Below are 265,218 nucleotides of genomic sequence, written 5' to 3'. Positions count from 1 at the left end.
AATAAGTTAAAATTTTATGTAAAATTAAATTTGTGAACATAAAATAATCATAATTTTTGGAAAATAGTTTTTAGAAAAGTGTATTTTAAATATTAATGGAAAAAATAGCATTGGGTGCATGTAGTAAAGTTATGGTGTAGGTAGCGCCCTTACAATTAAGTAATGAAGCCCAATTCGAACAATGGACTTGGTAACTAATTACATAATATTTTATGGGATTACTTATTACACCTATATATTTATCTCAAATCATATTAACTTTCAAATTATATTTTTTAGAGAAATATATATGGTATAAGAAACAATCTTCTATTTTATTTGAATTTTTGTTCAATAAATGGTCTGGGATTTTTGTGTTTCTATGAAAATTACAGGGGACAAGTTTTTTTTACCCCTACTTCAAATGAGTAATTTTTGCAGTATTATTTTAAAGTGTACTAACAAATTTTTGTATCAATTCAAATTCATCTAAAAAACCAACTTGTAAAATAAGAAATGTCATTCTTTATAAATTTATGCTATGCCAATTATTTTTCATGCATTCATATTGTTGGACTTACTACATTAATATAAATAGTGGATTATCAATTGATAAACTCTAAAACTATATTAGATTTTTATCTTAGATTTAATGTATCTTTATAAAACTCAATTGTAAGATAGACATGTATTTTTTTAGAAATTCAACATATATATTATTTTTATTTTATGTAAATGCGAGACTTTAATTTTTTAAAATACACCTGTCAAATCGAATACTATTATATATAAAGAAGTGATATATATATATATATATATATATATATATATATATATATATATATATATATATATATATATATATATATATATATATATATATATATATATATATATATATATATATATATATATATATATATATATATATATATATATATGCAAAAATGACATAAAGCATTACAAAATTCCAACCTCCCATTCAAAAGTGGCATCCAAACATTGAATAAGGTTTCCAATTTTCAACATCCCATCACATTTCTTTTTTGAATAATATTCCATCACATTAAGAAACTTTACTACAAGAAAAGAATACTATTTAATTTAACTACCTACTCTTCTTTTTGTCTCTTTGACCAATATGAAACCAAAAATAACAACCAAAAGAAAAGCTTACCTATGATCCAAGTTTAATGCATGATGATTAAGAGGTTAGCCTATAAGAAAAGTTCCATTGTGGACCAAATGTGATTTAAGAAAGGAATCATGAAAGAACCCACCATTGAATGTTTTCCAACTTTTCCCAATTTCAATATCGAGAACTTCCACTTTTCAAGTCTCTAATTTGCTAACTTTACTAAAAGCAATGAATAACAAACATTAAAATAAATGATAGGGCACTTCTTTTTTGGGAAAATGTGGCAAGTTTGAGTGATTAAATATTAAGCTAATCATTTTCATCACTATGTTAGTGCCTTCATCGGATCTGAGTCCATTGGTTTGAACACCACTTTGTAATTTCTACTATTTACCCTATTCATATTTTAACCAATATAAATAATCAATTTATTTACAAACTATCACTCTTACAAAGAGATTGAACTCAAATACTTAATGAACTTTAATTAATGATAGATTAATTAGAAAAACACTACTTTGAATCTTAACTTAAATGATTTTTGTTATATTTTATTTATCTCTCTTCCAAATTTTAAATTATTAACAATTTATTCTCTTTAGAATCATCAAAAGGTTAAGATGAAATAAAAACTATCATCCTTTCCAATTTCATTTTTTATTGTATATAAAAATAATAAATTATATTTTTTATTAAGTATTTAAAATTTATCAATTTAATTTCAATAATATATTAAAATTTGATAATTTAGTCTTTAACATACTAATAATAAATATTAAATTAACATTTTTAAAAAGAGTTTAATAATTATTTATTGACCGTGTAAAATCGACCAATATAAATAAATTATTCAACCATGACATACCAATATTTTAAAATTTACAGTCTGATAAAATGGGATACATGGTAATAATTGATTGACAGTATAAAATATTAATTTTCTCTTTTAAAAACTAAAGTATAAAATATAAATTTGAGATATCTATTACTATTTATAAAATTTTAGTCAGAGAATTTGTCGAACATAAAATCAATTTCTCCTTTTAAATTAATTTAATTTAATTTATAATAAAAGATTCAAAGACCGACTATTTATTTACAATGTTTAAATCTCTTATTATTTGGATTAATTATATATTTATAAAATGACAAACTTATATATTTTTAAAAATTTATCTACTCCTATATAATAATATATCGTGGAGATTAATTTAAAAATAATATTATATTTTGAAGATTAAATTAATGTAATCTAATCTATGTACTATAATACATAACAAAAGCCACCTAACTATGCTTAGCATCATTACCTATATTTCTCCACTTCACCTGATTTTTTGTTTTCTCACCAATCTTTTTTTGATATTACCATGACTATGATTTTGACTAAGCATGGCCATTATTATAAGTCATTGGATTCGTCTATTTACAAGTTTGTCTTTTATAGGAGAGTGATAATGAAAGATTGGATTCGAATTTACTATACCAAGCAATTAATTATGGCAACACACTAAGTGCATGTTTGGTTTGGCTTTTGGAAAGGCCAAAAGCAATTCTAGAAGAGTAGAATTGATTCTGGGTTATTTTAAGATGTTTGGTTAGGCAAAAGTAGAATTGATTCTGTCTCTAAAATTGATTCTACCAGAAGCTAGAATTCGTAGCTTCTGCCTCCAGAATTGATTCTGGATGATTTTTACATTGTAATTTATTGTTCAACTCACTTTTACATAAATGTATCCAAACATAAATCAATTCTGCTAAACTCAATTCTGATAAAATCAATTCTACTAAACTCAATTAAGCTATAATCAATTCTGTCCACCGTCAATCCAAGGAGTATTCTATCACATAGAAAATGTCAAACACTCAATAAGTTAGGCCATATGTATAAACGAATCTTGATTTGTATGATGCCAAATAAAATGTATATGAGGATAGATGTTGAGAAAGATGAGTGAGCACAAGAAAAGAGAAAAATAAAATACAAGATAATTAAATTATTTTGTAAATTTAATAATATTTTTCTTATTAATAAATATATACACTTTATATAATGATTATGATCTACTAGCAAATTTCAACTAATTCCTCATAATCAAATATAACAACTAACACAACTAACTCTAACACTCTTTCAAGTTAAAATATAATTAATTCAACTAGAAAACATCCCAAAGAAATAGAAAATAAATGTAATTCATTAAAGAAAATTACAACAAAAAATATACTCGTTATAATCACATCGGCTAAAAAGAAATATCGGCTAAAAAGAAATATTGACATCGGTGACAATAGTGATGCATATATTTAATTCATAGAAGTCTTTGATTTATTTTAGATTTTTTTGAAAATCTTTTTATGTTTCCTCGACGACAATAGACTAAAATAATAATAATTTGATGTCGATAGAAATAGTAACGGAGGTGTCTAACTCATAAACTTCTTCAATCTATTTTAGGCTCTTCGAGAATCTTATGTGTCTCCTGAACACTTACTTCAATCGAATCAATAAACACAATATTGAGTCTTCAAATATCAAATTTTGGTTTAAAAAACTTAACCAACATGTAATGAAAACATAAAGAGAATAGAAAATGCTAACTATTATAAGATATATCGTATATAGAATTAAAATTGGTAAACTAGCATACTATAGTAAAACACAAAGAATAAAAAATTCTTAACTACAAAAAGTAAAAAACTTTAATAAATATATGATATCACAAATTATTTAATTAAAAGAACTCAAATATTATCGTAGAATTTATAAAGGGTTGATTCCATTGGATCAAAAGAAAAGAATATAGTAGAATGGAAAAATGGAAAGAAAGAACAGGTTGATTAGAGATTATCTTCAGTAATAAGTATATTGTCTTTTCTTCATGGTGACATAAAGATTCTGATACCATGTTAAAAAGCATGATTGAGTACAAAAAAACAAAAAAGGCGATGATTCAATTCTTTAGTATTGATTCAATAATAAAATATTTATTACAACGAATGCTAGAACTTGTGTTGTGGGTCTACTGTAAAACATGAACAAAAAGAAGGTGAAAACAGTACAATGAAAGTTGCAAAAGTAAATTCTAAAGTTTGTGTTTACACTAAGTTTTAGGTTCGATTCGCCCCCCACCAATTTAGGAAAATTGGATACAAATAGATAATCTAGCAAATTCTCTTCAGGATACTTTGAAAACCTTAACATGAACCGCACATTCACATTAAGCATATCCTTCAATGATATTTTACAGAATAAAGTTCTTTCATTTATTCTCGTGCACCAGAAACATAAAAAATGACTTACATATAATTTGACTCTGAAATGTATTACTATGTCTAACAAATATCCCTATTTATAGACAAACTTATATCATTTGATTAGGAAAAACAATGTTTCAAAATAGCCATTCATAACGTGCAATTGATTCAAAAAAGGTTGTCTTGGTATAGTGTTCGTAGATTACCTTATGAAAGGATAAATTATATGAATTTTTTCAATTTGCCATGACATTTACCCTTTACTTGATCAAGATTAAATTATTTAAATAATAATCACTTGTTAAAAATGAGTATTATTAACATTACTTTTTTTTAATATAAAATAGTGTGTGAAACTATTTAAGGTTAAAAACGTATATTTCATAATCTCATTAATATGAACAAATCTTATAAATGTGATGAAAGTCCATATGATTTCAATGAACTGGAAGTTTAAGACTTAAGGGAATAGGAATGTCAATGGGGAAGAGAATGGTTAAAGGAAGCTTTTCCGTTCCCCACCCCACCTTCTAATTTATTCTTCGTCTCCAATCCCCGTCATAGAGGAATATTTTTCTCCATTCTCATCCCCAAAGATTCTCACTAAGATCGAATCTTAATTTATTTTTTTAACTTTTCGATCAAAACTATGACACTAATATTGAAATTCTGGTCTTCATATTCCATATGTCCTATGACTTGTTGGGACATCTGATCTGATACAACATACACCGAACAAATATCCATGAATTAAAAATAGTACTGGAAAGTAATTGAACACACATGATTGTTTACCTAGTTCAATGTACAACAACATCTACTCTGGGGGCTATCAAACCTAGGATAAAATTTACTATGATAGTATTAATTCAAAGCACCATGCAAACAACCTCCTTCGGTTCACACGTAAACAACCATCGGTTACTGACTTCTCACTTAATCACTATCCAATTAACTTTCTATCTAAGACTCACATAGGTATGAGGCCCTCCTCAACTCCCCTTCAATCACAGTCAGTGATTGGATACTTCTAAATATTTAGAATAAAACGTAAAGATACAATTCCAAAATAATACCTAGTCAAGACTCTTGACTAAGAACAATACTTAAAGTTGCTTAAAAGCTTCCTCCAAGAACAATACTACCTCTTGCTTAAAAGCTTCGAGGAGAACAATAATAGAGACTTACAACTCTATAACAATGTCCATCTCACATGTCGAGAGGCTCACAAATAACCAGCTCTCAAAGAGAGCGACACAAAGATAAAGCCCTAATGATTCTACATCTTGGACCTGCACCCTTTTAAGTTACAAACACATTTATTTATAACCTTTTCCCAACTAGATTTGGGCTATTAATCACAACATATCAACTGCTACAAATCAGCAGAAGATTTTGTATAAAAATAGGTCTTTAATCAAATCTTCCTAATTTATCTCCATAATTAGAAAATGAATATTATTCTTGATTTTAGCTTGATTCTTCCAGACCTTTAAAACAACGCTACATAGGACTTACATAATATTCCCATAATATTTTGTATCTGTTGAATCATGAACTAATCCAACTGATAACAGTCACGATGTCGAGTGACTCTGCATAAGACATCTTGTCCGACATGTTGCACTAGATGTTGAAACATTTCAACTCAACATGTTTTTGTACATAATAGGACATCTTGCTCAATCTGTTCTTCTTAGCAAGATATAACATCCTATCTAACATTTTGCTGCTATATCTGTTTTACAAAAATTAATGTCAATCCTAAAAATAGAGAACTAACAAATATTCCGTTATTTTTTCCTTTTGAAAAAACACATATATTTTGCATTTTTCTTTAAAAAAATAAAAATACATCTTGCATCAACAAAAAAAAGAAGCAAAAACACTTGTTGTTGCTAATATTTTTTCTGTAAATAATAAAATAAATATTAACAGAACTTGTTGCTACCATGTTTCTGCTAATTTACAACCACAATACCACAAGTGGTTGATTATGTGTGAGTGTGCCAAATCCATAACTACTAATTTATTAATTAAATGAAAACATGTTACTGATAAAAGAAAAATAAATTTGAAGAGTAATTTCCATAAGCACAATGAACAAAGGATAGTGGTTGTTGCGTGAGAACATATGAGAAGATCAATGAGGGTGACAGATAATTGAGAAAAGAAAAAGAGGAGACAGTGTGTACAATGTATGTATTGGATGTACTTGTCTAGGGTTGAGTACTTGGATAGTGAAATAATATATTACACAATAAAACATAAAAATAAAATAATCCACTAATGACTTTTCATTTTCTAATACATTAATATTTTTTATGTAAAATTATATAATTATATATTATATAATGTATAAAATATAAAAGTTAAATAATATGGTCAGAGTCGGGGAATCCACGGGACAGAGGGTATATCCCTAATCCCCACCACAAAGTGTTATCGGAGAAACTTTTTCCTCCATCGTCGTTCCCGTGGGAGAAAAAAATTCTCAACTTCGATGCTCCGAACAAATAATTTCCATAGAAACCCCTATTAAGAGATACAAATTGATAGCTCTATAAAAAAAACACATTCTCTTTAGCGAAATTAAAACCACATATATGAAAATATAGAGTTTCAAAGGTTAGGATGTTCCTCTATCTCTCTTATAAAGTTCTCATAAGAGAGAATCATTTTCTAATATACTTTGACACCACATTTCTATCAACAACTTTAAGGCATTATATTCATGGATATATTTCTCTTACTCTAATATCTATGATTTAGTCACTCACATTTGAATTTAATAATTAATATTTTATCAATTGAACTAATCATCAAACATGTGAGAGTACTGAATCACTAATCGAACAATAACAAAATCAAATTAAATCAAATAACTCAATTGAATATTATGTAATTACTAAATCAATCAAACCGAACTACTCAAGTGACTCATACATTAATATTATTTATTATGAAATCTAATAAACGCCCATAGTGTAAATAAACTAAATGTCTTAAGAAGCATCCACATCATCTCTATACACAAAACTTTAAGACATTAGGGTCCGTTTGTTTTGGCTTTTTTTAAAAATGATTTTTATAGTGTTACAAAATTTTGTGAAAAAAAAAATTTACAAAGAAACTTTTGATAAAAACTTCAAATGAAAATTTTGTTTGAATAGTTATTCTTAAAATGTGATTTTAGGTATTTCATCTATTTATGGGAAAACAATTTGGATATCAAAATTTCAAAAAATCACTTAATTTTGAAGCTATTACAAATAGATTTTCATAAAAATCATTTTTGAAATACAACTTTTTGAAAAACTTGCGATTTTGACTAAGTTTTGGTCTTCAATAATCTATATTTATGTTCTAGAATGTCAAAATTAGTGTTTTATTTTAGAAAAAACGAATATAAAAAAACTTGTAATATTTTGAAGAACGGTTTTGAAACATCTATTTTCAAAAATACAAAGAAAAAATCCATTTTTTTTAAAACTGAAATAAACTGGCCCAAATAAATAAGTCACTTTCTTATATAAATTTAACATTTTTTTTTAAATTTTTGGTCGATGTGGCGTTTAACATTTCTGTTCATTTATAAAAGATATATAACTACAAACAAGTCTAACTAATCTAATAATTAGATATTCTTAATTGAATTAACTAATTTATTTCCTACGGCTATTTTTGTGATAAACAAAGAGTAAATAAAAGATAGATATTAGATAGCATAAGAAAAGCATGACTTTTGCAGTAGGAAGAAACAATTAAGAAAAGAAGTTTGTCTTAAAGCGGCAACACAATATGGGACCATCATTGTTCAGGAGGAGCCCTTTGTCTGCTTGCTTCTTATTTATTGTTTTCTCAATTATTGTTGACTTTATATCTGCTGCTTTGCCACCACATCGTGCCCACAATGCACGCGCACCACTTATTCACTGTATCATGTTTCCCGCCTCATCGTACGGCTCCTATTGTCCGTTTTCAAGGGTATTTCTGACATTAACAGTGTTTGTACTGCAGACAGTATAGTAGAGACTTGTTGTAGCTTGATTGCAGCACGCGCTTGCGCGTCTGTTTTTCACATTCATAAATATTTATTTTTAAAACTAAATAAACTCTTTTTTATTATATAATAGTAGTAAAAAGTTTATAATAGTTTTTGTATAAAATATAAATTAAAACAAGATAAATAAAAATAAAAATTGACAATGATTATTTAGAAAAGTTGAGTTGAATGATGCTCTAAATAGTTAAATTCATTTATAAATGACGTTGTACTAAACATATTGATACTTTATTCTTTTAATATAAACATCTAATTGCAAGAAAACCTACTATCTATTTTATTTCTAAGTTTGTATTATAATTTTCATTATTTATAAACTTTTATATGGTTGGTGTAGAGTCTATATTTTATTAATATGATATTGAATTACATCAAAAGTAATATTAGATGAAAGTTTATTTTGACGTTAATCTTTAAATATGTAGATGGAATAATAAATAATTATACATAAATTCAAATTTTATATAACTATCTTGTAATTAATAACATAATATAAATTGTATTTTTTAATTATAATTTAATAGAAATGTTATTGAAAAGATTATTAAAGTAAATTAAGAAGTTTTTAAAACATTTTGTTTAAGAGATTGTATTAAAAATTATTTCATATTAATTTTATTTATACAAAAAATTGTTTTTATATATATATTTTGGTAAAATGGAGGGTCGGGGCCCAAGAGAGGAAGGACTACAACGAGGCTAACTTCGAAACTGAATTACCTAATTGATCGTTGTAAAGTAAATGTGATATGTAAATCGGATGCTCATCGCTGAATCTAAACTCTTCTCCACAAGTGGCTCCAAATTTAACTAACGCGTTTGCACAGTAATTTTCTTCTCTATAGCAGTGAGATACTTTAATGTCTCTCATATCCTTGACAAGACGAGTGATTTGCTTCACCAAGGATAAGCTATCCATATCAAGCGCAAGCCCTGTATTTACCATGGTCGCAACTGTACTCGAATCCACATTCAGTTCCACTTTCGTAAAGTCTAACTCGTTGGCAAGCTCGAGCCCTTCAAAGACACCCTAAAGCTTTGCTCGAATAACACTACAATTACCCATGAACTTAGAGAAACCCCCTTTACAGTCTCCTCTGGTCCCTCTGATAATTCCTCCACAACCATCATTTTGTCTCTAATTATCGCACCATCAGTGTTAAGTTTCACCCAAGGTTGTCAGAATCGAGTTTTTACCTTAACTCGTTTTACCTAGGTAAAATCGAAACGTAAAATCGAAACGTAAAATCATAGAGTTTACCTCATATTAAAATTATATTAAATTTATATATACGACATATATATACTAACATAATATTCTAAATGCATTAATTATTTAAAATTTTAACTTAATTATAAAACAAAAATATACTATATCATCATAATAAAGTGTAATATTCACAAACATTATCAAACGACATAAATTGTCCACCAAATCATAAAATGTAACATCCAAAAGATTATAGAAAAACAATAGTTTCATAAGTTTTTCAAGTTTAAAAAAACAAATCTTTTCATCTTCTTCTTCAACTTAATCAAAAGTTAAATCCTTCTACAACACCTTCTTCATTAATTAGAACATTCATATTCGACTTGATTAAATCAATCTCCAAATGTTAAAATTTCTTTAATATTATAACCAAGATATGAATGTGAATAAAAGTAAAAATCCATAGAGAAAATTTATGGACCAAAATATAACATGTGATTTTTAACTTTGACAAAAAAAGTAAAACTAGGTCAAAGAGTAAAATCCAACGATTTTACAAGATTTTACACGATTTCACCGATTTTAGAAAGATTTAAATCACGTAAAATCGTTCCAGAATACGATTTTACATAAAATGGTTTTTACCTGCGATTTAACACGAAATGCTGACCTAGAAACGTGAAATCTATAGAGTTTAGGTTTTAAATCGAGATTTTAACAACCTTGGTTTCACCCACCCCATTTTCCACCGGTTTCCAGCTCACCCAAATCACGTTCTTCTCATTTGCGGGCAATCACCATATTCTTCTTCATGGTCTCTACACACTCCTTCGCAGAATTTTGAATGAGGCACATCAAGTTTGGTGGACGTGAGTAATTATCATCATGGCACTCCTTATTCCTCCGTGTCAAGAGACTATCACATCCAGTTGCCCAATAGCTAGCTCAAGAGTGGCTGACATTGATGTTTAAGTTGATCCAATTAACTAAATCAGAATTATAGAAAGCTCATTCCATAAGCACTTGAACCTTACCATACCAGACTTGCATTGCACTGTGGCAAGTCATGAATCGCATGCAACATTTTTTCTTTCACACTACCACACAATTGACATCCTGCTTCACCTAAGCCTTTAGTGCTCTTATAAAAATTAGTAAGGATACGATCATGTGCCAAAAGCCAAATTGTTTTTATATTTATTGAATAATTAATATATTTGATTTTTATAAAAATCAAACACATTAATTATTTAATGATTAATAAATTTAAAAAATAAAATTTCTCCAATATTACGATGAGATGTAGTAGATCTTTAAGCTAACTTAACCCATGCTAATGCTAATGAGTTGACTTATTCCATCTAGAAGCCATAAAATATTTTTATAATTTTCTTTTATTACTAATTAATGAAGCTAATTTAGCCAAGTTAAAAACAGAAATGCAGAACGGCAACGCGAGTGGAGGCAAGTTGGAATCACGCGCCGTTTTCAAAAACCAATCCAAAATAGTTCAATAAAAAATTCAAAGAAAACGGCTTTTAACAGAGATAGAAAGAAAGAAATACTCACTCTCTCTGTCTCAATGCTTTCAAAAGAAAAAGAGCCAACACTGTGGGTCCCACATCTTATCTCGACCCCACATTTTTTCCTTTTCCATTCAAAAGCAACACCCACAAAAATAAATAAAAAATTAAATTATCATATTTTCACATAAAATAAAAATTTATAAAAGAATAAAAAGCAAAATCTCTTGTAGTAGACATAATAAACCATCACCACCACCAACAACAACAACACTTCTCTTCTCTGAATGAAAAATACAAAGATTGTGTGAAATTATTTCTTCATTTCAATTTCAATTTCAATTTCAATTTCATTTCAATTCTAGGTTTGTTTTCTTCCCCTTTTCCTTCTCCTCATTTTTTTCAATTCATTTTTTTAAGCTTAGATCTATGTCAATTTTTTTCAAGCAATGCAAATAGATGAAATGAATGTAATGTGTTAGTTTTTCTAGATTCATGTTTCTATCAATAGATACTGTTTTTTGTTCATACTTTCCTAGTTAAGGGTTTTGTATTTTGTGTTATGTTCATATTTCATACTTCATGTTTGTTGAAATGTATGTTAAAGTAAATGATGTTTATGAATGCTGATGAGTAAAGTGTTTGTTCTATTTTGCAGGTTCTTTTTGATTATAAGTTTTTTTGATGATTGTGTTATGTGAAATTTAGACACATGGAGAGGTTTTCAGAGCACAAGGTACTTCCAAGAAACCTGCCTGTTTTGGTTGAGGTTTCGCCGAATATGGGAACTGCGAGAGAGACCGTTCCGAGGATAAATGGCCATGAGATTTCAAATGCCAGGTGGATTTCAGCAAGAGAATTGAGTCAATTGCCGCAGGCGAGAGACGTGCCTATGACACGTTTGGCTTCGATTAGAGAAGTGGCGCAGTTGTCGAATGCACGGATACTATTGGTTAGAGATGATATGGAGTTTGATACTAGGGAGTCGCCGGAGTCTATCTCCTTTGAGCCTACTAGAACATGGAAAGGAAATACGTCGTTTCTAGAGGGTGAAGATTTGATGTATGATGTGGATACGTTGAAGGGAAGCAGCGATTCGTTTGAGGATGGTGATCCGAGTTTATTTGCTGGTGCTAGTCATCCCCCGGAGCCGGTTGATACAGATCTTATGAGAACGGTTTATGTACCGATAGGTCAAAACAAATCTGAGGCTGGATGCTTGCTTAAGAACTTGTCCATGAAGGGTCCTTTCCTAGAAGATCTCTCGATCCGTGTTCCTGCGAAGAAACCAAGTCCAATTGTTCTTTCCCCTCAAGGAAGTCTAGGTGAAGAAATAAATGACACAGGGAACTTGTCCTCCCCCTTTGCAGGTTCTCGAGCATCTCAGAATACTGAGAACTCTCTCCTTGCACCGGATTCTGAGGAAAAGGAATGTGTTTGGGATGCTTCTTTGCCTCCTACTCCTAGTGGCGATGTTAGTCCACATAGTAGTATCGATAGTATTGGTGTTGTCAAGGCAATGAGCATTGCTAATAGTTGCGCTAGTACATATCGGAGCGATGCAATCACCAGTGACGGCATGCTTAGTTTAGATAGGAACTTTGATAGCATTAAGGGTAGTGTAAGGGGTGATTCACTTGAGAGTGCAAAAACTAGTGTGAGTCGTCCAAGTGATAGCAGTGGCCTCAGTGATGACAGTAACTGGAGCAACCTTACCGGTAGTGCCAATAAGCCTCACAAAGGAAATGATCCAAGGTGGAATGCTATTCTTGCTGTTCGATTACGGGATGGAATTTTGGGCATGAGTCATTTTCGATTACTCAAACGACTTGGATGTGGTGACATTGGGAGTGTATATCTCTCAGAGCTGAGTGGAACTAGGTGTTATTTTGCAATGAAAGTTATGGATAAGGCATCCTTAGCAAGCAGAAAGAAGCTAACTAGAGCACAGACAGAGAGGGAGATATTGCAGTTGCTAGACCATCCATTTCTTCCAACTTTGTATACACATTTTGAGACTGACCGTTTCTCCTGTTTGGTAATGGAATATTGTCCTGGTGGTGACCTGCACACTCTAAGGCAGCGGCAACCTGGGAAACATTTCTCTGAATATGCTGCGCGGTATGTGTTTTATGTGTACATAGTTACATTCTTTTACTTGGTCTCTGTTACTTGCTTCGCATCAAGAAAATCTGTTTTGCGTCCCCTTTGTCATTTAGAAAGCATTTCTTTATTCTTTGTATTTGTGCACATGTTGCAGTATCATTGATAACAAAGAGAGTTACATACAAACTACAGTGACATTTTCTATATAGGCAGTGTTATACGCAAACTATGTTGTTGATAACAAAGAGAGTTACATCTTTTTGAAATATGAAGCATAGGAAAATATTTGCAACACGTGTACAGTTTGCTATCATAATGTAGCATTTTTGGATTTGGGATTTTTAAATCATAATGATTTATTTACGCTGTCATTTTCTCTGCATGTAGCTTTTATGCTGCTGAGGTACTGCTTGCTCTTGAATATCTTCACATGCTTGGAGTTGTGTACAGAGACCTTAAACCTGAAAATGTGTTGGTCCGTGACGATGGTCACATAATGCTCTCAGATTTTGATCTTTCCCTCAGATGTACTGTTTTGCCAACACTTATTAGAGCTTTTGACGGTGACCCTTCAAAACGGGCTGGTGGTGCATTCTGTGTTCAACCTGCTTGTATTGAGCCTTCGTCAGTATGCATACAGCCTGCGTGTTTTATTCCTCGTCTCTTTCCTCAGAAAAACAAGAAATCAAGAAAGCCAAGAGCTGAACCCGGGTTTCCTTCCAGCAGACTTCCCGAGCTTGTAGCTGAGCCTACTGCTGCTCGATCTATGTCCTTTGTCGGTACCCACGAATATCTTGCTCCTGAAATTATCAAAGGGGAAGGTCATGGAAGTGCAGTTGATTGGTGGACATTTGGAATATTCTTGCACGAATTATTATATGGCAAAACCCCTTTCAAAGGGTCAGGAAACCGTGCTACGCTTTTCAATGTAGTAGGTCAGCAGCTCAAATTTCCCGAGTCTCCCGCAACCAGTTATGCTAGCAGGGATCTGATCCGCGGCTTGCTGGTGAAGGAGCCACAGCATCGTCTCGGAGTTAAAAGAGGTGCAACTGAGATCAAGCAGCATCCTTTCTTTGAAGGCGTGAACTGGGCGTTGATTAGGTGCAGCACACCACCAGAAGTACCAAGACCAGTGGAAAACGAACCGCCACCGCCACCACCAATGAAGGTTGGACCAGCAATTGATGCTGTTGGGTTTGGCAGTACTAGTAAGAGGATGTCAGGTAACAATGAAATGAAGCCTGGGGGTAAATATCTGGATTTTGAGTTCTTTTAATTTGGGTTCCACAATCTGCTTTTTATTGTATTTTCCATAATCAGTTATTTTTGCAGCAGCTGCTCAGTATTACCATGTTAGTTCAGCTTACCTGCTTTGTAGTGAAATTCCATTTCATTTGGAAATATTCAAATATGATATGATATCTCAAGTTTAGATTAGGTTGAATCTCCTTGTCTTATGCTAGAATACTTATGGATAATAAATCCATAATGAAGTGTTTCTTCTATACAAAATATTATAATTATTAATCTTCATTCATTCATTCATTTGGAAATACATGATGATGATAAATAAGTATGAAATCATTGAATAAACATGAAAGAAGATATGAACAAGTCATAAAAAGTAAAAACGAGGACCATCATCCACTGAAGCATGCTTTCCATTTTGGTGACATGATCACTACTTTTCATGGTTTTTATTTGGTCCCCTCTGGAACCTTTGCTCTTCATGTCATGGAGTATTATTGATTGTTTGCATAGTGATGAACCAATACTTATCAATATGATGTAGACTTCTGACTGCAGACAGTCTTTTATATAGCCTTGTCACAGTTCACTATGTCCCATTATTTGTCCCTATGAAGACATTAATGTTTCTCAAAGCTGCAAAAGGAAGAGTTGTGACACTGACAGGCCATATGAAACTTGCTGTCATGTAATGTAATACTATTAGTACTACCAATTAAGCTTGAAGAAATTTTTATTGCACAATCATTAGACTTGTAATGTTGAATGTAGCATATTCTAACCGTTTCAAACATAGAGAGTACTCAAGAAAAGCTGTAGTATGCCAAATAATCAAGAGAGCCTTAGATGTAAATGATTTATCTTGATACTTTGTTTTTAGAAGATTTATCATTAAACCTATATATAATAGATAAAAGACTTAATTACGCGCCCCTATAGTTGATTTACGGAATTAGTCTCCTATTTTAAATTCAAATAGTTTTGATTCTTCTAACATTTTTGCACTTAAAATTGATAATATGTCGATTTTTAAATGACATGTCATTTGTAAAATGTAACAAATATATGATTTTTTTTAAAATTACAAGGGAGGGTGGAAATGTCTAAATTACAAGTGAGGATAGCAAAGCCCATGTATAACTAATTTGGGTCAACTTAATCAGTTTGAAGGTGATGTTTTTATTAATTCTTTTTATGAAGTTTGAGGATTCAATTGAGGGTGTTTCTTTTTCTACCTTGCACATGTACTCCAGTGAATAAATACTATTTTTTTAAACTTCGATCAGGTAAATCATGACAAAAAATTGTGTTGGTTGAGGTTGTTAAAAAATTATTAGGGTTCAAACAACTCTTCAATTGTTATAACTTATAATTGCTTGGGACGGTTAGTTTTGCAAAACAGTTGGACTGTTAACAAATTGGAAAATCAGACCAGTTCTGGTACATAACAGTTGCAAAACAGTTCTGCTATAATGAGAATGACTTTAATGGTAGTTTATATACAATATATATACTTCTCAATCTAAAGAAATGTCTTTTTTAAAGGACAAAATTGTGAAGAACTCTCGCAAAACAAAAAATAGATAATACCTCGTAGAAGTAGTGGAATGGACTTGAAGAACATTGACGCTATTTGTGGGAATATGCTCGTTGGTTGGACCCCAATGGATTGAACATTGACGCTATTGATGAAGACCAAACGAAGCTCCAGCAAACGGGGAAGTAACTGAGCGTAAGGCATCGGGATAGGATTGAGAATTCTCTGAGGTTTCTTAGGCTTTTTCCCACACATTTGGCCTCCTTGAAGAACAGATTGGCATGGAGGTAATGGCACATGGAGTTGAGGGAGAGCTCCCTGAGGCATTCCATGAGTAGAAAGGAATCCTATTGGGAAGAAGGAATCAACAACTTCTGTTGCAGCAGCAGGAACAACATCACCTTCCTTCCTTAATACTGTCTTCAGAACTTCCATGACCAAGCTCAATTGAGTCTTCAACTGATTGTTTTCCTCTCTTAGTGCACCCTGATTATGGATCAAGTCTTGCATCTCCAACATAAGATGACCCATTTGTTCCCTCATCTCATCCATTTCCTCACGGAGTTGTTCCATAGTTGATCTTTGTGGCGGTGAGAAGTCAAATCCGTTATTGATCTTGAAATCTGAAGAGAAAGGGTCCCATAAGTATCTGAGAGAACCATGAAATGCATGATAGTGTGAATGCATGTTTCGTTTATGAGAGATCCTAAAGTCTTTTCGCACGCTTTTTAGTTCTCTTTTGGAATCAAAGCCCCTTTTTTTTTGTATAGAATATCTTTTCTTTTTTCTTTTTTTCCTGCTTTTCTATTTCTCTTTTTCTTTTTTTCTTTCCTTTTTCCCTTTTTTTTTGGAAATAGACTTTAGGATCCCCCACAAATGAAGTGGATAAAGCAATGATGTTATGCAATGCAAAAGTATAGGATCAAGGGTCCACATAATCTGAATAGCCATAGCACAATCCTCTGAATAACCGATGTGAAACCTCTGTACAGGCCAAATGTCACAGGATCAAAGGTTCGACGCCTTTTTGGAATACCAGAATATCAAGCACCAGGAGAATAGACCAAATAAAAGTCCAACCTCGAGTATGAAGAAGTAATGGTATGTAGGAGTCAAGGTTTCCTGTCCCACCCCAATCTCACGGGTATGAAGTCTAGACACGGACAAGTGGTCCCTAATGGTCACTAGGGTCTACAGTTCCCATGGGGTACAAAGTGTTTGAGGCAACAAGCGTGCCAGACACAGTGTTCCATGAAAGAACCTCGCCCAGTTGTGGTACCCCATATTGAACTCATCCATAGCAAGCGCTACGGTAGTCAACATGAGCATCCACGCTAATCCTATGTGTCACTTGGCCTGGGTAGTGGGCCTTTTACCTCATACAAACCCCCCACCTGCAAAACAGAACAGAAGACCCCAAGGAACACAGAATATAGTCCATATGCATGATGTGCAAACAGAAATAAACATGATATGCGAGCAGAAAATAAACATGCAAAGATATATACAAGATATAGACATAAAACAAATAAACACCCAATAAAACAAAACAAACAAAGGCTAGGATCGACTTGCTTAGGTAATCCCCAGCAGAGTCGCCAGCTGTCGCACGCTCGCGAAAAATGAACAGAGTCGCCACCAATATATTTATCCCATAAGGGAAAGGAATATCAGAAAACCTAACAAAGGAAGGAACAGGGTCTTGCGACCAGAGAATCAAGGTACGGGAGTCGGTTACGCAAGGGGAAGGTATTAGCACCCCTCGCGCCCATCGTACTCGATGGTATCCACCTATGTTTGTTTCTATCTAAAGGGTGTGTACTATGTCTATGTCTATATGCGAATGCATGCAAAAAGAAATACGGGGAAAAGAAGGAAATATTTACAAATGTGCTCGTTCAAGCCCCGCGACTTGATGCCTACGTATCCTTTTCAGGAATCAGAGCGCCGTAGTTCGGCTCCATAGTTTTGTTTGTTTTTGTGTTTTTTAGTTGGGCGGCGTTAACGTTCGCGCTCTTGCACAAGGGGACAGCCTAGGATGCAATGGAGCGGAAATAACGGTGCCCTTAAGAAAGCGAGAGAAGAGAGAGAGAGTTTGAGTGTTTCGAGGAAATCCCTTAAGCAAGGGAAACTCGAGTTACTCTTTGGTTTGTGTTTTTTAGAGGTTGGGAACTTACGCCTGAATGGAACCCTTAAGCAAGGGAGCTCCAAGCACTCGAACATCCCTTAAGCAAGGGAAGTTACAAGCTTCCATTCCCTTTTTATTAGTCAAAGTATTTGTTAGTCATTTTTTTATGAGTTTTCTTGGTATTTTTTTATGGGAGTTTATTTTGAATATTTTTAGATGTTTTAGGGTTGTAAAAGAAAAAAGAAACTAGCCTAAGTAAACTAGCCTAATATGAATGGGAATTTCTACCTAATATTATCATGGTTTCTACCTAAGGTTAGGATTTAAAAGAAGCATGAAAAATAAAACTCTAAGTAGAATATTGAAAATAGCATGAAGGCATGAAAAAGAACAAGTCAAAATATAGCACAAAAGTGAATTAAAACTACTATTATTATTATGGTTTTTATGAAAGAAATGAGTTCAAAAGATTAATGTCAAAATCTACTTATTTTTATAAGTATTTTTTATATGGGTTAAAAATGATTTATGGATAAAAAATCAAAAGAAAGCAAAAAATGAAAATAGAATCAAATCCAAACATACAGGGGGTGAGAATTGAAACTACTGGTATGATTAGCAATGATGCAGGGCCCATAGCCCGAAAGAGGTTTTTTTTTGGTTCAGTTTCTCTGATAAAAACGTGTGATGGGCCATGTAGGTGTTGAATCTCGGTGAAGGCCCAAAGAGTAATGCCATGTTCAGATTAATTCAACCAGTTTTTTTGTTTTTTACCATGATAAAAAATTAAAACAGAACAAAATAATAAAATGGTAATGGAGAAATTGGGAATTAGGGTTAACGATACCGATTGGGATGTCTCAGAAATTCTCCTTCCTCGCTCGTGGTTGAAGACGGCGGCTTCCCTTTTGCTTCTCCGTCGAGCTCTCTTCGATCAACCTCGATTCTCCTCTCTTGCTCTCCGACGTCTCCTCTTACGAACGCCGCCGCACCGGTGAGTGCCTCCTAGAAGCGGTGTCTCCGAAAACTCAACCGATGTCACCTCAGCCACCCTCCGTCTTCGACTCGTCTTCTCCTTCTATTACTCAGTCGCGCAAATTCGATGATGTCTAGAAGCCATTAGCAACGGAATCAGAAATCCACCTTGGCGCGTCTCAGGTACTTCTCTATGTTCTTTGCTTCATTGTCTCCGATTCAAACATTCTTCTCTTTGGTTTTTCTTCTTCTTTTTCTTCGATTTGCTCTTCTTCTGTGTTGTTGTGTATTGCTGCGTTGAGAGATGCGAGTTGAGAGCTTGCGAGTAAGATTGAGTTGCAGAGAGATTGCGCGTTGAGAGGAATGAGAATGAATCAGTGAAATGGCGTGGGACGATGAAGTGGTGGCAGAGTGAGGATGAAGCGTGTGTTTGAACTTTTAACTGTACACTTCTTCTTTCAACGTTTGCAAGCGAAACGATGATGAAGCTTGTGCTTTTTCTTCGGTCCCCTTCTGCAGATGAGTGAAACTGGTTTTTATATGGGCAATGATTGGATACTGACGACGAATCCTTGAATGTGGGACTCGAAGTTACAACTTCCAATGATTTTTTCTAATTCTTGAATGTGGGACTTGTATTTGTTTTTTCTGATTTTCTGTTAGTTGAATGTTAGTGCTGGAAACTGCTGAAGGTTTGAACATTTTGATCTACTTTTGCAGGACTGGTATATCGTTACACTTGCTTTACTTGCTGACCCGATGTGATCTGTGGAATGAGGAGGTTAGTTCTGTCGAAATCTGTTGAATCCGTTGGTTCTGCCTTTGAAATTAACACAGTTAGGGGCTGAATCGGGTAAAGGTGGTTGTTATAAAGCTTGGTGGCTGAATGTGGTTTAGGCCCTTTTGAATGTTTGGGAATTGGGTGCAGTGCTGGCTGTTTTTTCTTCTGAATTTTTGGATTAGTAGCGTTGTATGTGTTATGCAGGTTTTTGGATGAATGCTATGATGGTGATGGGTTATCTTTGGAACGGATGATTGGTTATTGAAATGAGGTAAGCGAACTGGCATGTGTTCCAGCCTTTTCTAGTTATAGGGAATTAGTCTGAAACTATAGGAACTTAGACAACACAACTTATGCCATTTGGTAATTGTTAACTGTGAGTAAGTGACGAGTTGGTTGAATGTTTTTGTACAGGTTCGACTGCAGGTCCGGACACAAGCTCAAGATGCTATGTTTTTGGATTGAAATTAGGTGCAATGTAAGTGACTGCATGCATACTTTGTCTGCCAATGTGAACGGGGTCCCTTGTAACTTGCAGTAGCTTTCTCTCATTTTCTTCGTGCTTTTCGTCTTGGATTAAGTTGAAAGGGTGTGGCTGCAGGTTTTTTGAATTGGTATGGTGTTGTTAGAAAGTCAGTTATGAATGTTAGTAAAAAGAAATGGTTATACTGTTAGGATGTTAGGAAAATAGAAGGAAGGTTATAGGTTGTGGATTGGTATATAGTCTGTCGGAGTTAGTTTAGATAGGAACTTTGATAGCATTAAGGGTAGTGTAAGGGGTGATTCACTTGAGAGTGCAAAAACTAGTGTGAGTCGTCCAAGTGATAGCAGTGGCCTCAGTGATGACAGTAACTGGAGCAACCTTACCGGTAGTGCCAATAAGCCTCACAAAGGAAATGATCCAAGGTGGAATGCTATTCTTGCTGTTCGATTACGGGATGGAATTTTGGGCATGAGTCATTTTCGATTACTCAAACGACTTGGATGTGGTGACATTGGGAGTGTATATCTCTCAGAGCTGAGTGGAACTAGGTGTTATTTTGCAATGAAAGTTATGGATAAGGCATCCTTAGCAAGCAGAAAGAAGCTAACTAGAGCACAGACAGAGAGGGAGATATTGCAGTTGCTAGACCATCCATTTCTTCCAACTTTGTATACACATTTTGAGACTGACCGTTTCTCCTGTTTGGTAATGGAATATTGTCCTGGTGGTGACCTGCACACTCTAAGGCAGCGGCAACCTGGGAAACATTTCTCTGAATATGCTGCGCGGTATGTGTTTTATGTGTACATAGTTACATTCTTTTACTTGGTCTCTGTTACTTGCTTCGCATCAAGAAAATCTGTTTTGCGTCCCCTTTGTCATTTAGAAAGCATTTCTTTATTCTTTGTATTTGTGCACATGTTGCAGTATCATTGATAACAAAGAGAGTTACATACAAACTACAGTGACATTTTCTATATAGGCAGTGTTATACGCAAACTATGTTGTTGATAACAAAGAGAGTTACATCTTTTTGAAATATGAAGCATAGGAAAATATTTGCAACACGTGTACAGTTTGCTATCATAATGTAGCATTTTTGGATTTGGGATTTTTAAATCATAATGATTTATTTACGCTGTCATTTTCTCTGCATGTAGCTTTTATGCTGCTGAGGTACTGCTTGCTCTTGAATATCTTCACATGCTTGGAGTTGTGTACAGAGACCTTAAACCTGAAAATGTGTTGGTCCGTGACGATGGTCACATAATGCTCTCAGATTTTGATCTTTCCCTCAGATGTACTGTTTTGCCAACACTTATTAGAGCTTTTGACGGTGACCCTTCAAAACGGGCTGGTGGTGCATTCTGTGTTCAACCTGCTTGTATTGAGCCTTCGTCAGTATGCATACAGCCTGCGTGTTTTATTCCTCGTCTCTTTCCTCAGAAAAACAAGAAATCAAGAAAGCCAAGAGCTGAACCCGGGTTTCCTTCCAGCAGACTTCCCGAGCTTGTAGCTGAGCCTACTGCTGCTCGATCTATGTCCTTTGTCGGTACCCACGAATATCTTGCTCCTGAAATTATCAAAGGGGAAGGTCATGGAAGTGCAGTTGATTGGTGGACATTTGGAATATTCTTGCACGAATTATTATATGGCAAAACCCCTTTCAAAGGGTCAGGAAACCGTGCTACGCTTTTCAATGTAGTAGGTCAGCAGCTCAAATTTCCCGAGTCTCCCGCAACCAGTTATGCTAGCAGGGATCTGATCCGCGGCTTGCTGGTGAAGGAGCCACAGCATCGTCTCGGAGTTAAAAGAGGTGCAACTGAGATCAAGCAGCATCCTTTCTTTGAAGGCGTGAACTGGGCGTTGATTAGGTGCAGCACACCACCAGAAGTACCAAGACCAGTGGAAAACGAACCGCCACCGCCACCACCAATGAAGGTTGGACCAGCAATTGATGCTGTTGGGTTTGGCAGTACTAGTAAGAGGATGTCAGGTAACAATGAAATGAAGCCTGGGGGTAAATATCTGGATTTTGAGTTCTTTTAATTTGGGTTCCACAATCTGCTTTTTATTGTATTTTCCATAATCAGTTATTTTTGCAGCAGCTGCTCAGTATTACCATGTTAGTTCAGCTTACCTGCTTTGTAGTGAAATTCCATTTCATTTGGAAATATTCAAATATGATATGATATCTCAAGTTTAGATTAGGTTGAATCTCCTTGTCTTATGCTAGAATACTTATGGATAATAAATCCATAATGAAGTGTTTCTTCTATACAAAATATTATAATTATTAATCTTCATTCATTCATTCATTTGGAAATACATGATGATGATAAATAAGTATGAAATCATTGAATAAACATGAAAGAAGATATGAACAAGTCATAAAAAGTAAAAACGAGGACCATCATCCACTGAAGCATGCTTTCCATTTTGGTGACATGATCACTACTTTTCATGGTTTTTATTTGGTCCCCTCTGGAACCTTTGCTCTTCATGTCATGGAGTATTATTGATTGTTTGCATAGTGATGAACCAATACTTATCAATATGATGTAGACTTCTGACTGCAGACAGTCTTTTATATAGCCTTGTCACAGTTCACTATGTCCCATTATTTGTCCCTATGAAGACATTAATGTTTCTCAAAGCTGCAAAAGGAAGAGTTGTGACACTGACAGGCCATATGAAACTTGCTGTCATGTAATGTAATACTATTAGTACTACCAATTAAGCTTGAAGAAATTTTTATTGCACAATCATTAGACTTGTAATGTTGAATGTAGCATATTCTAACCGTTTCAAACATAGAGAGTACTCAAGAAAAGCTGTAGTATGCCAAATAATCAAGAGAGCCTTAGATGTAAATGATTTATCTTGATACTTTGTTTTTAGAAGATTTATCATTAAACCTATATATAATAGATAAAAGACTTAATTACGCGCCCCTATAGTTGATTTACGGAATTAGTCTCCTATTTTAAATTCAAATAGTTTTGATTCTTCTAACATTTTTGCACTTAAAATTGATAATATGTCGATTTTTAAATGACATGTCATTTGTAAAATGTAACAAATATATGATTTTTTTTAAAATTACAAGGGAGGGTGGAAATGTCTAAATTACAAGTGAGGATAGCAAAGCCCATGTATAACTAATTTGGGTCAACTTAATCAGTTTGAAGGTGATGTTTTTATTAATTCTTTTTATGAAGTTTGAGGATTCAATTGAGGGTGTTTCTTTTTCTACCTTGCACATGTACTCCAGTGAATAAATACTATTTTTTTAAACTTCGATCAGGTAAATCATGACAAAAAATTGTGTTGGTTGAGGTTGTTAAAAAATTATTAGGGTTCAAACAACTCTTCAATTGTTATAACTTATAATTGCTTGGGACGGTTAGTTTTGCAAAACAGTTGGACTGTTAACAAATTGGAAAATCAGACCAGTTCTGGTACATAACAGTTGCAAAACAGTTCTGCTATAATGAGAATGACTTTAATGGTAGTTTATATACAATATATATACTTCTCAATCTAAAGAAATGTCTTTTTTAAAGGACAAAATTGTGAAGAACTCTCGCAAAACAAAAAATAGATAATACCTCGTAGAAGTAGTGGAATGGACTTGAAGAACATTGACGCTATTTGTGGGAATATGCTCGTTGGTTGGACCCCAATGGATTGAACATTGACGCTATTGATGAAGACCAAACGAAGCTCCAGCAAACGGGGAAGTAACTGAGCGTAAGGCATCGGGATAGGATTGAGAATTCTCTGAGGTTTCTTAGGCTTTTTCCCACACATTTGGCCTCCTTGAAGAACAGATTGGCATGGAGGTAATGGCACATGGAGTTGAGGGAGAGCTCCCTGAGGCATTCCATGAGTAGAAAGGAATCCTATTGGGAAGAAGGAATCAACAACTTCTGTTGCAGCAGCAGGAACAACATCACCTTCCTTCCTTAATACTGTCTTCAGAACTTCCATGACCAAGCTCAATTGAGTCTTCAACTGATTGTTTTCCTCTCTTAGTGCACCCTGATTATGGATCAAGTCTTGCATCTCCAACATAAGATGACCCATTTGTTCCCTCATCTCATCCATTTCCTCACGGAGTTGTTCCATAGTTGATCTTTGTGGCGGTGAGAAGTCAAATCCGTTATTGATCTTGAAATCTGAAGAGAAAGGGTCCCATAAGTATCTGAGAGAACCATGAAATGCATGATAGTGTGAATGCATGTTTCGTTTATGAGAGATCCTAAAGTCTTTTCGCACGCTTTTTAGTTCTCTTTTGGAATCAAAGCCCCTTTTTTTTTGTATAGAATATCTTTTCTTTTTTCTTTTTTTCCTGCTTTTCTATTTCTCTTTTTCTTTTTTTCTTTCCTTTTTCCCTTTTTTTTTGGAAATAGACTTTAGGATCCCCCACAAATGAAGTGGATAAAGCAATGATGTTATGCAATGCAAAAGTATAGGATCAAGGGTCCACATAATCTGAATAGCCATAGCACAATCCTCTGAATAACCGATGTGAAACCTCTGTACAGGCCAAATGTCACAGGATCAAAGGTTCGACGCCTTTTTGGAATACCAGAATATCAAGCACCAGGAGAATAGACCAAATAAAAGTCCAACCTCGAGTATGAAGAAGTAATGGTATGTAGGAGTCAAGGTTTCCTGTCCCACCCCAATCTCACGGGTATGAAGTCTAGACACGGACAAGTGGTCCCTAATGGTCACTAGGGTCTACAGTTCCCATGGGGTACAAAGTGTTTGAGGCAACAAGCGTGCCAGACACAGTGTTCCATGAAAGAACCTCGCCCAGTTGTGGTACCCCATATTGAACTCATCCATAGCAAGCGCTACGGTAGTCAACATGAGCATCCACGCTAATCCTATGTGTCACTTGGCCTGGGTAGTGGGCCTTTTACCTCATACAAACCCCCCACCTGCAAAACAGAACAGAAGACCCCAAGGAACACAGAATATAGTCCATATGCATGATGTGCAAACAGAAATAAACATGATATGCGAGCAGAAAATAAACATGCAAAGATATATACAAGATATAGACATAAAACAAATAAACACCCAATAAAACAAAACAAACAAAGGCTAGGATCGACTTGCTTAGGTAATCCCCAGCAGAGTCGCCAGCTGTCGCACGCTCGCGAAAAATGAACAGAGTCGCCACCAATATATTTATCCCATAAGGGAAAGGAATATCAGAAAACCTAACAAAGGAAGGAACAGGGTCTTGCGACCAGAGAATCAAGGTACGGGAGTCGGTTACGCAAGGGGAAGGTATTAGCACCCCTCGCGCCCATCGTACTCGATGGTATCCACCTATGTTTGTTTCTATCTAAAGGGTGTGTACTATGTCTATGTCTATATGCGAATGCATGCAAAAAGAAATACGGGGAAAAGAAGGAAATATTTACAAATGTGCTCGTTCAAGCCCCGCGACTTGATGCCTACGTATCCTTTTCAGGAATCAGAGCGCCGTAGTTCGGCTCCATAGTTTTGTTTGTTTTTGTGTTTTTTAGTTGGGCGGCGTTAACGTTCGCGCTCTTGCACAAGGGGACAGCCTAGGATGCAATGGAGCGGAAATAACGGTGCCCTTAAGAAAGCGAGAGAAGAGAGAGAGAGTTTGAGTGTTTCGAGGAAATCCCTTAAGCAAGGGAAACTCAAGTTACTCTTTGGTTTGTGTTTTTTAGAGGTTGGGAACTTACGCCTGAATGGAACCCTTAAGCAAGGGAGCTCCAAGCACTCGAACATCCCTTAAGCAAGGGAAGTTACAAGCTTCCATTCCCTTTTTATTAGTCAAAGTATTTGTTAGTCATTTTTTTATGAGTTTTCTTGGTATTTTTTTATGGGAGTTTATTTTGAATATTTTTAGATGTTTTAGGGTTGTAAAAGAAAAAAGAAACTAGCCTAAGTAAACTAGCCTAATATGAATGGGAATTTCTACCTAATATTATCATGGTTTCTACCTAAGGTTAGGATTTAAAAGAAGCATGAAAAATAAAACTCTAAGTAGAATATTGAAAATAGCATGAAGGCATGAAAAAGAACAAGTCAAAATATAGCACAAAAGTGAATTAAAACTACTATTATTATTATGGTTTTTATGAAAGAAATGAGTTCAAAAGATTAATGTCAAAATCTACTTATTTTTATAAGTATTTTTTATATGGGTTAAAAATGATTTATGGATAAAAAATCAAAAGAAAGCAAAAAATGAAAATAGAATCAAATCCAAACATACAGGGGGTGAGAATTGAAACTACTGGTATGATTAGCAATGATGCAGGGCCCATAGCCCGAAAGAGGTTTTTTTTTGGTTCAGTTTCTCTGATAAAAACGTGTGATGGGCCATGTAGGTGTTGAATCTCGGTGAAGGCCCAAAGAGTAATGCCATGTTCAGATTAATTCAACCAGTTTTTTTGTTTTTTACCATGATAAAAAATTAAAACAGAACAAAATAATAAAATGGTAATGGAGAAATTGGGAATTAGGGTTAACGATACCGATTGGGATGTCTCAGAAATTCTCCTTCCTCGCTCGTGGTTGAAGACGGCGGCTTCCCTTTTGCTTCTCCGTCGAGCTCTCTTCGATCAACCTCGATTCTCCTCTCTTGCTCTCCGACGTCTCCTCTTACGAACGCCGCCGCACCGGTGAGTGCCTCCTAGAAGCGGTGTCTCCGAAAACTCAACCGATGTCACCTCAGCCACCCTCCGTCTTCGACTCGTCTTCTCCTTCTATTACTCAGTCGCGCAAATTCGATGATGTCTAGAAGCCATTAGCAACGGAATCAGAAATCCACCTTGGCGCGTCTCAGGTACTTCTCTATGTTCTTTGCTTCATTGTCTCCGATTCAAACATTCTTCTCTTTGGTTTTTCTTCTTCTTTTTCTTCGATTTGCTCTTCTTCTGTGTTGTTGTGTATTGCTGCGTTGAGAGATGCGAGTTGAGAGCTTGCGAGTAAGATTGAGTTGCAGAGAGATTGCGCGTTGAGAGGAATGAGAATGAATCAGTGAAATGGCGTGGGACGATGAAGTGGTGGCAGAGTGAGGATGAAGCGTGTGTTTGAACTTTTAACTGTACACTTCTTCTTTCAACGTTTGCAAGCGAAACGATGATGAAGCTTGTGCTTTTTCTTCGGTCCCCTTCTGCAGATGAGTGAAACTGGTTTTTATATGGGCAATGATTGGATACTGACGACGAATCCTTGAATGTGGGACTCGAAGTTACAACTTCCAATGATTTTTTCTAATTCTTGAATGTGGGACTTGTATTTGTTTTTTCTGATTTTCTGTTAGTTGAATGTTAGTGCTGGAAACTGCTGAAGGTTTGAACATTTTGATCTACTTTTGCAGGACTGGTATATCGTTACACTTGCTTTACTTGCTGACCCGATGTGATCTGTGGAATGAGGAGGTTAGTTCTGTCGAAATCTGTTGAATCCGTTGGTTCTGCCTTTGAAATTAACACAGTTAGGGGCTGAATCGGGTAAAGGTGGTTGTTATAAAGCTTGGTGGCTGAATGTGGTTTAGGCCCTTTTGAATGTTTGGGAATTGGGTGCAGTGCTGGCTGTTTTTTCTTCTGAATTTTTGGATTAGTAGCGTTGTATGTGTTATGCAGGTTTTTGGATGAATGCTATGATGGTGATGGGTTATCTTTGGAACGGATGATTGGTTATTGAAATGAGGTAAGCGAACTGGCATGTGTTCCAGCCTTTTCTAGTTATAGGGAATTAGTCTGAAACTATAGGAACTTAGACAACACAACTTATGCCATTTGGTAATTGTTAACTGTGAGTAAGTGACGAGTTGGTTGAATGTTTTTGTACAGGTTCGACTGCAGGTCCGGACACAAGCTCAAGATGCTATGTTTTTGGATTGAAATTAGGTGCAATGTAAGTGACTGCATGCATACTTTGTCTGCCAATGTGAACGGGGTCCCTTGTAACTTGCAGTAGCTTTCTCTCATTTTCTTCGTGCTTTTCGTCTTGGATTAAGTTGAAAGGGTGTGGCTGCAGGTTTTTTGAATTGGTATGGTGTTGTTAGAAAGTCAGTTATGAATGTTAGTAAAAAGAAATGGTTATACTGTTAGGATGTTAGGAAAATAGAAGGAAGGTTATAGGTTGTGGATTGGTATATAGTCTGTCGGAGTTAGTTTGAGATATGGTTAGACTATGGTTATGTGATTCTGTTTTGGTTTTGTCTTGTAGAATATGCTGTTAGATGTTAGTCATGCTGATTGATGTGAACATATGCATACTGGCCTGGCTTATTGTGTGGCTTGTGGTTTGAACTTAGTTTTCTGTATTGTGTGGGATGTGTTTGAATGCATGGGGCTGACTTATGTATTTCTGTGCTGATTATTCTTTTGTTTCACTTGATGCATGTGGCAAAATCAATGGAGCATTTTCAAAGCCTTGACGTGGTGGAACAACCTTGGAATGACGATGAAGTGAAGAGGAACATGTCTTTAAGCTGCTGAATTGGAGAGGAACATGCCTTAGGATAGATTGAGGAAACCAAAGTCAAACTCTAAGTTTTTTCATGTAACTTCAATCCTGATTTTTGTAATGGGCTTTCTTGTGTTTGTAAGCAACTCAACCTCCAGGATGTAATTTCCCATTTGAATGTGTCTTTGACTTGTGTGTTGTACATTAACTTGCCATGTTTATTTGACTTTCGTAATCAATATAAATGATTTTGTACACTTGAATGAATCTGAAACCAAATGACCTTGATGGGCATATAGGATGACCAAGAGAAATGACTTCGGTCAAAAGGTCAACATTCCATGGTTGACTTTGACCAAAAAAGTCGAAGTTGTGCCATTACTTCTAGCATTCTCCCAATGACTCCAAACATTTCCAAACCTTTTTTCTCATTATACACCGAATTATCCAAGTCTTGCATGAGAGTAAAAACCTTTCAAACTTCTTTAATTTTACAACATCATTAACCTTGCATGAGGACCAAAGAGATAACATCTTGCCCTTAAGTAACACAGTTACTTAGAATCAATAATAAACAAAACCTTGATTTATGGAATGAAACCTAGTGAATTCACATCATTCTCTTGTGCAAAATCCATAATCAATGCCTTGTGGTTAAAGGAATAGAAAACCTTCTTGATAAATGATGGCAACTGATGAAATACGTCCTCAGTAGAACCCAATGAAGCTGGCCCACACCTTTGATCATTTCAAGAATTAGGGAATTAACCCTAGTTACCAGGATCTTTGTTCCCATGCCAAATATATTGATTAATGATGCATGATGTTATGTTGATGCCCTAATGGAGTATGTACATGAGATGAGAAGTCTAAGCCAGTTAAAAATTAAAGGGTAGGACAAATTTGGGGTATGACAGCTGCCCCTATTTAATCGTCTTAAACCTGAAAGTGAGATAGGCGCTAGCCTTTCGAACATTCAAGGTAGAAGAAGATTAAATATCAAAGTGCCAGAAATTTGTCCTGAAAAGAAAATGTGAGTGTCATCCTTATTTTTGTTTTTGCTTTGATATCTGCTGGGGAAAGAGAAATTTATTTTTCTGGTGGATATATTTACAGTGAACAATGGATTTTGATGGAGATAGCTTATAACGTGGTAGCGGTGCCGACACGGGGTTTTCAAAGAGACTGGTTGTATGAAACAATGACCGAAAGGAAAAAGATCTCGTACGATCTATGACTCAACATCGACTCGACATCAGGAGAGGATCTCGTACGATCTTTAGGACTGAAAGAATAAGATCTCTTACGATCTATGACTCAACATCGACTCAACATCAGGAAAAGACCTAAGCATGATCTTCAGGACTGAAAGAATAAGATCTCTTACGATCTATGACTCAACATCGACTCGACACCAGGAGAAGACCTAAGCATGATCTTCAGGACTGAAAGAATAAGATCTCTTACGATCTATGACTCAACATCGACTCAACATCAGGAAAAGACCTAAGCATGATCTTCAGGACTGAAAGAATAAGATCTTTTACGATTTATGACTCAACATCGACTCAACATCAGGAGAAGACCTAAGCATGATCTTCAGGACTGAAAGAATAAGATCTCTTACGATCTATGACTCAACATCGACTCGACACCAGGAGAAGACCTAAGCATGATCTTCAGGACTGAAAGAATAAGATCTTTTACGATTTATGACTCAACATCAACTCAACATCAGGAGAAGACCTAAGCATGATCTTCAGGACTGAAAGAATAAGATCTCTTACGATCTATGACTCAACATCGACTCGACACCAGGAGAAGACCTAAGCATGATCTTCAGGACTGAAAGAATAAGATCTCTCACGATCTATGACTCAACATCAGGAAAAGACCTAAGCATGATCTTCAGGACTGAAAGAATAAGATCTTTTACGATTTATGACTCAACATCGACTCAACATCAGGAGAAGACCTAAGCATGATCTTCAGGACTGAAAGAATAAGATCTCTTACGATCTATGACTCAACATCGACTCGACACCAGGAGAAGACCTAAGCATGATCTTCAGGACTGAAAGAATAAGATCTCTTACGATCTATGACTCAACATCGACTCGACACCAGGGACAAAAGAAGACATTGTGTCAGACACTCATCAGATATTGAAGATACTTCGCCTCGGCACCGTGGTTGGAAGAGATTTGAAATGTAGTAGCAGATATCAATCAGAATTTGTAAGGACAACTTTTTGTGTGGGGATGTATTATTGTCTTGACTGGGTGCGGATTTGTATTATCTGGCTTATGCTTTGTATGCATGTTTGAATTTTTCTGTGGCGTAATGTTCCATTTTGATGGATATGCTACGCTTTTGAGGATGCAATGCTATATGCAATGGGAACTATATGCAGAGTGCCAAATAAAGGCATTAGAGTGATAAACACCAGGGATAATCCCCTTAGTGTTAAGAATCATGTGGAGGTGCCAATAGATATTGGGCTTTGATTTGTAAGATGCACTTTTCTTTGACTTGAAGAATGATTTCTGACTTCTCACCATGTGCCACTGGTTGGAGGATTTTCAGTTTGAGGAGATTCCCTCGATTCACCATGTTGGGGATGAGAAATCCAGATAAGGAGCTTTGATTAGGGAAGTAGAACGACTCCTAGGAGGAATAAACCCTTATGCTTGAGGAGAGACCAAATTTCTAGGAGAAATAAACTCCTATGGTCATGGAGCGACAAAAACTCTGAATTGTCCCCCAGGCTTCGTGACTTATGGAGGGATTTGCCCCAAAGGATCCTTGGAGAGATTTGTCGAATCTCGACGTAACTGCCCCAGATTGGTTGAACTCAAGAGAGGTTCCTCGACATGATTGCCCCAGATTGATCAAGGCTTGAAGAGATTTATCGACATGATTTCCCCAGATATGCCGAATTTGAGAGGTCAAACCTCGACTTAATTGCCCCTGATTAGGTACATCTTACTGGAATCCCTAAGCTTCTTTGTTTTGAAGTCACACGAACATGGAGACAACTTTACCACGCTCAACGGAGTCTTCAAACTCTTCCTCATAGAGTAATCAAAGAACGCATCAACTGTTCATGCCCGACGGATTTCTTTAGAGAACCTGCCCCTTGATGGTCAACATTTGAAGTGATTAGCTTTTACTCCTCGGAGTTCTCAAGTCTCTTGTATTTTGACATGCTCAAGTTGCTCATTGATTCTCATCCTTGAAAATTTCCTTGATGTTAAGCACATATTTTGCATGCAAAAGAATGTTAATTCTAAGAATGATGATTCTAATGCAAAGCCTATGTTAGTCTTGAAGTTTAACGAAACTTTTTATTGAAATGAGGTTGCGACCTCTTGTGACTGAATCACTAATTGACACAACCTCGATTTTTTCATATGGAAGATAAGGCAAACGTACGATACCAACATGGATATGAGTCACGCTTCATTGGGAGTCAGTTAAACACTATCTCATCGGAGTGCGCTTTCAAAATAAACCCTACTTCAATTAGGACTTTTAAGGGTTGTAACTTGGCCAGGTTCACGGTTTTGGAAACAAAGGATTTTTAGGCTCAAAATTATTTGGTGCCCACCCCCTTCATGATGTTCTCCAATCCTATGTTCAGTTAACTTGACATGAGTGTTCATTCCTCACAAGGAATTTGGAGACGGTTGAGGAATCAATGAGGTTCTTTGGGCATGGCGGTCGCTCACCTTTTATTCTTCTGATTCATTGTCACACGACTTTGTTCTTACTTGGCAATTTCATCATCTTTTTTCTCTTGTTTTTTTGCCATTTTTCTTTTCATTCTTTTTCCATTATTTTTTCGCCATTTTTTTTGCTATTTTTGAACAAGTCGTGTGACCTCGCATAGTCTTTGATTCGTTGGAGGTGATTGCGACTGCCTCACTTCTTTGATTTGATGAAGGATTACCATTGTGGTATCATCATCTCTTGATCTCTTGATGGAATAAGGATAATTATTGCGGTTTTGACATTCCTCAACCTTTTGGAGGATAACCATTGTTGTATCCTTAGATGCATGCCTTTTTGGTGAGTTTTGAACACTCGATCAGGTTAAATGAACACTACCCTGCCCCAAGGTTAAAATAAGGGTTTTGTATGATTAGAAAAGAAATTCCTACTTCAAGGCTCAAAGGGGTTATCGAGGGTCTATCTCCCTTATATCTCCGGTGTTTGGGGATTTGAAACAATGCCTGTGCATCCTCAGTAGGGTTTTATTCAAAAGTACACAATTGGAGATTTTTGCATTTTTATTTTTCATCATTCTCCCTCCGCTTTTTGCCTAAGCAAGAGATTAGTAAAGTTGGTATCGTAATGCCAAAAACATTTTATGAGTGAAAACGAATGGGTTTCTTCAAGACAAACATAAACAATGTATCTCATTTTCATTCAGAAATTAACAAGTTTTTACATGCTATAAATGCTTAAACAAACAATGAAATGTTACAACTGAGAATGCAAATAAGAAACTAAATGAATGTCGTTGTTGAGGAGACTTGACTCCGTCTGGACTTATTGATCTTGAATACTTTCTGCAGTTCCTTCCAAACTCCTCAGATTACCTCAAAAGAGAACTCCAACGAAGTCACCCATGAGTTGTAAACTTTTGCCTTGCTTTAGGGATTCGAGCAATGCGAGTGATTCAATGCTCAAGATAAGAGTACGTCTTGCTTATCCCTCGTGCGGGAGCCCCAAGCATAGTTGCTAGAATAGTAATCGCCATCATAAATGGGAAGAATCTTGTATGATCATCAACTCAAGAGAGCTACTTGTGGTGAAGAAGACCCAATACTAGAATCTTAACCAATTGAAACTCCGAAAAACGGGGAAGAACCTTGAGAATGAGAAGCGTTGTGAAGAACACTCTTGATTACCACATGGAAGAAGATTCTGACGAAGTCACCCAAGAATTTGTAATGCTTTAGGGATTCGAGCAATGCGAATGATGCAATGCTCAAGATAAGAGTGCGTCTTGCTTATCCCTCGTGCGGGAGCCCCAAGCGTATTCATTGAAGAATTATTTGCCATCAAACATGGAGGAACTTTGCGTGATCACCAAACTTAGAGAAGTTACTTGTTGCAAGGAGAGCTCAAACACCAACTGAAACACCAACCTCCACGGATACAACTGAGCATAAGAACCTTGAGAATGAGAGATGCTTCTACAAAACATTCTTGATTACCTTTTGAAAAAGATTCTGACAAAGTTGCTCGAGAATTTGTGGTGTTTTCATTATTATCATACCAACGAGTTCAAACAAGGAAGTAGCCTTCTACAAAACAGGAAATACTTGAAATGAGAACACAGAAAGGAAATGATGATTGCCATAGTTGAGGAGACTTGACTCCTTATGGGCTTATTCTTCTTCTTTTTTTTTTGATACTTTCTGGAATACGGGCATTCACTTAGGCATGAACTCTTCGTTTTATGCGCAGGCCATTTGGAGTGAATGATATTACTTTGGAGTCAACGAGATCTTGGACTTTGTGTTTCAAAATATTACAATTCTCAGTTGAATGTCCAGATGTCCCAGAATGGTACTCACACCTTGCATTTAAGTCATATCCTTGAGGAATCGATGTTGGAGGGGGCTTAAACTCCTTTAGTTGGACCAAAGAATCCTTGAGCAAATGAGAAAGCAGCTGACTATAGGTCATAGGAATTGGGTCAATCCTTCTTGGTGGTCTCCTTGGCATTTGTGGACCCGGCTGATGGCAATGATTCCAATACCCATTCTGTTCAGGTGTCTTCCTCTTTTGATCTGGCTGTGAAACAAATGGAGATTGATGAGGTGGGAAACCTGGAACCCAAGATGGTGCATTATGCTTCTGATTTGAAGTGGATCTGACATAGAAGTATGAATCAACCTTTTCTTCCACCGCAGTTGGAACCCCATTTCCTTGAACAAACATACCCTCGGGGGTGAACAAAATCACTTTTGAATCAATGAGATCTTGAATTTGCTGCTTCAGCGCCCTACAATTCTCAATATCATGACCAGGTGCCCCAGAATGGAACTCACATTGAGCATTGGCATCAAAGGTGGGGGGAAGCTTTTCAGGCGTATCCAATTCTCGTAGCTCAACCAAACGAAGCTCCAGCAAACGGGGAAGTAACTGAGCGTAAGGCATCGGGATAGGATTGAGAATTCTCTGAGGTTTCTTAGGCTTTTTCCCACACATTTGGCCTCCTTGAAGAACAGATTGGCATGGAGGTAATGGCACATGGAGTTGAGGGAGAGCTCCCTGAGGCATTCCATGAGTAGAAAGGAATCCTATTGGGAAGAAGGAATCAACAACTTCTGTTGCAGCAGCAGGAACAACATCACCTTCCTTCCTTAATACTGTCTTCAGAACTTCCATGACCAAGCTCAATTGAGTCTTCAACTGATTGTTTTCCTCTCTTAGTGCACCCTGATTATGGATCAAGTCTTGCATCTCCAACATAAGATGACCCATTTGTTCCCTCATCTCATCCATTTCCTCACGGAGTTGTTCCATAGTTGATCTTTGTGGCGGTGAGAAGTCAAATCCGTTATTGATCTTGAAATCTGAAGAGAAAGGGTCCCATAAGTATCTGAGAGAACCATGAAATGCATGATAGTGTGAATGCATGTTTCGTTTATGAGAGATCCTAAAGTCTTTTCGCACGCTTTTTAGTTCTCTTTTGGAATCAAAGCCCTTTTTTTTTGTATAGAATATCTTTTCTTTTTTCTTTTTTTCCTGCTTTTCTATTTCTCTTTTTCTTTTTTTCTTTCCTTTTTCCCTTTTTTTTTGGAAATAGACTTTAGGATCCCCCACAAATGAAGTGGATAAAGCAATGATGTTATGCAATGCAAAAGTATAGGATCAAGGGTCCACATAATCTGAATAGCCATAGCACAATCCTCTGAATAACCGATGTGAAACCTCTGTACAGGCCAAATGTCACAGGATCAAAGGTTCGACGCCTTTTTGGAATACCAGAATATCAAGCACCAGGAGAATAGACCAAATAAAAGTCCAACCTCGAGTATGAAGAAGTAATGGTATGTAGGAGTCAAGGTTTCCTGTCCCACCCCAATCTCACGGGTATGAAGTCTAGACACGGACAAGTGGTCCCTAATGGTCACTAGGGTCTACAGTTCCCATGGGGTACAAAGTGTTTGAGGCAACAAGCGTGCCAGACACAGTGTTCCATGAAAGAACCTCGCCCAGTTGTGGTACCCCATATTGAACTCATCCATAGCAAGCGCTACGGTAGTCAACATGAGCATCCACGCTAATCCTATGTGTCACTTGGCCTGGGTAGTGGGCCTTTTACCTCATACAAACCCCCCACCTGCAAAACAGAACAGAAGACCCCAAGGAACACAGAATATAGTCCATATGCATGATGTGCAAACAGAAATAAACATGATATGCGAGCAGAAAATAAACATGCAAAGATATATACAAGATATAGACATAAAACAAATAAACACCCAATAAAACAAAACAAACAAAGGCTAGGATCGACTTGCTTAGGTAATCCCCAGCAGAGTCGCCAGCTGTCGCACGCTCGCGAAAAATGAACAGAGTCGCCACCAATATATTTATCCCATAAGGGAAAGGAATATCAGAAAACCTAACAAAGGAAGGAACAGGGTCTTGCGACCAGAGAATCAAGGTACGGGAGTCGGTTACGCAAGGGGAAGGTATTAGCACCCCTCGCGCCCATCGTACTCGATGGTATCCACCTATGTTTGTTTCTATCTAAAGGGTGTGTACTATGTCTATGTCTATATGCGAATGCATGCAAAAAGAAATACGGGGAAAAGAAGGAAATATTTACAAATGTGCTCGTTCAAGCCCCGCGACTTGATGCCTACGTATCCTTTTCAGGAATCAGAGCGCCGTAGTTCGGCTCCATAGTTTTGTTTGTTTTTGTGTTTTTTAGTTGGGCGGCGTTAACGTTCGCGCTCTTGCACAAGGGGACAGCCTAGGATGCAATGGAGCGGAAATAACGGTGCCCTTAAGAAAGCGAGAGAAGAGAGAGAGAGAGTTTGAGTGTTTCGAGGAAATCCCTTAAGCAAGGGAAACTCGAGTTACTCTTTGGTTTGTGTTTTTTAGAGGTTGGGAACTTACGCCTGAATGGAACCCTTAAGCAAGGGAGCTCCAAGCACTCGAACATCCCTTAAGCAAGGGAAGTTACAAGCTTCCATTCCCTTTTTATTAGTCAAAGTATTTGTTAGTCATTTTTTTATGAGTTTTCTTGGTATTTTTTTATGGGAGTTTATTTTGAATATTTTTAGATGTTTTAGGGTTGTAAAAGAAAAAAGAAACTAGCCTAAGTAAACTAGCCTAATATGAATGGGAATTTCTACCTAATATTATCATGGTTTCTACCTAAGGTTAGGATTTAAAAGAAGCATGAAAAATAAAACTCTAAGTAGAATATTGAAAATAGCATGAAGGCATGAAAAAGAACAAGTCAAAATATAGCACAAAAGTGAATTAAAACTACTATTATTATTATGGTTTTTATGAAAGAAATGAGTTCAAAAGATTAATGTCAAAATCTACTTATTTTTATAAGTATTTTTTATATGGGTTAAAAATGATTTATGGATAAAAAATCAAAAGAAAGCAAAAAATGAAAATAGAATCAAATCCAAACATACAGGGGGTGAGAATTGAAACTACTGGTATGATTAGCAATGATGCAGGGCCCATAGCCCGAAAGAGGTTTTTTTTTGGTTCAGTTTCTCTGATAAAAACGTGTGATGGGCCATGTAGGTGTTGAATCTCGGTGAAGGCCCAAAGAGTAATGCCATGTTCAGATTAATTCAACCAGTTTTTTTGTTTTTTACCATGATAAAAAATTAAAACAGAACAAAATAATAAAATGGTAATGGAGAAATTGGGAATTAGGGTTAACGATACCGATTGGGATGTCTCAGAAATTCTCCTTCCTCGCTCGTGGTTGAAGACGGCGGCTTCCCTTTTGCTTCTCCGTCGAGCTCTCTTCGATCAACCTCGATTCTCCTCTCTTGCTCTCCGACGTCTCCTCTTACGAACGCCGCCGCACCGGTGAGTGCCTCCTAGAAGCGGTGTCTCCGAAAACTCAACCGATGTCACCTCAGCCACCCTCCGTCTTCGACTCGTCTTCTCCTTCTATTACTCAGTCGCGCAAATTCGATGATGTCTAGAAGCCATTAGCAACGGAATCAGAAATCCACCTTGGCGCGTCTCAGGTACTTCTCTATGTTCTTTGCTTCATTGTCTCCGATTCAAACTGTGAGATTTTGGATCGAACTCTAGTATGGCCGAAGGGTAGCTTCTTGGTTCGACAGGGTTAAGCATGAAGTCGAAGGTTGTTCACATGCTTGTGTCGAAGATGCTAGGGTTGTTAGCATGTTAAATTAGGTTTTAGTGTTTAAACCCTAATTTGTTAAGTTAGCTTGTTTATTAAGTTGACTTGTGTAATGGGCCTTGTGGAAAAAGCCCATTAGTTAGTATGTTAGGTTTTATTATAAATAGCATACTAGTCTCTCATCATTGCTAAGCTGCAAATCCTAATTTAGGGTGAGAGAGGTTATTTGTTATTCTTGTAAACTTGTAATCTTGTTTTAAGAGAAAGTGAAAGAATAGCAGTTATAACCAATTCTTGTGTTCTTATTCTCTTCCCTAATTCCCTATTATACTTTGTTATTGGTATCGTTTTTCACAACAAATTGGTGCGGTGAGCGTGGAGAAGATGCCGTCAACAAAGTATGAGATTGAAAAATTCACCGGAGTGAATGATTTCGGTCTGTGGCGCTTGAAGATGAAAGCCCTACTGGTTCAGCAGGGTTGTTTGGAAGCGTTGAAGGGAGAGGCAGCCATGAATGCTGCATTAACGGCAGCGGAGAAGACAACTATGATCGAGAAAGCACACAGCGCAATTTTGTTGAGCCTTGGTGATAAGGTTCTCCGACAGGTATCAAAGGAGACGACGGCATCAGGGTTATGGGTGAAACTTGAAAGTTTGTATATGACCAAATCGCTGGTAAATCGACTCTACCTGAAGCAAGCTTTGTATTCATTCAAGATGATTGAAGACAAAGTATTGGCTGAGCAGTTGGATATGTTCAATGTAACACCCCGAATTTAATTAAATTGGTTAATTAAATTATTGAAGGATTTAAATATTTGATTTAGTCGAAATTGGATCGTCGGTGTTATTTAAGGGCGTATTTGGAATTATATAAATCGAAGTCGGATAGTCAGAAAATAATATTAAGAATAATATTATTTATAAGTCGGAATTATTATATTGAAGAAATTATTATTATAAGTGATATAATTGATTATTTGAGATATATCTCTTATTGGGCCTAAATTGATTTTGGAGGATACTAAATAAAGAGAGGATTTAAACACTAAGCCCAATTGGTTTTATATTAGGGTTTTAGAGATGGAAAAGAGAAGTTGTCATTTTGGGAGGAATCAAGAATAGAGGAGAAAGAGGCAAGCAATGAAGAAGAAGAAGGAGCTTAGAAATTTTCATCCATGGTGCCAAATTGAAGATGCAATTAGAGACCCATTGAGTGCTTCCATTGAATAAGGTAAGGGTGGGGTTCTCTTCCTATAATTGGGTTTATGAAATCTTGTATGTAGGGAAATTGGATGTGTAGATGTATTGCATTTGTTGTGTTAATTGTTGCTGGAAAATAAGGAATCTACCATGAATAACATGTAGTTGAAATAGCCCCTTAATTACTATTGTTGTGGTTGTTTAATTGAAAGGATTAGAGATTTAGGTTACTCATTTATTGTGTTGAATCTGTTTATGGGTGTTGTTTGAAATTGTTGTGTTGACTGTTTTTCTGGAAATTGAAATTATGTCGTTGCTGTACATATCAATATATGAATGGTTCTAAAACTACTATGCCTTTGTATGATTCTGTTTGTTGCTCAGGTGCTGTTAACGTGGGTTTGCCGAGCGGCTCTCCCATTAGACTATTACTCCATTTTGTTTTATGCAATTTTGATAAGTGCTGCATAATGTTTTCTTGTTGGTTGCCTACTGTATTAGCTATTAAACCAATGATTGAATTTGTTAGAATATATATGAGCCCTCTTATGTGCTTGCTTTTATTATGTTAATTAATTAATGATTGAATGTGTTAGAATATATATAAGCCTATTATGAGCTTGCTTCCAATGTTAACTAATATATATAATGGATATGGCCATTACGAAATGGAAATATAATTGAACAGTAGAGACAATAAATTGGAAACCAGTAGAATTAAAGAATGGTGAAGTATGTATAGTGAATAGAACAAATTCCTAGTTAACATTAGTAATTATAGAATTAATAAATAGTCCCGTTTGATCAAAATAGTCGAATTAAGCGGTATGATTAGATGACCGGAATTTGATGAAAATCGACGTGGTAGCTAAGTTTAATTAGTAGATTAACATGGTGGTGTTATTTTGTTGAAATTGTGATATTTTACGAATCGACTGAAATTGTGTTTGGTTTAAATATTCTTTATAAATAAATTATAATAATTTAATAGAATTGTCAATAGAGTTGTTAGAGTTGTCAATAGAGTTGTTAGAGTCGATAATAAGTTGTCAGAGTTGTTTTGAATTATTAAGAGTCATATTTTTATTTGTTTTGAGTAAATCTGACGTGTTTAGAGTTGTCAGTGTATAACGTCGGTGTTTGTTTTTTTTATTGGAACTTTAACAATTCATATCTTTTGAACCGTAACTCCGTTCGAGTCTCCGTTCGAGGCGTTAGAAAGCTAACGCGATATTCTTTTTAATAAAAATGGTCTTGAGCAGTAGAATGCTAGAAAATTGGAAATGGAGTAGAAATAGAAGTGAATTAAATTAATATAGTGTGATTATTAATTGGTTGATTAAATTAATAGTTGAATTAATTTCAATGTGTTTAATTGATTAGAATATAATTTGAAATTAGATTAACTATTTGGTTTGTCGATAAATTACGATATTTTGAGAATTTATCCGTAATTGTGTTTTGATTGAATATGTATGTTGAGAAATATATATTATTATGTCAATGATGTTGTTTTGATATTGATTCTCTGTGGGTAGTTGGATAGCATTAATTTTAATGATTAATTGCTTGATTTTAAATGTGTATGTTCATATATAATTGGCAAAATGAGAATTAACATGAGATAGTATGGTTACTAGTGTTAATTGGATTTTGTGAATCGTAATTGATTAATTGACCTTTTATATGTGAATGATATGTATTTGTTGTGAATGTTGTGTACAATTGGTGGATAATTCATCGAGTTGAATTATTGTGATATGCTAAATATTAAGATGGTAAAGATGATCTTAATTGCATATGTTTGATTAATATTGTACATACATTCATATCATGGATGCCTTGAAACAAAGGTGGTTTGCTTTGAAACATAAGCGTGGCTTGGATTCTAGAGTGAATCGGAAAGCGGTAAACTATATGTTTACATTTGGTGGCTTTGGTCTTGTCCGGATCTGAAGCGTGGCTAGATTCTATATGAATCGGAAGCGGTGGAACTTTGGGTCCATATTGGGTACCACATGCATAGAGTCACATGTCTTGCATTGAGTCACATTGAGGTTAAGTGATGTTTGAATATATGCATTTATGTGATTGTCATGTGTACATGAGATGTGATAATTGATATTGGTGATGTTTTGATATAGAATTGGTTAAACGTGTGAATATGTGATAATGATGGATTGTGTATATATTTGGGATAATAGTATTGAATCTTTTGAGTATTATACTATTGAATTTTGTGCTTACTTGAATATGTGAAATTTATTAGATGATACTATTTACATAATTATGACTTGTTGTGCGATGAAAAGTATGAGAGATTAATGAAATGTGGAAGTATGATGTGTATGGTAACTGTTGATACTTGCGATGTAATGATTTTATATGTCTGAATCCTAGCATGCAATTTATCATGCGCCCACTTATATGATTTGATATCTCACCCTTTTTTTTCTTGTTTCGCCGTTGCCTTTATATTGGCAACGTGCAGGTATTCAAGTATGAAGATTTAGTTGCCGTTACTCGAGTCGGTTGTCGCTCTGATACGTAGCACTCTGGGGGGAACGATTTATACTATTATTGATGTTGCTATCTAATTGTTTAATTTTGGTTGGACAAAATGTTAAGTTAACTGAAGATATTTTATTGAATACATTCTTAAGTGATTCCGCTGTGTTTTAATAAAATAAGTTATTCTATTTCAAAGGTGCTATGTATTCGCTTTATGCGACGAGGTGATTTGTTTTGTTTTGATTATGTGACGCCTCATTTGTTTATTGAGAAATTTTGAAAAAAACTCTGATTTATATATATTTGCCGGGTAGAAATGGGGTGTTACATTCAACAAGCTGATTCTTGATCTTGAAAATATTGATGTGAAGATCGATGATGAAGATCAAGCGCTGTTACTATTGTGTTCTTTGCCTAGATCACATGCTCACTTCAAAGAAACTCTCTTGTATGGAAGGGAGTCCCTGACGTTTGAAGAAGTTCAATCAGCCTTGTACTCTAAGGACTTGAATGAACGAAAGGAGCATAAACCTTCGACTGTTGGCGAAGGTTTGGCCGTTAAAGGAAAACTCTTACGAAAGGATGGTAAGTTCGACAAGAAGAAAGGCAAAAGCCAGTCGAAGTCTTACAGTGGCGAAGCATCTGGCATTCGATGCTACCATTGTAAAAAGGAGGGTCACACAAGAAAGGTGTGTCCTGAACGCTTGAAATATCATGGAGGTAAGGATAATGGCAACGCTGCCATTGTTCAAGATGATTTCGAATCATCTGATGTTCTTGTGGTTTCAAGCAGTGACTCTAAGAAGGAGTGGATTATGGATTCAGGTTGCACTTGGCACATGACTCCAAACAAAGACTTGTTCGAGGAATTATGTGATCAAGATGGTGGATCAGTATTGCTGGGAAACAACAAGGCTTGCAAGATTGCAGGTGTTGGATCTGTGAGATTCAAGCTCCATGATGAGTCAATAAGGTTGTTGACTGAAGTCAGGTATGTTCCTGATTTGAAGAGAAATCTGATTTCTCTTGGTGAATTCGACAAGAAAGGATATGTTTTCCAAGGAGAGAAAAGTATCCTAAGAGTCATGAAGGGTTCGAAGGAAGTCTTGAGAGGCGTGAAGAAACAAGGCTTGTATACCCTTGAGGCTGAAGTTGTAAGTGGTTCGACAAATGTTGCATCCACGAAACCTTTGTCGAAAACAGAAATCTGGCACATGAGATTGGGCCATGTCAGTGAAAGGGGTCTGATCGAATTAGGGAAACAAAATCTGCTTGGTGGAGACAAAGTCGAAAAGCTGAAGTTTTGTGAACCCTGTGTACTTGGAAAATCTTGCAGAGTGAAGTTCAACAAAGGCAAACAAAGAACACATGGATCCCTTGATTACATCCATGCTGATCTTTGGGGGCCTGCAAGGTGTCCATCACATTCAGGAGCAAGGTATTTTCTATCCATAGTAGATGATTATTCCAGAAAATTATGGGTATTCATCCAGAAGACTAAGGATGAAACTTTTGAGAATTTCAAAAGTTGGAAGACTCTGGTTGAAAATCAGACTGGCAGAAAGGTCAAGAGGTTGAGAACCGACAATGGCCTTGAATTTTGCAATGAGGCATTCGACAGTTTTTGTGCTGCCTCTGGTATTGCAAGGCATAGAACTACTGCAGGTACTCCACAGCAAAATGGTTTGGCTGAAAGGTTTAATCGAACTATTTTGGAGAGAGTCAGATGCATGTTGACTAGTGCCGGTTTAAAGAAGGTGTTCTGGGCTGAGGCTGTTTCGACAGCAACATATCTGATAAACAGATGTCCTTCGACAGCGTTAGATATGAAGACACCTGAAGAAGTTTGGTCGGGACATCCACCAGATCTCGACAAACTGAGAGTATTTGGCTGCATAGCCTATGCTCACATTAGGCAAGACAAGGTCGAACCTAGAGCTCTGAAATGCATGTTCATGGGATACCCTGAAGGAGTCAAAGCTTATAGGCTATGGTGCCTAGAGCCAGGTCACAGGAGGTGTATCACCAGTCGAGATGTAGTTTTCAATGAAGCTGAAATGGCTTTTAAGAAAACTGATGATGTTGGTCGAAGTACAGAAACATCTAACGAAGAGCTGGAACAGGTAGAGATTCCTGTTGAGGTGGAGCATGTTGATGCTGAATTGCATATCCCAGATGAAGTCGAAGAAGAAGCAGAAGATGCTGAAGTTGAGGAAACTGACGATGACTACCTATTGTCGAGAGATAGGTCGAGAAGAGTCATCAAGCCACCTCAGAGACTTGGATATGCAGATCTTATAGCTTATGCCTTAATCTCTGCAAGTGAGGTTCTAGACGAAGAACCTAGAGACTATAAGGAAGTTATGAGGAGTCGAAATAAGACTGAATGGCTGAAGGCCATGGATGATGAGATGAAATCTCTTCATGATAATCATACTTGGGAACTGATCAAGAAACCTGATGGGGCAAGGTTAGTCAGCTGTAAATGGATTTTCAAAGTTAAGGAAGGAATTGAAGGAGTGACGTCGAAAAGATACAAGGCAAGGTTAGTTGCAAGGGGTTTCACTCAGAAAGAAGGTGTCGACTTCAATGATGTGTTTTCTCCTGTTGTGAAGCATAGGTCCATTCGAATGTTGCTTGCCATGGTGGCACAGTTCGATCTTGAACTGGAACAGATGGATGTGAAGACTGCGTTCTTGTATGGTGATCTAGATGAAACGATCCTGATGAGGCAACCTGAAGGGTATGTCGAAAAGGGGAAGGATGATTATGTGTGTAAGTTAAAGAGATCCTTGTATGGGCTGAAACAATCTCCTCGACAGTGGAATAGGAGATTTGACAAGTTCATGGCACGCATAAGTTTCATTAGAAGTCAGTTCGACCACTGTGTTTACTTCAGATTTCGACCTGGTAATTCATTTGTTATTTTGTTGCTTTATGTGGATGATATTCTCATAGCAAGCAACAGTGTCGAAGATGTGATGAGGGTGAAGGCTGAACTCAATAAGGAGTTCGATATGAAGGATCTGGGAGCTGCTTCCAGGATTCTTGGAATTGACATTCGAAGAGATAGAAAGAAGTCGAAGTTATGCCTATCTCAAGAGGCATATCTACGGAAGATTCTTGAAAAGTTTGGTATGTCGAATTCGAAGCCAGTTGTGACTCCAACAAACCCTCAATTCAAGCTGAGTATTGATCAGTGTCCCATTACTGATGTGGAAAGAGCCTATATGAATAGCATCCCATATGCTAATATAGTTGGTTCTTTGATGTATGCTATGGTTTGTACTAGACCCGACATAGCATACGCAGTAAGTCTTGTAAGCAGGTACATGGCGAATCCTGGAAAGGCTCACTGGCAAGCATTGAAGTGGATTTTAAGGTTCATAAATGGGTCTCTGAATAGAGTCCTAATTTATGGTGGAGCCTTGGGTGAAGATGGTAAAGCAGTAATCGAAGGATATGTCGACTCTGATTATGCAGGTTGTATGGATTCCAGGAAATCTATTTCTGGATATGTTTTCACTATGTTTGGCACAGCAATTAGTTGGAAAGCAACACTTCAGAAGGTTGTTGCTCTATCAACCACTGAAGCGGAGTACATTGCATTAACTGAAGCTGTGAAAGAAGCATTGTGGCTTGAAGGTTTTGCGAAGGAGCTGAAACTTCAAGGTCGAGGTATCACTGTTAAATGTGATAGTCAAAGTGCAATACACCTGTCGAAGAATTCAGCCTATCATGAGCGAACTAAGCACATTGATGTGAGGCTGCATTTCGTCAGAGGAGTAATCGAGCGTGGAGAAGTCCAAGTGCTGAAGGTTTCGACTGAAGACAATGCTGCTGATATGATCACCAAGACATTGTCGAGTTGCAAGTTTTTCCACTGTATGCAGTTGATAAAGCTGCATGAAGAAAGCTAGTTTGTTCCCTTGATGTTGTAGAGTTAGATCCAAGGTGGAGATTTGTGAGATTTTGGATCGAACTCTAGTATGGCCGAAGGGTAGCTTCTTGGTTCGACAGGGTTAAGCATGAAGTCGAAGGTTGTTCACATGCTTGTGTCGAAGATGCTAGGGTTGTTAGCATGTTAAATTAGGTTTTAGTGTTTAAACCCTAATTTGTTAAGTTAGCTTGTTTATTAAGTTGACTTGTGTAATGGGCCTTGTGGAAAAAGCCCATTAGTTAGTATGTTAGGTTTTATTATAAATAGCATACTAGTCTCTCATCATTGCTAAGCTGCAAATCCTAATTTAGGGTGAGAGAGGTTATTTGTTATTCTTGTAAACTTGTAATCTTGTTTTAAGAGAAAGTGAAAGAATAGCAGTTATAACCAATTCTTGTGTTCTTATTCTCTTCCCTAATTCCCTATTATACTTTGTTATTGGTATCGTTTTTCACAACACAAACATTCTTCTCTTTGGTTTTTCTTCTTCTTTTTCTTCGATTTGCTCTTCTTCTGTGTTGTTGTGTATTGCTGCGTTGAGAGATGCGAGTTGAGAGCTTGCGAGTAAGATTGAGTTGCAGAGAGATTGCGCGTTGAGAGGAATGAGAATGAATCAGTGAAATGGCGTGGGACGATGAAGTGGTGGCAGAGTGAGGATGAAGCGTGTGTTTGAACTTTTAACTGTACACTTCTTCTTTCAACGTTTGCAAGCGAAACGATGATGAAGCTTGTGCTTTTTCTTCGGTCCCCTTCTGCAGATGAGTGAAACTGGTTTTTATATGGGCAATGATTGGATACTGACGACGAATCCTTGAATGTGGGACTCGAAGTTACAACTTCCAATGATTTTTTCTAATTCTTGAATGTGGGACTTGTATTTGTTTTTTCTGATTTTCTGTTAGTTGAATGTTAGTGCTGGAAACTGCTGAAGGTTTGAACATTTTGATCTACTTTTGCAGGACTGGTATATCGTTACACTTGCTTTACTTGCTGACCCGATGTGATCTGTGGAATGAGGAGGTTAGTTCTGTCGAAATCTGTTGAATCCGTTGGTTCTGCCTTTGAAATTAACACAGTTAGGGGCTGAATCGGGTAAAGGTGGTTGTTATAAAGCTTGGTGGCTGAATGTGGTTTAGGCCCTTTTGAATGTTTGGGAATTGGGTGCAGTGCTGGCTGTTTTTTCTTCTGAATTTTTGGATTAGTAGCGTTGTATGTGTTATGCAGGTTTTTGGATGAATGCTATGATGGTGATGGGTTATCTTTGGAACGGATGATTGGTTATTGAAATGAGGTAAGCGAACTGGCATGTGTTCCAGCCTTTTCTAGTTATAGGGAATTAGTCTGAAACTATAGGAACTTAGACAACACAACTTATGCCATTTGGTAATTGTTAACTGTGAGTAAGTGACGAGTTGGTTGAATGTTTTTGTACAGGTTCGACTGCAGGTCCGGACACAAGCTCAAGATGCTATGTTTTTGGATTGAAATTAGGTGCAATGTAAGTGACTGCATGCATACTTTGTCTGCCAATGTGAACGGGGTCCCTTGTAACTTGCAGTAGCTTTCTCTCATTTTCTTCGTGCTTTTCGTCTTGGATTAAGTTGAAAGGGTGTGGCTGCAGGTTTTTTGAATTGGTATGGTGTTGTTAGAAAGTCAGTTATGAATGTTAGTAAAAAGAAATGGTTATACTGTTAGGATGTTAGGAAAATAGAAGGAAGGTTATAGGTTGTGGATTGGTATATAGTCTGTCGGAGTTAGTTTGAGATATGGTTAGACTATGGTTATGTGATTCTGTTTTGGTTTTGTCTTGTAGAATATGCTGTTAGATGTTAGTCATGCTGATTGATGTGAACATATGCATACTGGCCTGGCTTATTGTGTGGCTTGTGGTTTGAACTTAGTTTTCTGTATTGTGTGGGATGTGTTTGAATGCATGGGGCTGACTTATGTATTTCTGTGCTGATTATTCTTTTGTTTCACTTGATGCATGTGGCAAAATCAATGGAGCATTTTCAAAGCCTTGACGTGGTGGAACAACCTTGGAATGACGATGAAGTGAAGAGGAACATGTCTTTAAGCTGCTGAATTGGAGAGGAACATGCCTTAGGATAGATTGAGGAAACCAAAGTCAAACTCTAAGTTTTTTCATGTAACTTCAATCCTGATTTTTGTAATGGGCTTTCTTGTGTTTGTAAGCAACTCAACCTCCAGGATGTAATTTCCCATTTGAATGTGTCTTTGACTTGTGTGTTGTACATTAACTTGCCATGTTTATTTGACTTTCGTAATCAATATAAATGATTTTGTACACTTGAATGAATCTGAAACCAAATGACCTTGATGGGCATATAGGATGACCAAGAGAAATGACTTCGGTCAAAAGGTCAACATTCCATGGTTGACTTTGACCAAAAAAGTCGAAGTTGTGCCATTACTTCTAGCATTCTCCCAATGACTCCAAACATTTCCAAACCTTTTTTCTCATTATACACCGAATTATCCAAGTCTTGCATGAGAGTAAAAACCTTTCAAACTTCTTTAATTTTACAACATCATTAACCTTGCATGAGGACCAAAGAGATAACATCTTGCCCTTAAGTAACACAGTTACTTAGAATCAATAATAAACAAAACCTTGATTTATGGAATGAAACCTAGTGAATTCACATCATTCTCTTGTGCAAAATCCATAATCAATGCCTTGTGGTTAAAGGAATAGAAAACCTTCTTGATAAATGATGGCAACTGATGAAATACGTCCTCAGTAGAACCCAATGAAGCTGGCCCACACCTTTGATCATTTCAAGAATTAGGGAATTAACCCTAGTTACCAGGATCTTTGTTCCCATGCCAAATATATTGATTAATGATGCATGATGTTATGTTGATGCCCTAATGGAGTATGTACATGAGATGAGAAGTCTAAGCCAGTTAAAAATTAAAGGGTAGGACAAATTTGGGGTATGACAAGATTCAATTGAAAAATCATTGTTATAATGTGTGGAGAGCCATTTACATTTGACCTTTGATCAGACGACCCTTGATCTCAAAGGTTGTTTTAGACATTTTTTTAATCACGGGGCGGCAATCTTATTAGACAAATTGAATGGACTCGCCAGCCTTGGAGGGAAAATCTCTCGTGGTAAACTAATGACAAATGAAGAACTGACACTAATGCAACGACTAATAGTAGTTTCTCGCAATGTCAAGGTGAACTTGAATCCGTCGTGCATGTTAAAAGAGACTGCGAAGAAGCTTTGTAATTTTAGCCTTCCATCATCAAATATTATCATTGGGCAAAACTCTTTAGTTTAGGACTCATACTGATATTGGTAGCACGCCTTGGAATTGGGACATACTATGTTTTTTAATGTTACTATTCATGTCTTGTAGAAGGATAGGAATACACTATTCTTCAATCAGTATTCACAGCTTCAAAACAATTGACGTCCCTTTCTATCAAGTCAAGTTCAAATGATTGTCCAATGGTTAACCATCTAGTGGAGCTTTCATTAAATAATCAGATGATAAATATGTATGCAAGAAAACTAGAGTAATGGAATATTCACCATTCTAGGTTATATAAATCAAACACATCAATCCATGAACAAAAAGAGCCAATCTCTTTTCCCACAAGAGGGAAAATTATAATCACAAAATTCTTAGTATTTACATAAATTATAAAATCACCTACTTGATGGCATATGAACTGTCACATACTGACTCAAGAGCCTCAATGAATAAAGAAGAAAAGCTTGTCAATGCCTGAAACACTCCAGGCAAACCTGTCTGTAGATTGTTAAGTGTCATGGCTCTAGTAACCTCAACAGCCTTTGAATGCTTCATCTTTTCATCTTCGACGCGTCTTTGACAAGCTTCAAGTTCCAATTTTTTCTCAGCAAGAGGGTCTCTTGCATCCAAGCCTTGTCCAATATGATCCGCGGAGTTTGGAATTATTCCAATACCAACCATAGAATATGAGTTGTAGAACTTCTTTTCTATGTTTCTTAAAGATGAAGATTTCTTTTCAAGCTCCTTGTAAGCAGTGTCGGTTTTCTTTTTAATCTTGAGCTCTTGAGATTGCTTTTCAGATATTACATGGACAACATTGATGAAGCTTTTGATTGCTTCTGAAGCAACCGTGTCCGGAACACGGTCGAGGGCTAGTTTCCATTCATCACAAAAGGAAAATGCAACAGATGGTTCAATGGTTTTGATGTTGGTATCGTTAGTGACTGGAATAAGATTCAACTTAAACCAGCCATGTATAGATAGAATAAAGTCTCTTTGAAATTTTATGGTTCGGATAAAACTCGAGTGCCAAGCTGACAAAGCTAATTCGAGATCTCGAGTTGCCTGTTTGTGTGATTCAGATGTTGAGTGACCTTTTGAAGATCGGTTCACAAGGCCGCGGACTTGCTGTACAATCTTGCTTTGAGTTTCATGGTACTGGTGCATTGATCTCCACATGTAAATGATCCTATTTTTTTTACAAATCACAAACATAATAGAATAATTAATCTGTCAGAGGCAACTCTATCTTTAAACTCATCATTTTTGCAAAATCAAGACGTACATACCCGTGACAAAGCTCAACAAGTTGAGGAACAAGATCAGAGTCTCTAAGATCATTAATGGCAGCTGAGGTAGTAGACACACCTTGAGATGTAACAATAATTAGTGACTGTAACCTTGTAATTGTAGCCTTGGTTCTCTCTATCTTTGTTTCATCATCACCTCCCTTGCATTCTTGATTCTGCAGAGCTGACAGTTTCCTTTCATGTTCAATCTTAACACTTTCTCTGCCCTAATTATGCAAGCAAAAGAATTAGCAGTGCACACAAGTTGTTTTATATCTTTCAGTCAAACTTGCTTTGAAACAAAATTGGTTGTAATAAAAAATGCATCAGAACAAGATAAGCACATTTTTTAATTGGCAGTGAGATTGGAGAATCAGCATGAGCCATTGTTTTTTTTTTCTTTCAAAAACTAGAGCTTCAAGAAAATCATGGTGTAGAGTGTGATTTTGCCAAATTCATCGCAAATCCATACATAAACTATGGTTCCGTTGGATGGTATTGAACCACAAAAGAATGAGACACCACATTGTTGAAAACGATACCAATTAAAATACACCAATCGCATGTGTTATATATGCTCGCGTGCATTCCATTGCATATATTAAGCTTCCAACAACGGAGGCATATGCACCTTGTGCATTTCCTCCTTTTCCATGTGAAACCGCTTCAATACCTTTTCGATATACTTTTCTTGTGATAGCCACAACTTGTGTTCCCTCCGATCACGATGGATGGACATACCAAATAATATGTTTTGTCGGTCTCTAGTCTTTCTTAACAAAATACGTCTTCATTTCATTCTTCAATTTGCTGATCTTCTCATTACTTTGTTTTACAATGAACTCACATCATCAAGATACAAAAGTAGTATGATGAACTTGACATTAACAAATCTCTTCACAAACACACAATAATCAGAAGTACTCCTTCGATATTCGTGATCAATCATGAAGGAATCAAACTTCTTATAACATTGACGCGGTGCCTACTAAAGTCCATATAAACTCTTTTTCAACTGAGATACTAAGTCTTCTTTGCCTTTGACTACGAATCTCACTAGTTGTTCCCTGTAATTTTCTTTTTCTAAACCGCCATGAAGAAATACAGTCTTCACATCTACCTATTCCACATCTAAATTCAAACTTACTGCCAAATCAAGCACTACTCAAATTGATGACATTTTTACCACGTATGAAAAAAATCTCTTCTAAGTCATGTCTTTCTTTTGACTGAAACTTTTCATAACTAATCCTACCTTGTATCTAAGTTGTGAATTATTCTCCTCACTCTTCTACTTGTACACCCATTTGTTTTTGAGTGCTCATTTACCTTTCGGTAAATCTACCAATTTATATGTCATGTTCTCATGCAAATATTGCATTTCTTGTTGCATGGCTTTCAACCATTTCTCTTTGATGTTATTCGTCATAGCTTCTTCATAAGACTTTGGTTCTCCACCATAAGCGAGTAACACAAATTCTGTTGTACGATATTTGGTTTGCGGTTTAGGTGTCCTTATTGACTTTCTTAATTAGGGCTCTTGTTCTTCATCCTCATAGTCTTCAACATGTCTCCATCATCACCATTGTTTCTATTACCATTTGTTACTTCTTCAGCTGGATCACTATAAATTTGAGGTTCACTTTCTGCATCTATAATATCTTCTATTCATCTCTTCTATAATACTCTAGAGGAGGAATTAGACACAAGTTGATTGAAGGTTCTTCAGAAATAACATGCTTAGCTCCCATATTAATCTCTTCAATATTCTAGTCTTCAAGGAAGACAACATCTTTGCTTCTAATAGTCTTTTTATCAATAGGATCCCATAGTCAGTACTCGAGTTCTTCAATTCTATATTCCAAGAAGACGCATTCCTTCAACTTGAAGTCGAGTTTTGATCTCTCATCTTTTGGAACATGAACAAATTCTTTACAGTCATACACCTTCAAATGGTTGTAGGATACATCTGCACAAAACTTGTTTGGAACATCACAATTCAACGGAGTTGAAAGTGATAAGTTTATCAAATCAACTGCAGTCATCAGAGCCTCACCCTAAAAACTTTTGGGTAACTTGCCATATGATAACATTGTTCTCACTCTTTAAACGATATTTATTTTCATTCTCTCAACAGCAACATTGTAACTTATAGGCATCGTTCTAAAATAGTACAATATCCTACTGCATTGTAACTTATAGGCATCGTTCTAAAATACACTCTTAAATAATGGTTAATTGACTTAAAATATTTTTTTTCCAAAAACAATTTATTATCCTGACATAATTAAAGAAATACTAAGAAAATTTGTTGAGTAGAAACTAAGAAAGGGGACAATATGAGACTCTAATTAAGAGCACCGAGAATGAGTAAGAAAAAACTCAAGGAATTTATCTACTTTGAATAGTGTCAAAAGATTATAATGAAGAATTTGGATCTTCACCTCCATCATTTGTTAGTGAAGATCTCTTATGACGAAAAATGTGGTTGAAAAATTTGAATAACTAATCTCTTGAGTAGGACAGATTTGAAAAATAGGATGCATATTTGTTACTCCATTGATTTGAAACTGAACCTATTAAGATTTTTTTACCACAATAACACCTTTTTGAGATTTTAATACCACAACTTGAAATAAAATTTCTAATACACCACCTTTTTCCATACTGGTTCGGCCATGGGTTTTGTCAGAAAGTTGAATATTTTTTTACCCAGTTGATGTTCGGCAAGGGGTTGGCCGACCCTTAATCTCTTGACCACCTTTTTTCCTTTTTTTGAATTATTAATTGATTTTTTAATATATTAAAATAAATTTAATAATAAAAAAAATAAATGTAATAATAATTTTATTTAATTAATGACATAAACAATTTCCAAGGGAAAAAAGCTTATTTTTTCTTTGGTTTTGGCATATGTTGGACTTTATGACTCTGTGTAATAGTAGGTGGGTCTCTTGTTCCGCATACCCTTGCCTAACGGTTGGTCATCGATTGGTGGAGGTTGCCTTTGTGGAAAATCATCCTTGAAAGATCATCGTCTTGCTGCGATGAACTGGCGCCCATTGCGAAAGCCACTTGTTCCGTAGTTAGAGGCGGTAAATTAAGCGATTCATCATCAGTGAGTTGAACTTTGGGGAGTGGTTGATTTGTAGAAACAAAGGTTTGTGGCATCTGTGAATGAATGTTTCGATAGTAGGCATTTGTAGCGTCAAATGTATATTGGAGTTGGGATAGTGAAAGGGCAGAGGAATGCGGTTGAGATTGGGAGAATGGGTGGTCGAAGTCGGGTTGAGGGATTGGGGTGTGATGTAGTGGTGGTCGAAGTGTTGATTGTTGTTGGTGGTGGTAGTAGTAGTTTGTTTGGTGGTCGAAGTAAAACTGTGTGTGGTTCATTTGTGGGAATTCTTGATAAAAGGTGGTAGGTGGGGCTGTTTGTTGTGTTGAGGAAGAGGAGGCATATTGACGCGAGTCTGCCAGAAACGATTTTTGTGAGAAATGTATAAATGGAATATTTCTAAACCATTGTATATATTCGTCGGTGTGTTGGAAAGTAGTACTCACATCCCTAATTATTGCCAAATTTTTTCTTTCTTTCCATTCGTTGTTCAAATCGATATACGCAACATCCCTTATATCGTTCTTCTTTGTTTCGTGGTGTTCTCAAAACATCTCAGCGGAGGAGGGATGGGTTGAGTAAATCCAAACTGAAGTCTGATCCTGCCAACGTGATGCATTTCCACCAGATAAAAACAGATAATATAGGTAGTCGCACTTCACGCTCGAGCATCTCGTCGAACACAACGTAGGTAATATGTGTAGGCCCTCCACAAAAACTGCAACACAAAAATAAATAAATTTGAAAGTCGTATCCACGTAGATGAAAGATCTAATATATGACACGATAATAAACTTACTCTCCAGCGATCATGTGATCCAATACGAAACGATATCCTCCTAGATAAGCATTAGAATTTGCAAAATACTCCATACATCGTTGAGCAAATCTTGCATATTTAAAAAGTGTAATGAGAAATAGGCGTTAATTTAAAAAAAAAAATATATGAAATAAAGAATTTATCTAACGGCGTATGGATAAGATGGAACAACTTCACTCCTTGGAGCAAGTTGTGGAATGCGATAGTAGGTCCACACGGCAAGAAGGAGTACACACCCTCCAATACTCTTGACCCCTTTACGACATGCTTTACACATCTCCATGTAGAGGTAATATAAACAAACAAACCTCTAACTATATTGGCCGCATTTATCAAGATCTTTGACAAATTGGAACCAACATGAATGCAACAAATTATGAGATTTGTCAGGCAATAAAACGCTAACCATGCTTAAAATATAAAATTCTACATGCAAAATATTTTGTTCCTCGGTTGGTTGACGAATTTTTTGCATGTCACGCATCATGTCGTGGATCCATGTCAATCTTACCGATGACTTCACCCTATCCCCATACGAGGTTCTATGCCTAAATCATCCATACACGCATAATCACCTCCTTGAGAACCACCTCGGACAGCCCTCCCATCTATACGGAGGCCGAACAACGTATGTGCATCCTCAAAGATTTATTGTACATTCGCCGGTTGGCAAATGAAACGTATCAGGCCTCCATCTTTCAAGCATCATAACGACGGACTTGGAATCAACACTTCTAAAGTTGATATTGGCGACACGTCTAAAACCGGCTCGCTCCAAGTGAGGCTTAATAAACTCACTTGGCTCCTCGTTGAATATATGCGAATGTTGTCTAAATCTTTTTGAATCATCTTATATAAAAAATAGACAAAAAGATATCATTTTTTTTTTGTAAAAACCAAAGATGTATAAAAAAACACTAATAAAGAAACTTACATATTCAACCACGTTATCTCTTGTTCCTCTATGTCGTTCTCCCATCGTAAACAAAGTGGCCGTTGTGTGTGATTGAATAATCAGGATTGTAAAACTCTTAAATTTGGAAGATGATATGAATTTGAAGTGACAATGAGAGGTTGAATTTATAGTCAAAGTAGATGCATCATATAGTCCATTGGGTTAACGAGTGTTGAGCATTCAAAGAAGGATGCACCCTATTATCCAACTAGGTTGATGACTCTTGCATGCTTCCTAGTGTATGATGGGAAAACACACTGCATGAGGGTGACAATTGCATGCATGCATTTACCTGTATTTTCAAACGTTACCTGTATAAAAAACATACTGTATGAGGTGACATTTACATGCATGCAATTGTCACCTCATGCAATGTGTTTTCCCATCATAGACTAGGTAGCATGCAAGAGTCATCAACATAGTTGGATAATATGATGCATCATTTTTTGCATGCTCAACACTTGTTAACCCAATGAACTATATGATGCATCTACTTTAACTATAAATTCAACCTCTCATTGTTACTCTAAATTCATATCGTCTTCCAACTTTAAGAGTTTTACAATCATTTTATACACTCTACTGTTTTTTGCTGATTATTCAATTACACACGATGGCCACTTTGCTTACCATGGGAGAACGACACAGAGGAAAACAAGAGCTAACGTGGCAGAATATGTAAGTTTTTTTACTAGTTTTTTTATACATCTTTGGTTTTTACAAAAAAAATGATATCTTTTTGTCTATTTTCTGTATAGGATGATTCAGAAAGATTTAGACTACATTCACATATATTCGACGAGAAGCCAAGTGAGTTTATTAAGCTCTCACTTGGAACGAGCCGGTTATGGACGTGTTGCCAATATCAACTTTAGAAGTGTTGATTCCAAGCTCGTCGTTGCGATACTTGAAAGATGAAGGCCCGAGACACATACGTTTCATTTACCAACCGACGAATGTACAATAACCCTTGAGGATGTACATACATTGTTCGGCCTCCGTATAGATGGGAGGGCTGTCCTAGGTGGTTTTGAAAGAGGTGATTATGCGTGTATGAATGCTTTAGACATAGAACCTCGTAGTGGGAATAGGGTGAAGTCATCGGTAAGATTAACATGGATCCACGACATGATGCGTGACATGCAAAAAATTTGTCAACCAATCGAGGAACAAAATATTTTGCATGCAAAATTATATATTTTAAGCATAATTATCGTATTATTGCCTGACAAATCTCATAATTTGTTGCATTCATGTTGGTTCTAATTTGTCAAAGATCTTGATAAATGCGGCCAATATAGTTGGGGGTCTGCTTGCTTATGTTACCTTTACATGGAGATGTGTAAAGCATGTCGTAAAGGGGTCAAGAGTATTGGAGTGTACGTACTCCTTCTCGCCGTGTGGACCTACTATCGCATTCCAAAACTTGCTCCAAGGAGTGAAGTTGTTCTATCTTATCCATACGCCGTTAGGTAAATTCTTCATTTCACATATTTTTTTTTTTTAAATTAACGCCTATTTCTCATTACACTTTTTAAATATGCAAGATTTACTCAACGAGGTATGGAATATTTTGCAAATCCTAATGTTTATCTAGGTGTATATCGTTTCGTATTAGATCACATGATCGATGGAGATGTAAGTTTATTATCGTGCCATATATTAGATCTTTCATCTACGTGGATACGACTTTCAAATTTATTTATTTATTTTTGTGTTGCAGTTTTTGTGGAGGGCCTACACATATTACCCACGTTGTGTTCGACGAGATGCTCGGGTGTGAAGTGCGACTACCTATATTATCTGTTTTTATCTGATGGAAATGCATCACGCTGACAGGGTCAGACTCCAGTTTGGGTTTACTTAACCCATCTCTCCTCTACCGAGATGTCTTTGAGACCACCACGAAAAAAAGAAGAACTATATAAGGGATGCTGGCATATCGATTTGAACATCATTGAGAACAACCAATGGAAAGAAAGAAAAAATCTGGCAATGATTGGGGATGTGAGTACTACTTTCCAACACACTGACGAATATATACAATGGTTTAGAAATATTCCATTTATACATTTGTTCGCAAGAATCGTTTCTGACAGACCCGCGTCAATATGCCTCCTCTTCCTCAACACAACAAACAGCTCCACCTACCACCTTTCATCAAGAATTCTCACAAACGAACCAAACACAATTCCAACCCCAAACATCTTCATTCCCACAACAAACATACCATCACATTCAAACCACACAACAACACACATTTATTGCCACAGCATCTCAACACCCAAGTCCTTACACCCCAACCCCAAACAAACTACTACTACCACCAACAACAATCAGCACTTCGACCACCACTCCATCACACCCCAATCCCTCAACCCGACTTCGACCATCCATTCTCTCAATCTCAAGCGCATTCCTCTGCCCCTTCACTCTCCCAACTCCAATATACATTTGACGCTGCTAATGCCTATTATCCAGACATTCAATCACAAATGCCACAAACCTTTGTTTCTTCAAATCAACCACTCCCCCACATTCAACTCACTGATGATGAATCGCTTAATTTACCGCCTCTAACTGCGGAACAAGTGGCTTTTGCAATGGGCGCCGGTTCATCACAGCAAGACGATGATCTTGCGATGATTCTCCACAAAGGCAACCTCCACCAAACGATGATCTGCCATTAGGCAAGGGTATGCGGAACAAGAGACCCACCTACTATTACACAGGGTCATAAAGTCCAACAAAAAGCTAAAACCAAAGAAAAAATAAGTTTTTTTTCCTTGTAAATTGTTTATGTCATTAATAAAAATTATTATTACATTTATTTTTTTATTATTAAATTTATTATAATAATTGAATATTATATTTAAATCATTTAATATATTAAAAAAACAATTATTAATATTAAAAAATCAATTAAATCAATTAATAATTTAAAAAAAAAGGGACAGTTAAGGGTCGGCCAACTCCTGACCGAATCTCAATTAGGTAAAAATGTTCACCTTTCTGACCAATTTATGATCATTCAGTATGAAAAAAGGTGACAGATTGAGAATTTTATTTCAAGATGTGTTATTATAGTATTGAGTAATAATATGATAACACTGAATTTGTACACCTGTATTCTACACCATATATCCATGTGAGTGGTAATATTAAATTGTGTACAAACTCAAATTTTGAGGAGTAATTAAAATATTAAAAAATTATAAAGCAGTAGTTTTATACGGTATAGTGTCATTATATGTGTCATTATATGGTGTACAAATAGCAATTCTTTTGTGGTATTATAATCTCAAAATGGTGGCATTGTGATAAAAAAATCTATTTAGATAGCCAAACACATCGTAGCTGGACACTACATAGTACAAATAGTATTAAGTGTTTGGATCACAAAAGAAAGTAAAAGAAAAGAAAGTGAACGGAAAGAAAGTTTAAGGAAAGAAAGAAAGTGAAAAGTGGAAGGATTGTTTAATGGTTTGGTAGGAGAGAAAGTGAAAGGAAAGATAGTTAAAAAGTTAGTATAACAAATATCTAAAATTATACATTGACAAAAATAACCTTAACAATTTTCTATGATTTTTATTTTATTTTTTATTAATTAACTTAAAACAATTTTTAAATGAGGTTTTTTTAATTTTAAATTTAAATAAAATTAATAGTCTTTCAACTTTAGTTACTTAATTTTTTCCAAAATTTATTTTTAAAATTTTAGTTTTATTAATATTTTTTTAAATTAACTTGTTACAATATTTTTAATATTACTATTTTTATTTTTAAAACATGACTATTGTCAAGTTTTCATAGTGAGGCCAATAAATATGTATCATAAAAAGGAACAAGAAAAAAGGATCGTAACTTTTTATAAAAATACTAGAAAAAAACAGAGCATTTATTAATTAAAAATATTGCATAGTATTAGTTTGAGAAAAAACGTTGCATTAGCAAGGTTACATATTATTATTGATATTATATAAGGTTAATAGTGTCCTTTTAAATAAAAGTTGGTCCAATACTTGTTTCCCTTCATTATAGCGCGGAAAAGATTTTTAGGTGGGTCCCATAAGAAACTTTCTTTCCTTCCATGTTTTCATTCATTCCAAACAATAGAAAATAAACCTTTCCATTTACTTTCTTTCCTTTTTTATATCTTTCCTCAAAACCAAACATAGTGTAAAAGTAAAACGATGGAAAGAAATTTGTGGACACAGTAAACAATGCACCGAAAGTAATAAAAAACTGATCCAAGTCAAGATGCCATTGATTTATCAGACCACTCCACTCAGGCACTCAGTACAAAACATTTACATCCTCCCAAAAAATAAGAATATTATTTTAATTTAAACAATAAATACTAAAAATAAAAATAAAAAGTAATTTTGGGATAACGACAAAGACTTACCTTCACTTCCTGACAGAGTTTGTTTTCCCATGCCAAAAGCCGGTCCAAAGTGGAGCAGAGACTCTTCGGACCGCCCGGTCTTTCAAGCGAACCGGCGTCGAACCGGTACTTCACTGCCAATGGCGGTTTTGAAGTCCAACTCGAGTTCACTCTGCTCAGTAAATTACTCGAGTGATACACTATTTCTGCATTCAACCATTTTAAAAATAAAAATCTAATTTTAATATTAAAAATTTCAATTTTTCCCGCGCAAAATAAAAATCTCACTTTTCAATTGACTGAAACTCCGATCAAGTTGGGCCCTACTAATCTGTAGCATCTCCGATAACTTATCTCCGGCCACCGCAGCTTTTTCAAAATTCTCTTTTATCACCTCTACAATCTCTTTTAAATCCTTATGCTTCATCATAACCTTTTCCTCAATCACTTCCTCGCCGGTTTTCTTGTCTTCTCTCGCCGGAATAGCGCCGTCGCCAACTGATTCCGGTTTCACTGATGATTTCAATCCGGCAATTACTTCCTCCCTATCTGATGAGCTCGTTGAACCGTAACAGCCCTCCCAATCACTGCACCGAACCTCCTCTCGTTCCGTTTCCGAACGATCTGGTTCTGGTTCGGATCTCTCACTCGCGGTATCTTCGGCATCTGAATAGATCCGTTGCTGTTGGTTCAGAGAATCAACTTTTGTAGATTTGATTTCACGATTCTGAAGACGAACTTTCAAGTGGAACGTGTTGTGAAAGGATTCTGACGGTGAATCGGATCCTGGAACTTCGAAATTTGAACAGTCTGGATTGTGGTTTGGCGGCTGAGAACGTTGCCGGAAGTATTCGGAAGTTGGCGGAGAAGGAGGTGGATGAAAATTCTCCCAATTCCAAACCGACGAGGTTTCCGAAGCAGTGGAAAGAGTTTGATGCGCTGTTGGAAAGAACCAGTTTGGCAACTCGCTTCTAGGTGTAGAACAGACGCTAGATTCAGAGAGAATGTGTGGAAGCTTCCGCGGCGGTTTCCGGTGACGAGTTTCAGAAACATTAGAAGGTTTGGAGGTTGTTACAGTCGCTACAGGAGGAGGAGGTGACGGTGGAGAAGGAGGATGATAAACGTTCTTTGTAGACGTGTTGACAAAAACGGCAGGGATGTCATCGGAGACGGCAAGAGGTTCACCGGCGGCGAATGTACAGAGTGCAGAACCGGTGAGGCGAAGAGAGTTACAGTATTCAGAATGCGCTGCCGCAAGGTAGTGGCGAGCGTAAACTGCGTCCTTCATGAAACGGCGGCGCTCCTTGCACCGCCGTACCGTTTCCTCGTTATCAAGCTTAGACGCTGTACACCCCATTGTTTCAGTTTGTATACATACCGTATACTATACTCGTATTGCCATGTGTGCGTATAAAATAAATAACGAGAGACATTTTAGAAGCGCTCGTTATTGTAGTGCTTGTTGAAAATGATTTGTATAGGGTTTGAGTTGAAGTTGCTCTTGAAGTGAAACAAGAAACTTCATCAATTTCAAGTGTTAGTCTGAAATGATAAATTTAATGGAGTTTCTGTAACTAACGAAGTGATGGCCAGTTCATTTTTGTTTTTTTACTTTTCTATTGTTAACAGATTCTTTTTAGAGAAACAGTGACATTGGTTAAAGGGTAAATTTTGTCTTTTTTAATGGGAGTGTAGGGAAAAGGACGTAGGAGACATGGGAATTAGGATCATAAATAGGTAGGGGCAGGCAAAGAAATGAGTCTATGAGCAATTTTATGAGTTTTTCATTGAATATAGAGCTGTAAGGAAAAAAGTGTACAGTTTATATATATGACTATAGTATTTTTTTTCCCCTTTTTGAATGTTGCATTGAATTGAAGACTTTTGCTGTTTAATTGATGGCTCTCTATTAACTTCATGAGGACAACTACATATATTTAACACATTGGAAAAAAAATTGAACATTTTCATGATTTGGAAAGTTTGAAAATGTGGGTATTTGGTAAAGCTATAAATTGTGACTTCACCATTTCCATATCAAATATGCATTGAGACGTGAGAATTGGGTTCTAAACTCATTTCCAAACACATGCTAAATGAATCTCCCAAGAGCTTCATAAAAGATGAATGGTAGTATAAAATAAAATAAACTATTCTCACCTAAATATTAGCGAGTGTTGTTATACTAGTACTTATTAGCGAGTGTTGTTACTATCCATATAATATAATGGTGGGAATCCAATGAAAATGATGCAATTGTTGACTCGTACTAGTACTTCTAAATAAATAGGCATCCAAGATTCTGGAGTAGGATTAGGGCTGTATTTGGTCCATAAGATCCGAGAATCGGACCGGAAACCGGACCGGTGGAACCGGTCCATTGGACCGACCAAATGTTATGCGGTCCGGGAATGGGTAATTTTTTTATCCGATACCAAAATTGGATACTATATTGGATACTAATTGGATACTTTTGTCGGATATCCGAAGTAATGGTCCAGTTTCGGTCCAAAAAATTGATCCATCACTGTTTCGGTCCGGTCCGGATTTACCCGATACTATTTCGGTCCGGCTCTCGGGATAGCAAATACCCGGACCGAACCGGACCGAAAACAGCCCTAAGTAGGATATCTCTTTTTAAAGAATCCATGCATCACTTTTTCTTTTGGTGGGTCCAATTCATTCATTTGTGTCAATATATTTGTGGGAAAATAGGCAACACTTACATGTTGAACCAAAATTAATTACGACTGGTGGATTATTTTTAAAACTGAATGAAAAAAAATTAATTTAAGAAAAAGTTATTTTTTTATATATTAAACGAGCTAGGTTATTTAAACATCAAATTGAGCAAATTGGCCCATGACCAGATAAAAAAACACAATTTCTTTATAGATTTTCTAATTTTTCTTTTACACTCGCGGCGAAATTCTCAAAATATTTTTATATTTTGAAAATGCATCTCCGAAGTTATAAAAAGGTAGTTTCGGATATGCACTTCTGAAAATATATTTTTTTTAAAAAAAAAGTGATTTGATATACATTCAAAATAAAGTTTTTTTTCTTTAGAAAAAATGTGACTTCGGAAATGCACTTCCGAATTCACCCCTAAGAATATTTCGGAGATGTACTTCGGAAATCTTGTGTGATACAGAAATCATAAAACAAACGAACAACGCTTCGATTTATTATAAAGCATCAAAATTACAAACATCACAGAACATGAAATTAAAGTTACATATTGTTAAACACGAGTAGTTGAGGATGAGTCGACATTTTGATAACGTCGGCTCCCGATCTTTAAAGTTTCGCATCTAACTCGATCGGACCCTTCGAAGAAAATCGGTCGAAAGTTATCCACAAAACCGCTAAATCTTCGTCGTTCTTGACTTCAAATGGGGTGAACTGAACGTCTCCCTTGTCGTTAAGCGAAGGTGATACTCTGTAAAAAGTCTGTCCCCCTCCTGCTCGGCGATACTCTGTAAAAAGCCCGTCCCCCTCCTGCTCGGACTCCGCCGCCGCCACCAAGTGGTTCTCACACAACTCTCTCAAGTTGGAGAATCGGATATGAGCCCCACTCGTCGCCTGACACTCATAATCAACCATATTTGGGTCCATACTCAGATAGTTGACCATCCACTCAATCGCTTCGACCCTATTTATCTGGGAATGGTGCATCAGCCTCTCACTGACCGGCAAGTGGAGCAGACACTGAACATCGTGCAAGGTGATCGTCAACTCCTCAACAGGAAAGTGGAAAGAAGACATCTCCTTGTGTCACCGCTCCACGAAAGCCCCCTGCATGTCGTGGCTGATAGTGGTATATCCGGTCATGCACAACCCGCCGAGCTCGGAATCAGCTACAACATCATTAAACCACTAGGCCCCTGGTATAAACAGATAAAAAAATTTCTGCGTGTGGTTCACAGATTTTATCATCGGCCTTTCCTGTTACACCAAAAACAAAAAAAAAAGATTATTAGTTAGACCGTTAAGACAAAGTGAAGTAAAAAACTAAATAAAAAATGGTTAAATTATAAAGTCGGTTAAATTAAAAAAATAACTCTCCCTCCCAAACACGTCGAGCAACGTGGTCGTGGTAAGAAATCAACAAGGAAGTGTCCCTAGGACCTCCCGAGAAGCCATCCTCATCCTCCTCTTCCTCCTCCATGTGCGGAGGGTCAGCATCAAGTATCTCCTCCTCGTATCTCACCTCCTCCTCATCCTCCGATACCTCCTCTTGATGGGAAGAACACGCCCGAGCCATCTGATTCCTCGATCTAGATGAGGAACCACAAGAGGGTTGAGGCGATTGACTGGATGGTCGACTATCTGGGTATGGACTCAAACATGGCTGATTATGAGTGTCGGGCGACGAGTGGAGCCCATATCCGATTCCTCAGCTTGATAGAGCTGTATGAGAACCACTTAGTGGCGATGGCGGAGTCTGAGTAGGAGGGGAACTGAACGTCTCCCTCGCCTTTTGATCAACCAACAAAGGCTTACATATTTCCAAAGCCCATGTAAAGTTCTCTTTTTCTCACATTCCAAAAAAGAAAATCCAACCAAATATATCTTGTCCGTGGAGGTCACACCAACAATTTCTAGAAGCGGAATCCTATACTTGTTAGTCCTATACGTCGAATCCATTACAAGAACGGTTGAAAATGTGTTGAATAACTTGATACTTACGGGATGAGTCCAATATATGTCACGCACCATAACTTTGTCCTCACACGTTCGGAAGCTTGAAACGTATTGGTTATCGCCCAAAAGTTTCAAAAGGTGTTGCATTTCCGACCTCGGGCCCATTTTCATGACTTCAAGATTGTGTTTTCATTGTATACTTGCTTGATATTTGAAACTCTATCTGTTTTTTTTCGCTTCAAATCGGCAAGTATATTTCTCGGTGCCACTTTGATTATCGATAATTCCGAAATAACAACATTCTCTTCGCGGGACAACCGACAAGCAATTGAATGTCAGTGTAACTTAGTTTCCAAGGCATGATTATGAACTCCACAAATGACGCTAAAATGTCACATATCATCAATTTTACGAGTCACGCGCAACTTAAATGGACACACACACTTTCTCGATCACGTGTCATTGTGTTTTAACACCCGGTTTGTTGGTACATACTTCCCACCCCTCTTGCAATTCAACACGACAAAAGCTTTCCGTCTGCTACTTCCATTGTCGGACCTTAATATAACAATGGCAAATCCAAGTCTACTAGATTCACTTCGAACTCAATCAAGCAATTGTTCACGACAAGCGAAACTCATATCATTTGTAAATTATCCACCGCAACGGTAATGATTTTAACATCGTTAACCGGCTCTTTATCAACGTTGACCTCTTCTGGAACTTCTAACTAATCGGCCGCAATGTTGTCCGGATGCGCCATACCTAACATATGCAAAAATACAAAAAGCTGTTTTTTTAATTTCTGCAGACCTTATTTCGGAAGTGCATTTCCGAAATTTGTTAGGTGGTTTATTTCAGAAATGTACTTCTGAACTGACGCAGTTTTTTTCATCCTAAATCAGCAACAATATAGTGTAATAAGAGATTATATGAATGATGTTTACCTCAAATTGTAGCTTTGTATGCTCCTTTTAGTATGATCAACCGGTTGAAACTTGATTTGAAGACGAAAAATTGATTGAGAATGATGGAGATTTTAGAGAGGGTTTATGTTTTAGTTTGGATGAAAATGATGAAATAGTGAAGTATGGAAATTATTTATGAACAGCTTTTTTCGGAGATGCATCTCCGAAAAAATACCTGACAGTTAAAATATAACGTTTAATTTGAAATTTAAGTGTTTTCAAAGATGCATCTTCGAATTCTGGAAAAATCTAAAAAAAAATTACTTCGGAGATGCTTCCCTGAAACAGGGATATTTTAGATTTTTAGTAGGGGTTCTCTCCTTGAGGGGTCTCCAAAGAAATTGTTAAAAAAAATAAGACACATTTAATGAATATTCAATTTTAAATAAATAAATGAGTAAAAAAAAAAAACCAATAATAACAAACTTGTCTAGTGAAAATGATGAAATAGTCATGGCCGCATTTTAATGAACACGTAATATTAATCAATAACCAATAATAACAAACTTGTCCAGTGTAATTAGGTTTTAAGTCCATGTAATTCAGTTCTCAAGCGGTTTATGTTTTGAGAGCTCTCTCTAATCAAGTTACAGTGATTGCCGTAAGAATCTAAACCCTCTCCTCCAATTAATCATAGGTACGTACTGCATCCCTTTAATATTCTCTTTCGGTTTTTAATTTCTCTACAATTTAAGAAACCTATATATTAATTTAATAGAGAAAAAAGCATGGAAAATCAAGTGATTAGGATTACGATCGATGAAAAAAGCAAAAAAGATCATGTGATTGCAATGGAAGAAGAATCAAATTCGTCTGGTGGATTGGACCGGGACAATAGTAGGAGTGTATTGGTAGTGTGTGTCTCAGTTGCATTATGCCTGCTATTGCTGCTCTTCCTTAAGCTAAACCCATCAAATTCTTCCATTGTTGCTCATCATCTCATGGACAAATCTCAATACGAAGTGCTGTCTATGGTTTTAGTTATCATTTTCGTTTTAGTCTTTCAAGTAAATATACTATGGATTACTCTAGACCACCCTGTTAACAATAGCATCTTTGAAATCTTTTACATACTTGTGATAACAACCGTAGTATCTGTTGTAGAAGTGATGAGCTTTGTTTCGAACACAGCAGGTATCGTCGTTTTGGTCTTATGGGGAATCATATTTGCGGTACTTGCCTTTGTTAATCGTCAAGAGATCTATAAAACATGTTGGTTCATTTAATTGCGAATTGCTAGTTTATTTATGTTCTTAGTTTTATTTTCATCTCTTGTATGGAATGCTTTTGAATTTGGTTTATCTGAATAAAACAATTTATGTTCTTTGGTTTATTTTCATCTCTTGTATGGTGATGGACTGCTTTTGAATTTTGTTTATCTCAATAAAAATAATGTTTGTCATTTTTATGTTCTTAATTGTTCATCATTATTATTTTGGGTTATAAAGTTAAACTCTCACTAATGAGTTATGTTAACATTTTATCATTAATGAGAGTATAATGAGTTAAGTTAAACCCAGTTAACATTTTATCACTGTTTTATTGAATCCGAAACCATAAAATATAGACAATTGTATTTCATTGATAACGTAAATTGAAAAAAAAAAAAAAGAGAAGAAAGCTCTCGCAAAATTTTCCATATAATTGACAAGAAGACAAATTAAGTTATAATATAGGCTTATAGATTAAAAAGTACTTCAAATTTTATACGTTTCTAGAATAAATGGATTACTATAGTAATTTATTCACTGGAAATAGAAAGTTTATTTTATATATTTATAGACACTGATGATTCGAAAATTTGACATTTGGAGATCTGCAATATATCCTCAGACTATATTTTCAATGACTTCAAATAGAAAGGATCCCTCCCGATAGACTCTTTTTAATATTGGAATAACATTGACTCGAATTTTGATCATTTCACCGTTTACAAATTGCAATTACTCTTAATTGGTGTGAAAATTCAAAAGTTTCAACTTTCTAACTCCTAGAGTTAGCCATTTACTCCCTAGACCACATTTCCAATTACTTTCATGGAAAGTGTCATTCCCGATCGACTATTTTCATCACTAGGATATCACCGACTCAAATTTTTATCACCTGACCGTCTACGAGATGCAATTACTCTTAACTGCAGTAAAAATTCAGGTCTACAAATTACAATTACTTTTAACTAGCGTGAAAATTCAAAAACTTTGACATTCCGACACCCAGAAGTTCACATCTACTCAACAGACCACATTTCTAATGATTGTGGGAGTACAAGAGTTGTTTAAATACAACAAAAAAACATGTCACGTAGACAAAACTAAAAGCTTACTAACTATGCTAACTACCACATAGGCACAACAACAAAACTAAACATCCACAAGCTACAATACAACTTCTAGAACAACAAAACCTCAGAAGCTTCTGCTTCCGAGTCACAACACCTTATGAACCAAGACCTTCTGAACATGAATTACTTCTGACACCATCCCTTAATTCACATTCATCTAACCAAAAGCTACAACACTAATTCCATTCCGCAAATGGACAAAGTGTTCAGTCTTGATAGCTTTTGTCATAACATCAACAAGTTGCTTATGGGTGCTACAGTGTACAACTTCTAGCACACCATTTTAGACTTAATTTTCATAAAATGGAACTTCGTGTGAATGTGCTTGCTCCTTCCATGGAGCACTGAATTCTAGGAAATACTTATAGCTGATTTGTTGTCAATCATCAACTTAAGAGGCTTGCTCACCTTGATCTTCAAATCCTGCAATACACAGTCAAAGCACCTGCAATGTACACAGCTTCACAGATTGAAAATGCATCCACTGGTTGCTTCTTAGAGCACCAAGAAGAAGGACCTCCCAAATACTTGAAATTTTTCCAAAAGTACTTCTTTTGTCAACTTTATCTCCACACCGATCAGAGTTAAAATGGCATACAAGCTATGTGTCAGATTTAACACCATAAGGGAACAAAAATCCATACCTTAGAGTCCCTTTAATGTAACCACTTTAGTTTGTTTATAAACCTACTCACTATTCCAACCACATAACAAATAGGTATGATGTTACACAAATATCTCAATTAGTCAACCAACTGTTTGAAAGTTGTAGTATCTACATCATCACCTTTAGCATCAGAAACCAGCTTGTGATTCGTCTTAGGTGGCGTGGTTGTAGTCTTGCAACTTGTTAGCTCAAATCTCTTCAAAAGTTCAAGTTCATACTTTTTCTGATGCAAAATTATACCCTTCTCAGAGTACATAATGTCCATCCCTAGAAAATATACCATATTTCCATGATCAGTCATCTCAAACTCATTCATCAGCACCTTCTTAAACTTAACTATCTCATTTGAACAACTTCCTATTAGCAACATGTCATCAACGTAGAGACACACCAAATTATTTTGCCTTCAAAGATATGCTGAACATAAACTCCATACTCTATCTCACACTTTCTGAATCCTTGAAGCTTGAAAAATGAATCTATCTTCAGATTCCAAGCTCTAGGAGCTTGTTTTAGTCCATACAACGCATTATGTAACATGTACATCACCCCTTCCTTGTTTTTAATCACAAATTCATGAGGTTATGACACATATACCTTTTCTTGTTATGAACCTTTTAGAAATGCAAATTTCATATCTAAATGCATGAAAGGTCAATCTCTATTTGCAGCTATAACAATCACCAATGTGACTGTTTCATGTTTAGCTACAAGCGCAAACACATCAAAGTAATCTAATTCAGATTTCTATAGAAATCCTCTAGCTCCTAACCTTTCATTGTGTTTTCCAATTGATCCATCTGGATTTAGCTTTATCTTGAAAATCCATCTTACGCTGATGGATTTCTTCTCTTTTTAAAGCTCATTTAACTATCAAGTCTTGTTTCTATTTATAGCTTCAAGTTCTTCTTTCATGGCCTTCAACCACACTTTCTTCTTGGGAGCCTCCTTGATACTGGCAGGTTCATAATCCACCATTATGGCATATTGAATAGCTTCCCTTTTAGAATCAATCTCTTTATCTTGCAGCAACTCAAAGTCTACAAGTCTTTTTGATATTTGTATGATTCTTTGTGGCCTATAGACTTGCTCAGAATCTCCTTCTAATTCTGGAACAGTACCACCTTCTGGACTATCTTCAGATGTTGGACCCCCAAAGTCTTGACCACCATATTCTGAATCATCATCAGAATTTGGATCAAAATCAGGTTCATTGTCAGAATCAGACCCGCCTTTAGAATTAAAATCATCTTCTGATTCTGACTCATCTTTAGAGTCGCCTCCTGCCTCAGATTCATCTTCAGAGTCACCTTTTGACTCTAACTCATCTTCCGAATCTTCAGGTTCAGAAGTTGCCTCATGTGTTGACTTTACACCAGAGTTGGTTAAGTCTTACTCCAATACAAAACTTTTGACTTTTTCACAAAGACGTCTCTGCTGACTTCAACTTCGTTAGTTTCTGGACAATAAAGCTTATAAGCACTTGTACTGTGGTACCCAATCAATAACATCACTTTTCTTCTATCGTCCAGCTTCTTTCTCTTAGCATCTGGGACACGTTTGTAACAAACTGAACCAAATACTCTGAGATGACTCATAGTTTGCTTATCTCCAGTCCACTTCTCAAAAGGAATAGTTTCCTTCAGCTTCTTCGTTGGATATCTGTTGAGCACATATGCTTAAGTGGCACTAACTTCTCCCCACAAGGTGTGAGGTAGATTCTTCTCTTTCAGCATGCTCCTTCTCATATCAAGCAAAGTTCTGTTTCTTCTTTCAACAAGACCATTGTCTTGAGGAGTGTATGAAGGAGTAACCTCATGCTTAACTCCATTCTCCTCACAGAGCTTATGGAACTATGTAGAGTTGTACTCTCCTCCATCATCAGTTCTGAGAACTTTCAACTTATGACCACTCTATTTCTCAGCCTTCACCTTGAACTTCTGAAACTCGGTAAATACCTCATGCTCGAACTTGTTGAGAGCTACCCATGTCATTCTTGTGAACTCATCCACAAAAAACACAAAATAATTTATTCATCCAAGTGAATGTACTGGAAATGGACCACATACATCATAATGCACTACTTCCAAAGCATGCTTTGCTCGTGGGGCTACTTTTGACGCAAATGACAATCTGGGTTGCTTGCCTTTCATGCATACCTTACATGACTTCTCAAACTTCACAGTCTTAGGAATGTCATGTACCAACTTTTTAGAACTCAAATGCTATAAGCTTCTAAAGTTTAGATGCCCTAATCTCTTATGCCACAACTCACTTTCACCTTCAAAACCTTCAATACTAAGGCATTTAGTTTAAGCTGTCTCTACATTCACCTTGAATGTTCTGTTGCTTCCTTGCTCACATTGCTCGATAGACAATGAAGGGGAGATACAATTGACATTGTTCGAACTGAAGACAGATGATGATTTGAAGGTGATGTGAACCTTTTACTGTACTCAATAAATGGTCTGATTGAAGTGGATGCGAGGATTCAAAGATCAGCTGATGATATTATAAGAATGTTGCAACGTCCCGAACTACCTGTTCTGAATAGAATGTAATGTTAAATTTATTAATGTTTATTTTGAAATTAATTTAAGTTATGTGATTTCCATTATGCCATTGTTGATTCAGCATGTTGCTGTCTTGATCTAACAGAACATGTTGCAGAGATGCATCTCCAAAAAGCTCACTAACTAATGAACTAAGGGACAATTCGAAAATACATCTCCAAAATGAACATATTGGAGAGATGCATCTCAAAAAAAGCTCACTAACTAATTCCATTTTCAGCCCATTAAAGACGCAAATTTTTTCAAAATAAACATATATGATTACTTTTAGGTAACCAGTTTTAAATTTGGCCATATTTTATAGTACTAATATTTGAATGGAAAAAGTTACCACTTTCCTATGATCTCATTGTAAATGCCACCACTATTATAGATTTATAGTCATATACTCTACGTGAATCGAGATGCATGCGTGTACGGTGTACATGTTGAAAATCAATGATAAAGGGTGTACGGTGTACATGTTGAAAATCAATAATAAAGGTTTCACATGTATGAAAGGCTATTCAACAAATGGAATTAACGACCGTACGTAAACATCAATTCTTCTTGTGATCAAAACTACAATTGACTCATTAGATCATAATTTGAAAAGGTAGGCCAATGTTTGACCACAACTATTTTAATCCAAAAAAAAGTTGTTCATAAAAGGGTTTATTATTTTTTTGGCTTTATACCACCGGTTTAGTCCGATTCGGGGGTGAGTTCTGGCACCAAGTGGTTTCATCCCCCTCCCGATTTTGTTAAGAATATTGATTGAAAAATTGAGAAATATATTATTTTTAATTTTTTTTAAGTAAGATGATATTAATTAAATAATTAAAGATTCTCAAAATCTGTTTACACATGAAACGGAAAAGATCCGTCAATAAAAAAAGAAAAACTACAAAACAATTAAAATTACGAAAGAAATAATAAAAGATCTTGGTTAAATTCGTAAAAATTACAAAATGGGACGAATAATTTCTCCTGTAAAAAAAAATTATAGTGAGTTGCTAAAACTATAGAACATTTTAGTGTTATTTAAAAATAATAATAATGTTACCATACAAATAGGGGTGAAAATAGGCCAAAGATAACAAGGATCTACAGATTAGCCTACACAATACACAAGTTCAGGCCATGCCACACACTTTTTTTTAGAGAATATTTCAATCCACCCCTTTTTTGTTTAGATTTTTTTTCCGAGCTACATCTACCGAAGTAGTTTAGAATGATAAACATTGAAAAAAATTCAACTTAATTCAATTCAGGAAAACTTCCGTAGATGTAGCTACGCAACATCCTAAAATAGAATGTTCCGTAGATGTACCTACGGAACCTTTTGTAATATTTTAAACTTTTACTCCAAAACTACAATTTTTTGTGCAACAAAATAATACCTCAAAATATAGTACATCAAAATAGTGACATGTCTATTCAATGTTATATAGTACATCAAAATAATAATCATCCAAATAGTCATATGTCACATACATAATAAAAAAAAATAGTATATAAATGTAAACAAAATACAGACATCAAAATAATCAGTAAGGTCACTAGCGTGTGTGTCAAACAACATTTGCATCCCCTCCTATGCTTTTAGCGCCTCCTCTACGTCTACCACCTCCTCTATCGACTCCTTTGCCTCTACCGTCTACTATTTTATTTGTCCTTTTCCATAAGTAAGCTTCAATGATCGTAGTCAGCATCGAACTTCGGAACGCATGGTGTTGTGAAATTTTCTGCTGCCATTTTTCCTTTCTTCTATGTATTTCCTCTCAAACACTATTGCAGATTTTCCTTACTTCCTCTCAATGTTTTTCCTCTCAAACGCTCCATTTGTATATCACTCTTATCAAACTCTTGAATGTGAAATAAAAGCTAGAATACTAGATACTTTATTCAAAAGATTGCAGTGACTTTTATGAAAGTCTTACAATTTAAATGTAACTGAAATTGAAAAAAAAAAGGAAAACAAATTATAACAAACTTGAATAAATGAACTCCTAGAAACTAGCTTATTTAGACCTATTCTTTAGCTGTAACGGTAAATCCAACAATTTAGATGTAACTGAAGTTGAAAAAAAAGAGGAAAACAAATTATAACAAACTTGAATAAATGAACTCCTAGAAACTAGCTTATTTAGCTATTCTTTAGCTGTAACGGTAAATCCAACAATATTTTTTAGAAGATAAAAAACAAATGGCTAAACTGTCTCTCATTGGCTAGTAATATGAATTTTATAGTTCTTATATATTTAGAGAAGACAATCATTGTGCCGACAAATTAGCCAACTTAAAATTGTGTATTCTTGGTAATATTTGACTAGACTTGACTACAACATTAGAGCCGATTTTAATCAAAATAAATTAAAAAATACAACATATCGATTTTATTATCCTTGAGGGTTTTGGTTGATGTCTCAAGTCACCCTTATGTTTGAATTGATTTTATCTAATAACATAAGTTTTATATTTTTGTGATTTAATCAAAATAACTTAAGATATGTAATTTTTAATTTTTCTTAATTTATTTTAAAATAACTTATAAGATATATAGAAATAATTAAATTTGTTTTATTTTTTTTAGGATTTAATGAAAATACATCGACAGTGTAAAACAGTTTTATACTATCAGTGAAATCAAAACAGTTAATTTTTGTAAACGTTTGACTTTTTCTTTAAATCACATGTAAAGTATTTATTTTTAAGGATTGTGATGTAATGACTGTGTAAAAAATTTTACACTGACAGTGCATTATCTTTAAGCTCTTTTTTTATCATAAAAACAATTTATGTTATTCATTAACACTTATTTTATAAAAATAAACACACAAGTTTAAACAAACTTTTAATCTAAACGGACTCCTAATATAACAATTTTTATAAATACTATACAAGAAGTTCAAGAAAGAAAACTTCTCATGTATTTATGAGACACCAAAGAACAATATGACAAGAAAAAGTCATGACTTCATGAGAGTAGAATATCAATTTGCACTCTGTAACTGGAAATTGTCACAAAGTGACCCAATACAAATAGATTAATTACTGTTTTTCTAATGTATATATAGTGTTAGTTTCCTTCTTGATAAAATAGAAAGTAACCTAGAGATCACACTTCAACAAAAAAGAATCATCACAAAATGAAACAACCACATTTTAAAAGATTTTGACAAGAACTCTCAACTTCATAGAACATGAGTTGAATATCAACATTCCTCCATCAATTTGCTATGTCTCACATTATTATCATATATCACTATGATCTTGCTGTATATAATATAGGGAAAATTTTATTACAAATTATCCGTCACAATAACTTACTTATCTAGCGCTCTTTTCGCGTGATCTTAACCGATCCAGTACTGTAATCTGAATCGATCAAATGAGGAAAATTCAGCTTAGCTTTCGAGCCGTGTATCTTAAACGCGGCTCGATCATAAGCCAAAGCTGCATTCTCAGCCGTTTCGTAAGTCCCAAGCCACACCCTCGCGCCGTTTCTCTTAGGCTATGTTTGGGAGTTTGGAGGGGAGGGGAGGGGAAGGCTTCCGAAAACGAATTTTTAAAAAAATATAGAGAAATATTTGACATTTTTTGAAAAAATGATTTTGTTTAGAATGATAAAAGAGTCATAATCATTACAAAATTTTTAATTTTCAAAATAGTATAACAACCTAAAAGATATTTGGAAAATTTATATAAGCCCTTCAAAACCCTCCAAAACCCTCGTTCAATACAATTTTTGAGTTCCCCCATTTTATGGGGTTTTTGGTGCTATGAATAAAACCAAACCCTCCAAAACCCTCATACTCAAAATCCTTTTATTCTTTTCACCCAATTCTTCTTATTTTTTAAAGCCCTCCCCTCCCCTTCCCTCCAAACTCTCAAACATAGCCTTAGGATCTCTTATCTCAGCAGCATACTTTCCCCAAGGCCTTCTCCTAACTCCTCGGAAGCCTAACTTTTTACCATTTGTTGGTGGCGCCTGAACCACACGCGCCGCTGCAGTGCTACTGTTTTCACCTTGTTCTTCGATTTTCACACCTACATCAACATTGTTCACCTCATTACCGGGGAACCAGCCAGTTGTAACGGCAGCCTCGCGCAAAGTCCCGTAGATTACCATGTCGTCGGTATCGTCCTCCTTCAATGGTAGCTCCGCCCAATTCTCCGCCAATAATATGCTGCGAAAACTCGGATTCCGGGAGATTGGCATCGCCGGTGCTACCGGAGCTGAAGTGTCATAAAACGGCGTCGTTATGGAAGATTCAAAATTTTCAAAGGCGTTTGCATTGTTGTTCCATGCATGAGTGTTCATGGTTCCGTAAAAATTTGATTAATTTCGTAAAAGTTAAGGTTATTTTTCTCTGATTATTTTTGTGAGTAGTTGATGCTTTATATATAAATAAACCTTAGAAAAAAAACTACTATAAATTAAAATGTTCAATTGTTGACTTGACGTTGATTTTGTGTTGTTCTGAGAACATTCTTAATTGTCCATGTGAAGAGTTTATGTCACGTGCTTAATGAATATAGATTTTTTTTCTATCCGTACATTTTGCTTTATTTTATTCTACATGGTTTTTTCTTTCTTAATTTATTATTCCATGACATGCGTTGTTCATATTTGAATTTTGGACTTAAAAGTTGAAACTTAAAAGGGATTTGTATGTTTTTTATAAGAGTTAAAAGGTAGTGCACTAACAGTGTAAAATAATTTTACACTGTCATCCAATAGAAAATCATAAATGTGCCAAGTATTAAGTTTTTTTTTTAAATAAAAAAATTATTTAATTGGATACATGGGTGGTGATTGGTTGACAGTGTAAGTGCATCACCCCTTTTCTCTTTTTATAAGGTATCATGTCCATGTGACAATATGGCAGAGAGAAAAACTTATGGCATAAAGTTGAAAGTCTCGTTTTACCATTATTTTTGGTCAATGTACTTTTAGGCATTAGTTGCCTTTCTTCATTTGTATATAATATTTCATTAAAAAAAATGAGAATATAGAGAAATAGTATATATATATATATATATATATATATATATATATATATATATATATATATATATATATATATATATATATATATATATATATATATATATATATATATGTGTGTGTGTGTGTGTGTGGAAATTTCATAATGTAAGTGAAAATTTCATAGTTGTTTGCATAATTTTTGATATTGCCACGAAAAAATTCAGAGAGAGCGACTCAATTCAATAATTCTTTTAGTGGTAAATTTTTTTTTTAAAATATTTTATCATGAAAACAATAGTTTAAAGATTAAAAAACAATTCGTGAATGTGATTGTAATGTAAAGGATTATGAGGAAAGAAACTAATACTAAAAAGTTTCTTTCTAGATCATGATTTTGATATTTGGGATATGATTACGAAAATCCCACATATGCTAATGGAAAGCAGTTTGAGAGGAAAATTATGACTGATTTGCAAAAAAAGAATTATAAGAATTATCATAAAACAAGAACCATCTTGTTGAATGCTATTTCTTATATTGAGTATGAGAATATCATAAATAGAGACTCAACTAAGTTTATATTTGATCCTCTCAAAATGACTCATGAAGGAAATGATCAAGTCAAGGAGACCAAGGCTCTGTCCTTGACTCAGAAGTACGAAGTCTTTAAGATGGAGGATTATGAAACATTTGAGACTATGTTCTCAAGGTTTCAAATCTTAGTCGCAAGTCTGAGAGTTATGAACAAAGGTTATTTAACATCACATCACGTGAATAATATTTTCAGAAGCTTGTCATCCAAATGGAGGCCTTTAGTTCTCATGTTTGATGTGAGGATTAAGACAGTTACTACTAAACAGGTTCCAATACTTCGTAGTGTTCTGATAGTAAGCCACGTTATGAGATGAAGACGATGAAGTTCTAGTCAAACTCCAATGAGACGTCAATGGGGAAATATTTCATCTCTATGTTACTTTCTGTACTTCAAAATTTATTTTGTGAGTCTTGGGTTCAGGAGGAGCTAATTAGCTTATATGAATTTGAGTTCTAATGTTGATTACCATGTATGAATTGTTCTATTAAAATACATGGTTTTGTAATTATAAAAAAGGGGGAGATTGTAAGAACAAGATTGGTTCTGCATCTGGCCTTAAGTTTTGATGATAACTTTTACATGTTATCTTAAAGAACAATTGTTTACTCTAATGGTTTTTGTCTAGTGCGTAACTTTTGCTAAATAGATTCTGATTCTGGTAAAAAGGCGTGTGACGTCATCTGGTTCTGAACTACACTCTAGAAGAATACCTTTGTTGTGTTACTAAGTAAGGCAAGATTCTAGAATGCTTCTTATGCAACTGTTCTAAGGAGCATTGGTAGAATAACTTATGATAGTGGCTTTGCAAGGAAGCTTTAGAGGCCTTATAAAGCTTTGCTTCTGTTGTCCTAAGTTTTGAAGACATCGAAGACAAGGTTCTGCTGAATAAGTTCTGAAGATCTGAAGACATCACTTATGAAGACCAAGTATTGAAGACTCTAAATACAAGGTCATGTTGAACAAGTTCTGAAGACCCTAAAGAATTAGGTTAAGAAGACTCGGGTTTTGATCCTTCTACAACATGCTTCAATCAACATACATCAGAAGTCTCTGAAGACATAGAAGGTCAAGACTGACTTGCGTGAGATGGTGAGTATAAAAGTACAAAGTACACAGTGACCACTACTCTAATTGGGTGGCGTAAGAACAATCCTATATGTACTTGTCATATACCATTCCCACCATGACCGTTAGGGATAAAACAAACGGTTATGTGTTTTCTATTTTCTACTCTACCATCAAACAGATCTATCCTTCGGCTATAAAAGGAAGACTAGGAAGAATTTTAATACAATGAACCAGTTCTACGAAACTACACCAAAGCACTGCACAAACTCTGATATTCTTTGTTTAGTTTTGTATTCTTAACAAGAATATTTTGTTCATATCTTGCTATCAACACTTTTGTGTTGCTCTACTTAAACTTGTATAATCGGCTTATTATAAGCATCTTTGTATACACACCTTTGTAATATACGGTTGTTGATAGGTTTCTTGAGAGACTAGGTGTAGTCATGATTCTTAAGAAGACTTTGACTGCGGTCATAGTGGTTTGGCAATAAGGATCAACTGAACTTATTGGGGTTGTCAACAAGGTTGATCAGACTTATTGTGGTTGTCTGCAACTTTGCATTAATGATCAACTAAACTTGTTGGGGTTGTCAACAAGATTGATCGAACTTAGTACGGTTCTGTAGCTTGGCAATAAGGGTCAGCAGACTTGTTTGGACTTGTCAACAAGGTTGATTAGACTTATAGTGGTTGTTTGTAATTGGTGGATTATATTGGATTAAGTCCTTATGGATAAGGAAAATCACCATGCGGGTGGACTGGAGTAACTTAGTTAACAATGAACTAGAATAAAAATAATTGTGTTCATTGATTTTTTATCCACTTGTTAGAGAATAACACAATATGAAAATTGTTACAATACATAGACTACCATCAACCATCCCAAGGTCCCAATACACCCGCACTCTCCAAAGCAAATATTTAAATTTCCCCATAACACTCTAAGACAAGAGTATGAGAGAAAATATAAAAATCAAATACAAGCTTAGAGTGCTTTTGATTTATACATTTTATAAAGAAAATTTAAATCTTATATATAACATTGACATCGCTAAACTAAGCGATGTGAGACTTAAAAGAATTTCAATCATATATATAGCTTTAGACTCTCTCTTCTTTCACAAAATTAAACGACATGTGACTTCTTTAACATGTATAAAATTCTTTAAGATGTATAAAAGAATGAAGAAGTCAACTTAATTTGTGATTGAATATACATAAATTTTTTTATGGAAAAAAAGTTGAAGAAAATATTATTAATTAAAATGATATTATATATTTAAAATGTCTCCAATAAAATTTGATATATATATATATATATATATATATATATATATATATATATATATATATATATATATATATATATATATATATATATATATATATATATATATATATATATATATATATATATATATATATATATTTGAGTTTACAAATTCAAATTTTCACACACCATATAATTGAATAAGGATATATAATTTGATTAACTAATTATATCAATGTGCTTTGTTTTCTAAAAGCCGTGTGAATATAGAACTAGCATTAATTATTATATATCTGCTTGCACGACACGAGGATGTCGTAAAGAATTTCAAAAGAGAGAAATTCCTTTCTTTGAAAGAATGAAAAGGTAGAGTAACCAAACATTATACTCCATCTATATTAGAAATTTAAAATGAATAATGAGTTATTTGCAAAAGAAAATAGTTCTAAAATGAATTATTATTTTAATTTTTAATGTGATTCGAATTTGTAATTATTAATTATTATTTATCTAGATACATGTGTATAGTTATTAAGAATAATTTAATAAAAATATTAAATTATCAAAATGGTAATTTACCAAAATGGTATAATTTAATTACTAAGAATTTATCAAAATATTACTCCTACTCTTTTAATTATAGAAACTCAAGACATAATTTTGTATTTATGTCATATGAGGGCATATCATATGAGAATGGCATATTTATATGAGAATGTGAGAATGAATCTGAACCATTGGATTTTAAAATAAATGGTGGAGATTATGAGTGAATCTTTTTTTTCTCTCTCCAGTACCTTGAAATAAATGAAGTAGGAGAGAGAAAAAAAAGATTCACTCATAATCTCCACCATTTATTTTAAAATCCAATGGTTCGGATTCATTCTCACATTCTCATATAAATATGTCATTCTCATATGATATGTCCTCTATGTCATATAGTTTATATGCTCTTTTAATAATTTATACGTGTTTGATAACAGTCTTTTTTTTTTTTTAGTGTAAACTCGTTTTTATTTTTTATAATTTATTTTAATTTTAAATTAAATAATTATATATTAAATATCTTTTAGATTATTTTACACTTATAAGTTATTTGAACGGATAATTTTATCAAACACTTCAATTAGCTTATCAGTTAGCCATAAGCTATAAACAATTAGTAATCAACCATCAAATATAAATTATAAATTATCAGCTAACTTATCAATCAACCGCTATTTTTATCAAACAGACTCACAGTTATCGACATAAACCCATTTTTATCCTTTGTAGTTTTCGAAAACATTCAATTGAATTATTTACTTTTAAGATTTAAATTTTTTACCATGAAGCTATTATACCTAACCAAAAAAAATTGTTTAAAAACATGATTAATAAATTGAAGGTGTGTGTCACAAAAGGTCACCATGTTGACTAGGAATTAGTTGTCGGTTCTTTAGGATAGGATGGTGATTGCAATAAGACCTCAAGTAAGCAAATGGAACATTGCAACCTTAACCTTCACATCATATTAATGTACGAGGTCAATTAAAGTCAAGATTGACATAGATTCTTATGTTAATGATTGAAAATTTAAAAATTTTAAAATCAATAATATTAAATTTAAGAAAAATGCTTTAATAAAACACACTTTCCTAATTAACAAATACATATCAATACATTCTCTTGCATTGGATAAAAGATATATGAATTCTATTAATTTTATATAAAATTTACATAAATGGTGGAATTCATATAAATTTAGAAAGAGGTTTGTTAAGTTTACACAAAATTAACACTACGCCGTATTTTATACAATTTTTTAATTTTTAAAAATATTTTATTGTCACCTAAAAATATGTGCATATATATAATTGTATCTAACCCTCACATAAATTCATACGGCTGGTGTAGAAAACTGATATAAGCTTTAGTGTAACTATAGCATTTTCATTTAAAAATGGTTGGTCCATCATATGTTGGTCCTAAATGGTATTTTAAGTGAAACTTCTTAAATATAATACTTTTTTTTTATCAAAAGTGTTACATTTTAAATTTGCTAGTTTTTTTTTTTTGTTATTAGAAAATATTAAAGAAATTTTGACAATCTTTTTAAAATAAAAAGACACATTAATTAAGTAATGCTAGTTTGAGACAAATTTTGTAAAAAAAAGAAAATTAATAAATCATATATATATATATATATATATATATATATATATATATATATATATATATATATAAAATTTTTGCACTCAATTCTTCAATAAATATAATTTATTATATAGTTGTTAAAGCTCAGTGACCGAGTTATAAAAATATTTTATATAACAATTGAATTCAATCTCAAATAAAAAAGATTTAATAATTAAATAAAAAATTAATTTAAATAAAGATATATTATTCTTATAAAATGAATAGATGTTATTCAAATAAGAGGATGTGTTATTCACATAACATGTAAAGTGACATTAGTGCGAAGATGTGTATAAATAACATCTAATGAAAAGTGCTATATATTGTGAATGGTATTAACAAGATCTATATATAATGATGATTTGATGGGAGCGAAACACGATTATTGAACATAGAATTTTTTCTTTTTAAAATAGTTTCTCTACCAATAACCATCAAGAAAGGGTTGGGGGAAAGTACGAATCGAAGAAAAAGGATAAATTGAATCTCAATGAATTACGATTGTCTTTAATTAATCATCATCATGGAACACATTACACAATTTAATATCTTTATGAATGTTAAAACCATATATTTTAAGATCCATATAATGATGTTAGTTTCTTAATGAATTACATAGAATGATTCAAATCTAAGTGACATGTGATATTAGAGTTTCGGATCGAAAAATTCTGTGATTTTTTATGAAATTTTCTCTCAAATTTATTATGATTTTTAATCATAAAATTTTGAATTTTAAAATTATGCTTTCAACTACATATATTACAATCTATTACAATAAAGCATTATACGACTCTTATTCAATTTTATATAATGTCTAATTTATTAAATGACACCACAATGTCAATATCAATGTCAATTGTGTTAATTTGATTGGGTAAAAAATCTCGGTAAACTATAAAATTTGGAATAAAAAAGTTGAATTTTAAAATATGAAATTAAAATGTCACATAAATAAAATTGTAAAAACAAAAATAACATTTTAAGTGAGTGAATATTAGCGTGTCTTTAAATAGACATGTAATTATAATTTTTAGCATCACTTTACAACACAAATTCATTCACTTAAAATGTATTTTAAAACAGGGCAAGATATTACGTATAATTTAAAATTTGTAACAGTTAAATTATAATTAAATAAATTCTTTTAAAATATTATCACGATTAATTCATGGTTAAATAAAATTGGTATTTATTTTTTTTATTCTTAATATATTTCAAAGCTAGACAGAGCCTCCAAATATTTAACACGGCCATGCATTCACCTATGCATGAACATCAACATCATTAGCCCTTAAACTCATTTCAAATCCTTCACTTAATTGCCTTTTATTCTTAGCTAACCTATTCAACACATCAACTAAATTCTTCCTCTTCTTTGTCCCTCCCGAACACTCCAAATTAGTCTCAGCCAAACTCTTCTTTGAGTCTGCGGGTGCATCATCACAACCAATGAGGTGGGGAAAATTGATCTTGGCTTTTCTACCATACATCTTAAAAGCAGCTTTATCATAAGCCAAACCAGCTTCTTCTTCAGTTTTGTAAGTTCCAAGCCAAACCCTAGCTCCATTCTTCTTCGGATCTCTTATCTCCGCCGCAAATTTCCCCCACGGCCTTCGCCTCACCCCTCTATATCTCTTCCATTCCGGTACCAGCTCGCGAGGTTTATGTGTATTGCCGTTAACATTGTTGGAGTTGTTAATGTTAATAGCTTCTACAGTTTGGTTGTTGGAATTAGCATTCATGAAGAGAGGTTGAAAATCATGTTGGTGTTCATGTTCAACATCAAACAGGTAATGTTCTATTTGATCAAGAGATTGAAATGAAGGAAAATCACAAGACAATAATATTGTAGCATCCATGATTTTGTGTAGAATAGTGTCTTGTGTTATATATCAAACTAAAAAAATGATGCATTGAATTTGGACCCACGTGAATTTTGCGTTCTACTATAGTACTATATTGTTTTTCTTTGAAGCTTCGATCAATATTTGAAGTAGCATTAATTGAAACTTGGAAGTGATTGTTCTAACTATTATCACATGCGATGAGTTACTTTAACTGGTTAGTTTTGATATTGATTATCTTACCAAATGAAGTAGTATTAATAACAATGACAACTCGGTCAGTCCTCACATGCAAACACTTTTATTTTGATATATTCAGACTATTACGCATCCTTCCTTTTACCTCTAGTATGTTTTTTTGAATTTTGAAATAGTGTGGTACCATATTCTAGAATCCATTATCTAAAATGTGTTTTTAATATTTATATTTTAGAATTTGAACATGCTTTACATGTGTTATGGTCTTCCAAAGGGCTTATAGTCAATATTCAATCTAATATCAATTCGCTGCAAAATGATTTAAAGTGTAAAAACCATCACACGTGAAATGCAAAATACAATTATTCTGATATCTATTTTTAATATATTCATCTTGAATTCAAACCTGATTTGGGCATTAGAAACCTAACCTTGTAGGTTCATCCTCCGCCGCCATATTGGAGATCATCACCATCGATTAAGGATTCTACACCATCAATATTCATCAATTCTGGTTCCAGAACACAAAAGTGGTATCGTAAGTGGGAATTGAATCCCAATTCACGTAAAATTTTACAAGTAGACCATTCTTGATCCAAAGTCATATCTCTACTGGAGTTGAGAGAGTAAGAGAATCAACCAATGCCTTTGGTCTCGTTTCTACTAACGCTATAGATAATCGAAGCCATCATGCTTCTAGCTAGAAATTTCTAGAAAGATTTGTCATATTTATTTGTCACTATCAATACTCTCAGAAGCTACTATAAGATTTTCCTTTTCAGGTTTAGAACTCATGCTTTTTAGAGCAGAGTTTTCATCCTTAAGAAAAATATTTTCTTCATTCAAAATGAAGAATTCTTCCTTAAGCTTACTGTGTTCTTTAGAAACAGATTCATGAACCTTGCTCAGTTTCTTGAATTTGATCTAAAGTTCCTGATGTTTTTTTCCAAATCTCAAATAAGGAATAAGTTAAATCAAAACGAGATAAGTAAGAAAATACTTCTTTTGCGTCTGAGTTAGATTTGATTCAGCTTCTGGTTGGATCTTCACACCAGATCCTCTAATGCTGGCCATCAGCGCCACATTAGCATGCTCTTCTTCAAAGTCATCTTTTGAAGAATCAGAATCATCCCATGTTGCCATAAACCATTTCTTGTTGTCTTTGAAGAGCTTATTCTTTGGCATCTTTTTCTGGAGCTTGGGGCATTCACTTTTGTAATGGCCTGACTCTTTGCACTCGTAGCAAGTAACTTCTTTGTTGCTATCATACTTTCTTAGTTTAGAAGTAAACTCGAAGCGCTTCTTGCTCCTCTGAACTTGTTGCTTTGCTTCCTCTTTCAGAGTTGGTAGACCCTTCTGGAAAGAAGCGATAACTCGTCTTCATCTTCATTAGAATCTTCTAATGATTCTTCCTCCTCTTTAGCTTGAAGAGCTTTAGTCCTTTCATACTTTCTGGAGCACTTTAGAGCAACATATTTTTCTCTCTTATGAGGTTCATCTTGTTCCAGCTCTATTAATGACTTCTAAATGAATTAACAAGTTCTTTAATAGATGTGTTATTTAGATCTTTGGCAAGTTTGAGGGCAGTTATCATTGTCCTCCATCTAGTTGGAAAGCTTATGATAATCTTCTTTACATGATCTAATGTAAAATACCCTTTGTTCAGAACTTTTAGTCCTGCAACAAAAGTTTGAAACCTTTAGAACATGTTCTCAATAGTTTCATCATCTTTCATCTTGAAGGCTTCATATTTTTGAATCAAGGCAAGCACCTTGGTTTTCTTTACTTGAGCATTTCCCACATGAGTCATTCTCAAAGAATCAAATATAGACTTAAACAAAGTCTCTATTTGTTATCTTTTCATATTTTGTACAAGAAATCACATTCAACATAATATTTCTATTTTTATGGTGATTCTTATACTCCTTCTTTTGTTGGTCGTTCATACTTCTTCATTCGACCATGTTATCACTTGCATCAACAGGATGTTCATAGCCATCAGCTACCATATCAAATAGATCAACAACATATTCAAGAAAGAAACTTTTATTTTGTGCTTCCAGTAATCAAATCTTTCTCCATCAAATATTGAAGGTTTGGCGTTGTAATGATCTCTTTCATTGATAATTGGTAGTGGCGGTGGTGGAATGGCCATAGTGTTTCATAGAAAAATATGAATCTTTATCTACCACGATTAAGTGTTTGATAACAATCAATACTAGAATCAGAGCTCTGATGTTAATTGAAGGTGCGTGAAACACAAGAAATGAGGGTTTCAAGGTTTAAAATAAAAAAATTTCCAAGTAAAAAACACAAGAACAAAAATAAATAACACAATTATTTTTATCCTAGTGATTTCGCCTTATCAACAAGGACTTAATCCACTATATCCAAACTGATTTTAGAAACCACAACAAAGACTAATTGTCACTTGTTGCAAACCACAAAGACAACACTTCAATGTCTTATTGAGAATCCTGACTAAACCCTAGTCTCTCAAGAAACTATCAACTTCACTAGTTGAATCCAAAAGTTTATGTTTAGTGTTTACATAGTTGATTCTTGAAAAGTGTTAAGCAAGTATCGAACAAAAGCTAACTTGCTACAAGTTAACGAACAAAAGTTAAACATGGTCATGTTTAAATTATATGACTCACTACACCGTACAAGGGCTACGACAGCGCTTATTTTGGGCTTTAAGAGCGCTTAAAAGCGCTGTGAAAGCCAGCGCTGGCGTAGGTAACAAAAGCGCTTCAGAAAGCGCTCTGGTAGCCCCCCCCCCCTTTAAGAGCGCTTTTTCAAGAAAAGCGCTCTGATACCCCCCCCTATGAGAGCGCTTTTTCTGGAAAAAGCGCTCTGATAGCCACCCCTATAAGAGCGCTTTTCCAAAAGCGCTTTCGTATGTTGCGTTTTTTTTTTATGCTTTTTATTATTTCTAAACCTGCACTTTTGGCAGCAATATTTCAGAACCTGTAATTTACTATTTTTTGGCAGTATTTTTTCATGAACCTATAATTTATCATTTCAAATCGATATATACCATTATAATCGATATCGATTATATACAAAAAAAGTATTATATTATATACCATTAATGTAAATCAAAATACATATATACATATTTCTAAACCAAAACAACTAAACCAATTCACATATTTCTAAACCAAAACAACTAAATGGGAAACAACTTCCGAGTTCTTATGCAACCAATGTACGCTTCCTGTATTATCTGGAGCTATGTTGTATTGATGCTTTAGTGGAGAACCAGTAGTCACCTGAGCTATGTTGTATTGTGTCACAGAATATGAATCAAATAACTGTACCCCGAACGATCCTGCCACAGAAGACTTCGGGGTACATTACTTGATTCATATTCTGTGGAACATAATCGGCAGGGGCACATTGTGTTCTATCCTTTACCAGTCCATCCACTGTTTGAAGCTCAACCTACAATAGAAAAACGTGATTATTTACACAACATTCACATTCTCAATATTTTCTCTATCAACCAAAAATTTCCTCATCTCCGAACAAAAGACAAAATAGTTAATAAAAATAGTGCTATACCAGAACAGAAACCAATTTATAAGAAATCAATTAACAACCACATGCACATAAAAATAGTTTTTGATAAAAGAACAAGTCAATTAAGCCAACAACCAAAAACCCTAAAAAAAATCAGCCGTAGAGCCGTAGAGCCAACAACCAAAAACCCTAAAAAAATTCTGTTCATCATCTTCGAAAAACCTCTCCAGAAACTGTAAATACATTGTTCATATTCATCCAACAACAATCACAATACACAGCCGCAAACACTAACCAAAACCCTAATTGTTCATCTTTCTCATACACGCAAACCATTCATCAGAAACAAAACCATTAACAAATCATCATCAAACATAACCAGACAAACATTCATCAAACCCAAACATTTGTTCATCACTTTCCTAATCAAACAAACCCTTCAGAAATTTGAGAGAGGAAGAGAGAATAAGAAATAAACTCAGAAAGGTCTCACCCGGTTTTGGTTTGTAGATTCAGAATCGAAACCGAACTCAGCAACAACACGAACCTCAACTCACCATAAACTCGTGTGTTTTGGATCTGAAAGGAAGAAGAACGGCGAAGGTTGCTAGGGTTTCGGAGAGAGGACGGCGGAGCAACGAAGGAAGAAGAAAGATCTGAAACAAAACGCGTGTGTTTGTAAAATATATAATTTTTTAAATGGGCTACCAGAGCGCTTTTCAAAAGCGCTTTAATAACACCCCCTACCAGAGCGCTTTTATTCCAAAAGCGCTTTCGTAGCACCCACCCTATAAGAGCGCTTTTAAAAGCGCTTTCATAACCCCCCTACCAGAGCGCTTTTTAAAAGCGCTCTCATACCCCCCTACCAGAGCGCTTTTTAAAAGCGCTCTCATAACTCCCCCTACCAGAGCGCTTTTTTTGCATCATTTTTCCTTGTTTATTAATTTTGTTTTTAGCGAGCCCTACGAGAGCGCTTTTGCTAAAAGCGCTTTAGTAGCTGCGCTGCTACAGCTTAAATTTGGCGTAGTGACTTTAGGTTCATAATTTTCATAGGACATCCAAAATTTCAGAGGCAGACTAATTCTTAAGCCCAATGTCGATTTTAAGAATCCTCGGCCCATTCATTTATTATGTTCCAAAATGTCCATATAACGAAATCAAATACTATCAATATTGTGTCTTCGAATTGTCTCTTTATCTCTCATTATTACTCCACTATCCCTCACCTCGCAAACCCTTCAACTAGCTTCCTCGAAGGTGAGTTAACTTTTTATATTCATGAAAAAAAATTCGTTTGTGTTTATTGCCCTATTATGTTTACCTTTTCTTGAATCGATAATTTGATTGCTTTTCTGTGTTTTATGAAATTCCTTCCAGAATGATAATCAAGCTTCATTTGGATCTAAGAGGCCTCAAAATGATGGTAAATATAATTTGTTAATTTTTCGTTGTTTGATAATTTTTGTAACATGTCGTACATATTTTATTTTATTATAATCGAACCTAATTTTACCATTTTGACTTTTAGCCACTATTTTAAACTCATGGTGATTGAAATAACCTTTAATTTTGATTGTGATGTTATTGCATATATTTTGAAGGTTAAATTATGCGGCTGTAGTTTATAGTTGTCGATTGCAATTTAAATAATATAAAGATGTATTTTTTAATAGTTTATAGTTGTCGATTGCAATTTAAATAATATAAAGATGTATTTTTTAATAGGAATTTAAGGATGAGTAATCTTTATTTTTTATGTACTTTGTGAATTCAGTGTAGTCTCAAATTTTACCATGTTTAACTAGAGATTTTTCAGAAATCATGTTTAAGTTATAATTTTTTTATTCTTTCTTATCATGCCCTATTATATAATTTTGGCTTTTTAAGAAAACTAAAAAAATCTTAATGATTTAATTATTAAAAAAAATTATCAGCATCCCTTCAACATAAATTTATATTATTATAAATAAATAAAAACTGTATTCCTAACTTTAATTAAAAGGAGTAATATATATTATCTTGAACACCTTTAACACATGACTAAATACCTTACATATTTTAATTAATATTATATCAGTATACGTCAAAGCCACTATGGTTCCAGGAAAGAGGACAAGAATATGGCTTCAAAGCCAACCACTTTTCATTTTTCAACAAGATAATACTCATAGATGAACCATATAAATACAACACAACACTTGTTACATTTTTATTCCAATAACGTTATTTAACACGAAACACTTACAAATTTAGTACAACGTTGTTTGAAACAATATGAATCTCGAAGTTACAACTCTTGAATCCGATCTCGCTTTTCTCGATTCAATTCAACACTACCTTCTCAACGACCACCATGACTTCAATCCTCTCGCCGCCGTTACCGCAGCGTCTCACGGTGTCGCTGCCTCTTCTCCCACCAACAGCGGTAATACTAGTAATAGTTCAACGTCAACAACTCTTCAATGTGACGCCGCCAACGCGCCTCTGGTAGAACGTGAAACTCACGCGCCTCCTTGTTGGCAGAAATATAAGGGAGTGAGGCGGAGGCCGTGGGGAAAGTTTGCAGCTGAAATTAGAGATCCGAAAAAGAACGGCGGAAGGGTGTGGCTTGGGACTTTTCAGTCGGCTGAGGATGCGGCTTTGGCTTATGATCGAGCCGCTTTTAATATGCGTGGCTCAAAGGCTAAGGTTAATTTTCCACATTTGATTGGCTCTGATGTTTCGGAGCCGATGGGAGTGACAGGTAAGCGGCGTGAGCTGGAGCCATGTTCTCCATCGCGGGTGGCTTTAGAGCCGAAAAGAAAAATTAGCCGAGTTCGTATCTATAAATAATGCTACTTTATTATAATCATTGATATTTTTTTTTTCTGTTATTTTACTTTTGTAAAATTTTTCATATTTTAATTTTATCAATTAATGTTGATTTTGCTTTATTTAAGTCTTGTAGTCTCGTTTGGTTGGATTACTTGATATAATTTCAATGATTATAGCGACTCGTCAAAATGATGAGACTTATTTCTTATATGCAACTCTATAATAAAGAGGGGTTCACCAATTTATGTGAACATGGATCCAAATGTATTTATTTAATAAAAAATGTATGTTACAAAGTTAGAGTTAGTGCTATTAACACTACTTCTTTGAAGTTTGTATTGCATTTACTTTGAACAAATATTTCTTAAAAGAAATGGAAGACTCCATTACTATAGTTTTAAGTATATAAAATTAAATAAATGTAAAATAAATGTCACATGTCATGAAAATACGTGTTATTTATATATAAAACTATAATAATAAAAAAAATGGAGAGAAAAAAAATGGAGAGGATTCTGACCCCATAGTGATAGTTTTTATAAAATCCCCAATTGTAATTTATTCAAATGGAACATTGTAGAGATTATTAAATATATTTTTAAAAATATTCAATATAAATAATTTTACAACTACTCTTTTGATTTTGAATGGAAGAGAATAAATTTATTGTGAAACAATTGATAAAATTTCATAAAATTATCGATGATTTGAAGAATATTTAGGTGATAGTTGATGATAAACACATGACTTTACTCTTGTAATGATCATTATCTAGATCCTTTAAGAATGTCAATGATGTTGTTATTTATGCTAAGAAATGTACTTTCACTTTGGATAAAGTTCAAACGATTGTGAGGTCCAAAGAATTTTAAAAGATAAAAGATTTAAATGTTGATGATTGTGGTGAAAGCTTAGTGTCTTAATAGAAATGAGTGAGAGTATAGGGAAGACTAAATCTAGAGTTCTGACAAGTCAAGGTTTAAATGTTTTATTTGTCATAAAACTGATTACTTCAAGAAGGGTTATCCCAAGAGGAAGGATATTGATGATTCTATTTAGATTGTAGTTGCCTTGTATAAAAATGATAATGAGAGTGTTGTTGCACTAGTGGTATTGAGTATATATACTTAAAAGAGTTGTGTCATGGACTTTTTATTGTAAGTGTCCAATGAAATTATACTTTGAGATTTTAATGGAAAAATATGGAGTTGTACGACTCGACGACAATAAAGCTTGCAAGTTTCACGGTATTGATACAATCAGGCTTAAAACATTTGATGAAGGTAAGTTCCTTCTATGTGATGTGAGGTATGTACTTAAGCTCAAATAAAATTTGTTGTCTATAAGCATGCTTAATTATCTAGACAATTGCAATAGAATTTAACACATAGAGTTGAAAATATTGCATGGTGGATTGATAATGGCGAAAGTGTCTAAAATATGTGGTTATGTTTTTTATATGGTTCCACTATAATTAGTTAGGCTCATTACCTAATAAATACCTTTAGACAAGAAAACGTTATGAGATTTGAGATCAAGGCATGTTGGTGAAAGAAGAACTAACAAATGCTTGGAGGTTGTTTTAGATCAGTGTAATAAGTTTGGTATAAATCAATGCATAAAGAGATATAAAAATGTAGTGTTTAGGGGGGTGGTAAGGTTTGTGCCAAAGCGGTTTACATATGACAGTTTGTCATTGCATGTTTTTAGTATACTTTATATTATTTTTAAGTACTTTTACTTTTAATTTATTTGTGTTTTTTTAGGATTTAATGAAAATTCTTAAGAAGCGTGGAAAAACAATTCAAGCCAAAAGAATCGTAACTAGACAAATTCTAAGGTATTTTAATATGGAAGTTATGATGTCAAAGCAATATAATATTGCATTGATAGAAATATTGTGGCGCTTAAACAAATCAAATGTGACATGCTACCGTTAAGATTCATAAACTGATATATCAACAACATCACAAAAATAGTGGTGCACCTTTAAGGTAAAGCAACACGATTATGTTAGATCATAAATTTTCTATAAATTTTAAAACACGCTAAATTATTAGGATTACGAATTTGATGATAAATGAGGAATATTCTTAAGCATTAGAGATGGGGAGAAAGTTAGGACTCAATAGTGATTCATCACTAATCGCTTGTCTAATTTCTTTCTTTCTTTCTAGCGTATTGGCAATGAATTCTTTAAGGATGAGTAACTAGTTTCCTTGGATGAATTTGTCCACCAATAATGTGAAGTGTGTGATCAATTTAGATTTTTTTTATCTATAATGATTAACTTCTTATCATTATTCCTCAAAAAAATTTCCAGGTTAATATTTTTCTATCTACAAAATTTAGGGGAATCAATCTAGATAAGAATTGAGAACTAACAGTAAAAAAATTCTATTTGAACTAAATATTACTAGGAGGTTATTCTTGATCACTTGACAAAGGGCATACTCGGTTATGACATAATTCTTTTAATTTCTATAAAACCTTCACCGCCTGCGACTTTTCTCTAGACATTGGGGAATTGTATTCGCACGAAGCAGGTTATGCAAAAAGAAATCATGCATAACTATTTTGTAAATTAGTCGTGATATATGAAGACTCATTATAGGTTTAAGAAGGGCTTAAAAACATGAAAAGGGAAAAGGATTTGAAGGGGGGCTTAATCGTTTCTCTTATTATAAGTTTCATCAGTAAGCTTAATTTAGTTAATTTGTTGTAAGACACTAGATTGTTTTTAGGATTACCGACTGACCCCACAAACCAACACGGGTATTTTCATCATGTTTTGTTCTCACTCACACGCATTTCAAAAACTTTCCAAAAGGTCACTCATCCAAATACTACTCCAATTCAAGCACGCTTAATTGTGGAGTTGTTATCTGTTATACTACCAAAAAGAAGATGCAAATTATTGACATATGTAGTACCAATCAATCCTTATAAGTCGTCCTTCAACTATGCAGTCTTATACCTGCACAGCCTTAGGACCCCTCTCATTTCTATGTGAATTCGGTGACCACTCCTCGCCCTCTTCGGCCTCGGGAGTGTCTCATTGTCATGCCTCGTGTATAGACAACCACTCCCCGCTCTCGTCGGCCTCGGGTGTTATAGCTTTCCCACCAACTTCCGCTTGGTTTGTCCCCGAACCACATCGTACAGGGAGAGGTTTTCTATGATACCATTAGTAATGCACCAAACTGCTTTCAAGATTACCGACTGATCCCACAAATCAACACAAGTTTTTTCAGCATTTTTTGCCCTCACCCACGCGCATTCTAGGAAACTTCCCTGAAGGTCACCCATTCAAATACTACTCCAAGTCAAGCACGCTTAACTGTGAGGTTCTTATCTGTTAGGCTACCGAAAAGAAGATGCATCTTGTTGGCATAGATAGTACCAATTAATCCTTATAAGCCTTCCTTCAACTATGTAGTCTCATACCTGTACACCCTCATGATCCCTCTCATTTTGATGTGAATTCGGCGACCACTCCTCTCCCTATTCTACCTCGGGAGTGTCTCATTGTCATGCCTCGTGCACCGATAACCACTTCCCGCCCTAGTCAGTCTTGGGTGTTACATATGTCATTCATTTTCTAATAACAAATATAATATCTTTGATATCAATTAAACAATCACAATATTTTTGGATCAATAATGTTAACTTACCACTTGTGAACTTTTGTTGGCACAACTTACTACACTAGCATTTAGGACCAACAAAATGAAAATGTTGCCAAGATTATTGATTATTTCAACAAGTAAATATTTGGAAATCAATATATGTTGTTGTTGCTATTTTGGAAGCTCTTGCTTCAGATTAACTGACCATTAGAAGATAGAAGAATTGTCTCATTTTTTATTGCTTAATCTTCTACTCTTGTTTAACTCTATTTCAAAATGGTTTGCTTACTGTTTTTTTCTTATATTGTGTGTTGTTCTTCTGAGATTGTTTGAATATTTTGTTGTCTTGATGTTGATATGAATATAATATGGTGGAGTGGTTTCAATAAAAAGAGACAATTTTTTCTGTGAATATCTATAATAAGTAATTTAATGTTTGTTTCATCTATTGGATAGATGGGAATGTGCATCTGAATCACAACTCAGATTGTCGGGGAATTGTGAATTTGAGTTTATTATGCATTAAGGAATTGTGATTTTGAGTTTATTATGCATGAATTGATATATAGCTAAGTACTTACTTCATTTTTACATGAACATGACAGATAAATTATTCAAGTATGGTGCAATATGGACCTAGTAGGCATAGAGGTGCAAGCCCTACCAATGTTAAAATGCTGATAGATAACAGAGGAAATGTTGAAGCAGGAAAATGTAGATTTTGTTTGTCCAATTTAATGTTTGGACTTTGGTCCATTATTGAATTTAAAAATTTGATAATGTTAAAATTGTAACAAGTTTTGTGAAAAAGTTAGAAATTTTATTTGGGCCTTTAAATATTATCAGCTTAATAAACAGATTAACATGTTCGTTTTAACCCACAACCCGCTATCATTTAAGTTAGACAACACAATGGAAATCCTTAACAAGCTATCAGTGTATTACAAATTTACAAGTAGGACTAACAGACTCAGGTTTGAAAGAAAAAATGGTGTTCTCAATTCTTAACAGGACCTCTTGTCAAACATAGGAAGTGACATAGGAGAAAGACTTTGCATAGTCAGGCTGCACAACACAAAAATGCAAAAAATAAACAGAACGGTAATACCTATTGAACCGACTAGGCTACCACACACGATTTGCAGCCACCTCTGCACAGCAAAAAAACAAATAATAGACAGTCAAACCGACACATAGCTGCCCAAACAGTTTTGCAACAAAAAACAATCGGCGACATGAGTATTATTGACAACAACACCCCCTCATAATCGACAACAACCTTATGACTTGGTTTGAATGTACAACCTTTCAACCTTATGATATTACATGTTACCAAATAGTCATACTTATATAAGCAACAATATTTTACTTAGAAGTGTAAGGTTTAAGCATTGTGCAATAAATAAATGTTCATATTCTATCTAGAAAAGAAAATATCAGAAGAATAAACATTCATGTTGAAATACACAAACAATGTAGGGTAAACATATATACCTAGAGAGGTAGATAAAAGAACAAAGAGCCTGCAAAAGTTACGATCTTGTTGCTGAATCTGTGTAACAAAATCAATTCAGAACATGAAGACAATATCAATCAATCTATGTATGACCTAAGAGAAAGGGGATGAAGCGAACCTTCAAAGAATGAAAACACAGAGTGCGTGTAGATTAATCGACAAAGATTCAAAGTCAAAGTTAGGTTCGACTATCCTCATAAAACAAAACCTAAGGACCTTCTAGTACTCCACTTGATATCGATTTGAAATGAAAACGGAAACAGAAACGGATTAAGAGAAGGTAATGGTTCGATTTAGGGTTTACAGAAGATGCAGCTCGTAGGAAATTTTCTAAAAAAGAAGATGAAGTGAGCGGGTAATGGATTTAGGGAATGTATAACTAGCGGGAAACTTTTAGAAAAATAAAATGAAGAGAGGGATGTTTTCATCGAAGGAATTGAAGTTTAATTAATTTTTTTCATGTAATAACATTTATATAATATATATTAATATGTTTGGAGTACATTTAACAAATAAGTTGAATAGCCCAGTGGAGAAGTACGCCGTTAGCAATCCAAAGGTAACGAGTTCGAACCATGTCGACACCCATTAGTTTTAATTTTATTATTTTAACAATCTCAATATCTCAATATAAGATAGCGCATTAAGTAAAGCGCTATCATATGTGCAAACTTAAAATATTACCCTCCAAACCTGACTTCGAATCTTGTCGTCCTTTCATTGTTTAAAAATCTCAATATATATCTCAATAAAAGATAGCGCTTATGGTAAAACGCTAATAAAGGCCCTACATTTTTTCTATGTATAATAGCGTTTATGATACGGGCGCTATTACCGATTTAGGTAATTTTTATTTAATTCTATTTTAAGATAGCGCCCGTGAAAAAAGCGCTATTAATAAAGGTCCTACAATTTTTTTTTAGTGAAAAATAGCGTTTATAATAAAAGTGCTATTATTAATTCACGTAATTTTTTTAATTCTAACTTATGATAGCGCCCGTAACAAAAATGCTGTTATAAATTTTGGAGTTACATATTTAATGGCGTTTAACATATAAACGCTATTAAATAAGTGATATTATTTTTCAAAAATGTAGTAGTGTGGCCACGCGTACTGGGTGCTATAGCCCGTAGCCATTCCTAGAGAACCCTCATTTCCATTCACATCCCAATGGGCTCAGGCATAAAGGCTAGAAATTGTTAAAAAGTACAGGTGTGCATGGTATCCATACAAGGGTAGGGAAGACCTTAGTAGGTTTAAAATAATTTAGGGTGGTTAGGGCTTTCCAACGACAATGATAAGCCTTGTATGGTGATGTTATAGGAGTCTTAGAGGACCAACTGACGTGAGGCGAAAAACTCTGTATACTAGCGTAGCGCTTATGGTATTTTATGCAAGTTATGATATGTCTTTCACCTGCTAAAAGGTGAGGTATTTATAGAGGATCTCTTGGTCCTAGGTTGGAGAGTTAGTGGGTGGTTATGCTTTAACTCTATAAGGAAGTGTACAAGAGAAGACTTATTTTTCCTAGAATTATGGAGGAAGTGGTTTTCCCCTTTGATTGACTCTTTGGATTATGTGTCTTAACCTAAGTCCAACAAGAGGAGCTTATCCCTTCGTTATATTTCTAGGTGCTAGCTCTTGGGGCATTCCTTATTAGGGCCTAATAAAATATATCACTACACAATTCAATCATATATTTATTCATGATCAACAATTGAACATATAATGAAAATTCAAGCATCAATTATGAATGAACACCTAACCCCATCATGCAATATACCTAATAGGTTCTATCCCAATTGAACCCTAATAGAAACCCCACCAAGAACCTCATCGTCACCTCCAAGAGCTTATCTCTCCCCTCCCTACCCAACAGTAGATTGGTTTGATCCAAATGAGCAAACAAACTCTTTGTGTACTTGTCATTTTATCTTATTCTTCTTGCTCGTGTGGATTAGTTAACATTCTTGTATGTGTATATTAATTTTAGTTGAGGTTATTTACTTTTATTGTTATTATTATTTGTTCCACGTATCAAAAAATTTAGTGTGATTGAACCTTTATGTTTCACAACTCTTTATTTACTCATTCACCAAACATTGGAGATTTTAAGAGATACTACCTTCGTCCTTAATTATAAGACCCTCTTGAGTTTTTTTCTTGTCATTTTTTATAAGATCCTCTTTAACTTTCAAAGTACATTAATTATTTTTTTCCAAACATATCCCTAATTATATTACATATTTTTCTGTAATCTGTAATAAATACAGTTGCATACACATTAACTATTTCTCTCTCTTGAGGATAAACTTGTAAAATTATACAAAATAGTCAATAAATTTATTACTCTAACAAACTTTCTTAATTCCTGCAATTTACTCTATGAGGTCTTATATTTAGAGACGGAGGTAGTAACATACAAGGTTAAACTATCAATTATCGTTCTCATAAACACATTGAAAACTTTGTGTGAATAATGTAAATGCAAGTAAAACTCATGCCTCAATCATAAGAGAAAATTTATTTCAAATAGTTGAATAAGATAATGATCCAAATATTAAGAGTGAAGATGAATCTTTAGCAAACCATGAGATTGAACATTTTGAATTTTTATTAGATAATATAATCATAGAACTAGGAAAATGTTTGATTATTCGCTTGAAAATATAATTCATTTGGATTTGCAAATGTTATTGGTAATGCGAAAATATTTATGAATGAAATGGATATTTACTACACATTTATTCAAAAATACCAAATTCGTAGACAAAATCACTGATATAAATCTATAGGAATGCTCAATGAAAGATTCGTGTATATTACTTATGCTATAATTCTATTATAGTTTTTGTAGATGTAATCTTTAAATTTCTTGCAAAATATGTTATTTTCCTGTAAGTTGTATTAAACAATTAATTATTAGATTTTGGCACATTATATATATATATATATATATATATATATATATATATATATATATATATATATATATATATATATATATATATATATATATATAACTTTAGGTTCAAAACTTCAGAGGCAGACTAACTCTTAAGCCCAATGTTGATTTTAAGAATCATCGGCCCACTCCATTTATTATTTTCCAAAATATCTATATAACAAAATCAAATACTATCAATATTGCGTCTTCGAGCTGTCTCTTTATCTCTCATTATTACTCCACTATCCCTCACCTCGCAAACCCTTATAATGGCTTCCTCAAAGGTGAGTTAACTTTTCATTTTTATGCCAAAAAAATCATTTGTATTTATTCCCCTATTATGTTGACCATTTCTTGAATCGATAATTTGATTATTTTTCTTGTTTTTCTGTGTTTCATGAAATTCCTTCCAGAATGATAATCAAGCTTCATTTGGATCTAAGAGGCCCCGAAATGATGGTAAATATAATTTATTATTTTTTCGTTGTTTGATAATTTTTGCAACATGTAGTTCGTATTTTATTTTATTATAATCGAATCTAATTTTACGATTTTGACTTTTAGCCACTACTTTAAACTCATGGTGATTGAAATAACCTTTAATTTTGATTGTGATGTAATTGCATATATCTTGAAGGTTAAATTATGCGGCTGTAGTTTGTAGTTGCCGATTGCAATTTAAATTATATAACGATGTGTTTTTTTAAATAGGAATTTAAGAGTACTTTTAAATTATTTAAGGGTGAAGTAATCTTTCATTTTTTGTGTACTATGTGAATTCAATGTCATCTTAAATTTTCAGAGGTCATGTGTAAGTTTATCATGTTTAACTAGAGATTTTTACCTGTCACCCTCAACTTAAACCTGACACCCGTCTCAATTGCAATGCTTTTATCATTATATCCTTTGTGTTTCTCGAATTTTAAGGAAATTTCTGAGTTTTTAACAGATTTTTGAAGAATTTCATGAGTTTTTGCTGAATTTTTGGGATATCTATGAGTTTTTACCGGATTTTTGGGGAATCTCATGAGTTATATTGGAATTTTTAGAAATCCACGAGTTTTTAACGAATTTTTGTTTTTAGAAAAATCGATCTAAAGTCATATTTTGTATCGGATTTGAACTTCTGAATTTTTCAAATATCTGAGTTTTTTCTGGATTTTTCATAAGTCTGAGTTTTTTTATCGGAGTTTAAAAAAAATCTTTTAGTTTTTACCGGATTTTTCAAAAGACTTTAAGTTTTTATCAAAATTTTCAAACAATCTATGACTTTTTATCGGATTTTTCAAATGATTTATGAGTTTTACCGAATTTTTCAAAAAAATTATGTTTTTTTACAGGATGTTTTAACAAATCTACTAGTTTTTACCTGATTTTTTGAAAAACCTAAGAATGTTAATTTTGTTTTTTTCCTATCCAAAATAAACTATCGAAAATTTCAAAAATCCAGAAAATTACAGAACATACTAGATTTTTCAAAAATCTAGTAGTGTTAACTTCGTTTTTTTATAGACATAGCCGTATTTTTTAAAGAAAAATCGATAAGCTTTTCCACCCATCGGTTAAAAAAAAGGGTAAAAATAGATACCGGATTTTTATAACACACTATTAAATTTTTCTATTCATATTGGATTTTTTTTCTCTATTTTTTTATTAAATTTTAACAAAGGAATTTTTGATATTATGAAAAATTGAGGGGGTCAGGTTCAATTGTGAAGGTAGTAGGTAAAAATCTCGTTTAACTATGGAAAAACAAATATGAGCCATATTTTGTTATGGTTTAATTATAACAAATATTTTTTGAGACCTTTTATAACCACATTTATCCGTTAAAAATTTTGTGACTTACATGGTAACCCACACTGAAACATTCGCAGTGTTTTTTCTTTTAAGAATACAATTAGAGAATTTAAGGAGATGATGTGCAGTATCTAACATCTAAGTAACTCATTTTATTGGTTGTAATTAACTCTTTTGTATTGAAAATAAAAAGTGGTTATGCAAAGGTTGATTTTCTTTAGAAATTGAAATTCAAAAGTTTTATAAAATTTGCTGTGAAATAATTTTTAATATCTAGAAATAGTTACCATTTCATTCACATTTTCAATTTAATGATATGTTTGTTTTATGAGGAGTGTTAATATTACTCTATAACTCACTTATTTTAATGCACTCTTTTTAAGTGATTATTTTGATTCTAAGAAAGATTTTCCTAATGTTTCAGTTTTACAAAAAGATGGAGACTGGATTTGCACTACTTGTGGGAATTTAAATTTTCATTTTCGAATTGTTTGCAATAAAAAATATTGTCATGCTCCAAAACCATCCGGAAGTTCAGCTCCAAAACCATTTGTAGCTGAATCTCCAAAAACATTTGGATCTCCGATTCCAGCTCCAAAATCAGCAGGAATGTCGACTTCAAAACCATTTATAGCTCCCGTAAAAGCTTTGGTAAGTGTTTTTTTTTTAATTTAGTTTACGCATTTATTAAATAATTGATATATTTGATATGTATATAGATTCAATATATTTTTTATTCAATTGAATTAAAAAGGTGAATTTTTATTTATTTATTTTTTTAAATAAGCAATTTGTATCTAGCAAAATTTAAACCTGAGACCTTGAGAGGAGCACACTCTCAAGACCCAAACATTTCATCGCTAAAATGTTATGTCAATATGTTGTTAAATTTCTAATTACAATCCTCTTAAATTTTGATTTTAAATTTTGATTTCAGGCTACTGAAATTATGAGTGCATATAATGGAGGTGTTGTGACTCTTCCTCCACCATCCCCACCACCACCAATGAATGGTATACCAATCAACTTTGGATCAATACCATCTTATATCCCATATGGAAGCTATGGAACTATGGCACAAAGAACCTTTGGACCAGGATCCTCTATTCAAGGTAGAAGCTCTACCCAATCTGGAAGCTTAGGAGGTAAGTTTGATATTATCGAATCAAATAAAGTAATTAAAAATATCTATTCAACGAGAGATTTAGAGGATGACAACGAATTAAGTTAACTCGAGTAGAATTTAAAATTTGATTTGACAATTAACTTGTTTCTTAATCAAATGAAATGAGTTTGAGCTAAAATTCAGTTTGTTAACTAAATGAGTTTAATTTGATTCATGTATAATTCAATTCAAATGATTTGTGGGTTGCTTTTTATATAAAATTCTTTTAGTCTCTTTAAAAAAAATTCTTCAAACAATTATTTCTCTAATATATTTTTCATTCTTATTGAGTCAAGATTTTAGATAAAAAATAAAGTTATTGTAAAAAGATTAATTTGTGAGAAGTGTTTATATGTTTGACATAAGTTTTTGTGAAACTATTTAGAAAAAATTATAAAAATTTATGATAGAAGTTTAAAGATTGCTTATAATTTAATATTTTCTTATAAAAATACATTATCCATAAACATAAATTTAAGGTATACAATATAAAATTCAAATATGTAAACATGTTAACCAAATTATTATTGAATCAGATATTTTTGTCAATCCAATGTCTGATATTAACCCTTATGGTTATGGTTTTCAAGGTCCTTTTCCGTGGGATGCGGGACTAACAACAAAGGATTCTGAATCTCACAATGATTCTGATTCTCACAAGGATTCTGAAGTTCCCAAAGATTCTGAATCTCACAAGAATTTGGAAGTTCCCAAGGATTCTGAAATTCCTAAGGATTCTAAGTCTCACAAACGTCGTATTGAAGGTATTTGAATCATCTTATATTTATTGATTTTCTTTTAGTTTAAACTCATATGGATCAAGAAAAGAAAAAAAAAAGTATCCTCTCTTTTTGAATTATTTATGCTGTGCCAAATGATTTATCAGAAGGTGATTGGATTTGTCCTCGATGTGAAAATGTCAACTTTGCATTTAGAAGTAAATGCAATATGAAGAACTGTCGACTTCGTAGACCCGTAAGTATTTTCACTTATATTTCAACGTTTTTTTAGTGATTAATCGTCTTAAATTAGTAGTGATACACTCGTGTAATCGCGTTTAAAATATGACTAATATATGACTATTTTCTCTTTCTTTTTTTTTTTTTACAATTTCATGATTATCATATGAACTTTAATATATATACTTAACCTTGATTTCATGATTCAGACTCCTATGCCACTTCCAGTTTTTCCTGAAGGTAGCTGGAGCTGCAACAAATGTGGGAATATGAATTATCCATATCGAAACTCATGCAACATGAAAGGTTGTGGAGTTGAGAGACCAAACAACTAAGGAGAAAGTTTTTATTTTGGATTAAGAATAAAGAATTTGACAGCTGTGAATTTTAGGACAAGATTTTTCATTTGGATTATTTTGGTTTGGCTGTTGAAGACAATTTAGTTTTTTAACTATGATTTATGTTGAATAAGATGCTGAGAATTATGGTGAATGAGGCCATTAGACATTTGGATTCTCATGATAATTATTGCTAGACTATTTTGTTGTTGTTCTTTTGGAAGTTAAGTTATCAATAATTCTCTTAATGTTTGTTGAATAAAGTTTATGAATAAATTGGTGTGAGACAAGAAATGATTGCATTATTTTGTGGGAAGTGTTTGTTACATTGATTGTATCATTTTGTTACATAGGAGTAAGCACCAAGTATAGAAACTATAATATCTTGTTCATTTTTTAAACTTATAAAAAATTACTAGCTAGTTTGAATGGATACAATAAAAATGAAACATATTGGAATTGTCGTTTGTTCCAACTGGAATAACCTTGTTCAGATTGATTACATATGTCAAAAATGAATGTTCTTGCATGTGAAGTGGTGAATTGGTTCCAAATGGAGTCATCAAAGGCTGTAAATTTGCCTAATGTTGAAGATTTATGAAAATTTCTTATTTTTATTTAATTAATTATACTAAGGATATGTTTGACTTGACTTCTCGAAATGTATTTTTAATCAAAATGGAATATAGAAAATTCATGTATTCTAATAATTATATTTTTAAGAAGAGTATTCAACTGGGTTTTAAAATAATTTTAAGGTATTTAATTAAGATTTTTATTTAATATAAATAAATGTTATGATATTCAATTAGGACAATATGATTTTTTTAATATGACCCTGTTGGCCAACGGATATTTTCATTTATTGCTTTTATTGAGTCAAGTCAGAACTAAGTCAAGTCATGGTCAGATTTTTTTTCTTTCAACGTTGCGACGTGGATAATAGAATATTTTAAAATTTCAAAAATCCATCTATTAAATTGTTAGAGTTTTTATTATTTTTTAAATTAATTTAAATATAGCGATGTTAAACCCACGTCGCAAATATATTTTTTTTTAAAAAAACTGTGACTCCTACCATTTTTACTTTATATTCAATATTTTATTTAAAGGTGTTAGTGACGTGCTAGTCACGTCGCAACTACCATTTTTATATTAAATAATAGATAAAAAAAATTAAGTAAAAAATAGCCTAACAAGAAAAAAAAAGTCTAAAATGTTTTTTTATATAAAAAAATTCAATAAAAATATAATTATGATTTTGTTTAAATAAAATCAATTATTAATTATTTAGTACAATTTATAATTTATAATCGTTGTTTCAAATCAATAATTTAATATAATTCAGTTATAAACAAACAAAATTGTTTAGTTTAGTGAAATGATTTGGTTTTTTTTTTTTTTTTGACAAAAGTGAAATGATTTGGTTTAGTTGGGATAAATTTTTATTATGATTTTACTTCGATTTTCGACTCATTTTTTTTTCCTTTACAAAGTAATAAATATTTTCAACTTCTTCCCTTCACCTTTCTATGTTTAAACCAAAGAAGAGAAGTAGGAGTTCTCTTTCCAACTTCTCCCTACTTCACTCAAATCAAACACAGGGTTATTGTCAAGCTTTACTATTAGTACAAGTTGTGAAGCCTTTTAGACTATGTACAATGGTTACATTATTCAACATTCTACTTTTTCACTTTTTATTTTCCACATCATCTTCTCTCTCTTCCACCTAATAATTCAACACCTATTCAATTTTTTTTCACTACAATGGTTTTGTTTAATAAAATTCAACACCCTACCCCACATCATATTCTTATTTTCTTTTAAAGTTTTGTTTTTATGATTATATATTAATATCTATTATCAATTAAAATTAAATTAAAATAATTAATATTTAAACTTTTTTTTTTAAATTTAATAATTTATTTATTTTTTCTAATTTTCTATTCTTAATTTGTTTTCTTGCAAGTAATAAATAAGAGATGTAAAAATAGTTATTTTTTAAAAAAATAAAATTATAAAAAAACTTTAAAATGCAATAAATACACTAAACACACAACACACTAAAAAAGAAACACACAAAAAATGAAACACACATAATTTAATTAGTACAATAGACTCGGCTCACAAACAAGGATAATTAGTAAAATTTTGGGTGTTAAAAGGGTTATTGTTGGGATCCATTTCACTACAAGGATGTTTAGAGCTACAAACAATGATTTTTTTAAGGCTAAATAGAAAAAAAATTGAGAGAAAAAAGTGAATTTTTTTTATGAGTCCAAATCAAATGAACCAAGTCTCTATTTATAGAGGAAAAAAATAATGAATTTTGATAAAAATAAAAATAAATAAAAAATTTATTTACTATGAAATAATTAATTTTAAATGATTAAAAGAAAATAAAATCTAAATAATCACAACAACCAATAAAATTGTGTAAAGTGTTGCATGTGGCCCCACTTTTTTCTCATTCAACATGTTGAATCTTTTCAACACCAATTAATCCACATCACATTAAACACCTCATTCAACAAACCATTGTAGACATTCAACTATTGAATAATTTTTTCAACACCCCCATTGTAAATGGTGTTAGAGAGAAAAAAATCGCATTGACCATTAATTGTTTATTATTACTAAGTAATCATTTTGCCGTAAAAAATGGAATACTGACACATGCCAAAAATTGAAACTAATTTCGTGTTTCCTAAGCTAATCACATTAACAAAATAATAAAGTTCCAACTTATATATTGGACTATACTATAGTGACCAAATCAAATACTAGTATTTAAATTGTTATACTCATATAGGTATGTTTGTCACACTAACAAAGTACATATACCATTGTACGGTTGAATTATTAATTTAATTTAGCATCACTATGGAACTTTGGATTAATAAGTAAAATAAAACAAAATGGCGGCAAAAATAGTTTATATCTTTAATTCAATAAAATTTAGCACAAATTAGGTTACAGAGACTTAGTATATGTTTGGATCCACGTTTGTCTTGCCATTTACGCTTCTCAATGCACTCCCACCGTGATTTTTACGAAGCTGGAAATCCTAGCTTTTAGTAAACGTGTGTTTGGAGTAGTCTCCACCGTGGAAACAAACATGGGCTTAGTGTGCGTGTGTGTGGTTTAGCGGTGAAAAGTTTGGGTCCTGAGAGTGTGTTCCTCTCAAAATCGTTTAGGGTTTTGTGCAATATGGATGTTTTAAATGAATTTGAGGACTCTTGAAATATGTGATGCATTTTAAAATTCGGATTTTAAAATTCGGATACTTTTTTTTTTTGGGTACATTTTAGACATTTATGATGAACTTGGACTCTCTTCTAATATGTGATGCATCCATATTTTAAAATTGAAACATGATTTTTTTTGTGCATTATAGACGATTCAGATAAATTTGAACTCTCTTGAAATATTTATGCATCTGAATTTCAAAATTCGAACTTGATTTTTTCTGCTCAATATTAATATGTAATATGTAATCTGCTCAATATTAATATGTGATATGTAATGTGTTAGAATTAGGATTTTAAAATGTTTAAGATGAATCAAAAGGGCATTTTTGAAAATTCCATAGAAGTCGAGTGGAATGAGCAACCTCAAGTAGTTTATATATTTAAATTAAATAGTTATTTATTTGCATATAAATTGTTGAACTTAGTTTACTACATGACATTGCAGAAGCTGGCCGGCGGAGTCTAACAATGCATATAGTTTTTATCATTTCTTAGAACAAAGTGTAACAATATTCTCTTTTCTATCTACTATATATATTTCTCACAGTCTTTATATGCCATCTCCTCAATTTTTATATTATCATATCATTTTCTAAACTAACTTCATCTAATTGAGAGATTATCAAACCTCTCTCTCTAAGGTAAATTCATAGTAATATTATTAATCATCACATTTTTAGTCTCAATAATTTTTTTATTTTAACTAATTTTGATTTAGAGCTTAAAATTGGAGGGGAGTAGAAAATAAAGAAGCTTCAAGAAAAATGGTGGAAGGGACTATGTCTCTTGATGCTGTTATAAAGGAAGCTGTTGATTTGGTATGTCAAATAAGCCTCCTTAATGATTATTATCGAATAGACACGAACACATATTCTGACATGACACTGATACACTGATATCGGTGTCAATTATAATTAAATGTAACGACATGTATCTGTGTCGTGTTGATGTGAAGCACTGAGACGTGTCAGACACTATACACAGGTTCCGTTAGAAGTATTAGAATTTGATAAATTTGGAATTTGTTGTATGAATAGGAGAACATTCCTATTGAGGAGGTATTTGATAATCTAAAATGCACAAAAGAAGGTTTAACCTCTGAGGAAGTACAAGAGAGGCTTGACATGTTTGGATACAATAAACTTGAAGAAAAAAAGGTTGGAATCTTAGCTTAAGTGCTTATAGTTTTTTACAAAATTGTTTATCAAGAGACTGATAGTTTCTGTTATTTTGATTTCTTGTGCAGGAAAGTAAAGTACTAAAGTTTTTAGGGTTTATGTGGAATCCTTTGTCATGGGTTATGGAAGCTGCTGCTCTCATGGCCATTGCTATGGCACATGGAGGGGTAAGTCTCTTCCTTTTGTATATTTTATGTTATTTTTCAATGGTTTTAATTAGGTCAAATCATGTATAAGATTAGAATAAATATATATTTAGTAAACATGAAACTATACTCTTATAACCTTTGGTTAACTTGATTTGAAAGTTACAAATATTATTCACTTTACAAAAGGATTAAAAAATACATGCAAAAAAAGAAGATTTTGGTGGTAAGAGTTTTAGTTAAGGTGAAAAGTCATGTTTGAACTTTCAACCAGTGTTTTTAAAACCAAACCGTTCGGTTTAACCAGTTGAATGAAGAACCAATCAGTCTTTCTGTTGGTTCAATTTAATATAATACTTTGATTATGCAGGGAAAACGAGGAGATTATCAAGATTTTGTTGGCATAATTATTTTGCTAATTATAAACTCAACCATAAGTTTCATAGAAGAAAATAATGCTGGTAATGCAGCTGCTGCCCTTATGGCAAGATTGGCTCCAAAAGCAAAGGTTGTTATTCTCTTCTAATGTCTTTGTTATCTTGTTTTGTTCATAGTTTCTTTGATTTCTAATTATATTTAACGAATAGGTACTTCGTGACGGAAAATGGAGCGAGGAAGATGCTTCGGTATTGGTCCCTGGAGACATAGTTAGTATCAAACTAGGTGACATCGTTCCTGCCGATGCACGTCTCCTTGAAGGCGATCCTTTGAAGATTGATCAGGTAAAATCTATAAAGTACTTTGAAATTACTGATGCATGACTCAAGCGTCACAATGAATATCTTCCACAAGTTTATCAATGTTGATATCAGCATCTAGAGTTTCTTGTAATTGAAGTTATGTTTTTGTTGTTTGTACTTTTAGTCTGCTCTTACCGGAGAGTCACTTCCTGTGACAAAACATCCCGGAGAAGGAGTTTATTCTGGTTCAACTTGCAAGCAAGGAGAAATTGAGGCCGTAGTCATAGCAACTGGAGTTCACACATTTTTCGGAAAGGCGGCTCATCTCGTCGAAAACACAACACATGTTGGACACTTCCAAAAGGTTTGTAATATACTAAATAATGTATAGCAGACAAAAGCGATTTGTTCAAATTCCACTATAGTATTATAGTCGCTATTTGACAACACTGAATGTTGTGATAGTAATGCTCATGGCATGAAAAATATTATTACAGGTTTTGACATCTATTGGGAATTTCTGTATCTGTTCAATTGCTATTGGAATGATTATTGAAATCATTGTGATATACGGCGTCCACGGATACGGATACAGAAACGGTATTGATAACCTTCTAGTGCTACTAATTGGTGGGATCCCTATTGCAATGCCAACTGTTCTTTCAGTTACAATGGCTATTGGTTCACATAAGTTGTCTCAGCAGGTTTGGAATCAGTACATTAATCATTCCAACATTTCAGTAGCTTTTTAAAGATGTTGTCAAGTTTTGATCATTATGATCTTTGTTGCAGGGTGCCATAACAAAGAGAATGACTGCTATTGAAGAAATGGCTGGAATGGATGTGTTATGTAGTGACAAAACAGGCACATTAACTCTTAACAAGCTTACAGTAGACAGGGAAATGATTGAGGTTTTTGCCAAAGGTGTTGACAAGGAATCGGTTGTACTTATGGCTGCAAGAGCATCAAGGATGGAGAACCAAGATGCAATTGATTGTGCAATCGTTTCAATGTTGGCAGACCCAAAGGAGGTACAAATTCGAAGAAGCCTTACAACTTACATGATTAACAATATTCAGTCTTATTTACTAATTGTAGAATTCTTCAAAGCTTGTTTGCATCGTGTTGTGTAGTTGAGATTCGGTTAGTCTACTAATAGCCCTTTGGTTTCGCCAGGCACGAGCCGGAATAAAAGAAGTTCATTTCCTTCCATTTAATCCAACTGATAAAAGAACTGCACTTACATACATTGATGGTGCTGGTAATATGCACAGGGTTAGCAAAGGTGCACCAGAGCAGGTAATACATAATCGATTCTCGCTTTTCAAGAACCATGCAACATACCAGAATAAATTATCTATGATCATTGATTAACATTTCTCGTATACTGTGTAGATTCTCAATCTTGCACAAAACAAGGCAGAAATTGGACGGAAGGTTCATGCGATGATTGACAAGTTTGCAGAACGCGGACTCCGTTCTCTTGGGATTGCAAGACAGGTTTGTTTCCCTCTTATAAAATCATCATAATCTGATAGGTGAATTATCGTGTATATTTTCTTTAGCACCAAAGTTTTTTTTTCGATATAGGAAGTACCTGAGGGTACTAAGGAAAGTGCAGGAGGACCATGGGAGTTTGTTGCTCTTCTCCCTCTTTTTGACCCTCCTCGTCATGATAGTGCAGAAACAATCAGAAGAGCTCTTGATCTTGGCGTTAGTGTCAAAATGATCACTGGTATGTATATCACAGTATCACCGTCATTTGAAATTGAGTCGCTGATTTAATGATAATGCAAACTATACTCATGCTACAAAAACACTTTCAGGCGATCAACTCGCAATAGGAAAGGAAACGGGAAGGCGGCTAGGGATGGGGACAAACATGTATCCTTCTTCATCACTGCTCGGTGAAAATAAAGATCAACTAGGTGCTGTTTCCATTGACGATCTCATTGAGAAAGCTGACGGTTTTGCTGGTGTCTTTCCTGGTAAGCCAAGCAAACAGTGATCTAAACTGAACACATAGGAACTCTAAGTTAATGTCTTACTCTTGCGTCTCATCCGATTTCTAACAACACGCTTGCGTTCCACAGAGCACAAGTATGAGATTGTGAAGAGGTTACAAGCTAGAAAGCACATTTGTGGGATGACTGGTGATGGAGTGAATGATGCACCTGCCTTAAAGATAGCTGACATAGGTATTGCAGTAGCAGATTCTACAGACGCTGCGCGAAGCGCTTCTGACATAGTGCTGACAGAACCTGGTTTGAGTGTCATCATAAGCGCAGTTTTAACTAGCCGCGCAATTTTTCAGAGGATGAAGAACTACACAGTAATCCCAAAACTATAAAAGTTTACATTTCAGTTTTTTCATAGTGTGACAACAAGTCATTACTTTTTATTTTCTTTTCCTTTGCAGATATATGCAGTATCTATCACTATTCGTATTGTGGTAAGCTATTTGTGCAAATAAATCGATAGAAACTATTCAGCAATGAACATGATCGTTAACAATTTTTCTCATTTTCCATTTTGTTTATTGTTTCAGCTTGGTTTCATGTTGCTTAACAGCTTTTGGAGTTTTGATTTTCCACCCTTTATGGTTCTTATCATTGCCATTCTCAATGATGGTAATATCAGCTACTTTCTAGTATCTTAATCTCAAGTCTCAGTAGAATTTGATGATCTTAAATGTTGGGATTTTAATGAATAGGTACCATCATGACAATATCTAAAGATAGGGTTAAGCCTTCTCCACTTCCTGATAGTTGGAAGCTTAGTGAAATTTTCGCAACTGGGGTTATTCTCGGAACCTATCTGGCTCTAATGACAGTGATCTTCTTCTATATAGTTTTTGAAACAAATTTCTTTCCGGTGAGGAAATTCCTTCCACTCTTAACTATTTTTGTCTTTTTCCCCCCTCTTCATGCAATGAATGATAGAAATTTTTCGGTGCAGGACCACTTTGGTGTGAAACACTTCCGCCCCGATCTACATGGTCCTGTCACTGATGAAATGAAAGCGATGTTGGCTTCTGCTGTTTATCTTCAAGTCAGTACAATTAGTCAAGCCTTAATCTTTGTGACACGGGCCAGGGGATGGTCCTATACAGAAAGACCTGGTCTTTTGCTTGTTTTTGCTTTTGTTATTGCTCAGCTGGTACTGTTTTTTTCTAAACTTATTGTACTATCCAAACTTGATTATAAAATCAAGTGGATTTTTCTGCGCGTAAAGCCTCACTATCTCGTTTTATTGTATTTCTAGGTTGCAACTGTTATATCAGCACAGGCCAATTGGGAAATTGCTGGAATCAAAAGCATAGGATGGGGCTGGGCAGGAGTCATTTGGTTGTTTAATACTGTAACCTATGTTTTTCTTGATCCTTTAAAGTTTGCTGTTGCTTATCAACAAAGCGGAAGGGCTTGGAATTTGGTCGTAAACCAAAGAGTAAGTACTATGACTGAAATATCATTGGACTAGTTACACTGTCAGTGTAGTTTCCAAGACTCGCACAGAATGATAATGTACTAATATGGCTTCTTGTTTGTGCGAATTAACAGACTGCATTTACCAACAAAAATGATTTTGGTAAAGAATCTCGTGAGGCTGCATGGGCTGCTGAGCAGAGAACCTTGCACGGTCTTCGCTCTGTTGAGCTGAAAGGCTTTGCAGAGAAACACAACCACAGAGAAATAAATACAATGGCCGACGAGGCTAAGAGGCGAGCAGAATTAGCAAGGTCTTTGTTCATCTTCAAACTGTTTCATGAGTTTATTTCTGGTTCTTGATTTTCCTTTTTCTCTAACCATCATCATCGTTATCTTTCTCATGATGCAGGTTGAGAGAGCTTCACACTCTGAAAGGAAGAGTGGAATCGTTTGCAAAGCTACGGGGTTTGGACATTGATACCATGAATGGTCACTACACTGTCTAAGACATAATGTTATTATCTGTCAGCACTCTGTCATGTGACACTTCTTTATATTTATTTGTATTATGTTTGTTTTTCGTTTCATATTATAGGCTATACTTCAATAATGTATTTGTTGGTTACATTTATTTCTGCTTTTCACACAACATCGGTTATTTTTTGTTTTTTTTTTCTTCTTTTGTTATTGTAATTTGTACCTATTTTGTGTTGCAACTTAAAATATTCTTATTTGAATAAATCACATTTCAAAAATCATAAATCTTTATTAATAAACTTATTCTGAGCGTTGCGGGAAATCATGCAAGGCAAAACTTCTATACAAGAAATCAAAATAATAAACAATACATGGTGTCATTTTTCTTCTATTAGAGTTGTAAATATATGACCAAAATTCTTGCTTCATGACTTGAGATATGAAAACTACTCTCTCACATAGCTCTAGCTCATAAAGCAATTGAATAGAGAGGATCTCTCTGGGCATGACTTATCCAGTAAGGTCTTCAAATCTACATCTTTTATCTTCTCAAGGAGCTCATTTTCAAGAGGCTTGGGCAATTGCTGAGGTACATATCAAATTTAAGACGGTCTGAGCGAGCAATCTATATAAGCAGTCATAAAATGGAAAGTCTGAGAAAAAAAGAATTCACATACCACTTTTAACCACAGAATGTAACTAGCAGAATGTGTGGCTTGGGCTTGGAAATCCCCATAATCATCATCAACAAAAGTTGAGGAGTGAAAGAGACTTAATTCCTTCTGCAGAAAGGTGCCAAAGTCATGATACATGTTTGTTGCCTCCTTGGAATGGTAGGATCTGTCATTAGAGTCAGGTAGGAAACTATTTATCCAGTATGAGGAAAGAAAGCGACGATGAAGCCATAGAGCCTGTTTAAAATGAACAACATTACCATCTAAAACAATTTACTAAGTAGAAAAACATATTGCACTAGGGGGAACCATAAATGCAATTGGGGCTTGCATATAGACTTGGATGAGACCCTTAACTGAAATGAAGATGAAGCACTCGCACTTGTATAGTTGTACTTGTATGAGTAGAAGGATTTTCTTGGAAGTAGGGTAAATTAATAATCGTGCTAATTGTACAAAATTTTCTAAGAAGCCCGACACCAGTACAAAGCAATCTCAATATAAAAAGTTGAAAAAGTTCAATAAGTTATCTCCTCTTGAAACTTAAATCTATGTTTTTGGTCCCTCTATTTTTATAACCTTAAAAAAATAAAAAAGATTCCCAAGTTTGAGCTTTTTTGACTTCTATAGCATTCGTGTTTCAGAAACAATGATCTTATTTTCTTGCTGCACTCGAATCCACCCAATATTACAGGTCTTATAGTGGTGCGGTAGAATTTTCCTTTGCCTTTAAACTTGACTGGTACTTTTTATCACAATACCTAAAGCAGTCATTCATATCATCCACCTAGTTTGGGGTCCTATACTATGATTAACAGTTCCTTTATCCCATTGTTTTGTATAATTGATCAAGATACATAAAATATGAAATTGTGTTATGGTTATTATGGCGTGCTCTCTAACTTTCACCTCTAAGTTATTATTTGTGTGTTTATTTCTAAACCTGCATTAGATATATTTTGTTTTACTCCTAATTAATTAGGCAGAAACCGTGTGTTTCTGGGACATGTATCTAAACTTCTAACTTTCCATTTATCTATGCTTTCGATTCTCTAACTCAACTGTAACCAAGATAAAAAGGGCTCAAAGTTGACCTATACTTAGAAGTTTTATGTATTTATAAGACTAGTATTTGAGTTCGATATTTTATAGACACACTGGTCACATACAACAATTTCATGAATAGTCCCACAGATAATGAACTCCATGAATTAAAAAATCCATAGATAATGAATGAATATATCATTTATAATATATCCAGCCTATCCATGTATCACTTTAGGCTACTATTGATGGAGGTAAATGATAAATTAGTATTTATTAGTAATTAATAATAAGCATACACTGACCACCGACCTCTCTTCCGACATAACGCTTTATCAATGTTTCATTCCATTCAAGTTCGTCCTGAAAAATCACAATTGTTGCATAATTACAAGAACTAAAATTATGTATTCTAGTAATAGCTATACAAGGTTGCAAAATTTATCAATATGATACAGTATCATAAATCAGTAGAGTTTTTATTTCCCTTAGTAAGTATCTGCAAAGGAGACACATGATACAACTATCACGACTATAACTTAAATTAGAAAGCAAAGCAAGTAAGCAATAACAAAAGAGGATGCAAATTCACAACCATTACCTTCATTGCTTGGACAATATCAGCATTATGACCATAAGATGCAGCTTCTTCCACACAACTTTGGTCCTCCATCATCTTTTGCAGTAGCCGCTGCAATATGATGGAATCTATGATTGTCGAGAAAGATAAATCTCAATCACATCAAAGGACTTAGTAACAGTATTCTTACTCAAAAAGCATATAAATCGTGGAAACTATAATCACCAGTATCAGGTTCAAACAAGTAAATCGAAACTTACTCTGCGATAATGAAAGCAACAATTATCAGAAACATGCAGTGCAGCCCAACTTCTGGATTTCCTCATCTCAGATAGCACCTAAATAAGCACATAGTTAATTTAGACTTCATGAGAGACATTAATCAAATCACTGAAAACAGTGAAAAGTCATATTTCATTTGGAGAGAATAAGAATTTGACATAATTATTTGAATGAAATTTCATTTTTATTTTCATTATAATTTTATACAATTCTTAATGAAAAATAATTTTTGATATTTTTGGTTAAATAGGTTCACTTAGCTCGATTTTGGCTGACCAAAGTTACTGGTCAGATAGGGGCAAGCCGGGGTCAGTCCAACACAATGTTATTGGGCCTAAGAAAACACAATTTGACCTGAACAGAGATTTTGGACTGAGCGAGTAATCTGCTGGGGCTGAGCCATTTTTTACTTACATTTTGGTGAAAGGGGGCGTGGAATATGGATTACATCATTTTTTTAAAATAAAATATCCATTCCGTCAATTATAGGAATGCTCTTGCTCAATTAAAGGGCCTAACCAAGGAGCGGGATAACGTATCCATTCTATCCAACCAAAAATGGGCTAGTAATGAGTCAAAATGCCAATTGGCTCCAACAACTAAAGGTAAACCAATAATTACATAAGACTAAATGCAATAGAAAAACTTAAAAAATAAATTACTACAGTATTACAGTGCAGAATCTTCTACGAATTTAAGACTGCATGCACAAGTTTTTCACAACTTATTGCTAGTGGATGTCATGAATTTTATATGTAATTTAATCCAAAATTATGTTGTGATACTTGGAAGTTATAATTTGCAAAAATTAAAATACCATAGAGTTAATACCTGATCTTTAGTCATGTATGAGATTAACCAGCACCGGTGATTCCATGCACGATAATTCATCTTTGATCTCTGAAAATGATAGGGGTAAAAACAAGGAATAATGGGTGTTTAACTCAAAATATGCTGGTTTGTTTGATATGTAATCCCTAATCTCTATGACAAAAAGGTGAAGCATTGCATAAGTCACGTAAATTCATCTTTTATCCTTCACTTCGGTACGAAAACCAATCAACTAAACGAACATTAGAAAATGTTTCCAAGTTAAATAGTAAGACTGAATTTAGACCTCAGCTATTTTCTCAACCAGCTCAGATTCTTTTGCCAAAATCTCTTTGAAGTTTGAACAGTTTGCAGAGATTGACTTGATCACCCATCGCCTAGATAAAATACTTTTATGCATTATATGTCTATTAATGTTCCGAAACCTTACAATCAATTAGTATTCAAAATGATTGTCAAAAGAAAAATTAGTATTCAAAATTCAATCATATATAGTACTCCTCTTGAAAATATCTATCTTTTTGTGAATTGGATGGGGACAAAATATAATACCTATGATTCCAAGCTTGTTCACTTTTGGCTGAGTATGAGAGCACAAGTTCTGATAGTAGAAGTTCATCTACAAACATTGAGACCTGGTTCTTCTTAGACACTAATAACTTTCTGCAATATGCACACAGAAAAGAGGATTTTATCAAATATCAAATTGCTAGAAATTTTCTCCATTTTCATATGTTTTCTTGCCTTACAATTCTAGAATCTCGTTTTAAAGATATTTATTCTCTCAAAGTAAAAATAAAATGATACACTGATTAAACTCACGAGTCATACTCTAATTATACAAGGATTAAACTCATGAGTCATAGTATGAAACTTAAGAAAAAGATTGAGCATATTAAGACAAGAAACCGACATCATAGAAAATCAATTTGGTTTTGTGCTAGAGAGATTAACTCTTGAAGCCATATATTTTTTACAAAGACCGATGGAAATATATCGTAGAATCAAAAAGGCCTAACATGGTTTTCATGAATTTGAAAAAAAATATGATAGAGTGCCTAGAGAGATTATGCAGAAAGTTCTAGATAAGAAAGGAGCTCACATTGCATGTATTAGGCATCAAAGATATGTAAGATTGTGTCCTATTAGGTTTTCATATTGGGTTCAACTCTTTTGTATGGGACTTGAGTTCAACTCTTACAAAACTACTTGGGAAGGTTAGGGATATCACTCTTTATAAACTCATTTCAAGCCTTATCTTTTTTCTATGCGGGGCTTGAATTTTTCATAATGCACTTCTTCACTCTAAGCCCTATTGTGCTTAGTGTGTAGATATAAATGGTAGGTGGCCCGATGGATAGACTATGACACCATATTAGATTTTATATTGGATCTAACTCGTCGTTACAGAACTTCCTTTTAAGATAAGAGATGTCACTCATTATAAATTCATTTAAGACCTTATCTCTTCTCTATGTGAGACATGAGTTTTTCCCAATATGTTATGAAAAGCATAAGAAAAATTGAGAGAAATACAAAAGATTTTAGAGGTAACTAAAGGGGGTAGATGCACCAAGAATTTTTTAGCCTTTATCTTTTTATCTTGGTATGATGTTGACTTACAAATGTCAATAACATCATATAGAAAATATCGATAGATGAGAGAATAACCTGCAATTCCAAGCAGTCATGAAATCACAGCTTAGCAGCAGAAGAGACTTGCTGTGTCTCAAAAGTATGCTTTCAAGATGGTCATCGGATGTTGAAGCACGTAAAGAAAGTCCAACTTTGTCAGATTGGTTTCCACACATCTTATATTGTTTAAACGTCGTCATGAATGCATGTTTAGCAGCTTTATATAACGGTAGAAGAATATGAGTTGAAATTCCCAATTTATGATCTCGGTTCCAGAAGCATAGTTCGTCAGAGCTTGCTATCCTGTCGCCTGATAAATTTGTCGAAATTCCAGATTCTTCTTTTAACAAGGAAAACTGGGAAGGATGAATAAACCCCAGCTCATCACTAATATCAAATGTAACAAAATCCACAAGTTTATTAATCAACAATCAGGGTAAGTAAGCACAATCTTATTTTGTGTACGAAATCGCTGAAACTTACATTAGTGCATCAGATTCAAGAATATCCTCCAGCTGATGCAATAAATCCGAAGCATTTCCATAAGAGTTAGACTCTTCATTCATGCTTCCTGCTTTGACTGATGCAAAAGGCACAAACAAACTTCAAAGACCAAGGGAATTAATCAATTTCTAAAAAAGTGCTTATCAAGTAAACTCATTAGCATTAAGGCCGTGTTTGGATAATGCACTAAATTAAGCGCTTATAGCATAAGTGCTTATCATATAATCGAAGCATAAGGAAACATTTGATGAACTTACTTGGTTGAGATCGAAAAAGAAAAAACGTGAATGCGCGATCCCCTTCAACGGAAGCTCAGTGGTTGTTTCTGATGAGCAACTCCAAATTCGTGAAGAATCTACCAACTTTTCTTCACACTGTCACTTGTTAACTTTTTATTTCACCATATACCCAAAGATTGTAAATTCATTTTTCGCAGTCAAAATATGATTTTCAATTTTTATTTTTAAAAAAAGATTTTTATTGGAGATAAAAAAACTTTTTTTTTAAACAAATTTCAAAATTGTCGGCTTATATGCAAGGGTGTAATAGGATATTTCAAAAAATCGGGTAGATCGATATTTTTTATTTTTTATTTTGTAGGGAGGAGAAGAGGAAGAGATGACAAAATCATACATAGTTTAAGCAAGACTCATCTACCGACTAAAATGGATAGAGTGGTCCCCATCGATTTTCACCGTAAGAGGATTGAGATGTCGCGTGGATCACGTACTCTCTAACATAGAGGAGGTGGAATTGGTCTGTCTAAATATCATGATGTTGAGCCAACTATTGTCGTTGTTGATGTTGTGAGAAAGAGATGATTTTTCACGATGATTAAATGGTTCATGTTCAAACTGATACAGAGGTTTTTATTTTGGCTGAGACAGAGGTGCCAACTTAAACATATATAGAGGCATTTGTTCAGGCTAACACTGATTGGGGGTTCCTTGGAGGGCTCTTTGTCCCTACCTTGACCATTCGGTACTCCGATCATGTGGCATTTAGATTATGGCTAGGATAGGTATTAAAAAAAATACTTTAAGTAGTTTTTATTTATTAGTGGTTAATTGACTCTAACTAATAGCTTATGCTTTATTTGTTACAGGATTGTACTCCATTGAAGGTCTTCACTCGTGGGTCGAAGTTGAAGAAATTCTCGCCAATGCAGATGCTTGATGAGGTCAAGGTGATTGTTGTTAATGTTGGTTTGTTGTCCTTGGTGGATTGTTCACTCACCATACTTGACGCTCCCTAGTTATCTGTTTTTCTTGAGTGATGATATAAGAATACGTATTTCTTTCACCTTCCATTTGGTGAGATAACGATTATCTTGGATGATGTATCCAGCCTCTACCATCTCCCCTTTGCTAGTAATGTATTTACCTGTTCGCCGATGAACCAGCAGATTGCATGTATGGTTGTTAAGACATGCATGGGTGTTACATCTGGTTTGGTATTGAAGGAGTTCATGGCTAACAGAGGTGTTCGTTTTCGTCTCTTTTGACTTCGGGATATATATAATCCCTAGCATCCTATTTATGAAGTTGTTGTTAGGGTATACATGTTGCATCTTGTCGGATGTACTATTTTAGCAGACAAGTATCATGTCTACATTGATGTCAAATACATATCCATGTTTATTTTCCAAATTCTTTACCATGTTAGATTTGATGTTCTTGTTTTAATTCAACATGGGACCATACGAAGTATCTAGAAGCCAAGCACTTTCGAAACAAAATTTAGTGGCAGCTACTATATGGGAAACTCCAAAGGAACACGGTAATAAAGGATAATAGTTAGAGAAGTCCAACCTAGATAGAACTTTATCAAAGACATTTGGAAAGCTAACTCGCCACTTATCATTACTAAGAGCCCTATCTGACCTCTCATAGTTGCTTTGACCGCCATTATAAATTGGACATTTCCATGTGAAGAGAGAACCGGCCCTACCCAGGTCGATCAAACTACGTTCTTTAATTTTATCTTTAAAACTATTACATTTACGTATGGAATTTGTTGATCTTCCTTTTTTTTCATAAGCAATTGTTATATCATTAAAGTCTTATGCAACCGGCCACGAAGAATGTATAACGCTACTAATAAGCTTCAGATTAACCTTTAACACTCCTTTATTATCAATATTCGAACATGCATAGATAGAAGTGAAATACCATACTCCTCATTGTTAATTTTGAACTATCAGATGCATAAACTAAAACTTCTTAAGCACCAAGAAAAATTATGTGTCACTTTCCTTCCAAAAAGTCACTATCCCACTTGCATATACACTTACTTCAATAGCTAGAAATCCGACAAATTCCATCTTAATAAAGCTTTTCTTTATCTTTTCAGAGTCGCTTCTTGTCGCCATGATAACCATTATACTAGGGTTGTGCATTGAAATATGTTGTCTATAATATCTATAGAAAGTTGTGCTAGATACACCTCTGTAAATTTCACACAAAAATATCATTTGTTTTCTTTATCATGATAAAATGCATTTTCAGAAATAACATCTCTATATGATCAAGTCGTAAGCAAGTTATGGCGAATATATTACATCTTCCGTATTAGAGTCAGATAAAGCCAAGACTCCCTTGGTCACTAGCATCAATAAACTCTTCACCTAGAGAATCCTCATTTTCCATGTTTGGTTCTTGAATGGTATATGTCATGGGTGTATTTATCCCATATGGTATTCTAGGGACATTTCGTTCCACAACATGTTTTTTAAGGCCCATATGGTGTCGTACACGGGAAAGCAGGCGACATATTTACTTTAATTCTCTTTTTTTTACAAAAAAAATATTTTCACATTATAAACTAAAAGATACGAATTTGCAAGTACCAACGGTTGAGGTGAGTTGCATTCTGGTCTCTCGTCATGCAAAAATCATTACCATCGCCTTAGATAAGCATAATAATAGTAGAGAACGGTAATTAACATTTTTCTTTGTGGGATTAATAATCTTTTATACTAAAATGATATTTCAGTGCCCTTGTGAAGCTATCAAGTTACTGCTTTAAAAGATAGAGATCCAGAAAACCTAACAAGTGTTAATGTGAGCAAGATAGGTTCGTTGAGTTAAATGCAATTAGGTTCAATTAGAGTGTCATTTCATAAAAGTGTATGCAACATTGAGCATCAGTATAACACTCCATTTTACTCTAGATTACACGACTTCCTTTCAAGATAATATGTACAACACATTGTAAAGTAATTAGAAAGGATCAAATCTGTTGGTTATGACAAAACAAGGTTGCTTCATTAGAATAACATATGGGTTACCTTGTGCGTGTGAACTTGCAAGTTATCAAATAAGGGAAATAAGAAGAGGAATAAGAAGAGTAAAAGGGTGAAGAGAGTGGCATGCATCGTGATCCTTCACAATGTGAGTATGTTGAGGATTCACATGAAAGTCAGAGTATGAAGAGATCATGTAGAAACCCAACTGAGAGTCAATCGTGTAACATGTCTATAAAACTAGAATATTTGTCCTAGTTTCCTGTTTTCTTACATCAGTACATTGATGACATTGTCGATGTTGGTGACGATGAAAATTGTGGTTTTTGGGCTATTGCAACTTTACTTGGATGGGGTGAAAAGTCTTGACCTTTGATTTGGACTCAGTTAGATACTAAAGTTTATCAACATGCCACCAACTGTATTCCAATTTGTTGTATGACACAATACCGAAAGTTAAGAGTGAATTGTGGGTTGATGGTTTTGGTTTGTAAGGTCCTGATAAGTGGATGATGATTCCTGATATGAATTATCCTATTGCTTCTAGATACTATGTCATATTGGTCACGTTGTCCATGAGCATTAACATCACATTCTTCCCATTAGTGATAACTTCATGCATAGCGTCAAGTAGACATAAAAAGATTGCAGTTGGTTTTGTTAACAACAATCATTGGGTTTAGGTGAAGTTGAAACCCAATTTTCCTTTGCCTCTAACACATGCCTATGGAGACAGAACTGTAATGAAGTTGCAAGAACATGAGAATCAACATATGTGGGACGTATTAGACACCGACAAAAGTATCTAAGAAGTCGACATAATTTGTTTTGTAATAGTATTATAACACTTTTGCATTATATGTATATGTTTTATCTGATATACTTTGTTAAAAAAGTTTTTTTTTAAAATTCATTACTGCCTATCGGACTTTTCTTCTAAATATTCAAATTTTTGGTGCATACCAGATTTTTCAAAAAATTCAGTAGGTTTAATATCTTTCTGATTTTTTTGAAATATTTGATAGCTTCTTTCCGGATTATTTGAAAAATCTGATAATTTTGCATAATTTTTCCAAAAAGTCTTTAAAATTTTACCGGCAATTTGAAAATGTCTGGTATTTTTGCTTTTTTTTTGCAAAATATCTGATAATTCTACATCCAAACAGAAAATTTAATGAAATATCTGGTAGTTGCATAAAAAATCCAAAATTTATCAAGGAAAATTTTAAAATCCGATAATATATGAAAAAGGCAAATGCGGAATCACAACCACTATAAAGGGATGTTTGATATAATTTAGGTGGTGAAACAAATATTCCTCGAAATGTAGGTGGTTTTAGGACTAACAAATTGTTGAGCATTTCAACAATACTCTTCTCCATTTCAACACTACTCTTCTCCATGAATAAAAGTGACTCATTGATAAAGATTTTTTCTAAAGTAAGTTGATTTTTCATATAACATATTACCAAATAGTGATTTTATTTATGATATATTTTTATGGGTTAAATATATTTTTGGTCCTTATAAAATATCAAAAAAATTTTGTCTCTATAAAAGTAAATTGTATGATTTAGTCCCTACAAAATTATTATGCACGTAGTTTTCGTCTCTACTGTCAAACTAATGTGTATTTTAGAATGATTATTTTGCAGACATGTTTAGAACATTTTAAAAAGTTTCTCGAAAAAAAAAACTCAAAATTTAATTTCTAAGTCGAGATTTTCATTACTTTTATTATTATCTTTTAAAATTTTAAAAATTCATATTTAATTATTTTTATTTTAAAATTTCTAAAATTTTGTAAATAAATATTTTATCGTATTCTATATATATAAATAGTTTTCAAGTTTTTAGAAAATATCAAAGACTAAAATTGTATGCAATAAAAAAATTTAGGGATATAAATAAGTCATTTTTTTAATAGTGGCTAGAAATAAAATTTTAGATATTTATAAGGATAAAAAATATATTTAATTTTATTTTTAAATACTGAATACTATGATATTCTTGAATTCGATCAGGTATATTCATTTTTTTTCATTTATTAATAAACTAATTATATTTTAAAAATCAATTTTACCGAAAGGGTACCTGTATTCAACAGAACATCAAAATACCTAAGAATTTTTCTTGTCAAATAATATTCTAGTTAATCATTCAAAATACTTTATTTTATAAAGAGGCATTTCATGAAACGGACACAAAAAAAAAAAAAATATGAACAATTAATTTTCATCTCAACTTTGTGTTAAACTTGGAAGTGGTTTGGGCATTACTCTATTTTACTTATATTGGTGATACATAATTTTATGAGCTTTTCCCTCATTTATATGCGTCGACAAAGAACATGTTTGGATTGTAACCAAAAAAAAAAGAGAAGCATGGTGCTTTATGTTTGGGGGATTAATCTTATATGTCGGACATAGTTTTCTAGCCTTTCCCACTCATGGTTGTATTATATTGGGTTTTTGGTGTGCAAGTTGGATGATTATCTTATTCTAGATGGTTGAAGTATCACTAGAACTTTCTATTAATACAATTTTATTAGTAAACAAAAAGTTGTTCTTATATTAAAGTTTAATAAATATTTAATTGTTAATATTAAAATAAAGCTTGATAAAAAAAAAAAAATTAAGTTTGTTGTTTTTTTTTAATAGTAAAAAAAACTGATAAATATTTATATTTTTTGTTCATAATTTTTTCACTAAATATTTTAATAAAACATTCCATGAAGCCCGATCACACGAACTTGACATGTGTTTGATATATACATTAATAACACTAATCAATTCTTATTCTACTAAGTGAAGTCATGAACATTGATCAAATTACATCATAATGTTATATTATAAGTCATAAATTTATCCAGCACGTTAACTTCAAGATCTTTCTTAATATTTTATCTTATCATTTTTTAAGTCTTGATCCACCTCGAGCGATTTGACTAACATTCATCCAATTGATCCACACTTTTTCTCTATATTTTCAAACAACCTAAGCAGCCTTCTTTCCACCATATTCTCTCTCTCCCCCCTCCCTCCCCACTGATGGTTCTTTACAACTCATCACTACAACACTGTCAATTTTACATTTTTGCAATAGAATTTTTCCTCCAAATTGTGTGCTATTTTCATTTCACATAATTATTCGAGGTTTTTCTACATTTCCTCCACCAACTTGATTTCCATGATTTATGTCTCATTATGTTTAGTATTTGTCCTGGACCGGCCAAATGCACAATTAACCAAGATTTAATCTTTCTCAAATCCACTTCACTTGACCTAAAGTATAAATCAGTTATGCTAAGAGCAAGGTACAGTCTATGATATCCAATTTTTATTGTACTCATCTTGAATCTTGAACTAACTATGAGTTAGAGTGCTAACCGTGCAATTCCCTCTCACGCCACCCTAAAGAAGACTAGAGCCACCATTCAAGATTAACAATCATCCATTTGTCTTCATTTATTGTTCTTAAGTGAAGCTACAATATTCATTTTTTTATTACCGAACAAAATATTATTAAATATTCCAGTTATTTAAATTGTGTAACTTGTAATATTGTATGATATCTAACTTTTCCTTTTAAATTTAGAAGCACTTTGTCATTTCCTAAATTAAAGTTTTATATACTTCTCTTACTTCTATTTAGCCATAACCTACACATTTATAAAGTTTGTCTTCTAGTCCTAAATCTCTCATTTAACTCCTCAATTGACTATTTAAATAGCACTATATCATATCTAACTCTTGAATGTGTTTCATAAGTACATTTAAAACTAAAGTAAAAAAGTAAGAACTTAAGATTTAAGATTGAACCTTGGTGCATTCTCATATTACGGAACAAAACATTATTAAATATTCAAGTTATTTAAATTGTGTAACTTATGATATTGTATGATATCTAACTTTTCCTTTTAAATTAGAAGCACTTTGTCATTTTCTAAATTAACATTTTATATACTTCTCTTACTTTTATTTAGCTATAATCTACACATTTATAAAGTTTGTCTTCGAGTCCTAAACCTCTCATTTAACTCCTCAATTGACTATTTAAGTAACACTATATCATATACAAATCACTTATCTCTCATCTCTCAGTGCTAACTCTTGAATGTGTTTCATAATTACATTCAAAATTAAAGTAAAAAAGTAAGAACTTAAGATTGAACCTTGGTACATTCTCATGTTAGATTGAAAATAAAACATCACCAATACCAATTAGGTATATCAACATTACTCATATTTAATACTCAAAATTATCAAGATCTTCTTCCTCGATGTAAGGAACTTCTTCTTCGACAATCATATACTCACTATTACTATAGAGTAAATGATGTGAAGAATTTCTTCCTCGATGTAATGTGTACAATAGCATCAGTGTCAACTATTATATGCTCTCATTAGATACAAGATTTATTGAATCATAATAATAAAGATTAAATATGTTTGTGGTCTCTTAAATATCTCATATTTCACTTTTAGTCCTTCAAAATATTTCTTTCAAAAAATAGTCATAAAAAAATTTATCCACAATTTTGATCCCTCTTGCTAAAACACTCGTTAAAATCGTCGCAAATTCAATCACTACTAATTAAACAATAGTCACTAAAATCGTAGCTAATTCTGTCGCTAAATTTCAGGAGAGACTAAAAGCGTGAATACTTTTTTTTTTAGAGAAATCACTCTTTAATAAAAATATTTTAAAAAACTAAAAATAAAATATAAAATATTTAATAGAATTATAAACATATTTAACCTTAATAATAAAGAAAAACAATAGTAGTAGTAATAACATACCATCATTATTAAAATTGAAAATCCATTTTTTATTCACACCCTTCTTGTCTTCATCATTATTCTTTTCCGAAAAAAGGAAAACATCTTTTGTATGTGCCTTTTTAGTGATAATAATATTTTTGAATCGCAACTTCTACTTGCTTCTTATCTTATCTCTACCATTTTTTGGTTTCTTTTTCATATTTAATGACAAATAATTTAGATAAAGAGGAAGAATATCGTGTCTTCCTTCTCACCATCTATTTTCAAATAAATAACACTTTTAGCACCTCAGCACCTGAACTTGTGACAAAGTCTCCGAAGACAACTAATAAAAATAACAATGTAAATAAATAAATAAATAAATCACATACTCATTGATGCTTAAATTCTCTGACATGATACCCAACAAGAACAAAATAGATGAAAAATATTTTGTGTCGAAATTCTAAATATAAAAAATGTGACATCATATATTTAATTAGTGCGTTAAACACAATGGACTCTAGTGGTGAGAAACATGCACAATGCATTGTCATAAGAACATGTTAATTTTGAGAATGGTTTAATAAGAATTTTATCAGAAGTAGAATAATTTGAGTGGTGATAATAGTAGTGGAAGACAAGAATATAAAGAATTAGAATGGTGAGGTAAAAAGTGAAAGAAAATAATATGAAAGAGAAAGTGGAGCACCTTTGATGAGCTGTGTACATCCAAAAATTTACTATTTATGTTATAGCATAAATAAAATAATATAGTTTTCATTTCTAGTGTGTATTCTATTTGAATTTGTTCTCCTACATTTGGAATCCAATTCACAAAAATAGATTAATTTTTGTAATGTAAGTATTGACACTTTAATGTGCATTCCAACGGTTGTAATTATTACTAGGGTTAAATAGAATAAAAATTGTAAATATTATTATGAGATTAATTAGTATCCACTAAATATTTTACACACTGTATGAGAGTAATATTTTATATGTGATTAAAAAAAATTAAATATTTAAAAAATTTAATTGCTATAATTTACTGACAGTATAAAATTTAATTTTTTAATAGTATATTGTCATTATGTAGAAATAGTATATTTAAATTTTTTTTATTAAAATATTTCTATTAATAATTAATTAGAAATAATAATAATAAAATATTAAAAAGTGAAAAGTGAAAAAATAAAAAGTAGAAAGTTAGTTGAAAAGTGAAAAGTATTTTTGTGATTTCCACAACAACAAATTTTTTTATATTATAGATTTATAGTAGTTTCTAATATTTATAATCAATGTAATTATAACTGATAGTTTTTTAACTAATTTATTTTATGAATAAATAATACAAAGTCATAATCTGATCGTACCTGATCAGAAGGATCGTCAAGGCCTGCTCGGATGCTGGATCTTCAAGGAGTGAAAGGGGGGTGTACCTGCAAGGTACTCCGATGCCAAAGTGAGAAGACGAGCAAAGGAGTGCAAGTACAAGCTAAAGGTTAGAAAGAGGGTATTTATAGCCCCCAGCGCTGAGCCATGATCTCGTTACTGGGTTGGACTCCCAAGTCTAACTATGAGACTGCCAGATTTCCTGGACGGAAATATCGGAGGTGCGTGAGTGTCCTCTGTCCTGGTTAACTGCTCCGAAGTTTAAGGGAGACGCGGTCTTTTAGGGACCACGTGGATCCCGCATTATTCAGGGGTCGGATATGAAGGAGCCCTACGAGGAGCAGGGTCCTCGGCTAGGGGATGCTCGTGGGGAGCACCTGTCCCGGGCGCCAGGCAGCTCGCGGGGAGCATTGTGCCGAGCAAAGTATGGACGAGCAATCTTTGCCCTTCGGGGACTATGGAACAGTTTGGGCTCCCAAGAATAAGTGGGCCGAAACTAGATTGGGCCGAATCTTAGCCCAGTCCAGAACAAATAATACAAAGTCATAATCAAATATAATAATAATATTAATAATAATTTTAATTTTAATTTTAAAAAGTGAACGAATCTCCGTATAAAGTAAAGTAGTAAATTATCTATTCGGCACACAGTTTTTGTTTTTAACTCTAATAAAATTAAATATATATATTTTAATAAGAGATAAAATTATTCTTTTTAAATTAATCATTTTTTATTGAAAAATTAAAAATATACATACTCATATGTATAATAATTTATAATAGTTTCTAATATTTATAATCAATGTAATTATAACCGGTAGTTTTTTTACTAATTTATTTTATGAATAAATAATAAAGTAATTTATAATAAGTTATTATTAAATAATTTATAATAAATAATAATATTTCTAAAAAAATAAACCATCCTCGGTATAAAGTAAATAAAAACTATCTATTCAGCACATATTATATTATGTGTATGGTTTAATAAAAGTAATAGAATTGGTAGGCAATTTGATATCATCATGTAGTTTTCAAATATATATAAACAACTCTCCATATTCCAAACCTATATTCTCTTTTCATCTCTCTCACTATACTTACTACAAACAACAACTAGTCCCTTCAAAAACAAAGCATCATTCAGGTAATCAACATTGTTTATCTTTCTCTTTTAATTTATTAATACTATGTTTCTTTGAAGAAAAAAAAGATAATAATGATGTTTATTTATTTAATTGAAGAAAAGTTGTTTGATGTAACAGGGTGGTAGTAATAAAATGGAATTTTGGAAGCTTTTTGTTGTTGCATTAATGCCAATTGTTAAGGTTTTGTTGATTACTGTTCTTGGTATTTTTCTTGCACTTGATCGTTTTCATATACTCACTACCGAAACTTCAAGGAAAAACTTGAATACTGTAAGTTCTTTTCATTGCTTTTTTTTTAATTATTATTTTATATTCCAATTACTCTGTTATGTTGGGGTCTATTAAAAGTATCAAAGACATTCAAAATTTCATATGGTATTCAATATGTTTAATTCAACTCATAAATGCATGATATTGTTAGTTCAATAAATCTCTCGTTTCATCAGTCTTATAAATGAATCAGTTGGGTCATATTGATTTTCATAGGTCAACTGTAATTCTAATTTTGAAATCGAATAGGAGATTTTGGACGTGAGCTTAAATAAACCGACAATAAATGATATTTGTTATTATAGACATTATTCTCAAATCGAATATGAGATCATGTGTGTAGCCTTAATTCAATTAACAAATGCATGACATCGTTAGTTTAGACATATTGTTCTTAGATAGAAAATGACTTTATTCAATTGACAAATTCATTATATTGTTAGTTTAGACCTATTAATTTGGGTATGTTTGTGTTTTGGTACTAATTTTATTATGACTTGGTAACAAAAGAACTCTTGTAATGAATTGACTATGTTGGTTGAGGCATTAATGACATTTAATGTTGTTGTGATGAATCATTTGTTTTTGTAATGACTTCTAACCTTTTTGAAACTTACTTTCACATGTTTCCTCACTTCCACTTCATAAAGCATGATTTAGTGTAATTTAAGTCATCATCAATTTTGTTTTTTCTTAATTCACCACTGATGTCATTTTTTTTTTCTTATACACACAACATAAGGGACTTCTTTTGGCCCATAGTTTACAAAGATGAATCGAAAAAACTATTTAGAAATTAAAGAAGTCAATTATTAAGGATTAAAATATAGTTAAAATAATATAATTTTTTAAAAGAAATATTATGATTCTTTTATTAAACTTCTTTAAAATAAATTTAAATCTAAATACTTTTTTAAATTTTGATATCTAAATTAAGAAAAGTCCATTGAGTAATTTTTTATTTAAGTTTTTTTTTTGTAAAAAAATCTTTAAAAGTATTTTTTAACAAAAAATGTATTATTTTAAAAAAAAATATAAACAAACAAGCCAATTAATTCAAAATTAAAAAAAAAATCATTTTTTGAACAAATTTAAAACTACAGCACAATCACAATTGTTGCAGTACAGCAACACACACTCGTTAACACATATCCATTTTCTCTTTTTAGGGCCTTAAAAGTTTAAGATTTTGAAATAGTTAAATTACTCATATATTATTTCTTTATATAATAGAACATAAAAAAATATGAAAAAAATATTTATATGATAAATAATTACATAATTCTTTTTTTATTATTATGATATAGATTGTATTTTTTGTCTTCTCCCCTGCTCTTGTTTGTGGCAGCTTAGCTGAAACAATAACTTCAAAGAGCTTGCTTACGCTGTAAGTTTCTATTTTTAAAATTACAATAAAAGAAAAATCTATATTATTGAATTAGAATATATGTCTAATTTATTGAATTATATAGGTGGTTTATGCCATTGAATGTTCTTCTCACATTTATAATTGGAGTTGTTCTTGGACTGGTACTTGTTAAATTGATTCGAGTTCCTCATCATCTTCATGGTCTCGTCTTAGGGTGTTGCGCTGCAGGTAACTACGATCACTTATATGTGTGGAGAGATGGTCTAGATTTTAATTTATGAAAACTTTAAAATATTAATCTTAAATTTGAACGGTTTGGTTACAATCACTTGTTGACTACTTGCAATATGAATTTTTAATTACTATATATATATATATATATATATATATATATATATATATATATATATATATATATATATATATATATATATATATTCCAATCTAATTATTAAATTGGTTTGATATATGTAGGAAATCTTGGAAATTTGCCTTTGATTATTGTTCCAGCTGTTTGTAAACAAAAAGGAAACCCTTTTGGAGATGCGGATATTTGTCATAAAAATGCACTTGGTTATGCTTCTCTATCAATGGCGGTATGATACTAATTTGAAACTTTTGAAATTTAAGTATAATTTATTTAGGATTTACCTACATGCAATGCAATGCGTATAAACCTATATTTTATATGAATTATGGATCTTTTACACGCAATTGTAAAGATAAAGTCTCTGAATTGAATAGGATCTCGTTAAATTGACAAAATATCTTAAGAGGTTTTATACTTCTGCATTTAATATTGGATTTAGACCTAAGAGAACAAACTCTTATTCTGAGTCTATTGATAATTATATTGAACTCTTATTTGTTTATCAGATAGGATCCATTTACATTTGGACAATTGTGTACAACATTGTGCGTGTATATTCAAGCAAAATTTCGAATGAAGTTAAAGTCGACGATTCCATGATTACTCCAAATTCTCCATTAGAAACTAATCAAGAAATTATTTCAAAAGATAAATCACATACAAATCATGTGAAGCAACTTGAAATTGAATGCACAACTTCTATTGAAAGAGTAAAGGTACATTTACATCATTTATCAACTCTTTAATTTTTCTCTGTTTTCTCTTACTCAAAAGATAGAAGTTATGTATGATCTAATATTTTCAAGAATTTTTTAGGTACCAAAAAATGAAAAGATTAAGAAACACTTAAAAGTATTAGTAGAAAAGATTAACCTCAAAGCACTATTTGCACCATCAACAATTGGAGCAGTAAGGATTATTGTTTTTCTTTATTTTATTTTTGTTTTTTTATTTATTTTTCATTCATCTCATTATTTTTTAAAATTCTTATAAACAGATTGTTGGTCTAATAATTGGCATAGTTCCTATATTTCGAAAACTCTTGATTGTAAACAATGCTCCTCTTGCTGTTATTCAAGACTCTATAGTCATGGTAGGGTAAGTATCCTAAAATTGATATTAAATATTTTCACTTTTTAATATATCATAATAAAATTATAGTTAGTTTTTTTTTAATATTAGGGATGCAGGTATTCCTGCAATGACCTTGTTGGTTGGAGCAAATCTTATAAAAGGTAAATAAATAAATCAAAAAAATTGACAAAATTTAGTAAATTATTTTTTTTATAAAAATAAATGTGATGAATTTTTTTCAGGTTTAACAGGATTAGGAAAGCAATTTCCAATTATTGTTGGAATTATTGTGGTTAGATTTATAGCATTACCAGGAATTGGTATTGGAATTGTTAAAGGTGCTATTCATTTTGGATTGATCCATCCTGATCCATTGTATCAATTTCTTTTGCTGCTTCAATTTGCACTTCCACCAGCAGTTTCCATGAGTAAGTTATATAAGAAACTTACTAATATTTTTTTAATGAAATATTACATTTATATGAGTTTATTTTACTATAATGTTGCAGGTACAATTACTCAATTATTTGGAGTTAGTGAAGGTGAATGCTCGGTTATCATGTTGGCAACTTATTCTTGTGCTGCATTTTCACTTACACTTTGGAGCACTTTTTTTATGTGGCTAGTACTATAATTATTTTATATTGTACCAATCATACTCCACTTTTTGGTGTAATTAGATTAGATTTGATAGTCATTAGACTCGTAAGAGTTAGACTATAAAATCTTATATGAAATGATTGACTTACAAGTTTAATGACTATTTAAACAAGTATCCAATCATATTTTAATATATTTTACTTTGTTATATCAATTTCTAAAACTTTTTTATACTAGATGATAAGTAAATTTGATATGTAAAATAGTTTATAATATTATTGTATATTCTATAAACTCTTGCGATACTGCGTTTCACCATGATCTTTTAGTTGTCTGTGAGAATTGTCCGAGTTGGTATCATCAGAGATTCAGAGGCATCATTAAAATTTAGAGTGGTCAAACTTTATGTTTTGTTACAAAATTGAATGGCTTTTTTAGTGCAACCGTTAAGATCGACAAATATAAAATTAAAATGTTTAATGAAAATTTGATTTTTTTTTTCTATTAGAGAATGCATATGAAAGATCTGTTTATATCACAAAGTCGGAAAAAATAAAAACACGTCGATATGAACTAGGATTGAGAAGAATTGGATCTTAAAGCACGAGTTGTTATTATCTTATGCCTTGAGAGGGATATTGTTTTCTTGGTTAATGAAGAAGCAACGATAGCTAACGGGTGGCCAAAGTTACGGAGTAATGTCATGGCGAAAACTCTAACAAATTTGATCTACTTAAAATTCAAATTGTACACATGTAAGATGAAGGAAAGGAGAAAGGTGTAATGTTCAAATCAATAAGTTGAATTTGTTATTTTATGAGTGACCTCGAACAATGAAAATATTTTTTATGAATTTTGCATTTAAGTACAAGGATAATACTAGACATATCCTATAGTTATTGTAAAAAAAGAAGGAAAAAAAATAGTCATTTAATTATAGTTGATAGTCTATATTATTGATCTTAAGATAAACAATCCTTAATATTTCAAATTAACATCCCACACTTCTATGTTGATAAATTCATTATAAAACTTCTACTTTAGTGTTAGTTTAGATCTTATATAGTTTACAACACAAGCCACATGAAGATTGTGCACCAAAGTGTAAGCAAAATTGGAGCTAATGAATAAGTTGCAAACATAATAAGTGAGCATTCCCTTTGACCAACTCCAAGCAATTGAGTCATTGTACCTAACACATTGATAAAGTTAAGTATCTTTCCAACATTCAATGTCAAAATAAAAATTTAATATGACAAATTGATAATATTATTAAGAGTGTATTTGGTTATGTAGTGGCAAATACAAATGATATTAATTATTTTAATTTTATAAAGTTGATTCTGAAAAAACAACTTACTCACGGATACTGCAGGAGGAACGGCGTAGTGAAGTAGTAAGACAAATTGATATAATGGATCAGAGCTTATCAAGTTGAAATGAATTGCACCTTTCACAATGCATATACCTATTGTTGGTAATACAACATATATGACTATAATAATACCAACGACAAGTGGAATCTTCTTTCCTAATCCCTTTAAACCTGAAATATATTATTTCATTAAACTAGTTAAATACAACGCATATCTATATCTATAATTAGTTACATGTAATGTAAAATTCAAATCAGACCCGTGCAATAGCACATGTATTCTACCAGTATAGAGAGAAATGAAAGACAAGGTTGAAAAATCATAATATTGGCAATTAATTAGTTACCCTTTAAAAGATTTGCACCAACTAACAAGATCATCGATGGAATGCACGCATCCCTGAAAACCAAGAAAATAGTAAAAGAAACAATTTTTTAAAAGACTTTTTTTTATACATTTTAAATATAATTGGGGTAATTATTCTATCATTTTAGTAGTAATTTCTACTATGGATCATATTTATAAATAGTAGAGGATTCTCACCCCAACATAATTGCAGAGGTTTGAACAAAACATAGAGGAGCACTTGCACCAACTAGTACTTTTCGAAATTGAGGAACTATACCAACTATTACTCCAAATATCTGCATTAATATTCTCAAATCAAGATAGATAATATTATCTCTCTTAAGTTTATGAGTAAACTAATTGATTGATGAGAATGATTAGAAAAATACTAAAAAAGATAAAAGAATTATGGACATATACCGCTCCCCACAATGCAGGTGCAAATAGTTCTTTTAAATTGATCTTGTCGCTTAATAATATTGTTAGGGGCTTCATATTCTTCAAGTTTTCTTGTACCTATGAATCCATTGAAAGTATTAAATATCATATCTATTAAATAATTCAATTAAATATTAGTATATGAACGAATTTCACGTGCATTCAATTAAATTATCATTTTAAGAATATATAAGAAAATGTACCAACCTTTTCTTCTCCATCGATCACTTTGCATTCTATCTCAGGTTGGTCGATGTATCCATTAGATATTGATTTTTCCTCGATCGGTGTCAATGTTCTTATGGAGCATTTTGCAATATTTTCTAGATTTTTACCTTCTTTATTTATGTTGGAATCATTAAATTTGACAATATTGATCTTAGGTGAATATATGCGAAGAATGTTGTACACAATAGACCAAGCATAAATGTGTCCTACCTGCAAAACAAGAAACATTAAAAATATATTTTTTTATTATTTTAAATACTTTATAAATATAAATTGTATTATATATATATATATATATATATATATATATATATATATATATATATATATATATATATATATATATATATATATATTTAAATTTTAAATAATATGAGTTAGTGTGACATACTGCCATTGTTAGGGAAGTAAATGCTAATCCTTTCCGATAACAAGCATCCACATCTCCAAAAGGGTGACTTCTTCCTTTACAAATAGCTGGAACTATGATCAGAGGCAACGATCCAAGATTTCCTGCATACATCGATTGTTAAACGATTCCCAAATACATATTTCATATGAACGTGGGAGATGTCTCATATAGACCTAATTCAAAAGTGAATCGTATTTTAATTCTATTTTCAATTTTGATAAATTTTAAAAGTGGTTGATATCTTTTTCTAAAAATAAATATTTGTACATGTTACAAGAGATCATTAAAAGAAAACAATATGAATGTGTACATAAACCTGCCTGCAGCACAACACCCCATTACAAGGCCATGAAGATGACGAGGAACTCTAGTTATTTTAGCAAGAATCCATGCAAGAGCTGTCCCAATAATATATCTTAGAAGAATATTTAATGGCATGAACCACCTACATAATTCAGTAAACAAATAAGCACCTCTTACATGTGTGTGAATTAAGCATCTCTTCTAAATTTTAAAACTGTATCTTTTAAATTAAATTTAGTTGATCAATCCTCAAAATCTTATTTTTATGGCTTGGTTAGTCAATATTGATGATATACTCTCAACTATAAATTATATGACAAATATTACTCCTGCAAAAAAAATGTAATTGTAGCTAACTCATAGTAAATTGTATATTGTTTAGTACTTGTACTTTTGTACAATATTACTCTCATATTGAAGAAAGATTCATTCACTTTTCTATCAATAATGAGAAAGAACATAAAAAAAATGTGTTGGAGAGTCTAGGAATGGCGGGAGCAAAAATAAGACTAATATTGGGCCATATGACAGAAATACACCACATATCCATCTAAAATATTAGGACATTAGGTATATATGTCGCCTCACTTATAAATCCAACTTTTTTCACATTTTAACCCAATAATTTCTCTTATAAGTGTGACTCTCACACATCCTATAACATGATTTAACAAGGGATCCATCTCCCGCTACCGACCAAGCTAAACTAGGACTCTGATACTATTTAATAGGGAGTCTAGGGAATCCAATTTGACAACAATTCTCCAAGACCATAAGGAGGCTCATCATCTCCACCATTGTTAGGAAAATCTCCATAGAGAAAATAAAAGAACATAATCACCATACAAAGATGTAACTTAGAAATTCCAGAGTTAGAGAAAAAACTATAGTTGTTGTTAAATGACAATAAAATATAATATTGTATGAAAATTGTTACAACACATGGACTACCATCAACCATCCCACGACCTTAATACATTAAAAATATCTAAAGCAAATATCTAACTACATCTCACAACACTCTAATATAAGAGTATAATAAAGTCAAATAAAAAAGTCAAATACAAATTTAAAGTACTTCATCCTAAATCAATTTGAGACAAAAAACTATATTTCATATATACAGCTTTGACTTTCTTCTTTCTTTACAATACCAGACAATGTGTAACTTCTTCAACATGTATTGTTTCAACCAACACCAACAATCTCAACCTGAATTGAAAATAATACATTTGTCTCCATTGTCATTACTTGCCAACACGGTTCAAAAAATATCATACTCCACCATAAACAGTATAATAATTTGAAGTTACACCACTAATTTTTTTTCATGTTGTCTTCACCGACAATCGTAGTCAAAAGAATCATCATTGTTCATCATAAAGAGTATAATTACTTGAAGTTATACCATTCTAATATTTTCCGCATTATGTTCACTGACAATCATAGTTCAAAAAAATTATCATACTCAATCAGAAGAGTATACTTCACTTGAAGTTAAACCACTTCAATTATTTCCGCTTGTCGAAAATTAGGTCGAAAACTTATGATGCAATTTATATGTTGAAAGGAAGTTCTTCAACCACCCACATAATCTCACATAACAACTTGCATTGAAGACAATAAATGGTCGCGTACTAACACTTTGTGTAACCTTGATTGGATCAACACACCCTTCACTTGAATTTTTCAAAAGACAAAAATTATTCTTTAATCAACTTTCTCTAATCCAAACTTCACACCGAAACTTGTTATCAAATACTATAAATTTTTTCCATAGAGATTATCAAGAAAGTGAGGTGGAGTCACAACTGACACACTTAAGTCTTTTTTAGCCCGCAAGTTTCCAAAACATCACTTTGACAACATCACTCTTCTATTTTGATGTGGAAAATCAAATAAATTGCAACGAGACCAATGATTTAGAACCACATGTTGGGGAGCATTACATGTCTTTTCAAAATCTTAAGAATAGTTATATCGACCATCTCTCGTATAAACTCAAAACTCCACCCACTCATAGACGATGTGAAACTTAAATACTTAGCTTCTAATTGAACCCAACAATTTTTTTCATAAGTATGAGTTCTCATATCCTATAATAAAATTCAACTCCGATCCTCCTTGAAGACGAACCAAGACTTTAAAACCACTTGTTATGGAGTTTGGAAAAGTCAGGAGAAACAACTAATCACACACTTAATTCATTAGTTCTACGGACTACCTCTCTTATAAATCTAATATTTTACGGTTCATACTCGATATGAAACTAAACCACTCACAATTAAACCCAACAATATATATAAAACAGAAATTACATTAAATAATAAGCACAAACTTACAGCATTACCAAGCTCCTCAAAGTTATAGTTTTAGCAAGGCTGCTATAAAGAAGAGCTGGAGTGAAGACAAAATATACAATCTGTACAACAAAAATAAGTGTTGGAAATTATTAATAAAGAATATTATGTCTTAAGTTCATCAATAGAAAAAATGAATTACTAGCAAAAATTAGAAAGAAAACAATATATAAAAAAGTAGATATGTGAGAAATAATTAAAGATGAGAATCATATGAAAAATTGGAGATTTTAAAAAAAAAATACAAACTAATTAAACTTACAATATTGAGGTGCTTTTTAGTATTCTTTTTTAGTATGCCAACGTTATCAAGTGCAAGAACAGCCCCAATAACAGCAATGAACAAAGTGTTTAAAACTGGAGCTAAAGCAACTAAGAAAAGTTTCAAGAAATTCATAATATTGTAATACTCCTATTATGTGAAACAATCAAATATATTGAACAGGGTTTTAATATTTCTCTTTTGAAGTCAGGCAAGAAACAAATAAATATTATCATTATTTTTCAACAATCAAGTGGATTTTGTACAAAATGGCCTTAGAGAGGTGAAATTAGCCATTTTAGTTTTTATAAGTATTTTTCAAATTTAATAAATTAATTTTAATGATATTTTTCCATTACTTGAGAAAAACAGACTTATCTTTTGAGAGTAATCTAAAGCCAATTTTGGCAAACAAAATAAATAAAAAAATTAATCATCAAAGCACCAGTGGTCTAGTGGTAGAATAGTACCCTGCCACGGTACAGACCCGGGTTCGATTCCCGGCTGGTGCATTAATGTTTTTCAAATTTTCCAGTTCTTTTTGTTTCTCTCTAAAATATGAATCTTGAAGCCACATTTTCTTTCCAAGCCAAGAATCTAACATATGAAAAAGATAAGAAAACTTATATATATTACTTAAATCATGAACAAGAATACTTTACTTTCACCAAAGAAACAGATATACTCACTTCCTAGGCCCACTTTTTGTCTACAAATATATGCATTTCTCTTGTCATACTTGCTAGCTTTTGTAATCAAATCATTCACAAAAACATTATGGGGATGGTCATGAGTTACATGGGAGGAACAGGTACCATGTTCTTTGATTTTCTACCTTCAAGTTCTAAGTTTTGTTTTAGTTTGTCTGTCTATTATTCAACATGTTATTGTTAGACGCCAACATGATTTTTTTTATATTATTATTAGTGTTGGAATGTCTGTGTCAATATCGTATTCGGTGTCTTTATCTATGTGATACAGATATTATTAATGGTTTTGATTTGCAAATAATTTGTGATATCTTAGGTGAGGGAATAGCCTCCCAAACTTTAAGTCTTGTATCAGGAGCACTCTATGATCAATTTATTGAGAAAGATATCAAAAACTTTGATGCCTTCCACACTGCTACTCTTGATATCTTCAGGTAACCATCTCATTTCAATGGAAATTATAATCATTTAAATGTAAAACACTTTTCTGACTAGTTTTTTTTCTTTTCTTCATAGCATTGTCAACATGGCCTTGCCTGGTAAGCATTATGATGCACCATCAAACAAGGAAATTGAGGTCAATTAATTAACTATTTCATTTTTAAAATATTGTTGCACCTTCCCTTAACTAACATGTTAGAAAAAAAAAACAGGAATTTTTTAAACTATGGAATAAATCAGAGGAAGAACAAAAGAAAACAATTTTCACCGAATTCGTGATTAAGAATGTAAATATCAGCAAAGTAGACAATTCTATGATGATCACTGGAGTAGTTGCACCTCCAGCAGCTATGGTAGCCAAAAGATCAGGACAATCTTTGCCTCAGCTAAGTCTCATGAAATCCATACCTGATGTTGTCTTTGTCCCAACCGCTACCATTTTGGCTCTCATTGCGGTAAAAGTTACCAAAAGAATGACATTCAAGAAACTGAATCCTACTTAACTTTCAATCCTTATGTAATCGAATTACTAATCATGAATTGGTTGTAATTGTGCAATATTAAGCATGTTGTTTATACGGTTTCATTCAATCAAACCCGCGTCAAGAATGTTTCGTGTCATTCTTGTCACCTTAGACTAATGTGACCAAAAAGTTACTTTACTCAAACTTTATATAGAAAAATACTAATCCAGATTACTTCCAATACAGCAAATAAAACGACTATTAAATCGAACAAATCAATATAAATAGTACTTCTGCATAGTCATAACACTTCATAACCAACACTTTTGTGCGAATTCTACATTTTAAAGAGACGAAAAAACTTGATAGACAAACATTTGCAGAACTCCTCAGAAGCCGTTTCCATTTCCAACATGTTTGCGGAACAATGCTCGAATCAGATTCACTTTAACGAGACATCCTTGACCTCTTCTTTCTACCCGATATATTCTCGCGCTTCCTTTTGTTCCTTGGGATATTCGATTTCAATGTAGAACATGATTTCAAAGTCGAATGCACATTGACATTGTGCACAGTATTCTCTTTAATCGATTCAAGTTGATTTATCATTTCATTTCCAATAATTTCTAATTCAAGTTGATTTATCTTGGCTAACTCATGATACATTGTAAGATCTTCATCGATCTGCATATAAGAACAGGCCAACATTATTAGTTCAAACTTTAACCGAATCATTGCATCAATCAACTCAAAACTATCAGAAACACAAAGCTTACATAGTCCAATAGACCAAGCGGTTCAGGCCTATCAGTGTCTTCGATAGGGGGAACAATCTTGCCATCGCCTGATGATGCAGTTCCTAGCATAAAATAAATCTCCAATTAGAAACTCGGTGTGAAGTTGAGATTAGAAATGAGTTAAACTAAATGGAAAATGTAATCTTGTTACCAGCGAAAGCATCGGGCTTGATATTAGTATGATTAAATCCATCAGATGGTTGATTTACAGAACAAAACCTTTCTGAATTTTCACTAATCACCTTTTCATGTCTAGATTTCAAACTTTGAAGTTGAGACTCCATAGCTATCATCTTTTGAATCATATCATTCCAGGACTTATCATTATCATAATTACCTACACAAGACCATACATCTTCCAACTCGAACTTTAACATATTTCCACAATCACCACCTGATATCATTCAAACAAAACGTCGAATAAGAAATCACGAACTCTCACTTAAACAAATGACTCAAAACATGAAACAGCATCATATATATACTGCTACTAACCTATGGCAGCTTCATGACAATCTTCCAAACGATCATCATCGACATTACGGTTAGCTTTCTCTGGAAAATGACAAAAGCGCGAGTTAGAACATTATAAACAAAACCAGAACAGAAAAAAACAAGAATTAAATACAAGAAATGGCAAACCATTGTATGCGAATAAAGGATGGTTTGACATATATGATGCAAAATCGCAATTCTTTTCAACTCTTTCTCGTTTTTTCCTCGTCATAACTTTATTCCTATGCATCCGAGTCGAAATAGGTACTGATTTGATTTCACAGCCATCTAATCTTAAATGTGCATAATCAAATTGCTTTTCATGATCGAGTTCCGCAAGCTCTTTTTCATATTTCCGCGCTTGAGACTGAAGTTTTCTCAGTTTCAATTCAGTCCACTTGCAGCGCGACATAACAGGACTAATGAACTTTCTCCAATGAGCTGTTGTCTTCCTTTTACTTCTAAATGGTTAAATCAACAGAAAAAAAAATCATAAACATATAAACTATTTAATTCAAAATCAAACAATAAAACTTTGTCGAATCTCTATGACACAGATCATTCCTCAGAGTGAAATGTACCTTTGTCGGAGTGGTTCATCTTCATCCCAATCATCACACATCGATGACGACGCCATATCAGCATACATTCGCGATTCGACTTCTGGATCACCAAAGGAATCATGAGCAGCATTCTCTAAATCTGTATCACCAAAGGAGCCAGAACTCTCGGCGCCACCATCAAATTGATCCGGCACTATCAAAGGTTTGCCGGAGTTATCACACGTCATGATATCAACATACTCATCCTCATTCGGATTGCGCCGATCAATTGGTATCGGTTCTTCGATCGCGCCAGTTTCCGAAGGTTCAAGAATAGGCGCATTCATATTCTTGAACACGCCATTTATCTCCAAATCCCAGCTCATTTTCGCAAATTACGCAAAACCTTCACTGCTAAGAAATCATTCAAAAACAACATTATCAATACGTTTATCAAAACTATAGCGATAAACAGATTTCTACAAATTAAAATCAAGAAATCTAAAAAAAGAAAGAATTAATTAAAACTACTGACACTGAAACGGTTCGAAATTTAGGCTTTGTTGTTGATATAGGTCTTGTTGAAGAAACACGTTGAATTGATGAAAAAAATTGAAGAAAGAGTATAGAAAAAATGAAAGTTTTGTAAATAAAAAGAGAATTGAAACAGAAAGATATATAGAAATAAGGATCTGAGAGTGAGAAGAGAGAGTTCTAACGGAAACTTGGCGAAGAAGGAACAAGAAACCCCAAGATTTTAGCATCTACTGTAACATTTATTTAGAGAAATTTGTTTTGGGGGTATTTTAGTAATTTAGATTTACATTTGATATGTGGAATGTGTCTCTTTGGATTCCACGTATTTTTTTATTTTTTTTTAATGTGTGTGAAAGTGTTAAATATAATATTTGTTTTTTTTGTTACGGTGAGAGTGATTATTGTGTCTTTGTCAAACAAATAATAAATATTTGATATTTGAAATTTAATATTACAAGAAAAATATTAAGATTTAATATTAACTCTTTGAAAAAAACGAAAACAAAAAAACTTACTAAATCAGCAAAAATTATGAGATTTTGAGGATCAAAATAAATATAAAAAATATTTATTTATACACTTTTCTGCATATTTGTACTCGAAATCAGAAATTTTTGTTAAATGTGACTGATTGTTAAATAAATGCACACTAAATGCTTATAAGTTATGTTTACAATTTTTGTGTTTGATTAGTTGATAGAGAGTTTTGCTATAACTTTAACAAATCTAATGAAATATGGAATTGATTTATTTGAATTAGTTGGTTTGATTAGTTTATAGAGTTTTGCTATAATTTTAACAAATCTAATGAAATATGAGATTGATTTATTTGAATTTATTGGTTATAAGACCGATATCAAATTTTTCTAAAAAAGAAATAAACAATTTTGAGTGTAAAAGTGTAAAAAAGTGAGTTTAAAATAAGGGAAATGATAACGAGTGTTCTAGAGATATTGGTTAAGAGTTTAAAAAGGTAAATAATACTTGTATTTATTATTTTAAAAATGAAAATAGCTGATTTTTTTTAAGAAAGGGTTAATAGTAATTCACCCCTGTAATGTAAAACCTGCATTTGACAACGGTGGGGGTAAACCAAAACACGCTCATATTACATGGATAAACTACTATTAACCCTTTAAAAAATAACAAAGTTTATTTTATTGAAATTATTACTTGTATTCAATATATTGGTAATTGAAATAAATAATTTATTTAAGGAATATTTTCTTTATATAGAATATTTAAAGACTACCCTTCGGATCCTTAAAATAAAAGAAATGAATTGTAAGTTAAAATAAGAATAAAAATGAAATTAAATCTAAATATTAATTGATATGATTTGTTGATTATAATTTTAATAATAATTGTTAGAAAATAGTATGATAATCATGGATATCTTCAAGAATCGTGTTTGTTCACTTTCCGAACAAAGTATTTCGACCCTATTCTTGTCGGGTTCACGAAATCTTTGCGGGGATAATTCTTGAAGAACAATCTGTTTCTGACAATAGAGAGCAGATCAGAATGTAGAGAGGAAGTATGTGATTTCGTGTACCAAGTCGAGACCAAAAGACTCCTTATATAGGAGATCAATAATAGAAACGAACAGACACACCTTTTCGGAAAAACAGTTATGTCTGTTGGAAACGGGTGCAACTATTCAAACGAATTGTTATGTCCGTTGGGAAATGGTGCAACTATTCAAACGAAAATTTTGCTCGGAGCGCTGCCCCGCACCCCGCCCGCTGACTTGGCAGCGGGACCCCAGCCAGGGGCGCTGCCCCTTGGACCCCGGCAGGGCGCTGCCCCGCACCCCGCCAGGGGCTCCGCCCCTTGGAACCCCGTTTCTATTATTCGTATTCAATTGCACGTTTGGCTCTACGAGCGTGCACTCCGCACTACCCTAACTCGTTTCAAGCTTAACGCATAATTGTATCGGCCTACAGTAAATCACATTATTACCAAAATACATTGATGATACTAAAATCACCAGCAATAATCGGCTCCAAAAAAATTTTAATAATAATATTAACTTAGTAAGGAATAATAGGAATCTGGAATTATCAAAAAGAAATACCAAAACTTATTGTTGGTGAACCATCTAATGGAATGAAGATAAGAGGATTCAACTGAAAATTTCATAATACATATCCAAAACAATAAAGAATACTTGACAATAGCTACAAAGCAATATCATAATTTACTTCCTAACTAATATTTGTGGTGTCTGTAATGTATACATCACATGAGAGATTTATCTCAATTGCATACAACATCAGAATAAAATCCTATTGTTCTTCTCTCACAGTTTTGTATGCTTAATAATTCAACATCAAATACTTCAAATTGTTTTGAGCTGAAAAATGTTGAAGGCCCTACCTGCACAATACAAAACATCAATCCCCATCACCAGCTACTCATGAATCATGATAGATGTTTTCTTATGAAAATGTATTCATGTTTCTTTACGAAGCTCACCGCACTTACGTATTATCAAACATGGAAAGAGTAAAAGGTACATTCGGGAATGGAGATGAAAGAAAATAAGGGATGTACCGGGGGTCCGAGATCAGGGGGAATAATGATTCTTCTCTTTCCACCAGCTTTCATGTCACTAATTCCTTCCTCAAATCCTACATTAGAAAATGTGGAATAAGATAAAAGCACGCAAATGATGCATGCTTTTTGTCGTACAATCTGCACAAGGGAACGATAATACTAAATCTACTTTTTTTACCTGGAACCAGTGCCTTGTTACCCATGCGGATTTTGGCAGGAGAACCTTGTAAATAAGTGCTGTCAATACGGCGGCCGGATTCGTTATAGCCAACATAATGAAATGTGACCTGCAAGGCATGAATTGTATGCTAAAGTCAAGTTTTAAAGGATAGTGTGTATAAATAGAGGCTAAAAGTTGCATGCATTCGTGATGTGCTAAAAATGATATTTTTGAGAGCGCTTCAAAGCTATAATATTGACCACTTCCAATTAATCAGATTACAAGACGTGCAAACACGAAACTTCTATACATTGACAAGGAGTTTCTATGAAAAAAATAGATGCCAAAGCAACCAAGAGGAAAAGCCTTTCCGGACTTTCTTTAAGAGTTCTACATTGGATGAGATAAGGTCTGAATATGTTTGAGTCAAGACAGTTCTCAGTTCTCACCTTATAGGACGGATTTGTAAGGGAACTCAACCCAAACTCTAAGATGGTACCGAAGTCTATTGAAAATTCATACCTACAATCAGGTCACCGCTACCAAACCTAAATATAAGTTTGTATACGTGGAGACAGTTCTTCTTATATACTAGTTTTGTTAGGGTTAAGTAAGAACCAACCCGAATTTTAAGAACATAAATGTAGCAATCTAACACCTTGCTCTAAATTTTAGTTCTCATTCTGGTGCTCACACTACCTAATATTTGTGCGAACTTATTCTCCCAACCAATTAAAATAAAATTGCGAAGAAAGAAATAGTCGATTGGAAAGAAAATAAAAGAAAAACCTGCTGACCATCCTTTGGACAATCACCTGTACCAACTTCAAAATCCCGGTATATTAGCCCCGAACCACGTTTTATATAGTCATCTGGTGCTATCACTTTAACTTCAAAACCTGAAAATTGTATGAATAAACCAGAACACCATATCTGCATTAGGCCCCTAACCTTTCAACACTAAATTTCAAATGAAAAGCTCAACTGTGACATAACCATGTATGAAAAAACATTGATCATCATTACCTTCTCTAATGAAATTTGGGAAGTCATCTGGTGCATTGTTCTGTTTTTGTATATTCCTATTTTGTTGTAAAACACGTTTTTCATTATATGGATTCATATTTTTCGTCTTGGCATCAGAAGATAAAGTTGGAAAAACAACAGCTGTGACCAAAGCAGAAAGCATAAGTTTCCTTCTTAATACTTTCTCAGACTGTAATATGGAACCATCCTGCACTCTATCCATTCAAACAAATATGCAGCTCAGGAGGATACTTCAAAATGAAATGATAGTCCATTCAAGAAAAGAATGCTACTCTTACATGTAATCCTTTTGGTTTTTATTAGTGCATCCATGATTTGATTCTCCTTGTCCTTGTACAGCACAAAGGAATTTCACTGCCAAAAAACGAAATATTTTGTTAGAATAGCAAACTCAGTTCTAAAGTAAGCAGATAAATAAACACACCAAAACACAATAGTTGAACACGAAGTTCAACCATTTGTGCCTACTCTTGTAGTTTACTACTACCTCTGGTTCTATTTAAATTTATTGAATAATTAATGTATCTGGTCTATATAATGAATCGGATACATAGATTATTCAATGCAGTAAACTTTCTTTTATAAATGGGATGATAGGATCAGAGGGAGTATCATACAATGAATAAGGGTTATAGAGTACAAAACTTTGTTCAAATAGTATGACGCAGTTTACAAGTTTATCCCTAAATTGTAGTGCAGGGAACTTCGTCTCGCCTACCCCCAACTTTCCTAGTGGTATCCTAACAAACAAAAGGGCAAAACCCTAGAGATAGACGCTATCGTTCGCCATTTATCAGCGAACATGAATCATACTCAAAATGCTTATAATTCTGAGTTAAAAGTGTCTTGCAGAAACTTCAAATCTCTAATTTGTTGGAACATTTTCAAACCATTAACATTAGAGCTACAATGCAAGCTTCAAGTAATTCAAAGACCTAGCTTATATATCTTGAATTTTACTTTCAACCAGCAGAATTTGAAGACTCTAACAAGTAACAACATCATAAAATCAACTATAATTTTGTTTTGGGAAAAGGGGTGTTGGAAATTCAACATCAAAATTCAAATATAGAATCACATCCAAATCTCAAAGACCCATCAACAAAAATTGAAACTTTGAAATATAAAACAAAGACAAAAGCAATAAAATTCACAACAAAGATATCAAAGTTTCTAGATTTTTGTATATATTGAAAGACAGACAGAATAATAAAGAGTGTGAGAGAAAGATAGAGAGAGAGTTACATGGAAGAGATTGCATGAGTGAGGAAGAGGATGATGGTGAAGATAAGAGCAGTAGCATAATCGTGTTGCTCTTATGATATCATCAATGTGTTTTGGATTAAATAAAACTCCTTTTCTTTGGTAAGAAAATACGTTATACATATTTTAAGAGAAAAAAATGTTACTAAATTACAATGTTTTTCTTAAAATATTTTGGGATAGAAAATAACATTTGATAATGTTTAACTTTCTTTATGGTAAATTTGGTAATGTTTAGTAGTTATTAAATTGTTTCTTTTATTTTCTAAAAGAATTTAATAATTTGAGATAATTTTTCAAAAAACTAAATCTTTTTTACAAAAGGATATTTTATGGTGATAAAGAAAATGATATATATATATATATATATATATATATATATATATATATATATATATATATATATATATATATATATTTCATGATGTTGAATGATTCATTTCATATCGCTAAATATTAAAGTTATTGAATTTATTTTGAAATTTCTTTATTCTAATAACCGCATGATCTTGCACGTTGTTACGCGCAATTAATTTTTAAATAATTAAATTAAAATTGATTATTCATTAATTTAATTTTAAAATGAAAAAGAATTGCAAGTAAATAAATAATCAAAAGTAACATCATAAATATTCATGAATAAATTCTATATACATGATAATTGTTTTTTTTTTTCTTTTGAATTAACATCAAGTTTGAACCAATTGTCTCTTGATTAGAATTTATTGGAATCACAAAACTTGTCTCATTCTTATGTCTATTTCATTTTACAGGGGTATTCAATGTTCATTAAAGTAAATAGAATTTTTTAGTCGTTATCACCACCGAGAAAGAGAAAAACATTGTGATGACCATAATCTCTTAATATTGTTGATTCTAGGTGATTGCGATTAATAGGAGAGATATAATAATCAGGGGATGTTCTTATTATAGAGGAAGACGAAGTTTCGACTTCAGAATCGCACACTAGGTCAACCGTATTATCACTCATCATGTTCAGAAAATAAAAAATGGTGAAGATAAAAGTTTGAGTTTAAGATGGTACTTGGATATGTGAGATTGGTGAAGCATGAATAAAGGAAGAAAAAAATTGAACAAAACACTTAAGATCACTTCCGATAATATTCTCGGGGAAAAGGAAATGGATACATTTTATGGGAAAGTAATTGTAAATTTGAAAGCTATGATTACGAAAACTTTCAAACATTCAATTCATCCTATTCATAAATAGCAACAACTGGAGAATTCAAACCAACTAGAGAAAGAAGTGTCAAGATCAACGACTAGGCTTCCCCTCGTGGATACACTCTAACTCGAGTGCATTGTAAACTGTGTCATGCCCTAGCTAGTCACATAATCACACGTGTCAAAAGAAGACTATAAAATGTTTCAATGATGGGAATGGGTTTAATGTGTTTGTTTCTCATTAGTTTCTCAAATGATTCGAGGTGTTTCAGTTCTGTTTCACATCGGACAATGTCTTTGAGGCCAACCAACATCACTTAAGTCTTTCTGTGGCTTCTTCGATGCTCGACAAAGTCTTGGGGGCAATTGTTCTGAACCGGCCAAAGGTCCAAAAAACTAAGACTCAATTCATCTCAAATTCATTCAACTTGACTCAACGTATAAAATCTTTTCACACGCAAAGAACTGATCTCCACTTTTTACTGCACGCATTTTAAATCTTGAACTGACTTAAACGTTAGAGTGTTAATCATGCAGGTCCACCCTACCTCATCATGAAGGAGATCAGCACCGCCGTTCAAGATCTTTAATTTTCTAACTGCATTTATTTTTGGTTTTGAACGGAACAATATATGTGTGTGCGCCAAATAATTACCCAATTGTTTCATATGTGAGGAGAAACATAGTTTGGATTGAGCGAAAATATTAATATGTTTGATGGGCCTTCGAAATATCAATCTGGTGCAATAGCTAGTGCATTAGCAGGTATGTATTATTGAGCACGAAGACGAGACATATCTAGAAACCGAGAACCACAACTTAGAGATGACAATCGCGACTCATACTGAGAACTCTCACCTCCATGCGCCTGCCTTGTCTTAATTTGTGTATGTTATGTCAATGATGACTTTCCTTTTCCTCTGCACATAGATGCATGCTAGAACAATCTTTCGAGCCTTAATTCTTCTTGTTTATCCATCATTTCTCAACAATTTCAAAAAATGCATAATTGGTTAAGAATTTGAAAATTGTGTATAAAACTATGTTAACCAGCTCATATTACAAGTGTTATAAATTGACATGAAAAATGAGAAACAAATTAGAAACATGCAAAGGGAGTAAGTACCTCATTAATAAGTACCTTAAAACAAGTAAGTGCCTCATTAGTAAATACCATAGATAAACATGTAAATCGAGAAGTAAAAAAGAAACTATTACATTGTTCAACACCTAACAATGATAGCATTAATAACAGTTTCTGCAGGCCATTCAACATGTATCTCAATGCCATTTCAATGCTAGACTAGAGAGTGCTTTCCTAGAAGAACCATGCTCACTTAGCACACTAGCAGCAGCATCACTCAATTCTTTCATTCTCATGCCAATTTCCAAACTCTCATCACCTTCCATGATTCTCTTTATAGCCTTTTCAACTTCCTCTCTTTTCACTATCCCACTTCCATCATCAACCTTTGCCCTCACACCAACTTTAAGCACATCAGTAACCAATTTAGCATTCATCTTCTGTTCTGCAAACAATGGCCATGCAATCATAGGCACACCATTAACCACACTCTCCAAACTTGAACTCCAACCACAATGACTCAAAAAACCACCAACCGAACCATGACCAAGAATCTCAACTTGTGGTGCCCATGATGCAACCACTAGTCCATTCTCTTTCGTTCTTTCCAAGAAACCATCTGGTAAATACTCTAATGGATCATCCTTTTGTCCACTAAAATAAGCAGAACTAGAATGTTTACTTGGAGCTCTCACAACCCACAAGAATTTGTGTCCACTCAATTCTAAGCCAAAAGCTAACTCATTGAGCTGTTCATGAGAAAGTGTTCCACCACTTCCAAAAGAGACAAAAACAACAGAACTTGGTGGTTGATTCTCCAACCACCTTAAACATACTGACATGTTTGCTTCACTGTTTGACTCATTTCTAATAATAGGTCCAATAGGATAAACACAAGGTTTCTTACTCTCACTCTCTTGAAGAGCCTTTATAATTTCTGGTTCCAAATCTGTGAAAGTATTCATTATAACACCATCAAACAATGAGAGTTTTTGACACATATCAAGAAATGATGTGTATGTATCACTCGATCTTTCGCAGAGAACCGGGTCGGGAAGATCTTTGACATGGAAAGGAAATGAAACACCAGGAACATTAACAGTTTCATAACTAGACTCTAAGAACTGAGATGAAGCAGCTTCATCGAGTTTCGGAAGAGTAAGCAAGAAAGAGAATAAAACAGCTCCTGAGGAAAAGAAAAGGTAAGAAGAAAGGTTGAATTGCTTAGCAACTTCATGTGCATCAGTTGAAAACATGCTTAAGACTAAAGCAACAAGGTTAGTTTTGGATATGAGTGATTTTACAGCTTCTTGTAGAAATGAAATAGAGTGTTTCACTATGAGTTTCATTTGTGTTGCAGGTTCATGATTCTGTGGAAGGTCTTCAATATTGACTTGTGGAAGAACAGTGAAGTTCATGTTTGGTGGAAGAGTGTTCAAGATGGATTCCATGGAAGGAGTGAGAGGACCAAGAGATGGAATGAGGAATGTGACAGTGAATTCATTGTGTTGTTGGAGTAATAGTTTAGCAAACTCAACAAGTGGAATCAAATGGCTTAGTCCTGGTGAAGGAACCATAGCAATGCATGTCTTTTTCTCCATGATGTTTGATTGAATTTGAGATAGATGATGAAAGATGAGATATATTTTGTTAATTACTAATGTGCTTTTATACAAGAATGTTTGAAAGCGTAGAAAACAGAATTGAGTTGTTCTATAATTTACTATTATTTTGAAGGTTTTGTGAGAAGTGATGTAAGCTCTTGCGTATATGATGGTTTTATATGGTATAGAAAACACTATAATTCTTGATCATTTGGACTAATCTATTGTAAAGTTAAAAGTTATAGTGTGATATTGATGTTTATTGCCATAGGTTCATTTAATCTATAGATTGACTACCAAATACTTCAATTTAATTATTATTGAAAAAAATTTCATGGACACTAATTGAGAGACAAAAAGCCATCTTCAAGAAATCTAGGAAGAAAGATTGCAAATCATTATACTACATTTAATATAATGCTTTTGTGTGAAAACTTAGTATAGGTGGAGCTTGCCCTTAGAAGTAAGGGAAGCTCCAAATAAGAAGATGTTTGTGCGTAGCTTTGGGGATTTGGAAATAGTGTAATATACACTTTGTTCTAAGAGGAATGTCTTGCTTATTCCTCTGGTGTGGGAGCCCTTTTCTATAACTTATTTTGGCCTTCAGAACGTCATTAAAGAGGTGTCTTTTAACCTTCCGTCATTACAGACGTTGGCTTCGTCATTAACGCGAGATTCATTAATGACACATTCAATCATCAGTTATAGTCGGCTTGTACGTAACAGCTAGGCGTTACTTCCGGGTTGTACCGTGACCCTCTGTTGCCTTTGGTACGCGGCCTGTGCTGGTACTCAATGATACCCTGCTGGCCCGACTAGGGTACTCGGCATATATTGTGGACAGTCCTCGGCTTAGGTATTCAAGTGTCTGCTTACACTGTATTCGATCCAAGTCGCGACTTTATAAGAATCCCGAGTATGGAACATAATAGAAATGACAATATTAGAGGGAGGTGTTGGAATAACACCTATAGAAAAAAAGGCGGTAGAAAATAAATTTATGTGGGTTTGATATGTACATAGAACGTAGATTATGTGATAAGGAAAGTAGATCAGATGGAGAGAGGGCAAACAACCAAAGGTAGAAAGACCTAAAAAACTATAAGAAAAATTATTAAAAAAGATCTCGAGATTAACGATTTAGAAATAAGCATGATATTGAATAGAACATTGTGGTAAAAGTAAATTCATGTAATCGACCCTATTTAGTAGGATAAGACTTTATTGTTATTTTTGTTGTTCATTCAGTTCTGGGAATTTATCATGTTGTTGTGACACATGGTTGCTTGCCAAATACCAATCATAATCTTGAGTTGTGAGAAGCTAGGAAAGCACTGTTAATTAATTTCTTATCACTATGTGCTTGAGTTAGAGTAAGTTTTGTCAAACTTGTAGTAGCAATACATTGTTGTGTGTCCAAATCTTGTTGAAAACTTGGAATATTGGTTTTAGAGTTTCTTCCTCTTCATCTTCCTCCTTTTCAACCTCTGAAGTTAGAGCCTCTCCAATTGCTACTTGAGTTCAATTTGTTGCCCTTAGTCAATCTTGTCTGCAATTGCTACTTGAGTTCAATTTGTTGCCCTTAGTCAATCTTGTTGGCAACATTTGTTGTTGTAATGAGAGTTAGGCAGTGAGGTTTATTTAGTTGCTCAATCCAATTCTCAAAGGTTAGTAATTGAGCTTGCAAATCAACACATATAAGTGTAGTTTGATCAGACAACTTGACCACTACAGTTTATACATCATGATTATCAATCCCTAAAATATCAAAATACATAAATGTAGTCCTAAAGATTCACATATACATACTAAATCAAAATAGTTTTTCAGACAAATGAAACATTCAAAAGACAAAACTGGCCTATGATACTATATGCTATGTAAAGTCATGAACATGGACCATGCTAACAAGAGTAGTAACTGTTTTGTGTATGTTACTTGCCTTTTTAAACCAGACTTTCAAAAACACAATGAATATTGATGCAACCACTCTCACTAGTGTGTTACCACATTTACCTTTCTTCACTATTGTCACCTTTTTACCAAATGGTAGTAATGGAAAAATCCATATTTCAAGGAAGCATGAAATTAGACTAGTGTCCCAAACAATGTGACTCATCATTCAACCCCATGTTGAAGTATAGAAACAAAGGAAAAAGAATAAGAACAAAAGATAGACAAAATCATTTCAAATTGAGACCACATCTTTTCACCTCATGGGAATCTCCTTATTTTGTCCCCTTTCCAATCTTGCACAAAATCCCACTTTTTCTCACCAACTTGTATGATAAACCACATGAAAAAACTAGATAAAATAGATTCGGATTCTCCTTTTCACCCTTTCAAGGTTCATAAAGATTGATAAACTATTCAGCATATGATGAAAAACACAAACTACTTTAACATGTTGAAACTTTACACATCCTAAAGTTGAGTAAAACATGTTATCACTAGGCCTAAAGTAAAATAAGCCTAGACTCAAAAGTTAACTAAAGTCATAACCTTCTCAAGTCCTAATGAACTAAAACTAAAAAGTAAAGTGCACTACAGAATTGATTCATTTCTGTCTAGCTTTTAACTGCAACTTCTTGCACTGAGTTTGGCAGAATCGCGTTGAGCCGCCACCGTGATTCCATCAAACTCACTGTGTTGTGTTTCCGAACATACACTAAATGTCTTTGCCTACTTAAACCTACTACTAGTGCTAATATCATGGGCGAAGACTCATGATCAGGAACGGTTTTGGAGAGACATGGCTGCCCAAGGGTTGACAGGTACTGGTCGTTGAACACTCGGGCCTAATGGATTGCGGTTAGCTGGAGTTGAAGCAGAGGGTGCGGCTGCTGATGAGGAGGATGCGGATGACACGGCGACACGCTCGCACGAAGGGCACATTGTAAGAGTGGTGGGAGGGTTCATTTGCATGTAAAGTTGTGGAGATAACTTCAATGCCCTAAGCTCTTGCACCTCCTTCTGCAACCTTCTATTCTCTTCAGTTAGAGTCTCACAGCATCTCTTCAAATACTCACAATCCACTTCAGTTTGCTTCAACTTGGTTCTGCAATTATTGAACCAAAACAACTCACTTCAATGTAACCACAAAACACACATGATTAACATACAACAATGTAACAAACAATGTCACACCATCACAACAATAAAGTGTATTTATTACTATTCTAAACTCAAAAATTTATATGTGAAATGACAATAACACCCCTAAGTAGAAGAAAAACAAAAAGAAACTTCACCTTGCTCTTCTGTTTTGAAACCACACCTCCACTTGTCTGGGTTTCAGATTCAACTGTTTTGCCAATGCTTGCTTTTGTTTCTGAAAAAATAAAAATAAAAACAAATTATATTATATTATTAAAATACTAATCATAATGAAAAAAAAAAAACCTCAAAATAACCTAAAAATAATAATAAAAACAAAAAAGACAAATTCAAAATAACCAAATTTGCACTACCAAATACACCCTTAACCTATACTTGAATTACAGATATGCCACTGATGATGATTACCAAATTACAACTAAACCATTTGATTGAAATTAAATTACTGAATTACCCCTGCAACAAACTCACCGGATTCAGCGTATTGTGCTCTTTGAAAGTTTCTTCCAGCAACACTGACTGTTCCTTCGACAACCTCAGCTTCTTCCTCGAAGATTCACCATCGCCGCCGCATCCACCACCGTCATCATCCTCACTTCCACCGCGAGAGCACGAAGCCCTCTCAACAGCATCATTTTCATCTCCATTTCCTTCTCTTTCACTCCGCTTCCCACTTATACTCGACACAGTGCTATTCGGCGACGAAACTCCGTTCTCATCGTCAAACACCGCCGCCGCAGACGCTCGCAGCGAGTTCCCGTCGATTCCGCGCAGAAACGACCTCGTTTCGGTACTGAGATCTGTCACACGTGGTAAGCACGTGAGTTTGTTAGTGGCAAACGTGTAATTAATCACGACAATAAAGCCTTTTTTACTCATAACCGATTTTACTCATAAATTAAGAAAATAAACCTAAAATAAACATAAAATAAAATAAGGTTTGTGTTCTTCCGAATGATTTTAACAAAACAGAAAAAAAATTCTAAAAAAAATATTTAAAAAAATGCAAATGAAGTGTGTTCTTCATTATAGGTTATCAAAAATGGTTTTTTTTTTTTTTTAGTATTTACCCTAATAAAAAAACGGCCAAAACTTGGAAATAAAAAAATAGAAAAGAGATGTAAATAAGAAAAAGAAAACATACCATGAAAATGGAACAAGTTATTGAAAGAAACCCTATGGTTTGGAACAGATTGAAGAGGTTTGTGCGTAACATTCATAGGAGTTTGGTTTTTATTTCTATTATTATCATATTTTCCACACCCTAAACTCAAGCTCAAACCCAAGCTAAACTCATCATCTTTCTCACCCATTTTTCTTCCTCAAAAAAAAAAAAAACAACAGAACTTGTTTGGTTTAAAGAGATGAAGAAAAAAAAAAAACAAAACAGAATGGTGTTAAGAATGGAAGGACAGAAAAAATGGGGTTGGTTGGAGTATGAAGTATGATGACAGTGTGGTCAGAGAGCATTAGGTAGCTTTATGGAGAACAGTATAAGAAATGAAGGATGGATGAAACTATATATATAGAGATAGATATAGATACAGTACTATGGAGAACAGTAATGAAAGAGAGAACATGCAATAGAGTTAATCATGACTTGTGTCAGAGTGACTGTTTCATATTCATTGATACAATCATAATAATATTATTATAATATTTGCCTTTTTGAACTTTAGCTAACAAACATTTCGATTTTCTATGCTTCAAAGTCCAACTTTAGTTTCTTTTTAACCATGGTTACTTTGGAATTTTCAAACTCTAGTAGGCAATGACAAATTTACAATACTCCCTCCGTCTCATAATGAGTGACTCAATTGGAATAATTTAGTGTCCCAAAATGAATGACCCATTTCAATTTTCAATAAATTTTTTTCTATTCTACCCTCTAATTAATTAAGCTTTCACAATTTCCAATACATGACTAAGGGTGCAATGGTAAAAATGTTATTCTCTCTCTTACTTTTCTACACTTTTCTTAATATGTGTGAAATGGTGGGCTGGGTCACTCATTGTGGGACGGAAGGAGTAATTTTTAAGGAAAAAGAAATTTTTTGTTATATTTTTAATATATTTTTTTATTTTTCATTTGAATTATATTTCAATTCTATTTATAATTATAGATGTTAATAATAATAAAATATATTATGGAATATTATTAATTTTTTTGCTATAAAATTATTTATAATTTTTATGTGGTCTACTTTTGACCATGTTTCTCTCATCACATTTATAATTTTTATTGAAAGAATTTAGTCTTTTAACCTAAATTAGATCATTTAAAATTTCTATAAACCACTTGTAAAGTTGTTATTGTATAATTTTGATTAATACAAATTTGACCTTCTAGATTATTTTTAAATTAAGAAAATACATCTATTTTCAGTCGAACAATACTCATTCAAGGTAGTTGTAACTTTGAAAAAATATTATATTTCTTTCAAAAACTTTGAAAATGATAAACATTTAACAAGGAATGATAAAAATATCTAATGTCATTGGTCAATGCTTTATGTATATTTCTATAAAATATACTACCTTTATTTTTAATAGTTGTAAAAATATTTTAATTTCTCTATAAAAATAATTTTATTTACAATCTTTACAAATATGCAACTATGTCCACATTGAAATTTGTCATGTACTTCTTTGAGATCTTATTTTATAGAATTGGAGTTAAATATTTTTTATGCTATAAATATTAATTAAAATATCAATAATTTTTTCAAGAACTAAAATAAAATACAAATATTTTTACAGAAAATTAATCTAAACTTTAATATTTGAATTAGCTATTTACATATTTAACTTTTAAAAAATCTTTCGGACATGAATTGATAAAAGCTTAGTGTTTCCATGTTAAAAAATTACATAGAAACTAAATATGAAAAATAGAGTCAACAAATTCAAAAGGAAAAATGATATGTGTTCCAAATGCATTTTCCAATACAAAGAATACTTAGAAATTTTGTTTTGGAAACAACAATTTCATAAATACTACTAGTAAACAGTTAGATATATCATTTTCCAACACAAATTATTACATACTAGTATGTTTTTTAACTAATGTCCTAAATACACTTATCAACATTTTTCATACACATGAAAATTATTGTCTATATTTTACTTATTGTTGTCTTTTTTACTATTTTGATTATAAATCATCCTATAATTTTAATTAAAACATTACTAACTTATGTTTCATTACACTTTTACCATTTCATCACTTAAAATAAATGTTGTTTGGCCAAATAAAATTAATTTAAAATTGAATGACATTTTTACTTTTAAATTTATGTTGAAATGGAAGGAATATTATTAATTACTCTATCTTCCTCTAAGTTTTTAAATATCTTTTTTCAATATCATAGATAAAGATTAAATTTAATAAATTATTTAATAATTTATGGTTTTGATATAAAATTTAATATATTCTTTAATGTATTCAAAATGGTCAAAACTTTATAAAATTTAGAAAGAATCATGTAAAAGGATAATGTAAACAAATTTCTTAAAATACTTTAAAGACTTAGTACGATTTTATATTAATTTAAATTTGTATATATTATGCACTGAAATTACAAACAAACAAAAAAATAACAAGGTTAACTCAATTGATAAAGACTAGATTTATCGAAGTGATTTTGGGTTTAATTTTTAAAAATAAACTATAATTTTTTATTTAAATTTTTTTAATTGTCTTTGAATGTTTATTAAAGGGCTCACAATAATAAAGCTTCACAATTGTTCTAAACAGAGTATTTCAAAATTCTATCAATTGTATTTTGAAAATTGTATTCTTTACATCCTTAAAATATGAAGATTATTTATAAAATAAAAAAAAGGCTAAATTACAAAAGCCCTCTATTTTGGTATTTTTATAATTTTGGTCCCTCTATTTTTTTTAAACAGTTTTGATCCCATCCCTATTTTGAACCAATTGTTCATGTACTTTTCATGTACTGTTCATGTACGGATCATGCACTGTTTATGAACAAAATTGAAATGAGAACTAAAACTGTTTAAAAAGAAAATAGGAAGACTAAAATCGTAAAAATACCAAAACAATGGGAATAAAACTGTAATTTAGCCAATAAAAAACGTAGATGATAATAATAATTATAATAATAATAAATAATAATAATAATAATAATAATAATAATAATAATAATAATAATAATAATAATAATAATAATAATAATAATAATAATAATAATAATAATAATAATAATAATAATAATAATAATAATAATAAAGTCATGAACATTAATAGTAGTGGGACTATTTGTATTCTGTTGAGATTCTTGAGAAGGAAAAGGTGCTTTTTTGGCTTATGAGTTTGACTATTGACTCTCCACCCATCATCATAATGAAAGTGAGTGAGTAAGTAGTGTGAGTCTGAAGATATTTGAGCGTGTTTCATAAGCTTCACGCGCTGTAACTACACGCGCTGGGAATTGAAAATGAAAATAATAACCTCATGATCATGATCATTATTATGATCATGTTCTGATGTTGTTTGTTCATGTATTGTGCCATCATTCGAGGTGGGTCCCACTCTAAGCTCATCCATCATTTGTGAAAAGAAGAGTCTCGTGAATGACATGGCTTTTCCATGGCATGCCAACTCCAACTCACGAGGCTACCTTGTTTCTATGTGTAGGGACCACTTTGCTCATTGTACTTATACGGCAACAAATTATGATTTTCTTATGACTTCCATTAATATCACTAGAGTACTTCATATTCATACAAGTCTCATGAATTTTTGTAAGAATTTCAAAATTAGTATTACTCCATTTCATCTAGAGTTTGTGATATATTTTATGTATGAGTATGTTGGAAAAAAAATCAATTGTTTAATTGATTTGCACTATGTTTTATGTAAGATTATTAAATTGTTATTTGATTTTTTTTTTAAAGTAAATTGACAAGTTTTTTTTTTAGGTCACAACTCACACGACCTATCAATTTACATGGGTTCACCCTCTCTAAAGATTATTGATACCACCTATAGATGAACCTTACAAAAACATACATTTTTTATTTTTACTTTAAGTCATTAAATCATCATTCAACGGTTGTTTGCGCTCCACGTTAGACAATATATTGACAGTTACAATGGTCTATTATATAAAAGCATGACCATGAGTCTCGTCCAAGTACGATTAATATTAATTACTCCCTCTGGTCCCATTTATAATAAAAAATTCTCTTTTTATATACATTAAATAAATAATGTATTTAGACAACATATTGTGTAGATACATTATTTATTCAATGTATCTAAAAAGAGAATCTTTTCTTATAAATGGGACTGGAGGTAGTACACACTTTTAAAAGCTTCACCTTAATCTTTTGCTGATTTTTCAAGATTATTGAAGATCTTGAGAATATTGAAGTGAAGATTGATGATAAGGATAAGGCTCTACTTCGGCTGAGCTCAATATCCAGATCCTTTGAGCACTTTAAGGATGTCATCCTTTATGGTAAGGAAGGCAGTGTCACTTTGGATGAAGTCCAAACGGAGGTAAAATTTAAAGAATTTTCAAAGGCAAAATATTTGAAAATTGATGATAGTGGTGAAGGCTTGAATGTCTCAAAAGGAGGGATTAAGCATAGAGGGACGTTCAAATCAAATAAGTTTGACAAGTCAAAGATAAAATGTTTTAATTATCAAAAAATCGATCACTTCAAGAAAGATTGTTCTGAGAGAAAGGTCAATGATGATTTTATTCTAGTTGCGGTTGCCTTAGATGAGATTGGTTATGATAGTGTTGAAGTACTAGTAGTATCAAGTTTGGAGACTGAAGATAGTTTGGTCAAAGACTCAAATTGCTCTTATCACGTGTGTCCAAGAATTGAATACTTTGAGACTTTGAAGATGGTACAAGGTGGGGTAGTTCGCTTTGGTGATAATAAGGCTTGGAAGGTTCATGGTATTGATACGGTTATGCTTACAATATTCGATGATCAAGAGTTTCTTATTCATAATGTGAGGTATGTTCCAGAACTCAAGCGAAATTTGTTGTCCATAAGCATGTTTGATGATCTAGGCTATTACACCATAGTTTAATGTGAGGCGTTGAAGATTTCGCATGATGAAGTGATCATTGTTAAATAGTCTAAAATACGTGGTCTATATGTTTTGGAAGGTTCAAATGTCGGTGTTAATTAATCACCAACTAGTGAAGATTTTCATAACAAGAACAAGTTATGGGATTTGAGGTTCATGCATGATGATTGTCTGAAATTTGTTTCAGAACAGTTTAATGAATTTTGCAGAAGACAATGGTTAAAGATGCCTGAAACCGCTGAGTTGTCATTGAGTTTCTAGGGGTAAGGGTAGTGTCAAAGCAGCTTACTTGGTTGGTAGAGAGCTCTTTTAAATAAATATTAGTAAAAACCAACAGATGAAGCTTTTAGAAACTATGGCGGAGAAAACTCAATTCGAGGCGGAGTTTCCTACTTTAGATACTAGTAGTAATGAGGAAACGGTTACAGAGGCCTCTGATTATCATATAACTCGTGATAAAAGAAGGAGGAAAACTCTAACATCTCAAAGGGACATGTATGCTAGCCTTGGATGTTATGCTTTGAATGTGGCTACGAGTTGCAAAATTCATAAAAAGATACTTCAGGGAGGCATTCGAAAGCAGGTGGAGTCAACGGTGGTTGAAAAACTATAATTGTGGACTTAATAGATTACCTACAAGGAAAAAAAGGTGATTGAAAACAAGTGGATGCAAGTGGCGAGATCAAGGTTCAAGGATATCTTTAATTTGATGAATATTGTTGAATAGTGTTTCAATATGCTAGAGAGCAACAAGGTGGGAATTTTTTTAAAATAATCATATATTAAAAAAAATTACGCAAATAACCACGTTTCGGAAAAAATTACGCAAGTAACCAAGTTTCTGAAATCCTTAACACCCAGGTGCCATCTCACATGGCTTGTTCCTTTTTTTTAGCCCTAGGCGCCATCTGACATGGCACATTCGGTCCAATAAGCCATGTCAAATGATGCCTCCCTTCAACTTTTAGGAGGAGGAGGAGCCATCTCATATGGCTCCTCCTTGTATATGTGTCTTCTACAAATGCACCAAGGCGCCATCTGAGATGGCTTATTGCAGAAAAGCTGGACATAGGAGCCATCTATAACACCCGTATAATTTTAATTTTAATTTAATTTGAATATTAGATTAATAATTATAATTATTATGGATTTTATGAAAATAATGGAAAAATGATGGTTTATGGCATTTGGGTCATGTGAGAGATTAGTAAGAAGAGGAGGTGTGGTGTAGTAAAGCGCTTACTAATTTAATATTATTTTTCATAAAATAATTAGAATTGGGAAAGAAGGAACAGAACGTGAAAAGAGAGAAGTTGGAACACGAAGAACGTGAAAGAGGAACAAAGAGGAAGAGACCAAAGATCAAGAAATTTGGCTAAGGTAAGGGGGACTCTTCCAATTACCATCTCTTATCGTAATTATGGATGATAGTGCATGATTGGTTGTGTTGTTGAGTCAATTTGATTTGTATGTCAGAGTTAGGTTTTTGAGATTCTAGGAATTGATTAGAATTTGGGTTTTTGATGTAGGAATTGATGTATGATGAATGTCTAATGAGTATGAATGAATCCTATGAATAAAAACGTGAAAATGGACTGTTTTAGACTCAAAATCGTGGACTGGTATGAGTAGAAACGAGTGAGAATTGGACTGTTACAAAACTGCAGAAATTCTGGAAAATTACTGGTTTTTCGCGTATGGAACAGTGTCATACGCGTATGAGATGATGATGATACGCGTATGAGGGACACTCCCCAGGGGCAATACGCGTATGATACGCAGATGCCCTGTCCCAAAGACCATGTACTGGTGATTTGCGTATGAGGAGCGTATGAGGATGCTCATACGCGTATGGGAAATTTTAAGAAGGAAATTGGTTCTGGTGATACGCGTATGGCAAGGTTGATACGCGTATGAGTTTTTTTTAGCCATTTTGATTCTGGTGAAACGCGTATGATACGCGTATGGAAAAGGGTGATACGCGTATGGACTTGGTGATACGCGTACGGTCGCTGTGTGTTAAAAATCCTGTTTCGTGATCTCTTTGAAAGTTCAGTGATGCGTAACTTTCGATCTGTAGGCCTGTTGTGCGTACTGTTTGAGGATGAAAAACCTTGTGATGTGATCTTGTGTTTTAATGATGATTTGATTTATATTTGAATGGTGTTAATGTATATATGAACATGCTTTAATAATAATGATGATGATGATGATGAAATGAGTATAGGATGGTGTTACTCATAAAATGATGAGGATGAAGTATGTTGTATATATGTTTGCATGCATTCATAACCATTGATGAGGGCTGAATCCTAATGATAAGAGGGTTCAGTGAAGGGCAAGATTCCCATTGTGTGGAATCTGTGTTGGCAGGGCCGTATCAGGATGATGTTAGATCGGTCGGTGGATGATTTCCACTGGTGATGTTTGGTACCACATGCATAGAGTCAGTCGCATTCATATGCATGAATTTGATAACATGACTGAATGTATTTCATTGTTATGTTTTGGTGTGATGTGATTGTGTGGATGATAGATTATCTGAATATAGATGAATTGGGTGAGCAATATAACTATTGATGTATTGTTATTTGTAATGCAATAATATTTGTTAATTGTGAATGAGACTCACCTTTACACTATATTTTTCAGATTGAGGATAGCGACTCCGACTCGGTGAGGATTAGCTCATGAGTCGATATGTTGTTTAGCGTCGGGTCATGCTCTGATAGATGTAATACTGGGGGAAACGCTGTTTTAATGCTTATGATAATAACTCTGTTTTATTTAATTTATTTTGAGGATTGAAAGCATTGATGATGTAATGCTAGTTATGTGATTTATTCCGCTGTGTAAACATGAGATATTTACCTTATGAGTTATGTTAAGATGTTCTTCCGAGAATGCATGACGTACGACTGATGATGTTTATTTTAATTATTATGAATTGTGACGCCCTTGTGCATGCTACTCTGTTTAATTGTTTAATTGCCGCAGGGTTAGAAGGGTGTTACACCATCCCACATGGCGCCTCCCTTCATCTGGTACATTGGTGGCGCCATCTCGCATGGCGCCTTGGTGTCAAGGTTTTCTTAAACCCGATTATTTGCGTAATTTTTTCCGAAACGTGGTTATTTGTGTAATTTTTTTTAATACATGGTTATTTAAAAAAAATCACAAGGTGGTTGATGGTTAAATTGACATCACCGCAGTTTCAAGTCAAGGTGAAGATTATTAAAATATGCCATAAAACTCGTGTTGATTATGAGAAAAAGAATATGTTTTGAGATTGCCAAAAATTCAAGAAGTCGAAAAGCAGTTAGAATTCGGGCGATTCGCAAATATTGGGTTTGACCGGTTCGACTTACGAACTCGTTTATTTATTGTTAGAATATTGAATATATATTAATTTAGAAAAATGCTAAATTATTATAAAAAATATTATAAAATATTTATAATATTTTATTCTAATCACTAATAAATTGTGTTAGGTTTTAGTAAATTATAATGTATATTTTTTGTTATTACAGTGTGACAATTTTAGAGTTTTAGAGAAAAAGGAGAAACAAGGGTTTAGGGTTTAAGGAAAACTTTTAGAGTTATATAAAAGGGTCAGACAATATTTATTGATACATTGGGTTTTAGTGATTCATACAGTGAGTGTTGGAGAGATTGAGAAATATTTGAGTAGAAAATAGGTGTTTGTTCTTGAGAGCCTCTAGGATTTGTTCTTGAGAATTTTGAAGGCAAAAACTATTTTCTTGTAACTAATTTGTAATCTTTTGTAACAATTTTCTGAGTATAGTAAAATAGAAAATTATTCTCTTCCAAGTCGTAGATTTTTTTTATCGAGCTGAGTAAACAAATCTTTCGCCTTTCTCGCTTTATTTTCTTCTGTTATATTTTTTGCTTATTGATTATTATTGCTGAAATCTTTTGCCCCACATATCAAATTAATTATTTGATTTAAGTTAGACCTTGTCATGTCCACAATATTTATTTTAAATATGATATTTCCTTCCTCTCATAATTAGGCATTTAGTTGATATTTTACACATATTACAAAAATATATAAATAAAAGAATGAATAAGATTTTTATTATTATTATTATCAAATAAGAGTAATGAAAGTAATACTAAAATGTATAATCGAAAAATGAATTAATATTGTATTATTAGAAATGAACCATTTTTTTGTTGTTTTTTTTTTTCAAATGAATGATTCGTTATGAAAAGGAGACTAGGAGAAAGCATTGATATTATTCCTTCCATTTTACAATGAGTGATTCATTGAATCATTTCACACATATTAATAAAAATGTATTAAAGTAAAATAATAATGTTTTTATTATAGTGTCCTAGTATGTATTGAAAATGATAAAAATTTTATTAATTAAAAGGTATAATTAAAAAAATTATTAAAAATTAAAATGAATTATTTATTTTAAAACATTATTTTATTTAAAAAAAACTTTACTCATTATAAGACGGAGAGTGTATATGATAAGAATTTCATTTTCATAAACTATACAAATATCCACCAATTCAAAAGGGATATTGACAACTACTAATACCACTTGTATATAATTGAAAGATTATTCATTTCCAATGTTTTTTTTTCGTAAGCAGTTTTGAAAGGATTGATAGTACTAGTAATAATTTGAATTTGAATGATAGATAGGAGTAAAAAGAGTTGAAATGAGAGTAGTAGTTGACATAATGATGTAAATATAATCGAACATCAATGATTGGGACTTTGCATGAAGTTCAACAGCATGCGTCCCCTCAAACTTTATCCGACCAAATCTTTCACATATCTTTTTAAGTTTTGCTGTTGCTTGCGCTCGCCTCGTTGATGTCTATGCTTTATAAATTAAATTTATTTTTATACAACCTTTAAAGAAACTTGTTAGGAAAATTTACTTGAACATATCCGTTTTCCTTGCATTTTAATGCAGAGCCTATCATTAATTTAAACCCCACACATTTTAATGTGTTTATCCAGCTCTTTTTTATTTTCTTAGATTTTTACATGTACATGTATTTAGATGAATTTCTATATTTTTAAATTTAAAAGATGTTGTATTTAGGAGTGAGAATAGACCAGGTTGATTAACAGGAGTCTACGGCTCAGCCCACATAGGTTTAGGTCAGACAAGATATTTTATATAAATAGAAAAAGCCTAGGTTTTTTAATAAACTTATTTAGTTAAAAAAGACTAGGTCACAGGCAGGGTGACAAAACGGGCCGCCCGTCCCGTCTTATGCCCACCAAAAAACGAGCGGGGTGGGCATGCCTGCCAAATAAAATGAGCATAAAATTCATGCCCGTCCCGCCAAGATGGCGGGTTGGCGGGCGGCAGGCTTACCCGCATATTTTTATTTATATTTTTTTAATAGATTAATAAGCTTTTTTTACCTTTTAATTTTTTTTACTTTTTCACTTAATAAGCTATTTGGATTGTAATATCGTGTTGTCGGTTTCGGGCCGTCGCTTGTGTATCAAGGTTGGAGAACTCTTAGTTCTCCCTTTTAATAAAATTCTTGCTTACACAAAAAAAAAAATTAAACTTTTCACTTATTTTTTAAAATAATTTTTTATAAAAGCAACTTTTTAACAAATTTACTTAAAAATATATTACATATATTTATGAATAAATGTAAAAAAATAAACCATCAAAAATTGCAATTACTAGAATTAACTAAAAAAAGTGAGTTTTGGAGGACGGCGGGCTTTGGCGGGGCAAGTATGGCAGATAATTTATCAGTACCACCAAATATTATGAGTACCGAGATTTTAAATAACTTTGATGTGTATATTAGTTTCTACAAAATAAAAGTTGATTTTAATTTTCATTAATAATTCAGTAATAAAAATAATTTGTATACTTTCCTATACAAATAATTTATTTAAAAATGAGGGTGAGATGAGACTGTCCCGTGGACATAATTAGGGGTGGAATAGGTTGGGCCGAGGTAGGCTTTGTCAAGTTTGAGTCTCACCTATTAAAAAATTTAAAGCTTAAGTCTGGTCTATAGTCTATTGTAGGCTTGTTTTTTTGGCCTGAGTCTGACCTTTTTGGAAGCTTGTTTGATCTATTAGCTTACTTAAAAGTCTATTTCATTTGAACATTTATAAATAAGTTATTCTACTCAACTTTATATAGAATAACAATTTAAAAGATCAGTGAGATTAAATATTTATTTGCATTGATTTATTTGAGTTTGCCAAATAGCATAAAATTTGTGATACTATTTGTTTGAGAGAACTTATGGAAGCAACTTATAACATTGTTCATAAGATTTTTTTTCATCTTATTTTTATAATTTCTTCAAGATATATAAGATTTATTTTTATATTTTAATTCAAAGTACAAAATACAATATAATAATAATAAAATTATTCATATTTATTTAAATAGTCTGGTCTCATAGGTTTAAAATACTTTTTATATAGCCTGTGACTAGGGGTGGCAAAACGTTCTTAACCACTTGTTAAGAACGTTGATCTCAAAATCATTGAAAAGGAGACGAAATCATATTGAAGAAAACAATAACTCGTGAAGAGGAATGACACATCCATCATACTTGTTGCATACCTTTTTGTGCTCATCCGGAACAAACCACTCCTTAGTTGGATGAAGGTTCCACCTTTATAAAAGCATGATCCAAACCGCCATCACAGACAAAAACACAGACGACATTCAACATCTCATAATCCACTAACAGTGACTAGTTCTCCATTTTGCCTTACGGATTGTGGTAAGGGAATATCCATAATGGAAAATACTATCAATACAAAAAAAAGACAAATATAAAAAAACAACACAATTTACATTCAAGGTTAAGGTTCAACGCTTTACTAAAACATGCCAATAACAAAAGTTTGTCAGAAAGAAAGTATGAATATTAGAAACCCCAGGACCTCTTGAGGACGTAAGTGTATCACCATCTAATGAATCGCTAATGATGGAAGTCTCTTCTTCAGACCTCAGAAACCCAATCTCTTGAACCCTAATAAAGAAAGTTGAAAATAAATAAAGGAAAATATTGACCTAAAATTTATCGTCTACATGTCATCAGTACTGTCGAACAAAATATCGTCTACAATCATACAATCCACCATATTGGGAAGCTCAAATCACACCATTAACAGTTAGGATCTCCTCGTTAATTGTTCAAAGTACTCAACTCAAGTATCTTAAGATAGAAGAGATATCATTATTGGCTAGTATCTGGACACACGTCAAAAGTTCCCTGCAAAATAGTACCCCTTAAAAGAAATAAATTAAATCGTCTGTTCCCAACAAGGACATTCCATGGAGACTATTCACTTGCCCGTGCCAACAATAGGCATAGGGCCGTACGTAGAAAATCCTCGTCCTACAAAGCAGAGACAATAACTTAGGAATAATTATTATGGATTGTTCGAGAGGCCCATAGCAAAATGCCAAAGAGCGCGTGTAGTAGGTGATTCCTCATTCCTCAAAGACTAGATAATCCCCCATGCCTCCTCTCGCAGGAAAGATTTTTTCTCTCAAACAATATAAAAATAAAAAATATGTCATTTAAAATATTCAAATTCTTTCTCACTTTTATAATATTTCTTATTTTTCAAACATTAAAATGTTAAATTTGCAAGTCATTCCTCTCTCTCTATCACACTGAAAACTTATTCCAATAATCTAAAATTTCATCTAAGTGTTTAATCTATCACTTCTAATTCTCAAGGTGAACATTATTCATTTTCATTTGAACTTGTAAAAAAATAGTACACATAAACTAATAGCTCACGTGAATCAAAATTCTTAGTGGTACTACTAATTTATGGGCCAAAGTTGGAATCTACTAATTAAAAAGATTGTAAGAGGTCACGTGGGATGATGAATAGACACGTGGGAACACGTGGTCCCATAGTTGCACTCGTGCGTGTCACATTGTCGGTCGAAAAGCAGACACGCACTACCCTTAACAATCATTGGATACTCTTTCAAATGCCCTTCATCATTTCACAATCTTCACACCTCATTTCTACTTTCACTTCTAAACCGATTCTAAATTTAAACTTTTAATTTTGTCATTCTTGTTGAATTAAATTTAGAAATCTTAGATAACTTAGATAAATTATTTTAATTTATTATAATTTTTAAAATAAAACAAAAAGAATTATTAGAATCATTTTAATAAAAAAAAGAATACTAATTATTTTTCTAAAACATTGCCTCAAATATTTTTTTCTCTCTTTATTAACAAAACACTAAGATTTGTTTAGATTTTGTTTAGATTTATGTAATAAAGCAATATATGATAGAATAATATTACCATTATTTTGTTTTAATTACTTAAAATTGGACTGAGCATAATAAAATAGAGTGACACATCTCCATTGTATTAATTTTAAACAAATCTTAGTGTTTTGTTTAGAATAGGAATTTTAATCCGATTCAATCCATTTTACTTTATTATGTTTTGTATGCTTTAAAATCTATAAAATACTTTTATTTTAAATATTAAAATTAATGTATAAATTTTGTTCAATTTTATAAAAAAAAATGAAATTAAATATGTTATAATCTCGATTTTAAAAAAGAAATTTGAAATTTAATATGGTATAATCTCGATTTTAAAAAAGAAATATAAGATTTGATACGATATAATCTCGATTTTTAAAACGAATTATGAAATTCGACATGTTACGACCCAACTGTTTTCCTAAAATGATATATAATTGTAAACACATAACAATATACAATTATATTAAATTATGTGTGATTTTCAATTATTTAACTTAAGATTTTAATTGTGTTTCAAAAAAAACTTAAGATTTTAATTTAAATTTGGTTTAGATCTGATCCAAAGGCAAATTAAAGTAGAGTTCATTTCCATCTCACGTTTACTCGTCAAGCTGGTCAATTTTACTATAAACTGTTTTACGAGGTAAGAAATAATTATGTTTAAAACTAAATAAAATAACAAAACAAAGTTAAATCAAACACTTAAATGTTAACCTAATATATTAAAATTTATTTATAATTCAATTTTGAAACATAAATATGAAATTTGATCTGATTCAAACAGTTTCTATAAATGCGACATATAAACACATCAAATAGTACTCAATTTTAGGTGGTTTCAATGCTTTAAAAATAAAATGATAGGAGTACTAAATAGTTTGTTGTTTTAATTTGAATTTGCTTTAAATTTGAACCATTTCATTTCCCTCTTGCATGTATTCCCCAATAGCTTGTCAACTTTGCCATGGAATGCAAGAATTACAAGGCATAAAATGACCCAAGACTACAACTTAAATTAGTGACTACTTTTAGTATTTGTTAACTATGATGAATTTAATCTTCAGCTTCTTATCTGGGCTTTCATAATCTTACCTCTTTCTTTTATTTAAGCTTCTTCTCTCTGCCTCCTTTTCCGCAACCAGAACACAAAACTCGCAACCAAGCATGTCGTGTACTTCAAGATTTAATGACTGGCTCAAATCGACAATCCCCTTAATGATTTCAATTGTTACGGTAAATCCTAACTTGGATAATACTCGGATAGCATTAGCAGCCCTACATATGTATTTTCTCCTAGTATCATTTTTCTCTAGCTCAATTAGGTTAACTTGATATTCCGTCTCATCTTTGACTTCTACATGTTCTCCAATCCAAATCAGACCGTTGCAGCCAATTATTAGATCAATCCCATGTTCCTCCAGATGATGAAAATGTTGTTTCTGTCTCTTCACTAAATAAGGTGCGACCGCAACCATCTGACCAGTATTAAGCTACAATACAAAGTAACAAACAATTCATAAAATCACTGTATACACCATAACTATTAATATTGCATTGCATCTCAGTCATAAAAAGATAGTTGCAAGTTGTTTAGTTTTATGTATAATCGCGTGTAACTTGGTTAGCATTCCTATTTCCTAGAACTTAGTAAAGTTGGTTTTACGGTATGTAAATGTATCATTATCAATTTTTGAGAAAACAATAAATCAATAAAAGAAATATGTTTTAAGGTTTTCAAGACTACAAACCTTTCCATATTTTTTACTTCTTGCATGAAGATGAATGTCATCGTGCGATACACCACGAACTTCAGCCTGTGGGGACATGTACATCATTTAGAAGTTAGAACACTAATTATTTCCTTCATAAAACATAAGTAAATTTTGACAGACAAGATATAACATTACTTACACAAATGAGATCAGACTCTTCAAAAATACCGCGCATGTTTAGTTCATCTAGAGCTGTCCTTCGCCTCTGAGAGTGGAAAGAACAATTTAGTGTGAGTGGGTTTCAAGCTTATTTGAGAGAAAAATCCAACAATGTAATATAATACATATGAAAAGAAAAAGGCAAGACACCTAAATGAACTCAAAATAGAGGGTGATTGTGCATGATACATATCTCCGTGTTTATCAAAACCTCAAAGGACTTAACAGCTTGATAGTGATGATCATAAATGTTGTTAATTAACTATGGTATAGCATCCGCTATGTTGTCAACAACACGCTGTAGTAGAATAGCATAGCGGTGGTTGGGTTCAGCACAACGCCATTGGTCCTCGAGCTGCTGTCAATAATAGCGGATGTAACGTTTGCTATCGCAGCCACTATTGCGTCCGCTATTAGAATTTTGGGGATAAATTCCTCAAATTCTTTTTTTGAAACTGTTATTATTTTACAAGGTATAAGTTTTAATTCGAACCAACAGTAATTCTATGTTCTTGCCCATAAATAATTGTTCTGCTCTTCTTTCTACTTTTATAGTTCAATTCTATTTTATTCTTCTTATATAGGTTCTTTAACTATTCAGTATGATGATCTCTTTAATTTTGTGTATTAGTCAACTTTTGAGTATTTATGTGTTTACTTTGTAGATTGGTTTTTAGTCTTAGGAAGTTAGGAATTGCGGTTATCCCGCTATCCACTATAGTCACAATAACTCTCATTCTATGGGAGTTGTCTAATAAATTATTAACTAAACACTTAACTGCTTTTTTTTATCCTGTTTCTTTTCTAAAAGATAACTAGCTATTATGTATTTCTTTCTTAAACATTACTCGAAAATGCACTATAAATTTTGCAAGGTCCACAAAATTTCATATACATAAAAGGAGTTGCAAATTACCTGCACACCATCGGGCATATTCATAGCAGAAAGCATCAAAAAAGCATTTTGACTGCAATTAATATCCAATCTCCATAACTTTTGAGCAACCTAGGCCAGAACAGAGAGTAAAGGTTTACAACGGAAACGTGTGAAATCAAATAAACAAACCAGAAATATGTTACAAAAGTGTACCTCAATAACACGCCCTATAACAATGTCACCAACTTCAGGTTTGTACCTAAATTTAGTCAATAGAGTTCATTAACAAACAAAAAAACCTAACATTTAAAGAAATTCGATAAATTATGAAGGAAGATTACCTTGAGCACAAACCACGCACATAACCAAGCTTGTTAACACGTTCCACGGTACCACAGAGAGTGGCAACAACTTGACCGTCTAGTTCAGCAGTTCCGTGACCCTTAAGTACGCTGTCCTCACGGTTGACAGAGATAGAATCAGCTATGGTAACCAAAGCATCAGAATTTATCTTGGAAGACAGAGATTCCATCGCCTTTTGCAGACGAACCTTCTGAGTTTTATTGAACTTCAGTTGTATCCCTCCCATGTCTTCTATCTCTGATCGGGGTGGAGAGAGTGACTGCAAAACAAACAAACAAACTCAGCTATGGAAGCAAGCAACGGAGGAACGAACAACAAAAAAATCAATTCCAAAACTAGACTAAAGCCCCTAAAAATTTCTAAAACCCTAGAAAAATCAACACAGGTATTAATTATCATGAATTGGTTCCACAAGAGCAATCATTAAACTGTTGCAAACCAGTGATTAGGAACAGAATGCCGAAGAATGAGAGAGAGACAAAAAAATGCTTACGAGTGAGTGAACGAGCGAGACGAGTTGATGATTGAGTGGAGATTACGTTGTTCTTGAGAAAACCCTGGTTTAGTTTCCGTTGAGCGTGAGAAGAAGAGAACAAGGTTTACTTTTTATTTTTATTTTTAAAAGTATTGAGACTTTTATAAGTATGCAGGATTTAGGTTTTAAAGGATAATAATTTTTTTTTTTTATGATAGTCTCTTTTCAATTTTAGTTTAGATTTTTTAATTATAATTTGTACTATTTTTTTATGACTAATTTTTTCTATTTTCATTTCTTAAATGATGTTAAAATATAATTATTATATTTATTGATAAATTTCATAAATCACATTTAAGAAATTTTAAGGAATTGTAGATAAGTTTTCTCTTAAATATTAAATATTTATAAGTTGGATTTTTTTACTTCCCATATTTTCAACTTATTTAATAAATATTAAATAAATAATAATAAATTATGTTGTGCTTTTGTCTCTAAGTTAAAGTTGATTATCAATATCTTGAATTAAATAACTTAAATCAATTTAAAAAAACAAATAAACAACCACAACTATGAAATTAAAACCCATATACTTCGTATTTTTCAATTTTATTTCAATTTTTTTAAGTAAACACAACATTTTTATGTTTTAAAAGTAATACTTATTAAATATGTGCAATATTTGATATATTTTTAAAAAGGTAACACACTTATAAGATTAAGAGAGCACAGCAGTACAAGCAGAAAATAAATCAAACTGTACATGGTCGTTTCCATGTCTTAGAACCATAATGTTTAGGCTAACACGACAGTGAGTTTCACTATTTCTACCTCTACCAACAAATTTTACCAGAGCAAAATTTAGATCAAATATGATTGCAGTGCAATCCTCAATAATCAGATTAATTGTTGCCACTACATTTTTGCCATTGATGTAGTCAACCATCACTTTTGCATCTGTGTGTAACTCCAAGCTTTGTCAATTCGGCTCTTTCGCCATTTGTAAGACCCACCTGACTCATAGGGTCTCAACCAAACACATTTTTACAACAACATTATGTTTTTTTTTTGCAAGCTTGTAAAGACATTTCATCGAGACATATCTTAACAACACATCCCCACGTTGTTTGTCCGTCTTCAAAGCAACCAACATCCATATTTGATATGAACTTAACGTCTATAGCAAAAATTGTGTCATTTCTGTGATGGCTTTACCCCTTGTCCTGCTATTATGCGTTGACTTGAGCAGCTTCTCGTGCCACCCCAAGCGGATTAAACTGTTTGCTTTGAAATATCAATTGGTTCCTTCGTTTCCATTTCTTTATGAGCGTTGCACACACAATTTTAGTGTTTCTTTGGTCCATGCAATTAAACTAGTCCGGCAGCCACAATTTAAGTTCCACATGTATGGGAATGTGGATGCCCAAAGTTTGTGTAAACCACACTCGCTTGGCAACATGTCAGCTCAAGAAAAGATGTTATTCAAATTTAGCTTCATTGTAGCACAAGGGCATATAGGATCAATCTTCCTTCCTTTCTTTTTTAGGTTAACTTTTGTTGAAAAAATCTCTTTCAAAAGTCTCCAAATGAAGTTTATGTAGCTGGTTGGTAGGGGTATGTGACAAATTCCTTTCCACAACTTGCTTTCACTTCCTCTAGAATTCTCCACCTACAGCCTCCTCTCTATCTCACCAATATGGTGGTATGTGGCTTAACTTTGTACATCTCATCTTTTTCCATAAACCAAATTAGTTTGTCCTCGGGAAGCCTAATAGAGAGAGGGATACTCACAATATGTTTTGCCTCAAACTCGTTGAAACATGATAATATAACACCCCTCTTCCACTATTTCAAATCGTTGTCAATGAGGTTTGCCACTAGAGTTGTTTGATCAATAGCTTCGTTAGTGCTCAAGACCTTAGATCCAGATTTCCATGGTAGCCAAATGTTCTGCCGAATGTTAACTTTCCTACCATTTCCAATTTTCCACCTGCATTCCTCCTCCATTAGGAATCTGACCCTTAACATACTTCTCCATACATAACTTTGATTGTTTCCATGTTTTGCTTTCAAAAAGCTACATCTTGGAAAATATCGTTCCTTAAAGATCTTACCCAAAAAGGTTTGTTCTCCATTAAGAAATCTACAATAAAGTTTCCTAAGTAATGCTTTGTTGAAACCACTAAATTCCCTAAAACACATCCCTCATTTTCTCTTTTCTTATGACATTCGTTACTAACTCATCCAGTGTATTTTCTACCCCCTTCCTTCGCCCCGTTAGAATTTTGCAATATAGATTTTGTTTGTGCACAACATCCTTCCGATAATTTGTAGTAGCTCATAGTATGATAAGGAATCTCTTGTGCCACTGCTTTGATCAAAACCTCATTCCCTTCCCTAGACAAGGACTTGCCCTTCCATCCTATAAGCTTTTTCTAAACCCACTTGATGGCAAAGAATTTTTTGTTCCTTTTTGGATATGCCAAAAAGAATTGGGATCCCTAGGTACTTGATGTAAGACATCATAGTCTTTATCCTCATCCTACTCTAAATCATATTTTTCACATCATTAGTAACATTTTGACTAAACAATTCCTGAAACTTGTCAAAATTAACCATTTGACCATAGCCTTGCTGATAAGCATCCAACACTCTTAGCAGAGTCACAACCTCTTGTTGATTGGCATGGGTAAACATTAGGTTGTCATTTGTGAACAACAAGTGAAAAATAATTGGTGCCTTCCAAACAACCTGAATGTCATGGATTTTCTTCCCTGTTACTTCTTATTTGATTAAGCTAAATAGGACGTTTGCACACAAAATGAGGAGGTGTGGGGAAAGAAGGATACCTGTAAGCCCCGCTCTGGTGATAATCTCTTACTCAATTGTCCATTGATGAAGATATCATAGAACACCATGGAGATACATCCTATCAGATCAATTTTATTGTGAAACCCATAACAAGAAGCATTTTCTCCATAAATTCCTACTCAATCATGTCACACGCCTTAGATATATCCAGTTTCATCGCAATTGTGTCTTTTCTACCTTTTGTATTCTTTTCCATCCAATGAAAACATTCCATTGAAGCGATTGTCCGTAATTAGTAGGTCTCTGGTGAAAGTACTTTGTTCCTTAACATTATGTCTGGCAAGATTGGTTTTAGCCTATTTTCAATTGTTTTAGTAACTATTTTCATGGTCACATTGCACAAGATGATATGTATGAACTCTTTTAGTGTTTTTGGGTATTTTCCTTTTGGAATTAAGCTGATAAATATTATGTTGATGTCCTCTGGGCTTTTCCCATTGTTTAGAATTTCCAAATCCAGCTTCTCCACACCCTTTCCAACAACATGTTAGTATTTTTTTGATAAAAAGATCCAGAATACCATCTGAACTTGGTAAGTTGATAAATATTATGTTGATGTCCTCTGGCCTTTTTCCATTGTTTAGAATTTCCAAATCCAGCTGCTCCACATCCTTTCCAACGACATGTTAGTATTTTTTGATAAAAAGAGCCAGAATACCATCTGAACTTGGTACCTTCAGGGGATGCACTTGTTTGACGGCCTCATTGACTTCATATTTATCAAATTTCCGTGCAAATTAGCTGAGATTTCCTCTATTTAGTCAATCTTTCACCACTTCTCAAATTGAATCTGCCCCCATGATTCTTCTTGAAGCGATAATCTTGCCCAAATAAGAGATAAAAACTCTTACGATGTCGTCATTTTTTCTCCACCACACCCCATATTCATCTTTGATCTTGTTAATTAAGTTGACTTTCCCTCTTTGGTTAGCTTTCCTATGAAAGAACTTCGTATTTTTATTCTTATACTTCATCTAGCCCGTTTTGCTTCATTGCATCCACATAGTTTTCTCAATTCTTAACAATTCGTTAAGTTGCTTGTTTAGCATTTTCATTTTTGATAAATCATCCTCCAACGAGGCCTATAAGATCATAACGTTGATTGTGGCTTCGACTCTTTTGATTTCCTTTTGGATGTTTCCGATTTGATATTTCTCAAAAATTGTTTCCAAAGACCTTGAACCTTGGATTTTCTCCGTGATTGCTTCCTTTGAGTTTATTTAGGACCTGCAAATAGCTTCCTCGCACCTTTCATCCCCTGTCCATCCATCTTTAAATCGAAAAGTGTGATTGTGGCTCCTTTTATCTTGTTGGTTTTTAGCATCTAGCTCAATGGATATTATAACATGGTATGATCCTCGTTTAGGAAGATATTTGACTTCAACTGGTGAGAGTTTGTTGACGAAAGTCTCATTCCCCCACAATTTATCTATCATGCACTATATATTTCATGCCTATTCTCTACCATTTAACCATATCAAAGGATGGCCTTCATTACCCATATAAATAATCCCATACTTTTCAAGCATTTTCCTGCCCTTAGATAGTTTACCCTAATTTCTCTCGATCCCACCTATCTTGTGTGTTGTGGACACCATATCATTGAAGTCTCTAAAACAACACTGCATGCTATCATGAGAGAAACCTTTTTGAACTAATGCAAAATTGTATATGAAAATATGAGTATACCAGAATGCAGTTTGAACAAATGCAACAAAATCAACTGAGTTACTAGAATGTAAAAAAATCAATTGAGTATACTAGAAACATAAATTAACAAGAAGCACAATTTCATTCAATTGGAAACATTACAAAATTAATTTGGAACAGAAACATAAATTCTTCCAAAACTACACACAAGTAATACTAAATCAGGTTGTACATAAAAACGTTATAACTACAAAACATAAATTCTTCTAAAATTTCTTCCACTTTATTGCGCTCTTGAGAGCCACCTCAAATTTTTCTAACTCTTGCTTTTGTGCATCAATTGTATCTCTTTGTCTTTCAATTCTCCTTTAATAGTGAATCAATTTATGCCCTTGATTTTCATTTTCTTTTATTAAAATTTTAACCTCATTTTTTGCTTCATGATAAACATGTCATACTCATCTTCCAATTTGTCATAAAACCAATCAAAATAGTCGCTCCCAGTTTGAGTAGTCTCTTGCGTAAATCCAGGAAAACTTCACCCTCTCACCAAAATGAAATTGGTGAAGAAGTATATATATCTTACCTTATAATGTGAAAATTCCCATAATTTCTTCCTAAAATTATTAATTGTTGCAACCCCTTCTAAGCACAACGGAGTTACCACACCATCAATTATGTCTCCATTGTTTATTCGATGAAGAGTAAACCCTTGATTCAAATTTTTTAGTGTCGTCTCCCCATTACTATACACTTTATAGGAGGGAGACAAATTTGTGTAACACATTCTTGTTCTCTATTTTCAAAATGGTGATGCCCTAGCAAAAGGAAACAATGAAAAACAATGCAGGAAGAAAAAGAAGACGAATCCCTAAATTTACAAAGAAACCCTGGCAACGATGAATCCCTTATTTCATGAAGAATGGTAGGATTATAACATATGATATGACTTGGATGCCACATAATAACGATTAGGACACAACACTAAAATATTTAACATCGTTTTAGAAGAATGAATGGAAAGGACAAATTTGAAACAATTAGTAAAATTAAAGGATTCTAATAATTTTTTTTAAAGTTAATAAACTAATATAAACCCTAATTAAAAGTTACGAAACAAAAATTAATATTAAACCTTTTAAATTTAACTTGCGTGTGGATCCACCCTCAACCCATTTTAACGAAACAAGCTAATTAATAGAATCAGATTGAAAACTCCAACTCGACACATTTAAAATAATGAGTTAAATGAAGTCGGCATGACTTGTCCTACTTATTTTGCCACCTAAAAGAATAAAACATGTATTATATGACTAATTTTAAAAAGGTAAACAAAATGAAAATTAAGATATTTAAAATAATTAAAATATACTTCAACTATTAAATTTTTTTTTTTGTCTAAGATGAATGAATGCAGTGCACCGGCATAGAACAAATAAACACAAAATGAGAGTCATGCTGTTAAATCTGAGTATACTAGAATGGAGTTTGAAGAAATGCAACAAAATCAACTGAGTTACTAGAATGTAAAAAAAAATCAATAGAGTATACTAGAAACATAAATTAACATGAAACATAATTTCATTAGTTCTATTTCATTCAATTGGAAACATTACAAAATTAATTTGGAATAGAAACATAAATTCTTCCAAAACTACACACAAATAATACTAAATTAGATTTATACATAAAAACGTTATAACTACAAAACATAAATTCTTCCAAAATTTCTTCCACTTTATTCCGCTCTTGAGAGCCACCTCAAGTTTTTCTAACTCTTGCTTTTGCGCGTCAATTGTATCTCTTTGTCTTTCAATTCTCCTTGAATAGTGAACCAATTTATGCCCTTGATTTTTATTTTCTTTTATTAAAATTTTTAACTTCTTTTTTTGCTTCATGATAAATATGTCATACTCATCTTCCAATTTATCATAAAATCAATCAAAATAGTCACACTCAATTTGAGTAGTCTCTTGCATAAATTTAGGAAACATCGCCCTTTACACCAAAATGAAATTGGTGAAGAAGTATATATATCTTACCTTATAAAGTGAACATTCCCATAATTTCTTCTCAAAATTATTAATTGTTGTAGCTCCTTGTTAGCACAATGGAGTTACCACACCAACAATTAGGTCTCCATTGTTTATTCGATGAAGAGTAAACCCTTGATTCAAAATTTTTAGTGTCGTCTCCCCATTACTATACACTTTATAGGAGGGAGACAAATTTGTGTAACACATTCTTGTTCTCTATTTTCAAAATGGTGATGCCCTAGCAAAAGGAAACAATGAAAAACAATGCAGGGAGAAAAAGAAGACGAATCCCTAAATTTACAAAGAAACTGACAATGATGAATCCCTTATTTCACGATGAATGGTGGGATTATAACATATGATATGACTTAGATGTCACATAATGACGACTAGGACACAACACTAAAATATTTAACATCGTTTTAGGAAAATGAATAATTTTGAAAAGAGAAACAAAATGAAAATTAAGATATTTAAAATAATTAAAAATATATTTAAGTATTCATTTTTTTTTTTGTCTAAGACTAATGAAGGGACTGAAGCGAAACCTCTGCAGTGAACACAGAATGAGAGTTATGCTGTTAACCCTTTCACGCCATTTCTGTACCACCAGCAAAAACATCACAACAACCTTAAAATCCTCAAACCTGAAAACCCCTTGTCGGTACAAGAAAGCTACTCTGTCACAAGCTCAACAGTCACTCACTGATTACCTCCACGCCACAAGGTCCATCCCTTACGCTTTCGCTGATCAAATTTCCAAAAACTCCATTCATTCCCTCTCCAATCTCATTTCAAAGTTGGGTTCTTTTTCATCTTCTAATTTCCCCAAGAAGCTTGACAAGTTCTTAAGGTACAACCCAATTAATGAATTTGAGTTTTTCTTTGAAAGCATTGGAATTCAGTATGCTCAAATTTCTCATTTGTTGCCTCATGATAAGTTCTTCTTTTCTGAAGATGGGTCGCTTCTTGATTCTGCTTGTGTGCTTTGTGAATTTGGGTTTCCTTGGGATAGGCTTGGGGTGCTTTATGTGGAGAGTGGTTTTTTGTTTAGGATGAGTGGTTCTGAGATAAAGGGTAGGCTTTGTTGGTTTCAAAGATATGGTTTTTGTAATGTGCAAATTGTGGGGATATGTTTGACTTTTCCTTTTGTTTTTGGTGTGGAGGAAGGGAGATTGGTTGATGAGATTGATGGGTTGCTTTGTGAGTTGAAGTTGGTGTTTTTGGATTTTGATTTGGGTGGTTCTGTTGAAGGGAATGTCGATGTTTGGCATGAGATTTGTAGGAAAGTAAAAGTGTTTTATGATTTGAGTGATGGTAAGGGGAAGATAGGTGAACTCGTCGGAAGGAATAAACATGTCATTCTTGAATATAGAGAAGAGGATTTGATTGAAAAAGTTGAGTATTTTTGTAGATTCGGTGTTGAGAAAGAGGAAGTAGGTCAATTGATTCTACAAGGTTCGGAGTTGTTGAATCTTGATTTTGAAAAGCCGGTGATTAACGTGTTGAAGTTGTTGAAACATGTTGGAATGAGCTCTAAAGGTCTTGGTGATGTAAGGAAGAATTACGCTCATGCGTTGGGAACAATAAAAATCGAGAATCTTCCTAACGTCATGAGGGCTATGGGTTTACTAGAATGGTTTTTTGATAGAATCAAGGATGGGAATCATATGCTTTTGGTGAATTTTATCGAAAGCTATCCCAATGAAGAACATGATAAAGTATATCAAAGTGGTTTGAAGACAATTCATAATGCAAGAACACCGACTCACAATATGAGTAAATTAAATTTCATGCATGCTAATGGATTTGGTGAAAATGCTATGACCATGAATATCTTAACTCACATGCATGGAACAAGTGAGGAGTTACAAAAGAGATTTGATTGTCTTCTACATTTAGGGATTGAATTCTCGAAGCTGTGTAAGATAATCACAAAGCAACCAAAGGTTCTAAGCCAAAATCCCGAAACACTAGAGAAAAAGATTAATTTCTTACGCCAAGAGATGGGAAAGTCGTTAGAGATTTTGGACACTTTTCCAGCATTTATAAGTTTTGACTTAGAGAACCGAATTAAGCCGAGGTTCAGATTCCATATGTGGGTTTTGGAAAAGGGATTGTCTTCCAAAAACTATTCCATTGCAAGCATGATTGCAACTAGTGACAAGAATTTTGTTGGCCGTGCTTTTAAAATTCACCCGGCCGCTCCAAAACATTGGTTTGAGCAATTCTATCCTAAAAAATTTTGAGCTATCAAGATGATCGATCATATTACTTTTGTTGTGTATGAATTCCACCATTTTCCCAATTCAATTTGTACAGATCTCATACTCTTAATTACTTCCCAGCATTTGGGGTTGAACACTAACCTATTTGATATTCTTGAAACACTAATCTATTAGAGGTATTTTTGCTTTGCGATGAAAGTGAGACATTTAAGTAAAAATGTTTATCTTGTTTTACTTCTTTTAGCCATATTTTCTTTCACTTTGTCAACAGTTTTACTCGAAAGATCTGCAGAATCAAGGTACTCACTGGCAACCGCAATGCTTCTACAACCCCTCAAGTTGAATCGTTAGGTAGAAGATGATCCTCTTTGTTTTTTATTCATTTCTATTGCAGCTTCATGTGCAGTGCAATATTGTGAGGTACATGTGCATTTCTAAGCTGCTTCTTTTTTTAGGGTGTGCTTATGTTTTTGTATATGGATGTAAATTGTTTCGGAAAATTCATATCTACTGAAATTTGAACGTTGAAATAAAATTTGAATGCAGTTTTAGAATTGAGACTTGTCTGTAGCTCTTAATGGAGTGCATGCTCTTAATTTTATGGGGTTTAGGAAGAAAAAGTGAATGCGTTAAATATTTGGGAAACATTAATCTCGCATTTGTAGCATTTGACTGCACAGATGCGTCTAATATCCCAAGTGAACCCTGTAATTAGACTCGACCTTGAAGTCAATTTTTTCCGACATAGACCAAGTGAATTACTTTTCAGCTGAGTGTGCGCGGCTTATGAAACACTAAAGTGGTCTTGCAAAGTTGCATACATGCTTAGAATGTTTATTGAACTCTCAATGGATTGATAATTAGAATTGTTGAAAAAAAACTGAAAACTGAATCGAACTGTTAAACCAAACTGCAGTATAAAGACATGGTTTAGTTTATGAATAATTTTTTCTCTAAGCAGTTTGGTTTGTTTAGTTTATGAATAATTTTTTCTCTAAGCAGTTTGGTTTAGCAGTTCAGTCCTAGTTTGTTATCCTGAAGCATAGACATCCTTTAACTGTTTCTGTTTGTACTTTGTAGGGAAATATTCTGAATGTCTTCATTCAAGTGCCTCACTATCATATGGAGTATGAAAGAGATGCTTGTATCTGCCCAGATGCATTTCAGATTTTCTTCATTCCTTTTCTATATATACATATAAGTCACCGAGAATTGCTTCCAATCCTTGTTCACAATAAAAAAAAAGTGTTTTATTAGGCAGCAAAGCCATTATTTTGTATATTAATCACAGTGATGTAATATAGCAGCCAACCTTACCATTCATATTGATTAATCACAATTGCTCTATTTTATTATCATTCATATTATCAATTTCATCTACAGCTAGTAAATCAAACCATTAACTTATGCCAAAATGTTTGTTTGATCACTATTCTTTTAGTCATTTTTTTCTTCTGTTTTTTTATCGGCAGACGAAGTGGTTAGATAGAAACTCATACACCCAATTGTGAAGTTCTAGTTTGAGGCTCGAACTCGAGTAATAATATTCAACCGAACAATTGTGGTAGGATTTGCAGACACTGAGTTGAGTTTTACTCGCTTAATAGTGATATTGCTTCACTAATAACTAACAGCAAATAGTATTATTAATTATTAATAATAATAATACAAGTAGTAATAATATATGTTTGTGATGATGAATAAAATATCTAGGAAACATAGTAAGTTATCTTGAAATCTGTCTTATTTTTCTCTATTGGTTAACTGATTGGATAACAAGTCAATTCATTCACCTTTTGAAAAATGAATAAATAAAAAATAATTGAATAATCTATTTGTCCACGTGTCATACTGATAAAAATCCACGGTGGAAACAGAATCAAGCAACGTAATATTATGATTGGTTGAGACAACATTCAAGTTATCCAACATGGTAGATAAGGTAATGACTCACAATCACACACACCACAATCATCATATCCATAAACCCTTCTTTATTATTCTTACCAATATCATCCTCATCATTATCATAACATTCAAGTTCAAGAAAGAAAGAAACTATTATGGCTCAAGCTATGGCATCATCAATGGCTGGTTGTTTACGTGGCTGTTCATCTCAAACTGTGTTAGAAGGAAGCCTTCAGTTGAGTGGACCAAACAGGTTGAGTTTGTTGCATGGAACCACCAACAACAGTAACAAGGCTACAACACGTTCGTTGATGACTGTTAGAGCTCAACAACAGGAAAGTAGTAGAAGGGCTGTGATTGGTCTTGTTGCTACTGGTTTGGTTTCTTCTTCTTTTGTTCAAGCTGTTTTTGCTGAGGCTATTCCTATTAAAGTTGGTGGCCCTCCCGCACCTTCTGGTGGCCTTCGTAAGTATTCTTTTCACCCTCTTCAATTTTATCACAGAATAATTATTGTAGGATTTCATGTTTTACCATCAAATAACTTGTAGAATGATGATTTGTGTATGAGGTGCAAACACCTCTAGAATGTTGCGTGTAGCGGTATCCGACACTTGTATAACATATTTAAGATAAGTGTCCGACACTCCTTAAATTGGTGTCCGACACTCGTAAGATAAGTGTCAAACAATTTGAATATCTGGAGCACTAAAATTGACACGTTGACACTGATAAAAATTTGAGGAAATGGATTATTTTAACTTAATCACATATGTCGATGTCGTGTTATTGTCGGACACAGACCCTTGTGAGACATTAGACACGCCTTCCGTCAGAAGTGTCGGTGCTTGTAAGAAATTAGACATGCCTTCCATCAAAAGTGTCGGTGCCAGATAGATTTGAATAAGTGTTTCGATTTTTTTTTCTTCAACACACTTAATAGTTTATGCGGTAAACACATATCAGACATAAAGATATGTTGAAACAATATTAATCAATGAGCAGTTAACAACATGAAATTTGATTACAACAATTTAGCTTTTTTGATAGTGGATAGATGAATAAATTGCGTCGGTAGTATCATAGTGTCTGTGTCCATGTTGTGTCGAGTGTCTTTGTACTATTTTGTGTCAGGTGTCCGCGTCTGAATTCTGTTTTTCATATGAATGAACTGATTTATGATGAAATTTGGCAGCTGGAACACTGAACTCTGATGAAGCAAGAGACCTTAAGCTACCATTGAAAGAAAGGTTCTTTCTTCAACCATTGCCACCCACTGAAGCAGCAGCAAGAACCAAGGAATCAGCAAAGGAAATTGTTGCTGCTAAGAAGTTCATTGACCAGAAGGCTTGGCCATTTCTTCAGAATGATCTCCGTCTCAGGGCTGGCTATCTTCGATATGACCTTAAAACTATCATCTCTTCAAAGCCTAAGGACCAGAAACAATCCCTCAAAGAACTCAGTGATAAGCTCTTCAAGGATATCGACAATGTAAGTTCACAATATTCCATAATCAAAGCTTTAAATCGTAGCCGTTCTAATGGTCACATCATCAGCAATCCACGAATTCACGTAGTCAGTACATTGATGGCCGTTTGATTAAGTTTGTACAATCTAACGACCACAGATGTACTGACTACGTGAATATGTGAGATTGCCTACTACAGCCAATGTTGTCTCAATTGCGGTTGCGGAAAGATTGGAGTGGACTAATTGATTTTTTATTATTTTTTGTTGACAGTTGGATCATGCAGCAAAAATAAAGAGCCCTGCAGAAGCTGAGAAGTACTATGCTATAGCTGTATCTACTCTCAATGATGTTCTTAGCAAAATTGCTTAATGTGAATGATTTCTTGCTTTCTTGTGTAAACTTTGTCTATGGTTTTTTTAAGACATTTTATGTTTAATAACTACTATTTGAAGAAAATCAAATGAGAAAAATTGCTATAAGCAAGCAGGAAATTAGTATCATTTGTTCATGCATTTCTTAATTGAGGTTGTTCTCTTAGAGCTAAATATTTAACCATTTACTCAGTCAATAAAAGGTTTCAACAAACTTGCACATATGAGATATTTTTGAAATTTTGCCTAATATTAAAAAGGTTAGATTGTTCTTTATAAAATCATGAAAATACTATGAAGTAAATTATATAGAGAAAGATGAAAATACGAGTAAGATTTATAGAGCATAAAATTTGTAAATTATAAATAAGTCGTTGGCAATATTAAAATCATTTATCAATCAATAGAAGTTGTAGATGCTAAAGAATGTAGAAGGTGGAAAAGAAATGTAGATTGAAAGTACGAATTGTAACTAACTCTTCTCTTTGAATTTGAATGTTTATTTATGTATGTTTAGGTAGAACTTGAATCCAATACATTCATCAAATTAGTATAATATATATTTTAACTTAAAATATCAATCTTTAATTTAAACCGTTCGATTTTTTTCTAGTATCTTGAATGTGCGAATGTGTGATTTTCTTATAATAGGAAGACTCGACCCACTTATGCACATTCAATCTTTTCAGTGGCGGAGCCAGGAATTTAATGTAGCCTATGCAAAAAATTTTAGGGGTGTTCATTGGTTCGGGTAAATCCGAACCAAACCGGAATCCAAACCAATCCATAGTGTTTGGGTTGGACATTTTTTTAGTTCGGGCAAGAACCGAATCGAACCGAACCAATGAAATCCAATGGCAATTGGTTCGGGTATCGGATTTTTAATTTTTACCCGCAAGCCCAACCCAAACCAATCATGATTAATAATCATAAAAATTACTATCAAACATTCAACATCAAGAAGAAAAAAATGAAATATCGTATATGGACAAGTTATCATATTTTAATTTGTTATTAGAAAATTGTTAGTGTATTGTGGTAAATAAGTATAGAGTTATGAAACACATTCATCATCATACTAACTCAAGTGATTAATTATAGATTCAAAAGCTTTTAGGTTAAATATTTTTCTTGTAAGATATTTTTGAATCTATTAGAGAAAAACTGCTAGTCTAATATTTACGATTAAATACTATTAATACTATATTTTTTTATATTATCATAAAAAAATAATTTTCAAATAAGTTATTTTTTTCAAATATTTTTTGTATTTTTTATCTACCCGATCAATCCAACCCAAACCAACCCGTTGTTTCTTGGTTTGGTTTGGCTTGGGCTTTATCGCAAAAAAATTCAAATCCAATCCAAACCAATCCATATAATTTTAATCGGTTCGGGTATCGGATTCTCTCAAAACCGAACCAAACCGGCCCGCGAACACCCCTAAAAAATTTAACTGCATGTTTCATGTGACAATATATAAATAGTCATAAAGTGCGCTAAATAAAATTGAGAGGTAAATGCCTTCTCCGAGACTTCTTTGCGGTGAATGTTCGAATAATCTCAACATCTTTAAGTGACTTGAATATCTCCCGCTCGGTGTAACATATCATCAAGTCATTGAATCACACATTGTTGATCTTGTTGCGCAAATTAGACTTGATAATCTTCATTGCTGAAAAAGCTCTTTCAACAGATGTTGTCGTCACCGACAATTTAGGGCTGGCAATGAACCAAACTAACTCGAAAATAGTTCGAAACTCGATTCGGAAATTAAATCGTTGAACTAGGTTCATGAACCAAATGAGCTGAGTATGAGCTAAAAACTAAGTTCGTTAACTAAATGAGCTGAACTTGAACTATATATAGTTCGACTCGTTAGGCTCATGAGTCAACTCGATTATATATGAGATAGATTATATTGTCTTTAAGAGTAGGTTTAAAGATTTGCTCTAAATCTTAGTATCATATTTTATTTTAATCTAACAGTTATAATTGATAATTTATATTCTCAAGTGAGAAAACTATTTCTACAAATAATTATACAAATAAAATTAACATCGTATAAATTCCAATCTTATAACTTTTAATTGATTTTTATATTTTTTATTTAAAAATATTAATTTAAAATGTCATATATATATATATATATATATATATATATATATATATATATATATATATATAAAATAGACTTTAAAAAATTATTTTTAAGTCCGTGAAATAAGCGAGTTGAACCTAACAAGAGTAATCTAACGAGTTGAACCTCTAACACGTCGAGTTTGAGCTGAAAAAAAGTTCGTGATAAACTCGAACTCGAACTCTAACTCGGTCAATTTTTAACGAGTCGAGTTTGAGCTGAAAAAAAAGTTCGTCTTAAACTCGAACTCGAACTCGAACTCGGCCAATTCTTAACGAGTCAAACTGAGCTGAGGCGAGTTCGACTCGACTCGACTCATTTCCAGCAATATCAAAGTCAACTCAATGAGCTTGTGCTATGAGATATCTAATACAACCTAAAGAACAAGTCAAACAGATCTTATACAATTCTTCTGATTCCCTAGTTGCTTTAGCAAAGATACTTGTCACACTTTGTCTTTGATTATTATAATCGTCATAATGTTTCATACATGAGTTGTGCTTACTATCATGACTACTAATATGATCTTTAAATCCTTTAGATGCATGCTTCCAATCTTTAAATCCGTCTTTGTTGAAGACTTCATAACCAAAGTGTTCGGTCCTCCCGGGCGGCTTAAAAAGAAAGCAATGGAAACAATAAGCTGCATCCTTCTATTCACCGTATTCAATCCATGTATAATTCTTATACCATGCTTTACAAAATGCTCTTGAAGACTTCCCAAATTGAGTACGAGGAAATCTTGCTAAATCTGGTTGCGTTGGACCCTTCAATATATATGTCCTTCTCACTTGGTCTTGAATATGCGGAGCATACTCATAAATTTGTTTCCTACATCCTGGATCACGCACAATCTCATTTAGATTAAAGTCATTGACCACATTATGGGGTGTTTCTTCTACTTCGGCTTCCGGTTGCTTAACATTCACTCTTTCAATACTTGTTCTAGGAAACAAAAACTTCCTCATCCCTGAAATTTAATGATTCAGAAAAATAAACTATGAAACTAAATTGAAAGTAAAAATCGTATCTCATTGCTTCATTGAAATTATATTAATTCATTGAACAAAATAAAAATTAATTCGTTGAAAATTGAAATTAATTCATTGAACAAAATTAAACCTAAATTAAACTAATAAAACTTTTTTTAATAGTTTGAATTTTGAACCTATATTATAATACCTATATGCATATGCAATGTTGCTAGTACACAGAATAATAGTAATAAAAATGTATTGTTTCATTACTTCATGTTTCTTAACTAGCTTATATTTCCGGTCCAAAAAAAAAATTAGCTTCTGTAGCATTAAAAAAAAGAAGTTCTATATAATAGCATAAGGAACCTAACTACGTAAGTGTATATAAAAAACTAGCTTCTATATTTCCGGTCAAACAAAAGAACTAGTTTCTATATTGTTTCATCACTGACACTGTGTACTGTATAACTCCATTGCAGAAGAAGAAAAATTAAGAGAAAAAATAATTACCTTTTTAAAATTTTATTATAATTCTATATAATTAATTGGGTTGGGCATGTCTGGACCATTGGGTACTCATCTATTTTTAGTTTTTGCACCCTTATTTTAAATAATTTTGCCCCTGATTTCATCTAAAATTCTACTATTAAATTGAGGAAAATATAAAGAAAATAGGGGTTGAGCCCGGGCGCGTGCCCGGGCTCGCTGGGCTATAGAACCGCCACTGAATCTTTTACCTAAATCATCTCGTCTTTAGAAGTTTCATGTTTGAGGGACCGTACATTCTGATTTCTTACCTAAAACATTTTACCCATGTATACCTCATGTTTGGGGGGCTTGTTACATTTCAGTATTTCACCTAAAAGTATATGGGTCGGACACGAACCCGAACGTAACATAACCTACCCCGATCTAATTTAGTCACGAAAAATGGCTAGGTCAGATAATAGACTAGGTCGAGAAGGCTGACCCAAGACCAAATACAATTCACTTATGATCAAAACTCATATTATTTATGGACAAAACGTTTAAGCCATTGAACCTTAAAATGTCAACCTCAAACAAGGAAACATTGTCAGATAATGGACTAGGTCGAGAAGGCTGACCCAAGACCAAATACAATTCACTTATGATCAAAACTCATATTATTTATGGACAAATCGTTTAAGCCATTGAGCCTTAAAATGTCAACCTCAAACAAGGAAACATGCGTCTTGATTCTTTTTACTATAATTAAGCAAGGAGCGCTAGGCAAAGAAACATGTATCGAATGATAAATATATCAGTCATAAAAGGCTCAGAGTAGAGATGACCTTATATAAATGAACAATCACCAAATATAAATGAATGATTTTTCATATTCAAACAAACAGACTCTGACTGGTCTAGTGTTGGTATAGTTATCAACGGATGTACGCAACATGTACAATTTTATTAAAATTTTACTTAAAAAATCTAATGAAAAATCTTGGTAAAGTAAAAGATTTTATATTAGTTTATTAGAAGTTTTATTTGGATGTGACTTCAAGAGTAATAATGTATGGATATGAGGAGAAAGTAAGAACAAAGACAATTTTAAAAAAATGTGTAAGATATATGTACGAAAGGTTTAAGTAGATTTAATAAATTGATTGAAAAAAAAGAAAAAAGAGACGTGTTTCTTTTGTAAAATTAAAAAAGAAATTCTGACATGTAGTTTTATGTTATTTAAATATTTTTTTATAAAAATAAATTAATTTATAATTTTAATTGATTAATTAAAATAATTATTTAAATTGATATATATATATTTAAATATATATATATATATATATATATATATATATATATATTTGATATTCTTAAATTTTAATTTAAGTAAATGTTAATTTAATATTTAAGATTGTAAATCATTATAACTTGTTTCGAGTCGATCAAAGGCCCAATGCGAGAGCCCAACCATGCATAGCTCAATTGAAATTATCTAATATATATAGTCAACACTTGTGAGATTCAAGGTCCACTTTTGTTTTTTCTGATTTCCACATTTACCACACTCATCTTGTACTATGTAGTTGAGTTGGGCGTTGGAATGCTAACTTTGCAGGTCCACCGTGCGCCACGATATCGAGATAACCATTATCACTTCTAGAGTTCAATATCAACGATCAACATCAATTATGATTCTCCTGCGAAACAATGATGTCATCTGTGTGAATTGACTTCTAATTCCTGTGACATTCGTTGATTAGATTGTTCTAAATCTAGAAGCCAGATCTATATCAAAATTGTCATCGAATGAAGAAGATAACCTCCTACATCTTGCCGAAGAAGTCCACTGAATTCCTTGATCTTGTACTACCTCGATCCTTCGTCATCGATGAGATCAGCGGGGAAATATTGCATGACAGAGATTCACCATCGGAGAGCCTCATCCAAGCAACGATTAATACTAGACCGTATATTAAAGACATATCAACGTTAGGGTTTCGAGATCACGAGAAGGTAAATGGAATCCCAAATGATGAGTTACCGTTGGTTATAATAATTTCAGTGGAAGATCATACAGTAGTAGGTTTCCTCTTGGACGATGGAAGTTTGCGTAACATCCTCTACACAGATACACTCGAGCATCTAGTACTCCATTAACTAGATCTGATACTATGTGAAGGATAGAAAAACACTTAGAAATGGGGGGTTTGAATAAGTGTAGCTTTAAAACTTGTAAGATAAAAACAATTTGCACAATGATTTTTATCCTGGTTCGTTGTTAACTAAACTACTTCAGTCCACCCCCTTGGAGTGATTTACCTCACCTGAGGATTTAATCCACTAATCACACAAGATTACAATGGTTTTCCACTTAGATAACCTCTAAGTCTTCTAGAGTATTCTGATCACAACCTGATCACTCTAGGAACAAACTACTTAGATACCCTCTAAGACTTTCTAGAATATCCTGATCACAACCTAATCACTCTAGTTCTTACAAATTAATGTAAACAAATTCTTATAAGAGTTACAATGCTTCTTAATAAGCTATTATCACAACTGTGATTTTTCTCTTAAGTTTAAGCTTAATCTCACTAAGATATTACAACAGCAATGTAGTGAGGTTGAAGATGAAGTTTGAGAGCTTTTTGAATTTGACAGCGTTTCTGTAAGTTTGCGCAAAGAGTTGTATTCAGCTTCTCTTCAGAATTTCTATTTATAGGCGTTTGAGAAGATGACCGTTGGGAGCATTTAATGCGTTGCATGATCCGTACAGCATTGCATTTAATGTTTCACTCTTTTGTCAACTACCTCGAGCCTTGCTTTCGCTGTGTCTACTGACGTTGCCTTTAATAGCTTCTAACGTTCCTTTTGTCAGTCAGCGTAGCCTGCCATTTTGTACTTGCTTCTGATATGATGTTTGTGTAAACAACGTTTGAATATCATTAGAGTCAACCAGCTTGGTGCAGAGCATCTTCTTATCTTCTGACCTTGAAGTGCTTCTTTGCGTGATACCATGAGAACTTCAGTGCTTCTGCTTCTGATCTCAAGTTCTTCTGATGCTTCCATAGACCATGTTCTGATTCTGCTTGACCATCTTCTGATGTCTTGCCAGACCATGTTCTGATGTTGCATGCTGAACCTTCTGAGTCAGTGCTTCTTGCGCTGATTTTGTGCATACTCTTTATATGATTCCTGAAATGGAAATTTCATAGTATTAGAGTACCACATTATCTCATACAAAATTCATATACATTGTTATCATTAAAACTAAGAATATTGATCATAACAAATCTTGTTCTAACAATCTCCCCCTTTTTTGATGATGACAAAAACATATATAAATGATATGAATTTGCAATCAGAAAATCAAACGGCTAAAGACAATTACACAGTTATAGCATAAGCATATAAACATAGTGTGTGAATATGTCTCCCCCTGAGATTAACAATCTCCCCCTGAGATAAATAATCTCCCCCTGAAATAAATACTGGAAGAAATTTATAAATAAAGGACTTCCCTGAGTATTTTCCATTTCAGTTGAGACGATCACATATGCTTAGATCTTCAGAACATTCATAGCTTCTGCTTCTTGCTTCCATAGGACAGCTTCAAAGCTTTGAATTTCTTCTTGAATCATTGCATGCTAGATTGTATCAGAACATTGTTGAATGTACCAGAGCATCATCAGAGCATCTCTACATCCTGAAATGTTACAGAACAAACTAAACGACAAAAGTCAGAGCATGAATGAATCAGAACATAAAATATGTATCAGAACATATAGTATGTATCAGAGCATAAACAATAATGTTTCAGAGCATATTAAGAACAAAAACATGCATCAGAACATATAAGGAATAAGAATGTGTTTGAGCATATTCTATCATCATAATATCATAACATTCTTCCTTCTTGCTTCTGATCATGAAGCTTCACAGCACTTAGCTTGCTTCAACTTCCATGAGCTTGTTTCTATGTAGAATTGCTTTTCCTCATGTCTTTGCTTCTCATGTTGAGCTTTTTAGAATGTCTTCAATCCTGCAAAACACTCAAAGACATAGAACTTGCAAATTCTGTTAGAAATGTGGAGACTTACTCCCAGCAACTGATAATATAAATCAGATCATTTATCACATTTTCTACCCCTTTTTGTCATAACATTAAAAAACATAAAAGATTCAGATGAAAAAAAATGAGAGAAAAGAAGATAATTTTCATTGATTTCCAAAAGAAGATTATCAGAAGATACAAGGGAGATGCATAGAAAACGGATGCAAGAACAAAGGAAACAACTAAGACACAAAAGACTACGACGAGCCAAGCTTAGACATAATCTTGGCCAGCATGTCATGAATCCCAGCATTGCTCTCAGCCTGCTTCACCATGAATGAGCGAAACTCATCGTTGATATCATCTTGCTTATCCATGCGAGAAGCCAGATCAGCTTGATTCTTCTGAATAACCTCTAGAGTCTTCACCGGAAGAGAGGGTTCACCAGAAGAAACTTCACAACTTCTGTTCAGAGGGACAACATTCTCAACAGCAGCATCCATTGTGAGATCATCATCATGATTTTCCTCAGCAGGAATAGTCCCATGAGGATGAATCTCAGCATCAGCTTCTTCCCTAGAAGCATCTTCTTCATACTCAGGAGCAAAAAGATCAGAATCTCCATTCTCAAGTGCTTGAAGAATGGCAGCAAGATTCCTAGGAGCAGAAACTTCTGGAGGATCAACAACTTCTGGAATGACCATATTGGGGCACTTCTTAGAAGTATTCTCCCTCAGAAAGTCAAACAGCCACTTGAAGTCTCCAGTCATAACTGGATACTTAGGTCTCCAAACAATGATGTCCCTACAGGGGTTGCCTTCCAATTCATCAACATACATCTTCTCCTCAAGAGATCTCCAGCTTCTGATGGGATGATAATATCTGCCATCATCAACTTCTAGACGATATCCAGCATAACCAGGTGCAGCAGCCACTAGTCTCTTCTGGACTTTCATAGCTTCAACCTGAAAATCCAGTCGAAAGCTTCTCCAAAGATTTCGAGTAGAAGCATCATCAAGGTCGTTGAAATAAGCATCTCTCAAGAGATCCAGCCTACAGACAAAGTCATGTTTGAACAACTCAAGGAAGATATGAGGTTCAGGTTCAGGAGGGTTGAAGGTGAATTTGTAATCAGGGTAAAGAAGGCAGTATGGGTTGGATTTTCTGGAAGGTAAGGGATGGGATAGAGAAGGTGTAGATGTTGTGGTTGATGATGATGGGAAATATGTGGGGAGGTTTGATGAGGATGGGATATCAGAAGGTGTTGGGGGACAGAAATTTAGTGGAATAGGATTCAAAACAGATGTAGAAAGAGATGGTTGGGAAGGATTTGGTATGGTAAAAGTGTTGTGAGGTTCAGAAGGAGGAGGTTGGATACTGTTTGGAATGGGGAGAGAAGTTTGAGGTTCAGAAGGAGGCGAGTAAATTTTCCTGGAAGAATTGCCAGTTCTTTCAGCACGGAAAGAATCCCTGAAGCCCTTCTGTTGATATTCTGGGGTATTGAGTTTTTCAGGATCATAGGTGATCCTCTGCTTCTTGGCTTGCTTGGCTTCTTCTTCTTGAGCCTTTCTCTTCAGCCTTGCTTCTTTCTTCTTCTGATCCTTCTTCTGTAAGTCAGCCAGAGAAGGAAGAACTCTTCCACGAATTCATGCAGGATCAACAGAAGATTGAGCTCTTACAGAAGCTTCCAAATAACGCTTAACAGCCTTGTTAAGTTCTTCTTTGAACAAGGAAGCAAATCCTTCAACCGGAACTCTTCTGGTCAGAATATCTGGAAAGATTACTGGAACATAAATTACCTTCTCAATGAGTTCCATCCTTTGTAGATCAAAGCCATTAATAACATGCCCTTGAATGACACCAAAGAATTTGGAAGTTCCAATAGTCCTTAGGGAATCCAGCAAGTCACTTTCTATCAAAATGTCAGAAATCATTCTGGCAAAGGGAACAACATTTCTTGGTAGGTGAGGAGACTTCTCGCGTTCTTCATCTCTTGACTCTTCAATATAAGTCTTCAAATTTTGAAAAAGAATATTGGAGATGTTGACTTCAATTCCTCTTCCAATGCAGAAGAGAGCAAATTTATGATTCAGATTAATGTATGTTGAGGAAAACGATCTCCTTCTATGATGGAGAGAGCCGAGAATAATCTCAGCCCAAACTTGGTAGAACGACTTCAACACACCAGTTTGATGAGATGAAAGACCAGTAGCATTAGATATTTGTCTCTCAACTGTTGACCAACAAACTCTGCCAGGAAGAGGACCAGTGCTTCCTTCTTCATCATCCAGGTTGTACGACTTCCTGATCAACTTCTTAGTTATCACAACTTCATGCCCTAACACGAAGGAGATGATTGCTGTTGGAGTAACCTTTGCATGAGCCCAGAAATCTTTCACTAATGCAGGATAAATTGGTCCAACCAATCTATCAAAGTAGTTTGACCAGCCTTGTGCCATTGTCTTAGCATTGGTGTTGAAACCATGTAATCTTAGATTTTCAAAATCTACCGAAGATTCACATAAAACTTCCATTTCAGATGAAAGAATGGAACAGGTCTTCAAGGGAGCATAACCATGCTTGCGAAAAACAAGATTAGCAGAAGACATTTCTGCTTGGCTTGAGGAACTTGAAGAAGGATTCATGGTGAAAAACTGGGATTCAGTTACGAACTAGGGTTTATACAATGAATGAGAAAAGAAAGAGAGGGATGAATGAAGAGAGAGAAAGTAAAAAGATGAAATGAATGTGAAGATGGGTATATAAAAAGATGGATTTAAAAAAAATGCAATATGTTTTAAACGAAATGATTACAGAAAAACATGACATCAATTTGCATTTAATGAGATATGACGTTAGGAGAAATAAAGTGAGAAATTGACATGATTTGCACAGTTACCTAGGGCGGCGTCTCCTCAACTGTACTCATGCTTGTCAAAAAATAGTGAACACGTGTTCAATTTCTGGAAAACTGTTGACAGCTGTTTTACTTTAAGAGAGATTCTGAATCAACTTAGATAATGAAACGTTAGTAATAACAGAATCAGAACTTCTAATTGATCACTATCAGAACTTCTTATAAAAACCTAATCCCAAACACATTTCAGAACTTAACCATACGTAAGAACTTCTCATCCTCCCATTCTGGGCATAAATCCATACTGATATTCTTCAGAATGAACTTAAACCTATCTTCAGCAAGGGGTTTTGTAAAGATATCATCCCATTGATGGTCTGTATCCACAAAGTTTAAAGAAAGAACACCCTTCTGAACATAGTCCCTAATGAAATGATGTTTAATCTCAATATGTTTAGCTTTGGAATGTAAGATAGGATTCTTAGATAAACATATGGCAGAAGTATTATCACAGAAGATAGGAATGTTACTCTCATATATTTGATAATCTTCTAGCTGACTCTTCATCCAGAGCATTTGTGTGCTACAACCAGCAGCAGCAACATATTCTGCTTCTGTTGTTGAGAGGGCAATGGTAGCTTGCTTCTTGCTGTACCAGGAGATCAAGTGACTTCCTAGAAATTGACAACTTCCAGAAGTACTCTTCCCTTCAATTCTATCTCTAGCATAGTCAGCATCACAAAATCCTACTAAGTTGTAATCTTTAGATCTTCTGTAGACTAAACCAACATTAGTAGTACCTTTCAGATATCTCAGAATTCTCTTAACAGCAGTTAAGTGAGATTCTCTAGGATCTGATTGGAATCTAGCGCACAAACAAACACTAAATAGAATGTCAGGTCTAGAAGCAGTTAAATATAGAAGAGATCCAATCATACCTCTGTACAACTTCTGATCTACCTTCTTACTTACCTCATCCTTACCTAGAACACACGTTGGATGCATAGGAGTTTTGGCTTCTTTGCTTTCAGAAAGATTAAACTTCTTCAGAAGTTCTTTCACATACTTTGTTTGATGAACATAAGTTCCATCAGAAGTTTGATTGATTTGAATCCCAAGAAAATACTTGAGTTCTCCCATCATACTCATTTCAAATTCAGCCTGCATAGACTTAGCAAACTCCTTTCCAAGTGAAGTATTAGATGTTCCAAAGATAATATCATCAACATAAATTTGACAAATTAAATTGTCCTTCTTAGACGTTTTACAGAAAAGGGTCGTATCCACTTGTCCTTTAGTGAAACCATTGTTCAGAAGGAAAGAACTTAATCTCTCATACCAAACTCTAGAAGCTTGCTTCAATCCATACAATGATTTCTTAAGTTTGAAAACATGTTCTGGAGACTTAGAGTCTTCAAAACTAGGAGGTTGGTGGACATAGACTTCCTCATCTATATATCCATTTAAGAAGGCACTCTGAGTGATGTTATGTTGAGTGGCAAAAGAAATTAAAAGCGAATAGATTCTAACCTGGCCACTGATGCAAAGGTTTCTGTATAGTCAATACCTTCTTGCTGACTATAACCCTGAGCCACCAGTCTGGCTTTGTTTCTTACCGCTTCTCCCTTCTCACTAAGCTTGTTTCTGAAAACCCACTTTGTAACAATGATGTTGAATCCTCTTGGTCTAGGAACCAAATCCCATACGTCATTCCTTGTAAACTGATTTAGTTCTTCTTGCATAGCAATTATCTAGTCTGGATCTTCTAGAGCTTGATCAACAGAAGTTGGCTCGATCAAAGAAACAAGACCTAATTGACACTCTACATTGTTCTTAAGGAATGCTCTTGTTATGATAGGATCATCTTTCTTTCCAAGGATCACATCTTCTGAGTGAGCTGAGGTGAGTCTAGAAGATCTTGTGACTGTTGGCTCTTCAGAAATCCTGAGATTCTCTAAAGATGCAGCAACTTGATCTTCTGATCCTTTGCTTCTGAGACTTTTAGCTTCTGAAACTTTGCTTTTTGGTTCTTCAGCTTCTGATATATCAATATCTATATCTGCAAAATTCTCAAACTGCTTTGGTTTTCAAGACCAAGCTTATCATCAAATCTGATATTGATTGATTCTTCTACAACCAATGTTTCAGTATTGTATACTCTGTAGCCTTTAGAGCGTTCAGAATATCCAAGAAGGAAACATTTTTGTGCCTTAGAATCAAACTTACCAAGATGATCTTTAGTATTCAGAATAAAACAAACACATCCAAAAGGATGAAAATATGAAATGTTGGACTTTCTGTTCTTCTACAATTCATAAGGAGTCTTATTTAGAATAGGTCTTATAGAGATTCTATTTTGAATATAACATGCAGTGTTTATTGCTTCTGCCCATAAGTGCTTAGCCATATTGGTTTCATTGATCATGGTTCTGGCCATTTCTTGTAGAGTCCTATTCTTTCGCTCTACAACTCCATTTTGTTGTGGAGTTCTAGGGCAAGAGAAATCATGGGGAATACCATTTTCTTTGAAGAACTCCTCAAAGAATCTGTTCTTAAATTCACCACCATAATCACTTCTGACCTTTATGATTTTGCACTCCTACTCAGATTGAATCTGAGTGCAGAATTCAAAGAACACTGACTGAGACTCATCCTTGTGTTTTAAGAACTTTACCCATATCCAGCGGCTATACTCATCTACGATGACTAATCTATATTTCTTCCCTCTGACAGATGCTGTTTTGACTGGTCCAAACAGATCAATATGCAGAAGTTCTAACGGCCTAGAGGAAGAGACAACATTCTTAGATTTGAATGCAAGTTTGGAGAACTTGCCCTTCTGACATGCTTCACAAAGAGCATCTGATTTGTATTTCAGATTTGGGAGTCCTCTGACCAGATTTAGTTTGTTAATCTGAGAAATCTTTCTCAAACTAGCATGTCCTAATCTTCTGTTCCAGACCCATTGCTCTTTAGAAACAGACATAAGACAAGTCACCTTCTGCTTCTCAAGATCAGAAAAATCAATCTTATAAATGTTGTTCTTTCTCTTGCCTGTAAATAGGATTGAGCCATCCTTCTGACTTACAGCCTTGCAAGACTTTTGATTGAAGATTATATCATAACCATTATCACTTAATTGACTTATGGACAATAAGTTATGCGTTAATCCTTCTACAAGAAGTACATTAGTTATGGAATGAGAGTTACCAATACTTATGGTTCCAGAGCCAATAATCTTGCCCTTCTGATCTCCTCCAAACTTGACTTCTCCACCAGACTTAAGCACCAGGTCTTGGAACATAGACCTTCTTCCCGTCATGTGTCGCGAGCACCCAGAGTCCAGGTACCATGACATTTTGTGCTTTGTCTTCTTTGCTGCCAAGGATATCTGCAACAGAAATTATCTTCTCCTTAGGTACCCACAATTTCTTGGGTCCTTTCTTGTTAGTTTTCCTCAAGTTCTGATTGAACTTGGGTTTAGCATAATAATTAACAGGAGGAATAACATGATATTATTTAGGTTTGGCAGCATGATATTTTTTAGGTTGTGTCACATGCTTCTTGGTGTGTGTAGTATGAAAGCTTTGTGCATGTGAAGTGAGTCTAATATCATGTGAGTGGCCATATTTGAAATGCTCATACAATGGATTGTATGTGATTTTCATATCATCAACAGGTTCAAATTTACGTGGGGTATCACCCTCATAGCCAACGCCAATCCTTTTGTTTCCAGAAACTCCATATATCATAGAAGCAAGGTGACTTCTGCCAATACTTCTAGATAGAAACTTTCTGAAGCTCGAGTCATATTCTTTCAGAATATGATTGAGGCTAGGAATGAATTTTTCTGATTCAGAAGGAGATCCAATGTCTTTGGATAATTTTAAAACTTTTTCCTTCAGTTCAGAATTTTCCACTTCCAGCTTCTTAGTTTCAGATTCAAATAGCTTTTTCAGCTTTTTGTATTTGATACTAAGATGAGCCTTGAGTTCCAGAAGTTCAGTTAAACTGGAAACTAACTCTTCTCTAGATAGTTCAGAAAATACCTCTTCAGAATCTAATTCTGATGTAGATTCTAATCCATCATCCACTGTGGCCATCAGTGCAAGGTTTGCTTGCTCGCCTTCAGAGTCTGATTCTGATTCTGATTCAGAATCATCCCACGTTGCCATAAGACCCTTCTTCTTATGAAACTTATTCTTTGGATTCTCCTTCTGAAGTTTTGGACATTCATTCTTAAAGTGTCCAGGCTCATTGCACTCATAGCAGATGAGCTTCTTCTTGTCAGATCTTCTGCCTCCAGAAGATTCTCCTCTTTTAGGCTTCTTTAAACTTCTGAAGCTCTTGAACTTCCTTTGCTTGCTCTTCTAGAGTTGGTTTACCCTTCTGGAGATCATGGACAGTTCATCTTCTTCTTCTGATTCTGATTCTTCAGAATCTACTTCTTCAGCCTGAAAAGTGTTAGTGCATTTTTTATAATTAGATTTTAATGCAGTATCTTACCTTTCTTCTGAGGTTCATTTGCATCTAGCTCTATCTCATGGCTTCTCAAGGCACTGATTAGCTCTTCCAAAGAGACTTCATTCAGATTCTTTGCTATCTTGAATGCAGTCACCATTGGACCCCATCTTCTGGGCAAGCTTCTGATGATCTTCTTTACATGATCAGCCTTGGTGTAGCCTTTGTCCAGAACTCTTAATCCAGTAGTTAGCGTTTGAAATCTTGAGAACATCTTCTCAATATTTTCATCATCCCCCATCTTGAAGGCTTCATATTTCTGGATTAGGGTAAGAGCTTTGGTCTCCTTGACTTGAGCATTTCCTTCATGGGTCATCTTCAATGACTCATATATATCATAGGCAGTTTCCCTGTTAGATATCTTCTCATACTCAGCATGAGAGATAGCATTCAGCAAAACAGTCCTACATTTATGATGATTTTTGAATAGCTTCTTTTGATCATCATTCATTTCTTGTCTTGTAAGCCTTACACCAGTAGCTTTCACTGGATGTTTGTAACCATCCATCCGAAGATCCCATAAGTCACCATCTAGACCAAGGAAGTAACTTTCAAGTTTATCTTTCCAGTATTCAAAGTTTTCACCATCAAATACTTGTGGTCTAGTATAACCATTGTTACCATTTCCATTGTGTTGCTCAGCAGAGCCAGATGTAGATGTATTTGTTGGATCTTCACCAGCCATCTTGTACTGAAGCGTTTTTCTCTTCCTGAATCTTTTCTAAACACGGTTAAGTGCTTGCACCTTAGAACCGGCGCTCTGATACCAATTGAAGGATAGAAAAACACTTAGAAAAGGGGGGTTTGAATAAGTGTAGCTTTAAAACTTGTAAGATAAAAACAATTTGCATAATGATTTTTATCCTGGTTCGTTGTTAACTAAACTACTCCAGTCCACCCCTTTGGAGTGATTTACCTCACCTGAGGATTTAATCCACTAATCACACAAGATTACAATGGTTTTCCAGTTAGACAACTTCTAAGTCTTCTAGAGTATACTGATCACAACCTGATCACTCTAGGAACAAACTACTTAGATACCCTCTAAGACTTTCTAGAGTATACTGATCAACAACCTGATCACTCTAGTTCTTACAACTTAATGTAAACAAATTCTTTTAAGAGTTACAATGCTTCTTATAAAGCTATTATCACAACTGTGATTTTCTCTTAAGTTTAAGCTTAATCTCACTAATGTATTACAACAGCAATGTAGTGAGGTTGAAGATGAAGTTTGAGAGCTTTTTGAATTTGACAGCGTTTCTGTATATTTGCGCAAGTGTTGTATTCAGCTTCTCATCAGAACTTCAATTTATAGGCGTTTGAGAAGATGACCGTTGGGAGCATTTAATGCTTTGCGTAATCCGTACAACATTGCATTTAATGTTTCACTCTTTTATCAACTACCTCGAGCCTTGCTTTCGCTGTGTCTACTGACATTGCCTTTAATAGCTTCTAACGTTCCTTTTGTCAGTCAGCGTAGCCTGCCATCTTGTACTTGCTTCTGATCTGATGTTTGTGTAAACAACGTTTGAATATCATCAGAGTCAAACAGCTTGGTGCAGAGCATCTTCTTGTCTTCTGACCTTGAAGTGCTTCTTAGCGTGATACCATGAGAACTTCAGTGCTTCTGCTTCTGATCTCAAGTCCTTCTGATGCTTCCATAGACCATGTTCTGGTTCTGCTTGACCATCTTCTGATGTCTTGCCAGACCATGTTCTGATGTTGCATGCTGAACCTTCTGAGTCAGTGCTTCTTGCGCTGATTTTGTGCATACTCTTTTTATAATTCCTGAAATGGAAATTACATAGTATTAGAGTACCACATTATCTCATACAAAATTCATATACATTGTTATCATCAAAACTAAGAATATTGATCAGAACAAATCTTGTTCTAACAGGTGTGTGTTTGAGACCATAAAGCGTATGTGCAACTTGTATACTTTCCTTGCTTCCTCCTGTATCACAAACTAAGAGGTTATGTGACATATAACTCTTCATTTAAAGGACCATTAAAAAATATTGATTTCATATCTAAGTGAAATATCGACTGGCCTTGCTTACATGCCAAGGCCACCACCAATATGACAATCTCTAATCTTGCGACTGGTGCATATATTTTAGAGTAGTCGAGTCTTGCTCTATGAAGAAGTATTTGAGCTACTAATCTTGCCTTATGTTCGCTATCGACCCATCATCATTAGGGATGGGAATAGGTCAGGCCGGTATACAGGGGCCTATGGCCTAGCTTATTTAAGGCCAGACCAGACCTATTTAATAAAAAGGTCAGGCTTAGGCTTTTTTAAAAGCCTATTTAATTAAATAGGCCAGACTTAGGCTATTAAAAAAGCCTATGAAACCTTATAGGTTGGCCTATATCTCACATATATTAAAAATATTCTAAATAGGGAAACCTATATATGCATATATATTAAAAAAATGACTAAATAGATTGGCCTATATATGCATATATATTAGAAAAAAAAATACTAAATAAGTCAGCCTATATATGCATATATAGGCCGACCTATAAGACTTATTAAGTAATATGGATTAATTGAAAACCTTAATGAGAAACAGACTTTTAAATAGGCTTTTAGGGCAGGTCAAACTTTTAAAAAGGCCCGTCCAGACAAAAAAAGAAGCCTATAGTAGGCCATAGGCCAGACTTAGGCCTTGTAAGTTTATCATAGGTAAGACTCAGGCCTTCTAAAGCCAAGCCTTGCCTAGCCTATTTCCACCCCTAATCATCATTGTACTTCAACTTGAACACCCATTTCACTTTGATAGCTTTTGTGTGTGCTGGGAATTCGGCCAACTCCCATGTATTATTTCTTTCAATCGCTTGTAACTCTTTGCCCATAGCTGACTTCCACTATTTATTCTTTAAAGCCTCGCTAAAGTTGATTAGTTGAACACATACAAGTAAAGCTAAATGAATTAATTCTCCATACAGTGTGACTATATCATCACCAACCACTTCATAGTCTTGAAGTCTTGGTGGAAGAACTCTAGTTCTTTGAGGTCTTTGACTTGTGCTAGCCACACCCTCTTGATCATCTGCTTCAACTTCGACTTTGTGGACCTCCGATTTTTTTTAATACCGGGCCATACCTCTGATCTGTAGAGATACGTGAACTGACTCTTTTTTGTCGCTTAATGCTTTCGCATTTTTGAAAATATCACAGAGTCGCCACCGACCTTTTATTTTATCCAATTAAGGAAAGGTTTATAAAAGAAACAGAAAAAAGACCTTTAAGAAATTCTGGGTAAGGGGGTAGGTTATACAAAGGGAAGGTGTTAGCACCCTTTGTATCCATGGTTATCCATGGGCTCTTAAGTTTGCTTAGCTCACTTGTTTTTCGATCACTTTTCAATTGCTCTGAAATTGCTCATATGTGGTTTCAAATACCTTTGTAAATTGAATTTTGTAATGATCCGTGTGTGGATGTATACAAAATGCTTGTTTATCTTTCGAAAGATGTTTTGAAAAGAACGTTAACTTTGTAATAACCCGTGTTTGGATGTATACAAAGTATTGTCTTTTTTGAAAGTTTTGAAAAATCAACAGTGTATGAGAATTTTGTTTGTTTTGATTTGAGCAAGCAAACTAGGAGGTCTACCCTGAGTTGTAAGGTCTTTATCCTATTTCCTTTAAAAATCTATCCTTTCACTGGATATAAAAGCAAGGTTCGATTTTGTACTCGAAACAGTGGAATTTGACTTTGATTTTGAAAGAAATGAAAAGGATTACCTGAAGAGGTGCAAGTGTGATTGTGATTGGATTCAGATATTTATCTTTGAAGTTAGTGATCTAACGGTTCAATTTTATCTTTGACATACACGCAGTTTATATTTGCTGGAAATTAAAATGCGGAAATGTAAAGTGCGGAAAGTAAATCTACGCTATTACATCAATTTTGCGGGAAATGTAAACTAGCCTATTTACATGAATTTGACATCCTATACATTTATCTAGGAATTTTAAATTGCAAGAAAAATAAAAGGCATATTTTTGGATTTTTTATGATTGGTTTTAATTATAATTAATGCATGATTAATTAAATTAAAATGAAGAAAAAAGATGAAAATAGATTTAAACCTAGAAATTAAGTTTAAAATATGTACAAAATGCTTGTTAATTAATTTTAAAACAAAACTAATTTTTTTGGAATTTTTGGAAATTGATTTGAGATTGATTTAAGTTAATTAAAACATAATTATGCAAATAATTATACAAATAATTAAAACTTAAAAAGAAAATTATTCAAAATATGTACAAAATTAGTTTATAATATATAAACAATATTTAATATAAAGAACAATTTTTTTTATGATTTTTTGATTGGTTAGAATAATTAAAAGCAAATATATAAATATATACTAATTAATTATGCAAAATATTGAAATTTTGAAGAAAAATAAAATATTTTTATTTCAGAAAATAATATATTATTTTAGAAGTCTAAAAATATTTTTTGTGTATTTTTTGGATTTTTAAAACTATTTTTAATTAATTTAACAAAGAAATTAAATAAAATAGAAAATAAAATAGAAAATAAAAGGATACTGATCCTGTGTGGTAATTTGTGAGGGAGCATGGTGTGCATGCGTGATCTGGATCATTGGATGATTCATTAAATGAAATCAGAGGGTCCAAAAATTGAGGCACGTGGTAGAAGATAGACCTGCAAGGCACAGAATCAGAGAGAATTTAAAAAAAGTACGCGCGCTGATTGTCCAATGAGGTGGAGACACCTCATCGTCTTCAACCTTCAGACAAGGGCTTTTACAGCGCTTTTATGAAACAAGCGCTGTAGTTGATGAACCTCAAACCTGCAAAATTACGAATAGGGTCAAACAAGTATAGAAATCAAGCGCGATGGTACCATTGGATTCGTCTTGTTCCGCTGAGTTTAACCATGTCCTTAATTTGTTTTAATTTTGGCCCTAATGAAGAACCCTAATTTTGAGCTAAGTAAACCCTAAAATGGTATATGCTACAAACATCCATTAAAATCCAATTGAAGCTCCAGAAACGACCAGAGCTTCAAACCAAACACAATTATGCATCTACATCTTGTTAAATATGCGTGTGTTATGAGATATAAGTTGGTTTTAGTTTGAACAAACCGTGGCCTATATAGCTCGATTCAGTGATGTTTAGGACTTGCAATTGATTGGAATAGTTTCAGTGAAGCTCAGAGATGATGTTTGAATGCTTAGTTTGTATTGAAATGGACTGATACTTAAAATTCGAATTTCAAGTTTCTTTGAAAATTACAAGTGGTTACAAGTATGCTATATGCTTAGGGATGCTTCTGAACTCGTCTCTCCTTGTTTGCTGAACTATGATAGCTTATTTATAAGCTATGTGTGCTTACAATTGAAGCTAACTTGCAGCTAGTTGCCTTTGTTGAAAACTTGGTTTTTAAATATTAAAAACCTTGAATTTTTGACCAAGTCTTGACTCCATTCAATGCTCTTGCCTTGTGCACCAATCCTCTGCAGAAAATTGAAGGTTCCTTGGGTGAGTCATGCTTAGATTGTAAGCTACCATTTATCCATGCATTTTCCTTTTAATTTTAATCTTAAAGTAAGATAAAATCATGCAAAAAATGGATAAAAAAAGGTATGGGCTTAGTCTTGGTCGTGGGAGGCCCATTACATCATGGAAATGATGTTTGAATGCTGAAAACTTGGCCCCATTTGGAAAAAATGCATTTTTGAACAATGTTGATTTCATGTATTTTCCCAAAATTTAGCCAACTTCAACAAGGTGTAAATCCTTCAATTTTTGTCATATGAAGGAGATCTTGCACTTTTTAGAAACCTCAAAGAGTCCTCTAACCAATGTCTTTGGTCTCATGTCAAAATGATTTTTGAAGCTCCTTGTGTGTCCTTTTGAAAAAAGTGTCTTTTTGTTGACTTTGAAAATGACCTGTAATGTCTTTGATCATATTTTTCAAATGGTGAATCCAATGACCATGGGATCAATGGCATTTGAAAGATAATTGAATTTCCTTCAAAACAAGCTTTGGTTTGAATTTTTTGGATGAAGGATGAGAGAGTTATGATCAGTCAAAGTTGAGTTGACTTTTCAGGCAAAAACCCTAATTTTGAATCTTAGGGTTTTGTTGATTTTTGATCTTTCCTTGATGAATTATGATCATCCAATGATCAAATGATGAATCCTTTGACAAAATATGGACTTTGACAAAAAATTTCATTTTTGGCTGTCTGTTGACTTTTTGGTCAAACGGGTCGTCTGTTGACTGTTTGAGCTGCTGACGGTGCGTCTGAGTGAATTGAAGTTTGAAAATTTGTATGATGGTACTTTGAGATATATGGATGTGTATGAAATCCATTTGAGCTCTCAAAAACTTGTTGCTCCTGTAAAAACAAGAAAAACCCTGATTAGGGACTGTTTGTGTAGGAGACAGTTAAGCGTACCTGATTTTTGTGCAGTGTTGAGTCTCTGCTAATCGCGTGATATTCAGAAGACTTCTAGCACAAAAGATCTTGGAATTTTGAATTGTGAAAGATTGATTTGATTGATGGTACAAAACAATGAGAATTGTACTGCCAGCAGTTTGGCTGTCAACTGACTGTTCAGGTATTGATGCAGCAGTTAGAGTGAAAAATCAACAGTCAAAGTTAATTTTCTTTTTTTGTTGTTTTTTTTTGTTTTTGTTTTATGTGAAAAATGAAAGTTTATTTACATGACTTGTTAGAAAAACACAGACATAATAAATAACTAATATTATGCGGGCAAAATTACCGATAATAACCCTGAAAATCATTTAATGCACAGAAATAGGAATATTTGACTGGCAGAAAACACACAAAATATTATCTTAGTAATTAAGCAATATTATGACAAATAGTACAACATTTAATACTGACAGTACAAATATCACATACTATATTGAACAGTACGACGAATAAACGGTACATTTAAGAAATAAGAAATACTGCAAATTTTAAGAATGACGATTAATGACCCATGCTATGAATAATAACATGTAGATGATTGGGAGCATAACCATTGCAGGTCCACACTCCTCAGGACTATGCAGGCAGAAGAAAGTCATGATCACCGTAGCAATGGTGATGACTGTAAGGAACAGTGTCTCTATCCATTTTGCCATTCTTGTTAGGGAAGAAGAGAAAATAGATATGAGATAGGAATTTGAAAGATGAGTTGGAATTTGATGTGAGATTTTATGAAAGAAAATGAGAGGTATTTATAGAATGGAAAGAAGGAAAGAGACGTTGGGGAATGATGTGATTCCGTACAAAAGGAAAATTTGAGTGGAAGTAAGATTTGAAAGAAAGTGTATGATAGTGTTGGAAAAAGGAGAGATTTGATTTTTGAAAAAGAGATTTGAAAAGATTTTTGCAAATAATGGAATATAGTACAACAATTAGTGGGAAACAAAAGATAATAATACTCTACTTGTTACCAGTACAGTCTGAGTTTCCTGATTCTGCGCCTGCAAAAAGATTTAACTTTGTACCAATTGTGTCAGTACCATTTATCTGTAAATAAATAAATAGCATGTGTGAAGTAATACACAGTATTTGGCGTTTGCGTAAGAATAAATTCAACTGCAAGCCAAATTACCGTATAAGAAAAATTCTAAAAACTAAGCGTTTCATATGTTAGGATATTTGTTGAAATAATCCATAATTATATGAGACTCTTTAATTTTCAGATTGGAGTTTTCTTGAAAAATATGTGGGCAAATTTTGGGGTATAACAGACTTCAACTGGAATATCAAAAATTACTTCGACTGCGACCTCATTACTTGCATTGTCAAAAACATAACTCATAAATGGCTTGTCAATTGCATCACCAGAATTATAATCCCAAGCATAATTTTTATCAAGAACAATATCTCGACTCATCATGATCTTCTCATTAATTAGATTGAACAACTTATATGCTCCAATTTTATGATATCATGTTAGAATCATAGGTTCACTTTTGTCATCAAGCTTTCTTCTTCTTGCATCAGGGATATGCTTGTAACAGATAGAGAAAAACACCTTGAGATGACTCACTGATGGTCGTTTGCCTATCCAAACTTCTTCAAGAACCTTGTTCTTCATTTTCTTAGTAAGGCGCATGTTCAAAGTATAAACAATGGTGGTGAATACATCACCCTTTAAGGATTTAGGCATATTCTTTTGCTTCAGCATACATCTCACCATACATAATATGGTTATGTTTCTTCTTTTGGCTATTCCATTATGTTAAGGAGTATAAGGAGCAATTACCTCATGATCAATACCATGTTCTATACATAAGTCTTCAACCATATTTGATGTATATTTACCACCTCCATCTCTTCACAGAGCTTTGATCTGCTTTTCACTCTGGTTTTTGACAATCATTTTGAATCTCTTAAAGATTTCAAATAATTTGTCCTTTCTCTTGATCACATAGACCCAAAGCTTTCGACTATAATCATCAACAGATGAGACAAAGTACCTGTTTCCACCAATAGTATGATCCTCAAAGGGGCCATATACATCTAAATGTACTCATTCATGTATGCAAGAGGATCTCATTAGCATCGTTGGCACAAAATACTTTTTAGATTGCTTCCCTACTAAGAAATATTTATAGTGTCTATCGAGCATCATAAGACTTGGTATACCTATTACCATATCCTAAGTGATTAGTTAATAGAGTGACCTAACCTAAATGATCATAGGTATACCAAGTCTTAAGTTATCATACGACTTGGTATACCTATTACCATATATAAAGTTCATATTGCCTAACCTCAAATGCCACAACCAGTTATTCTTGAGGTCGACAACTATTTTTAGGCATTGTACCTCAGTCGAACTGTTCATGGTATTAAATGTCCTATTCTTCGACAAAGGAGATTTTAAGACTAGATTATTCTAAGTGTCAAACACTTCCAAAGCTCTGTCTTTCATAACCACTGAGAAATATTTTTCCACCACTTAGTAGGTTGCACTTTATTTTAGGTACATAGAGTACATCTTTGATCATAGTTTTTTTTTCCATTTCTCCTTTGAATAACTATGTTTCCAATACATTCCGCTTCCAACGAGCTATTATCTACAAGTTTAACCTTGCTTTTCTTTGATTCGTCGAAATCTATCAACCACACTTCTCTACCAGTCATGTGATTTGAGCAGCCTATGTCGAGGATCCTGATATTGGGGCCGACATGGTCATCTGCAACTGCACTCATAACCACCATATCTTTAAAATCATCTGAATCTTAGCGTGCACGGTTTGATCCTTCCTCAGTGCATTTTTTTGCTCCCTTGTCTTTCCTGTACTAACAATTTATGGCCAAGTGACGCCACTTTTCACAGTTATAGACTGCACACTTTTTTCTCCTTTGTCTTTTTAATAGGAGTTTCCTTCTCCTTTCTTGAGGATTCAAAAGCCCTATCATTGACCTTATGCTTTTGAGGGTTTGACCAAGACTTGTTACTTCGAGTCATGTCTCCTTTGCCTTTGAAATTGTTGGGATGACCATGATTCTTCTGTTTCTGAGCCTGAAGTTCTTGTATTAAATCTTAAACCCCTTTCCTTTTGACAATCCTCATCTCATGTGCCTCCAATGAACTAACCAAATCTTGAAATTTTAGGGATTCAAGATTGTTGGATTCTTGAATAGCTACGATAAGGTGATCAAAGTGTGATGTAAATTTACGTATTACCTTATCAACTATCATCTTATCATTACACGTTTCACCATAATCTTTCATGAGATGGACAAGATTTTGCACCTTCGAGACATAACCTGCAATCTTTTCTTCTTCTCCCACATGCAATAATTCATACTGCCTTCGCAGTGTCTGCCAACTTGACAGTTTTAACCTTATCATCTCCTTCATAATACATGACAAGAATATCCCATGCCTTCTTCGCCGATTCAGCATGAGAAATCCAGTCAAAATCCGCCGTATCTACCGCTGACTCAATACGAAATACAACATTGCAGTGTTTCTTCTTGACATCCTTTTGAAGGACTCTCTGAGCATCAAGTGTGTTATCAGCAAGTTCAAGAACACCATTAATGACAACTTTAAGGGTGTGTTTGGTAGTGAGATGAAAATGAAAAGAGATAAAGAGGTAAGAAAGAGTATGATAAGAGAGAAATAGATGAGAAATAGAGTAGATTTGGTGTATTGTTTGGTATAAGAGAATTATAAGAGAAAAAAGTGTATTTATTTTTGTAAAGACAAAAATACCCTTAAATTAAAAAAAATCATATATTATTTAAAATATATTTTCTATCAATTTTTTTTAAATGTTTAGGAAATATTTTCTATCAACATAAATTTAAATATTTTCTTATTTACTTTAAAAACAAATAAATTTTTAATAAATTTTTAAACTTATATTAGTTAATATTAAAGTATTTCAATTATTTAAATGAATTTAGTTGGTTATTATAATATTTCTTAATTTAATTAATATTTTAAATTAATATGATTTATTCATTTATTTATAGTTCAATAAATTAAAATAACAGCACACACTCATTATTACGTGAAAAAAACTCTACTCATCTATATTATTTCAATCAAGTTTGGATATGTTTGCTTCATTTTTTAATATAATTAATGAACACTAGATTAAAGGGGTAAAAATGGAAAATGACTGAAAATAACATCTCTCTTTGTCTTTCGTCGCATATCAGGGGAGAAAAGAAAAAGTGATGGGCCCCAAGATTTTTAGTTTCTCTTTCCTACTTCATCAATCCTCTAAACAGGAGAAATAGTCCATTTCTCACACAACTCTCTCTCTCTCTCTCTCTCTCTCTAACATCTCTCGCATCAATTTCTCTCGAAACAAACATAGGCTAAGGGTTTCATGGAAACTGAACAAGGATTTAATCTGCTTACTCCATCAGATCCAATTCTTGTCGTCAAGAGCTGGAAGATAATTGAGAATATTGTTACCACCATTCATCTCTACAACAAAACTGATTCACAATTCCTGAAAAACACAACCACTAACATGCAGTTCTTAAAAACACGATCAAAAAATTAATCGAAAAATCTAGATACTAATTTGTTAGTGCGTGAGGCACTTTTGAGTGAGAAGAGAATGAGAGAGAATAAAGAATAAGGATTATTATTATTATTGAAAGTGATAATAGAAACTAAATTACAATATAAACAATTAAGTGACTTATATACAACTGAATCACAATGTTGAACAAACATTTTAAAATTTAAAATAAAAATAAGGTATAAATATATGTTACCCCTTGCCATTAGGGCGAGTTTTTGTTTTCCCCTATTAATTTTTTTTATTTAGATTCCCCCTTATAAAACACAGATTCTATTTCCACTACTCCCTAATCTAATGTTTTGCTGACTGACCATGGTATAATCCTTGTTGGCATTTGTTGATTGAATGACTTGGATTAAAATTACTTGCCAAATCATATTTAAATAAAATAAAAACAAAAACCATATAACTATGTTAAATTTTCCTATTTCCAAATTCTCAACCCTAACGATCCTTCACCCTCGATACCCTATTTGTTCACTTAAAAAAACCTTACAACTAATCTCACACGACACAACATTTAACAAGCTTCCAACAAGTTCATAACCATCCGTTTCAACACCACTGTAAAAATGAAACCGAGATTTCGAACACCATCTTTGGTCCTAGCTCCTTCAACCATCACAGAACACCAAACCGACTTTTCAATTTCCAGCCAAACAACCACGATTCACAACTCCACACCTGCACTCAACTTCAACATACTGTGACAACCTCAACACCACCATCATTGCTGGTTCCAATTATCCTTCACTCAAGCTTCATATTTCGTTCTGAACACTCTAAAGCTTGTTCAACCTCCAAACACACACTACAAACACTAAAATTTGCAAACAGAGCAACAAATTAATAACATGAATAAACCGTTACACACACCAGCTTCATATCATTATTTTAGATTTTACAACAACGACATCAAGAACCTGCAAATCGCAACCGAACTGTAAGAAGGACATCAAGAAGAAACTCTGACGCGATAACATTATCTCCTAAAGAATTCACTTACCAACCAGATCTGCAACACAGAACAATCTTCATTCAACATCGACACAGTTTTGGAACGAACACTTCCCACCAGCGTTAACAAAAAATAACACAACAGAAGCAAAGAAGAGGTTGAAGAGGAGAGACGAGTATCGTTTTGTGTGCTTGGTTCAAAGTGAAAGAATGAAACTCAGATCGGAGGGGAGGTTCGAATTGTCGTCATCTCCGTTGTTGTATGAGGGCAAGAAAGGTTGAGAGTGGAAGGAAATCGAGACGAGATAGACAGAGAGACTGAGAGCTGATATAGAGAGAAGGCGGCGAGGTCCGTTGTGTTTTTGATTTACGGCGAGAGGAGGAAGTTATCATTGGAAAGAAAAATAAGGAGAGCAATCGCCGTTTCTGAAGGAAGGAGAAGAAGTTGCATTTTAGATTTTTGGGTATTGTTTTAATTTTTATTTAAATATGACTTGGCAAGTAATTTTAATCCAAGTCATTCAATCAATAAATGCCAACAAGGATTATACCATGGTCAGTTAGCAAAACATGAGATTAGGCGTAGTGGAAATGAAATCTATATTTTATAAGGGATAATCTAAAAAAATTTAATAGGGGAAAAACCAAGACTCGCTCTAATGACAAGGGGTAACATATATTTATCTCTAAAAATAATAAGCACAATATTTATAATTATCTTTGTTCTTTGCGGTTTAACATGTGGCCAACAACGGTAGGCTTGATCTTCAGTGATGGTTGAGAAAATAGAGGGGTTGTACCTGCAAGGCACTCCGATGCCAAAGTAAGTGAAGGAACAAGGAGGTACAACCGAAAGTATAAGATTTTGGGTGAGAGAAATGAATTACCTTGCCCTCTAGAGATAAAGGGCTATTTATAATGGTCTCTTATGAATGGATCCCAATTTTCGTGGGCTTGGACGCTATTCGCGGCCCAGAATGTAAGACATCGTTAGACTAGGTCTTTGACAATTATGCCTGGAGAAACTAACAGTTGCCGAGTACAGGATGTCTGCGTGCTCGGTTAGTAGTCAGTTTTGCCTGATAGAGAAGGGGAGTGCCCTCGCCTGTGTCTATTGGGCCAGAGGGTGGATTGGGCCAATTAGAGCAATTAGGTCGGTCCAGAACAGGAGTCCCTAAGTCATTGCTTTCGGGTGTGAAAGTGATGACTTAAGGTTATTGCTGACAGGTACGGAAGGTTGTCCAGGGAGATGTGCGGCCTTCTTCCGGGCCAGGAGATGGTGCTCGAGTGGACGGGGCGTTAGTCAAGGAGAGAAACAACTGTTTAGGTGGAAAGGTAACGTGCGAGTGATAGCCTCGAGCCTTGCGTGGCATTTAATGCGTGATGATGGCTAGCCTAGGTGCTAGATTTTAGGGTTTAATGATGGCCCTGTCTCTTCAGACGTGCGTGTCACGTGGAGTCCTTAAGTGCTTATAAATACTTCGAGCTCCCTTCATTTTGAACTTCCGCGTTTCCTCAAAATTTTCACTGTTCTCTATACCTTTCCCGCTTCTTCCGTCGTCTCCTCAGCCGTAGGTGCTTCAAGCTTCCGTCCTTCAACCTTCCCAGACTACTACGAGTAAGTACGATTCCTTGTATTTTCTTACCTCTTTTTGCCTTACTGAACCGTAAATTTAGAGATGCATGCGGTTAGGTTCGTAGTGTTTCCAGCAAGGTGTTGGTGGTTCACGGTGGTGGAGCATCGATTTCTCGTTGTTGTTGAGTGTAATTTTTAGGAAATGGCGTTTACTGGCCTGAGTTTTGTTGTTAGATTGCGAATGGAGTTTGTTTTCTGCGCTTAGATTAGGGATGTCAACGGGGCAGATATTGTTCGGAGGATGCTTCTCCACTCCCCGCCCCACCCCCAAATTTAGTCTCCATCCCCATCCCCAATCCCCGCCACGGGGGAATATTTCCCTCCATCCCCATCCCCACGGATATCCACAGAGATGGAATTTTAAGAAAATTTCTACACTTTTTGATCAAAACTATGACACTAGTATTTTTTTTTCCGTATTTTTTAAAACGCATATATTTGCATATTTATTTTATAAAAAAAATCAAAAATACATCTTGCATCAATAATAAATAAAAAAAGCAAAAGAACTTGATGTTGCTAATATTTTTTATGTAAAATTAAATAAATAGTAACATAACTTCTTGCTACCGTGCTTCCACTAATTTACTATACCACAATACCGATGTCGTCCAGCGCAAGTGGTTGATTATGTGTGACAAATTTATAACTTATAATGACTCTTCATTTTCTAATACATTGTAAAATTATATAAATTATATAATATATAAAATATATAAATTAACATATATCTTCGGAGTCGGGGAATCCACGGGGACGGAGGATACTTTCCCAATCCCCGCCCCAAAGTGTTATCGGGGGAACTTTTCCCTCCATCCCCATCCCCACGGGGAAAAAAATCCCCAACTTCGGATCTCCGCACAGATATTCCCCACAGGGATCCCCATTAACAGATGCAATTGACATCCCTAGCTTAGATCCACCATTTTCTAGTGGGGTTTCGACTACCACCTGGTTTTTCAGCAATTTTTTGTCCTCATACGCGGTGGTTGGCTTTTCGAGTTGGGGCGTGCCCGGGGCTCTTTTGCCCTCGGGTTGGTTTTGCGCCCTTTCACTGACTTTCAGATTTCTGTTTTCAATCATCTTGAGGTGGCGCCTAGTCAACTCCATCCCAACTCGATTGCTTTCATTCGGGCTTTCGAGCTCACATGTCAATATCTCCATATCGAAGCTACGGTGTCGCTACTCTTTTACTGCTTCACCGTGCAGAGGAAGGTGGAGCATGGTTGGTGGGGCTGGGTCTCCTTGAAGCAGTCGAGGAAGCTCTTCAAACCTTTTTCTGATTCCCTTAAGCATTTCAAAACACGTTGGTTCCTCCTGCGACCGCAATCAGATGCCGCTCGAATTCGGTGTTTAATAGGGTGCCGATGCTGGATCCCCAGGGGCGCCCGGTTAGAAATGAAATTGGTGATCCGAGGATGGAGAGGAGGCCAAAGTTTAGGTTTCAATGGTCCCTTAATCACTTTGAGTGTCCCATCGACAAGTTTTTTACCCGGGTGGGGAGCCTGGACGAGGATGGTCATAGTGACTTTAAGGTTTTGAGTGATTTTGTGCATGGTTTCCCCTTAGCCCAGAAGGTTGATCGAGTTGGGAAACCGATTATCGATGAGAATGGGGAGCCAATGATGGAGCCCCGTTATATTAGTGTTAAAGAGTTAGTCGAATGTGGTTTGGTGGAGGATGTTACTGCCCTTTTAAGTATACGTTTTACCAGGTTCATATTTTATGCTTTGAGTATCAATACTTTATTTTTTGCTGACCATTCTCTTGTCTATATGATTTTGCAGGATCAATGACTACCTGACAGGATAGGGTCCGTCTGCATGCTCTGAGAAAAGCTAAGACGGGCAAAAGGGGCATTGGAAGTCGGTTGGCTAACGTTCAGCCTGCTTCGGCAGCTGGGTCTGGTACTTCTTTGTCCTCTCAACTGATATGGCATCTCCTCTTACAGCCATAGACCAGCAGAGTCCATTGGTTCCCGCCATTGTCTAATCTTCTCCTCCTCGCCAGGAATCGGACTCGGAAGCCCAGGTGCAGAACAAGCGATAGCGAGTGGAGGCTGTAGATCTAACCCAGGATGACATGGCCGATTTGTACCAGGTCCCGCCCTATTTTCTCCGGCGCAAATTCTTCGAGGGAAGGCCCTCCCTTGCTATTCCACGGGAAGAGTCCCTTTATATTGAGAATCTGGAGGCGTCTGTCCGGCAGAGGATCCTGGTTCAAGATGCTGTTGTGGTTATGAGGGTCCTTGAGTTGGCTGTTTTGTATGCCAAATATGCTCCCCACTCGGCTGAAATGTTACAGAAGATTGCTGACGACTATAAAAGCAAGGTAGCTTCCTTGGAGAAGAGCCATGAGGAAGCGATGACCACCTTACAGGGGGGTTTGACCGAGGCGAGGAAAGATCTGGTGACTGTCGTCGAGGCTCTGGACGGAAAGGAGGCAGCTCTGGGTTGACCTTCTCTTCGACAGTGATGGAATCATCTTTTCGACTATCCATGGCCCCTGCGGAGGACGAGACTAACGGGGAGAAGGCCCTTCAGACCCGGGCGGATCTGATAAACTATATCCAGATTCTGGGTGATGACTGCATGGCTACTGCTCAGGATACCTATGACTCCACCATGGCCCAGATGAAATTAAAGAATCTGGAGGTGGAGCTGGTGGCCGAGAGTACCGAAGGGTCAGGTCGTGTCTCCTGGTCTTGGAGAAGGGAGCGGCGTCGAGGAGTCTGCCGAGCAAGGGGACTAGGGTGTGCCTATGGATGAAGCTGTTTGAAGATTTAGATTTAGTTGTGTTTTTTTTTGTTCAGCTGTTTGGCCTGCGTGCCTTTTAGATCTTTTGTTCGGGGGGTATGCCCCTTTTTTGTAACAGATAATTACCGGCCTGGCCCGTGTGGTCCAGCGTCGGGCACAATTTTTGGGCCGTAGACCATTTTAATTTTGCAATTTTTTGTTCGTTAATCTTGAGATGTTTTTATCTGTTTATTTTGTTTTCTATTGTTTTATCGGGGAGTAGGAGTAGCTAACAGCGTGCGCTGTTTCCCATAAAGGTTTTTCTTTTTATTTGTTCAATGTATGGGTATACGTGTATGTTGTTGCCCACGCTCTCCAGACATAAAGCGCCCCTTCGCACCCTTCTTTTTCCTTTATAAAAGGAGGGTGCGAGAGTTTCCTGCTTCTCACTTTCGCTTTGCTTACCCCAATGGATAATTCTGAAAGCAAAAAGGTTTCCAAGGTGTCTCAGTCTCCTCCTTCGATGAAGAATAGAAGAGGTCCCTCTAAAGCCCCTCTCCTGTCGAACGAGGGTCATGTCATGACGACCCGGTTGAAGTCCTCGAAGCAGGAGGGTGTCACTCAGGAGCGTGATTCTGACTCTGAGTGGGATGAAGATTATCTTTAGTACATCAATTCGGAGGAATTTCTGCGTAATAATCGCAAAGTTTAATGTAGTTGTCTTGTCTTTATACTTTTTGTATCCATTTGATGAATGAATAAATAAAGATTGTGTTTCTGTTATTGGCTTTTCGAATGCTTTAATTTGCAACTTTTGGATAGGGATTTTGCTCGGTTTGCTAATGTGGTCGCCAAGTGTGGGGAACTTGGCTGATTGCCGGGGTCAGGCGTCCAGCTGGGGTGAATCTCGGACCTCGTTGTCTTGGGGTCCAGGTATCACGACGTGAAAGGTCCCTTCGCGAGCAGAGCGTTCTACCATCGAGGTACTATTACAACGGGGATGCTCGATGCATGTGTCCCCCGAAGGACCAAAGATCCGCTCGTTTAATAGAGCGGGTCCCTGTCGTTTCGTTTCAACATGAGGTGCTAAGCTTGTACCTGGGCCGCACTTGTGATTTCGAGCGCTCCAGCTGGGGCCATGTTTGGCTCCTAGTTGCAATATTGTTTGAGCTTTTCAGTGTTCCATGGTCGAGCAAGTTCTTCTCCCTATAAGTTTTCCAAATAGTATGCCCTGTCCATCTGTTTGGTATGCTCGACGAAAGCAAAATGCTATCTTGTTCCTAGCCTTGTGACGAATTCTTGGAAGTTTTTGTTGGTGAATTAGGTCCCATTGTCGGTTATGATGGCTAGGGGCACCCCGAACCGGGAGAGTATGTTCCTTTTATAGAAACGGAGAATGTTTTGTGTCGTTATTTTGGCCAGTGGTTCTGCTTCGACCCACTTGGTAAAATAGTCGACGACCACGATTAGGTACTTGTTCTGGTTGGAGCCGGTGACGAATGGTCTGAGGAAGTCCATCCTCCACCACGTAAATGGCCCAGGCGATGATAAGGATTTGATCTCGTTGGGGGGGGGGGTGCTATGTGCATGTCCTCGAATCGTTGGCATCTGTCGCATTTCTTCACGTGTTCCTTAGTGTCTTGTTGCATGGCGGGCTTGTAGTATCCCACTCGTAGTGCCTTTTGAGCAAGCATCCTTCCTCCTAGATGCTGGGCGTTTATCCCCTTGTGTATCTCTCGTAAGATGTAAGGGACTTTTCTTTCATCGACACACTTAAGGAGAGGGATGGAGAATCCCCGATGATAAAGTCGGCCTTCGACCAGGACGTATGAGCAATCTCTTCTCCTAAAGATAGCGACTTCCTTTAGGTAGTCGGGTAAGAGTTCGCTTGCTAAGTAATGGTACACCAACGTCATCCAGCAGGTGGCATCCCCAATGGTGTTTATCTCCACGAGCGTGGCAGGTATTTTAGTGCTTGGTCGAGGTAAGATTTCTTGGATTATGGACATGTTTCTGCCCTTCTTCCCGGTGCTTGCTAATTTTGAAAGGACGTCTGCTCGCGTATTGTGTTCTTGGGGAATGTGTCTTACTACTGCTGATTTGAAGCGAGCCATCCTCTTGCGCGCGAGGCCTAGATATTCTGCGAGGTTATTGTTTTTTACCTCGTATTATCCCGATATTTGGGATGCAACAAGTTGTGATTCGGTTAATACCTCAAGTTTCTTGGCCCCGATGTCTTCGGCCAAGCGTAGCCCGGCAAGGAGGGCCTCGTATTCCGCTTGGTTGTTAGAGGTATGGAAAGACAAGGACAGTGATACTTCAATTAGGGTTCCTTCCTCGTTTTCCAAGATTATACCGGCTCCGCTTCCTGTTGAACTGGATGCCCCGTCCACGTAGATGATCCACTTTCGGGTGTCGCCGACCGTTTATTCGGCGAAGGCCATTTCTGCTGCGAAGTCCGCCAGGGCCTGTGCCTTTAATGCCTTCCTGCCCTCGTATCTTATGTCAAACTCGGATAGCTCAATGGACCAGCGGAGCATTCCCCCAACCATGTCTGGGTGTCCGAGTAACTGTTTAATGGGTTGCTCGGTCCGCACGACTATGGTGTGGGCAAGGAAGTAATGTCTGAGTCTCCTTGCCGCGTTGATCAAGGCTAATGTGACTTTCTCTATTTGTCGGTACCTGAGCTCCGGGACTTGAAGCTTGCTTGTGAAATATATGGGTTTCTGTCCCTCATTGGTTTCTCTGATGAGGGCGGCGTTGACAGTTTCGGTAGAGACAACAAAGTATAGGTACAGGATTTCCCCGACGTTTGGTCTTGATAACACGGGTGGTTGCAAAAGTGCCTGCTTGAGGTGAGTGAGTGCCCGTTCACACTTGTCCGTCCATTCGAACGTGACCTCTTTCCTTAAGAGTTTGAATAATGGGAGAGCGTGTTGGACAGATTTGGCTACAAATCTGGATACTGAGGTAAGCATTCCATTTAGAGATTGAATGGATTCTTGGAGCTCGGCGTAGGGAACTCGGAGAAAGGGCTGCATTTTTCCAGATTGGCTTCGATTCCTCGTTTTGTTAGATAGAAGCCGAGGAATTTTCCTGCTCGGACACCGAATTTGCATTTTTCAAGATTAAACCTCATCTTGTATAGCGTGATTGGCTTCGAACGTGAATTTTCCTGCTCGAAAACTTTCCTGAGGTGTATGGCGTAATCCGTATCCTCGTGGAATTTGACGATCATGTCGTCCATGTACACCTCAAGCATGTCAACTATCTCCCCCCGGACCACTTTGTTCATCGTCCGTTGGTATGAAGCTCCGATATTTTTTAGACCGAAGGGCATTATGTTGTAGTAATAATTGCCCGATTCTGTAATGAAAGCCGTGTACTTTTTATGGTGTTAAGTCTCTTGGTGGAAGCTTCGAAGCATCTTCTCGCCGCCTTTAAATCTCCGTGTAGGGTAGCTACTTGGCCTTTGGCCGTGTAGTACTTCATTTTGAGGTGGGCGGTTGAAGGGATAGCTATCAATTTTGCCAAAGTGGGGAGTCCAAGGATACACTGGTAAATGGAGGGGCAGTTTATAACCAGAAACTGGACTTTATGGCCGTCTCGGCCGCTCCGAACGATACGATCAACTCCACGAAGCCCCATGGTTTAATGACAGTCCCGTTGAATTCTTGCAGGTCTGATCCCACGTATAGGGTAAGGTGGCTTTCGTCCAGTTGTAGGGTGGAGAATAATAGGGAGTACATGATGTCGACGGAACTGCCTTGCCCGAGCTAGCCGATATAAGCTCTTCGAACTTTCGTTTGACGGAACCAACAGTTAGCTTGCTGAATCCTCCCCCGGATATTACCATCGCGGAAGGGAATGACTCCCACGGGTTGTATGAGGAGAAGAACATCGAGGTTCCGACCCAGTTTGGGATATAAAAGTCCTCTGGTACGGTCACACTCATAGCGACCTGGAGGGTGGAGGTGTCCTCGGCTGATTTTTCTTCGGCCACTACCTTCGTTTCTTTGGGAGTCTCTTTTTTTTGGCGTATTGTTTGAGATGTCCTTCCCTGATTAGTATCTCAATCGCATCCTTCAAGTGGATAGAATCTTCGGTGTTATGCTCGTGGCCTTTATGGAACCTGTAGTACTTCGATTTGTCCATGTTCGGTCTCGCTGGCATAGACTTTGGGAAGCGAACTTTTCCCGTCTAGAATTCGGCATTGACGCACTCGGTCAGAATACGCTCCCGAGATGCATTCAAAGGGGTATATTCCCGGAACTTCCCGGCCGGACCTTTATAATCTTTGGCGTCGCGATTCTTGTCTTCTTTCTTCTTGTCGTTCCCCCGCTGAGAACTCTCTTCTTGGCGGGCGCCTTTAGCGCTTTCCTCCTGTCTAGAGTTTTGGGCCGCGTGGGCGGCTTTTTTCTCCTTATATTGAATATATGCTTGCGCTTTGAGGAATAAGTTAGACCAAGGCCGCAGGCCCCGCTCCAAAAGGTATTTCTTCATGTCCGCTGTAGTGGAGACCTGGACGGCCTCTTCGTTGAACCTTTTTATATACGCCCGTAGGGGTTCGTCTTTCTCCTGGATGATGGCCTCCAGCGAGGCTTCCGATTTGGGGTGTCTGCGGGAGGCCGTGAAGTGCCTTGAGAAGACTCTATCGAGCCCTTTCCATGATGTGATGGACTCATCTAGGAGGCTCTTGTACCAGGTCATTGCGCCTTTGCGCAGGGTGGTCGGAAATAAATGACATTTGATCGAGCCGGGGACCCCTCTATAGTCAAGAAGGGCATCGATGATCTCGATGTGTTCATCTGAATCAGTAGTTCCGTCATAAGTGCCCAGTAGGGGAGGTTTCTCCAATCTAGTGGGTAAGGGAGCCTCTAGTATGGCTCGAGATAAGGGGCCGCGACGCTCTTCTTCCTCGTCATTGTGGATCGGAGTTAGGAACGGCTGCGACTCCGTCTGTGATGACGGCGGTGATCTGTCGGCTTCGGGGAGGGCGATCTTGATCGTCTTTTCGAGCATGGAGAAGGTGAGTGCTGACGAGAGCGATGATCTTCTTTGCTTCTTTTGGCTATAGAGGAAGGCTGGTCTCTTCTTGACATAGAGTGTTGTCTTTTCTTGGCCGCTGAAACGTCGGGCTTGGGACGCCGGTATCTGATGGTGTGGTGCTGATGATCCAATGCTCTAATCCGGTCATTTTGCTGCCGGATCAGAGCGTTCGTCTGATTTAGAGCGGCGAAAATGGCGGCCATCGATCAAGAAAGGCTTCTTGGTCCTTTCCGCTAGTGTCTCTGTGGTGGAAGGTGGCGTTGTTGCGGCCGTGTTCGGATGAAGGGGATGCTGTGTGACCGTCACGTAGTTGGCAGATGGTGTTGTTGGGAGATATGATGAATCCAGCATCGTCTTTTCCAAGTAGCGTGGTATCACGAGTGGAGAGATCTTCGTCGTCGCCGGTCGATGAATGAAGTGTGTAAGCTTTTGGTTCCTGAGTTCTTGATGAGGCAAGAAATGGTCAAGAAGTGCAAGAAAGATGAACAGGGAGACTTAGCAGTTTCCCACAGGCGGCGCCATTGTTCTTTGCGATTGAACAGGTGGCCAGCAACGGTAGGCTTGATCTTCAGCGATGGTTGAGAAAAAAAGGGGGTTGTACCTGCAAGGCACTCCGATGCCAAAGTAAGTGAAGGAACAAGACGGTACAACCGAAAGTATAAGATTTTGGGTGAGAGAAATGAATTACCTCGCCCGGAGATCGTTAGACTAGGTCTTTGACAAGTGTTCCCGGAGGAACTAGCCGTTGCCGAGCACGGGATGTCCGCGTTCTCGGTTGGTAGTCAGTTTTGCCCAGTAGAAAAAGGGAGTGCCCTTGCCTGTGGCAGCGTGCGTTGAGTCAATGTCTATTGGGTCAGAGGATGGATTGGGCCAATTAGAGCAATTGAGCCGGTCTAGAACAATCTTTATGTAAGATATATCAATTACTAATAAATAATATTGTATGTTTTAATAAGTGTTACTTTTTTGAACGTTACGTGTATTTGCTTTCTCACCATTTTTTAATTTATCATATTTTTTTTTTATTTTTGTAAAATTGTAATAAAAGAAATAATTTGAAACATATAAAGTATTTTTAAAATATAAATTTCTATTATATTAAAATATATAGTAATTACTAATTTAATGAAAAATTTTTAAAGGAAATTATTTTTTATTAACTAAAGTATCGTAATAATTTTGATAAAAAATATAAATGTATTAGTTATATTCTAGAACAGTCAAAATCTATGCTAAATTCAATGTATTAAAATTTAATTTTTTTCTAAAAAAACTGAAAAACCCATTTTAGTATTTGATTCAAACATTTTAATTAATTCTTCTCATAAAAATCATTTTTCTATTTTTATTCACTTTTCCTTTTCGTTCAATTTTTTTTAATTGGAATTCATTTTTTTCTATTGTTTAAATATGTGCTTTATTTCATTGAATTTCACATATTTCATTTTCTTAATTCATTAGAATTTTTTATTTGTTCTCGATTAGATTCAACATGGTACTCAAACCAAATACCGAAGATGATACACAATCTGTGAATTCTTCGCTATCATTGTCATCGACCCCAACACGACCACCATCAATATCAACATCTTACTTTAATTCACAATCTACACCAATTAGTCAAAACTACAACACACCAAATAATTTTGGATGGCCTATAAACCATCCTAACCATGTTTCAAGCCATGTTGGCGTGAGCTCTATACCACATGGGAGCACATCATCCAATCATACCGAAATTTTAAATAACTCAGATTTTCATTTGGGCCGATCTCCAAATCTCTCTGAAACCCATTTAAATCGAAACCCATTTTTTCATTTTGATTCTGATATGAATCAAAATGAAAACAAAATTCGTTCTATTTTACGATTAGGCTCTGAAAAAACCCATGAGCCAAGTAGAGTTAATTCTATTGTGCCTCCTTTTAGTTCCTCAACACAATGTTATCACAATAGAATTAGCTCAAGTTCGAACCGGGTTGAAAAAAATGAAACTAGCAGATCTGACTCTGGCAGTTTAACTTTGAACAAAAAACTGCTTGAGACGGAAACTAAGAACAGGCTGGTTCAGGTTGAACCGTTTAAGGGAAAGTTGATTCTAGTTCAGCCGGTAAGTAAGAACGAGCTTAAGGAACCTGATGAGTCGATTGAGAAAAAACAGAATCAGTTGGATCTCATTCGAATGGGAAAATCGAAGGTAAATTCTCGATCACCGTTGGATGCTAAGGGTTCTGGCAAGATCGACAATGTTGCCGATGAAGGTAAAGACAAAAGGTACGGATCTGGTGATGAAGAAGTGGAGGTTGAGCGCTTAGATGTCGAAGAACCAATTGTTGAGATCTTGAAGTCGTGGAATTTAAGGCCAAGGAAGCCGATGGCGAAGTCAAAGGCTAAAGTAAATATTTTATGTTCCGGTGGTGGACGTTCGAGGATAGGTGTGGCATCGACAAGGGTGACCAAGCCCCGATCTGCAAAGTTTCGTGTTCAGCCTAGTTCGGACAGACCAGTGGTGAAGGATAAGCAGAGGTTTGTATTTACTCTTACAAAGGAAGAAATCGAACATGACTTTATGGTGATGACTGAAGAGAAGCCTCCTAAGAAGCCTCTTAGGAGACCAAAGAATGTTCAGAAAAACCTTGATGTAATTTTCTCACTCTTAACTTTTATTTTCATTGGATTTTGTTTGTTGCATTGAACTTGTTTTGATAATTATGGTGATTTTGAGTAGGTTCTGTGTGACTTTTATGATGATGTTGATTACTAGTCATGCTTACAGTTATTGTTGTTGTGTGTTTCTGAGCAGGCGTTGGATCTAATGTATAATTTAATTAAGAAGTGTATTTTGGTTGTTGATTGGACAAGGTTTTGTTGTTTTTTCTTGTGATAATTACATGATGATGTTGATTAAGATTTAAAAGGATAGTTTACAGTTGTTAAAAGTGATGTTCTAAGTGAGGATTATTCTCAAATTGCTGGATATGAATACCATAATTCAATTTTCACTTTAATAATTTAATTTTTGGTATTTAATTGTTGAATGGAACAAGATTTATATGGTTTTTCTTGTATTATTTATATGACAATGATTGGATTTCCAAGGTATGTTCGGATTGTGATGTTGTGAGCAATTGTTATGTAGTAACATCTGGAACCTAGATATAACTTCAATTTGATTTTGAATTTTTACTTAATGAATTTAGCTATTTGATTTGTTGGATTTGTTTTTTGAAATTGTTTTTTGTTGTTGCTATTTTTCCCATATTAAGTATATTATGATGATTACTTTTTTTGAGAATGCTAATGTAGGTTTTGTTGTTGACTTACGTTTTTCTAGGTTCTTTTCCCAGGAATGTATTTAACCAACGTAGTACCTGAGAAGTACAAGGTTATTGAGAACCCACCACATTTGAAGGTTTTTCTTCGATCTCTTTGTCATGTATTTTTAGCTTTCCTTCTGTTCAGATTCCTAGATGATGAAAAAGAAAAAAAATCCTAATTCTTCATATCTAATAAAATTTTGTTTGATTTGTATAAATTTCCTTTTTTATGATTATATGTTCCTTTGTGCTCTGATTCAACATGCTACATTACATAATAGTATGACGGCTATACTAAAAGTTTCATATGTTTGTTGCAGTGTTAAGGGTTCGGGTCTGGTTCTTGTTGCTAGCTTTGGGATTGGAGTGTTTCTTGGAGTTGTGATGTCTTCAGATCGTGGAACTGGCGTTTTGTTGTCAATTTCTGCTGAAGGTATTATCTACCGTATAGCAACAAACCATATGAAGATGAGACAATAAAATGCATATTACTTTTGTGGCTAGCATTAGTAGATTGGGACATCAAATAAATTGTTGAACTTTTACATTATTTCTGTTGTTTTGGTTTAAGTAGTCAAGAAACTACATGGTTTATATTTTTCAGTTTGTTTGGTAATAATTTAATAAATTTTGATTTATTAGACATTTATTTTCTCTTCGTAGTATATTCGTAGCATATAATTGTGGAAAATCATTTTTATCTTTCTTTTTGTTTATATTATTTTTCACCATTACTTCTAAATTCTAATGGCAAGCATATATAGCTTTGGGATATAGTTACATGCTGAAATTGAATGTAAAACAACATATGACTTATTTGTCATAACTAAGAGTAGGGGCTAATCATGTTCGATCTGTATATCAGTTTTCGAGAAATTTGTTAATTTTGGAATATAAGTAAATGTATTAGTTGAGTGTGATAATTATTTAGGATTATTGAATTTGATTTTCATAAAACCTTGTTAAATATCTAAGTGTTTGGTTTAAATGTCATAATTGTTCGTCTTCATAAAACTTAAATGCTTTACATAACCTTTTTTGGAATATGCATTTTGTATCTAATTACAAAATCTATCGTAGCAAGTGCCTTAATTATTTGGGATTGCTTGGTGCCAATACTTTCTTTCTCTCTTGATAAAACTTTTGTTCTTTAGATAACATATATGGAAATAGGTTAGATAAGAGGGATACATAGTATATACATATATATTTGGTGCTTTAGAATATAGAATAGAACCAGATTTAAGGCTAAAACAAGTGATACATTTTTGTTCAACAAGTTACGTAGAATTATAGAGAACATAACATAGCCAATTTTGTTTTGTTCTGTTTGGGATCTAATTACTACCTTAAATTTTAAGGTATTTCTCTTTATCTTTCTATTCGAACGAGCTAATGACTGAAGCTTCTTAAAGATTTCTGACCATTCCATTGACTCTGCTTCCATGGTGAGGAAATGTTTGTACATCGATAACACACGCACAAAAATGTAACTAGTGAGAGAGCTACCTAAATATAAGATTGAGTGGAATGTCATATGACTATTACGTTAATTATACCATTCACCGTTAGATTCAAAGATAATTACTCATTTCTTTCTCACATAAATTTGAAACCCTTGATACTATCTTCCAATTTTTTTCTTAATTGAGCTGATAAAAGGTCACATGCTGCATTCGTATTTGATTTAAATAAATGAGAAAATCACATTTTTTTTCCAAATTAGCCCGAGGCTTCTCTTGGATGATGAAAGGCTACTTGGTGCAATGAACTATACAACACATACGAATACCATCAAATATACATTATTTTATTTTGAAATTTGAATATTATTGTTAACTACCACAAGTATCTTTCCACTTACCATAAATAGCTTATTAGAACATTCACTTATAGCCATTTCAAGATTTCTTCCTTCTTTCTTCTTGTTCTTCAAGATTTCTTCCTTCTTTCTTCAAGCCATTTCCCTTTTCTTCTATTTCTCCTTTCCTTTTTCTCTTCACCAAATTACTTCTCTACACTTCTATTTTTTCCTTTTTGCTTGTTTACTAATTGTGAGAAAAATGAAATGTGGTAAAGGAAAGAGTAGTTGGTACAAGTGGTATGAAAAGAGTGGATAGAAAAATTAAAAGACATATGAGTGGTGGAGAACGAAATTTAGTAAAGAAAATATCTTAAATGATATTTCTTAGGAATGTTTTCTTCTACAAGAGCAATTGATCAATTATTAATGGTTCCAAACTGTTCTTTCACTACAACACGGAAGGCCTACGAAAGCGCTTATTTTGGGCTTTAAAAGCGCTTAAAAGCGTTGTGAAAGCCAGCGCTGGCGTAGGTAACAAAAGCGCTTCTGAAAGCGCTCTGGTAGACCCCCCCTATAAGAGCGCTTTTTCCAGAAAAGCGCTCTTGTAGACCCCCCTATAAGAGCGCTTTTTCCAGAAAAGCGCTCTCGTAGCGTCCCCTATAGCAGCGCTTTTTCCAGAAGCGCTTTCGTAGGTTGCGCTTTTTTTTAATATTTTGACATATCTCAAATTCTCACTAATATTTTGAGAAATACATTTATTATATTAAACAAATAAAATTTAAAAAAAATACATTTAATATGAAACATTTTATGAATTAGTATTGCATATATTTATTATCAAAATACAAATAAAACATCACTAATTTTATAAGTGCTCTAGAAGCAAAGTTTACAATCAAATTCTCAAAACACAAAATACAATACAAATATATATATATATATATATATATATATATATATATATATATATATATATATATATATATATATATATATATATATACACACACACTAATTTGCTCCTTAAAAAAACTAGTTCTCTCCAGCCGAACGTGACTCCTTGATGGCCATAACTGACTTTCTCAAGCTCCATTGTCAATCTTTCTCAAGCTCCATGTTATCTATATAGATAGCATTGTGTAAAGAGGTTGGAATAACAAAAACATTAGGAATCGTATAGCAATACCGATTATACTTGAATAGATGAAACTGAATCAATTATGTTAGTAAATCATGGAGCATATATATTCCATCATGTTAATAAAATAACTTATCTCATGGAACATAACAGTAAAGTGTGGACAATTGCACCACAATCTCTTCATAGATGAAAAACAAAGTTGTCTTCAAACATAAACAAAACAGAATCAAAACGAAATTCAAAGTTTTTTCAATGTATCCTTTGTTTCTTTCAACCAAGTTTCAATGCTCTAGTATTTACAAAGTATGATGCTGTTAATTAATATGCATGTTAATAGCATTAGCACTTACCGAAAATGAAGAAAAGAAGATGTTAGCACCACAACTGACACACTCACAGCAACACGGTAACACGACAACGAATTCCTGCCAACAATTTGATAAAACAGAGACCATAGGTAAACACTCTTTGAAGAATTAATACGAAACAGACTCATAGATGGTAAAGTACTAAACCTAATGCCCGCACTCTCTTTCTCAACTAATCTTCTTCTACTTTGAAATTGAAATTGAATGATGAAACTCACCTAGCACAAAACGGTAATAACGACAATAAGTCTATGCTAATATGAAAACCAACCTGAGCATAATCATCAATGGCAACTAAGAAACACAACAACAACAAATCAAAAGTAAAATAGAAGCAGAAAAAGGAAAAAAAATCGGTGAGACATTTTATCGAACACCTTGTGAGCAAGATCGAAAGCTGCATTTTCTTCTCTTCATCGCTTTAACCAGTAAGCTCAGCGTTGGATTGTGCAGCCTCAGCCATATTCAAAGTGGATTCAATTTAAAAGACTCTGCAACATCATCAAAACTAATAATAGACAAAGATAATATTCAAAGTGGATTCAAAATCCTCACTAATTGACACTCATTGACAGGAAAAAATACCTTAAGAAAACTATGCAGAATTCCTTATGAAAACATCTAAAGATCCTCACACCCTAAATCACACTAAAATTCTCGTCCCTAATTGATAGAGCTTCATCCCCTGCATTTTCAACGATTCACAGCAACAACAACACACACAGAGTAGAAGAATAAAAGTAGAAGAGGAAAAGGAAAGTTAAATACCATTACTTGAGTCTCCTCGCCGTCGTCGGAACCTTGACGGAACCACCACTGTTTCCAATTTCGTATACTGGATAAACTTTCTTCTTGTTTATTGTTGTTTTAAGATTTGATTCTCTTTTCAAACATGTTGTAACTTGTAAAATCATCATCATCTGCTTCTGGAATCGCGTCTCCATCACCAAAACTGATATGTGATCTTCATCATAACATCATCATCTCCACGAAATCGGAGAAAGCTTCGAATCGGAGAGAAGAAGAGGATGAACGGAGATTCACGTCAGAGAAAGAGAATGGAATCGAAAAAGGGTTTGAGACACCGGTGATTGATCGGAGAAGAAGAGGAAGACGATCGGAGGAAGAGAGAAGCCACCAGTTTTGTTGAAGATGAAGGGTGTCGTTCTTGTGTTGAGGAGGAAAAGAAAAGAACGTGTTTTGACCAACACAAACCCTAATCCCTTTTTCTATTTATTCTTCTTTTTATTATTTTTTTTATTCTGTTAGTTAATTAATTTTGTTATTAAAATTTTAATTTTAAATTAGCTACGAGAGCGCTTTTCAAAAGCGCCTTTGTAACCAGCCTATACCAGCGCTTTTTAGAAAGCGCTTTCTTAAGGTAGCCTATAACAGCGCTTTATAAAAGCGCTTTCGTAGGATCACCTATACCAGCGCTTTTTTCCCTTGTTTTTTTGTTTTGTTTTTAGCGAACCCTATAACAGCGCTTTTTTCTAAAAGCGCTTTCGTAGCTGTGCTGCTAAAAGCCAAATTTGGCGTAGTGTTTCTTTTATTTATTTATAAATGTCAATTGAATTGAGTAAGAGTTAAGTTCAACTGAATTAACTAATTACTCTATTGTCCCAACTGACAACAAATAAAGTATATAAGAACTCAATCTATCTCAACTGACAATAAATAGAGTACATAGAAACTCAATCTATCTTAACTAACAACAAATATAGCACATAGGAGATCAACCTATCTCAATTGATAACAAATAGAATACATAAGAGCTCAATTTATCTCAAGTGACAACGAATATAAAATATTTAAGAGGACAAGGAATATTACACTCTTTTCACTTTTTTGTGGTTTGGTGCCTCATATATATATATATATATATATATATATATATATATATATATATATATATATATATATATATATATATATATATATATATATATATATATATATATATATATAAAACAAGATGCAAACTAATGATATCCTTTAGCTAATAGGTTGTCAGTTGGCCTTTAGGTGTAACATTTGTTTGTTATGCGGAAATAACTTGGTACACTTTCTTTGAATGTCTCATTGCTTCCAAGATTTGGAGATGGCTTGTCATAAAAGCTTAGGTCCAACGTCTCTCTCAATTGTCTTGAGTATATATATATATATATATATATATATATATATATATATATATATATATATATATATATATATATATATATATATATATATATATATATATATATATATATATATATATATATATATATATAAAACAAGATGCAAACTAATGATATCCTTTAGCTAATAGGTTGTCAGTTGGCCTTTAGGTGTAACATTTGTTTGTTATGCGGAAATAACTTGGTACACTTTCTTTGAATGTCTCATTGCTTCCAAGATTTGGAGATGGCTTGTCATAAAAGCTTAGGTCCAACGTCTCTCTCAATTGTCTTGAGGAACTTTGACGCCTTTGTCACCAAGCTTCTTCTCATCAAAGTGTTTTGGTCATCAAGTTCACTATTATCTACTCCATCAAACTTATTTGGAGAGCAATGAACTTGGCTAGACACCACCAACTCGAGCCTCATGTCTCATTGCTTCCAAGATTTGGAGATGGCTTGTCATAAAAGCTTAGGTCCAACGTCTCTCTCAATTGTCTTGAGGAACTTTGACGCCTTTGTCACCAAGCTTCTTCTCATCAAAGTGTTTTGGTCATCAAGTTCACTATTATCTACTCCATCAAACTTATTTGGAGAGCAATGAACTTGGCTAGACACCACCAACTCGAGCCTCAGCTCCATAGCATTATTGCTCATATTTTCTACTATGGTTGTTTTCACAAGTAAGAATTCTTATCTTACCTCCTCCTTACATGCTAGTCCTCAAGACCATATAGAGTGCTAGAGATAAATCATGGTCAAAGTTGAGACAAACTCCATGCTAGTCATCCAAGCTTTTTCAAACGATGTTTTGGTTTCTTGGTAGCTAAGAAATTGATGGTCCCTTTATATGAATATTTTATCTAACATGTCCTTTTCATTTCTTACATATTTAGAGTAAGAAACACGTGTGCAAATTACTTGACAAATATAAGACGAACAACTGATTTCACCATTTTTTTTACACAACCCCTTGTGGTATTTCAGATAATTTTGTAAGATATAAGTTAGGATTGCCTTATTTAAATTTTTATTCTTTTGAGAGGATCTTGCATTATCTCTTTCTTTTTTTTGTGTAACATTTTTCTTTATCTATATATAGCCTTCACTAAAAAAAATAATTGCAAACTTTTGTAAAATAAATAATTTAATATCAGTTAAAATAATAATAATGATTCAAATATTATAATTGATGGAAGTAATCTCATATTACAGAAAAATGTTAATTATATAATAAATAAATATATAATATAATAACAATGTTTATCATTCTTGTGGGGGGCAAGATAACCCAACCCACACAACATAGATATGCCACTGGTTTTTTTTATTATATATTACAACAACCATTTTTAAACCATTATATAATTTTGTTATCTATTTTGAAATTGTCCAATAAAAGTGTCAATGTGAGACATATAATGTATTTTAAAAAGATTAACATCATTAAAACCTATAACAATAAAGAAATTCTTAAAATATACATTTGTTTTAATATATTAAAAAACATAAACATTTATAATTTAATAATTTTTTAAAGTAAATAATTTAATATTAGTTAAAATAATAATAATGATTCAAATATTGTAATTGATGAACGTAATTTCATATTCTAAAATTGACAAACCTACTTGAGTCGCCGGTAAAGAAGAACGAGGTAGTTTTGGTTGAGAATGACATTTTCATGTAAGAATATAAGAATGAATCTCAACCATTAGATTTTATAATAAATGATGGATATTAAGTCCTCGATCATTTATTTTAATAATGGAGGAGAGAGAAAAAAGATTCACACTTAATCTGCACAATTTATTTTAAAATCTAATAATTCAGATTCATTCTTACATTCTCATATATATTATCCATTTTTACTATATATGTCATATATATATATATATATATATATATACATATATATATATATATATATATATATATATATATATATATATATATACATATATATATATATATATATATATATATATATATATATATATATATATATATATATATATATATATATATATATATATATATATATATATATATAAGTGAAGGGGTTATGTGCTGTATTGTTTAGCCGAGAGAGAAATTTGTGATGAGAGAGAAATTTATTATCTCATGACATGAACTTATATGCGAAGCCATTGATCAGATTCAGAGGTCATTGGATTGAATAGAGTTAAGTGATAAGAATGCTTCCTAGCCCTTTTATCTCTCCCCCACAAACAAAGTCATAATGACTTAGAGAAAATATCAAGTTACTTTATTTTTGTGTTCGCTCTCAAACTAGTCGTAATTCGTTTATGAACAACTTTTATGAAAATAGAAAAGTTCTACCGTAAGCTTTTAATTAAAACAAAACATAGTTTTTGAATAAATTTTTATTTAGAATAATATTTTATTTTGAATAAATTTTTGCTCCCTGACCTAGAAAAATTTATTGAGATTAAACTCTCATTCTAATTAATATATAGACTCCTATTTTAATTTCAACAAAAATCGGTGTCCGTGAAAATTTAAACGACGATTATACTTATATAGATTTCTTAATAATATACAAGTATACAAGTGTGAAAAGTATACAAGTACACAATCGGAGTCCGTGAAAATTTATTGAGATTAAACTCTCATTCTAAACAATATACAAGTGTGAGTAATGTGGAAAAGTTTTATATTGATTAAAAATATGGATATTTAAACATTTATAAGTGGGAGAATCCACTCATCTATCACCTTAAGATTTTAGATAAATATGTGAAGTGTTTTGCACAAAGGTGTGTTACTCAAAAATAAAATTCTTAAAAGTTAAAAATCCTACTTGTTTGTGTTGGGTAAATAACAGACATATAGAAATAATAGGAACAAAATAACAACACAAGATATTAACGTGGAAACTCTAAAATCTGAAGAAAAAAAAAACCACGATCGTTGTCAAATGACAACCAGATAATAACACTATTTGAAAATTATTACAACACATAGAACACCCTCAACCAACCCCAAGACTCCAATACACCTGCACTCTCCAAAGTAAATATTTAAACTATCCCTCACAATACTCTAAAACAAGAGTATAAGAAAAATATAAAAATTCAAATACAAGTTTAAAGTGCTATTGACTAGTATGTCTCGTAAAAAAACTTGAATCATATATATAGTCTTGGACTCCCTATTCCTTCACAAAACTAAGCAATGTGAAACTTCTTCAACATATATATTTTTCAGTCAAACCCAACAATCTTCACCTTGATTGAAAATAATACATTAACTTTCATTATCTTCACCGACAATCATACTCCACCATAAAGAGTATAATCACTTGAAGCTACACCACTCCAAGAATTTTCACATTGTCTTCACCGACAATCATAGTTTTAAGAACTATCATACTCCATATAAAGAAGAGTATACTTCACTTGAAGTTAAAATACTTCAAGAATTTTCACATGCCGAAAGCCAGGTTGAAACTTTATTGTGCAACTTCCATGTTGGTAGGAAGCTCTTCAACCATCGACATAATCTCACAACACACTTCTATGACAACGGAAATCTCATGAGGACACACTTCTCAATTTTCAAAGAAAACCATCCTCTTTCACAATGAGAGAGAGACATTGCTAGCATTTGACTCAGAGTCCTTCTATAACGCTGCCCCCATCAAGACAATTATACTCTATATGTCCAATCTTTCCACATTTCCAACATTTCACACTCGTTTCAGTGTTTTTCTTCACATAAGGCCTTCCTCTAGCAACCAACACTGAGTTTTTTGAAATATTATCCTCACCCTTCAATCTTCTTTCTTCGGAAATAATTTTACTAGAAACTTATTCATAACTCAGAGTTTCCTTCCCATATATCAAAACAGGTTTAATATGCTCATAGGAAGATGGAATAGAGCATATGAGTCTCAAAGCTTTATCTTCATCATCAATCTTGACTCCAATAGTTTCTAATTCAAAAACAATACAATTTAGAACACTTAGATGATCATATACTTTTGTATGTTCATCCATACACAAGTTATGAAACTGTTCATTTAACAACAACCGATTCGATATACCATTTCCTTGATATAGCCCTTCAAAATATTCCCAAAGCTCTTTGGCTAATGACATACCAAGAACATTCTTAGCCAAAGACATGAGAATTGTACTCGAAGCTCTCAAATCTAGTTCCTCCCACTTCTTACTTTCTATGTTGAAAATGTTTCATTTCAATGCCTTGTGTAATCCTAATTGTATCAAAACATCATTGAATTGAATTGAATTGTTCACAAGGCAAAATTGGTTCTTCCATCAAATTTCTCTAAGTCAATCTTCACTGCACTTGAAAAACTCGGCATTGCAACCAAAAATGTTCATGCAGCAAAAATAATTTCTCAACCAATACAGATATAAAATTTCTTTTCTGATGTGGAAGATCAGACTAAACTACAACCACAGAGCATACTAAAAAAATTTACTCCCCACCAAACTAAGGCTCAGATACCACTTGTTAGTATAATAACAAACATATAGAAAAAAGAGGAACAAAATAACAACAAAAGAGATTAATGTGGAAACTCCAAAATCTGAGAAAAAACACGACCATTGTCAAATGGCAACTAGAGAATAACACTATGTGAAATTTATTTGACACTCCTTAATTGCGCCATCACTTAAGGATCAGAAGAAATTTATTTCTATATTTTGACACAATAATAACATTTTGCATAGATAGTTAAAAACTATATGAATATTTAAAACTAGCATAATCATTGTTTCAATTTAAAAGTCAATTTCAGACGCAACGTGTTTTCAACAAAATTTGTCAAAATGGACAATTAAATATAAAATCGATAAAAAAATAGAATAATATTGTTTAATATTCTCAAATTCTAGTTCCTTTTAATGTACTTCAATGAGTCTTACACGAAACCAAAAAAAAAACAATGGGTTACAATTTAAATGGGTTTTAGAGAGGTTTGTATATGAACCTAAATGGGGATCTAACATAGTTAAATTTTCAATTTGGTTGAAAGATGAGCTCCAATGTAACATAGAGTTCATGCCAACATAGTTTGGAACATGGTTAGGATGGTTTCGAGGCCATATAAAATTATTAGGTATGGTGTAGTTAGGACTACTAGATCCAATTTGTAGATTAAGGTAAGTGGAGTCGATGTCGATATTTGTGAAGATGATACCGATGATGATGATAACGGAGAATTCATAGGTACTGTATCATCTTTGATTTTAGGTTTGTTGTGAAAAACGATGTCAAGAACAAAGTATAATAGGAAATTAGGGAAGACAAGCAGAACAACAAGGATTTGGTTATAACTAGTATTCTTTCCTTTCTCTTTAAATCAAGATTACAAGTTACAATAATAACAAATAACCCTCTCACCCTAAATTAGGATTTGCAGTATACAATGATGAGAGACTAGTATGCTATTTATAATAGAACCTAACATACTAAACTAATGGGCTTTTTCCACAAGGTCCATTACACAAGCTAACCTAATATACAAGCTAACTTAACAAATTAAGGTTTAAATAGTAAAACCTAATTTAACATGCTAACAACCCTATCATCTTTGACACCAGCATGTGAACAACCTTCGATTTCATGCTTAATCCTGTCGAACCAAGAAGATACCCTTCGACCATACTAGAGTTCAATCCAATATCTCACAAATTTCCATGTTCGACCTAACTCTACAACATTAAGGGAACAAACTAGCTTTCTTCATGCAGCTTTATCAACTGCATACAATGGAGAAACTTGCAACTTAGAAATGTCTTGGTGATCATATCACCAGCATTATCCTCAATCGAAACCTTCAGCACTTGGACTTCTTCACGCTCGATTACTCCTCTGACGAAATGCAACCTCACATCTATGTGTTTAGTTCACTCATGATAGGCTGAATTCTTTGATAGATGTATTGCACTATGACTATCACATTTAACAGTGATACATTCACCTTGAAGTTTCAACTCCTTAGCAAAACCTTCAAGCCACAATGGTTCTTTCACAACTTTAGTGAGGGAAATATATTATGCTTCAGTGGTTGTTAATGCAACAACCTTATGAAGAGTTTCTTTCCAACTAATGGTTGTGCCAAACATAGTGAAAACATATCCAGAAATAGATTTTCTGGAATCCATACAACCTGCATAATCAAAGTCGACATATCTTTCGATTACTGCTTTACTATCTTAACCCAAGGCTCCACCATAAATTAGGACTCTATTCAGAGACTCATTTATGTACCTTACAATCCATTTCAATGCTTTCCAATGAGCCTTTCCAGGATTCTCCATGTACCTGCTTACAATACTTACTGCATATTCTATATCGGGTCTAGTACATACCATATCATACATCAAAGAACCAACTATATTAGCATATGGGATACTATTCATATAGACTCTTTCGACATCAGTAGTGGGACACTGATCAATACTCAGATTGAATTGAGGGTTTGTTGGAGTCACAACAGGCTTTGAATTCGACATACCAAACTTGTCGAGAATCTTTCGTAGGTATGCCTCTTGAGATAAGCATAATTTCGACTGCTTTCTATCTCTTCGAGTGTTAATCCTAAGAATTCTGGAAGCAGCTCCTAGATCCTTCATATCGAACTCCTTATTGAGTTCAACCTTCACCCTCAATACATCTTCGACATTGTTTCTTGCTATAAGAATATCATCCACATAAAGCAACAAAATAGCAAATGAATTACCAGGTCGAAATCAGAAGTACACTCAATAGTCGAACTGACTTCTAATGAAACTTATGCGTGCCATGAACTTGTCGAATCTCCTATTCTACTATCGAGGAGATTGTTTCAGTCCATATAAAGATCTCTTTAGCTTGCACACATAATCTTCCTTCCCTTTTTCGACACACCCCTCAGGTTGCCTCATCAGGATAGTTTCATCTAGATCACCATACAAGAACATAGTCTTCACATCCATCTGTTCCAGTTTAAAATCAAACTATGCCACCATGGCAAGCAACATGCGAATGGACCTATGCTTCACAACAGGAGAAAACACATCAATGAAGTCGACACCTTCTTTTTGAGTGAAACCCCTTGCAACTAACCTTTCCTTGTATCTTTTCGACGTCACTCCTTCGATTCCTTCCTTAACTTTGAAAATCCATTTACAGTTGACTAACCTTGCTCCACCAGGTTTCTTGACCAGTTCCCTTGTGTGATTATCATGAAGAGATTTCATCTCACCATCCATGGTCTTCAGCCATTCAGTCTAATTTCGACTCCTCATAACTTCCATATAGTCTCTAGGTTCTTCGTCTATAATTTCACTTGCAGAGATTAATCTTCAAAGGTCAAGGACTCCCTTCCATACAGGAGAGTTTCTTTTAAGTGAGCATGTGTTCGAGTCAAAGCGCATAATAGTAACAACGCTTAATCTTCATCACTGATCTTCACATCAATATTTTCAAGATCAAGAATCACTTTCTTGAACATATCCAACTGTTCAGCCAACACTTTATCTTCAATCATCTTGAATGAATACAAAACTTGCTTCAGGTAGAGTCGATTTACCAGCGATTTGGTCATTTACAAACTTTCAAGTTTCACCCATAACCCTGATGTCGTCATCTCCTCTGATACATGTCGAAGAACCTTATCACCAAGGCTTAACAAAATTGTGATATGTGCTTTCTTGATTATGGTTGTCTTCTCTCTTTCTGTTAACGCAACGTCCATAGCCGCCGCTCCCTTCAACGCTTCTAAACAACCCTGCTGAACTAGTAGGACTTTCATCTTCAAGCGCCACAGACCAAAATCGTTCACGCCGGTGAATTTTTCAGTCTCATACTTTGTTGAAGGCATCTTCTCTATGCTCACCGCATCAATTTGTTATGAAAAATGATGTCAAGAACAAAGTATAATAGAAAATCAGGGAAGACGAGAAGAACAACAAAGATTTGGTTATAACAGTTATTCTTCCCTTTCTCTTTAAATCAATATTACAAGTTACAAGAATAACAAATAACCCTCTCACCCTAAATTAGGATTTGCAGTATACAATGATGAGAGACTAGTATGCTATCTATAATAAAACCTAACATACTAAACTAATAAGATTTTTCCACAAGGCCCATTACACAAGCTAACTTAATATACAAGCTAACTTAACAAATTAGGGTTTAAATACTAAAATCTAATTTAACATGCTAACAATAGCATCTTCAACACCAGCATGTGAACAACCTTTAACTTCGTGCTTAATCATGTCGAACCAAGAAGCAACCATTCGACCATACTAGAGTTCGTTCCAATATCTCACAAGGTTAGAGTACTATGTTAAGTCATAAAGAAAGAAAATATCAAAAAAAAAATTAGTAGAATTAAAAAACAAATATGAGAAATGCAAAGAAATTAAACATTACTTAACATTAAAAAGAAAACATGAAAAATTGGTTGGCAATTAAAAAATTAACCAAAAAGAAAAAATGAATAAAAAAGGAAATTGGATTTTGTTAGAATAATTAATTTAATCAACTTTTTGAATAAAAAATAAGAATTTTAAATAAATTTTTTAAATAATCTTGAATACACTGAATCTAGTAGGAATTATGATAAGTCCAAAATATAATTAATATATTCATATTTTCTTTTTATAATTGGATTATACTATAACATTTAATTAATATTAAATTAATTACTTTAACAATTTTTTCTTAGATTATGAATTATTATGTGTTTTGAAATATTTTGACATTTTGCATTTTATGAATACTTTTTACTAATATTTATGGGTATTAATGAAGTTTATCTTTATAAAATAGTTTATATGTCTCACAAAAATAATTACTTGGAGTACCAATCGTTAGTTGGTTCAGTGGTGATTGGCGTGGACTTGGTAGGAAGAACCATGGATATTGCTAGTTCATTTTTTTTTAATAAAGAGCTTTATTTTAAAAAATAAATTGATAGACTAAATTTTGATTTTGACCAAACAAAAAATTAAGGTTTGCTATATATCAATAACTATATATTGTAATATTTTAAATAAATATTTTTTGAATTTAATTATATTTGCTTTCTTATCATTTATTATTTATTGTATTTTTTTATTTATGGAAGATTGTTAAAAAATATTATTGCAAGACATACAATGTATTTAAAAAGATAAATTTTATTAGATACTTATAAATATTAAAACATTATTCTTAAGCTTATACAAACTTTATTCTTAAAATATAAATTTGCTAAAATATATTAAAACACATAATAGTTAATAATTTAATAAAAGTGTTAAAGTAAATAATATAATATTTATTAAATTAATATCAAAAATCCAAATATAAATAGAAAATATAATTGTATTAATTATATTCTAAATTATAGATTAATCATGATCCAAGTTATATGCATCGTATTGAAGACTAGGTTATTTTTTAGAGGTTAATTATTATACACTGTCAGTGTAAAATATTTTACACGGTCGGCGTATCACAATCACTCATTGATATTACTTTATATGCATTTAAAATAAAAGTCAATAACTTACAAAAATCTAACGGCTATGATTAACTGACAGTGTAAAATATCTTTACACTGTCGGTGCATGAGTATTATTCTCTATTTTTTACAATTCAAAATACATTTTTTATATTTTACTCAATCATATTAAATTAATTATTCTATATAAATTCTTTTATTTTTATTTATTTTTTCTTTTCAGTCAATTTTTTAATAGAAAGTCATTATTTTCTTCTTTTTCTCTAATGTTAAATAGATGTTTATTTCATTGTATTTTACACATTTCATTCTCTTAGTTCTTCTGAATTTCTTCAATTTTTTCTCTTTCAATTTAACATGGGACTCGAACCTAATACCGAAGATGATACACTGTCTCTAAATTCTTCGCTACCATTGACATCAGCCCCATCACCACCATCACCACCAATATCCACATCGACCCCACTTTACATTAATCCACAAATTGCACCCGTTAATCCTAGCTACACCACACCAAATAATGTTGGATGGCCTACAAACCATCCTAACCATGTTCTAAATCATGTTGGCATGAACTCTATACCACATCGGAGCTCATCTTTCAACCAAACAAATTTTGTAACTAAGTCAGATCTTTCTTTGGACCCAAATCCAAATCTATCTGAAACCCATCTAAATCGAAACCCATTTTTTCGCGTTGATTCTGATACGAATCAAAACGAAAACAAAATTCAGTCTATTTTGCAGTTGGGTTTGGAGAAAACCCATGAGTCAAATAGAGTTAATTCTATTGTGCATCCTCTTAGTTCCTCGGCACACTGGTTTCACAATAGAATTAGCTCTGGTTCAAATCGGGTTGAAAAAAATGAAACTAACAGATCCGAGTCAAGCGATTTAACTTTAAACAAAAATATGCTTGAGCCGGTAACTAAGAAAATATTGGTTCTGGATCAACCTTTAAGTAAGAAAGAGCTTAAGGAACCTGATGAACCGGTTGAGAAAAAACAGAATCAGTTGGATCTAATTCGAAAGGGGAAATCGACGGTCTCTGTTCGATCGCCACTAAAGGGTTCTGGCGAGATCAACAATGTTGCCAGCGAAGGTGAAGGTGAGAAAAGAAGATCCGTAGAAAAGGAAGAGCAAGAAGAAGTGGAGGTTGAGCGTTCGGATGAAGAGGAAGAACCAATTGCTGAGATCTTGAAGTCCTGGAATCTAAGGCCGAGGAAGCCGACGACGAAGCTAGATTCTAAAGTAAATTTTGGAAGTTTTGGAGGTGGACGTTCAAGGATGGGTGTGGCGTCGGTAAGAGTGAGCAAGCCCCGATGTGCAAAGTCTCGTGCTCGTCCTAGTTTGGAGAGGCCAGTGGTGAAGGAGAAGCGAAGGTTCAAATCTACTCTTACAAAGGAAGAGACCGAACATGACTTTATGTTGATGACTGGAGAGAAGCCTCCTAAGAAGCCTCTTAGGAGACCAAAGAATGTTCAGAAAAGTCTTGATGTAATTTTGTCATTCTTTTGGTTGATTTTTTTTTTGAATTTTTTCAGGAATTTAGTTGAATTGGACATGCTTTTATTGTTTTTCTTTGTTTAGTTTTTGAATTGGACATGCTTTTGTTGCTTTTTCTTCTGTTAATTACATGATGGTGTTGACTAGGATTTAAGAGGATAGTTTGCATTGGTTAAATGTGGTGTTCTATGCAAGGGTTATTTTGAAATTGCTGGATTAGTTTTTTTTAGAATGCTAATGCAGGTTTTGTTGTTGATTGTGTTTTTGTAGGTTCTTTTCCCAGGCATGTGCTTAACCAACGTAACACCTGAGAAGTATATGGTTAATGACAATCCTCCACCTTTAAAGGTTTTTCTTCAATGTCATTTTCATATCTTTTTGGCTTTCTGTCTGTTTGGATATACCTGGATGATGAAAAAGGAAAAAAAATATCCATTCTCCAAATCAAATAAAATATTGTTTGATTCTTTAAACTTCATTTGATATGATTATATGATCCTTTGTGCTCTGATTCGAAGTGCTACATTACAGAATGGTATGGTGGATATACTGAAAGTTTTACATGTTTTTTGCAGTTTTAAGGGTTCTTGTTCGGCTTTTTTTGCTAGCTCAAAAGTTGGAGTATTTCTTAGAAATGTAATGTCTTCTGATCGTGAAACTGGCATTTTCCTGTAAATGTCTGCTGAAGGAATTATCCACTGTGTGGAAGAAAATCATATGAAGATGAGAGAATAAAATGAATATTGCTTCTGTGTCTAGCATTAGTAGACTGGGATACCAAATAAATTATATTTTACAGTAATCATGTTGTTTTGATTTAAATAGTCGAGAAACTATATGGTTTATTTTTTAGTTGGTTTGGAATTTAATAAATGTTGGTTTATTAGACATTTCTTTTGTTTTCATAATATATTTGTTTTAGTTGGCTTCCTTTGCATATACATGTGGATGATTGGTTTTATCTTTTTTTCCCTTCATTATTTTACCACCATTAGTTCTAAGTTTTAATGGTAAGCATATGTAGCTTCTGAATTTAGTTACATGCTGAAATTGAAATATATGAATATGTAATTCTACGACTTTTCGAGTAAATTTGTAATGTATTATTTGGGGTGTGATAATAATTTTGAATTATTGAAATTGATTTTCACTTTGGATCTTCAAAATGTAATGACTGAACTAAATACTCAAGAATCCTTGTTAAATATCTGGGTGTTTGATTTAAATGTCATAATTGTTTATTTCTTCATAAAACCTAAATGTTTTAGGTAGCCTTTTTTGGAATCTGGATTTTTTTATCCTATTACAAAGTATCTCGTAGCAAGTGCTTTCATGTTATTAGGTGTCAATACCATATGTTTCTCTCTTGATAAAACCTTTGTGCTTTAGATAGGATAAAAGTATTTGGTGCTTCAAGAAAATAGAATAGGGCCAACAAGACATGAGCCTTAAAATGTGATACATTTTTGTTCAAAAAGCTACATAGAACATAAGATAGTCAATTCTATTTTGTTATCTTTATCTTTCTACTCGAACGAACTACTGACTAATGCTTTTGGAAGAGTTTGGAACATTCCATTGACTCTTCTTCTATGGTGAGAAAATGTCTGTACATTGATAATAATCACACGCACACGTGAATTTATCTTGTGAGAGAGTTACTTGTATATTAGATTGAGTGGAATATCACATGACTATTGCTTTAATTTTACCATTCACTGTTAGATTCAAAGGTATTTACTCTTTTTGTTTTCACTTTAATATGAAGGGATAATAGCTATTTTGCCCCCTGCCATATGGGTGAGGTTTGAAAAACGCCCCTGAAAAAAAAAAGTTTGGATTCGTCCCCTAACATATGAATATTCCCCTATTTTGCCCCTTCAAGAAATTTAATCATCAAAATTATTGACGTGACAACCATTTTTTTTAATTAAATTATTTTTGATGACGTGACATGCTTAGTTGAAATTTTTTTATTATTTTTAATAGTTTTTAACGATGTGGCAGACATAGTTGAAATTTTTTATTTTTTAAAATTATTTTTAATGACGTGGCAGGCTTAATTGGAGTTTTTATTTATTTTTTATTTATTTTAATTCCATGTGGCATGTTTTATTATTATTTAATTGTTTGTTTATTAAAATGTTAAATATTAAAGTTAAAATCTTGTCTTCCATGGGTGTCCTAGTAATTGCAAGGGGGCACTACCAACCACTAGGCTATTTTACTTTTGTTGTTCTATAATTGCATTAAGTATATATATTATAATAAATTAGTTATATTTATCTACTTTACTTTTGTCAAATATTAGTTACTTTTGTTGTTCTATTTTACTTTTGTCAAATATTAACGTTAATATATTTATCCTTTTTACTTTTGTCAAATATTAGTTACTTTTGTTGTTCTATTTTACTTTTGTCAAATATTAACGTCAATATATTTATCTACTTAAATATTTTTTAATAAATTAGTTAATATATTAGTTAATTAAATTATAAAATATATCAGTTAAAATATAATAGTTATATTATAGTTATTAGTTATTACTAGTTAACATTATTATTAATTAATATTGTTAAAATTAATATTTATTTTACTTTTAAAATTAATTAAATTATAAAATATAAATTAATTTAGTTTTAATTTAAATTAGTTTAATTTGGTTTTAATTTGGTTTATTTTTAATTACATAAACAAATTTAATTTAGTCATATTTTATAGGCTATATTTTATAAACTAATTTAAAAAATAATGAACCGAATTAATTTAGTCATATTTTATAAGCTATGTTTTAAAATATACTGTTAGTCATGTTTCATAGGCTATATTTTAAAAAATAATGTAACTTTTAAACTAATGTAATAAATTAATTTAAACTAATTTATTAACGTTATTTTTAATTAATAATTTAAACATTTAAAGTTATTTAAATATTAACGTTTTTAAATATCAATGATATTTAATATTTTTTAAATATTTATGTTACAATATTTTAAATATTAACAGGACACATGCAATTCATGTAATATATTAATGTTAATATATTAGTTAATAAAAAATTATTAGTTAATAATAATAATAAAACATATATTAAAAAATCATAGCCTAAATAAATATATTAACGTTAATATATTGGTTAATAAAACATTACCATTGATTAACAATAATATTAAAACATATATTAAAACATAAGGACTTAAATAACTATTTAATAAATATGTTTTCAGAAATTATTATAATATATATATTTAATACAAGAAAAGAACAACAAAAGTATAATAGTTTAGTGGTTGGTCGTGCCTCCTTGCAAAACTGGGAAATCTTTATATGTTAGAGGGCGAATCCAAACTTTTTTTATAGGGGCATTTTTCAAACTTCGTCTATATGGGGACAAAATAACTATTATCCCAATATATATATATATATATATATATATATATATATATATATATATATATATATATATATATATATATATATATATATATATATATATATATATATATAGTCTCTGATCGCTTTTCAGTTTTCACTATTTAAAATACTACTCCACTAGTTACATAATAGAGAACAAAAATCTAAAAGACTAAAAAAGAAGACTGCACTTACAACACCGAAACATTAACATAAATTATATAATTTTTATTTTTCATTTAGTTTTATCGGTCTTGTTCTTATCTTATTATTAATAGGTTGATATTGCCAAAGCGTTTGATTCTTTTAGCTGGAATTTTCTTCTCAAAGTCCTGCATCAATTTGGTTTTAATGGAAAGTTCTGTTTGTGGATAAAAAGTATCTTATCTTCAGCCAATGTCTCCATCTCTTTAAATGGGCAGCAACACGGATATTTTAAGTGTCAAAGGGGTGTTCGGCAGGGCGATCCGCTTTCTCCCATTCTGTTTTGTATTGCTGAAGACGTTCTTAGTAGGGGGTTAGCTAAGCTTGTTTCAGAGAACAAATTCAATCTTATGAAGGCTTCTAGGAATGTCATGGTCCCGTCTCATACTCTTTATGCAGATGACATAATTCTATTTTCCCGTGGCAGCATTTCGACGTTAGATTCAGTTGCAAATTTATTCGTCTTATATGCTGATTGTTCTGGGCAGGTTTGCAACCTTGAAAAATCTGTTATTTATGCAGGTTCTATGAGCAATGAAAGACACTGTTTTTTAGCTAGCAGGATTGGTTTCACAATGGGGCAGCTTCCATTCATTTATCTTGGGGTCCCTATCTTTAAGGGAAGACCTAAAGTTTGCTATTTTCAACCTTTGGCGGATAAAATTAGGATTAAACTGGCAGCTTGGAAGGCCAGCTTGCTTTCTATTGCGGGTCGTATTCAGTTGGTTAAATCGGTTATTCAAAGCATGACTATTTACTCCATAATGGTCTACTCGTGGCCAGTTGGTCTAATTAAGGAGGTGGAAGGTTGGTGCAGAAACTTCATTTGGAGTGCGGATATTTATAAGCGGAAGATGGTTACGGTAGCTTGGAAGAAGTGTTGTACTGATGTGAAGGACGGGGGGCTCGGGATTAGATCTCTTAGAGTTCTCAATGATGCTGCTGACCTAAAACAGTGTTGGAATATTATAAATGAGCAAGAGGACCGGGCAAGGATTCTGAAATCTAGAGTGTTGAAGGGAGGGAGAAAGGTTAAGTATCATGTCTTCTCTTCCATATGGACTGGCAGCAAAGCTTTCCTTGAGGTGATCCGAAATAATTCGATTTGGATGGTTAGTTCTGGGGAAATCATTAATCTTTGGCGGGATAATTGGTGTGGTCAAGCGTTGAATGAGTTACTTCACATCCCGGAAGAAATTCTTAAGCAATTACAAGCTCCTTTAAAAGATATTATTCACAATGGTATTATCGTTCCTCCTGATGATCTTCTCCGATTATGTCCTTCTATTTCTCAGCTGGCAGCTAATATAACTGTTAACCAACAGGGAAATGACAAGCTGATCTGGAAACCATCCACCAATGGTATGTTATCGATTAAAGACGCGTACAAATTCTGTTCGGCCCCTGTGATTCGAGTATGGGGAAATCAGGTTTGGAGTAATGTCATTCCTCCTTCAAAATCCTTCCTGTTTTGGAGATTAGCTCAGGGGAGGCTGCCCACGGATGAGAATTTGCTGCTGCGTGGCCAGGTTTTCCCGTCGGTATGTAATCTTTGTTTCAGCAGTTCGGAGTCTTCGCAACACCTTTTTTAACTGCCCTTATGCTGAGAATATTTGGAATTGGATCTGTAATATGTTGGAGCTAGGTCAGTCCATTACTTGTTTGGGGGATTGCATCTCTATTTTGGATGGTGGCTTCTCAGGGCAATGTCGGATAGTGGTTAAAGCAGCGGTAATTAACGTTGTCGCTTGTATTTGGTATGCTCGAAATCAGGCAAGGTTTAAGGATACTCATGTTCATTGGAAACCTAGTTGTTCGACTGTTCATTCTCTTACTTCTTTGTCGGGTAATCTTACTTCTAAGAGAGCGAGTGCTTCTATTTCGGATTTTGTACTTCTAAAGAAGTTTCAAGTATTGCTGCACCCTCCTCGTCCTACTTCTGTTCAGGAAATTTTATGGTCTCCTCCTCTTTTTGGCTGGACAAAGGTGAATGTTGATGGGGCTGTCGGCGGATTGCCATCGATGGCTGCGTGTGGCGGCATTTTTCGGAATTGGAAAGGGGAGCACCTTGGTAGTTTTAGCTGCTGTTTAGGAGAAGGAAATGCTTTATTTGCGGAGTTCATGGGGGCTATTCTGGCTATGGAGACAGCTTTTAGCAAAAATTGGACTAATTTGTGGCTGGAGTCTGATTCCTTGTTGGTGGTCTCTGCTTTCCGTAACTCTTCGGTGGTTCCGTGGTTGATTAGAAGTAGATGGGATAATTCTATGCTCAAAATGAGAAACTTTAATTTTTTTGCCACTCATATTTTTAGGGAAGGTAACCACTGTGCTGACTCTTTAGCTAATTTAGGTTTTAGTGTTCCCAATTTTACTTGGTGGAATGATATTCCTTCTGAAGTTCAGTTGTTTTTTAACAGGAATTTGATAGGTTCTCCTTATTATAGAATTAGATAGGTTTGAGGTCTCTATAGCATTAGAAAGGTTTGAGGTCAGGTGTTGCCCCCCTCATTTTTGTACCTATATTTCTCTCTTATATCATGGGTTTATGCCCCTTTTTTCTTAAAAAAATAAAATAAAAATATAAATGTTCAATTCCTTTATAAATAGTAAAAAGTACTACAAAAACAATGCAAAGCACGTGCTTGATCAGAGCACAAACAGAGAAACAGTATCAAAATCAAAACTCATTCTAAACACATTACACAAATATCTATGCAACATATATATCTAACACAAAGAGTCAGGTTTGGTTCCTTCAAAATATCTTAATTATTCAAAGCAATTATTTATTGCTACCAACAACTCTTGTTTCTTCCAACAATTTCTTGACTTGTTCTTTTTTTTTTTCAACCTTGTAGTAAGTTCCTCTTATTTATTTATTTTTAGATTATTGAAAAATATTTCATCCTCAAAGTTTTTTGCTTTATGTTATTTTTGTTAAATCTTGCTAATGTTTTTTTTTTATGTTACATGTTTAGGTTAAAAAAAAAAGAAGAGAAATTTGAGTTTCAATGGGTTCTGAAACAACACCACAGATTCATCACATAGTTAACATTCCAGAAATGATTGAACCAATGTTACATGAACAATGTTGCATTTACAAGGTTCCTAACCATCTTCACAAGTTGAATGAAGAAGCTTTTACAAGGTTCTAAATTCATATAATTATCGTTTGTTGTTACGTTAAAAGTTCAAAATTGAGATATTTTCTTTCAAACTTATTTTTTTTTATCTAATTCTAATTTAAGATACTTTTATTGGTGCTCGTTTATTTAATGAGGTGCATTTTATCAATCAACCAAAATTTACTCTATATTTGGTTTTGCCATTAAAGTTTAGCTAGCAAGTAGGGATTATGTTCAAACATTTGTATATGTAATCCCTCCTATCATTACTACTTCATTTATAAAAAGATTATTTCAAAATGACAACTCTATGTGGATCGAGAAGTCTCACATTGTTTGTAACTCAAAATTGAGAGGAATTTATATATACAATATTCACACTCTTCTATTTAACATATACCTTTTTTTAAAAGGTAAAACCCAAAAAATCTTTTATGCAGACTAAATCGGACAATACATTATGAATTTGAGGTCGGAACATTGGTGTCCTTTGTAAGACCCGAATCCACAAGCATGTTTGATGGTAGGCTCTTTTAACTACTTAGCCTCGATTGAGGACTATAATTTTGGTACACTAAAAAGTCACAAAGTGTTTGAGAATCATACTTTTACAAAAATTAAAAGGACAATACTTAGTAAATGCACTATTGTAGTTGTAGTGTCGTAGATTTAAACTCTGAAGTACAACCGGTTTAAATTTTAATGCAATATCCACTACTTTAAAATTTCAACATCAAGTATCTTTGATGCTATTGCAGGAACAAATACTCAACCTCAAATGGACCACTGAAGCTCATATGGAAGATGGATGTGCCTGAGAGAGTTCACAACTTCATTTAGATGACACACCATAATGGTATCAAGACCAACAAATATCTAAATCAACTCAAGCTCAAAGATTCTTATTATGATGAATGTCCAGAAGAGGAGGAAACTATTCTGCATGTGTTGAGAGATTGCATTTACACTAAACCAATCTGGTTGAATCTATTGGCAATTCTCTATAGACTTCGGTTTTTTGAGGGTGATCTTTCGACCTGGTTGGAGCGCAATCTGAAGTTGAAGAATACAGAGAAGGACGAGAATTGGCAACCGAAATGGACGACTACATGTTATCACTTATGGCACTGGAGGAACAAGAGAATTTATGATATGTACTACGTAAGCCCTTACAGCATGGTGCAAAGCATTAAGATAGTAGTTCAAAGCTACTACCAAAGCATGATTTTGCATAAAAAAGCTAAACAAAGACATACAATGACAATGCCTATTGAGAGGAAAAATCATGAGGTTAATTGGATTAGCATCAACACAAATGGTGCAGCCACTAAAAATATGATATCAGGATGTGGAGGATTGGCTAGGAATAGTGCAGGAGATTGGCTTTTTTTTTTTTAATATGTAGGCATATGTAATGTAATGTCACAAATGCTAAGCTTTGGGGAGTGGTGGATGGATTTTCGCTCATTCTAAAGGATTTTCCCGAATATAGCTGCAAGTAGACAGCCAAGATGGAACTTAAACCTAAAACCAAATATGATACACCACTTGTGAATTCTTCTCTATCATTGTCATTGGTCCCATCGCTACCACCACCACCAATATGACAGAGCCGTCTCAAACTTTTGAGAGGCCTTATATAAGTAGTTGAAGTTATCTTCAGTTGAATTTTGATTTTTTTTAAGGAGTCTTATTTAAGGGTAAATTAGCAATGAAATATATAATTGAAGGCCCTTTTTATCATAATTTAAACATAAAAACTGTGAAGCCTTGTGTTATAGGCCGTCTTGCACACCCTAAAAAACGACCCTGAATATCGACGTCAACTCCACCTCACCTTAATCCACAAATTGCACCCTTAGTCCTAACTACACCACACCTAATAATTTTGGATTGCCTAGAAACCATCATAACCATGTTCCAAAACTATGTTGAGATGTTGATATAATTTGTAAAATCACAATAAATATTTTTTATAATATTATTAGTTAGAACAATTTTAAGAATAAAAAATAAACTTCACTAATTAATTTAATAATGATAAGAATAATTTAATAAAATCACAATTTTTAATTTATCATACTGTTTATCTATGCAAAATATTTTGAGAATATAGACTTTACTAAATACTGAGAATTATTCTTAAAATATAAATTATTCAAATATATTAAAACACATTATAACTAATAATTTATTAAAAAATTGTTAAATTAATATTTTACTATTTACTTTAACAAATTTATAAAAAGTAATAGTAATAATCTTAATATAAATAGAAAATATTAATATATTTAAAATATTCTAGAATAATCTTAATTCACGTTTAATTCAATGTAAAAATATATTGAAAATTATAAAAAGTAAAATATTTTTAATATTTCAATATATTTTTGAAAAGTAAAATATTTTTCAATATATTTTCAATTTGCTTTTGAAAATAGAAAATTAGAAAATCTTAATATATTGAAAATTTAAGATTATTGAATATATTAATATAAATAGTAATCTAGAAAATTTTACTAAAAAAACTTAATATAAATAGAAAATCTTAATATATTTAAAATTTTAAGATTACTATTTTACTATAAATTTTTTAATATAAATAGAAAATATTAATATATTGAAAATTTATTAAGATTATTAATAAATTAAAAATATTTTACTTTTTATAAATATTTTTAAAAAGTAATATTTATAATCTTAATAAAAATAGAAAATATTAACATATTAAAAATATTCTAGAATAATCTTAATTCTCGTTTAATTCAATGTATTGAAGAATAATTCTTTTAAAAAATTATTTAAAATTCATTTTGGTATTTGAATCAAACATACTAAATTATTTTTTCCTAAAAAAATCATTTTCTATTTCTATTAATTTTCTCTTTTCCATCAATTTTTTATTTGTGTATCTTCTTTTTTCTAATGTTAAATACATATTTCATTTCATTGTCTTTCTCAAAATTTATTTTCTTAGTTTTCCTTGAATTTTTTATTTTTTCTTTCATTTCAAACCAACATGAAATTCAAATCTGAAACCAATGATGATACACCACTTGGTAATACTTCGCTATCTCTATCATTATCATCGATCTCATCACAAATATCAACATCAAATCCACAAATTACACCCTTTAGTTCTAACTACACTACACCTAAAAATTTGGAATGGCCTACAAACCATCCTAACCATGTTCCAAACTATGTTGACATGAGCTCTATGTCATATTGGAGCTCATCTTGCAACCAACCAAAAAATTTAACTAAGCCCGATCTTCATTTGGGTCCATATCCAAATCTCTCAGAAACCCATCTTAATCCAAACCCATTTTTTCGTTATAATTCTGATAAGAACCAAAACGAAAACAAAGTTCATTCAATTTTACGATTTGGCTTGGAGAAAACCCACGAGCCAAATAGAGTTAATTCTGTTGCGCCTCTTCTCAATTCCTCTACACAATGGTATCACAATAGAATTAGCTCTAGTTTGAACCGGATTGAAAAAAATGAAACTAGTAAGTCTGAGTTTGTTGGTTTAAATTTGAAACAAAACCTGCTCGAGCCGGTAATTAAAAACGAGTTGGTTCGGGTTGAGCCGGTTAAGGACAAGTTGATTATGGGTCAACCTGTAAGTAAGGACAAGCTTGAGGAAGTTGATGAACCGGTGGAGAAAAAACAGAATCAGTTGGATATAATTCGGAAGGGGAAATCAAAGGTCTTTGTTCAATCGCCGATGAAGGCTAAGGGTTCCAGTGAGGTCCACAATGCAACTGGTGAAAGTGAAGGAAAGAGAGACTGGTCTGGAGGAAAGAAAGAGGAAGAAAAAATGGAGGCTGAGTGTTTGGATGAAGAAGAAGAATCGATTACTAAGATCTTGAAGTCTTGGAATTTGAGGCCGAGGAAGCCAGTGACGAAGCTAGAGGGTAAAGTAAACATTAGAAGTTCAAGGATGATTGTGGCATCGACAAGAGTGAGTAAGCCTCGATCTGCGAAGTCTCGTGCTCGGCCAAGTTCGGAGAGGCCAGTGGTGAAAGAGAAGCGTAGGTTTGAATTTAATCTTACTAAGGAAGAGATTGAAAACGATTTTATGATGATGACTGGAAAGAAGCCTCCTAAGAAGCCTCTTAGGAGACCAAAGAATTTTCAGAAAAACCTTGATGTATTTTTCTCACTATTTTGGTTGAATTGTTTTGGTTGCATTGAACTTGTTTTGATAATGATTGTGATTGGTAATATTGATTAGGTTTTGTGTGGTTTTTATGATGATGTTGATTACTAATTTTTATGACCACATGTTCAATCCAATGTGATTTTCTGTGTTTGGTTGTTGAATTGGACATGCTTTTGTTGTTTCTTCTTGTGTTAATTACCTGATGATGTTAATTAGGGATTAAGAGGATAGTTTGTAGTTGTTAAATTTGATTATTAGAATTCAGTTTTCATTTTAATAATTTAGTTTTTTTGTATTTAGTTATTGAATTGAGCAGGATTTTATACGATTTTTCTTGTATTGTTATTATGGCAATGATTGGATTTTCATGGTATGTCCTGATTGTGATGTGAGCGTTTGTTGTGTAATAAGAGATGGAACCTAGATATAGTTTCAATTTGATTAGAAATTGAATTTTTATTTGATGATTTTGGCTATTTAATTTGTTGGATTCGGTTTTTGAAATTGTTTTTTTTTTAAATAATTTTCTCCCTATTAAGTATATGATGATGATTAGTATTTATTTTTGAGAATGTTAATGGAAGTTTTCTTGTCGACTTGTGTTTTGTAGGTTATTTTCCCAGGCATGTACTTAACCAACGTAACACCTGATAAGTACATGATTAATGACAATCCACCAACTATGAAGGTTTAATGGTTCTTTTTTTTGCTCTTGTTGCTAGCTCGGGGATTGAAGTGTTTCTCAGAATTGTGACGTCTTATGATTGTGGAACCTGCGTTTTATTGTCAATTTATGCTAAAGGTATTATTATCGAATAGAAACAAACCATATGAAAATGACAGAATAAAATGCATATTGCTTTTGTGGCTAACATTAGTATACTGGGCCACCAAATAAATTGTTGAAATTTTACAATATTTATGTTGTTTTAGTTTATGTAGTTGAGAAACTACATGATTTATATTTTTTCAGTTTGTTTGACAGTAATTTAATAAATTTTGGTTTATCGACATTTCTTTTGTCTTCATAATATGTTCGTTTTAGTTGGCCCCCTTTGCATATAATTGTGGAAGATCGGTTTTATCTTTTTATTCTTTTCATTACTTATCCACCATCAGTTCTAAATTCTAATGGCAAGCATATATAAATTACGGATTTAGTCACATGTCGAAACCAAATGTAGAAAAATATGACTTATTTGACATAACTGAGAGGAGGGGGTAATTACGCCCTGATCTGTAAATCAGTATGTGCGACTTTTAGGGTAAATTGGTTATTGTTTGGAATAATAAGTAAATTTATTAATTGTGGTTTGATAATGATTTTGAATTATTGAAGTTGATTTTCATTTTGGATCTTCAAAATGTAACAAGTGGACTAAATACACAATCTGATAGAGTATCCTTGTTAAACATATGAGTGTTTGGTTTAAATGTCATAATTGTTTATATTTTCACAAAACCCAAATGTTTTATGTAGTCTTTTTGGGATATGCATTTTGTATCTAATTTCAAAATCTTTGGTAGCAAGTGTCTTAATTATTTGAGGCTATTAGGTGTCAATACCATTTTATGTTTCACTCTTAATAAAACCTTTGTGCTTTAGATAGCATATGTATAATAGGTTATAACATATATGGAAAATAGTTTAGACAAGGGACATAGTATAGTATTTGATGCTTTGAGAATTGATCAAAACCAACCAAACATAAGGCTTAAAAAGTGATACATTTTGGTTCAACAAGCTGCATAGAACTATAGAGAATATAACATAGCCAATTCTTTTTTGTTTTGTTTGGGATCTAATTACTGCCTTAGACTGTAAGGTAATTCTTTTTATCTTTCTACTCGAACGAGTTACTAACTTAAACTTCTGAAAGAGTTCTGACAATTCCATTGACTCTACACCATGGTGAGAAAATGTTTGCACATTGATAATAATCACACACACACACACATGTGAATGTACCTAGTAAGAGATCTACATGTATATAAGATTGAATAGAATGTCATGTGAATATTGCTTTACTTTTACCATTCACCCTTAAAACCAACATACTAATGTGGATTATAAATTTAATGTGATATAAATTCTTTTGTTTATCTTTGCAATGTTGTCTGACTCCATACTATGACCCTCCTGGATGTGTTTACTGTGATTATATGTATGCATATGTATGGGGGAAAATTAGAACTTGCAATGTAGAATAAGAAAATGTTGACATGTTAAGATTCTTAACATATACTAGGAAACACATTATGATGTGTCATATATGGTTATTTTCATGAAAGCTTGCACTTGATTTGCAATTTTGAGTGATATTTATTTTGCACTGTGTTAGGTTGGCTAAAAGGATAATCATAATTTTTCTACTTGTTGTAGTATCCAACATCTTGCAATGGAATTTTACTTGTGCATGACATTTATTATCAAATGCTTGCTTACATTGATTCTAGTAAAGAACTTGCCTAACATATTTAATCATGTTCTTCTTTGGGTAAATTAAGTCCTTCATTTATGATGGACGGTAATCTTGAAGCCGCAACATTAAGTAACAGGTAAAAATGACGCCACAATTTCTATAGTGTTTAAAAAATTTCCATTTTGGTTTTGTGATCTAATTAAATTTGTGGCAAGGGTTTAATCAGTGGATGGTATGAAAAAAATGGACATTATCTTACCCTAGGAGTCAAATATGTAAATAATACTTATGTTAAAGCATTCAAAAGGCTTTCAATATAGTGCTTTAAATATTAAAAGATTTTAGCATTTTTGTAATTTATTTTGTTCCTTCTATATTTTAAATAATTAGATTTATGAAACATAACCATACCATTTCTATTTGTTGTTTGTATGGATTATTCTTTCATGAAAGTACCCATTGTTCAGTTGGAGACTTGTTACTGTAACATATTTGATTATGTTTTAACAAGACTTATTTTCATTCTATTAGGAGATTGATTCCTCACTAATGCATTTCTTGTGTAAGTACTGTGGAATGTTATTCACACTTTGGAACAAGTTAGTATGGTTGAACATAGATTGCCCAAATTCATATAATTATTGTTTGTTGGTTACGGTAAAAGCTCAAAATTGAGATTTTTTTCTTTCATAATTATTGTTTGTATCTAATTCTAATATGAGAAATACTTCTATTGGTGCTCGTTTATTTAGTGAGGTGCATTTTACCAATCACCCAAAATTTATTCTATATTTGGTTTTGCCATTAAAGTTTAGATAGCAAGTAATTATTATGTTCACACATTTGTATATGTAATCCCTCTGACCCATCATTACTAATCCATTTATAAAAATATTATTTCAAAATGACAATTCTCGGTGGATCGAGAAGTCTCACATTGTTTGTAAATAAAAACTGAGAGGAATTTATATACAATATTCACACTCTTTTTATTCAACATATATCTTTTTTTTAAAGGGTAAAACTATAAAAATATTTTATGCAGACTAAAGCAGACAATATAGTGTGAACTTGAGGTTGGAACATTGGTGTCCATCGTAAGACCCAAATCCACAAACATGTTTGACAGTCGGCTCCTTTAGCTCCTTAGCCTCTACTAAGGACTAACATTTTAGTACACCAAAAAGTCGCAAAGGGTTTGAGAATTGTACTTTTACAAAAAATTAAAAAGGAAAATACTTTGTAGACGCACTATTATAGTGTTGTAGATTTGAACTCAAAAGTACGATCATTTTAAATTTTTATATAACATCCATTGTTTTCAATTTTTAATTATATTATGATTTTGTTTGGGAAATTAATCGATATATTTTAAAATTCTCTAGTTTTGAGAATTGAGAATTGATTGTTCTGGTATCCCTTCCTTCTCCAAGGTGACCATTAACTTGATGTATCCCTAAGGACGGGTTACTATGACTTTCAAATATTATAGGTTAAACCCTTCTTAGGGCCTAAACTTCTCCTTCTTCAATCTCATTTTCTCAAAATGATCCGAGTACATGATGTCACAAGAGTTGTCGCTATCAATGAGTGCTCAGGAGACATCAGAATTAGCAATTGTGAGTGTTATCTCTAAAGGGGAGATCTCATTCAGGATCCCCTAACTTTTCGTTATCACAAAATCCAAGGGTTAACCATTTAAACCATAAGGTTAAAGTGCTCCTGCCCTTATTTTAGACCATCATCAACTCAAAAAATTTCTTCTTCACCGTCCCTTTGTAGAGATTCCTTGCCCTATGGGCACCACCAATGATGGAAGTGATGTATTGGCTCTTTCCCTTGCATCCTTCTTCTTCCCCATTGCCGGTATTTTTTCCCTTGGTTATGGCAACAACTTCAATAGTTTTCTTAGGGGACTGCCTCTTTTGGGGGCAAGCGCTTCTTCTTCAAATAGTCTTCCTAACACCTCTTTTTCGTCCTTGGTGTATTCAACCAACCGTCCTTTCTTAATTAGCCTTTTAGTAGCATCTTTCACTTGAATGCAATTTTTCGTGTTGTGGCCATGATTTTTTTGGAAAATATAGTATTTGGACTTGTTTGTCTTGCAATACTTTTTAACCAGACATGGGTTCTTCTTCCCAACTTCTTTGAAGTTCGTATTCAGACACTTTTTCTAATTTTTCTCACGTGAAGTGTTCAGAGGAGTATAAACATTGAATTTGAAATAGGGACCATAATTTTCTTCTTCTTTATGGTGATTGGCATCTCTCTCTCTCTCTCTCTCTCTCTAATATTCTACGTTTTATCTCAGAACATGTAGTCATGCTTCAATCCTTTTCCAAAGATCCAACACTTCAATCCTTCGTATGTGCCCCTCACGGCTACTGCCACTTTAGTAAAGCAGTCAATGTATCTTGCAGAGTTTCCTTCTTTGCTAGAGCAATCCCACTAAGGACATCCATAAAAGTGTGTTGATGCTTCCGGGCGGTGAAATGGGTGGTAAAGACTTCACAAATATCTCTCCAAGAATATATGCTTTCGTTAAGGAGAATTTTATATCAGTTCATTATTGATCCTATTAGGGTTAGTGCAAAGAGCTTGCATTTTACATCTCCGTCGGCATGGTAGTAGTCCAATTGATCATCCATGTGCTCGACATATTCGTCTGGATCCCTAGTCTCATCATAAATTTGAAGCTTGGGATGTTTCTCTAATGACCTCCTAATTGTTCTCTTGAGGATGCACACATAAATGGTATTTCTATTTTGTTCTGCGTCTGGAGCATCTTCCTCATATCTCTCTCTATTAGGAGGACGACGAACCTACGCTGGAGTGTTACTACCACTCCTTCATGAAATTGTAGTTGACATAATCTTTTATTTTGATGTTCTATTAAATTTGACGTGTCTGTAAAAATAATTCCTCTCTAAAACTTTGATATGAAGGATATGGCTGAGGAATCTTATGTCATTGGCATTAAGTTCCCTAAAGTTAGACTTCGAGGAGTTTTAGGATTATCACAAGAAACCTATATCAATAAGTTTTTAGATAGACTTCAGATGAAAAATTGTTACTAGTTGTGGCTTCTATTGTGAAAGGTGATAGGTTTAATTTGAGTCAAAGTCATAAGAATGATTTTGAGTGGGAACAAATGAAGAACATTCCTCATGCTTATGTTAATGTAAGTTATGTATGTATGGCTTAAGAGTTTTATTTCTAGACTTAGAATCACTTATTCTATCTCTAGGCCTCTGAAAATTTTACGATAATTCAACTTCTCTCTTTATGGCTAAGAACAACAAAAGTGGAAGTTGAAGTAAACACATAAACATTAAGTATCTAGACATTAGATAAAGATTTAAAGATAAAGTAGTGATTATTGAACAGATAAACATTGATTTAATGATCACTGATCTTTTGACTGAAGGCATGCCACCACTGAAATTCAATAATCATGTAGAAAGTAAGAGACTTGGTTCCTCCTTATGATTGTATACATTCAATTTATTAATAAAACTCTTATATTGTGATGTTTTCTCATATTCATGTTCCCTATAGTATTTGAAAAAAGCATTTTATTTGGACCAAGAATAAATATATGATTTATTCACTAAGTAACTATCATATTACTTTCATATAGATTAAAAAAAGGTATAAATAAAAAGAGATAATGACAATTTTACTAAATTATCCTTATTGACTATTAGTGCATTCTAATTATCATTAATACAATGTGAAAGAAATGTAAATTTTGAATATTAATTAGAAGATATATATAATTGAAAGATTAAAGTTAAAATTGTATTGAAAACTAAAAATGACATTTATTTTAAAACAAATAATTTTTATAAATGTAACATTTATTTTGAAACATGGAGATATATGACGTGTTTGATTTGGTGTTTAAGTAGCCAAACGCATGTCTACTACCTCTCCCATTGTGATTTCTAGAAGCTGCAAAACTAAACTTTTGCGCCGCGCTTTTTCTTTTCTTGTAGTTGAACCAAAGACCAATATACTATTTACATTATAAAGATCAAAAACTTAAAAGACTCGAAAAGAGTGCACTTACAACACCACCGAAACAATATATATTTTTTGTAATTTTCATTTGGTTTTATTGATCTTGTTCTTATCTTATCGGTACATATGATTAATATAAATTAAATTCTAACAATGCATGAATAGAATTGTCTTGAAGACAAAGAGTTATCCGAAGATAACTCCAAATTACTTACTAGCATGGTCGGAGATGCAACCTTATTAAGATTCTTTGTAAAAAAAACTAAATATCTTTTAATAAACAAAATAAACTTGTTGATTCCAATTTTCAAATCCGTAAGTAAAAAGTACAAAAACAATGCAGAGCACGTGACCACAAACAGAGAAAGAGAATCAAAATCAAAACACATTGCACAAATATCAATGCAACATATTTATTCTAACACAAAGAGTTAGGTTTGGTTCCTTCAAAATATCTTAACTATTCAAAGTAATTATTTATTGCTACCAACAACTCTTGTTACTTTTAACCTAAACTTGTTTCTTCCAACGATTTCTTGACTTGTTCTTTTTTTTTTTTTTCAACCTTGTAGTAAGTTCCTCTTATTTATTTATTTTTAGATTATTGAAAAATATTTCATCCTCAAAGTTTTTAGTTTTCTGTTATTTTTGATAAATCTTGCTAATATTTATTTTTATGTTACATTTTTAGGTTAAAAAAAAAAGAAGAGAAATTTGTGTTTCAATGGGTTCTGAAACAACACCACAGATTCATCACATAGTTAACATTCCAGAAATAATTGAACCTATGTTGCATGAACAATGTTGCATTTACAAGGTTCCTAACCATCTTCACAAGTTGAATGAAGAAGCTTTTACTCCAAAGTTCATCTCAATAGGTCCTTTTCACTGTCACAATTCAGAGTTAAAGCAAGAGAAACAGAAACAAAGGTACTTTCATGCATTTTGGAAACGATTATCAAACAAACAAGTTTTAGCTTTGGTTCAATATAAGGTTTTTCTTGAAGAGAATAAAGAGAGTATTGCTAAATGTTACTCTAAGCATGATGTTTGTGTTTTGGATGGATTTGTTGAAATGATTTTGTTAGATTCAGTTTTCATTATGGAGTTGTTTTTGAGGAAAGGGAATGAATCTGAACAGAAGAATGATTTCATGTTTATGACTTCATGGATTTATAGAATCACTCAAAGGGATTTGTTGTTGCTTGAAAATCAGATTCCTATGTTTGTTTTGGAGGAGTTGCATAAAAGGGTTTTGGGTGAAAATTGTGTTGGTTTTATTGAACTTGCTTTTAACTACTTTGAAGATTATTATCCTCAGAAGCTTAGGTTAAAAGATGAAATGATTCGGAATTGCGAATCTTGCAAACATTTCACCGATTTGATTCGGTATAGTTATCTTCCGAGAAAGATTCAAGAAAAGGGTGTGAATCAATCGGAAAATTTTACTAAATTTTCGTCGAAATATGTACTTAGGACAGCGACGAAGTTGAATGAAGCAGGCATTAGCTTTGAGAAAGTTCAAGGTAAAAGCTATTGTGACATAAAGTTTAAGAAAACACCAATCTTGAACTGGTTTTTGTGCTTAGGTTGTATACCATGTTTCAAATTTGTGGAAACTAAGTTACAGATCCCGCATTTGAAAGTCGATCAATCGACGGAATGTGTTTTAAGGAACTTGATTGCGTTCGAACAATGTCATTATTCGGACCAACCTTTTGTATGCAACTATGTTTCTTTGATTGATTCTTTGATTCATACGCATGAAGATGTTGAGTTGTTGGTTGACACGGAAATCATTAGTCATGAGCTCGGGAGTCACGCGGAATTGGCGACTTTGGTTAATTGTCTTTGCAGATATGTTGTGGTGACATCAAATTGTTATGGTGAAATGGTGAAGGAGCTGAATGAGCATTATAATAATGTTTGGAAACATTATATGGGAATGATGAGATCGGTTTATTTTCGTGATCCTTGGAGACTTAGCTCAACTGTTGTTGGAGTTTCTATTTTCTTGTTTGCCCTTGTCAATTTTCTTAAAGTTATTGGTGTGTTTAGTCCTAGATATTGAAATAGTCAATTTTCTTAAAGTTATTGGTGTGTTTAGTCTATATACTGAAATAGTTTAGTACTAGTTGATTTTGTTAGAATTTGTTGAAACTGATGTGTAATATTGTTTAGGATTATTGAATTATGTTCTTAGTTTTCTGAAAGTTTATGGTAGGTGTTTTGTATTGCGATCAAAATTGTCAGTGACATGACCAGCTCTAGCATGCTCCTCCTCTAGGATTTTCTGATGAATTGGATTCGGTGGGTTCCCTGGAATATCCAGTAGCATGTATGGATGAGATACCCGGAAGAACCATAACATGTAACTGTACTCGTAGCTCCAGTTGGATGTAGCTACGGTACTTCTCGCCTCCTCAAAAACAAGATGATTCTCAAAATCAATAAAAATTTCATCCATACCTTGTAACTGTACTCGTAGCTCCAGTTGGATGTAGCTACGGTACTTCTCGCCTCCTCGAAAACAAGATGATTCTCAAAATCAATAAAAATTTCATCCATACCTTTTGTTTTATCGTCAGAGGAGAAGCTACAACAGGATCCCGAAAAATAGTCTGGGTGAATCCGAACTGACGCATCACCCGCTCAAAGGCAGCCGTTTTATGAATCCCGCAAGCCAACCAACCCGTAAACAACGACACCTCGTCAAATGGTATCGTTTCACGGTGGTCATCGTATGAAGAGAAATGTACGTCTAGCAAAATGGTCAGGGTAAAAAGGAAGAAGGGATAAATCAGACGGTCCTCCTCCAAAACCTTGAGGCGCCTCAGGTATAGGGTGTGCAGGTGCAAGCTGCGCACGAGCCGTCACTGGTGTCGTCTGGGGCTGTGATTTGAGGATGTGATGGAGGTTGTGACAGTGATTGTGACTGTGATTGTGACTAAGGTTGTGACAGAGGCTGTGAATGGGCCTCTGGTGTCTCCTGAGAACCTGAGGTCTCTCTCGCCTCAAATGCTGTAGGTGGAGAGGTGCATCTGCGGGAGGACGTGGGTGGAGAAATATGTAATGGAGAATCCCATCTACTATGGGAGGCCGAAGTAGTGGGAGTAGTAGGAGGAACACTGGGAGATGAAGCTGTAAGTGGTACATATAGTACGGTCTATCCAGATGCAGGAGGAGGCTGGGTTGCCTGACTACTTTCTCTCTGCACAGAAGCATGTTGTGTTACTCTGCCGTGTCTCAATTGAGAAGCTTTGTTAGTCATTGCTCCTGTAAAAGCACGAAAAAAAAATATTAACTCAAGGACCAATGTTGAAAACAAACTAGAAAACACATAGAGAAAAAAACCATAATGCACTTTCGATTTTGTTCCTTATGAAAACTGTTATATTTTTTATTTCTATTGCGATTTCAAAGGTCCGTTAATGGCACCCCACCCCACAAAAGAACTTACTAAAATAGCCATTGATCATTTAAAAGACATGTCTAACACCTTAGTAATGATTTATAATGTTGAAAACAAACCCCAAATTCTTAGTTTCTGACCTAAAATACACATTTGAGTGGATTTTACATAAACTCTAAAAATTTCAAAATCAATTGATGTTGTTTTTTGTTGATTGATTGTTGTTGGATGCTTGACACACTAGTGCTTGATGCTTTCGAACAACTTTGGTTGCAAATGTGGTTGATTCGGTGAAAAATGAAATTGAGAGAGTGAGTGTGTTTGGTTGTTTTTGAAACTGTGATGGGAGGGGAAGAGGCATCACATCTTTTAGGTGTTCTACAAATCAGAAATATACTTAGGGTTCCATACCGTAGATATATTTTCGGTTATTTCCAATGTTAATGTCTAATATGGTGCGAATCGAAAATGCATTTTCGATTTTGAAGGATACTTTTAGAATTTCGCGTGGTGCATTAGAAAAATATAGGATGGAATAAGAATTTCCCATAAATAAAGGGATGTAATGTAACTTAAACTCGAGGTAGATTTAAGTCATAGATAAATATAAGACCATGTAACCTATTTTATTTTTTTTTAATTTAAATTTTTAATATTTTCTCTTTTAATGATCATGTACATACAATCGCATAATAATAATAATAATAATAATAATAATAATAATAATAATAATAATAATAATAATAATAATAATAATAATAATAATAATAATAAGGGACAAATATGTTTTTGGTCCTTATAAATATCTTAAATTTCATTTTCAGTCCCTATAAATAAAATGACATATCTCGGTTCCTACAAAAAATTTATAAATACATTTTTAGTCCTTGCTATTTTCTAAAATTTAAAAAAATATTTAATTGCCCTTCAATTTTTAAATTTTAGAATAATTTTTTATACGTGTCTAGAATACTATAAAACGTTTCTTTACTAAATTATATATATTTTTTTAAAATAAGAAGAATTAAATATGAATTTTAAATTTTTTTAAAAATAATGATAAAAGTAATGCAAATCTTGACATAGAAATCAAATTTTGAGTTTCTTTTTTTCAATGAACTTTTTATAATAAAGTTCTAAACTTGTCTGTAAAATAATCATTTAAAAATACACAACGGTTTAACAACAAGTACTAAAGCTATGTGTATAGTAATTTTATGGGGACCATAACATGTCATTCTTTTAATAGGGACCAAAAACAAAATTTGGTAATTTTATAAGACAAAAAATATACTTAACTCTAATAATAATAATAATAAATAATAATAATAATTGATCTCCTGTAAATAATAATAATAATAATAATAATAATAATAATAATAATAATAATAATAATAATAATAATTGATCTTATCCTGATCAAAAGGATATTCAGTGGCTTGCAACGCTTGAGTTTGGAGTTGATCTAAAGGAGGAGTGTACATGTAAGATACTCTGATGCCAAAATGAGGTTCAGAGTGAAGAGAGAAGAAGTACGAATGAGATTATAATACTTGACTCTCTAATGAATGGTATTTATAGTGTCCCTAGCACTGAGCTAAGATCTTCATTTTGGGCTGGATTCTCAGGCTCACAAAATAGAATACTTTCAGGATCCTACGTGGGCTGGAAAGACCAACGCGTGGTTTAATTTTTGGGTGCACTATCCCGAAATTATCGGGTGTTGGAAGACCGTTTCTTCCAAAGGGCAGTTGGCCACGTGTCCTTTAGAGGGGCATATGGGGGAGAAGCTCCCCAAAGGCTGTGGCCATTTGGGCCACTTCGTTGGGCCTTCATTGGAGTAGCGTTGGACTAGGCCTTATCCGACGGTGGGTCATCCACATGTCCAGTCCAGAACAAGAGTCCCTAAGTCGTTGCTCCTAGTCGAAGGAGTTATGACTTAAGAGTTAGCTCGTGTTTCGGGATGGAAAGACTATGTGTCTGGTTGATTGTGATCTGGGCGTGTAGTCGTGCACACGGAGTTTACCTGAGTTTGACTCGAATTTCCATGGCGTATGCTCGTAGGGAATTTATGTTGGGGCGATGAACCGTGTTCGACAACTAGATCAGGCATTCCCTGTCACTCCTGCTTGACTTTGTATGTTTGTCAACGCTTGAAACTCTGCTCGTCAGAGACGAGATCTGGCTCCACACAAGCGTCTTTGTCGATCGGAGTAGGGACTATTCTTGTGACCTGTTGCTTATGTTGGACGATGGAGTCGCGTTTGGATGTGAGCTCGATGTGAGAACACGAAGTGTTCACGCCCGACAGTCGGGCCACGTGTGGGTGTGAGCTCGACTGGAAACGTAAAACATTTGTGTGAGTTTGAGCTTGACCTAGGAATACGAAATATAGTCTTGAGAGTTGTGTGACACGTGTCAACTAATTAATATGTCATTATAGGGCCTAAGGCAAACTAAGAGTTTATATGCAATGATGACCTACCACACGCTTCCCCGTATGGCGAGGTTGGCTATAAAAGAGGTGTTAGGAGGCTCATTTAGAACATTTCCGAAATTCCGCTCTCTTGTTACTTCTCTCTCGCTTACGCTTATCTGCAGAATTTTGTGCCTCCCGTTGCTTCCACCATCGTTAGAGCCATTCATCTTGCCCTCCCATCTCACACTCCAAGTAAGTGATTTATTCCATTGCCTTTAAAGTTTTTGATAAACGCACAAAACAATTTCAAATGCAAAAGCAACAAAAAAAGTATCATTGAAAAATTTCTTTTGCAAAGTAAGTATCATTGAAAAATTTCTTTTGCTTAGGTGTAGAAAAAAATAGTAAGTCGCAAACTTTTAGTTGGAAATGTTAAGAAATGTGGTTGGATTTAACTCATCCATACAAAACCGGCTTGTAGGGTGAGGATTGTCCCCACTTATAAGGACATGTTTAGGCCATATATTATTCGATGTGGGACTCTTAACACACCCCCTCATGCCCAGGATTAGAAAACTGGAGCATGGAAATAAATGGTGGGTGACCCGATAGCGCAAATCATAATAGGTAGCCCACTGAATCTTAAACCGGGCTCTGATACCATGTTAAGAAATGTGGTTGGGCCTAACTCATCCCTACAAAACTGACTTACAGGGTGAATATTGCCCCCACTTATAAGGACATGTTCAGACCATATATTGTCCGATGTGAGACTCTTAACATGAAAAAGACTACATGGTTACTAATTGAGAAATAATTTCATTCCAAAAGAAAAGATGATTTGACATGAAATAATTGTACGAGTTTTATGTTTTTTTTATTATAAATTTTGATTCCATATTTTAATGATTTTTAATTTTTAATTTCGTATTTTAAAAATCAAATTTTTTATTGGAATTTTATATTATTTGAGATTTACATCCTATTTTACATATCTGATATCCTTATTTATGACGTGGTAATTGTGTAGTGAGCCAAGTCAAATTTGTTTCAATTTTTTATTTAAATTAATTGTTTTTACATTATAAATTAATATTAAATGGTTTATAATTGTTTAAATTAAATATATATTAATTTAATTTTCATAATTGACAATCTTTTTTAGTTTAATTAAAAATTAAAACACGTATAATGTATTGTGTGCCTTTTAGACTCATTTTTTTCTTTTTCCTATATGCATTTATCTGTTCCTCCCATTTTCCATAAAGAATCTACCTCAATTAAAATCGGAACCAGATAAAATGTTAAAATTTGAACTCTTGATATTTGGATTTGAATTATAGCTTTTTGGAAGCCAATTTCAGAAGGTGACGATAGAGATTTGAAAAGGGAGACGTTATGTGTTTGTTATGGTTCAAGGGTTTGAGCATTCATCTTTATGAAAAAAAATTTGGTGTTTGTAACTAAAGCCTACTTCAATTTCCCAAACAATCATCTAGGATGACAATGGGGTGAGTCGGGGACGGTTACTATCTCCCTCAAACTTAAATTTTAGTTCTCAAACAATCTCCGTTTTTCGCCCCAAACAAAAATGAAGAATTAAAACCTAAACCGACCCAGACAAGCTCAAGTATATTCGCCACGCAACCATTCATTTAGTGAAATCAATTTTTCTTAATAGAAATACTTATTTTTTTCAAAATAAAATTACATTATAAATAATAAAATAAAATAATTTCATACATATATTTACAATATTTTAAATAATAAATACAAATCAAAATATCAAAATATTGGCCACTTATTTAATATTCTAAATGATAAAAAATAAATAATAATAATAATAATAATAATAATAATAATAATAATAATAATAATAATAATAATAATCATAATAATAATAATATACATAATGAAATAAGCGGGGCGGGTTCGGGGTGGGTACTAGTGTTTCTATTACTCGACTCGTCCTCATATTTTGTAATAAGAGAAAATCCAAACTCAAACTCAAACTCAGTCAAAACAGATTTTTCCGGTCAACTTCGGAACAAGTTCGGGTGGATATCCACGGATATGGACTTCGTTGCCATGTGTATCATTCCTTCATCTCCAAATTCATTAATTTACTTTCTCCATTTTTTTTTTCATGAAAATTATAAATGGAGGTAAAGGAAACTATTACACCAAAATTAATTATTGTTAAATATGATAGGGTTAAATATGTTTGTGGTCCCTATAAATAACTCAAAATATAGTTTTAGTCCCTATAAAAAATTCCTTCAAATAATGGTCCTCTTAAATTTTTCGTCCATACTTTTGGTTTCTGCCGTCTATTTGATTTAACTGAACCTGATGTGGCGTGTCACGTATCAAACCACGTCACTTAAAGTTAGCACTAAAAAAACATGTTATATTGGGGGGTTTCAAACCTCCCTAAATTTGAGGATTCTTTTTTGCCATTATATTTCAATATTTCCTTAGCTACAAATGTAGTATCAATTAAAGTCATGAATCATATATTCCCTTTCAGCTGTGCTTTCTTACTCAACTCTATTTTTTTCACTACCTTGTTGTTATTTTCATTAATTCTCCATAATCAACCACTACATCAAGATTCTTAAATGTGATAATCTACTAATATCATCTTTTTCTTCAATCTCTATTTTTCTCTGCTTCTCATGATAATCCATATTTCTGTGAGCCTTATTTCTCTTCT

The 265,218-nt window shown here is 33.6% G+C and overlaps 21 protein-coding genes, 1 long non-coding RNA gene and 1 other non-coding gene across 30 annotated transcripts; 13 read left to right on the top strand and 10 right to left on the bottom strand.

The window, feature by feature from the left end:
- The first annotated feature begins 11,399 nt into the window (after positions 1-11,399).
- On the top strand, positions 11,400-14,724 carry LOC131616093 (serine/threonine-protein kinase D6PK-like). Its single transcript, XM_058887329.1, has 3 exons — positions 11,400-11,539; positions 11,833-13,295; positions 13,668-14,724. The coding sequence occupies exons 2-3, from the start codon at positions 11,887-11,889 to the stop codon at positions 14,554-14,556; spliced, it is 2,298 nt and encodes a 765-aa protein (XP_058743312.1). The 5' UTR covers positions 11,400-11,539; positions 11,833-11,886; the 3' UTR covers positions 14,557-14,724.
- A 4,264-nt stretch (positions 14,725-18,988) lies between these two features.
- LOC131616092 (serine/threonine-protein kinase D6PKL2-like) lies at positions 18,989-22,650 on the top strand. Its single transcript, XM_058887328.1, has 5 exons — positions 18,989-19,351; positions 19,889-19,949; positions 20,154-20,220; positions 20,364-21,221; positions 21,594-22,650. Exons 4-5 carry the CDS (start codon positions 20,902-20,904, stop codon positions 22,480-22,482), a joined length of 1,209 nt encoding a protein of 402 aa, XP_058743311.1. The 5' UTR covers positions 18,989-19,351; positions 19,889-19,949; positions 20,154-20,220; positions 20,364-20,901; the 3' UTR covers positions 22,483-22,650.
- Positions 22,651-26,905: 4,255 nt separating this feature from the next.
- On the top strand, positions 26,906-28,603 carry LOC131617971 (uncharacterized). The gene is made up of 4 exons (XR_009288711.1): positions 26,906-27,277; positions 27,815-27,875; positions 28,080-28,146; positions 28,290-28,603. It is a non-coding gene; the product is annotated as an uncharacterized LOC131617971 (long non-coding RNA).
- Positions 28,604-49,542: 20,939 nt separating this feature from the next.
- LOC131616091 (nitrate regulatory gene2 protein-like) lies at positions 49,543-61,425 on the bottom strand. Its single transcript, XM_058887327.1, has 4 exons — positions 60,084-61,425; positions 59,817-60,001; positions 50,519-50,745; positions 49,543-50,418 (listed from the first exon to the last, which is right to left on the bottom strand). The coding sequence occupies exons 1-4, from the start codon at positions 61,150-61,152 to the stop codon at positions 49,629-49,631; spliced, it is 2,271 nt and encodes a 756-aa protein (XP_058743310.1). The 5' UTR covers positions 61,153-61,425; the 3' UTR covers positions 49,543-49,628.
- Positions 61,426-74,856: 13,431 nt separating this feature from the next.
- On the bottom strand, positions 74,857-75,356 carry LOC131619809 (ethylene-responsive transcription factor 13-like; the record flags this gene model as incomplete). The annotated part of the gene is made up of 1 exon (XM_058890866.1): positions 74,857-75,356. A coding segment is annotated over exon 1 (441 nt), but the record flags the coding sequence as incomplete, so codon positions are not given.
- A 6,989-nt stretch (positions 75,357-82,345) lies between these two features.
- Positions 82,346-82,946, bottom strand: LOC131619807 (ethylene-responsive transcription factor 2-like). Its single transcript, XM_058890865.1, has one exon. It carries the CDS (start codon positions 82,940-82,942, stop codon positions 82,346-82,348), a length of 597 nt encoding a protein of 198 aa, XP_058746848.1. The 5' UTR covers positions 82,943-82,946.
- Positions 82,947-88,750: 5,804 nt separating this feature from the next.
- On the top strand, positions 88,751-89,557 carry LOC131617970 (ethylene-responsive transcription factor 13-like). Its single transcript, XM_058889241.1, has one exon. It carries the CDS (start codon positions 88,925-88,927, stop codon positions 89,480-89,482), a length of 558 nt encoding a protein of 185 aa, XP_058745224.1. The 5' UTR covers positions 88,751-88,924; the 3' UTR covers positions 89,483-89,557.
- An 8,269-nt stretch (positions 89,558-97,826) lies between these two features.
- LOC131619806 (ranBP2-type zinc finger protein At1g67325-like) lies at positions 97,827-101,974 on the top strand. The gene is made up of 7 exons (XM_058890864.1): positions 97,827-97,841; positions 97,971-98,016; positions 99,782-100,008; positions 100,295-100,502; positions 101,059-101,286; positions 101,409-101,497; positions 101,691-101,974. The coding sequence occupies exons 1-7, from the start codon at positions 97,827-97,829 to the stop codon at positions 101,814-101,816; spliced, it is 939 nt and encodes a 312-aa protein (XP_058746847.1). The 3' UTR covers positions 101,817-101,974.
- A 3,814-nt stretch (positions 101,975-105,788) lies between these two features.
- LOC131616089 (plasma membrane ATPase 1) lies at positions 105,789-111,170 on the top strand. 2 transcript variants are annotated; one of them, XM_058887323.1, is made up of 20 exons: positions 105,789-105,888; positions 106,108-106,227; positions 106,317-106,415; positions 106,765-106,902; positions 106,982-107,116; positions 107,259-107,438; positions 107,572-107,778; positions 107,867-108,106; positions 108,252-108,374; positions 108,471-108,575; positions 108,666-108,810; positions 108,902-109,063; positions 109,169-109,407; positions 109,495-109,527; positions 109,624-109,705; positions 109,789-109,949; positions 110,034-110,234; positions 110,340-110,522; positions 110,636-110,814; positions 110,913-111,168. In XM_058887323.1, exons 1-20 carry the CDS (start codon positions 105,835-105,837, stop codon positions 111,007-111,009), a joined length of 2,883 nt encoding a protein of 960 aa, XP_058743306.1. In that variant the 5' UTR covers positions 105,789-105,834; the 3' UTR covers positions 111,010-111,168. The 2 variants fall into 2 exon arrangements, with proteins under 2 accessions (XP_058743306.1, XP_058743305.1); XM_058887322.1 differs by having other exon boundaries at positions 109,789-110,234; positions 110,913-111,170.
- A 96-nt stretch (positions 111,171-111,266) lies between these two features.
- On the bottom strand, positions 111,267-116,938 carry LOC131616090 (uncharacterized). 2 transcript variants are annotated; one of them, XM_058887325.1, is made up of 11 exons: positions 116,788-116,938; positions 116,510-116,606; positions 116,063-116,413; positions 114,944-115,054; positions 114,678-114,768; positions 114,392-114,460; positions 113,539-113,616; positions 113,300-113,389; positions 113,011-113,061; positions 111,658-111,891; positions 111,267-111,564 (listed from the first exon to the last, which is right to left on the bottom strand). In XM_058887325.1, the coding sequence occupies exons 2-11, from the start codon at positions 116,590-116,592 to the stop codon at positions 111,445-111,447; spliced, it is 1,278 nt and encodes a 425-aa protein (XP_058743308.1). In that variant the 5' UTR covers positions 116,593-116,606; positions 116,788-116,938; the 3' UTR covers positions 111,267-111,444. The 2 variants fall into 2 exon arrangements, with proteins under 2 accessions (XP_058743308.1, XP_058743309.1); XM_058887326.1 differs by having other exon boundaries at positions 116,510-116,629; positions 116,788-116,928.
- A 10,032-nt stretch (positions 116,939-126,970) lies between these two features.
- Positions 126,971-130,971, top strand: LOC131617969 (protein PIN-LIKES 3-like). Its single transcript, XM_058889240.1, has 11 exons — positions 126,971-127,079; positions 127,198-127,350; positions 128,658-128,737; positions 128,823-128,947; positions 129,194-129,315; positions 129,596-129,805; positions 129,906-129,998; positions 130,087-130,187; positions 130,272-130,324; positions 130,406-130,591; positions 130,673-130,971. The coding sequence occupies exons 2-11, from the start codon at positions 127,213-127,215 to the stop codon at positions 130,795-130,797; spliced, it is 1,233 nt and encodes a 410-aa protein (XP_058745223.1). The 5' UTR covers positions 126,971-127,079; positions 127,198-127,212; the 3' UTR covers positions 130,798-130,971.
- A 698-nt stretch (positions 130,972-131,669) lies between these two features.
- LOC131616086 (protein PIN-LIKES 3-like) lies at positions 131,670-136,707 on the bottom strand. Its single transcript, XM_058887320.1, has 10 exons — positions 136,491-136,707; positions 136,211-136,290; positions 133,886-134,010; positions 133,545-133,666; positions 133,133-133,363; positions 132,908-133,003; positions 132,683-132,783; positions 132,486-132,538; positions 132,124-132,309; positions 131,670-131,955 (listed from the first exon to the last, which is right to left on the bottom strand). The coding sequence occupies exons 1-10, from the start codon at positions 136,623-136,625 to the stop codon at positions 131,831-131,833; spliced, it is 1,254 nt and encodes a 417-aa protein (XP_058743303.1). The 5' UTR covers positions 136,626-136,707; the 3' UTR covers positions 131,670-131,830.
- A 224-nt stretch (positions 136,708-136,931) lies between these two features.
- TRNAG-GCC (transfer RNA glycine (anticodon GCC)) lies at positions 136,932-137,002 on the top strand. The gene has a single exon. It is a non-coding gene; the product is annotated as a tRNA-Gly (tRNA).
- Positions 136,960-138,283, top strand: LOC131616088 (uncharacterized). Its single transcript, XM_058887321.1, has 4 exons — positions 136,960-137,301; positions 137,517-137,634; positions 137,717-137,777; positions 137,854-138,283. Exons 1-4 carry the CDS (start codon positions 137,268-137,270, stop codon positions 138,142-138,144), a joined length of 504 nt encoding a protein of 167 aa, XP_058743304.1. The 5' UTR covers positions 136,960-137,267; the 3' UTR covers positions 138,145-138,283.
- An 81-nt stretch (positions 138,284-138,364) lies between these two features.
- LOC131616085 (uncharacterized) lies at positions 138,365-140,699 on the bottom strand. Of its 2 annotated transcripts, none has more exons than XM_058887319.1 (7): positions 140,475-140,699; positions 139,979-140,353; positions 139,545-139,858; positions 139,398-139,457; positions 139,054-139,296; positions 138,882-138,964; positions 138,365-138,789 (listed from the first exon to the last, which is right to left on the bottom strand). In XM_058887319.1, exons 2-7 carry the CDS (start codon positions 140,323-140,325, stop codon positions 138,553-138,555), a joined length of 1,284 nt encoding a protein of 427 aa, XP_058743302.1. In that variant the 5' UTR covers positions 140,326-140,353; positions 140,475-140,699; the 3' UTR covers positions 138,365-138,552. The 2 variants fall into 2 exon arrangements, with proteins under 2 accessions (XP_058743302.1, XP_058743301.1); XM_058887318.1 differs by having other exon boundaries at positions 139,979-140,350.
- Positions 140,700-142,600: 1,901 nt separating this feature from the next.
- On the bottom strand, positions 142,601-145,612 carry LOC131617968 (peptidyl-prolyl cis-trans isomerase FKBP20-2, chloroplastic). Its single transcript, XM_058889239.1, has 7 exons — positions 145,488-145,612; positions 144,521-144,596; positions 144,222-144,436; positions 143,985-144,094; positions 143,214-143,322; positions 143,033-143,109; positions 142,601-142,855 (listed from the first exon to the last, which is right to left on the bottom strand). Exons 1-7 carry the CDS (start codon positions 145,543-145,545, stop codon positions 142,736-142,738), a joined length of 765 nt encoding a protein of 254 aa, XP_058745222.1. The 5' UTR covers positions 145,546-145,612; the 3' UTR covers positions 142,601-142,735.
- A 2,108-nt stretch (positions 145,613-147,720) lies between these two features.
- On the bottom strand, positions 147,721-149,439 carry LOC131617967 (hydroquinone glucosyltransferase-like). Its single transcript, XM_058889238.1, has one exon. The coding sequence runs from the start codon at positions 149,373-149,375 to the stop codon at positions 147,972-147,974; it is 1,404 nt and encodes a 467-aa protein (XP_058745221.1). The 5' UTR covers positions 149,376-149,439; the 3' UTR covers positions 147,721-147,971.
- Positions 149,440-151,675: 2,236 nt separating this feature from the next.
- On the bottom strand, positions 151,676-154,081 carry LOC131617966 (homeobox-leucine zipper protein HAT3). The gene is made up of 4 exons (XM_058889237.1): positions 153,640-154,081; positions 152,967-153,295; positions 152,630-152,709; positions 151,676-152,436 (listed from the first exon to the last, which is right to left on the bottom strand). The coding sequence occupies exons 1-4, from the start codon at positions 153,806-153,808 to the stop codon at positions 152,109-152,111; spliced, it is 906 nt and encodes a 301-aa protein (XP_058745220.1). The 5' UTR covers positions 153,809-154,081; the 3' UTR covers positions 151,676-152,108.
- A 13,843-nt stretch (positions 154,082-167,924) lies between these two features.
- Positions 167,925-170,651, bottom strand: LOC131617965 (exosome complex component RRP4 homolog). Its single transcript, XM_058889236.1, has 7 exons — positions 170,530-170,651; positions 170,015-170,295; positions 169,887-169,932; positions 169,713-169,802; positions 168,777-168,842; positions 168,614-168,679; positions 167,925-168,355 (listed from the first exon to the last, which is right to left on the bottom strand). Exons 2-7 carry the CDS (start codon positions 170,260-170,262, stop codon positions 167,954-167,956), a joined length of 918 nt encoding a protein of 305 aa, XP_058745219.1. The 5' UTR covers positions 170,263-170,295; positions 170,530-170,651; the 3' UTR covers positions 167,925-167,953.
- Positions 170,652-177,596: 6,945 nt separating this feature from the next.
- Positions 177,597-180,658, top strand: LOC131616083 (transcription termination factor MTEF18, mitochondrial). Of its 5 annotated transcripts, none has more exons than XM_058887316.1 (3): positions 177,597-179,472; positions 179,589-179,647; positions 180,377-180,658. In XM_058887316.1, the coding sequence occupies exon 1, from the start codon at positions 177,635-177,637 to the stop codon at positions 179,315-179,317; it is 1,683 nt and encodes a 560-aa protein (XP_058743299.1). In that variant the 5' UTR covers positions 177,597-177,634; the 3' UTR covers positions 179,318-179,472; positions 179,589-179,647; positions 180,377-180,658. The 5 variants fall into 5 exon arrangements, with proteins under 5 accessions (XP_058743299.1, XP_058743297.1, XP_058743298.1 ...); XM_058887314.1 differs by having other exon boundaries at positions 179,589-179,716; XM_058887315.1 differs by having other exon boundaries at positions 179,568-179,647.
- A 621-nt stretch (positions 180,659-181,279) lies between these two features.
- LOC131616084 (oxygen-evolving enhancer protein 3-2, chloroplastic-like) lies at positions 181,280-183,172 on the top strand. Its single transcript, XM_058887317.1, has 3 exons — positions 181,280-181,669; positions 182,397-182,692; positions 182,943-183,172. The coding sequence occupies exons 1-3, from the start codon at positions 181,360-181,362 to the stop codon at positions 183,039-183,041; spliced, it is 705 nt and encodes a 234-aa protein (XP_058743300.1). The 5' UTR covers positions 181,280-181,359; the 3' UTR covers positions 183,042-183,172.
- A 54,960-nt stretch (positions 183,173-238,132) lies between these two features.
- LOC131617964 (uncharacterized) lies at positions 238,133-240,127 on the top strand. The gene is made up of 3 exons (XM_058889235.1): positions 238,133-239,302; positions 239,582-239,659; positions 239,887-240,127. Exons 1-3 carry the CDS (start codon positions 238,163-238,165, stop codon positions 239,890-239,892), a joined length of 1,224 nt encoding a protein of 407 aa, XP_058745218.1. The 5' UTR covers positions 238,133-238,162; the 3' UTR covers positions 239,893-240,127.
- A 17,216-nt stretch (positions 240,128-257,343) lies between these two features.
- On the top strand, positions 257,344-258,908 carry LOC131617963 (UPF0481 protein At3g47200-like). The gene has a single exon (XM_058889234.1). The coding sequence runs from the start codon at positions 257,396-257,398 to the stop codon at positions 258,740-258,742; it is 1,347 nt and encodes a 448-aa protein (XP_058745217.1). The 5' UTR covers positions 257,344-257,395; the 3' UTR covers positions 258,743-258,908.
- The last annotated feature ends 6,310 nt before the right edge of the window (positions 258,909-265,218 follow it).

This window comes from Vicia villosa, linkage group LG7, assembly GCF_029867415.1.
Source record: "Vicia villosa cultivar HV-30 ecotype Madison, WI linkage group LG7, Vvil1.0, whole genome shotgun sequence".
Classification (NCBI taxonomy): Eukaryota; Viridiplantae; Streptophyta; class Magnoliopsida; order Fabales; family Fabaceae; genus Vicia; species Vicia villosa.
Note: the sequence above shows the minus strand (reverse complement) of the source record. Positions and strands in the feature narration are given on the sequence as shown.

Bases quoted from the DNA above. Each gene is read 5' to 3' on its own strand.
- LOC131616093 (XM_058887329.1), top strand. From the start codon at position 11,887: ATGGAGAGGTTTTCAGAGCACAAGGTACTTCCAAGAAACCTGCCTGTT. The intron at 13,296-13,667 runs GTATGTGTTTTA...CTCTGCATGTAG, and splicing joins TTCTCTGAATATGCTGCGCG to CTTTTATGCTGCTGAGGTAC.
- LOC131616092 (XM_058887328.1), top strand. From the start codon at position 20,902: ATGAGTCATTTTCGATTACTCAAACGACTTGGATGTGGTGACATTGGG. The intron at 21,222-21,593 runs GTATGTGTTTTA...CTCTGCATGTAG, and splicing joins TTCTCTGAATATGCTGCGCG to CTTTTATGCTGCTGAGGTAC.
- LOC131616091 (XM_058887327.1), bottom strand. From the start codon at position 61,152: ATGGGGTGTACAGCGTCTAAGCTTGATAACGAGGAAACGGTACGGCGG. The intron at 50,746-59,816 runs GTAAGTCTTTGT...TTGCATAATTAG, and splicing joins AACTCTGTCAGGAAGTGAAG to GGCAGAGAAAGTGTTAAGAT. The intron at 50,419-50,518 runs GTATGTACGTCT...TAAAAAAAATAG, and splicing joins CTTGTTGAGCTTTGTCACGG to GATCATTTACATGTGGAGAT.
- LOC131619807 (XM_058890865.1), bottom strand. From the start codon at position 82,942: ATGGATGCTACAATATTATTGTCTTGTGATTTTCCTTCATTTCAATCT.
- LOC131617970 (XM_058889241.1), top strand. From the start codon at position 88,925: ATGAATCTCGAAGTTACAACTCTTGAATCCGATCTCGCTTTTCTCGAT.
- LOC131619806 (XM_058890864.1), top strand. The intron at 100,009-100,294 runs GTAAGTGTTTTT...TTTTGATTTCAG, and splicing joins TAGCTCCCGTAAAAGCTTTG to GCTACTGAAATTATGAGTGC. The intron at 101,287-101,408 runs GTATTTGAATCA...ATGATTTATCAG, and splicing joins TCACAAACGTCGTATTGAAG to AAGGTGATTGGATTTGTCCT.
- LOC131616089 (XM_058887322.1), top strand. From the start codon at position 105,835: ATGGTGGAAGGGACTATGTCTCTTGATGCTGTTATAAAGGAAGCTGTT. The intron at 108,375-108,470 runs GTAATACATAAT...TATACTGTGTAG, and splicing joins GCAAAGGTGCACCAGAGCAG to ATTCTCAATCTTGCACAAAA. The intron at 108,576-108,665 runs GTTTGTTTCCCT...TTTTCGATATAG, and splicing joins CTCTTGGGATTGCAAGACAG to GAAGTACCTGAGGGTACTAA.
- LOC131616090 (XM_058887325.1), bottom strand. From the start codon at position 116,592: ATGAATGAAGAGTCTAACTCTTATGGAAATGCTTCGGATTTATTGCAT. The intron at 115,055-116,062 runs GTTATTCTCTCA...TGCATATTGCAG, and splicing joins ATGACTGCTTGGAATTGCAG to AAAGTTATTAGTGTCTAAGA. The intron at 114,461-114,677 runs GTCTAAATTCAG...TATCATTTTCAG, and splicing joins TGGTTGAGAAAATAGCTGAG to AGATCAAAGATGAATTATCG.
- LOC131617969 (XM_058889240.1), top strand. From the start codon at position 127,213: ATGGAATTTTGGAAGCTTTTTGTTGTTGCATTAATGCCAATTGTTAAG. The intron at 128,948-129,193 runs GTAACTACGATC...TGATATATGTAG, and splicing joins CTTAGGGTGTTGCGCTGCAG to GAAATCTTGGAAATTTGCCT. The intron at 129,316-129,595 runs GTATGATACTAA...TTTGTTTATCAG, and splicing joins ATGCTTCTCTATCAATGGCG to ATAGGATCCATTTACATTTG.
- LOC131616086 (XM_058887320.1), bottom strand. From the start codon at position 136,625: ATGAATTTCTTGAAACTTTTCTTAGTTGCTTTAGCTCCAGTTTTAAAC. The intron at 134,011-136,210 runs GTAAGTTTGTGC...TGAATTATGTAG, and splicing joins TTGAGGAGCTTGGTAATGCT to GTGGTTCATGCCATTAAATA. The intron at 132,539-132,682 runs GTGAGAATCCTC...CTTGGTTTTCAG, and splicing joins ACCTCTGCAATTATGTTGGG to GGATGCGTGCATTCCATCGA.
- LOC131616088 (XM_058887321.1), top strand. From the start codon at position 137,268: ATGGGGATGGTCATGAGTTACATGGGAGGAACAG. The intron at 137,635-137,716 runs GTAACCATCTCA...TTTTCTTCATAG, and splicing joins GCTACTCTTGATATCTTCAG to CATTGTCAACATGGCCTTGC. The intron at 137,778-137,853 runs GTCAATTAATTA...AAAAAAAAACAG, and splicing joins CATCAAACAAGGAAATTGAG to GAATTTTTTAAACTATGGAA.
- LOC131616085 (XM_058887319.1), bottom strand. From the start codon at position 140,325: ATGAGCTGGGATTTGGAGATAAATGGCGTGTTCAAGAATATGAATGCG. The intron at 138,965-139,053 runs GTAACAAGATTA...ATTTTATGCTAG, and splicing joins CAAGCCCGATGCTTTCGCTG to GAACTGCATCATCAGGCGAT. The intron at 138,790-138,881 runs GTAAGCTTTGTG...TCTTATATGCAG, and splicing joins CGCTTGGTCTATTGGACTAT to ATCGATGAAGATCTTACAAT.
- LOC131617968 (XM_058889239.1), bottom strand. From the start codon at position 145,545: ATGCTACTGCTCTTATCTTCACCATCATCCTCTTCCTCACTCATGCAA. The intron at 144,095-144,221 runs GTAATGATGATC...TACAATTTTCAG, and splicing joins CCCAAATTTCATTAGAGAAG to GTTTTGAAGTTAAAGTGATA. The intron at 143,110-143,213 runs GTAAAAAAAGTA...TTTCTAATGTAG, and splicing joins TAACAAGGCACTGGTTCCAG to GATTTGAGGAAGGAATTAGT.
- LOC131617967 (XM_058889238.1), bottom strand. From the start codon at position 149,375: ATGGAGAAAAAGACATGCATTGCTATGGTTCCTTCACCAGGACTAAGC.
- LOC131617966 (XM_058889237.1), bottom strand. From the start codon at position 153,808: ATGGGTGAGAAAGATGATGAGTTTAGCTTGGGTTTGAGCTTGAGTTTA. The intron at 153,296-153,639 runs GTATGTTTTCTT...CACGTGTGACAG, and splicing joins TAACTTGTTCCATTTTCATG to ATCTCAGTACCGAAACGAGG. The intron at 152,710-152,966 runs GTGAGTTTGTTG...TTATTTTTTCAG, and splicing joins AGCACAATACGCTGAATCCG to AAACAAAAGCAAGCATTGGC.
- LOC131617965 (XM_058889236.1), bottom strand. From the start codon at position 170,262: ATGGGAGGGATACAACTGAAGTTCAATAAAACTCAGAAGGTTCGTCTG. The intron at 168,680-168,776 runs GTAAGTAATGTT...ATGTCCCCACAG, and splicing joins AAGAGTCTGATCTCATTTGT to GCTGAAGTTCGTGGTGTATC. The intron at 168,356-168,613 runs GTTTGTAGTCTT...TTTGTATTGTAG, and splicing joins GAAGTAAAAAATATGGAAAG to CTTAATACTGGTCAGATGGT.
- LOC131616083 (XM_058887316.1), top strand. From the start codon at position 177,635: ATGAGAGTTATGCTGTTAACCCTTTCACGCCATTTCTGTACCACCAGC.
- LOC131616084 (XM_058887317.1), top strand. From the start codon at position 181,360: ATGGCTCAAGCTATGGCATCATCAATGGCTGGTTGTTTACGTGGCTGT. The intron at 181,670-182,396 runs GTAAGTATTCTT...GAAATTTGGCAG, and splicing joins CGCACCTTCTGGTGGCCTTC to CTGGAACACTGAACTCTGAT. The intron at 182,693-182,942 runs GTAAGTTCACAA...TTTTGTTGACAG, and splicing joins TCTTCAAGGATATCGACAAT to TTGGATCATGCAGCAAAAAT.
- LOC131617964 (XM_058889235.1), top strand. From the start codon at position 238,163: ATGGGACTCGAACCTAATACCGAAGATGATACACTGTCTCTAAATTCT. The intron at 239,303-239,581 runs GTAATTTTGTCA...GTGTTTTTGTAG, and splicing joins ATGTTCAGAAAAGTCTTGAT to GTTCTTTTCCCAGGCATGTG.
- LOC131617963 (XM_058889234.1), top strand. From the start codon at position 257,396: ATGGGTTCTGAAACAACACCACAGATTCATCACATAGTTAACATTCCA.